This window comes from Megascapheus bottae, chromosome 7 (genome assembly GCF_031878675.1).
Source record: "Megascapheus bottae isolate mThoBot1 chromosome 7, mThoBot2.hap1, whole genome shotgun sequence".
NCBI classification, from domain to species: Eukaryota; Metazoa; Chordata; class Mammalia; order Rodentia; family Geomyidae; genus Megascapheus; species Megascapheus bottae.
Window position 1 is genome coordinate 44,243,160 of NC_143515.1, and position 288,358 is coordinate 44,531,517.

Below are 288,358 nucleotides of genomic sequence, written 5' to 3' on the forward strand. Positions count from 1 at the left end.
AGAAAAATCTGAGCAAAATAAGTAATTTTGGAAACAATTCTATGCTCCAAACTGTTATTTTCTTTCAGTGCTGGGGATTGTATGTATTATCTATCTAAAAACTTCTTATTTCTAAACATGTGTTAAAGTGCACATCCGACAACTAAGATATATAGTTAGCCTCTTCTAAAATGGTTGTGATTATTAAGAAGACAGTAAGCCACCCTCATCTGAGCAAGGATTCAGGACCTGGTGTGCTTAGGTGAGATCCTGGCTCAGATCCTGTTTCTGCTACTGAAGAACTACATGAACATGCATGCTTCTGCCTCAACTCCTTCATGGGATTGGTCAATAATACATACATTATAGTCTCGTTAGATAGGTAAAATATGATCATGTATATACAGCACTTTAAAAGTTCATGGCTATTGTGTTATCTTTATGTTAAAAATTTATATTTTTTATGTTTCCCTGACCACCCATTCACTTTTCTACTGTAGAATTATTTATCTTGAACTACACATTACAAATAGCTTAGTTTGGTTTTTTCTCATGAGTTTGTGTAATCACATGCACGTAGATGAGATCTTATACATTTAAAACAGTAGACTGCCCCTATACAAATACAAAAATGTTAAGTTAAAGTATTATATCTCAATATGGCTATTTATCTTGTACAGTGACAACTTAATGCAGTAAACTTGGATAGAACTATCTCATTTCAAATAGAATATGAACTCTTGCTAAGAAAAGTCTTTGAGGGTCCGGGAGTTTGGCCTAGTGGTAGAGTGCTTGCCTAGCATGCATGAAGACCCGGGTTCAATTCCTCAGTCCCACATACATAGAAAAAAGCCAGAAGTGGTACTGAGGCTCAAGAGCTAGAGCTCTAGCCTTGAGAAAGTCCAAGGACAGTGCTCAGGCCCTGAGCTCAAGCCCAGGATTAGCAAAAAAAATAAAAAAAAGAAAAGTCTTTGATAAACCAAGGCATACATGCATATATGTTCCATAAATGTTTATTTTGTAAGTTACTGTATCTCGACCTCCTCTGTGTCACAAATCATGAAGCCAGATGAGGTGCCTCAAAAATAAGGCATTTTTTACAGTGCTGAAGAAAAAAATTTTTAAAAGGAGTCGTTGGTTGAGCTTGACATTCATGTGGAAGTTGCTCTAGAGATTAAAAAAACAAAACAAAACTGTGGTTTAAATACATGAAAACCAGCAGAAGACCCAGGGAAAAATAAGCAAAGCCCAAAAGCAGAAAAGCGTGCAAACATTGTGGCACAATAAATGGAAGAGACTTTGGCAGATGTGGTTCAAAATGATAGGTAGTGCCAAATTATCAAAGGCACCATAGGAAGTGATACTTTATAAACTGCAGGCCCAACTACTCACAGCCTGTTTCCTGTGAGAATAAAAATTGTGCCTTTGTCATTCACTTCAACACTTTGACTCACTTGACATGAAGTGTGGTCCCCTAATTGCCATTCAAGCAAATCTATGTATTCTTCCATCCATCCTTCCATCCGTCCATCCATTTCCCATCTACCAATCTATATATAAACTGTTTTTACTATCAAAGACATAGATGTCTCATCATGCTTTATAGTTGAGAGTTATTTCTGAAGGCTCTGGGGGATAATTGGAAAATAAATTAATTGTATATACACAGTTTAATATAGAGGACTATAGAGACAATAAATCTATTAGTTATTTATTAATAATGATGCTTTTATTATCATTCTAATAATGTGTCCTCAACTTTTCAAAATATGAACTATGAAATGGAAAATCAAGCTACTTGATAAAACAGAGGGCCAAAATTCTGAATTCATCCATTCCATAGATTCAAAAGGATTATTCTGTACTTTGTTCCAGCTAGGAATGAAGACCTATAAGCAGCATTGTTTTCTGTTCTTCACACACAGGGCACACTGCAGAAGCTCTTGGGAGCTGTCATTTGGCTCTGACCTACTTTGAAGCATGTTTCATCTGTGGAGCTGGGAACTGTGAGAATTTACTCTTGCTCAGGACAGTAAGAGATGCCCATCGTTGGGATTAAATCAAATTTTCCAGAGACATTCACTGGTGAATTTGTCCCATATAGTCTAAATCTCTGCCAGTCTGACAATATTATTCTTTTTTCTTGGTTTGATGGTGAGTAGGCCACCAAATTTTAGGAGTTAAGAGTTCACTTTTTGCTCTAGATTACTCATTTATGCTTTTCAGAACATTCTCCATTTCTCTGTTCCTTTGCTTCATGGAACATCTTTTGGATAGCTAATAAGTGAACCTGGTGACTTTCTCTTGTGTTACCAACACTTTCCTGTGAGTTAGGATGAAGATATTTTTTGAACAATTCAGCCGACCTCTTTAGTCCCCTCTGAGAACAATTTACCACAAGCTTCCAAGTGCTATAAGTTTTCTTGGGCCTGAAGAAGAAACAGGGACTATGGTTGCCATAAATAGGCACTTCTAAGGCTAGTCCATACACCTGAGGATCATTTAAGAATCTTCTTAATTCCCAGCCTCATTGTCATAAATAACATAATAAATGTGCTAGGCACCGGGGCTCAGACCTATAATCCTACATACTCAGAAGGTTGAGATCTGAGGATCATGATTCAAAGCCAACCCAGACAAGAAAGTTCATGAGACTTTTCTCTCCAATTAAGCACTAAAAAAATCCAGAAGTGGGCCAGGTGCTGTGGTTCACACCTGTAATCCTAGCTACTCAGGAGGCTGAGATCTGAGGATCAAGGTTCAGAGCCAGCCTGAGCACTAAAGGGCCTGAGACTCTTACTTCCAATTAACCTCTAGAAAAAGGGAAACGTGGCTTTGCTCAAGGATAGGGTGGTAGCCTTGAGCTGAAGAGCCCAGGGATACCGCCCAGGCCAAGTTCAAGCCCCTTGACCCACAAAAAAGAAAAAAAAAATCCAGAAATGAATTGTACCTTAATTGATAGAGTGCTATCTTTGATTAACAAAGCTCAGGGACAGTGCCCAGGCCCTGAATTAAAGCCCCAGGACACACACACACACACACACACACACACACACACACACACACACACACTCTGACATCTCTGTCATAGGTCAAATGGGAGTTACATTCCTGTAACCAGGACACTTGACTAGCAAATACAATTAATGGTACATGTGTAAAATTTAACTTAAGTGAAACTTCCTTAAGGAATCGTAATTAACGCATTGTCTATCATTACCAAATGCATTGTGGGAATGGCCATGCAACATTGAAGAACTATTATATAACCATTACCTGCTACTTGAAAATTCCATCACACAGGATCCTTCCTGTGAAGGGAACCCTGGTAACTCCTTAACCCCTGTTAGCCTTAAATTGCTCAAGCTGCTATTACTCCGGATCTAGAGCTCTGTTGCTCAGCTCTACTCCCATGCTGTGGAAAGTATTCCCACTTTTTTCTCTTTGTACTTTCATCTCAATGAACTTGTGCTTCTCTCATGACTTGGGTGAAGTTCCCAAAATTCTTTGAGATGACATGACCATGTAGAGACAATTAATCTATGTAGAAGATATGTAATGCTATGTAGAAGAGAGCAATTTATTGCTTCCTTATTACATTTGGTTTTGCTTGTCTGAGGGTATGGTGAAGAATTTTAGTACTGTCTTTTCACTACTAAAGTATAAACAAATGAAGGTTTTATTCATCTAGAGGACTGGTAGTTCCAACCTAATTAAATGATTCAATAATCATGTATACAGCTGGTGTCATAGAGGCAATTCCTTTGAATTCCGGGCCCAATGTCTACTTTCTTTCCTGAAAAGGCATGGAGCCCAGGGTATTATGGTTTCTGAGTTCCAGTAGGGCTCCAGGAAAATCTTGTCTGTTGGTATTTAGGCCTTGAGTAGACCCTGTCCACAGTGAACAACATCTAATATCGTAGAATCGACAGAAGGTGCTTCCTAGAGTCAATCCTTAAAAATATGGTGTCTTCTGCATTTCTTTCTCAGAAATTCCTCATTTGAGAGAAGATTAGCCATGGCATGAAAACATTCAGCCCTCCAGAGAGGTAAAGGAACTATTCAGTTGTTAATACCAAGTCTCCCCCTAGAGACCATTACTGATCTTATCCCATGTAGTGTGATATCCCATACTTCCTCCATAGCTTTCACCATTATTATTGAGCCACCTTCAAAGTAGATTCCTCAGCTCTATTCAAGCCTTCACGTAATGGCATCCTGACTACAAATTCAGGAGACACCCCTAGCCCAAAATACCCAGTCATTCCACTCCTGACTTCTTAGACATAATAATTGTGTGAGACAACAAAACTCTGCAGCCCACAGAACTCATAAGATAATTTCACCGCTTTAAAGTTTAGGGTAATCTTTTGTACAACATACTAAGTTTATTTTTAGCTGAAACTTTTTGCCATTTATTATCTACATAAAAAATTCTTTCCAAGCCAGGTACTGATGGCTTAAGCCTATAATCCCAGTTAGTCAACAAACTGAGATCTGGAGGGTCATGGTTTCAAGCTAGCTTGGGCAACAAAGAGACTCAATCTCTAAACTAATAATCCCAAAGCAGTGCTGGAACTATGGCTCAACTATTAGGGCAAGCAATATGAATGAGCACACAAAATCCTGAATTGAAACCAATAGTGGAAAAAACCCTTTCCCATTATGAGAATAAAGTTTCTTCCTAATCGCTTTCTGATCTACAAGAGAAAAATGCTAGCCCTCCTATGAATATGCCTTTAAAGACTACAAAGTATTGAACTTAACTGAAAATAATGGTAATCAATTTGGTCACTTTAAATTTTGTAAAGGGCAGGAAGGTGATGACTGCAAAAAAAAATATGTGATTCCAGCCACCTGCAAAAAAACCAAACCAAACCAAACCAAAACAGTTACATGTGTTAAATGTCTGCGAAGTCTTATGTCCTTCTTCCAACAAAAAATACATCTCATTTTGACATTATTGTGACATTCAATATGTTATTAACATTATCTTCACAAATTTAAAAAAATATTGATGAATTTAGAGGTATCTTGGTTTTAAAAATTAAATAACTTTGTATTCTATAATATTGATACATTTCTCCAGCCATTCCTTTTCTTGTTTTTAACATGTAACAATTACAGTCTATTTTTTAATTCACCCTATTATCATGTTAATTTAGTAATTTTTATGTGATGGGCTCTGAACCAGATGTAAACAAAACAGCATGATTTTGCAACTTTTCAATGTTGGAATAAATTCAGGGTATGAAAAGCTTAAAGGAATCATTTTAACCCATTTTTTTTGTATCTATGGTATCAACTCTGAGCTGGATGCTGGTGGTCTAAAAGTTCAATCAAGGTGCTGGGAGTTTGGCCTAGTGGTAGAGTGCTTGCCTAGCATGCACTAAGACCCGGGTTTGATTACTCGGTACCACATACATAGAAAAAAAAAGCCGGAAGTGGTGCTGAGGCTCAAGTGGTAGAGCTCTAGCCTTGAGAAAGTCCAAGGATAGTGCTTAGGCCTTGAGCTCAAGCTCAGGACTGGCAAAAAAAAAACAAAACAGTAGTAAAAGTTCAATCAAATGCCCCAGACTAATGATAATATAATGATGACATTGTTTTTGATACTTGGCAAAGCATTGTCTTATAATCATCAGATAACCCTCACAAAACTACTTCATGATCGCTAGCATTTATTACCGGCATTATCCATCTGCCCACTTCTAAACTCTCCCTTTGATTGCATAAGATTCTTCTGTCATGCATTCTCAAATTTATTTCTCTAGAGCACTTATCTCACCTGCAATCAATAGTGAACCATACTATTAAAAAAATCTGCCTCCCTTTGTAGACTGAACCATGTTTCAGCTCATTGCTCTAGCTTTGTATTTAGAATATCCAAGGTACTAAATATATATTTATGGGGCCCATGAATTTATTCACTATTTTTGGTCCCTATAAATAAAAGAGCTGAAATTACTACAGTAATACAATGAACTCTGTAAGAACCACGTTTGGGCCAGTTTCCATGAAAAGGTTTCAGTGGTGCTTGGATTACACAGAATGTGAGACCAGCTGGAATCGTGTGCCTCCTACTTTGATTCTTGTTTTGACTTCAGTTACAGCAACAGCAGGACTAACACCATACTTACAGGTGAGAGAGGAACAGAGGAGATGATAACCTATATGTAATTCCCTTTCTCTTTTTTTTTTTTTGTAATTCCCTTTCTTATGGTTCTTGTTTCACATGCTAGACTCCTTCAGTAAAAGAAATCTTGCTAGGGATGAGAATGGAAAGTTGAAACAGAGACTTTATTTTTCAAGCGGAAGTATTGCTTTAATATTAGTTATTATTGTAAATTAACTGGGTATATAATTCCCTTAAAATCAGCTGTATTAAATTTAAATTTATTTTTGCAAATATTACAAACTATGAAAAAATGAGACAGGTTTGCCTTAATATTTTATGTATCTTATTATTTCCTTGTATCAATTACAGAATCTGAATGCATGGGTTTGTCTAATAGAAAATATGCCTGCATAATAGTAAATTATAGTGTTTTATTCCCTACTATAAAAGCTGGTACCTTTATTTAGAAAACTGTATTTAAACTGTAACCCCTCTATACATTACCCCAACAATAAAAATAAAATTAAAAAAGAAAAAAAACTGTATTTACTCATTTGCATTTTTTGTTTTTGCTCATGTCAATTTCACTGCAAAGTCTAACTCTATTAAAATACATTTGCCTGTAGCCATGCCATCTTTAAATTTTCCTTAATTTGCATGCATTTCATATCTCAATTGAAAACCAAAAATATCTGACATAAAGTCCATACATAACAGTACTTTTGATTGACAGGAAGGTTTATTATGCATTGATATGACATCATATTTATGTATAACAATGACTTTTTGACTGACAACTAAGCAAAGATAGAATTCTGAACATCTTCTATGTATCATTTATTATAATACAAACTAAAATATCCACATAATTGACTGAATTTTTCAATTTTCATACCAATTTCTAAGCGGTGAGTGTGAGAGGGCATGATGAGCGGATGTCTTATTATTTACTTTGTCCTTTTAGTGGTTAAAATGATATTTTTGTCATAGCAGAACGTCATAGGGGTTTTCTCATTTTTTCCTTTGGTGTTTTGTGTGTTATAAGTGGCAATGTCAAAATTAAATTAGGTGATTATAAAAACAGGCGTGCTCCCTTTTGTAGAATATTCACAAGGTGCTGATGGTGAATTCCTTGGTGGGGTTTTGCAATACAGTGTCAAGGTTAAATGTGGACCATGCAAAAGACATAACCCACAATAATACACACCCATGTCAATTGATTTATATGTGTTTCTAGAGCCTCCCCAAAAGAGCACTCGCACCCCTAAGACAAGATCTGAGCACAAGAAGCACTGAGGTAGTGCCACCAGACAACATATAACTAAGTGATAAACGAAGTAAACTGTGATTTGGTCTGTGTTCTAAGATCTCAATTCAGTCTGAACTTTTTTCCCCCTAACCAGCTGGTGATGTGTTAAATAGAACTGCTTTAAAAGTTTCATTAGCTCTGTAGCCTCAGCTGTTATGTGAACAAGGCATCTACTAGCTCTACTCTTCATACAAGAGAGGCATTGCAGAGAAAGAAAAATCTGCCCTGAGCAAGGAATGTGGATACCAAAGCTAACAACGACATAGGTATGTCTAGACAGACAAGAGCCATCGTGGCAGGTAGACAGTTTGCACCTAGCTAAGATCTGTATTGTGTAAGCAGCGATAATAAATGACCTTGTACTTCACAGCTTTAGTGTTTAAAGGAATACAAAAGCAGAGAATGACCACACTAAAATAATATAATCCTTAACTCATCCGTCCAAAGATATAACTATTAATACAAGAAGGCATCTAATTTTCAAAAGCAAATTTGAACCCTGATAATTAGCCTGGTGAAATGATTAGAACTTCTGTGATGGTCACCAGGTTTCAAGCTCTAGATGAGGCCACATCACTCAAGCCCTCCTCTGGGGAAGAGTTGCAGGTGTACTCATATTATTATTGTGGGTTGTTGTTTTCTAAATGTTGCATGGGAATATGTTTCTGTGATATTTACACAAAGGGAGATGGTCCAGTCTATAACCACACAGTGAAAATAATGAGATGATATATACCTTCTGACTCTGGCCTTGAAAACACATGGGCAGGATCCCAAATCATCAGTCACTGGAGAGAAAGAGCAGTCCTTGGTTGAAAGTAGAGTATACAGCAATAGAAGATTGTTGACCCTTTTAGAAAAGCAGCCACCCTGTTCATTGTTGGTCTATTGCCTCTTCTTACATCCTTGATAATGATAAGCATAGACTTAGATATTTGTTTTTCTAACAATTATACCCTGGGTTCAAAAGGGATACATTCGAGCAATTTGTGTTAAGTTGGTATCTGAAATGACCCATTTGTTTAACTTTGGGAAATAACAACTACTTCAAAATAATTCTGGTTTATTGTATTTAGAAACACTGCACTCCATCTGGGTGAGGCCATTGGCAGTCAAATTTAATTTTCAATAGTAATTAACAAGGAAATCAACTTTAACCTTTCTTCTGAAAGTATAAAGCCCTATGTTATATTTTCAGATAATACAAAGTGAAATAGATTCCATTTTATTTTGTGAAAAAATAACCAATAATTCAAATTAAAGTAATACTATCCAGTGATATTCTGGCTTGGGATTAGATAAATACCTTTTTTCTCATCTGTATGTGCTGATCCTGTGGTGTGAACTCAGACCCAACACATTGTTCCTAGGCTATTTATTTTTCTCAAGGCTAGTGCTCTCATACTTGAGCCACATCTTCACTTCCTGATTTTTAGTGATTAATTGGGGATAAGGGTCTCCTGGACTTTTCTGTGTAGGCAGGCTTTACACTGTAATCCTCAGACTTCAGCTTCCTGAGTAGCTAGGATTACAAGTGTGATACTCAAGCCCATCTAAGCTTCGAAATCCTTTAAAGAGCAGTGTCTGGTTCACAACAAAACTAATTTCTATGTATTATATGGAGATTTCCTATATTCAGTATGTTTACCTATGATTACATTCCTCCATGATCAGTCTTTTCATTTATAATTAGTGACTAGATAAGTTCACGGCTTTTTTTTTTTTGCCAGTCCTGGGCTTGAGCTCAGGGCCTGAGCACTGTCCTTGGACTTTTTCTCAAGGCTAGAGCTCTACCACTTGAACTTCAGCACGACTTTCGGTTTTTTTCTATGTATGTGGTACCGAGGAATCGAACCTGGGTCTTCGTACATGCTAGGTAAGCACTCTACCACTAGGCCAAACTCCCGGCCCAAGTTCACAGTTTATATAGGATTCACTCTTGCTGCATAGTCTATAAATTTGGACTCATTTATGATGACATGTAGCCATCATTATACTAAAAGCAGAAGATTTGCACTACCCCCCAAATCCTCTGTGCTTTTAGCTGCTCATTCTTCTTCATCTAATTCCTGGCCACCATTGATCTTTTTACTGTCTCTATTCTGTTTTTTCTAGACTATCACGATAAATTTGGAATCAAACAGCCATTTGGACTGGGCACTATTTGTCTCCTCCACTACCTTTGCATAGCTTGAGAGCTCATTTCTTTTTAAGATAATATAAATAATATTTCATTGTTTACATGTAAAACTGTTCAGGTAACCATTCACCTACTGAACACCTTCTTGGTTGCTTTCAAGTTTGGGCAATTATGTTTCATTTCCCCTGTGATTTATAGTAGTGCAGTTCATAGGACACTGGTTTTGTTCTTTTTCTATCGATATCATCAAAAAATCGCTTGATAATTATTTTACAAATATGTGTGTATATATCTATGTATGTATGTTTATAAATATACATATATATATGTACATATCCTCTAATAACATGGATTGCAATTTCCCAAATTTTGGGAGGCCGGTTTTAGGACCAGCAAAGCTAACTTGGAAAATCGAAATACACACTGTATGTTGTGTGGTAATGGAAATTAAACAACTGTAGCCACAATAACATCATTTTACAAACCTGAGTTTCTCCTCTAATCACCCAGGGAGCTCGTGGAGATGCAGGGCAGGGCACCTGTGTCACTGCTGGCAGCTAGCCAGTGGGAATGGACAGGGCCCCAGGCAGCAGCCAAACAGGCACAGACTTGTTTCTGCACTCCTGAGACACCCTCCAAGGACTTTCAGCATATTTCACAGGGGAAGCCTGCCAAGTGCTAGGTCCTTCATGACCTTGATTACTGGCTTTTATTTTTCCTTTGTTGTGTTTTGGAAGAGGGAGCCAAAAGGGCATGTCCAGACAGGGAAAATTGGCCATACATTCTAATATAGCCTAATTCATTTGCATAGACAGCTGAGGGGACAGCAAGTTAACACTAAGCTTTCTAGAATTTTCTCAGAACACATAGACTACCATTTGAAAAGGGGGTCATTTCAAAAATCAGGAAAATAAAAGAGAAACGAGTCATGCCTGCCCTCATCACCCAAGAAGGAATGGTAAGAGAGCAAGAAGAGTAGGCACAAATTGAACTGCCCACATCTGTGAACACACTTCAGGACTGCCAATGCTTTTGTTTCCATCACAACTGTGAGGTCTTTCAACATCTGTTTAGACGTACAATCTTCTGCTAATGTTGGCCAGAAGGAGGAATGCTGGTAGGAAGGATGCTGTTTAAACAGTCATGACTGGAAATGGTTTTTGGTTTACATACACAGATTCAAACCAGATAGTGCTGGGGGAAGTGAAAGGAAACATCCAGAAACATTGGCCTTGGGAAATTTTAGTAGTATACACTGAAATCCCATCTGAACACCCTTTCCCAATTGCTACACAATACGATGCACTTAAGTCCCGTGATGACTTCAGATCCAGGTCTATGAAGGACAAAAGTACTCATCCTGCTAATCTCTGTACTTCAGGGAAAATTAGTATCTATTTTTGTTATCAAACCAAAGGAGAAATAGTTGCTCTTCCATTTTTTTATTTTTCTTTTTTTCATATATTTTTATTGCAATTAATAGAAGGGTTACATGATATTTGCCAGCTAGAAGGTGCATTCATTCACATACATTTTTTAATTTTTCTTTCTAATCTCATTCCTAAGCTTTTCCTGGTAATGCCATCCCTACAATGCTTTGTACTTTGCAATCGTTCAACACTTTTTAAACTCTTCACATACTAAGTAAAGTTACATCCTAGCTGGGAGCAGGCACATCACACCTGTAATCGTTCCTACATAGGAGGCTGAGATCTGATGACCATGGGTTCAAAGCCAGCCTGGGAAGGAAAGTGTGTGAGACATTTTCTTCCAGTTATCTACTAAAAACAGAACTGTCCTGTGGCTTATGTGGTAAAATACTAGCTATGATTAGAAAAAGCTAAAGGACAGTGCCCTGGCTCTGAGTTCAAGCCCTAGTACAACACACACACACACACACACACACACACACACACACACACGCACACACACACACACCCTCCTCACCAAATCAAAAGACCATAAATTACATCCTATGTTTTCACCATTTTTGCCACCCCCACCCCACACTGTACCCATTTCACCTTTATTAGATTTAAATCGAGAATAGTAGTATGGGAAAAAATGCCTCATTCTGTAGTTTTCCAATGTTTTTTCTGTTCTTTCTCAACTTCATAATTCATTACTTCCTCCTTTTCTGTGAATTCTGTGTAATAAGTAGATTACTTTATATACATACATCTATAGCCACGTGTACATGTATACATATACTTGAAATTTACCTATTATTCAATGAAAAAAATTAGGATCACATCAAATTTAAGCTCCCAGATATCTCCATATAATATATTTCTTAAGAAATGAATGTAAGTCATTCTCCATTAAAAATAGAGAAGATGGTTTAAATGATGAGAAAAGTCTATAGCTCCCTAGAGAGTGAGATATTATGATAATCATTTTCAAAATTCGAATGACTACAGTATTATTAGACAGCAAAAGGAAAGCTTTACAATCCATGGAACTAAACCACACACCACACCATACACACTCACACGTACACACACACACACACACACACACACACACACACACACACACACAAATCAGTAGGTATCAGTATAGGAAAATGTACCCCCTTATACTCAGGGTAAATTAATTTTGTTACTGAAATGTCATTATGTTGTCATATTTCCATTCTTATCACTTATTCAAACATATCCATTTTCCATCCTAATGTTTCATAGCTAAGATAATTGAACTTTGCAGTTTTTATCTCAGGCTTATATTACTTAAAAATCTCTGTGAGCATTATTACAAGGAAAGGGCAAAGGCAGAGACAGGCCTTATTTAGCTCTCATGGTTTATGATTGCGTTGAAGCTCACAATTGATTATAACTTCCTAACCTCTCTTTTCCTACTCATTACCCTCTTCATTTTATACCAGCATTTCCAGCTATTAGACTATCTTTATTTAGGAGGCACAGAGGAAAAGACCAAGAAGAATCTGAAAAATCATATATTTTTGTTGTGATGTTTCAATTTAATGCAGGTTTAAAAAGGCTGAACTGTCTAAGGTACACTAAATATTCATTAGGCAGTTTAGCTTTTACTAAGTTCTAAATGAAAATGACCCAGCAAAATCAAATTGAAATTTCATAGAGTACTTTTCAAATATGGTTCTAAAACATACATTAAACAAAATGCATTCATTTGAATGCAAGTCTCTCTCTTTCTCTAGAATATATACACACCCTAGGGTCTATTATGCTTTCACTTCAATGCCTCCAAAATGTGTGTGGTGTGGATCAAATAAATAGTTCAACAGCTTTCATAAGCAAACAATCTTATGGTCTGATATATCTACAAACCTCTTGTGCTATTTCTTTATGCTTCCCCACTTACAAAGGTTAATGCAAATTTCATTTGAATTCAAGCAAAATATTCTGCATTATTTTCTACATAGACAAATCTGTTCAGAAAGAGCCTATCAGAATTTATTCATGTGAATCCAACAGCCCTTCATGGACTTGTAGAAGCATAGCAAAATATGCTCAATTTCAGGAATCAGACTTGTCCTGGCTGGCCCAGGAATTGTAGTATGTAGAGAAGGAAGGACTTTAGAAATCACCCATATGTATGTATGTATGTATACACATACATATACATATATATACATACATATAAATCAGCATATATTCAAAATAAACTCATATTATTTCAGAAAGTGCTTCACAACTGGTAATAAAATCCCTTGTTTTGATGCCTGTTTTATTTGATATTAATTTAGGGACTGCAGCTGTTATAGCCATACAGATTTCATCATACAGCTTATTATGTCTTAACTTTCAATTTATTTGTGTCTCTCTTTATGACAATGCATTATCTTTGTATAACTACATAAAGGTACTAAAAACTATGATTTAAAATTCACTTTAGTGAAAAATTGAGAGAGTATAGATGGTTCTGATTGTTCATGCAGTAACAAACCCCAGCCATTTATGTCATTTTGTTTTTATTATCTATTTGTACATCTTTTTTCAAATATACTATTCCTTCTTTTATCTCTTTTGGCGTAATGTGAGATTGTTTTAATACACATTTAATTTAGACTTGTTTCACATATACCTCAGTTCTCTCATTATTAATGATTATTAATGTCTATCAGTAATAGGCACATTAATAGAGATACATGATTCACCAGGTTCCACCGATTTATTATATTTGTTCATAGTAAATCAGATTTATTCATGCTTCCTTAGTTCTTATCTAATCTCCCTTTTTGTTCTAAGATTCCTAGCTAAATATCACATCATATTCAGTTTCCTCAAAGTTCCCTTGGTTGAGGTAGTCTCTCTGACTTACCCTGTTTTGTATGAACTTGACAGATTAGGAAGAGAATATACATCTTGTAAATATATACATTAGGATATATATATATATATTTATATTAGGATCTCCGGATTCATCTTACTTCTTACCTCTGCTTAGACTGAAGTGGTGTATGTTGGGAAGACTAGCTAGGCAAACCTTCATTTTTACATCGTATCACATACAAGATAGTAGCAGAGTTCCTCACAGGTGATATACACCTGATACCAGATGAAGGAAGGGTTATCAGTTTCTCCAACACAAAGTTAAGATTTGTCTGCCAAGGCTGCCTTCAATCCACCATCCTTAAATCTCAGCCTCTTGAGTAGCTAGATTTTATGTGAGCTGCTGGTGCCTGACTGATCAAACTTTATTTTAATTAGATGGACTTTGGCAAATATTTTCTCTCTGTCAATGACTTAGCTTTTTACTTCCTTTATAGTGACCTTGGCAAAGTGGAAGTTTAAAATTAAATAAGTTCCAACTTCCCAGTGTTTTAGTTCATGGCTCATGTCATTGGAACTGTACATCAAACCTAATGTCAACTAGGTTTTCTCTTGGGATTTACTTAAGAAGTTCATATTTGTCATTTAAATCCATAATACAGATCAGTATATTTTTATGGAGTGTATACAATCTGCTGCCTTGGCTTCTTTTTTTCTTTAATCTTCTTGGAAATTATTACTGTTATGTCTTATTGTAAAAAAAGGTTGCTTTTCCATAAGTCATATACTGAGCATAATGCTTTTGGACAATGTCACCCATTCCTGTGCTTTCCTCTATTTCCCTGTCCCTGTCTCTGCTCATAAATTGCATAGTTCATTTTTTTTACATAGTATAGATTGAATGTCATGACTACATTTGCTCACTCTTCCTGCCTCTATTCCTGTGTCCCCTACTTGCCATTCCCCTAAAGACACAAAAACAACAGCACAAACCATAACAACAACAGCATGTTGTGATTTCCTGTTGGGAGCCAGAGTGGAATCAAACTGTACCTTGATTTGCATCAGACAATGGCTTTATTGTCTTATTGTTTTCTGGCCTTATTCTGTTTAAATGACCTGAGATTTACCATATGAATGTAACACCTGGAAGTTCCCTGGGTCTGAAGGAGGGAAGAAGCGGGAGTGAAAAATAAACGCGGCAGTCTTTACCTGGACTGCGGACATTCCGGACCGGTGTGTCTGTCTCTCTTCTATTTCTTCCTAGTCCTTGCCCCCTATTTCAGGAACCCCAATCTGCGAACCCTGGTTTGCTGCCGGTTGGCCCCGGCAATTTCCTAGAACTTGTTTGGGTAAGTAATATTTCAGAAGTTCAGAAGAGTTCCACCTTCGGGCTCCTCCCTCCATGGTGTGTTCATGCATGGGGTCCTGCACTGAGTTTCTTACAGATGGATATCCTTTGTTCCAACATCATTTGTGTAAAGACTATTCTTTATTCTCTTTTTTGTTTTGTTTTTGCCAGTCCTGGGCCTTGAACTCAAGGACTGAGCACTGACCTTGGGCTTTCCTTAAGGCTCTACCACTTGAGCCATAGCACCACTTCCGCTTTTTTTTTTCTATGCATGCGGTACCAAGGAATCAAACCTGAGTCTTCATGCATGCTAGGCAAGCACATATTAACGTTCTCCAGAACCACCCTCACAGTGGGATTTTCCACTTTCTTTGGCATTTCTCAACCTAACGGACCCTCAAGATTAACCATCAGCCCCATCAGAAGATTAACTGATTAGCGATCCTAATTTTTTTTTTACAAAACTTTTGATAATTTCTTAGATAGAAGGTTAATATGTCCTGGTGATGGGGAGTATCATGTCACAGGCCAAAGACCTCGATGGAATAAAAAGGGAAAACTCTCCTTCCACACTGTGTGTTCTGCTCCGTAATGCCTTCCTTGATTCAGTGAGCCAAAATCATGTGTCAAATCTTTTCTTCCCCAATATGTATTTTAGGCATTTGCTTCAGTGAAGCAAAAATCAGCTAGCAAAGGGACATTATCCTGGATCATCTTAAAGGCACAAATCTAAATGCAAGATTGCTTCAAATGAAAGGGAGAGAGACACTATGGAGGGCAGCAGTGTCAGGATTGCAATATGAGCAAGACTTGCCAGGCTACACAGAACAGGCAAGGGAAGAAAGGAGCCATCAGCTACGAGTGTAGTGACTGCAGAAATAAGATAAAAATTAAAAGAGAAATAAACATAAAAACAAACAGAATGACATTGCCCCATTTGTAAGGAAATGGAAAGATTAAGAAAAAAATCATATTAAGTGAAGTAAGCCAGACTCAAAGGAATATAGGCTCAATGGTTTCCCTCAGTAGAAACCTTGGGCTCTCCTAGCAGAGATTTACAATAGAACAAAACCTAGATGTATAATAAGGCCATGTAGAATGCCGCTAAATGAAAGGACCTCCAGGATATAGAAACAAAAGCCATATAACGAGTGATGGTTGTCCTTAATGTACTATGTTATTTCTCATCTCTTTTTCTGTCCCTTGGTTATCTCATATTGTTACAGTATTTCACCTGGTTATCTGATATATTGTATATATGTGTATTTGGTTATTTGAAGTCGGATAGGGAAGGGAGGAAAACAAGATGAGGGGCAAGGGTAGGGAGAAGGAAATGGGGACGAAGACATGGGAAAGGGTATCAATGTATGTAAAGTAATGCACCTTCTATCTGGTGAATATAATGTAACCCTTCTATTAATTACAATAAAAATATATGAAAAAACATGAAAACAAACAATAAACCAATACTTTAGAGCCTTTAGAAAGGAATACAACCCAAGAAATTGAATTTAGTTCAATAAAATATATTAGATCACTTGTGAACTCTAGAACAGTAAGATAACAAATTTGTGTTATGTAAGTCAGTAAATTTGGAATAATTTGTTTTGACTTCAATAACAAGTTAGTATAATTGCCTTTTCTCCTTTGTCAATTATACTTCTTCTCTACTCATTTATCTCACCTTCCTTCTTCCTTCTGTTCTTGTGGTATTATAGGCTGTACTGAACCTTGGGCCTCTTGTGTGCTAGGTAAACCCTCTACCATTGAACTCAATTTCCTACCCTGAATTCACCACACTCAGTTATTTTACTGATATTGTATTGCCTTGATAACTGTAACTTTAAAGTCATTCCTGAAATTATATAGTGTTATTTGTATCACTTACATATTTTTTGTTTTTACTATAATGGCAGAGTTGAATATTTACAATAGAGATCATCAACCCTTACAACCTGAATTATTTACTATCTCCTCCTTTACAGGGGACTTATCTGATTCTTGGTCTATACCATTTCTGTTAATATAACTAGTCATTTAAGATAGTCATCACTACAATGTAGAGGTCTGAGCTTTTACTATAATTTGTCTAGGTATGAATTTTTAAGTGTTTATAGCTTATTACGAGTCTGGACTGTGTAGGTTATTGTTTATAGTTAGTTCTGGAAATTTCCAAATCTTGCCTTTATAACATCCACCCTATTTTTTAAAATTTCTGAACACAAATCCACCTCACTCTCTGTGCCATGTCTCTAATAGGGCTTTTGTCTATTTCCCTTCTCTTCTCCATTCCAACTTATTCGGCCTGCTGTGTCTTACCATTTCTGTAACTTAGTCCTCTGTGCAACTGGTACAATCTACTGAATTTCTAAATTAACTATTGTGATTGTTTTTAGTCATAGTTCTGCTGATTTCATTCCAAAATGCTTGTTTTCTTACATTCTCTCTTCCTCTGCTCATATCTTCAAATATTTTTTTCATTTATGGTTGTGTAATATAATGGGTAATGCATCTATTTGTATTATTTACAGTCTGTTTGTTGAGGTGTGTAGAATATTATCTATAAGAATTTCTTGAAACCTGTGATGGAGGTATTTACTCCAAAGACGATGGGCATTTGTTCCTCAGGTGTTTGGAAGCCTGATAGGTCTATGATAACTGGAATCCACAGTGTTAAACTTAGCTAGTGCAAACTGATCTATGAGCCCAAAGGGTTTGCTTTTGTTTAAAAATTTTAAAAGAAGAACTTTCTTGCCAGAAAGGAGGAATCTGATTCCTTTATAACGCATCTTTGCTCTCTTACAAAGAAATGCCTCTGGGATCCTGGCTTTGCTTAGTTTTGATTTACACCTTATCAGTGAAAATCAAAAGACATACAAAAGAATTGCTTAAAGTTCTTAGTTGTTTTAGCAAAAAGTTAAGACACATATGGTATAGTGCTGACAGAAAGGAAAGTCCAGCTTCCCTTATCCTCTGTATGCACACTCAAGCCACACAAAGGCAAATGACTTGACTGTGGTTGCATAGCTCTTCTAATTCAGGATCAATATGTATTGTTCTTCCTTTTCCAAAGATCTATTTGTTGTTATTTAAAATAGTTCTGCAAAGGTGTTAGAGTTTATCATATCCACTGACGTGTAATAATGTATCTTGATTAGAGTCACATCTTCTATCCTTTGCCCCCCTCCCACTCATCTCTACCTCTGTCCATCTCTTCAAATTTCCTGTTTCCATGTTCACTTCTGCACATTGATCTTATGACTATATTGCCCTAGTGTTTCTCTTTCCACTCATCCACTCCCCCTCCTTTGAGTCTCTAGTCCCTGTTCTTCAAAAGAAAAAAAAATAACACACTTCTAAAAGAACTTAGGATTCTGAAAACAATAATTCCTGGGACAAATGTGAATATCCATCAATATTTGATAGCATAGATAACTTATTAAATAGATTTTCATATAAGATGCATTTAGGTCCACAGAGCCTATCATTTGATTAAAGATTTTCATCAGATTCAAGGTCACCCTCATCTCAAGTCAGTGTACCTCAGAACAAATGTCTTTGTTTCACTTAAAATTTTCCAAACTGCTCTACTTCCTAAGCACCAAGGGAATTGCTAGCTGCTATCCTAGGACTTAAACTCAAATCTCTGGCATTATCTTTACTTTCAAATCTTCTTCCACATATACTCACTTATCAATCTGAGTAGCTTCCTTGGCTTTGTCAATCCTTCCTTGGGGCCTGATCAGTTCCTGATTAGAATATGGTCAATTTTATTCTGTTTCTCTAGTCTCCAACATCTGTTTCAACCGTATATAAAACAGACACACACAAACTATGCATAGTTTATACTTCTTTTGTTAACATCTTATGTAAATAAACACTTAAAAGTCTCATGTTTTCCCTCTAGGATTAGTGTTCTAAATCTTAGAGAGGGTGGATAAATGAAAAGAGTAACCAATTTTGACCCTTAAATCTGATACTTTGTCTTTTACAGCAAGTGATAGCTATACATTAGTGTTAAGGTAACACAATACCCTTCAGTCCATTGGAAATGAAGTCTGGACTGTCAAAGATTTTTCTACCTAGGCTAGTCTCAAATTTCCATCCTCTGATCTCAGCCTCCTCAGTAACTAGGAATACAGGCATGAGCATCCAGCTTGGTTTATTTTTAACATCCTTCCAAACGCACTTACCAGCAAACTTAAACTTAAAATGGTTTAACATGATATACTTCTAAATGCAAGCAAAATGTCTTCAAAAGTCCTCTATCTCTTAGAATAGCTGGAAACGCAACACACATTTCCCTGTGGAAATTAATTCACAAGATCAAGAAGTAGACCTCTTATCTATCCATTCATTCATACTTTAATACTAAATAATGCTGGTGACTTAAATGGTACTAATACTTCATGTGACTCCATGTAGTAATTTAATCAAGTTGTGCAGAAGACTGAACTAGACTAGAGGCAGTGGAGTAAAAAGTAACAGACGGTAGAGATATTTCAAGAGGTAAGGAGAAAAAAAATTAGCACAGAAAGAAGATAGTCTCAAGATACTAGGAAGCAGGATGGAGTCTTGATAATGACAAAAAGAAGCAGAAGCAAGGACAATATTGACTTATGTGGAATCTTGGATTGAAGGCCATTCACATGGAAGTGAAGATGTAAGAATGAAGGGGATGTGATAAACTAGAATTTTTAAGAGAAGTATTTTTGTTTCATGTAAAAATTTGTATACGTCTTTGACAAATATACTTTTATGGGATAAATTTGTATAGAATTAAAAAAGAAGGCTAACATTTATCAGATATACTATAACACATAGAAGGAAGACTGCTACATATTGAATATATTTTACCTCTCATCTTTTAGAGTGCTTTTGATTTAAATGAAGTACTTCTTTTATATCAAAGTACCCATGCTTTCAATGGCCCCAGGCTGTCCCAGTTTGTTATTACTAATAAACAATATAGATACAGTTATATTTTGTGGTGGTTACATCCTAGTTGAAGAGAGCAATAATAAACACACACAATAAAAAATAAAGATGATAATTTTGGAGTTTTCTCTGTGGAAAAACCAATCAGGTAGCCAAGTACTGAATGTCAGCTTCTGAAATTAAGAATGGGCAGTTGAATGAGAGCTACTTTAAATATGGTGATGAAGTTGTGTCAGAATAGGAGCAGAATGAATAATGGAAAACATATGAAAGCTGTTACTGGTTTGTATTTATTATTTAAGGATTACTATTACTTAAATCTTCAAGACACTTTGTGACAATATGACTAGGCCAATCAAGGGTATGACCTACAATATCAAGATAAGCAAAAGGGCAAAATTTTTAAATTATTTTTTTTTTGCCAGTCCTGGGCTTGAGCTTAGGGCCTGAGCACTGTCCTTGGACTTTCTCAAGGCTAGAGCTCTGCCACTTGAGCCTCAGCACCACTTCCGGCTTTTTTTTTTCTATGTATGTGGTACTAAGGACTCGAACCCAGGTTTTCGTGCATGCTAGACAAGCGCTCAACCACTAGGCCAAACTCCCGGCCCCTAAAATTAATTTTTAAACACAATATATGCTTTGAATTTTTTGACTAGAAAAGCTTTGCCCAGCCTCATTAATGTTTCTATCAACAGTTGTTTTGATACATTTTAAATTGAATATCTGTTGCAGAAAATAGAGCAAACCATGTGTCTATTGAATATTGGTTCTCACTTTTGACCTACAAGTGGCTTATAACGAGCAACCCCTCCCCCCCCAGAGAAAAGGAAAGTTTTTCTTAAGGAATTGTTATTGTTTGGGTCCACATACTAATTTGGTAAGTAGCAAAAGGCATTTACCAGGTGATTTATTCAGTTACTTCAGTGGATCAGCTCAAATGAGTAGAACACTTTATTTTGAAGTTGGTTATTTTCATGGTTGATACAGTTCTCAAAGTTTTATAAAAGTTTGGATTGTAGCCCATCATATCTATAATGAACTTTGCTTTTTCACTTCCCCCCAAAAGCAACATTAAATTGTCTTTTGCCATTCCTGGGCTTGAGCTCAGGGCCTGAGCACTGTCCTTGAACTTTCTCAAGACTAAAGCTCTACCACTTGAGCCTTAGCCCCACTTCCAGCTTTTTTTTCTATGTATGTGGTACTGAGGAATCGAACCCAAGTTTTCGCGCATGCTAGGCAAGCACTCTACCACTAGGCCAAACTCTCAACCGCAACATTTAAATTTTATAAATTTACATTTTTTATTTTATAACAGAGATAAAAGAAATCGTCTCCATTATAAGGCTGGCTTTGTTGTCCAGCTTTCATACTGGAAATATCTTTAAAATATTTTGATATATATTTGTGTTTGATGATTACCAAAAAAAGAGATCAAAAATGTTTTCATTGTGGCATGATAAGGTCAGTGTATGTGCTGAAGTCTTGATCTTGGCCTTAACTTGAAGGATTTACTTACAGTTGATGTTCCTGATTCTTACTTCTTTGAGAGAATAGTTCATATGCTTGTATCACCAAAAGAGCTATTTTTAAATCCATATTGCTGTTCAGCTTCCCAGTCATTATAAGAAATGAAATGCAGATAGGACTCTGACTCCTCCTTCTTACATCCTTTTCTGCTCTTGTACCATCCATCTCTTTCAGTTTTTTTCCTTCCTTTTTAGCTCATGCTCAGTGCTCTACTGATTGAGTCCCACTACTAGCTCTGCCTTTTTGGCGAATCAACTGGAGATTGAAATCCATACGTTTGGCTGGCTGGCTGGCTTTAAACCAAGGTCCCAGAACTCAGCCTCTGCACATAACTAGGGTTATAAACATGAGCACTGGTACCTGTTCTTCCATATCTCTCAAAATCATCAATTTTTACTTCTTTACTGGATCTCTAAAAGTTACTTTTTGAACCCAACTCGCAGTCTAGTGAACTTTCTGTTCCTCTGTTCCCTTAGCAAAAATTCACCTTGTGAGATATATCTGTTTTTACTGTAATTCTCTTCCTATTCTCTTCTGAGCCTGCTGTAGTAAGGTTTGGGTCTTACTTCTCTTGTCAGAATTTGTGGCAGGTCACAAATAGATTTAACATTTTATATCCAACTTGTAATTCACATCACAAATTTATTTATCTATCAGTATTCTTTTTCTCTTCAAATACTAAAGATTTTGAAACTCAGAAGTGCCTGTCACATTCTCAGCCTCATAGGTTGTATTTCTATTTCCCACACTGGTATTTATTTTCCAATCTCTAGACACTGGGACTACTCAGAGCCAAACCAGTATACATATACTCTATGATCTCATATAGTCTCATGAGTTTTAACATTATCTTTTATTAATGCCTCCCAACTGTATTATTTCCAGTTTTATATTCTCCACTAGAATCTACATTTGCATAGCCACATGCTTATTTGTCATCTCTATTTGTGTGTTTAGTCAAGCATTTTAAAATTAATCAGAATCTCAACTACTGCCCAGACCTCAACTTCTCCTTCACAACCTCTACTATTTATTCTTTCCTCAGCAAGTACTTATCTCTTTCCTTGTGCTTAGACCAAGAAACTTGTGATACATATATTTGAAAAGTGTACTTTAGGATATGTCCAGAATCTAATCATATCACCTCTTTCTGACACTACCATTATATCATCTCTATCCCTCTCCACCTGCTCAGCTTTATTTTCCTTTGCAATCTTTACCAATATCTAATGTCAAGGGATGGATAGTGCTCTTCAAAAATGAGGAATGTTAAAGTCCTAAGCTCCTGTACCTCAGTCTCTGTGCTTATTTGGAAAGAGTGTTATTGGAGATGTAACCAACTAAGATGAGGTCTTACGAGAGTAGGTGGGCTCCTATGCAATGTGATAGATGTCCTTGCAAGAAGATAACCATGAAAGGCAAAGACCCACCAAAGAATTCTTTAAGAAGATGAAAGGAAGAATTGAGTGACACTAATCCAAGACTAGAAACCTCTCGTCAAAGTAAGCTCCTATTTAGAAGAGGCCCATCTGCTTTATTATGACTTCAGACTTCTAGCTTCTGGAATTATGAAAAAAATGCAGTTATGCTGTTTTCATAAATCCAGTTTGTGGCACTTTGTTGCAGCGTCCTCAGGAAACCAAAATAGATGGTGGATTACATATTTATTTATTTTACTTATGTATTTATGGATTCGTTGGATGACAGCTACCTAAACCGAATTCCCCAATGGCTAATATTTGTTAGCATTCTACTTTGTTGTATCTAAAATTGTCACCTAAAAGAGCTAGTGATAGTATATTATAAAATAACATCTTGGAGAATAAGTCCATTCAATTCAAGCAAAGACAGTGCCTTTGATATTCACTATGTATTCTGAAGTTTGTATTTCGAAAGAAAAATATGCTTAGAATAAGCTTGTAATAAGAAAGTTTTAACAAGAAACTGAACAAAGCTCATTAGAATATGGGGAATACAAAGATTAAAGTTAGTGAGTCACAGAAGTGGAAGATCTACAAACAAAACAAGACAAAACAGAAAGACATATTGAAGCTAAGTGTAGTGGTACATGCCTGTAATCCCAGCTAGATTGGGAATATGAGAGTTTGAGGTTAGCCTGGCTACACAGAGAAACAAAATGAAAGAAACCTAAGTAAGCAAATAAAAGACATAGAGCTAAGAATGCCACTGTTTATATAACAAAAGTAAATTCAGAAGGACAAATAATACATGTTAACTTTTGGAAATATAAACCATTTTCCTTCTCAAGAAATTGACTCCAGGGGCCGGGAGTTTGGCCTAGTGGTAGAGTGCTTGCCTAGCATGCACGAAGACCCAGGTTCGATTCCTTGGTACCACATATATAGAAAAAAAGCCAGAAGTGGTGCTGAGGCTCAACTGATAGAGCTCTAGCCTTGAGAAAGTTCAAGGACAGTGCTCAGACCCTGAGCTCAAACCCAGCACTGGCAAAACAACAACAACAACAAAAACAACGACAACAAGATTGACTCCAATAAAATAAATAAATTATTCAAAATTCATGCCAACTGATGAAGAAAACTACAAAAAGAAAAAATAATTTCAAGTTAAGAAAGATTTCATGTCATTAAAAATATGTTGAAACAAATAGAGCTTCAAAAAAGTCAAAACATTTAGTGGTGGTAATGGAGTTATTTTTAAATTATTTTATGTATGTAACAATGATAGCAAACAAATATACTGATTCTGGTATGAACCAAGAGCCTCAGTATGAAAGAAAAAAATATTGACGTATTAAAAATAAAAAAATAGCTGGTTACCAGTGGCTTACATCTGTAATCTTAGCTATTCCGGGGGCTGAGATCTGAGCATCATGGTTCAAAGCCAGCAGGAAAGTCTGAGACTCCTATCTCCATTTAATCACCAAAAAGCCAGAGATGGAGCTGTGGCTTTCAGGTTGTAGCTTCATTTATTCAATCTCTGCTGCACTCTTTCTGTGCGCTCCCCCCCTCCAAAGAGATAACTTACAAATAAGACAAAGGGTTATGAAAACAAAAATAACAACAAAGGAAAAAACCCTCTTGTTTCCATTTCTTGGCATTCATTTCGATAAATATTATTTTATATGAACAGATACCCATAGCTATTACAAGTTCATAGTTGTGTCTACTAAACAGGCCTGAGAACGAGCAAGCTTGGCAAAAGCTAACAATGGAGGAGCCATTAGATGAAAAGTTGATGGAGAACTCAGGCTGTCAACATTTGAACCCATCTATCAATGTGGGCAACACTGACTATATGACTTACAACATATATCCCTCCTGATGTGACATACTTGGCAGTACACAGCACCACCTTAATTTATGTGTGCTATGAAATGGTTCACTTGAGGCTAAACAAGCGTCCAGAGGTAACCACTACTTATAGCAAATACAATGGAAAAAGCAGCAGACAAAACGGCACCACAAGAAAGCAAACAGATAAATCCACAGAATGGGATGGTTTTTAACTACAGTGACCCAATATCTTTAACAAGTTAAATACTGGGGGTGGGAGAGAGGAAAATAAAAAGAGAGGAGAAACTTTTAATTCTAAGAGGTTTCAAGGATTTATCAATAAAATGTCATTTGGAGAAATTTTCTGGCTCCTTACTCAAGGCAAAACAATTACAGGAAGACCCTTACAGATAGCTGAAGGGAAACCTGTAATATTTGAAATACTGCAAATTGTATTAGATTTTATTGAATAGCAATTTGCCAGTTAATTAGATGCAATGATGACATAATTTTAGAAGACAATGTCCAGATTTTCTTTCTAATGAACACTGGAATGTTCAACAGTTCAATGTACTGAGGTTTGTGATTTGTCTGTAAAAAATTTAGTAAGGAAAACTAGAAGCAAGGTAAAAGAAGAAAAATATGGCAAAGATCTTGGTATTACTAAATATACATAATGGCGATAACAGGGAACATCATATTATTAATGCCTATATGTTTGAAATGTTTCATAGTAAAAACATTTGAGGCTGCTGCATTTGAAAAGTAGGGTGATATCTTCAGTGAGCTCATGTCCAGGTTTGTGTGGGAGGGGGTGGCAGAGCGGGTGACAGCGTCAAAAAGGGGCCAATTGGCAATGCAGATGGTACATGATGAATTTAGAGGATGCCACACACAGAGAAGTGAGAGGAAAGAAAGACAAAGGAGGAAAGGAAACCAGCATACCCAGAGGCAGAGGTAGAGCCACAAGGATCTTGAGTAAAGTGTGGTGTTCAGTGGACCATAGCCCTGGGACTACCTAGGAATTTGGTAAAAAGGTATAATTTCAGATCTCATCCAAGTTTTGCTGAGTCACAATCTATGTTTTGTTAGATTTTTCTGTGAAGACTAAGCGTGAGAGATATAAAAATCATTTTACTTTTGCCTTTCTAAACAATGAGTGCATCTGAATAAATGTTCTAAACTTTCATTGCAACTGAACAATGTAACACTCTTTCATTTAACAGATGTTGGTGACACATTCCTTGCCTTAATCACATTTTTATATATTTTATTATAATTAATAGAAGGTTACATTATATTCACCAGATAGAAGGTGCATTAATTCACATACATTGATACCCTTTCTCATGTCTTGGTCCCCATTCCCTCCTCCCACCCTCACCCCTCATCTTGTTTTTGCCCCTTCCCTTTCCAGTTTCAAATAACCAAATAAAAATATATCCAATGTATCAGATAACAAAGTGAGATACTGTTAATCATATTTTTAAACCTAAGTGTTGGCTTGATTTTATTTTTCATTGTCAAACTTCCGGCATTTTGCTCCATTTTAATCTAGCATAGTTCTTAATCAAAATTAAGGTAAGGTTCATTATTTTCTCACTTTGGTTACTTACTGATTGATTTTAAATATCAGAGCTATGCTATTTCTCCATTGAAAGTTTGTAGACATCACTATACCTTTAGTATTTATAAGTGTAAGTGTATACTTCTACATTTCACTTAATAGTAAAATTCAACATGTAAAATGTAAGAATAATATTTTAACAAATCACTATTCACCATTTTTTTAGGTCGGTTGTGGGGCTTGAACTCTAGACCTGATCATTGTCCTTGAGCTCTTCAGCTCAAGGCTAGTGCTCAGCACCACTTCCGGTTTTCTGGTAGTTAATTGAAAATAAGAATCTCAAGGATTTACCTGCCCCGGCTGGCAAATCTTAGCCTCCTGAGTAGGTAGGATTACAGGCATGATCCACTGGTGCCCTATTCACCTATTATCTACAGTAGTTAACCTTTTGTCATTTTTGTCTCATTTATTTTTCCTTTTATCCAATCATTAATACTTCATTTTTAGATAAAATGTTATAAGTTCTCAATTATAAAGTTTTAGAATATGATTTCATACATGTAGTCTACAAGGGGCACATTATGTTTAGCACCCAATGATTCATTTTTTTTTATAAGATGGAATCTTTCTCTGTAGCCTAGGCTCAAACTCATATCCTCCTACTTCAGATTCTCAAGGATGAAAATCACAGGCAAATGCTTCTATATGCAGCTCTCACACCAAACAATTTTTTAGCTGTGTGGAGAGATTTATAAAGCATGGAACTTACCTGAGCATATCCAATTTAGTTTCTTTATCAGTTTCACAGTTTTACCAACATTTCCACCATCAGTTTGAAATTATTTTTGTCTGCTTGTTGTCGGGGTTTTTAGCGCTCCTTGCCTACTGACCTGTAGGAGGGCCAAGGAGAACACGCCCCGACTAAAACGAGACCTAGAAAGGTTAGGGCCGACTGGCCGCCTTCACTCAGCCCTCCCTCTCCAGAGGGAAGACACAGACGCGCCAGGGAGACTGTCACAGCAGAAACTCGTTTATTGGGAAAGTACAAGGGGCTAAAGTAAGATGCAGGAGTCTATCAGCATACAGGTGGGCAGAGCAAGGGGAGGTAGGTGAGGTCAGAGAGGGCGGCAGGGCCAATCCATGGGTTGGAGGTAGCCTTATTTTACATCACAAACCACCGCCAAACCTCCCAAAGAGGCAACAGGCAGGTTGGATTTCCAAAATGAGAAAGTGAGCACTAGACCACAAGGTAGGCCTTTTACACTTGATGTGACGTGCCCCACAGCTTATAAAGAATTTATGTATTTAAGAGCAGTTATTGCCCATTCCTCCACCCAGGTAAGCTGTAGGCAAACCCTAACCTACTTCCTATTTCTACAGATTTGCATACTTGTATATGTATTGTGAATTAAATCACATAGCATGTTTTCAAGACTCATCCTTAATATAGTATGTCAGTACTTCTATTGAATAAATATCTAGAAATAAAACTTTTTGATCGTATGGAACTCTGGATATAATATTTTGGGAAAACTCTTTTCTAAGATGGTTTCACAGTTAAATATCACCACCAGCCATATATGAGAGTTCCAGTTTTCCCATATCCTCATGAAAACCTTCTATCATTTTTATTGCAGTCATTCTGGTATAAAGTGGTTTTGATTTCACTTTCCTAATAATTAAGAACACTAAAACCATTGATATGTTTTCATGAGTTTAGTCTTTTATATATTTTAATTGGAGAAATGTCAGTTCAAATTCTGTTCACATATTAAATACCTTTTTACAATTATATTATAAAAGTCTTTATATGCACAAGCAGATGATTTAAAATATCTTCTCCTGTGCTATGATCTCTTCCTTCCTTCTCTTCCCCTTTTCATTACCACCCTCCCTTCTTCCTTTTCCATTGTCTTTTTCTTTCACTTCTTTCCTCCCCATCTTTCTTCCTTCCTCCATACCTTCCTCCTTCCCTCCCTCCTTCCCTACCTTTCTCCTCCTTCCTTCCTCTCTGTCTCTGTCTCTGTCTCTGTCTCTGTCTCTCTCTGTCTCCTTCTGTCTGTCTCTGTGTCTGTGTCTGTCTCTCTGTCTCTGTCTCTATCTCTCTGTCTCTCTGTTCCTCTCTCTCTCTCTCTCTCTCTCTCTCTCTCTCTCTCTCTCTCTCTCTCTCTCTCTCTCTCTCTCTCTCTTTCTCTCTCTCTCTCTCTTTTGCTCTTTCCTTGTTTTTCCTTTCTTGTGGTTTGAGGTAGGGTCAGACTAGTCTAGCCTTCAATAATCCTCCTCTCTTGCCTTTTCAAGTGCTCTGAGGATGATTCAGGATAGATAATAACAAAGGACAAAAACCATGCAGGATGGGATCTCCCCCTCCCCTTAGTCACACGAGGACAATTACTTGTGATGATGAGGCAGTACCTGAATCAGGAGTAATCATCTCTTGAGAATCAGCTGCTGCCCCTTGCTTCATTACAGGGCTAACTCCTCTCAACCAGAACTGAGATAAAGATCAACAAGACCATTCATTCTTTGCCTTGGATTATCTAATTATGCATACCTCTTTTCCTCTGCCTCAAATTTTCCTCTATTTAAAAGTAGAGCCTATGCCCCTATCAAAAACTTAGGCTACAATACTTACTTTGCCTCTTTCTGCCCACGTCCTTACTGTGTAGCCTTTCTGTCTCTGATTGTCACCACTTTGCATCTTCCTGCCCATGTCCTTACTGTGTAGCTTTTCTGTCTATTTACTCAGTGTACTGGGGTAAGAGGCCAGACCTGTTATATGAAACATGAAACACCTGGAGTTAAGGCTCTGACCTATATCGTAGTTATAAATTCATGCAGTAGGTTGCACATAGCCAATTGATATAGAGGACCTGAAGAACTCTAATTTTCTGTATCTTATCTACACAGGAAACAATATATTTTCCTGAGGATAGGAAGAAAAAGATTCACTGTCATTGAGAGATCATTAGTGAAAAACTTTACAGGAACACTCACAGAGAACTAAGTATTTTTGGAGTGCCTAATATGTATTTTGCTTTATGTTTAACCCTATATGAATTCATATGTGAAACTAAAGAAAGCATGGAAATTGTTATCACAAGCTTATTATTAGAGAATAATTGAGTTCTGGTCAGTGCTTCCTGAGTACAATCATAATGCAAGAGGCATGGATTAATTTAAACTCAAAACAAAATCTCCTAAAAAATAAATCTAGATATTTTCCAATAATATATCCTAAATGATGACAGTCTTCCTTCCCTCACTTACCTTACCATCTGCTAAAGATCCTGTGATTGCTGTTCTATTGTGTGGGAAGAAAAACAAACATATGCAGCCAATATGCTTTAACTTTACTGTATTTTTCACCAAGGTTAGAAAATAATATCTTACATCTCAGGAAAGCTGTAATAGAACATTTGAGTCTGGAAAAGTTTTAACATTGAAAATGACCCCATTTTCCTCCAAGGACAAATTCTAGCTATAAAAGCCCTCTTCCCTGAGCTGCACCCAGGCCATGGTCAAGGGATTATCAGTTATAATGAGGGCTGTGCAGTGACATCCCCATGCATTGTACTGAATACTTATCCCAACAAAGTGTCTCTAAACATAGCAAATATAACAGCTATATTAGAATTACAGGCTGTAAAAATTATTGCAGTATGAATTATTTGTCAGAAAATAAAAGATGCATTGTAATTTACCGAGAAACAACTTTCTAATGTGTTTCCTCATTTTTTCTTTAAATGTGCTTGCTTGCAAAATATTTGGAAAGTAAATTATGTATTACTATTGCTTGCTTGCTAATTGTCAGTAATAATCCCTTTCAATTACTATCATGAAGTAGGTCAGCCAATTTTTAGTGCTTATGAAACTTGCAATTTAGAGCAAGGCAACATATCAGCAAGTTAGATTTTGATCGGATTGAGCGAATACGCTTCTTCTCTGTTCTCTTAACTCTAAACATGAATCCAGACCTGATGTGGTTTCTAAAAGTAATTATGCTTATTTTTTTGTTGGTCATGGGACTTGAACTCTGGGCCTGGGGCTGTCCCTGAGCTCTTCAGTCCAAGGCTAGCATTCTACCACTTGAGCCACAGTGCTACTTCCAGTTTTCTGGTGGTTTAATTGGAGATAACACAGACTTTCGTGCCTGGGCTGGCTTGAACAGCAATCCTCAGATCTCAGCCTCCTAAGATTAGGATTACAGGCATGAGATGATTATGCTTAATTTTATCAATAGTCTTCTCTACCTACTTGCAATGTTGATTGTCCAGTTTCAATCATTGTTTCCATATATTTTTATTGTAATTAATAGAAGGGTTGCATTATATTCACCAGATAGAAGGTGCATTATTTCACATACATTGATACCCTTTCTCATGTCTTGGTCCCCATTTCCCTTCTCCCACCCCTGCCTCTTATCTTGTTTCCCCCTTCCCTATTGGATTTCAAATAACCAAATACGCATATATATAATATATCAGATAACAAGGTGAAATACTGTAACAATATCAATTATTTTTATTTTAAACAGAGTAGCTTTGTTTAAAGGATAATTAAGCCAGTGGTTTAGTCTTCACATATATTTTCTTCCATTGTACTTAAACTCTTTAGTGTTTTATATTCCTGGGCATCTTGGAAATTTGAGTGTGTGTGTGTGTGTGTGTGTGTGTGTGTGTGTGTGTGTGTATGTGTATTATGCTTGCAATGAGTGAGACTTGAATTCAAGGATTCCCACTCTTTCACTTTTGTTTGGCTTTCATAACTAATATCTACCATTTGAGCCATCCCTCCAAGTTGACATTTTGCTGGTGAATCAGAAATGGAGTCTCACACTCTTTCCTAGGTGGCTTGGAAACACAGTTCTCCAGGTTTCAGACTCTTGAGTAGCCAGGATTACAGGATTACGTTACTGGAGCCCCATTACTTTTCTCTGATTTCTTTGTGTATATTTTATGTCAATCATTCACCTACTGTATCTGCTCCCTAATTCTTATCATCTTTCTAATACACCTTCCACTTGTGACTTATATTATCCATCCCTCGTAGCCGTAGAAGAGGCTGAGACTGGACATTGATTTGTTTCAGCAATTTTTGCTTTTAGTGATTGCCTCCTCTCCTCCACACTAGCATGGAGCTCTTGCACCAGGTTGTATCACTAGGTCAACAAATCTACATGATTTTGCAAAAATCTTATGGACAATGTGCAATCTTTGTTTCTGAATTTGAGTACTGAAGGCCAGTACTCCATGCACCTGACTTTCTTCTGCATGGCACAAGCTCACATGAAAATAAACCGGTGCAAAAGACAGCAGGATGATGCAATAGAGAGAGATAGAGACACAATAATATCATCAGAAACAATACATTCAGCTGTAGCCTGAAGTCACATCATCCACTAGATTTTGCAATGATGAAATTCAAGATTCTTCTTCCTCTCCATCTTCATTTTCCTTTCATTAAGTTTCAGATGTGTTTTATTATTGACCTTTCTGACTTGGAGTTTTCTCATCTATAAATTAAGCTCATTACCCTTGAATTAGTTCCATCACAAAGAGAGGGGGAAAAATCTGGCATGGAAAGGACAAGAGACATATAAGAAGAGAGAGTCCCTGGAATGCCCGCACACCAGTGGACTAGTGTGGAGGTGCCAGTAAAGTCCACTCTAAAGCAATCAAATCCCAGCCAACCTTCCAATGCAAGGACAAGAATGTTTTTTAATAATCATAAATTTAGGGGATTATAAGACACAGAAGATAAATTCTCCTAAGAATGGAATATTCACTATTAGTTACTTGCCTCTTTTATTGCTACCAACTCAATTTCTTGTTAGCATCTTTGGTCTTACATCTGCTATTACTATTCCATTCTTCTTTATTTTTCACCAATCCTGGGCTTAATCTCAGGACCAGAACACTGTCCTTGGGTTTTCTCAAGGCTAGAGCTGCCACTTGAGCTACAACACCATTTCTGGCTTTTTCTTTTTTTAATATTTTTATTGTAATTAATAAAAGGGTTACATGATATTTGCCAGATAGAAGGTGCATTCATTCACATACATTGATACCCTTTCACATGTCTTGGTCTCCATTACCCTCCCCCCACCCCCCCATCTTGGTTTTTCCCCCTTCCCTATCCAATTTCAAATAACCAAATACAAATATATCCAATATATCAGATAACAAAGTGAGATACTGTAACAATATGAGATAACCAAGGGACAGCAAAAGAGATGAGAGATAACATAGTACATTAAGGGCAACAATCATTCATTATATGTCTTTTGTTTCAATATCCTAGAGGTCCTTTCACTTAGCTTCATACTATATGGCCTTATGTATCAAGGTTTTGCTCTATTGCAAATCTCTGCTAGGAGAGCCCAAGGTTTCTACTGATTATGACAAATGAGGGAAACCATTGAGCCTGTGTTCCTTTGAGTCTGGCTTACTTCACTTCATATGGTCTTTTCTAAGTCTTTCCATTTCCTAACAAATGGGGAGATGTCGTTTTTTCTGACAGGAGCATAGAATTCCATTGTGTACAAATACCACATCCTGTTGATTCATTCATCAACTGAGGGGCATCTGGGTTGGTTCCATATCTTTGCTATGGTAAATAGTGCTGCAATGAACATTGTTGTGCTAGTGGATTTAGTATGCCCTAGTTTCTGGATGGTTGGGTAAATGCCAAGTAGTGGGATTGCTGGGTCATAGGGGAGCTCTATGTTTAGCCTTTTGAGGCCCTGCCATACTGTTTTCCATAGTGGTTGAACGAGTTTGCATTCCCACCAACAGTGTAGTAGTGATCCCTCCTGGCCACATCCCCTCCAGCACCTGTTGTTATTAGTTTTCCTGCTCCTGGCCATTCTAACTGGAGTTAGGTGGAATCTTAGAGTTGTTTTGATTTGCATTTCTTTTATGACCAGAGATGTTGAGCATTTCTTCATGTGTCTATAGAAGATAGCCTCTTCAACAAGTTGTGCTGGCAGAACTGGTTAAGCATCTGCAGAAAACTAAAGTTGGATCCTTCTTTGTCACCCTGCACTAGAATTAACTCCAAATGGATCAAAGACCTGGAGGTAAAAGCTGACACACTGAAAACTTTACAAGAAGGAATAGGAGATACACTAGGCCTTCTTGGCACAGGTCTAAACTTTCTTAATAAGGACCAAGAATCACAACAAATCAGAGAAAGCCTGGATAAGTGGGACTGCATTAAACTGCAGAGATTTTGTACGGCAAAGGACATAGCTAGTAAATTAATTAGGAAGCCTACAGAGTGGGAGAAGATCTTCACCAACCATACAACGGACAAAGGCCTCATATCTAAAATATATCAACAGCTCAAAAAATTGAATCACTCCAAAACTAATCTCCAAAGTAACAACCATCCCATTAAAAAATGGGCCAAAGACTTAAAGAGAGTCTTCTCTGAAGAATTTCTGGCTTTTTCTATGTGTATGTGGTACTGAGGAATCGTGGTACAAGGGTCTTTGTGCATGCTAGGCAAGCAATCTAACACTAGGCCAAACTCCCAGCCCCTACTTAGATTTCATTCTCTGTGGAAACCAAAACCAAAAAGCAGTGCTTAATATGCACTAATGAAAATTAAACAGGTACACATATCACTTTGTCACTTGAATTTTAACACTAGAATGTTTAGCTTCTCTCTTTTTTTCAAATGAGAAAAAAAGTGTTCAATGTTCTTTCCAGACCCATCAAAGATTTTTCAGTTGGTTAACATTGGGTGGGGTAAGACTCCAAGGTTTTTAATTCCTATGTCATCATTCTTCTTCTGATATATTCCAAATCTGGAAGGATAAAACTAACATTCTCTCCTGACCTCACTTTTTCTAATTCTTCTAAATACACTTGGGGCTTTTTAAAGCTGTCAGCTTGAATATCAAAGTTTCTTAATTTCCAAAAAATGACAAATGAATGGAAACAGCCAATAAGCTTAATGCTTTGTGATTATCTTTTTCATGAATTTTCTGTTCCATTAAAGAAAGATGCCACAGTGCCATTAAAAAAGAAAGATTTAAGTCACCTTCCCTCTCTGCCTTTTATGACAGCAATTTTTTAAAGGTTGAACAGAGTTACCCCCACACCTGTTTCTTTTAAACTGAAAGGAACTCAGCTGCTCTCTGTAGGGAAATCACAAAGACAACTGGAGATCTTGTCAATTTACAGCCAAGCTTGGCTGGAGAAAAGTGGATAGCTGATTTGAGAAGATAGGGAATAAGTACATTTACCTGGAGATGAGCATGGCCTAGCTGAAGAGACAGAGATAATGAGGAAGGCTTCCTTTGGTTTGGTGGGGAAATCCACGATTCTGTAACATCAATCAAGACAGTTTTATCTGATTGCTAAGTTTCAAGAAAACCAGGGAACATTTAAAATAGCAACGCAGAAAGAGAAAAAAGAGAGAGAAGAAGTCACAATCATTCTTTGTTATGTAAAGTTGGAAACTAAAGCTCTAATGGCATAGAATTAATATTAAATTTTAATGCTGTCATTTTGAGGCAGTGAATTTAGGTTAATTTTATAAGAATAAAGGATCTTCTTTTAGAATCCCAGTTTCACTTGCTAAGGATTAAAACACCAACTCAGCTCGAATGGAAGAGAAACAGTATATTGGCAGGAGAGGGCTGGGATAGCAAAATTAAATCCTTTAAAACTGAACTTGAAAGAAGTTGCCTTGAGAATAAACACAGAGAATTTTCTAGGTGTTCAGAAATGTGGATTAAAATCATTGACATCATACTTACTAGATAATAACATCTTATCTCCATATTTACCTGTAAACAGTTCATCCACAATGAACAGCAGTCAGGGGGCAGGACCTGAGAATACAACACAAAGCTCTTAAGTGTTCTATCTCTGTCTCTGTCTCTGTCTCCCCTGCCCTCTCTCCCTCTCTGTCTGTCTGTCTCTCTCTGTCTGTCTGTCTCTCTCTCCCTCTCTGTCTGTCTGTCTCTCTCTGTCTGCCTGTCTCTCTCTCTCTCTCTCTCTCTCTCTCTCTCTCTCTCTCTCTCTCTCTCTCTCTCTCTCTCTCTCTCTCGTGAAAGAAGCAACCCAGAAAACTTTCTTTTCGATTAATTTCATCAAAATATTCTAAAACACCAATGATGTATGCAGGATATGTTGATGTCTCAGTCACCTCGGTATGCAGTCTTATGACTGAATATATAAAACAGATACATCTAAAAGATTAAGACACAGCAAGTGGTAATGATAAGTCATTGTATCGACTGCACTGGAGCCAGAACATCAAGATGGTAGACTGTAGGAATGCATAAGGACAGGGAAGAGATTCCATGTGAAGGCAAACAATGAGTTAAATGTGATGATGTAGACATTTTTGAAACATGTGCAAGGGCAGAGAGAACATGTTAAAACCAGGAAAAAGATGGATTTCTTTTCTTCTTGTGGTTTTTTTTTGGGGGGAGGGCAGTTTTAAGGTTTGAATTCAGGTCTTTGAGCTTTCTAAATAAGTGATTTATCTCCTAAGCCCTTTTGGCATGTTAGTTTTTGAATATTGTCACATGTTTCTACTCAGCTGGCCTAGACTGTGAGACTCTTATTTATCCTTTGTGAATAGCTGATTATAGGCATGTGTCATATATTCAGCTTTTTGTTGTTTGAGATGGTAGTATATGAACTTCTATCCCAGCTGACCTTCAACTCTGATTCTCCTTAAGGCTCAGCATCATAAAAAGCTAGAAGCCTTAGATTATGGAAATGAGCCATTGTATTTGCCTAGGAGAATTTTTATTTATTTTTTCTGGCATTATCATTTGAACTCGAGGTTTTACACTTAATTGGCTTGCTTACTTGCATAGCTGATACATTGTACCACATTAGCCACATCTTTACTTTGGCTTACCCCACCCCATTCCTGGCTCTTTTGGACATAGAGGACTTTCTGACCAGGCTGGCTTTGTGTTGCAATCTTCTGGCACTCAGCTTCCTGAGAAGCTAGGATACAGGCTTAAACCTTGGTGTTCAGCTCAGAAGGAAGATTCTTAAAAGTGAGAAGAGTCATGAGAAAGAGAAGATAACAGCAGGCTGGTGTCTATGTTGAATATGGAGAATGCTTTCGTTTTGGTTTGTTTTTGTGTTGGTATGGAGGCTTGAACTCAGGGCCTGGATGTGCTCTCCCTGAGCTCTGGTGTTCAAGGCACCACTTGAGCTGCAGTTCCATATTTGGCTTTTTCTTTCTTTTTTGTGGTTAGAAGTAGGCACTTCACAAACTTTTTTGCCCAGGCTGGCTTTAAACTGCAGTTCTCAGATCTCAGCCTCCTGACTAGCTTACAGTCATAAGCTATGGATGCCTAGGTCTCATGCTGTCATTAAGATAGCCTGAAACTTACTGGGTAGCTCAGGCTGGCTTCAAACTCATGATTCTCCTGCCTTAACCTTCTGAGTGCTGAGATTACAAGTGTGTCACCATACCCAGAAAAGGAGAGCCTATTTAAAAGAAAAATATCCAGTTAATTTCAGGAAGACTGACTGACTGATTTCTAGTTACCAGGACAGGCTTTTCCCTATACTCTGAGAGTCCTCTAGCACATGGCTGCTCTGAACTGACAAATTATAAAAGGAACTTGGGTTAGATTAGGAGTTTGGGGAATAGAGCCCCCAACATAGTCTTATTCCATTTAAGCTTTCATGCTTGGTTTTTAGTAGCTGTTAATGGCAATCGTTCATATTTCTAATCACAGAGTAAGCCTTGTCCATGTCTCTCTCAGCCCAGAACACCCAGAGCTGAGTAGTTTATCTTCTCTTCTGCATTAGGAGACCCTCCCCGTTTGTTACCTTCTTTCCTATTTTATAATGTGATATAAAGAAGTAGTAGACCAATTCAGATCCTCTCAGAAATTCAGAGGATTGCTCAGCTAAGCCTAATTACATAAGCACGTCTTGTAAGAGCCTGGTGCTCTTTCTTCCCTCCCCTTCCCCCCACTACTTACCTTCCTTCTAGGAAACAGTTCTGATGTTGGCTCTTCCCCAGGTCCATATCCTCATCTAACTATGTTTAACCTTCATAAAAGGAACAAAAAGATGTTTTTCTTCCCTTCACCCCACTTGCTATTGGCTAATATTTATGGAATTTATGTTACTTTTTAAGAATATGAGAATATTATAAATTCTCTTTCTCTCAAAACTGCAGTGCTGACCATTCTCACAAATTCTTGAGGAGATAGTGCCATCTTAAGCAAATAATCTGCTAAATTAATAAATCTCATAAATTAAAAAATCCCCGAATACCCACCACTGAAATACAATCACTCTCTGACCTAAACCTATTAAATGAAGAAGTCTGCTGTGCATAATTTACCATGGTGCTGTGAATGAAAAATAGCTTCTTAAAATGGGAGCTAAAATACAAAATGGTCTTGCTGTAGAAACAGAGTTACTGGTAATTTCACTTCTTAGATAGTTTAATATTGGTACATAGGTCGCCTAATAATTTTTATCATTATCATTGTTTGGTTCCCAATTGCTCAGTAATCTGCAGTTGAGAAAATGTATGTTTTGTCAGTGGAATGATAGAAAAAGAAAATATTCAACACATTTACATTGTACATATATATGTGTATATAATTGTGCATATATACTATTTTCTTAGAGTTAGAAGCCATACATTTGCATATAGGAATCTTTCTATTGGTAATGTTTTCAATGTAGTAATATGTCATTTTAACTAAAATTCAAACTATTTTAAAAGTAGTAAATTAGTAGTTCTGGTGCTGGGATAATGAGTTGTATCATCCAATAAATATAAAGCATCAATTAGGACAAATAGCTGAATTCTGTAGATCTGCTATACAACACAGGACCTATAGCTAACAGTTTGTTGCTGTGTACCTCAAATCTGCTAGGAAGGCAGATCTCATGCTAAGGATTCCTAACACCACGGTGGGAAAAGGACACACAGGAAAATGTTGAGAGGTATCAGATAAATCTGTTACTCCGATTGCGATGCAAGTATGCTGGGTGTTTGCATGTGTCTAAACTTATTGTATTGGACCCATTATGTATGTGCAGAACTTTGTGCATTTATGTTTTCCTTAATAAATACGTTAAAATTACACTCAAATAAATAAATCAGTGTTTCTCAAATGATAGTAGTTTTGTCTGTCCTCCAAACAAGACATTTGTAATGTCTAGAGACATTCTTAACTGTCAAAATGAGGGCAAGTGTTGGTAGTGGTAGCTAAGGGCTAGAAGTCAGAAATCCTGCCCTATACCCACCTCCCATACACACCCACCCGTGTGAAGCTTATGCAGCCTCCAAATGGCAATGGTAAAACAAGGTTTAAAAACCCTATTTTAAAAGAGAAGAAATAATTACCTTAAATGTCTAGGCATCTGGAAAGAAAGGTGTATTCCTAAGAATAATCTCTTGTGAGTTCCTTTGCAGAATTTTTGTTCCATGCAGGCTATTGTGTACTAGCCAAAATGACTCTGGAACTCACTTTTCTAAGTGGCTCTCTGAAATTCTGAGTAAAACAATGAACAGTAGTTATTTGTTCAAAGATTGCACAAGGGACTTCTTCCACAGACCTAACCCATTCAGGAAGGTGAGGCCAAAATCATGAGGAAAAAAAAAAAAACAGAAGGTTGGCTGCAGTATTCCTCATCTGAGATGAATTTCATGCCCAGATGGGCTAAAAGGAATTTTAAAAAAAGGATGATGATTCTATGATGCCTGTCTTGCTAATTCTATTAATGAAACTACGGTTAAGATTCCAGTATGTATCACTTATTTGGGGACTTGGAGGGCAAATGCTTACTGAGCTTGAGTGATTAAGGCGGGGAGAGAAAAGGAGCATCTAATTAGGATACTCAGATATTTGCACCATAGGTCAAATTATACAAATCTTATGTACAAATTATACAGAATGTTCTTGAATTTTGTTGGTCTTGTTATGTTTGTTTCTTGCTTGTTATTCTTTTTTGTTTGTTTAACTTGACAGTTAAGCTTTGGGGTGCTTTAGCAAGGGTAAAATATCTGTTTAATTTTCTCATTTTTTTCAACCTGTAAAATTATTTTTCATTGCTATCTTTGTTTACTTTTTCTTTTACTTTTGTTTGAAACAAGGCCTCATTATATAGTTCAGATTAGCCTTGAATTCCCCATCCCCTTGCCTGAGCCACTCTAGTGCTGGGACAAAAGTCTGAGGTACCATGCGGTGCTAAATCTCTAAAATTTTTAGTTTTTTTATAATTATTCTCCACTGTGTTCTGTGGTGCTATTTATGTACTTAAGGCCTCGTGTGAGTTTCATGCACCTATTTGACCCAATATAACAACATAAGATATACTAAGATGTTGTAGATTCACCAAAGGAAGAGCTCATTAAACTGAAAAACATTCTAAAAGGATGGTCACATTTGGAAGTTTTACACTTTCTCTGAGTCTTGAAATCGGTGTACTCTGGTTCTAGCGTAGAGTATATTCAGCTCACATTTGCTAACATGTTGGTTTTCAAATGTTTTTATTTATGAATCAAAACTTGACAATCAGTGAAGCCAAAGCAAGGAAAGAAGCTCAAAAGAAATGGCTGCAGGAAGCTGTCCCATGAATAATGAGAAAACAGAATCCATGCTACAGGCACACAGACATGAATTTCAGTCTTTTCTGTGTTGCCTACAGAGGCAGGCCTGAAGCATTTTTCTTATCCTTTTGGTCTTAACTTCTTACCTACAAAATGGGAATACTGATATCTACTTCATGGCATGTTTGTGCCAAGGAAAAGAATTGACTTACATATGTAAAATAGTATTCATGATGTTTATTAACTTCCTCCCCTTCATTTTCTGTCCCATTAACTTTGCCCATGCAATATGTTAGTTTGTATTATTAAGCAGCCCTCAACTCTCATATAATTTACTAAGGGGTGAGAACTTAAGAAAATTCATTCATCTCTTAATATACAATGCTCTGAACCAGCTACACGCAGCAGATCATGGTTAGTGGGCATGCAATGGCAATCACAACCATCAACACTCACAAGAATTATTAACACCCCAAAACTAAGAAAGATTGTTCCTCCGAGTACAAATGGTCTGACACTCCCATTACACTAGACTGTGGTTCTCATAGTATGGTCTCCAGATGACAAGGGAGCATTACATGGGAACCAGCTGCAAATGCAAATTGACAGCACTAGCCTCCTTCACTATTAGTCAAAAATATGTTTAAACAAACTTCCCAGGTGGTGTGGATGTATGTACCTTAGTCAGAAACAATGCCCTTGATTCTCCTGCCTAGTTACTAGAGTCCTGAGTAGTATCAGCCAAGTGGCTAAGAACTAAATGGCTTATCAGCGGTAGATAGTGTGAAAAAAATTCCCATAATGTGTCAGCCAGCAATAGATCTATAGCAAAATAGAACAGGATGTTTTTTTCATAGTGGTTAATGGAATAGTAATTCATGGGCTATTAATAATTACTATGTTAAAAAAATAAAAAGAATTAATTTAAGCAACAAAGTTAAGGGCAACTAGGTTAACTAGGATTTCATCCCTGAGAAATTCTCAATCTTTTAATAGACTCAAAAGCATTTAAAATCTTGACAATGTCCTTATATTTATTTGTAACCATTTACTGTTCAGACAAAAAAAATGTTTCTGCTGATAGGAACATTTCTTTTTTGTGTTTGCATTTCCTATATTTGTTTGGGCTTTAACAGAGCTTACAAGTCTGAGGTGCTTGATAGCACATTATTTTCACTTGAAGCCTTGCAAAACTCTTAGTCCAGTGGTTCTCAATAGAAATAGTTTTCCCCCTGAAAAGATATGGCAATGTCCAGAGACATTGTTGTTTGATTGTCACAATGGAGATGAATGTGTTTGCTACCAGAAATTAGTGATTAGTGACCAGATATTCTGGTAAACGTTTTACAACATATAAAACAGCTTCCTACAACCAAGAGATAGTCAGCAGAAAATGTCACCATTGTCAAGGCTGATAAATAAAGTATCTAATGAGCACCTCTGATGTAGGTATATATCATATACACACACACACACACACACTCACACATATATATCATATATAATATATGCATATATGTATATATTGTTATCAAATACATTATTATTATATATGCAGCTGCACTGAAACACAAGATTTTTCTTCTTTATTATCATAGCTCTATTGTTAGACACAAAAAAGGCAAACAGTAAGAACATATTGAATGAATTTATGAAAGAATTAGTTTGGAAAAATCATAGAATAAATGAAATAACAGTAAAACTGGCAAGCCAACAGAAGAACCACATTACTTAACACATCAAGAAATTCACATCCAGGTAAACTTAAGAGTAAAGTTTGTGACCTTGGAAGGAAGAGGTAACCTTGATGATCACAGCAAGGAGCAAACCAATCAGGGGTATGACGCATTGCCAAGAGAACAAGTGTGGCTCAAGTTCCATTGAGCGTTGTGAGTCAGTTCTTCATGGCTCTCCCTGCCAGTCTGACTCCTCTCCTTTGATTTATCCATGTCTCATTATTGCCAGGTCCAGTGACAGAAATTATGAACTGTGACAACAGACACAGAGTTTTTTTTTTTAAACCACTCTAGGATTTTATTTGTCTGTTTGGTTAATTTTAGGAGTTTTGTTTCTTTCTGATGGTACTAGGATTTGAATTCAAGCCCTCATACTCACTTGGCTGGCTGACTTTGCTGGTACCCTACCATTTGAGCCACATCCCTAGCCCAATATCCGCTGATTATTTTGAAGACCAAGTCTCAGAGCCCTATCAGCATAGGCTAGCTTGAACTGAGTGAGATCCTGTGGATCAGAATCATCTGAGCAGTTAGAATTATAGGTTTATATTGGCACTCAACTTAAGTTTTTCTTCTTAAAATATTTTTTACCTGCCTACTCATTCATTTCCCTTTGGCAAACAATCTGAATAGATCCAAAGTTCACTTTGACTGCACCAATCCTATATGCCAATGCTCGAACCATTTTTTAACAAGCAAGTACTCCAGAAGCGAAGAGAGAAGGATCATAAATCAGAGGCCAACCCGGGCTACCTAATGAGATACTGACCACACACACACACACACACACACACACACACACACACACACGAAAACAATGAAACTGAGTTGGAATGTCCTAAGTGGGCCACGGCCAGGTTTTCATGTTCTCTTCCGACTGCTGCATGCGTATGTCACTTTCGTCCCCTGCATCAGAGAGCATATGTTTCCCAACAACCTAGAAAACTCTCTCCCATGTCCGTGATTAATCTGTGAAAACAAAAGTTAGTATCACTTTATGAATGGTACATTTTATTATAAAAAAATTCTGTATTTGTAGTGCATTTACATATTGTCAGGGCAAAAGGGGCTTATCATTACTGATAAGCTATCATTACTGAGAGCTTAAAGAATAATATAAAATAACTATTCTTTGGTAATATGACAGAAATTACCAAGTTCCAGAGCATCATGAGGGAATATTTTTCAAACCTTTATACCAACAAATTTGAGAATGTAGAAGAAATGAATGAATTTCTAACCAATGTTAACATAGCCACACTGAATCAAGAAGACATAATCCAACTAAACAGACCTATTTCAAGCAGTGAAATAGAAATGGCAATAAGAGACCTTCCATCCAAGGAAAGCCCAGGGCCAGATGGATTCACAGCTGAATTCTATAAGGTCTTCGAAGCAGAGCTCACACCAACACTCCTCAAGTTCTTCAATGAAATTGAAAACGAAGGCTCTTTGCCAACAAACTCATTCTACGAAGCCTCTATAACCCTCATCCCAAAATCAGACAGAGATTCATCAAAGAAAGAGAACTATAGACCCATTTCATTGATGAATATTGATGCATAACTTCTCAACAAAATACTGGCCAACTGTCTTCAGCAACTCATCAAAAAAATTATACACTATGATTAAACAGAATTCATCACAGGGATGCAAAGCTGGTTCAACATATGCAAGTCAATTAACATAATTCAACAAATCAACAGGAGCAAGGACAAGAATCACATGATTGTCTCAATTGATGCAGAAAAGGCATTTGACAAGATCTAACACCTCTTTATGCTAAAAGCTCTGGAGAAACTAGGAATCCATGGAACATTCCTCAGTATAACAAAGGCTGTGTATGACAAACTCACAGCTAGCATTATACTTAATGGCGAAAAGCTAAAGCCATTTCCTCTTAATTCAGGAACGAGACAAGGATGCCCACTCTCTCCACTCCTCTTTAACATAGTATTAGAATTCCTAACCAGAGCAATAAAGCAAGAAGCCAGCCTAAAGGGGATCCAAATAGGGAAAGAGGAAGTGAAACTTTCCCTTTTTGCAGATGACACGATTCTGTATTTAAAGAACTCTATAGACTCCACTCCCAAGCTGCTTGAGCTGAATCAAAACTTTGGCAAGGTAGCAGGGTATAAAATTCACCCTCAAAAATCAACTGCCTTCCTATGTGCCAACAATGAGAGGCAACTATTAGGAAAGCAATTTCTTTTGCAATAGCCTCAAAGAAAATAAAGTACCTAGGAATTAACTAAGAATGTAAAGAACCTTTGTGATGAAAAATTTAAAACCCAGAAAAAGGAAGTTAAAGCAGAACTGAGGAAATGAAAAAAAAAACCCTCTCATGCTGCTGGATTGGAAGAATTAACATCATGAAAATGGCAATCTTGCCAAGGGCTATCTACAAATTCAACGCAATACCCATCAACATCCCAATGTCATTCTTCAAAGAAATAGAAGATGCAATCCAAAATTTCATATGGAATAATAAACAATACTTCTTAGCAGAAAGAACAGCACAGGAGGAATTTCAATACCAAACTTTAGACTCTATTACAGAGCTATAGTGACCAAACCAGCTTGTACTGGCACAAGAACAGGCCTGAAGACCAATGGAATAGAAGTGAGGACCCAGATATTAACCCACAGATCTATGGGGCCAAAAAAAACAGAATGGAAGAAAGACATCCTCTTGAACAAGTGGTGCTGGCAAAACTGGTTAAGCACCTGCAGAAAACTAAAGTTGAATCCTTCTTTGTCACTATGTACCAGGATTAACTCCAAATGGACCAAAGATCTCAAGCTAAAAGCAGATACAATAAAAACTTTACAAGAAGGAATAGGAGATACACTAAATCTCCTTGGCCCAGGTCGAAACTTTCTTAATAAGGACCAAGAAACACAACAAATCAGAAAAAGTCTGGATACATGGGACTGCATTAGACTGCAGAGCTTTTATATGGCAAAGAACATAGCTAACAAATTAACTAGAAAGCCTACATAGTGGGAGAAGATCTTCACTGAACATACAACAGACAAAGGCCTCATATGTAAAAAATTGAATCACTCCAAAACTAATCTCCAAAGAAACAACCATCCCATTGAATGGGCCAAAGACTTAAAGAGAGTCCTCTCTGAAGAAGAAATAAGAATGGCCTATAGACACATGAAGAAATGCTCGGCATCTCTGGCCATAAAAGAAATGCAAATCAAAACTCTAAGATTCCACCTCACTCCAGGTAGAATGGCCAGGATCAAGGAATCTAATAACAACAGAAGCTAGAGGGCATGTGGCCAGGAGGGATCACTACTGCACTATTGGTAGGAGTGCAAACTTGTTCAACCACTATGGAAAGCAGTATGGCAATTCCTCAAAAGACTAAACATAGAGCTCCCCTATGACCCAGCAATTCCACTACTTGGCATTTACCCAATGGTCCAGAAACAAGGACACACTAAATCTACTAGCACAACGATGTTCATTGCAGCATTATTTACAATAACAAAGATATGGAACCAACCCAGATGCCCCTCAGTTGAGTGGATCAACTAGATGTAGTATTTATATACAATGGAATTCTATGCTCCTGTCAGAAAGAACAGCATTGCCCCATTTGTAAGGAAATGGAAAGACTTAGAAAAAAATCATATGAAGAGAAGTAAGCCAGACTCAAAGGAACATAGGCTCAATGGTTTCCCTCATTTGTCATAATCAGTAGAAACCTTGGGCTCTCTTACCAGAGATTTACAATAGAGCAAAACCTAGATACATAAAGCCATATAGGATGACGCTAAATGAAAGGACCTCCAGGATATAGAAACAAAAGGCATATAATGAGTGATTGTTTTTCTTAGTGTACTATGTTATCTCTCATCTCTTTTACTGTCCCTTGGTTATCTCATATTGTTACAGAATTTCACCTTGTTATATGATATATTGTATATATGATTATTTGGTTATTTGAAATAGGATAGGGAAGGGGGGGAAACAAGCTGAGGGAGGTGGGGGTGGGGGGAGAGAAATGGGGACGAAGACATGAGTGTATGTGAAGTAATGCACCTTCTATCTTGTGAATATAATGTAACCCTTCAATTAATTACAATAAAAGATATATGAAAAAAGAAAAAGGAAAAAGAAAAAAAATAACTATTCTTGATTTCTTTTTATAAAATTGTTTTCAGTTACTCTCGATTTAGTAAAATCAATGCCAATGGAATATGATTCCTGTTACACTTGGAGGTAAAACTATTTGCTAACACTTCGGGAATCATTAGACATTTTTATTATTACCAGTCTTTCAAAACTCAGCTAAAAGAACTCTTCTTTGACCACCTCAACCTTCAACTACTCCTTTGAATACCAGTGGTTATTTCTCCTAGTTTTTTGGTCATTATGTTCGCACATGGCCTTGTATGGCTTCTATGGCTTCCACATTGTTATTTGCATATTTGTGGAATTGAGATTCTAGTCAGTCATTGTTTGTGTGTTTATCTCATCTCTCCTGAACTGGATGATAGACTCCTGGAGGTCAGGAGCCATGTTCTCTGCCATGCTTTACAACACACTACGTTTACTAGAGGTACCTCATAAGTGCCTTTGATTTCATTTCAAGAGAGCATTAGATCCTAGAAGTGCCACAGGAATGTGCCTCTTAAAACTCTTCATCTACAACCTTGTCCCTTCTGGAATGCAACCAGAGAATAGCTTTGAAGTGAGGTTATGGTTTCTTTCTTTCTTACTTCTGTCTAAGAATAAAAGTCCTGTTTTCTATCCTGACAAAGTGAGATCATTTGAACCTTTCTAATGCAAATTTCAGTATCTGCTGTTCTCTGTACTGAAGGTCATTTGCTAGAAACTGAAAGTATCTGTTGGTGATAATAATTTAAGTGCTTATTTCTAATCTTCATGAAGATAGTTTTTGTGCTTAAAATTAATTTCCTTATTTGTCAATGTTACATCTTAAAATACTTTTCCTTATATACACTATAAAATGTTAATAGCTACATATAGAGTGACTTTATGACTAAAGTGTCATTTTTCTTAGCTTGATCAGCTCTTTTGAATGGCATCATTATGATCAAAGTTGTTTACAGTAATAAAATATGAATCGTTTCGATAAAAAAGTAGGCACCATTACAATTAAACAGTATCTGGCATTTTAGGATGTGATAACCACTCATAATGCCAGTGTAGGATAAACAATTATATTACATAAACATGTTCAAAGCAATATCCCAAACAAAGTCTTTGAGGTACAAAAGGGAATATGAAATGGGGGAGGAGTGATTCTGTAGTGTTAAGGGAGGTACAAAATACTCAAATATACCTAATGCTTTTAAAAATTATGAACAATTTACTAATATTTTCTTGTCATTTGAAACTTTCAGCTAGTTCCATTTCTGTAGGAAACAAGCATATTTTATAATTAATACAAAGTGCCACTGTCTCAATGAAACTTGTATCTTAATGCTTGTTTTGATAACATGGCTGCAAAAGCTAGCATAGTCATATTTGTGGGGTATTAGTTCACTTACATTACCTTGTATTGGCAGACAGTCTGGATATATAAAAGAATGCTATAAATCTTAACACAATGAACTAAGTTCTCAAATGCAAAGAACTTTTCTCCATTCAGTTACTGATTTTCAAGTTTCTTTGTTATTTTCCCCCTTTTTGCTGAAGATTGACTTACTTCTGGCTGATCTTCACTGTCACAGACATTAGAAGGCTGGCAAGCTAGAGAAAGATGTAACAAAATTCTACTCAATCATTGTAGCTTCTGGTTTAAGCTTCTAAAACAAGATTTGGAGGAAGTAGAAGACCTATATTCTTCTTCTTCGGGATGAAAAGGATGGGTCTCAACAAATTTCCAAAGATGATTGTCTTTCTAATGTTGTGAATAAGTAAAGCTTTGAGAGCTAACACATATCTGGGTCTTTTATTGAATAAGAAAAGAAATACTTGACATGGTCCTTGATATATGGAGTAACTGGGAATCTGTGTGCAAATAGAAAGATTATTTTAAAAAATTATTTGAGCTATTGTATACATTACCAATAATACCAAAACCTGATATGTTGATCCCTTTGCTAATTCATTATGTTTTTGTGTGAATTATGGAAGCATTTTCCCATGCCAGAGCATTTTTTCATATATTTTTATTGTAATTAATAGAAGGGTTACATTATATTCACCAGATAGAAGGTGCATTACATTACTTCACATACATTGGTACCCTTTCTACCCCCCCCCCACCGCTCATGTTTGTTTTCCTCCCTTCCCTATACAATTTCAAATAACCCATCAAGCATATATACAAAATATCAGATAATAAGGTGAAATACTGTAACAATATGAGATAACTAAGGGACAGCAAAAGAGATGAGAGATAACATAGTACATTAAGGACAACAATCACTCATTATATCATGCCAGAACATTTTATTTGCCAAATAAACGAAGGTCAAGGTTCTTAGACTTTCATTTAGGGCCTTTCACAGTGAATAAGTATTATTGCATGACATATTTTAGCAAATGTATGGCTATCCAGTCTAGTTTCTAGCTTGAAAAATTCTTAAACATTTGCATCTTCATGAAATTTTAAAATATACATAAAGACAAAAAATGTACATATTTACAAATCTGTTTACCACCCAAATCTAACCTCCTTTGCACATAGTTAAAACAAATCTTTCTGAAAGAGACTATCAGTTCCTCTCACCATTTCTCTGAGTACTTTTGTTTAACTTTCTTCCATTGTCTGTTTTATTTAGTTAGTACTTATATGGGGATATTTCATCCGCTACAGGCTACAGTGCCTGAAAGTGTATATGTATGTGTATATTTTTTGTTTATTTTATTTTACTTTATTTTATTTTTGCCAGTCCTGGGGCTTGAACTCAGGGCCTGGGCACTGTCCTTTAGCTGTCTCAAGGCTAGAGCTCTACCACTTGAGCCACTGCACCACTTCTGACTTTTCCTATGTATGTGGTACTAAGGAATCAAGTTCAGGTTTTTGTGAATGCAAGGCAAGCACTCTACCAATAGGCCAAACTCCCAGCCCACTGAAAGTATATTTTTGTTTAAATGATTTCCCTTGAGGAAGCTGGGAGTTTGGCCTAGTGGTGAAGTGCTTGCCTAGCATGCATGAAGACCTGGGGTCCTCGGTACCACATACATAGAAAAAAGCCATAAGTGGTGCTGAGGCGCAAGTGGTAGAGCTCTACCTTGAGAAAGTCCAAGGACAGTGCTCAGGCCCTCAGCTCAAGCCCAGGACTGGCAAAAAAAATAATTCCTTTAAGAAGAGAACATCATAACGCCCATACTCTGCTCAAATAGGTTCAACCAGAACCAGACATTCAGCAGCTGCTGCAGCCATAATCCAAGTGTCCCAGCTACTGCTTGTTCATGTGACAATTCTGTAGACATGCAGGATGTGGGAGTTGTTGGTTCCTTATGGAACAGTCAAAATACTGCACAGTTTGACTGTCCTGGTAACCACTCCAGAATCCCAAGGGAAGCTCTCTTGAAGCCACATTTGTGGATCCAAGAAAAGAGAGACAAAGTAATTGGGTGTTTAATGACATCATTGATCTGACGAACAGACCAAATATGAAATGTCACTGCTCTATATCTTCAGTTATAGGATCTAGTAAATTCTTTTAATATTTATCCCACTTCAAGCTGGCTTCCCCGCTGCAATTGATGGTGTCTTGTTAATATATTTTTCTTAAGTAATCAGCAATGGGGACAAGATTTATGCACAATGATTGTTATCACAAATATTTTATAACAGCCAAAAATATAATTTATTTAAATGCTGGATATTAAGGAAATAGGTACATAAATCATGGTTCACTGATATGATAAATTAAATAGATACTAAATTGATGGTTTCAAGTAGTTTTAATTAACGAGGCCCTTCAAAATCAAACTCTACCTCTCTGGCTTTGTATCTTGGTTAACACTTGAATGTTCTTTATCCACATGCAACTGTCTCATTTGCTTTGCCTTACAGATTTTCTCTGCCTACCTGTGAATTCTCTCAACTTCTAGATCCATCTTGCTTATTGACCTATAAAATTCATCTCAGACTCATCATTCTACGAAATCTTCCCATGATGTTTCTTTTCTCACTCCCCACCTTGTTCCAGCCCTTCTTTTATAAGCCCATGGTAATCAAAGTTATGGTCTCCTCTACCTAATGATGTTTTAATTGTTTCTTTCCCCAGCATAGACTGTCAGCTTTTTTAAATGCAGAAACTAACTTCTTATTTGACTTATAACACCCAGTTGAAAGCCAGGCAGAACACAGATACTCTATGAATTTGTGTAGGCTAGATGAATAAATAAGTAAATCTTACCCATGGATACATCAAGAACGTAGACTGGTAGTATTTAATGTTTTACATGGCTTTCTGTATTTTGCACAGATTTGACATAACATTGTGCTAAATAAATTCTGGAGATAAATTATAAAACTTACTATGTATAGATAGCAGTATCAAATTATATACTTAAGATTTGGTGGAATTGTTCATCCTACATTAATTACTTTTACTACAACAACCCAACAAAAACAAAACAAAAGTTAATACTAAAGGGGAAAGAGTGCACATCTAAGTGTATGCACTAAATATGTGTACCTTTATCATAATACCTTAAAGTGGTTTCAAATAAAAGGAGTCATGAGGAAACCAAAAAAAAGAAAAAGAAACAGAAATATTCCTTCTGTTCTCTAATTCTTAAATTTCTATAATATTTCCATCAATAATAGTTGACTAAATAGTAACACTCTCTTTCACTGTGAAACATTAAAACTTTAATTCTAATTTTTTTCTGACTTAATAAAAACTGGTAAGGAATCTCTTCTGTTTGGCTGTTTTGCTCTCATACACTAATATTTATTCATCAAATAACTACTAAACACCTATTCAATGCAGACACTTGCCTAAGAGTTTTAGAAATCTAAGCCTACACAAAAGGGTTAACAGATTATGGAAGGAGACCGTAATTTAATAAATAAGCTGACAAATGACATGGGATTGAACATGCCTTGTTTTTCCTGTGGAAGGAAGTGTAACTCCTTTTATCATGGTGGGGGAGAAGTTGGCTATTTATATAGAAATTAAGATCAATTTTTAAAAGCTCAACTGTTATTTAATCTCCTTTGTAAAAAAAATTTGTTAACCAAGATTCATTAATAAACATTTATAATTGAGATATCTGGAGACAAATTTCACACTGTTATTCTCTCATGAAAAATTAAATTGAGCTACACTTTTGATTAATTTTGAAAGCTCTGGTTTAAGGTTATAGGAATCTGACAGAAAAATTGAAGCCATGATTGATTTCTGTGACACACTTTTAATACAAACTACCATAAAATATTGCAAAAGAACTCTAACATCTTTAAAGGGGCAGGGAGGAGGCCTCTATGAGTAACCTTCACCTCTGACCACTCTCCCTGAGATACTCTGGTTGGGTAGTGTGCTTTTTTTTCAGCTTTCTAACTGATATTTCTAAGAATAGCAGCAAGGGCATGCAGCAAGCACCTGTCCTATCACACAACAGTGTTAACATTTTGTTTTAGAAAAGGACTTCAAAACTCGAGGGGACTATTAAATGAATTCGGAGTCATCAGGTTACATTGCAAAGGTATAAGACTGGAAAAAATCCTTTTCTTCTACTTCTCCTTGAGGACAGACACTATCTGTTAGTGATCTTTACATGTCTACAATGACAGCAGAGTAAACCAGCATGTCATAGGCACTCTTAGACATTGTTGAATGACTGAAATGCTAATGGTGATTAGATAGGTAGGTAGATGGATAGATAGATAGAGACAGACAGACAGACAGACAGATAGATATAGATAGATAAAGGACTATACTATTACACATTGTAATAATATCTCACTATTTGTATCCAGAAGGTTGCTAATAATGAGGTTGCAAGTGGCAGACTTAAGGGTAGAAAGGTATATATGTTTACTTGTTTATTTGAAATAGGGAAGGGAAGGTGGGAAAACAAGATGACTGAGAGGGAGTGAGGGGAGGGAAACGGGGACAAAAACATGAGAAGGAGTATCAATGTTTAAGAAGTAATGCATCTACTACCTGACAAATGTAACTATAACTCCTCTATACATTATCCAGGCAATAAAATAAAATAAGGTATTAGGATCCTTACTCATATGATTTAGCCATGAATCTATGTATTCCAGTAGCTGTCAACTGAAAGGATTTTATGTTCTATGAATCAACACTTCTAATGTATTGGTCTTGAACAGTGCGGTTGCTCACTGATTCACAATGATGATAGGTATGAGATGTTAAGCTTCCTACATTAGAGACATGGAACTGTTCTGGCCAAGTAAGGAATTTGACCAATAATGCATGGTAAGTTACAGTTAAGTGATGTAAGGCTGAGTACATTTCAAGAGTAAGACACCTTGAGTAGGGATAGTAGACAGTTTTGCATTTTGCATACTTGGAGAAACTACATGAAGTTATGCTACTTCTATTCTCCTTAAGTAAGATAAGAACACTGTGGTTGAAATAATAGGATCTGAGTGAAAACACTGGAAGAAAGGCTTAGTAGGCTTCAGTGCTCCTGTCCTGCCTATTTGAAAAGTCTGACTAAAGCCTACCTGACTCCCATGAGAAAGTTGGAACTCTCTTTTGACTTTCTGTTCCCACTTCACATATACATCTATTCTTAGACATCAAATATTTGTGTCACATTAGTAATTTTGTTCAATAGAGCTTATTCAGCCAAGTAATTTAGAAGAAACCTCTTATAATGACAAAGAAAATAAACTAAACACAAAAGGTAAATGTGTTAAAGAATGGAGTATTTCATGAATAAAAATAATTCAGGTATTGCTTGAACATAAAAGGATTTAGAACCAAGAGTTAAAAATCCTGAAGGGATTGCATGCATATTTCCCAGGAGTCTCTGGGATGTCATAGGCTCCCTTCTTTAATTTCTCTACATTCCCATGCATACCAATTTCTCTAAACTCATACTCTGGCCAAAAGATCATTCTCCTATCCTCCATGCATCCATTAGCTTTACCTAACACTGCCTTCCAGAAAAACACTACTACCAAAAATCCATTGTCTCCACACTTCATTGTGCAATCTGAATCCTAAGAGAGAGAAGTTGAACTTTTAGATTGTTTCCACTCTAAGCAGACATTCTGACTTCTTTTTAATGATAAGAAAATTTGAAATGATAAGAGAATTTCTCAGGAAAGGGAATGGGGCTAGCAAGGCACCCTCCTATCTATATTGCATGGAGTTTAAACTCTGGGAAGCACTCAAAACTCTACAGCTTAAGCCATGCCTGCAGTCCTTTTTTCGCTTTAATTATATTTCAGACACAATTGGATGCTTTTGATTTACCCAGGAGGCTGGCCTCAGGCTTCAATCCCTTCTACATACACTTGTTGAATCACTGTAATTACAGGTGTCAGTTAATGTGTCCAGGCAATGAGTTTAAATTTTCTAATAGCTGACTTTTAAATAAAATTATAAATGTGATTTGATCATAGGTAGGAATATCCTTTCTGGGAAAAATAATAATCAACTTTCTCCAGAGATGATGATTACTTAGTGTGGATAATGACCAGTAAGTCTCACCTGTCTCAGAGGTCACAATTTGTAATGTGTAGTATCATCTTTCCAAATTCAATCATCCATAGAATTTCTCACTATCTATTGCATTTAGTATGTATTTATGTAAATGTATATTCAAGAAGAATTCTAAAGTAAATATATTTTGCATGAAATAACATTAAAAAGTAAGTTCTTACATAGATAATGTGATTGCATTGAAGTAACTGAGTAATATGACTTCAGAACTAAAGAGGTAATGTCAAAATTTTTCAGATAAACAAATGATATATAATACCATAATGGTATCAGAAAATATTATGTATATTTTAAAGTGGTGAAAGTGAGTAATGAAAAAGCAAGATCACACTACAAATGACACCAAGCAGATAAAATCTATAATTTAAGTCACATAAAAAATGCTCATATGTGAAACAAAATGAAATTAAATGTTAATGAAGGCTACGGAAGTACAGGTATTAAAAACCTTAAGAATTGCATAGGTTGTAAATTTTAACCAGTAGATTTTTGCAAGTTAAAATTCATGTTCTAAATGTGTCAACACCAGTATGAATTTTGTTTATCAAAAATGTTTTTCAGGTGTCTCAGATTTTAGGGGCATAATGAGTCACATAATAAATTCTGCCATGATATGTAAACAGATGAAAAAATATATTTGAAACTGTATATGTGAAAATCCATTAAGGGAAAAATACTAAGTAATGCAAAAATCATGGTGCACATTAAAATAGACAATAATATCTTATTTTAAATGAGACTTCCAGGAATTTAAAAAGAAATGGTAAGTTGAATAGATCTTCCTTACAAGTCAAGACATGATTTCAGAGTGAGATGACAGGGCATGTCCAATTAAATTCTATGGAATCATGTGCTATCCATGAAGAAGTCATCAAGAATAGGAGTTATTTCTGCATAAACATGAAGATAAAACAATCACAGTCTATCCATTGTTGCAAAATCAGAATCTGGTATGTATTTACCTACTACTGCAAAAAAAAAAAATACCCCTTACCCATTTTTGTTTTTGTTTTTCATTAGACAAGGCAATTTCATTCTTTTGTTAGCCTCCATTTTCACTAATACCTAATCTACCTGGTTGAGTGAGTATGCCGAAATACTGTGCATAAGCTGTGCCTGTTTCAGCTTAATTGGGAACTAGAAATAGAAGCCATCCCAAGGGATTTCTAACTCAGCATTGCAGGCATGAAATACTGGAATGCTCTGATCAGATAGGGTTTGGGATAAGAATGTGAACTATGTTTATTCAAATTTCCTTAAATCCCTAACTCTTTCAGGCCAGTTCTTCCAGGCTTTGGAATAGTGACATAAATTAAGTGGGGTTGACCAGACCTACACCAGGTTTTCTTAGAAAACCAGAGCCTTCCCAAAGCCTCACTCTGGTGAGGAGGGGTTACAGGTGAGACTGCGCTGCCGGGCTACCATATCTCAGAATCTGTGAATTCTAACCAGTCTCTTGTCATTTTTACACATGTCATTAGGACATTCAAGGAAACTCAGCAGGAATCCCCTCCTCTCAGTAAACACTGTTGGAAACCTTAACCACTCTGGCACCCTAAGCACTATGCCAGTTAATCACACTCTGTGCTCCTGATAATAATCTCAGACAATGGGCAGTATGCATAATCCCTTAGCCACTCCATCTTCAAGCCTGATGCCTCCGATTTTTATTTTTTTCTTGATTTCTTACTGTAACTTCTATCTTGTACTTGCTACCTTCCTTATTTTGCATTTGAAAATAGAACCCAGGTGCTAATTACTCGTACACTAGCTATCAACCTTCTCTTGCTCAGTCTTTGGTGTTTCTTCCCTATGTGTATGTTTGCAATAATCTTTATTCCTCTCAGTACCCAGGGTAAACTTGGGGCTTCACACTTGTTATGCAGATGATGTACCCTTGTGAGCCACACCTCCCACACTTTTTACTCCAGTAGGGTCTTTCTTTTGCCAAAGCCACCCCAGACTGATTCCCCCTATGCATACTCATCTTTGTAGGTGCTACCCCACAATGGCAATGGCTTTTTCTGTTGAGATGCAAATTTCTTGAAATTTTCCCCCATCAGGAATCCTCTCACTTACCACATTACAAAATAGCTGGGATTACAAGTGTGAGCCTCCAGTGCCTGATACATTTATCTTTTTACTGAGATGAGAATGTTCATTTTATAGATTTTAAAGATACAGTTACATGGGCTGTAAATATCTTGATCTCTTCTCCAATCAAATCCACCTTTTCACTATTTTTCTAGTCAATTGTCTCCACTCCTTCAAAGTGATCATTTAAAACTTTTTATCACCACAGAATAGTACATTGTATGAATACTGACACATAGTATGAATTCCGTTGATTCTATTATTTAAATATCATTTGTGAGATTATAGAGAAAGTTGCTTCTATACAAAGTTCATTCTTTCTTTTGTATAAACTTCTGTTGTATAGGTGTACTACCTAATACTTAGCTTGTCTGAATTCTTTGCTATTACACATCAATCTGTTGTAAACATTTTCTTGGGTCCTGTGGTTGGATTGATGAGTCACTGGGCAGCTGGTTCTTCTAATGACAACACACTTAGAGTTTTGGTTTTTTTTCTTGTTTAGTTTCATCATTTTGTTTTTGTGCTAATCCTGGGGCTTGAACTCATGACCTGGGAACTATACTTGAGTTTATTTTGCTCAAAACTAGTGCTCTAGCACTAGGGCATTAAATTCTTGCATTTTTTTAAAGTAGTTTATTGGAGATAGGGGTCTCATAGATTTTTCCTGTTTAGGCTGGCTTCGAATCTTCATTCTCAGATCTGGAACTCCTGAGTAGCTAAGATTGCAGGTGTGAGCCATCAGTGCCTGGCAACACTTAGCTTTTATAAATCAGTCTCATGAGTGTATTTAGGGTTCAATTCACTTGCAAGTATAAGATTATCTCTAAGCATGAAGGCACATTGGCTTTTCAAGACTGAAGGTGGGTCCTGAACCGTGCTGAATTAACCACGGAAAGTCTCCCTGGAGAGTCATTTCTAGACATTAGCAAGAACTAGAATGAAGCTCAAATCTTCCCTCCAGATGGATTGATACTGAGTGACAGATGAAGCTGCTTGTTGACTAAATGGTGAGAAGGGAGTGTTTTAGGCTGGTGCTGGCCTTATCTTAAGCCTCTTCTAGGCTCACAGACATTACAAATGAAACTAGGCCAGTGTCGAATAGGCTTGCTCTATACCTATTCAAGAGGCTGAGGTCTGAGGATGGTGCTTCAAGTTCATCTTGGGCAGCCAAGTTCACAAGGCTTCATCTCTAATTGATCAACATAAAAGCTGGAATGGAGGCTAAGCCGAAGTGACAGAGTACCAACCATAAGTTAAAAAAAAAAGGTGGGGGGTGTTGGGAGTTTGGCCTAGTGGTAGACTGCTTGCCTGTCTAGCATATACAAAGACCCGGGTTCAATTTTTTGGCACCACACACATAGAAAAAAAGCTGGGAGTGGTGCTGTGGCTCAAGGATGGAGCTCTAGCCTTGAGAAAAGTCCAAGGACAGTGCTCAGACCCTGAGTTCAAGCCTCACAACTGGAAAGAAAAAACAAGCAAGCTAGTAAGGCCTTGGCAGGCATACACACACACACACACACACACACACACATACACACACACACACACACACAGAATGAAACAAGTGAATTTAATATTTAAAAATTTAGTATTGATGCTTCTTGTAGTTTTTTACATGAAGGAACAAAAATTTTTCAAGAGACTTTTTTCTAATAAATTTATCATGAAAATTTAACAAAAACAATTTATCAACTTTATGAGATTTAAATCATTCCTTTGAATTAGAAAATCTAGTGATAATTTGTGATTTTTTTTAAGTAACAAGATACTTCTCTATGAAAATCTCAGCTGGTGAGAGTTTTGAAAGAAGAGAAGAAAATATGGAGTCAAGTAACAGACAATTTTATCATGATAAAATTAACTCTTTATTGAAAATGTCTCCATATATACTATATGCATATGTATTAATTTGTTCATACAGATTGTCCTAGGTTTTCTAGGCAAGCCTAGAATTTCTTGCCTTCAAACTTCCTCAATACTGGTTTACAGACATAGACCAATACCACATCCAGCTTTCATATTAGTTTTTCATGTAAGTTTGGTGCAGAAGTCACATATATTGCAATGAAATTTATTCAAGTTCATAAAAACTGGTTTTCTTTTAGACTTAAGAAAATCACCAAATTTACATGGAGAAAGTGATATACAGTGATGACACAAGCTACATCCCTGTTATCAGAAAACAAAACAATTGGATTGCACTGGACTAGCTCCAGTTGATGTATCATGTTGCTGTTGTTTCTTATGAAATAAATAGCTTTGTTTATCATGGCCCAATGTGACATGGTAGTGCAAAAATACTATTCCATGCTGTGGCAGCAGGAAAGAATGCAGGTGTCATCACTCAATGAAACCTTTAAAATCCATAGGAATTCTATTATCAAAACTGATATTCTTCACAATGCTCACCAGTCATCTGTACCTTCTGCCACCAAATTCATAAGTACCTTCCCTGTTAAGCCCATCCAGAAAAATAAAAGTCTTTCTTTAGAAGTCTGGGAATACAAATTGATTTCATCAGCTCACCCAAATGTACCATGTCATGTACACTTACTTAGAACCAATTAAACTGCATTTTCACCATAGTAAAATGCAGCTTTTCAAACTAGCGTTGTTCCTTTCTAAATAAAAGCACACTGTAGAAATCTTGCAATGCTCATTCATAATCATAATTTCATTTAATTTACCTGTCTCTCTACCTCCTCTGGATTTTTCTCATTTTCTTCCCAGCATCTTGTAGCTTTCCTTTTATAAGATGCATTATAGAACCTTATGGTGAGGGCACAATAATGAAGAAAAACAAAACTAATGGGAAAAATTATAATTAAGCAGTCTATGACACATTTGTGCATGAAGCAATGGAGACAATTTACATTGGTCATATGTGTAGGCAAAGCTTTTGTTGTTCTAAGGCACATTTTTGTAGGTAAGCTATTGAATGCACTTACAAAGATTTCCCCATAATGTACCTACATTGTCTGTTCTGAGGTGAGGATAAATGTAAAAGGTAGAACTCAAAGTCAATTGAAATGGACACATACTTTTACACGTTGAAAAGCAGAAAAAAATCATCAATTTTATTCCTGTGTGGACTTTAAATAATTTGTCATCTAGCTTCTTTATTGAGGATATATGTGTGCATGTATTTTATTTCTAATTAAATAACTATACATATATAGTTATCTCTATTTATCTATTTATCTATAGATATAGATATAGATGGTACCTTAGGGTGAGGTAAATCTAATACAAAATGCCAGAAGCATTGGGATCCTATACTTTCTCTATATTAACTATATAGGGCCTTAAAGAAAAGATAATTCTCAAAACTAAGTGACCTCTTTTCACTTTCTCTATTTTAAAGATTGTATTTTATAGTAGAAGACAGAAATACAGTTTTCACACATTAATTTAATAACTAAAGGGCTTAGGCTGCATAATGTCTATTTCTTTTGGTTAACAGCATCCCCAATTCTTTGTTATCCTCCTTGAACTTTATTATTCATGGGTCTTGGAAATCAATAAGTGAGCCTGTGGATAGATCTAGAATATAATTGTGGACAGAGTGTCTCCAGAGTAAAAAGTATCTAGATCTATTTGTCTTTGATCACAAAGTCCTGGAAAAATGACTCACTGGTTTCTGTAAACCAGATTCCCATTTCTACTATGGGATCTGATTTCCCAAGGTTTGGTAATCACACTTTTTCTCTAGCACTTCATCAGATACTTAGTGTACTTCTAAAACTTTCTCCTGGCTTTCATTTTTTTCTTAACTTAGCCAAAATACCTATGTATTTGAAGATCCAATGATGCATAATTGAAATAGTAATATCTTCTGTTCTTTGTCCAATTTGTTGGGCTGTTTCTAAAATTTCCCATTTCTATTATATGGAATACATTTCTGGTAGGTTTCTATATTGATTTTGTTTCTATTATATCAAGTACAATATAGCTGTGATTTTATTTTTTATAAGTCTCAGTGGAATCTTATGAACTCCAATTCTCATTTTGTTTCATTCTGGGAATGTTTTTTAAGCCATTTAATGAATTTGGGCATTCATTTTTGTTATTTGTAATGCCTTGTAAAAAACAAACAATAAGAAACATGTTTCTTATTTAATTATGTTGGAGATGAATGGAAATACATATCTTTTGAAAATCCTTTTCAATTTTTAAAGTATCACCCAACTGTTGACTGTTATTAATTCCTTTATGTATCTGTAATCAACTGATCCAAAACCATTCAGTGGATGAGAAATAGTCTTTTCAACAAATGGTGCTTAGCCAAATGAAAAAGAAAAATGATAGCTCTTTCTCTCATACCATATACAAACATGATTTAAAGACCTCAACGTAAAAGCCAAAACTGTAAAAAGTCTAAGTAAAAAAATAAGGGTAAATCCTTACAACTTCACGATGGAATCTTTCCAATGGATTTTTAGATTTAACACAAAAATATATCCAGCAAAAGAAAACTATATTGGACTCTATGAAAAATTTTAAGAGTTTTGTACTTCAAAATACACAAATAAAAACTTTTAAATATAAGGAACTAATATGCAGATGCATACGGAATTTTATAAGTTAGTCCTAAGAAACATATGCTAATTAAAATCAGCCAAAGTAGCTGAATAAATATCTCTCTAAAGGAGTCAAACAAATAGCTAAAAGTCAAATGAAGTGTAAATCAAAAACACAATAAGGCTGTGTATCACTATTGTTGGAATGACTAAACTCAGAATATCAGTTAATCAATGTTGATTAAGAGTAGAGAAATGAGAACCCTCATAATAACTGCTGATGGGGATGTCAAATTACATGGCCACTTTGAAAAACAGACAAGCCAATTTTTTTCCAATATTAAGTTGCCACATATGATGCTTGATTGTCAATTTGACTGAATTAAGAGATGTCTATTTAAAAGGTAATCCTTAACCTTACATACTAAAAAATTACAACATTTCATTTTTACTTAGAAATCTGAGGTTACAGACGCTTGCTTCTTCCAGTAGTACCTTTGATTTATTTATCAGTCACCTTTATACTTCTAAAAATGGTATTAGACCTCTGGATGTGTCTGTTAAGGTTTCAAGATAATTAGGTTATGGGGACCCTGACCTAGTCAATGGTTTAATTTACTGATGGATTCAAACCCTGAATAGAACTATTGGGAGGGGGGCCTATTTAGAGGAAGTATGAATTACTGGACATGGCTTTAAAGGATATGTTGGGACCCTGCTTCAGAAAACTGGTCTGCTCCTCTCTCTCTCTTGATGTTCTGTGGTAGTACAGACCCGTAGCACAAGCCTATGGCAATGGAGTCAAAAAGATCATGGTCTCTGAAACTGAAAAAAAATGCATCCGTCTTGAGGCCATGAGTGTGGCCTAGTGGTAGAGTACTTGCCTAGCATGCACAATGCCCTGGGTTTGATTCCTTGGTACCACAGATCCAGAAAAAGGCAGAAGTGGTGCTGCAGCTCAAGTAGTAGACCACTAGCCTTGAGAAAGCTCAAGGCCCTAAGTTCAAGGAAAGGAAAGGAAAGGAAAGGAAAGGAAAGGAAAGGAAAGGAAAGGAAAGGAAAGGAAAGGACAGGGAAGAGAAAGGAAGGAAAGGAAAGGAAAGTAGTTTGACATGGTAACAGAACTAGCAGGATTATGGACTCAGGCCAGCCCAGGGCAAACATTGAGACCATATCTGGAAAACTAAAGCCAAAAAGTCTAGTGGTGTGGTTTATGATTTCCCTGCAAGAGGAAATCCATGTTGGCTACAGGGGCTCATGTCTGTAACCCTTGTGACTCAGAGGGTTAATGCAGAAGGATCATAGTTTGAGACCAGTCCAGTTAAAAAAAAGGTGAGAAGTCCATTTCTCAACCATCAGTCTGGAATGGTAACTGTGATAAAGCAGAGGTTGCTTATCTCTAATGTCTGTGTTGAGAATATGACTAAATTAGGATTCATGCAAGGTCCTCTTCATTTCCTACTCTTATGTGAGTATTCCTCTTAGAGAACTGAAGCGCCTTGGGGAAATGTAATGTCATGTGTTCTTTGCTTCTGATGAATGACCTTTCCTACTTTTCACTGACATCCTCAAAAGAAGCAAAACCAGGGAGCATTAACTCCTGGTGTATCTGCGAAGGTTTTCTACTTCTCCCTCATTATTACCTCCCACAGGTAGAATACTGTAATCAAATTTGCTCAGAGTACTCTACTTGTAGCATGGGCTTCAATGCATCCTGAGATACTCTATTTCAGTACTCACATCTGTGGTCATTATAACTATGTTGAGATCAAAGACTACTTGCTAGTCATTGTTATTCTTCCACAGTGGCTAGTCTTGATCAAGTTTCTGCAGATGGAAATAAAAATGTATATTTGTATATTAGAGAACATGGGGTATTTTAAAAAGTAATTACAGTATGAAACAATAGAAATTTGGAGTTAAAAGAGACCTTAGAAAATAATTGGTTTAATGTCTCAATAAGTGTAAGAAACACTTCCGCTAACATTTTTGGTGCATACTTTGTTCAAGTCACTATTTAAACATTTCTAAGGCTGTAAAATCCACTACTTCACAGAGAGGTTCATTACATTTTTCAGCTAGGTTTTATTGTAGAAAGGTTCATCATTAATGTTAAACCTAAACTTGTAACTTCCACCTTTTGGTTAATCTAAGATCTGTCACGTATGGCTATACAACACTATGTAATTCATCTCCATGACAGCATATTAATTATTTAGAGACACTATCATAATCTCTTTGTCTCCTCTGTGCAAAGCTTCCTACTTTATTCAGATGTTTCTCATAGATGTGGTTTCTGGACCTTTCACTATGTAGATTTATCTGCTCTGGACACCACCAGATTCTCAATCGCCTTCTGAAGTTGTACTTTGCAGAAATGGAGCTCAGTGAATGTGACCAGTATCAAGTGCACAGATGGCTTCTCATTCCTTAATCTACACCTGGGTTTTGTTAATGGTTCTAAAACTGCTTGAGTTATTTTGAAAGGCATATCACACCACAGTCTTCTAATAAGCTTGCCATAAACTGAACTCTTTTGACATTTTTTTTTCCTTGCAAGAATTCTGTGAAGCCAGATGCCCTTAGTTCTTAAACCTTCAATTAATCTTTTCACCCTTTGTACAAGATTCGGTATTGATTTTTGTAATAAACAAAATGCTCTGTACAAATCAGGTGCTTAGCAAATGTCTGTGCCTCCTTTTCACAGTGCCGGTTACAGAAGTATTATTCAGTCATCACTAGAGTCTCATCATTTAACAAAGCAACTGCCACAGTCGTTGCTTATGAACACTGTTTCTTTCCACAACTGGTGAACTGCATTGCTGTGATGCTAGGGAGAATTGTGATGCAAGTAAGACAATTAGTTTAGTTTCATTGTTAGTCACTTCAGCCAAAATTACCCAAACAGCTTCATGGTAGCAATGTTTGACATAATCCTCCTAATAAAGGGTCATTGTCATAAAAACTTAAAACGGTCACGCCACATTTCAAAATGTGTCCTGTCTTACCTAAAAATCTAATAATTATGTCAACAACTAATGATCTCATAACTTGAAAATGTTTTGGTGAGTTTGCATGATTTTTACAATATTGCTTTCTAATTAGTAGTTCATTTGCAGGTACTATTGTCATATAGATGATTAAAGGAAATGATGCTTCATTTTTCTGGTTCTTCCAAATCAGAAATGGGCTGATTTCAGTTTAGGCAGTTTATAAGATAGGCAATCAATCCTTGACTAAACAAAGGAAAACTGAAAGATAACTTCATCAAAACTACTTTTAGTAGTAGAAAAGTGACTTATTAATAAATCAGGGTACTTCTAAAAGAAGCAAGCTTTTATAACCTAAAATTTTTATCTAAGATTGAAATGCCCGAATTTTTTAATATGTGAGGCTAAGGATTACCTTTTGAATATCGTGTAACAAACTGAGTACATTATTTCATCAATTAAGCTTCAAGTTCTAAATAATCTTAGATTGTAGAAAGCTTTTTGAAAAATCATTTTGACAGATTCATATTTATGGAAGAACAGGCAGACAAGCCCTCTGCTCTTTAATAGAATGACATGAGGTACTTCTTGGAATCAGGACACAATAGAGAGAAGGACTGTTTATGAGTCATAGGAACATGTGCTCCTGTCAACTTGAATAAGAGGCATCAGATATTTCTGGTGATGAAAACCTTTCAGCGAGGTGAAGCAGGCCACATTCCATTCCTTTTATTTTCAGAGATGAGATGGATTTGAAAACCATAACCAGGCTTCTTGATGCAAGGACTCGCCACATGAGATAATCTCCAGCACATTACTATCGCCAAGCAGATCTTTCACCCTTTTGTCTCCATGCATTATAGAAAACTTTAAATCAGTTTGGTGTCCATATAAACTTTTGATCCTAGGAAAAGCCTAGGGTACCATCATTATCTTCCCGAGGACCATGTGTAGGCCTTCAGTAGGTAGTACTAATTTAATCTCTTTGCTAGAGGAAAAAGTAGCTGATTTTCTAGATCAATATTTGATTGAATATGTTTGAAATGTTGGCAGATAAAGGCCCCTTTTCTGGTCCAAAGACTTTTTGAACCACAGAGGTATAGCGTTCTAGCTCCCCTGGGACTTGAGTGGAAGGAGGTCTCAAAGATCTGTAAGAAGCCTTCCTGCCTTTCCTTGTGTTCTTCCAGCAAGACTCTCTAAAGGTTGAGATGAGAAAAAGATAAGATCAAGAATTGGAATGTCTTTATATCCATTTTTTTCATCTTTCCTGGGGCTTCTCTTAACTAAAAATAATCGTTTATACCACTAGTTTACAAAAACCTCCTATAATAGGATAGTAGAAAGAAAGTCCACTTGATCAGTTTTAAGAAGATAACCCAGTGACTTGGGCAAAAAAATTGACACCCAAGACCCTATCATTTAAACCACTAATTAAACAAGAAGGTCAATATGTCACCAAAAGAGAGATGAATAGAAATTGCAGTGCTGAAGTGGTACAGAGATTAGAACTTTAGTTGTCCAGTTAGGATTGATAAGGAAAATTTGTTTTCCACAAATTGAATTGATTTTGTCAAACCATTAACAAAGACAAGTCATATTTGACTACACAAAAACAATTCTAGTTCAAAACTATGAATGCCGACCTAATCAGCAATTTTTCCTTTTTTCTAAAGTTTTTACTTAATAACCCTTAAATACATAAAACATGAAATAAGTGTTCATGTGACTGAAAGTACTATTAAAGAGCGCTACCCTACTGTCTGCTACATCTATATATAAAATTCAAAGAAAGATTACTAAGAGCAATATTTTCCTTTAATTCTCTCCTTTGCTACAGAAATGCACGTGCATTCCCTCAGCACAAAGAGGAAAGGGTGCTCACAAATTCCATCTACTTTCTTTCTTCTCTCTGAACTTTTGTTTGGCTGAAGGAGAAATTTACTTTCCCCAGCTACATACTTTGAACAAAGAGGAACATTTTATAAAGGAAAGTAGCCCACGAATACAAAGCCCACTGTAACTCCTGGGAAACGTACACTCCAGAGAACTTATTTTCTATAGGCTAAACCCAACCAATTCTCCAATTTTGTGATGAGAGAATGGTATTTAAATTTTTCTCTGACAATTTCTCACAACTTCAATCTATTCTGGTAAAATCATCTAGTCAAAGCAATGATATTCCCAATAGGAACTGAACAACTATTCAGGATATCATATTTCTTACTTAAAATTGGAATTAAGTAGCCAGTGAGAAGGGACTTAGTTTTATGTATGTTTTATAACAGCTTGCTCACTGCTAGGTGGATCAGGCATAAAATAAACACTTGCATCAATTATTTAGATAAACTGAATTTCAAGTTCTGCTTTTAAGAAAGAGAAGTAATTCAGATGAAAGAGATTGACTTTCTAGCTACAATTACACTATGAAATATACAATACTAATATCATCAGAATGTTTCTTCACAGTGCTTATATATCAGTCGAACATAACATATAAGCTGCTGCTATAGGCAGAAAACTCTTGAATGCAAACTCAAATTGCTCCTGAATCTTTGATACAGAATCCTTGCTGCAGGGTCTTTTTGCAACCAAATGTCCCTCATCAACTAGCCAGCTCTGATTGTTAGTCCTTGAGAGAGTTCTTTTTCTCTCCCTTGGTATGAAAAAGAAGAAAAGAGAAAAAACCCATGAGGAAACTTATTAAATATAATTTAAAGTGATACTGGCAAGATACATAAAAGATTTCATATACCTTGTCTTAATATGATTTTAAATAACAGGGCAACTTTTCATTTCTCTAAAACTCTATGTTTTGTAAGATTCAATTTACATATATCTTATTATATTACTGTAATAGAATTCCTTTAATATGCTAAGATTTAAGGTTTAAATTTTCTTGGTAATTTCCCTAAAGGAAATGCTAGGTTCCAGGCTTCCATATCTCATTGGTCCTTGTCAAATCAAATCTGAAATTTCTGTCTAATTCTACAGTGTACAGACATTGATTAACTATCTAGATTTCCTCTTCCTATCAGAAACTAGAATTTGTGTTTGTGAATGAGAAGAGGCTATGATTTTTCTTGCCATAATATATACTTTCAGGGAAGAAATAACCCCATTCCAAGTCTGGTGAGGGTGCCAGGAAGTTACTAGAAAACCTTTTTTTTTTTCCCATGAAAATATGAAGCCACTGAAGGTAAAGACCATCATTTCACCACAGAGGAAATAGTTTTGAGGAGAAGTCTTATTGAACACTACAGCAAATTGCCAAGGAAAGAGGTAGACTGTGAGTTCTTGGGGTCACTGGGTATGTTGCAGTCTTTGTGTTAAGCAGCCCTAAAAATGTCATTTCCTTTAGATTCCTTCTTGCTCAAAGAATGAACCCTTTTCTCATTTAAGTGTTATTAAGTTGGGTTTGCTATTATTTGCTATAAGATGGGCTAAATGATCATCAAACTTCCTTTTTAAATGTATACCTGTCCCCATTTTGTCATTGCTAGAAGAACGTCGCTTACTGCAGCAACTCATATATTTTTGCCAACATTGCACTATTTGAATATTTTAATTCCCAAGTTCATTTTCAGTGGACTTTTCATTATTACTGAAATCATAGTCAATATGGAAATGAAAAGTTTAAAAACACCTGTTTTAAGGCTACTTTCTATGTATACATGAGCTTAGGGATGTGAAAATTTCATGAAAGATCCATCCCTGCTAGTACAACTTATGAATAAGAGCAAAGGATTTTATCAGGACAGTCTGGTAAAGACTCATACTTTCCTTTATGCTAAATAATATTTTCAAGGCTATATTATTTGGATAATATCCTGACAGTGATGTTAGTGTAATTCTATTAAGGTATTTTAGAAACACATATATAACATTAAATAAAATGGGAAAAATGATACATATTCCTTATTAAATTAAGAAATTGAACATATTTGTAAATCAAGAAAATATCTTTTCCAAGAAAATGAAATGGCTATCACACATATTTTTCACATTTTAACGTATCAATCAAGTTTATTTTTGCTGAGAACTCTAAAAGAGAGTAAGAAGGCAGATTAATTTTAAAACAATTGATATATGTGTGAAGGCACTATAGTATATGTAGTGTATTCAACATTTTGAGTAATTCATTTGCATATTCTAATTTTCTCTTATTGTAAGAACTAGGATATGATTAATTACATCACTTTTTAATTATAACAATATGAGATCACAAAATCTGCTACTCATTTTCCCCCACCTACTTTTTGATGATGAGGATTGGGTGCTCTTAAAATAACAAAGATGGATTACAACAGATAGTATAAGTTTATTCCTAAAATTTGTGGTAATGAAATAAATAGAACACATAGCCACAAACAGGCTATATTCTTTCTGGAAAATCAGAGCAAGCTTTGTGATATTTCTTTATATAAAACAAAAGTGTTCTGAACAATTTAAAATAGTTCCCGTTAGATTCATATCCTACAATGGTGACATTTGTCTTTAAACTTGCTAGATAAATAATCTCGAGGGGAAGAAAGGAAAGAAAAGAGGGAAGGAGGGAAAAAGGAAGAAAAGAAAGGATGAAGGTGGGAAAGAAAGATAAAAAAAAATCCACGACTCTGTACTCCTCTGAATGTAGGTGAAAGCTGGTGACTGAGGTACAGTAAACAGGCCTTACATGTTCTAACATTGTAAGCAAGCTTACTAGAGCTAGACATTCCAAGAATTCAAAAGTATAGACAGAGCAAACTTGCCAGGAATGCAGGAGGTGCTCATTATTTTAAAATCAAAGTCGCTACTCACCTGAAAGGCATCCATTCCATATCTTCAAGTGAGGCTTCTGGACCTAAGGTAAGGTGCAATGTCTAGTGATGAGAACTTGGGAAGGTTTTCAAGCCAGTAAGAAAACAGAGGAGATTTATTGTTTAAGGAAATCTATCAAACTGTGTTAACAATTTACATAGAAAATTAACATAGAAACACAGAGCTGGGCATGCTGACTCATACCTGTAATTCTAGCTACTGAAGAGGCTGAGATCTGAGGATGGTGGTTCAAAGCCAGCCAGGGCACTAAAGACCTTGAGACTCTTAATTTCAATTAATCACTAGAAAACGGGAAGTGGGGCTGTGGCTCAGGGGTAGGGCGGTAGGTAGCTGAAGAGTTCAAGGACAGGGCCCAGCCCCATAATGGGTTGGGGGAAGAAAATTAACACAGATACTCATATGGTAAGTTACACACTGGGGAATATATTAGACAATAGATTGATTTAACTTTGTATGTAGAAGTTATGATAGAGGCCTAAAGAGGTAAAGATATGAATAATGGAGCTCTCAGAGGTTATCTGCACCCATACACTGTAGACGGAACAATATATAATGAAGAGACTATGCATCCTGAGTCTTGCTTTCCTGTTTTAGCAGTTGCTGATAATTGCATTGCTCTGGGGAAACCGGAACCAGCATTTTTGTTTATAAAACAAAAATGAGAAATTCAGTCAGGATGATCTCTCAAAAAATTTCCTTGCTTGATAGATTTCCTGGAAAAAAAAGTGGGCATTATTTTATTCCTACATTTTCCTGATCCTACCTGACTTTGATGGTCACGTTACTATTCATTAGGATCTATGAGGCGATTTTTCTAAATCACCTGTTATTTGAAGATTAGCAGCCCTCCCACTATACTGACAACATCCTTAAGGAAGTTGATCATATCCAACTGGGATGAGTCACCACAGAGTTTCTAAATGAGGAGAAACTATGTACCCAGCAGTGATGTTGGATACTCAATAGTTGCCAAAAGGATAAAAGTAAGCCGGACAAAATCTTTGCTTTGTAACTGCCTCCAGAACATTTGTGAAGGAGCGTTAATGAAAAATGAGAGTGATGTTCCCATCACACATTTTTGGATTACTGTGCAGCAACATCAATTGGAAACCTAATGAAACAGGGACCACCTACAGAGAAGGGATATTGTGTTCCTCTGTTTGCCTGCATCCAATTTACCAACTGAGTGTATGGTACAAGCTGCCTGTTTGTTCCGGCCTCTGTTTGATTGATCCTGCATTTAACATTGATAATTGGCAATGCCAATTTCCACTCTCACAAGTAGACAAGTGTTGTACTATTCTATTGTGTGATAAGTCACAAACACATTTCTATCCAGGAATCATTTCAAAATTCCAGCACTGGTATCATTTCAGAATGGTGGGCTATTGAAATTATGCTAGGTCTCAGGAAAAGTGAATTGGTCCTTTTTCTATTTCACTCATTCCATTAATTGACTATGGTGAAGTTCTACATATTTTTCATCAAACAGAACTTCTCCCAATCAAGGAAATAACAATAAGAAACCTAGTAGGTGAGTTCCCACCAAGCATACCAGGGAATATATAAAGAAAAAAGCTGACATTCCAAATGGAAATGCTCTGTTCTTTGTTTTTGCACCTGTTCACACTGGCATCTGGTATTAGTCTTGTGACTAGTCAAACATTACTATTTTCTGTCAAGCTGGCTGAGTGAAACAAAAGAAAGAGAATGTAGTATAAAATATTAGCTTAGTCTTATGTGTTAGTTACTGCATTTTCCCCTTCCAGCTCCCTACCTATGTTTATCAGCAGCAGCAGCAGTTTTATTCCTCTTCTCCACTCTCTCCATTCTCCCCTCCCATTTTTAATTTGACTTCTAGAAGCCATCTGGTATTCAGTCTAATTCCTATATTACAGCTCTCCATAAGTCAGTCTGGTGACTGCCTGTCAGGTTATAGGATTAAGTTTAAGGTTTTCTTAATTCATTTTGAGGTTCTTCATGGACTTGATCTATTATGTCTTCCCGAGCTTGTCCAGTTACAGATTTCTGCATATGATTTATGTCTAGCAGGTGCTGGTTTGCTAGAGCTTTCTAAATATTGGCTTTACAATGCAAGGGAGGCTTGGGAAGATACTACCACTCAAAACTGTATTTCTACACCAGTGGAGAATAGCCTCCCTGCTGAAATTCAACGTCGCAGAACTATTTATTAAGCAAAAAAAATGATGGGCATTTCAGTATAAAGGAAAGTGGAGAGGCTCAAATTCCATCACCAACTCACTAGTTGCTTCTATGTATTCTGTGGCTTTCAGGAAATAGTCTTTTAATGAGTAGGACAACTGGGTAAGTTTAAAAATATGGATCAATCCTTTGCTATAAATTACTGTGAATTTGAGTGGTTTTTTTTCCATGTAATGCCCTACTTTTAAGCTGAATTCCTTTGTCTAATTTTTTTGTTTGTTTCCCTGGTGTAAAGTTTAAGTGCCTAATGGAAACCTAGGCATTGTTAGGGAGATGGAAATAAAAAAGCCATCTTTCAATGTACCACTAAAGCATTTTAAAATGCATTATTATATATTTGGAAGAATATGTAGCATTACAAAAAAATGAGACCACAGGATAAAGCTCATTTAATAAAGAATGTCCATGCAAGCATGAGAGCTATTTATGTTACATATTTCTAATTACTATTGTTATCATTTGATTATAATTTGGGAGACAGGGCCTCCAGGTTAGACTGGAACTCATTAGATAGCCCATAGAGGCCTTGAAATCACAATCCTCATTCTTCTGTCTTCCAAAGGATAAAACTGCAGCCACCATGTTCAATTCAGTTGTAACCATTTAAATAAAACTATTGACTGGGATATGGAGATTTCTATAGTACTTATAATAGTGAGTCATTTGTTTTGTGTTTGTCTGAATAACACTTATAAACATGGTTCACTGATAGGTTTAATTAAACTTATAAAATAGTTTTTGGTCTTATATATGATACATTTATATATATATATGTATGTGTGTGTGCAAATATGCACACACACACAAACACTTTCATTGTGAAAACTCTTGGTTTCATGGTTATTTATGACCTCTGTTTCATAGTTATTCACATACTTTCAACTATAGAAGGAAATTGTTAGGCTCAGATTATATATAATCCTAGATACAGAGAGATGAAGATGTTATGCCTTTAGTCACACTAGGAGTGAATAAAATTAAAATGCAGAGCTCTGTATTTCCAGAGCCTCTGGAGCAATGCCACTTTGCACTATAAACTGTTCCTATAATTTACAAAATTTATAATTCACTCATCAATTTGCATATCTGAGTATGCATTATAAACATTGCAATTGGCTACAACTCTCCATCAACCAATTACTAACAAGAAGCATCTAAAAGGTCAAAATCTTGGAATACCCAAGTAAACAGAAATATGTACACCTTTTGCTAAACATCAGGCATACAATTCAATACATATTCATTACTTTTTGACACAAAGAGTCAGTTCCAACCATGGCTTATTTACAATATTTGACCTTGGATTACTAGGATAAATTAAAATTGTGTTTAAAAATTATTTTAACATAATTCAGATGTGATAATATCATCTTTTGAAGCCAAGCATTAGGGTAAATTACTTATGAACATATCAGTTAGGGAAAATGTATGGTATAATTTATTAATTGGAAACCAGTACCATTACAAAAATAAAGTAACAGCTGGGTACTAGTAGCAGATGTTTGTTGCAATTCTGTCTATTTAGGAGGATCTATTAGGAGGATCTTGGTTGGAGGCCATTACAGGCATACCTACAAGATGTCTGAACTAACAGCTGGGTTCAGTGGCCTTGTCCAGTCATCCTTGCTATGTGAGAGGCTGAGATGAGGACAGTTGGGATGTAGAAGCCTACAGGACTTCTCAACAGAAGAAGCTGGGTATGGTAGTGCATCTTTCATCTCAGAGGAAATAGAAACAAAATAAAAACCAACCAACCAACCAACTAACAACAACAAAAAGATTGCAAGTCCAAGTGTATACCTGGGCAGAAACAAAATCCTATATCAAAAAACAACTAGTGTCTAAAAGGGCTGGATGTGTGGCTCAGACATGAAGCCTTGAATTAAACCTCCAATAGTTCCAAAAATAACCACAAGTCCCCAAAGAGAAAAACACATTAAGAGCCTAGTGCTCCTGAGTCACACCTGTAATCCTAGCTACTCAGGAGGCTGAGATCTGAGGTTCATAGTTCAAAGCCAGCTGGGGCAGAAAAATCTGTGAAAGTCTTCTCTTTAATTCTCCACAAGAAACTGGAAGTGGGACTGTGGCTCAATGTGGTAGAGATCTAGCCTTGAGCAAAAGAGCTCTTGGAAAGCACCCAGCCTCCAGTTCAAGCCTCACAACTGACCCCAACCCTACCCTGCCAAAAAAAAAATAAGAAGAAGAAAACTCATGTCACATTGAAAAATATTTACATTAAATATGCATTAACTACATTCTGGTTTTAAGATTTCTGGGCTTCTAAGAGCATTACACAGTTTTCTGCCTCCTGCTTACTCTTTATCCTATGAACGTGCGATTGTGTGTTCTCAGCCTCAATGTAAAAAATTAACCATATAGCATCGATAAAATAATAAGGAAACTGTCAAAAGAACAGGTAAAATTCAGAATTAAAAAAATAAGGTTGGCTATCTCCCTGAAACCTGTAATTAAAACATGTGATTTTGTAAGTGTATTTGTTACACGATTGTGCTGGTCTAGAGTTGAACCAAATATGGGGCCTTTACAGCAGATTGCAACAGGAAAGGCCTTTTATTCTCCAGTCAATGATAATAGCGTATAACTCTATAGGGAGGGACTTTTCCCTATAGTATTCACATCACCTTTCTTTTAAATGCCGCTAAGTGTGAAATTAGTGTTGTCCCTTAAAGTGCATGAGATTAATTGTTAGTAACTGAACACAGTTTGAGGGCTAATTATATAAAAAATTGATATTAAAAGAATACTACCAAATTGATTGAGTTTTACAGTTTGCATTTAGTTTTCAAATTACATGGGTTGAAAGGCAATGGTAGGAAACAATAAAAAACAATCCATTCCAACCTGCTAAGCAAATTAAGGTTTACTAGTCCTTTGAAAGACAAATGAGTCAAATGCTGTAATGTAGGGAAAGCAGTAAAAATGATTTTGAAATTAACTAGAGGATTAAATATCAAATATTCTAAGAATTTATCTGTTGACTACATATTGTGGAGGGGGTTGGGTATTCCTTTTGCTCTTGACTAATTAAAACAAAGTACACACTAGTAACCATTTTTGAAACTGCATGTTACAGGCCAGATTATGTGGTTCAGATTTCTTGCCTAGACATGTACCCAGCATTATGTGAAGCCCTGGGTTTGAGCTCTTGCACTACACAAATAAGTAAATAAAAACAAAAATAAATGCAAGAAATAATGATTTATTCCCAATCTGTCTTTAAAAATTCAGGAGAAGATATAGTAAAAACCTATTCTTTTAGGAACAACTTAAATCTTGAACATTATTTAAAACAAACGTAAAACTCTCAAAGATATGGAAAAAGAAGACAGACAGGCCAGCGACCTTTGGTCCCAAGGAGCCCCATGGCAATGGAGTTCCCTGGGTTTTCTGAATACCTTCTATATAAAGACTGGACAAAGTCAGAAAATGTCAAGAGATATAGAACATGATGCCTTCAAAAAAGCCTGCACTCTCTAGTCAAAGGAACTGGAAAGTGAAATCTCAGCAAGACAGAAATGTTTAGATATCGGTGGGGGAGTTTGAGCTAGTGGTAGAGTGTTTGCCTAGCACGCACGAAGACCAGGATTCAATTCCTCGGTACCACATACATAAGAAAAAGCCAGAAGTGGTGCTGTGGCTCAAGTGGTAGAGCTCTAGCCTTGAGGAAAGCCCAGTGCTCAGGCCCTGGGCTCAACGCAAAAAAAAAAAAAAATGTTTAGATATTAACTGACTCTTAGTAACATACTTGGAATTCCTATCCCATACCCCTAACAGCAAAGGCCCAGTGATAAACCTCAAGTTCCACACCTATCAGATTTTACCAAGGCATCTTCAACCCACCTCTTGAGCCTGACAAAGTGGACAACAATCAAATGTGTGTGTGTGTGTGTGTGTGTGTGTGTGTGTGTGTGCAAGAGAGTGAAGGTTTGAGGTCAAAGTCTCAGTATTGGGTAAAAGACAGGGTAGAGATGGAGAGGAAAAAGGAGAGGGAGAAAGAGAAGGACAGAAAGGGCGAAAGGGAAAATGAAAAGGACAGGGAAAAGGAGAGACAGAAAGGATGAAGGGAGAGGGAGAGAAAGGGAGGAGAGAAAGGGAGGAAGAGAGGTCTGGCATGGTGGTAATTGCATTTCCTCTGGAGGTGAAGATTGCAAGGATCAGTGTGAAGGTAGGTTTGGAAGAAAAAAAAGTTATTGAGGCTGCATCTCAAACAAGCAAGATATGGTGATGCCTATCCACAGTCCCAGCTGATAGGAGAATGTAGGAGAATCCTGCTTTAAGGTTGTCTCTGGAGGTAAAAGCAACACCCTATTGGAAAAAGTAATTAAAACAAAAAGAACTGAAGGCTACAAAGCTCTTGAGTCAGAAAGCTCTGGAACCATCAAAAAATAAAAATAACTTAAGAAAGAAATACAAATTAGAATTTATGTAAAGCAGACAGAACAGATCAGAAACAATACATTAAGATACAACTGAAAATAATTTCAAGGTCTAAAAATAAATCTTAGGCTAGAGATTAAGAGCATAAAAATGAGAACACAGATGAACATTTAAATTTAACTTTCTTAGTTGGTGAAGCAACTATGAGCAATGATTACAAATGTGAACACTCTGACTTGTATTTATAAGTAGTGAAACAATATTCTGGTGATAAAAGACATGGTTTAAACAAAATAATGCAGATAAACCAAACATAAGAAAAGAGGTACACAGATTAAACAAATTCAGCAAAATAAAGGTGATAGTTACATTCAAGCGGAATAAAATTTGTAATAACTTTCACATATAAGTAAATATATGTTCTCCTACTCCTTCTCCCATTTTTCCCTATAAAGGAAAGTTAAAAGGACCCAACTTTAAATGAGAGTGTGCTGCGTACTGCTTTCCCACATGGTTTAGCTTCTTAGCAGAACAATGTTTTGTTCTGAATTTTTATGTCCTTCCCAAAGACAAATGCTCCCTATTTTCCCTCACATGAAGACACTAGATTTGGCTTACATAGTAATAAGTAAAAACCTTGAATGCTGTACCAATGTATTGACTGAATAATGGTAGAGTCAAGGGAGAACTCAAATAGTGTAATTCTGTTTTTCTTTATCAGTTGTGGGACTTGAACTTTGGGCCTCGGTGCTGTCCCTGTGTTCTTCAGCTCAAGGCTAGCATCCTACCCCTTGAGCCACAGCACCACTTCCAATTTTCTGGGTGGTTAATTGGAGATAAGGGTCTCATATTCTTTAGTGTCCAGGCTGGCTCTGAATCACGATCCTCAGATCTCAGCCTCTTGAGTAGCTGGGTGTGAGCCACCATATCTGGCTTCAGACAGTGTAATTCTTTAGAAAGGTAAGGTCAAAGTTCAACAAAATGAACACCAGGAAACAAGTACTCGAAATGCTGGTGGGGGGGTGTCATGGGGAATGCAGTGGGGAGAATGCAGTGAAGAATTGAAATATATCCACAAAATTAAGAAAAGAAAGTGTGGGTTGGGAGGCATGGGTGAGAATGTTGAAAAGTGTGACATTGATCAAGATGCCTTGTATTCATATACTGCTTTGTAAAATGACACTTCTTTGTGCAACTACTTAAAGATAATAAAACTATTTTTAAAGCCATATGTTGATGTCAAATCTCCAGTTCTAGTGTTAGGAGCTGGGCCTTAGGAAGGTAACTAGGTGAGGAAAGGAGAGTATTTCTGACTGAGATTAATATCAATCCAAGAGTCTAAGGGGCCCCTCAACATGTACAGATACAATAGTTCAACACATAAGAAAGTAAGTCCTCATCCATTCTTGCCGTGACCTTCAACTTCTCTGTCCCAAAATGATGAGGGACAAATTTCTGTTTCATCTTGGAAGCATAAACTGTCACAAAATTTACATAGCATATTATATTCTTTCTTTCTCTCTTTCTCCCTCTTTCTTCCTTCCTCCCTCCATCCCTTCCTCCCTCCCTTCCTTCCTTTCTTCCTTTTTTTCTTTTCTCAGGGCCTGAGCACTGTCCTCGGGCTTTCTCACTTACCACTTGAGCAACAGCACCACTTCCAGGTTTTTCTATGTATGTGGTACCAAGAAATCGAATCCAAGTCTTTGTTATGCTAGGCAAACACTCAACCATGAGTGGCAAACTCCAGTCCCCCAAAATGCATTTTTTGACAGCAACACAAGCAAATTCAGACCAATAAGTACAGGACTATGCCTTCCTGATATCTTTCTGATAATCTTGGCACCAAGCTGCACTCCTAAAAGCCACTCAGGCTTTCTATCCTTATGCTTACTTTCACAATACAATATACATACCCAGATTTCATAGCAGGGTGCTTTTTTTCTTCTGCTTCACATTCCCTCATTTCCACTTCCTAGTTCATCTTTGGCTTTGACTTTCTGGTACAAAATCCATTTTTGTTCTGATCACCTTGGTGCTTATCGGAATTTGGCAATGACATTCTCCCCTAGACAAATAATATTCCTATTGCTCTTCAGCCCAAAATTGCATTCTTCCTGGGTACCACCTGGGTACCTGTTCTACAACTGGATTTTGGTCTACCCCAGGCCAGTCCTCATTCACATGGAAACTGATACTGAGTCCCCAATAATGGAGCCAGAAATCACAAAACACCTAAAGAAAAACATTCCACAGAATCACAATGATGCTGAGCTAGCTCCCTAAGAAGGGAAACTTGGTTAAAGCAAAAAAAGATTTTGGAATCAAAACAAAAATTAAGCTTAGAATTTGGAAATGTCAAAATTACATCAACAGAAAATAATGTAACTTTTCTTGGCATGTTCTGGAATTATATGTAGTCAAGAATATTTTTTAAATAGTAGACAAAAAAATCTGGGGTTGATGGTCATGAAAGGATATCAGCCTTACTACAAATAAGAGCATAAAATTCTGTATTAATTTACAGTAGGGTTTGACATGAGAGTAGATGAATAAAGAGGCCTACGGATCAAAAAGATAATAGAATCTATGATATGTTACAAGTGGATATAAAAAACAGTAGGAACAAAAAACTTATCAAATAGATTTTATTGTTATATTTAGTAACAGGAATAGAATCAACGTTGACACTGATTATATGCCATCTATTCATGCTTTTAAAATTTATTTCTAGGGGCTGGGAGTTTGGCTTGGTGGTAGAGTGCTTGCCTAGCATGCACAAAGACAGGGGTTCAATTCCTCAGTACCACATACATTGAAAAAAAAAAAAAAGCTGGAAGTGGTGCTGAGGCTCAAGTGGTAGAGTGCTAACCCTTGAGAAAGTCCAAGGACAGTGCTCAGGCCCTGAGCCCAAGCCCAGGACTGGCAAAAAAAAAAAAATTAAAAAAAATTTATTTCTAAAACACTTTTCAAAACAGACAAGAATCAAACAGCACATATTAAAAAACCAAAACAAGCCAGACACAGTGGCTCACACCTGGAGTCCTAGCTTCTCAGAAGGCTGAGTGAGATCTGTGGATCAGGGCTAAAAGCTGGCCCAGGCACGAAAGAACGTGAGACTCATCTCCAATTAACCATTAGAATACCGGAAGTGGCGGTGAGGCTCAAGGGGTAGGGTGGTAGCCTTGAGCTGAAGAGCTCAGGGATAAAACCCAGGCCCAGCAATAGGGTGGTAGCCTGGAGCCGAAATACTCAGGACAGAACCCAAGCTCAGAGTTCAAGCCCCATGACCAACAAAAAATTAAATAAATAAAAACCAAAACAACAACAAAAACCTTACAATCCTGAAAGAAAAGACTTGGTAGGGGAAAAATGCTTAACTATCATATTATAAATTAGCATTAACATTTGCTGGGTTAAATCTAATAAAGCCTTCTTCCATAAATGTACCATTAATAAAGTCTTCAAAATGGCTTCTCTCCTCATTTTCTTTTTTATTTTTCATGGTTTAATTAGAAACATCTTTAAAAAGGCTAGTTTTACTATGGTAGTATCACATCTGCACTTTCAGCAAGATGTTGTTTAATCACAATGGGTTATAAAGTGAAACTTGTACTACTTATTGTATTATCTAGTAGAACCCACACATTTTCCACTTTTAGTGCCCCTGAGCCATCATCTTATATTTGTTCATCAACATTTTAACTGCCCCTCTTTAAAAAATGTAATTTGACAGTTAATTTTCTAAACTTGTTATTCTTTTACTTCTTTTCAGTAATGAAATTTCATATGCCTTTGATATGCATAGTACTGTACCTGACCCCCCTTTTTTTAGCAAGCAAAAAGTCACTTCTCTCTTCTTTTAAACATGTTATTTTTGCTATTTCTGTCTAGAAATCTGATGAGACTAAGTTCTTCGAAGGTTTCATGATCATCAGTAAAAAGAATTAGCTCTTTTATGCCACATTCTTGCATAGTTTCTCTCTATATACAGAAACAGTATAGATGGAGTGTTGAAATTGCTGGCACTTGGAAATTAATGGTCTATGAAAAATCTTAAATATATTGATATACATTTAAATGCAGAAAATTATTTTCATAAATGAAATTTCTTCTAATAAAGAATATCTCCAGATTAAAAAATATTCAAGGATTTATTTTTTAGGTGAAGTAAGTGCTGGTTTGAGAGTTTTTCATTTACATAATCAAACAGATGTAAAATGGATCACAAGACTGCTGACAAACTCAGACCATCCCTCTCTCTTTCCTTCCCTCCTGTCTTCCCTTCCTTTTCCCTTTCTTGTTTATATATTCAGTGAAAATAAGTGAACAGATTATTCAGAAAAGTATGTGTGCTTAATTATTGTAAACTCTCTTGAGAGTAAGAACCAATTCCTATAATCATCAGCCCCTATGCGTATAGACCCTTTATTACATCAGCAAAGGATGGAATCATGCTTAGACTACAGGTTAAAGAGCCAGCTCCTCAGTTTCAATCCTAACCCTGTTTGACTAGGTATGTCACTTTAGACATCCTGTAAGACCTTTCTTTATTCTGAAAAATAATCATAGTAGTAGTATTCCATTTATATAATTGCTTGAATTACTATGCTGAAAGTATTTCAAACTATTTCTAATGCACAGTAATGATTTAATAATCAAAATTCATTGATATTATTTCTGTTTGAGCACGTAGGCAAAAACAACTCTTCCCTTTTTGTGCTACACAGCCCTCTGTTGCTTTGAGAAAAAGCACAACTTAATAGAAAAAAAAGTTTATTTTAGCACATGGTTTTGGAGGGCTTTGTTCATGGTCACTTTGCTTTTGAGAGTACTAGGGTGAGGCAGAATAATGTGGTAGGTATATGGTAGAAAGAAGCTGCATAGCTTACAGTAACTGGGAGGAAAAGAGAGAAAGGGCTGAGGACAAAGACAAGCCCCACTTTCTTCAACTAGCCCCCTCTCTCCTCTTAAAGTATCTACCATTTCCTGATAGCACCAGGTGTTGGAGACCAATCCCTCAACCCAGAAACCTCTAAGTGGACATTTCAGTTTTAAGCCATAAAAATTTTCTTTTCTCCTTTTACAGGAAATTTATCCCAAATAGTCTGTGTTACGTGTTTTTCTTATTGTAATAGTTTATTCAACACATATTATTTAGGCACTTGCCATGTTCCAGAAACTACACTAGATTCTAGAGACTTGACAGTAAGGTGAAACAAGGGGATCAGCCGAAACAAGCAAATTACAATAATGTTTGCAATAGGTGGTGTAGAGCCAGAGGGGGGCTTGGTAGGGATCTCCTGCAGGGGGCAGTAACACCACCTGCCTGCCACTCAAGACATTTGTGCTCCTAACATTTTAGTAATCCTTAGCAGTCAAAAACAGGATTTATTTAATCCTAGGTTTCAGGAATCTCGGTATTGAGAAAGTAGTTCCGTTGATTTTGTGTAAGAGTCTGAAGATACTACCATTCTTAGATAAGAGGGGAATTCTTAGATAAATCAGGAATTGCAAGAAATACTGGAATCAAATCTCTGTAAACTGTACATCACTCCCAAAAGAAGAGCTTTTATGTTTGACTCATTTTTAAGGAAATATTCATCTCAGGTAGGATAATCAACCAATATTATCACCTCATAGTCATACAAGAATAGTATGCTATTAGAAATAGCATACTAAAATATTAGAAAAAGCATACTAGAATGCTTTCTTAGAAAGGCCTAAGAATCCAATCTTAAAAGCATTTTAAATAAGGGGTTTCAATATATTTTCTTGTTCATATTTTTAATGGTTATAATGATGATTATCATCATGTTTATGGCTTAATCAGGAACATGGTGGCTCTGCTGTAGTATTTCTTTTTCTGCACATTTTCAACACCAAAGTTCCTTGTGCTTCCTCCCTTCCTTCAACTTCTTCATTTCCCTCTTATTTTTAATACCTCTTTTCTCAATTCTTAATCTAGAAAATATCTGGTTCTAGTTTTCACTGAAATAATGAGTTACAACAGGCTCTAGAACATTTCATGTAAAGGTATAAAGAAGTAAAAATCAAATGTGAAATTTTAGACATCAGACAACTAATGTAGAGCTGGAGTTTTCTTGCTATGTTATGAGAGGGCAAGGGAAACTATGAAGATGGGAGTAAAAAGTTGTTGACCTAATGTGTGGTTCATAACATGTGGCCCATCCTGGCGTTTGTTGCTCCCACAATGCCTCAGGCCTGCTTAAATGTTTCTTCCAGCTCAAACTCTTTTTCTCCTCATAGTACCCTAAGTGTCTGCTCAACCACTTGACAACTGACTGGGTAACCCATACATAAGCCATCAAGCAACCAGCCTAAGAAGACTGTGTTCAACTCCTCTCTGGATGGAAAGTTTCCACTACTTCTTCAAAGCTTTCTTTCATTTACTTTAAAAAAAAAAATCTTTTTTTTTTCTTTTTTTTTGCCATCCTGGGCTTGAGCTCAGGGCCTGAGCACTGTCCTTGGACTTTCTCAAGGCTAGAGCTCTACCACTTGAGCCTCAGCACCACTTCCGGCTTTTTTCTATGTATGTGGTACCAAGGAATTGAACCCGGGTCTTCATGCATGCTAGGCAAGCACTTTAACCACTAGGCCAACCTCCTGGCCCTAAAAAAAAAATCTTTTTACTGATGTATTTTGTGTATGTGGGTGGGTGGGGGAAAGTAGGGGTGTTGAGTCAGGGCCTCCTGCTTGCTAGGAGGCATTCTACCATTTGGGCTAAACCTTCAGTCCAGTCCTTTTTTTCACTTTCAAATATACATTTCCTAACTTAAGTTCTTGGCTCTATTTTTATACTGTTCCAGAGAACAAGGACCCACTTGCGGTATATCAATTTTAAACTACACCATGACTGGAATCCAATGATTAATCAAATGTGTTGAATTATTAAGATAGTTTTATATTCCCCAGTAATATATGCACATGTATAGCATATTATATATAAATCATATGCATGTTTATATTTAACATATACATACCTAAACATGTAAATGTATATATTTATATACATATACCCATAAACACACACACACACACACACACACACACACACACACACACACATATATATATCCACATGGAACACATAGCTTCTACCTATCCCTATGTTCTGATTATTTCTGGTATATCAAAGAACAAAATGCATTGTCCACAGGACTTTTTAAAGCCAACTGTTACTCTTTATTCACAGCAGTATAATAGCAATAATTGGCACTATTTAAATAGTTTCTTTCATTCCCAGACCCTTAAGGCACTTCAACATTGTCATTTCACATTATTTATTTCTTTCAGAAGAACAGCAAACTAAGACACACATAGAACATGGTTATCTATACTAATTTTGTTTTCGTTAGTGAAAACAAAACAAATAGCCTACTAAAAACCCAGATAGTATTTTGAAGATAAACCCTTTGAAAAGTAGGTTACACTGAACACATATGTGTTTTGTTTCATAACCAAATAAGTTTTTAAAAATTATTCATGTGGGCCAGGAGTTTGGCCTAGTGGTAGAGTGTTTGCCTAGCATGCACTAAGACCTGGATTTGATTCCTCCATACCACATAAATAGAAAAAAGCCGAAAGTGGTGCTGAGGCTCAAGTGGTAGAGCTCTAGACTTGAGAAAGTCCAAGGACAGTGCTCAGGCCCTAAGCTCAAGCCCAGGACTGGCAAAAAAAATGATTCATGTGCACACAAAGTACTGTACTTGATTGACTATGACTGAATTATCAGCTTCTACTTCATCATACATGGAAATGGGCATCTTGCCTGCATGCAAAAAAAAAAAATGGTTATAATGACTAGTAAAACCACAGCTTTCTGAAACTTTGCTGCTTTTTAAATTTTATGAGTAAATTTTGTGGAAAACTGTGTAAATAGAGCATAATTATTTTAAAAACAGGAGCCTTTGTTATTAGTCATCTAACTGTCTGGGTATACAAAGCACCCTGCTGTATAGACAAAGGATTGAAAAAAGTTACCTGTAGAGAGTTTTTGCTATGGAAAGAATAAGGACTAAAGCAACAGAATGAACTTTCAGTTCACAAATGCAAATACCGAATGCTAAACCTGGCAGAGGGAAAATCACTTTAGCCTGATAACCGGATTACTTAGAACAAAAATAGAGAAAATTAAGAACTGAAGAGCAGAAAATTAAGGTGGAATGCAATTTAAAGAGTAGGTAGATGATGTAGGCTTTCATTTTCTTCCCCCCCAGTGTCCAGCTAATTAAAATTACAATCAAAATGAAAGAGTCTAAACTTGTAAATATCTTTAGCTAATGATTTTGTCTTTTTAATCATCGTCACATTCAAAGTCTTCTTTTATTCATTTAGGTCTTTACAATAAAATGAAATTGTTTTACCACTGTAAAAATTGTCTTTTAATTTTCCTTATCAGCTTCTTTTTATATAATATATTCTCTAGGTCTTTTTCTCCTTTTTACTACATATCTTTCCAACCTTTCCTTTTACTTTGAACATACTTTAGAAAAGGCAAAACTTATGTAAGAATAGAACTTGTATTTTATTTAAAATTTTAATGCTGGGGATTGGGGGATGTAACTCAGTGGTAAAGCACTTGCCTAACATAAAGGAGGCCATAAGTACCTTCCCCCTCATCAATTAAAAAAAGAAACCAGGTGCAGATCTAAATTCAAAGCTTCTAGGCTCCCTCAAACATAGAAAGAATAATTATTTGCTAAAATATATACCTCATATAACTATATAGGTGTCTGTTGCCTTTACCACCATGTATTGTTCATATTTCAAAGAAAAATACAACTAAAGAGGCTGCTTAGCTAAGAAAATTTTGTTTATTTTCTGTGTTTTAATGTTCTCTGGCTGTCCAAGAATAACTCTGGGAGGGGGCTCAGGAATTTAATAGGTACCCCAAGGATCATGAAGTCCGCATGGAGTATATTAAGGAAACATCTAATATTCAGTAATTGGATACTGCAATAGACCTTTTGAAGAGTAGGATTTGTTACTGAGAGTAAAATTCAGATCAAGCTTTCCTATGGTATCTCATCTCTCTTTTCCAGTTATTCCCATCTTACCTCATAATCACTAAAAATGAATAGGATTTAATTGATTTAGTTTCGTTATTTCTTTTCACCTTCATTGTCATTGTCTTGGTCCAAGAATCCTCAGTAATTTACTTCAACCGCTTCTTGAATGCCTTTCCATTTAATGGAAAACAAAACTTAAAGCATAGCCCTAGGAAAATTCATTTCAGACTATCACTAGAGATTCTAATTGACTAGTTAGAAGTTAGCAAAAGTGTCTGTCTGTCCTGTCTCTTTGTCTGTCTCCCTCTCTCTTGCCTGCTAACAGACCTCTACTTCCATCCTGATAACTGTTCAGTATCAACACTGTGGCCATTGGGATTTTATATACCAGGAAATGTTATATACTACAGTGAATAATGTACATTAAATATATTTATATGTATATGTGCATATGCACACACATATACTTGTATACACACATGTACTCTCACATATTTATGCACACATTTACATTTATATATATAAATGTAATTATGTCTTTCCCTTGCTTAAAGTCTCATAAATCTCTTCATCTTCCTTAATCAATATTCCCCACATTGACTAGACTTGAAGGCCTTCTAAGACCGCTCTTGCCTCATTTGTTGGGAGTCATTTTATCCCTTTGCATAGTATTCTTTCTGGCTATTTTTTAAAAAATTGTCCAACTATTCCTTATTATCTACAAGTACTATGGCCTTTACATGTCAAACTGACACCCTTAAACATATTATTCTTATTTATTTTGGGGGGGGGGTCATGAGGCTTGAATTCAGCCTGGCACTGTCCCTGAACTCTTCTCAAGGCTCCTGCCCTACCCTTGAGCCAAGCCCTACTTCACGTTTTCTAGAGTTTAAGAGATAAGAATCTCAGGTCTTTTTGTGCCCAGGCTTTGAACCTTGGTCCTCAGATCTCAGCCTTCAGGATTGCAGTTGTGAGCCACCATGCCCAGTGAATGTATTGTTTTGTAAGGCCTTTAGGAAACTTGGGTTTTTCTAGCTTGGAAAGGGAAATATCATTAGCATTTGATCAGGATAGTGGTATTATTCACACTTAAAAAGGATAGTGCTGGCTTCTCTGTTGACAATAAAGGGCTAATTATAGGCATAGGGATCAACTTAGATAAACATGTTAACTTCTTATCTACATTAGTATATCTCCAGTGGTAATTCCAAATGAGCTGACTTAGGGCTCTGAGGTTTAAGTTTGTTTTTAATACAGTGATAGACCTGGTAGAGATATATTAAAAATATGATTAGAATGGAACAAGAATAATATTATGGGGAATTAGACTTATTACCTATAAGTTTCACTGGAAAGAAAAGGAAACCCACAACATTGTTCAGGCATAAAAGAATTTATGGGGGGAGAGCAAACCACAGGCCTGCATAAGATGGAAGTGTGCAGAAACAAAGGGGAAGGAGAAAGAGAAAAATAGGAAAAAGAGAGAGACTTGTAATGAGCTTGATTATATAGAGAAAGCAGGAGGTGGAACCACAGAGTGGTCTCAAGAGCCTAGGGAACTGGTCTCTTTCCCAGGGAGGAGGAACTAGGGCAGTGGTTCCCAGAAGGTGAAGAGGAAGGGGGAATCTGGGCTGTTCTTCAGGGTAGACCTAACACTACCTACTTTACAAAGACCACGTGGCTCATTTATAATCTGATACAGTCTAACTCTAAAAAGCTTTATATTTTGAACTTGTAGTAATTCGATTAACAAGTTATCTTACTGGAATTCCTATCTAAACATACATAATCACAGAAATTGGTATTTATGTAGATAAATGCTGATCTTGTAAAAATAAAAGCTGTTAAAAAGTGTCTATTATGAGTAGGTAAGACCAGAAGTGATCTTGCCTTAACCTAGGTCCAGTAATTCCTAGCCAAGTACTTTTTATACTAAGACTCAAAACATAAAAATGACTGAATAGCTTATCTTAGATACTCTTTTAGAAATTATTACTCTGGATCTGTCTTCAGTGTTGTTACTGAGAACTAGTTAAAATGAACCAGTTTCTTGAGGTACCATTGAACAAGTCGTTCAAAATGTAATGTTCAGAAGGTCTGACATATCTCATAAAATGTATAAGCCTAAAGCAAAGAACATGTTATGCTGGGAGTTGTTTAAAAACAGGGCTCATCATGCTCTGCCAAAATCTTTTATGAATGGAGTAAACAAAGTGTTTTTCCCCAGGCAAAATAGTTTCTTTGACATTACAAAGCAATATCTGTCAAAGTAAAGTCTATTTGAACTCAAGGGTTCAGTTCACATTGAGGGTCCTTTGAAAAGTGTTGGTACATTAAAAATATCAATTTGGGGCCAGGAGTTTAGCTTAGTGGTAGAGTTCTTGCCTAGTATTCATGAAGCTCTGGGTTCTACTCCTTGGTTACCATATACATAGAAAAAGCTGGAAGTGTTACAGTGGCTCAAGGGGTTGAGTGCTAGCCTTGAGACAGCTCAAGGACAGTGCCGAGACCCTGAGTTCAAGCCCCAGGGCTGATCAAAAAATAAAGTAAAAATCACAATTGATGGTGAAAGAACTACACTAATTGCATGCTACATTAATTTATATTCTTTATTAAATTTTCTTTTGTCCATATATTTTTATTGTAATTAATCGAAAGGTTATATTATATTCACCAGATAGAAGGTGCATTATTTCACATACATTGATACCCTTTCTCATGTCTTGGTCCCATTTCCCTCCCCCGACCCCCACCCCTCATCTTGTTTTCCCCCTTTCCTATCCTATTTCAAATAACCAAATGCACATATATACAATATATCAGATAACAAGTGAAATACTGCAACAATATGAGATAACCAAGGGACAGCAAAAGAGATGAGAGATAACATAGTGAATTAAGGACAACAATCACTCATTATATGCCTTTTATTTCTATATCCTGGAGGTCATTTCATTTAGCATCATACTATATGGCCTTATGTATCTAGGATAGCTAGCAAATTAATGTTTCTTTTATATAGATATCTTTCATGTAGATTAAGGTGTGGCTTTCCTAACAAGTGATTACTATTAGTTCTTCTCTGGTAAAATATTAATTTGTACGTTATGCACACTCTCTTGCTGAATATCATCCATTTTATAGGCATATTTCATTGGTTCACTGGCTTTGTGGTTTCAAATCTATAATTTAAAAAGTCACTTTGGGGCAAGGTTATTTTTTAATATAATTGACTTTATGTTTTCAAACAAATGGAAATAAAAAACAAAAATGTTTTGGAGATTTTAATTCTAATATTTACAATTTCTAGTTATCTACTCTACCACTTGAGCCATGTTTCCAGCCTTTTCTTCTGATTTTTTTCAAGTAGCATCTTACAAGTCAGGGACTGCCTGGACTGCAGTCCTTCTACTGACATTTCCTACAGTGGCTGGGATAATGACAGGCGCATGACACCACAGAAAGCTATCAGGTAAAAATGTATCTGGTGTTTGCCTGATATGATCTGAAACCAAATCCTACTGATCTTTGCCTCCTAAGTAGCTAGGACTCCAGGTGTGAGCCAATGGATCCTGCTTTAAAAGGATCTTCTTATGGTCTTTCCTCTAAAGGCATTGTTTCAGTACAGTGAAGCACTCTGACTAATAAAAAATATGACTAATTAGAATTATGCTCACTAAAGTCACCTATTTCTTATACACTGTTTGTATTACTCAGCTTCTGAAGAAATTTCTCCATGAATTTCCTGTCTACTTAAATGTCTTTTAGAAGACCATGCAATATGTGTTTGACCTATTAAAACATATTTAAAATATAAAAAATAAAATGTTTATTGTTTATCTTTAATAAAAAAAAACAATTAGATGTTTACCCCTTCCTAAGATGTTAGGTTCAGTAATACAGAGGTGTCCATATGATCTCTTTTGGGTATTAACAAGTGCATTGGTGAATGTACCATGTCACAGTACTTGCTGGCAGATTTTCAGTTGGTAATGAACAGAGCAAATGCACACAAAAATAAGTAAAACATGCGTCCAGAGAAAGACAACAAAATCAAATCACTATTATATAAAGACTTCATATAGTACACGATTGAAGTGTAGATGAAGGGTATATTTAAATAATGAGGGTAATTAACAAAACACTTTTTGGAGATGAGTTTTGGACAAGGTTTTAAATAAGTTCTACTGTATGAATTGGCAAGAAGGGACTGGATTTCCAGTAAGAAAAAGAGGACAGTGACATAGAAAGGAGCAGGAATAGTAATGGCCAGTGAAGAAGTGTGGTGCAAGAATGTACAGAGGAAGAAGAAGAGGAAGAGAAGGAGAAGGAGAAGAGGAGGAGGAAGAGAAAGAGGAGGAGGAGGGGGAAGAGAGGGAGGGGGAGGAGGAGGAGGAAGAGGTGGAGGAGGAGAAGAAGAAGACAATCACCCTGCAGTAGCAAGCAAAACTAAAGCTTGGGGGCCAGGAGTTTGGCCTAGTGATAGAGTCCTTGCCTAGCATGCAGGAAGACCCGGGTTCTCCTCAATACCACATATGGAGAAAAAAAGTGCTCTGGCTCAAGTGGTAGAGCTCTAGCCTTGAGAAAGTCCAGAATAGTGCTCGGGCCCTTAGTTCAAGGCTCAAGACTGGCAAAAAAAAAAAAAAAAAAAAGAAATCTTGGACTGCTTATTTTGTTCTCAATACTCCACTGTAATTTTTTGAGACCTACCAGAATGCAAAACTCTACTACTACTCTTCCAGTATGTACCTTTAAGAAGCAATATCCAGGATGCTAGTGCTCCTGATCATTTCCTGTTTGGGCAGGGAAGAGGAATGACATGTGACTGCCATTTAGCCTTTCTCAAAATACCCCGTACTTTTAAAATCAGAAACTGTGGGTTCTCTGTCAGTTTCTTAAAATATCTCTTCCAATCATTCATGCAGCATCTGAGACTACAAGCCCACAACATTCTTGGAGAGTTTTACTGGGTTGACCCTCAAATATACTCAGACTGCATTTATCACTTGAAATCCATAATTCTGCCTATATGACGTGTAATTTCAGTCATCAGTGGTAACTTGGAACTATCTAGTATTTCCTAGTTTAACGGTTTCCTTTTCTTTAATGCTGTAGTATCTAGGTTAAGGACTGCCTGGCTCTTCAGAAGGAATGAGACAGACGGTTCATGGTGTTTCTTTGCAGTATAGAAGATTTTTTTTTTCTCATAGGCACTAACCCCCCTCCTTCCTTGGTCAATGTAGGGTCTGTGTACTCAAAATTCTCCAGCACACTGGCTCCAATGAGACCTCTGTTCACTAGACCTAGAATAGCTTTGGTTAAATACATCAACACACCTTAATTGGCTGTCTGTCTATTTCATTCCTGGGGACCCCATGATTAATTAACCACAGTCAAAGATTTCTGCTACTGAAGCCATTCTATGATCCCTAGGTGTAGCATCTGGCTATTAAAACAATACCCACTTTGCTTCAGACCATTAGCAGTCATCACCTGGGCCAGGCCTTATGTGTCTTCTCACATCCCCACTGACATCAGGGACACCATTTATTGTAGCTCCCTCCACACCTTTTTCCAGTTCAGGAAAAAGAAAAAAAAAAAAAGGTCAGGCCTCACCTGTCTTTTCACATCCCCACTGACATCAGGGATACACCATTTACTGAAGCTCCCTCCGCCCTTTTTCCAGCCCAGGAAAAATGGGGGAAAAGCTAGTAGAACACAGTTTAAAATATTTGGCTATTTCGTATTTCTTTCCCTATTTTTACTGGCAAAGGAGGGAAGTCTTTGGGGACCTAGCAGGATATAGAAGGAGTCTTTAAATTCTTTCCTCTACATTCTGCCAAGGATTTTCTACCTTTTATTTCACCAGACAAGGCCAACGATGGATCCTGTGCCTATGAATTTTACCAGCAGTGGGGTTTTAGAACTACTGCTGCTGTAGTTCTCACTCATTGCAAGGGTTCTAAGCTATGCTAAATAACATATTTAAAAATCCTTCAATACAAACACTCTTACCACTTACCAGGACCTATGTTAAACAAACAAATCCTGGTCCACACTTTTTTGGTACTTATACTTAAAGGTTATGGAGGGTTAACCTTGATACAGTTGCCATTGAACACTAGACAATATGCCATGTGTTTTTTTTTGTTCATTGTAAAGGTATTTAGCAGATTAAAAAAAAATCTTTTCATTGGATGACATTAATTTCCTCCCTTAGTGATTGTGACAAGAATGAATTCAGATATTGCTAAATATAATGGGCAATATTGGGGAGGAACTGGTTTTCTGGTGGTTAATTGGAGATGAGTTCATGGACTTTCCTGCCCAGGCTGGCTTTGAACTGCAATCCTCAAATTTCAGCCTCCTGAGTAGCTAGGATTACAGGCATGAGCCACCAGCATGGGCTCAAAAAGCTATTTGTACTAATTTTCCCTCTTGTTCTAATATTAGATGTTTGTATCATTATCAATACTTGTTTCAATTCAGCAATATAATACGTTGCTCAAATCAAGATTTCAATGAAATTTCATGTTGTTCTTAAGTACTGCATTTCACAAGGGCCATTCACATTGGAAGAATCCTGTTACCTCCTCTCATGCTGTTGACTGGATGAAGGAACTGAGTCACTAGACTAGTCGTATTGTTAACATTGTTGATTTGCTTATTGCACCCCCCCACATCATTTAACTTGTTTCTTGACTCATATTTTTTTCTGCCAATCAGAAGTTACACCTAAAAGCTTGATTCGATTCAGATTAAACAATTTTGAAACTATACTTTACACTGTAGCATATTAGTTGGCAAATAATGTATAGGCTCCTATTTCTAGTCATAGAGCTATCATATCCTGATGCCACTAATATAATGCTGATAGTTTTCCATTGTGTGAATATCTACTTCACACCATAGTATTTTAATAGATGGTTTTAGCATCAATAGATGCTTCATAGCTAAGTCAATTACTTCTTCAGAAGTTATGAAATGACCATTTTTGACGGTTCATTTTTGACACAAACTGCTTAAGGTGATATCTAAAATGTGAGGATTCGGGTTAGGAAGATAAATTTAAAAGCTCTCAGCATATAGTTGTTATTTAATAGCCATAAACTAATGTAATCACTGAAAAGGACCAGTCATGACCACTTCCTTTCTCTGCCTTAAATTCACGAAGGCATTCCAGTTTATAACTGGAGGAAGAGTAGGCCAGATGGCTAAGAACATAGAATTGACCATCTCTTTATTATTTCTTATAACTTTTCCATCATGCTCCCTGGAATATGGCAATTATCTCCTAGGTTGATCGGATTGCTTTTTGTCATCCCTACCCCAACTTACCTACCACAGAGACATGTTTCTGCAAATTAAATCTATCAGATCACTTCTCAGTGTAACTGCTCATGGTAGAGCATATGCTTAACATGCAAAAGGGCCATAGATCTCCTCAGCACAAACATGCACATTCACACACATGCACCCAAGCATATATTATATTTTCCAACTCACTGACTAAAATAATTTCAGGCAAAATTTTAATAGAATAGACAGTTGTCAGAGTTATTGAAGAAATTAGTCAAAATATCTAAATGTAATCATCAAACCATTTTAGTTGCTTTAAAAAAGATTTGCTCTCATGGAACAAGTTTCTTAGGATGGTTTGGTATTTATTTCTTGATTACATCATATATATATACACACACATATTTGTATATTTTGCCATTAGGTTATTTAATCTTATGGTTTTGTATGCATCTACAAGAAAACTTTTGAAATCAGGAACTAGTAAAATAATGAAGATTTAAGATATTTTGATACCAAGTACATCTGAGGTACAGGAGGAACTGATTATATATCAAGACAGAAATGAGTCATTTTGACAGAAAAGCCTCTATTTGGCTTGATGATGACGATTGACGGTAATGAGGCTTGGGGTAGAACCCTAGCCTTCACACATGGGAGGGCATGCTGTCTATGACAGGGCTACATCCCTAGCTCTCTATATTTATTAAACAACACAACCACGCTGACAAATTGAAATCACCCACTGTGACTGCTAGTTAAAAGCTTTCAAAAGTCAATGTAAAATTCATTCTCCAGAACCTTAAAACTTTAATCCTTCTTTTCAATTTTTTTTTTTTATTTTGTGGGTCATGGGGCTTGAACTCGGCCAGGGCGCTGTCCCTGAGCTCTTCAGCTCAAGGCTATGGCCCTACCCTGCCGGGCCGGCAGATTGGGATTCCTGAAATAGGGGGCAGGGACTTGGAAAAAATAAAAGAGAGACAAACAGATGGGGTTCGGGAGGGCTACAGCTTAAGAAGCCTGTAGCCCAAAACCATAGCCCAGTTTATTTCCAGTTCTGACCTTAAATACACTTCTTTAAACTAGGGAACTGCCAGGGGCTACATTCCTACAAACACTATCAAGTTTCAAATAGGTTGAATGAGAAGTGATCAAGTCCCAAATAGGTTAAATGAGAAGCTATTGACACAGCCCAAAATCATGATAAGAGCTTACTTCCTGTGTACTCAATTGTGGGGGTCCAAGGTCACTGACCCCACAGTCACGGTCACTGACCCCACAGTCACGGTCACTGATCCCACAGTTGGTCCCCAACACTACCCCTTGAGCCAACCCCATTTCCCATTTCTAGAGGTTAATTGGAGATAAAAGTCTCAAGTCCTTTTGGGCCTGGGCTGGCTTTGAATGTTGATCCTCAGATCTCAGCCTCCTGAGTAGCTAGGATTACAGAGAGCCACCGCGCCTGACAAAAAACTTTAATTCTTGAAATGTCTTCATTTTCACTTTTTTTTTTTCCAGTCCTGGGCCTTGAACTCAGGGCCTGGACACTGTCCTTGGGCTTTCTCAAGGCTAGAGCTCTACATTTGAGCCACAGCACCATTTCTGGCATTTTTCTATGTATGTGGTACCAAAGAATTGAACCCAGGTCTTCGTGCAAGCTAGGCAAGCACTCTACTACTAGGTCAAACACCCGGCCACTACTTTTTCACTTTTTAATGACTTTTTCTTCCTTCTGAGATGTTTAAGAGTTAAGAATTAATGTCTTTGGAGATAAAATATATTAAAAAGGTAGAAGAGAACTTATGGATAATGAAATATTACCAAAATTCATATGAATTTGTTAGTAGTCTGTATTTGTAAAAATTATTTAATTCTATTACTTCTAAGTAAAATGAAGCTAATGAAATATTTTCAAAGAGAAGTTTCACAGTGAAAAAGAAGTCTGTCAAATAGATAAAATGAATCATAACCATTTATCCCAGGGTACATGTTTTTACTTCTTTGGATTGTTGAAGTATAGATTATTAATATTCATAGTACCATCTGGGTTTTATCGCAGAAATAAATTGAATAATAATTGTGTGCCTCAGAGTGGTGGTCTTTTAATATTTCCATTCATATATTCCCCAAATTAAAAATTTAAATAACATATCTTTGTTGGCATCTAAAATTTTTCATTATGAACTTTAAATAGCTGAAGGATATACTGTGGGCATATTTTAGATATTTGACTTTCTACAATAAAACTGTTACTACATACTTTAAAAGCTGAAGTAAAATCTAAATACCATAGCATTCAATCCTGATTATTTAAGAAAAATAAGTGGAAGAGTAATACATGAATCCACAATTTAATTCTTTAATATAAAATTAAAGTTTCTTTTTCCCCCAATCTATTGAAAGACATATAATGTCACTTTACTATGTGCCTTTACAGTTCCTAAAAAACACAAAATCCTTTGATTTACAAGAAAAGAAAACAGTGAATCATACATACATGCAAGGTTTCGAGATGCTACCCCACTGCACTGGCTATGACTCAGCCAGTTGGCTGTAACAAGTTACAAAGAAAAGAAAGTTTAGTAAGTAGGGAACATTCTTTGCTTTTCTCACCAAATATACTTCCCACACTTAAAACATGGTCCTCTCCTTATCCACAGAGGACAACAGAATACTTCAACACTGTCTTTCTCTCAAATTCCAGAATGTGCCACTGATGCCCATATCTCTGGGTTTCTATTCTCACCATTGCCAGCACCCTTTCTATAGCCTATGCGTATGTGTACACAGGTACACGTACACGTACACACATACCACACACACACACACACACAACACACACACACACCACAATGGTAGAGCAGGGAAGCTTACACATTACCTTGAAAAAGTGAATATGGCAATATAGCAGACCCTGAGTGTTTGTGGGTATATGGTTCACAGAAAAATCATGCTTGAGGAAAACCCACAAATAACTGGGATGCAGAGTTCAAGATTTTACTATTTGGCTCATTTTCCTCACAGCATGCTGCCTTTCTACAAATCTAAAAAAATTATTTTGTCACTAAAACCAAGCACAGTACATGCCGTTTTGGGCTTAAGAATCTTAGCATAATTTTTAACCTGTTTGGAGGGTAGCTTTTTGCTTTTGAAAGAAGCATATTGTTAGATAATATGCAGACTTTGCCAAGAACCATGCAATTTAATGCCCGGAAAAGGGACGAGCAGACCCCTTCTTATATACACCCCCCACCACACACACTTTGGCTATTGTCCAGGATGACCTGTATAAACTGTGGAGTTGGGAGGACCGTGCTACTTTGTATGGTCATGGCCTGATCACCTCAGATGACCTATAGGACTGGTAAAGTATAGGGGCATCTTTCTGGCCTGCATGGTGATAGCTCAGCCCCAGGAAGCTGTCCCAAGCGGAAGGTGGTTGGTAGCTACTTATCTACTACCTCTACTGAACAGGCCTAATGTTGCCTAGGAGAGGAATGTGTGGTGCTAAGAGAGAAAGGGCCACTAGGCCCCCATCACCACCATTACATATGTTCACAAAATTAAGGGGTTGGGAAACAGCCAAGCACACAATGATTTACACAAAACTAAACACAGGACTGACTGAGAGCTTCTATGTGTCAACTACATAATGGTAAAACAGGAATTAAAAATTCTTGGGCGGGGAGTTTGGCCTAGTGCTAGAGTGCTTGCCTAGCATGCACAAAGACCTGGTCGGGTTTGATTCCTCAGTACCACATAAATAGAAAAGCAGAAGTGGTACTGTGGCTCAAGTGGTAGAGCTCTAGCCTTGAGGAAGCCCAAGGACAGTGCTCAGGCCCTGAGCTCAAGCCCTAGGACTGGCAAAAAAAAATCTTTTTGAAATTTCTTTTGATTTTCATTATCTTTATTTTGCCCACACCTGGTGATCACTGGGTATGATAAATCTAACAATAAGGCAGGCTCACCATAGCAGGATATGCAGAGCACTTACCAGTTGATAGCAGTTGTAAAACCCAATATAGTAAGAACTGGAAGGATGGTTGGCTCTAGCATCTTCATTTTTCTTTGTCATTCATAGTTCTTACCATTCCTCTCTCCAATACTCCTATCTGTCCATTATTATACCTAGTCACATCTGACAAGTTCCATTGATAATGGCTCAAAATCGGTTACTTTTACCTTAACACATTCTTTACATTATATTAAACTAAATTTGGGCAAAATTAGACCAATTAAGCCAATACTGTCCTTGGGAAGGTTCATCTATGGAACTTCATTTATGTAAACTCACTTGATAATCTAAAGGACTTTCTTATTTTCATTGTCTCCTGAACCTACACTGCTTCTCACAGTCTGAGGATAGAGAATAAGTTACTAAAATTTAAATTGTGTATTTCTATCACACTGTGCAGACTATAGTACAGTAAAATACTTCATTTTCAGAAAATTAAATTTTAAATGTAGAAAGTAACTTTACATTATTATACTTTATAGGTACATGTGTTACATTTAACTATGATGTTATATATACATACACATATATATTTTATATTCCCAGACTTTATACTTACGCACAAAAAATAAATGATCACTACTATAAAGAAAGCTAAAAAGCTAAAAGCCTGAATAAATTTATCTTTATCTTTCCCTTCATGTCTTTTTCCTATCATAGAATGCTTTCATTTGTGCCTTTATTTTAGTGATTTCTGGTTCATGAATCCAGGAACTCATGCCCTGGACCAGCTTTTCCCACTCAGGCCTGGCACTATAGCACTTTTTTTTTTTCCCCCTGCTTAGTTGGAGATGGAGTCTCTCGTATTTTTCTTCAAACTCAAACTCTCAGATTACAGTCTCCTGAATTAGGCTCACAGATGAGAACCACTGGCACCTGGGCCTATGTATCTTCTTAAAGCCTTAAGTAAAACTAAGTTTAACATGAGTTCTGTTTATATAAAGAATATAACTACTTTCACCAAAACTGATTTTATATGCTTAAGTAAATTCTCAAGAATATTTTCAAAGTCCTGCTAACTTAAAATGCCAATGCTTACTTAAAATGTCTTTTTCATTGTTTTTAAAATATACATATATGTGCATAAAATTGCTTTGAATTTTGAGACGATAACATATGATAATTTTAGAGTGATATGTACCTACACATGAAATTATCTACATCTGGAGGGGAAGGTTTTATGTTCATAATTTGAATATGAATATCTTCTTATCAACTCATCAAACAACACAGTAAAATGTTATCAACTGACAAACAACACAATAAAACAAACCTATGCTTTATTTCAACTCTTTGTTTTTCCTCTATACTGAACATAAACTTCATCTCATGTTTCAGTAATTGGTTCATAATTTTACATAATTTCAACAGCATTTATCTTCCAACTAAAAATATACAAGATTACTCTATCTTTTCTATTGTTGACAAAATAAATAATATCCAATACTCACATTCCACTTAAATATCAAAATCACATATTTTCTTTTGTGTGTGGTGTGTGTGTACCAGTACGGGGACTTGAGCTCAGGACCTAGTACTCTTGTTTAGCTTTTATGATCAAGGCTATTGCCTTAACACCTGAGCCACATATCCACTTCCACCCTTTTGCTAGTTAAGTAGAGATAAGATTCTCTCAAATTTGTCTGTCAGGGCTGACTTTGAACCTCAATCCTCAAATGACAGCCTCCAAATTGCTCAGGAATACAGGTGTGAGCCAACACTGTTTATCTTAAAAAGACCCTTCCTTCCTGCCTTCCTTCCCTCCCTCTCTCTCTCTTTCTTTCATTCTTTCTGCCAGTCCTGGAGCTTGAACTCAGGGCCTGAGCATAGTCCTTGGGCTTTCTCAAGGCAAGAGATCTACCACTTGAGCCACAGCACCATTTCTGACTTTTTCTATGTATGTGGTATGAAGGGATCGAACCCAGGTCTTCATGCATGCTAAGGCAAGCACTCTACCACAAGGTTAAACTCCCAGTCCCCAAAAGATGTATTTACATTAAGGAGAGTAACTACTAATATGACTAAGAATTCCATTGTATCTTTTTTCAAATTTATCAGTCACTGCCATTTATTGTCACATAGTCCATATTTAAATGTAACTATTATTATCATTATTATCATTAAATTTTTTTGTGTGTGGGTTTCAGTCCTGGGGCTTGAACTCAGGGCATGGACTCTGTCCTTGAGTTTTTGTGTTGAAGGCTAATGTTCTACAATCTAAGTGCTTCTTTTTCTAGTAGTTAATTGGAGATGAGAGTCTTAAGGACTTTACTGTCAGAGCTGGCTCAGAACTGCAATCCTCAGTTCTCAGCCTCTTGAGTAGCTAGGATTACAGATATGAGCCACCAGTACTTGATTGTAGCTATTATTTTTTAACTCACTCATATCTCACAAATGTGCTTTTAGAGTTACAAAAGGTTTTAACAACCATTAAGCAATTGATGAAAAGTCACGTTTTCACAAGTGGACTAAACCACACTAGAAAAATGAATCAAGAGAAAGAAGCCCATAGATAATTGCAGAAACATAAATGGATCTCATACAATTGAAAATAGATTCAAATTTATCATGGTAAGATAAATAAAACTTTAAATGACAATGTGGTACCACTTTCTCCTGAAGATTGGTAGAGATAAAAAAAGATGCAATGTATCTCAATTACCAAGCCTGTAGAAAAGCAGGTCATCTATCACAAATTGTGGGAATGTGAAATGATACAACTTCTTGCGAGGGTAATTTGGCAACTTTTATCAAATTACAATAAGTGTATACAAATTACAAATAAATGTATACGTTGGTCAAAACAGAACTATATATTAAAAATTAAGTTTTATTTGGTAAATTATGCTTTAATTTTGAAAAATAAACTGTCAATACAAATATCCTAAAAATGAATTCCATATGGCTTTCTATACTTTGGTATACAGTAGACTCTAAGATATATTAGTAAAAAAATTCAAATATCTGAACTCCTTTTTTTTCACCTTTCAAATACTTGGTCCAACTTAATAAAAATTGCATATTTGATAGTACTTTCTTTTTTCTTTTTTTGTCAGTCATGGGACTTGAAACTCTGGGCCTGGGCACTGTGCCTGAGATAATCTAGTGCACTACCACTTTGTGCCACAGTGCCATTTCCAGTTTCTGGTGGTTAATTGGAGATAAGAGTGTCATGGACTTTTGTTCCTGAGTTGACATTGAACCATGATCTTTAGATCTCAGCCTCCTGAGTAGCTACAATTACAGGCAGGAACCCCTGGAATATGGCAGCACTTATATTTCTAAAAAACTTTCATAATGCTTTTTAAAAAAATATAGTACTGTGAAGTACCTTGTTTTATTTAAAAAATGAAACGATTCTTTGTTGCAGTATGGACTAATTATATATTTTTTGGCTTTAATTATTTTTTGAATAGAGTTTCATGTTTTATTTGTTAACAGGCCTTTAACTGTAATCCCCCTTCCTATGCATCCTATAACTGAGATTATTGGCATGAACCATTGTGCTATCTTGACATAGTTTCACTGTATCTAGTCTTTTTAACTTGATAGTGTTGTTCTTTTAGCACACAATAGTGTCTATCTATACATTATATATGCACACATTTGTATGTCGTCAATATTGTATGCATACACAAAAGTTTAATAGATTTAGATATTTAATGATGTTACTTAGCCATTTTCAGGTTATTCACTAGCTTAATCTTTGTGTAGGTACCACAATTGTACAACCTTAATGTCCTTTATCCTCATCACAAAACCTAACCTTATAACTGAGTTGTATAATTGCATTGGTATTAAGTTAAAATGAGTTTGAGAATGGATAGTGGTTCTACACTTTAGCATATTATCAGAATTACGTAGAATTTGCAGAAACACAACTAATAGTCCTATTTCCAGAGTTTGTTACTTTCTAAATTTGTTAGGGGAAAATGGGGAAGAGAAATATTTTTCCCTTTTCTAGGTTATGGCTAAGGTCTGTATAATAAGAGATAGACAAGAGAAGTATATATATTATTTTACTTTTTGCTCGTCTTGGGGCTTGAACTCAGGACCTGAATACTGTCCTTGGGGCTTTTCCAAGGCTAGTGCTCTACCACTTGAGCCATAGCTCCATTTCTAGCTTTATCTGTGTATATGGTAGTCAAGAATGGAACCCAGAGCTTCATGCATGCTAAGCAAGTACCATACCACTAGACCGAACTCCTGGACCCCTATATTTTAATTTTTTAATGACAGGGAAACCTTACAGATGAATACCCAAAGAATCACAGAAACTAGAGTATTTTTATAATGAAAAGTGGGCAGTCATTAGCAAGTGTAACTGGATAAAGCAAGTAAGATCTAATTGTAGTTATTAAGTAATATTTATTGGGTTTTTCAAATTCTTCTCTGTATCTTGTAGCTTCAGAAATGATATTTTTTCTTCTATGTATGGAGAGGGCTCCTTTCTAATGAAGGTGTTCTAACTTATCTTGGGGGAGAAGAGTGGGAAAAGTGCAGAATGGCCTTCCTAGATTTTGTTGTTTTACAAATGCCAAGCTGTTATATTTTGAGGTACTAGGTACTGAATTGTGGGAAAAATGTGTATTCCTTTAAAGTTTGCAGGTGATGCCGATGCTTTTGGCTCAAACAGATTCTATTCTGAGAACCCCCGTTTCAATGTACTTTTACATCTTACCACTGTTGCAGCATTCTTTTTTACCCTGAACAACCAGAATAGTGTGACCAAGGCTGTCAAACTTACAGAATCTCCAAATCCATTCCATCTTGAGGGCAACAATTTTTTTCCTATATTACAATGATGTTGGGCAAATTGTAGGGTTTGAAAATTGATGCTCTGAATACTACCTGGAAACATGAAATAACAGTTACGTTTCTTATTGAACCAACCCTTAGTAAAAGGGAATGGATATCATCCCTGAGCTGGTAAAATGTATAGGCCATATCAGAAAAAGTTAACATAACCAAGTCTCTCCCTCTAGTCCCTCTTTTCTGTCTGTCTGTCTGTCAGTCTGCCTATTAAAGGGGTGTATGGGGTCTGGACCTCAAACACAGTGCCTGACTAACAGTGGTGAGCCACAGAACTCTGGTACGATGCATACACCATACCGGATGCATCTCGATGTACCATATTATAAGGGATGAGCCATAGGGTGTGCTGAGGACATACAGACAACCCTCTGGGAGTGTGGTCAACCAGACAGAAAGGTGATGAGCCACCCAAAGGACCGCTGGGGACAATCAGTCCGACTCGTGCCTCTCAAGGGGCCCTTACCTTCCACACCTCCCAGCGCAGCCTAGGCCTTCCGGCCTTTCACTTCCGCCCCTCCTCCCCAGGAGCCGGGCTTTTCCCGCCAAGGCCGGTTTCCACCCCCACCCCCTGGGGCTGGCTGGCGCCTGCGCACTGCGCCGACGCGGGTCCGCGGAAGTAGCACCATGGAGGCCGCGGCGGCCGCGGAGGGAAACCTGTTGCGCCAGTACCCGTTGCTTTTGCCCCAAAACCGGGCGAAAACTGTGTACGAAGGGTTCATTTCGGCTCAGGTACCCGTTCGGATGGTTCTTTCTTCTGGGACAGCCTGTCATCACGGCGAGTCTTGTCACCCTCCGCCACTCGGGATTAGCGACCCTGAAGGCGGGGAGGAGGGAGACTCGGGGTGGGAGAGCCCTGGCCGTCCCAAGCGCCTGGCGGGACCGCGCCGGAGGGGCGTGGCTGGAGGCAGCGGGTGCCACGCCCCCTGGAGTTGATTGACAGGTGCCGGGAAGCCCAGTTGCTGGGGGCTAGTCATCTTGGCTCCTGGCCCAACCCTGGGCCAGGAATCTCGACCCCGGGGAGATTAATTACCTTTCCAAGAGGCCCTTAGGGAGCTCGTTACACACTGCCTGGTTTTGAAGTTTAGCTTCACCGTGCCCAGCCCCGAGACGGATTGAAGCAAGAATCGTTCATGTAATACAGGGCAAAAAGTGAAGGCCCGGGAAACTGATAGTTTGTCTGGGGTCACACCAGAGTCCCCTTAATCTGAAGCTGTCTGACTACACTCCCTAGTTTTTCCCCTCCACTTTGCACCCCAGGTGACCTCAGGGTAAGATTTCGAGCAGAGACTTTTCCTAGTTGGATTTTACTCTCATCTATTAACCCTGTCCTCAAGCAGTCCTTAGGGCTGGGGACTGGGAGGGGATTCCATCCTGGGAAGTCTCCTTAAAGTAGATTATTCTTTAAGAACTTTGAGTGAATTATCAAATCCACCGAGGATGAAACTTTCACTTGTCCCTAAGAGTGTTAGGAAGTGAGATTAACCAAATTGTCTTGTGATTAGTGGAAGGTTATAGACACCCTTGAGCTTCTTTGTGTTTCCAAATGTATGTTTAACATCACCACAAGTAGAGATGTTGAAACTCATAAGGAAAATCAAGTGAGCTCACCTTTCTTTCCTCAGTAATTGAATTACCCAATTACAAATATGATTCACTTGCACACAACATTAAGAGAACTTCAGAAAATATTATCACTAGATCATATTATTTGTAGGAATCATGTTATTCTTAATTTTAGACCTTAAGGAAAGTAAGAAACATGTAGTCATCAGAATTTGATTTTTTTTAAAATTGTACTGTAGCTACTATGTAATTTGTACCTTTCTTAGGCAGGTTAAGTATTAACCAAGTTTATAAAAAATTATCAAGATTTCATTAAGACTTTAAGCATACTCTTTACCCAAATTTTTCCAAATTGGAATTACCCTTGAGCGTGGAATATGGGTAGGCATCTATACATGAACCATTTGACATCAAGTCAAAGACAAGGTACCTATTTATCCCTAAATACGTCCTTATACATTTCATAAGAACAGGAATAATAATTATATCACAATTTTTAAATGGCTCGATTTCAGTAAGTGTACCATGGCTATGTTTGAGGGTATATGTATAAGGAAGTATTTAGAGTCCATAGTTAAATTTTTGTTAATGGTCCAGTCACATATTTTATATTTTCCTTATTCCTCCCTGTTTGATGCCACATTATATTTGTGTTCTCTTTAACCTGAAGCCAAGTGAAGCACATGAAGTCAACTGATTGAATATGTTACCGTTGATCCCTTGGGTAGAATTATCAGCCAATTAATGTTTTGTAATTAGCAAAATTTGGGGGAACTACATTGAATCATAATTCATTCACATATCCTAGTTTCAGATTTATTGACTCTTACTTTGATTTGGTTTTTAACTCCTATAGCTGTGAAATGATGCTCTAATGCTATTATTCCTTCCATAGATAGGAGTTGGCATTTTATCTTTATAGACCAGACTGAGGAATACAAAAATTTGATAGATTGAATACGACCACTACCTCTTTTATTTTGTTACTCTAGTTGATCCACATTTTACCAGTGAGAACACATTTTTATTTACTGAAGTTCTTAATACCTTGCTGGTTTAAATCTCTTATCTCTAGTTGAAAAGTCTCCTGCAGATACTGACTTGAAGTTTTTGCATGAGAATTTTTTTTTTTTTTTGCCAGTCGTGGGCCTTGAACTCAGTGCCTGAGCACTGTCCCTGAGTTTCTTTTGATCAAGGCTAATGTTCTATCACTTGAATCACAGTTCCACTTCCATTTTTTTCCCCTTTTGTCTGAGTAGTTTATTGGAGACAGTGTTATGGACATTTCTGCCTGGGCTGGTTTTGAACTACAATCCTCAGATCTCAGCTATCTAAGTACCTGGGATTACTAGTGTAAATCACTGCCACCTTGCTGACTTTTAAAAATTATTTATTTTTTTTTCTATTTTATGTGATAATGGTTTCCCACAACTTATCAAATATATAAACATAATTATATAAATTCTGATTTTTTTAGCCAGTTTGATAATCTTTGTTATTTTTGTGGGGGCTTCTTTTGATTTTTTTCTTTGTTATGGGTCTTTTCTCTTTTGGATACCTGGCATACTTTGATTGGATGTCAGACATGAATTCTACGTTGGTATACGTCCCTAAAAAAAGAAAGCAACACACACACACACACACACACACACACACACACACACACACACACACACACCAAAAAGAAAGAAAGAAGAAAGATTGGGTTTTATACTCTATTTTTGTGTTCACAAGTTGAGCTCTTTTTCTTCCTCTTTATTGTCTGAAAATTACTCTTTCATATTATCAGTCCATTTTTAAAAATAAAGTAGGAGGATAAATTCTGACTCTATTATTCATTATGAATAAAAGCAAAACTAAAAATTTTCTTTTCTATGTTTTTTTTAATGTTATTTTGAAAAGATTGTTAGTACTCCATTACCCTCAGAAGATATTTGATGTTTTTCCTAGAGGCCCTGGCCTTTTTATTTTAAAAGTTTGATATTCAGATATATTTCAGAGTGGGTTATTACAAGTCATTTTTCCTGTATGTTCAGTTGTTTTTGTTTTTTTTTTTTTGCCAGTCCTGGGCTTGAGCTCAGGGCCTGAGCACTGTCCTTGGACTTTCTCAAGGCTAGAGCTCTACCACTTGAGCCTCAGCACCACTTCCAGCTTTTTTCTATGTATGTGGTACCAAGGAATTGAACCTGGGTTTTCGTTCATGCTAGGCAAGTACTTTAACCACTAGGCCAAACTCCCAGCCCCAGTTGTCTTTTTTGATGTGAATTTTAAAAGGTGTACTTGGATTCTAATTTTAAATATTCTTTCTTACTATTTTATAGTTCTTTTCAGGTTCTCCCTTTATGTGTATTGATTATTCTTTGCCTATTTTCTACTTGAACTGTTTTTCTTTTTTGAAAATTACTTAAAATTTACTCTAGCATTTTAATGTAATTTTTCCTTTTGCATTTCTCTTTATTTTTCTTTTGAGTTTACTTAGCTCGTTCATTTTTGTGGCCTTCTTCTCCTTTCTCTTTTTCTCCTCATCTTTCTTTTCCACCTCTTTTCCTCTTCTTCCTTCTCATGTTCTTTTCTCTGTCTTTAGTTTTGAAATGTTTGAATCTCTTTCCAAATGTTTGCCTAAAGGTATTTATGCAGCCTTATAATTTGTTTATCGTTTGGTCTTATGGGGTCTGCTGTTATCTGAAATATGTTGACTCTCAATTCCGTTTGTGTTTCATAGTACCTTTAGATTGATGAACATAATGTTTGTATTATGAACATTTTTTTGTCCCATTTCAGTGATTGATAGAATTCCTACCTTCCTCTGTTGGAGTAGCAAAGTGAAGCTTATTTAACAGATGATTTTTTTTTTGTTGTTGAGTGGGAGGAATAAAGTAAAAGCTTAGAACTTTTGCATTCTTTTCTAACATTCAGTTTTCAACAGATATTTCTATTTAACTATTTATTATTTTATAATCCTGAAACACTTCCTTTCCAAGTCTACTTTCATGCTTTTAAAATATCTATATCAGTGTATCTGATATATTTACTTATTTTTAGTCAGAATTTTGCCATGTATCTCAATTGGCCTTGAAATGGAAATCGTCTTGCTTCAAGTCTTTGTAGTAGGATTGTTGATATATACTGCTACTCTGACATCTTGCCTTTTTTGTTCACACTAAGTCTCCTCTTTGTAGTTAGTTCCCCAACCTACCAGCATTCTATGTTATTTTTCCAGTTAGTCTAATTCCCTTATTCTTTCTTCCATGAATTTTTTTTTTCACTATTGACATTTTTAACTCCTACTTTTGTGGGAGCCTCAGAATGAGCTCTACTAAAAAATGAATTGTAGTTTTCTTCTTACTGATAATTTCACATTTATTGAGTTTCTTGGTTTCCAATGGGAAACAGAAGTTTTATGATTTTGTCTGAATATTGATCTATACAGTTTGGAGGAGAATTTCTTAGAGAAATTCAAGTTTAGAGAAAATCAGTTCTTTCCTCTATGATCTTGTATTTTCTAGATTCTTGAAGTACAAAGAGCCTAATAGTGGACATTTTCCTGAATTAGACTAGTGTTGTGGGATGTGACATGGCATTTGACCTTTTGAAGAGGCTGGAACTTTGAAAGTTTATTCATTTAGGTAACAGCATAAATTTCTACAGTGGAATAGTTTTACTATTTTCAGTATGAATACCAGATTGTTCTTACACCTATATGCAGGATGTCTGTAAAGTTAGTAATACTTTTTAGTGTTTTAATGAAATAGTGATTTATTGTTATTTGACCTTTAGAAAAGGTCACTAGTACATTTTGTTTCATTTTTTTAAAGGACATTTAAATGTAATGAAAGTCAGAACTGTAATATTATCATGAAAGTAAAGGTTATGGGGTACATTTAATTGTGTTCCTCTGTTTTTGAATCTACTTTGAGGGAGACTGTGCTAAAATTCCACATGGTAATTGTTTTTCAAGAATTTTATTACTCTTTTCATTTTCTACTGTTGGAGTAAAAGATTACAGTTCTGTTTGTCCTTTTCTGCTTATTTTTACTCAAATTTCACACGAATTATCCTATTTAAGTACAAAGTTTAAACTATTTACCCATTCACTTTCCAAAGAAAGTAAACTGAATATACTTTTCAGAGCACAATGTTCTGCCCTTAGGAAGTGCCTGAATTAAATTCTGTATGTTCATAGGTGTAACTGTTTAATATTATATCCAAATAACTTAACATGTATCTGATTTTTTAAATTAAGGGTATACTAGTATGAGAGGATTAAATATACTCTAAAATATTTATTTTATTTTTAAATATTTACATTGCCTAAAAATATAATTTTCTTAAAATTCAGGAAGTTACAAGCATGGAACTTGTAATGAACTATTTGTTCTTAATTCATATTACATTTTTCCTCTATATTTAAACCAATTCAAAAAATATTTTTTTTTCCAATTGTGGGGATGGAACTCAGGGCCTGAGCATGTCCTTGGGCACTCTACCACTTGAGCCACCACATCTGGCTTTTTGCTATGTATGTGGTACCTACCAAGGAATTGTACCTGGGTCTTCATGCATGCTAGGCACGCACTCTTACCACTAGGCCAAACTCTCAGCCCTCGAAAGCATTTTTAAAGGACATCTAAATTCTTTTTGTATGCCTACTAAGAAGTTCATAGAATATCCTGAGTGTAACTTTTACTCTCTTCAAAAATAATATCTTAGTATCTTGATTTCCCATGAGTTACAATTTTGTTATAAGTTTGAATTGCAATCTTTAAGTGCTATATTCTGAAGCTTGTATTTTTCAGATAAATTTTATTTCTTTTAGAAAATGTAGAAAAATACTTCCTTTGTATGCGATTATTTTTAAAATGTTTAGCATTAAGAGAAGATGAAAGTTTGAATTTTTAAACTACTTTCCACAGGGAAGAGATTTCCACCTCAAGATATTGCTGCCGAAAGACCTAAAACTAAAGAATGCAAGGTAATGTGGTACTTAGTTACATGCATTTATTTTGGTGAGATTCACAACCTGTGTGTACTGTGTTTAGTGACTAGAGATTTGCCTAAAATGCTTATCGATAAATGTGTTCAACAAACCCAAAACATTGTTTTTCCCATACAAACAAGTATGGTATTTGTAAGGTATTTTCCTACCATTGAATGGTAAGTCACTAATTCATTATCATTTTATATTTAAGCAGTGAACAATAATTGTATATATTTTCCCCCAAAGTGCAGGACTCTAAATAAAAAACGCAAAAGGAATAGGAGGCTCTTTTTCAACTTTTAACCAATATTCCTGGCATGTAGTATAATAATATGCAAAGATGTATATCATCAATTTAGTTCTGGTATAAATTATATACAGATATTCACTACTGGGTAGAGCCAATGAATCTGTAAATAAAATTAGTACTTTAGGCATCAACAGAAATCTCAATTCTGTTCTTAAATTTATCTGTGAAGTAGAATGATGGAAATGGAATCCAGAAATGATTTCACTATCTTACTTATATATCTCTAACACTTCTGTATGTCACATTGACAATAAATTTAAATAAAAAAGAGAAATGTTTATGCATTGACTTGATAGGATTTTCTGATTGATTAATGAGGAAGAGAAGTCAGAGTGAAAAAGAAATAGGAAATGCCTTTCTGACTTACTGCATAAAGCTTAAGAGGGTAACATGGATGGAAAAGTGGGAAGGAGCTGGTTTCAAGGTATATTTGTTGTAAAATATCAAAGCTTTCGATTTAGTAGGTAATATGTGTGAGGAACATACTTTAAGACTTGGAGTGAAGGTGAATGTGGAAGTCCAGAAAATTTGAAGCCCTGACTGAAAGTGCCCAAATCCCGGGCTGGAAAAAAAAACCGCATGACAAGACATTGAAGATATACTGTTATTTAAAGGACTAGTAAATAATCTAAAGGGGAAGTTAATATGACTGAAATTGATCAGAAATATAACAGGAAATTTTGGACAGTAGTGTGTATAATGAGACTAAATAAGAAGCTGGAAGGAAGGAACAGTTAGCTGTGCTCAGCATTGCAAAGAGGTCAGGTTAGATATAATTCCATTTTGTGGGGTGGCAGCGACCAGATTGCATTGTGATTGGAAAGGTTGATCGCATAGACCAGAAATGGAGAAGTCGAAACTACTTTGAAGAAAAAGGGAGGCCAAACTAGAGTGTGCACTCAGTTTTGTTTTTGTTTGTTCTTTGTTTCTTAACATGATATATATTTAAGAAAATTAAATCATTAAGAAGAAACAAATAATAGAAAATACCTTAAGGATACCATAGTAATGGGATAATTAATGAAATGATCAAGCTGGGATGATCAATGGATTGCAAGCCTATCTGGAGAGGTATTACATGTGAGCAGGAAGGGATAACGGTATCTATGGGGTTTGATAATCCAAGAATAGAGGTTTGTGAAAGACCATCATTTGAAAAACTCAGACTACCTATTTCCAGATAGGTAAAAGTAAGTCTTAAGAAAAGTTGAATTTATTAAGCCAGACACCAGTGTCTCACATCTGTCATTTCAGAATGCTAAGGCCTTGCTGGAAGATCAGAGTTTAAAACTAGCCTTGGCAGAAAAACAGATGGAGACACCATCTCCAATTTTTTAGTAAAATCTTTAGTGAGATACATGACTCGAGTGGTTGAATACTGGGTATGAGCAGAAGAGCTGAGTAAGTTCTAGGCCCTGTGTTTCAACTTTGGTAATGACCAAAACAAAAAAGTTGCTTATCTCCCAATATTGAGAGCACAGGAAGTAAGACAGATGAACTTTATCACTACCTATACTATTAAAAGTATGTATAATTATATTACTGTAGAAATGAGTAGTAGATTGGTACAAATGCTTTTAGAAATAAATTATGATCCAAACTTATTTATATTTATTATGCTTCAGTGAAGAATCTAATTTTAAATAGAAAATTTTGCTTTGGATATGTTAATGGTAAAAAAAGATACTGTTTTTGTGTCATTTGTTGATTGTAGTTATTTATATTTTGAAATTAAATTAATACTGACAGTTTGAAGACAAGGCTTTCAAAAGTGTAAGTGGAAAATTTTTTATTACTTTGCCAGAACTGTGTTTATGTCATTCTTGTGATTGTATGTGGATGTTCGTTAGCATACAGCTAAGATTTTTCTATTTCTAAATACTGAGTAAACTATTTTGTCCTATTAAAATTTTAGATTACTATGTAGTTGGCAGCTGAGAAGCATACTTAGTGGATACCATCAAATAGTCAAGCAGGTAAGTCTTACGAAAAGTTTATATTTTAAATGAGGATAAAGTATCAGTGAATTGCTCTTTAGTATAATAATTGCTTGGTTTTACAGGTTTCCACTTTATCAAATATTTTAAGCAACTGTACATTACATATTATATTTTCTGAAAACTGTGCAGATCCCCAAGCAACATTTATGTTGAAATTAATTTTCATATAAGACTTAATATTTTCTTAGTATATTATTTCCTGGATGGCATCTCTGAAACTGAATCTAGACCTAGATTATCTGTGGCATACATGGGATTTTTTTTTTTTTTGGTCTCTAATAAGGAACGGAAATGTTTTAGGAAAACCATTACATCATATATATTTGCATATATAAATATATTTGCATTTGTAAATAAAGGTAGCTAGAAAATGAGGTATAGTCAAGATTAATTTAGTTACTACTAATTTCTATGATACGGTATCTGAACATTCCTTTAAGGATTACAGTAAGTTGAAAAAAATAATGGAATGCTTCTCATAAAAAATAAGTGGTATTGGACATTTTTGATGTCTTATTAATTAATGTGCTTATACATTTGTTTCTATGTTAAAATAATTTATGTGTGATACATTACACAGAGAATCACCCATATTAAACAATATATATCAAGTCACAAAGAAATGTAGTGATAAAGTACTTTGTTGAATTTTTGCCATCACCCTACTTGCATCATTGTAGCAGTTTGTTTTTTTTTTAAATTCCAATTTTCTTTAATGTAAAGATATTTGCTTTCTTTAAATTTCTTTTCCCTTTATTTTTTTTAATTTTTTTTATTGTAATTAGTAAAAGGGTTACATGATATTTGCCAGATAGAAGGTGCATTAATTCGCATACATTGATACCCTTTCACATGTCTTGGTACCCATTTCCTTCCCCCCTCATTGTAGCAGTTCTTTTTAATGAGATGTTTAAATTATTTCAGTTGATTTTCTTTTAACTTTCCCCAACTTCTCTGACTTTATACTGCGGGTTAAAGTTTAAAAATGGCTATATTTAAATATTTAATGGCCCAGAAAATTGACTACTATCAGCTCAGCAAAATAATAAATTATGTAATTCTTTCTCTACTAATAATCAATATATCTAGAAAACAATCCAAAGTTTTGTTGTGTTGTCGTTGTTGTTTTAGAATATCTCTGATTTCCAGTTGTTTAAAGAGAACCCAGTATTTGAATTTTGATTTTATTTCAAACTTTAGTTGGTCATTATTTAACTCATTATTTTTTATTAAATACAGGCCAATTAGTCAGCAAACTTTTATATAAACGGCCATAATCATCTTTTCAGGCCTTATGGACTATCACAAGTATCTCATTCTGTTCTTGAAGCACCCAAGCAACCATAGGCAGGAGCAAAATGAATGGACAGGGCTGCAAGTCAGTAAGACTTTATAAAAATAACTGTCCAGGTAGACCTAGTCTTTGGGCTGTTGTTTGCAGAACCTTGATGTAGATTTATCTGTAGCAAACTGAAAGAAATCATTCAAAAAGTATAGTCTAAGATGTTTAATACAGACATAACTCTGTTAAGAGAGTGAATGATATGCCTTTGTGCATCTTATGGTTTTTAATTTTGTAACCTTAAAAGACTGAATAAATTTCTATTTGAGTTAGTTGACACAATGTGGTGGTGGCATAATGCATCTAAAAATAAGAAAATACAGAGAAATGTCATAATGTTCCAAGGGAGCAATGTGAAATTATTTTCCTTGTTTTCTTTTTATTTTGTAGTTAAGAAATGTCCTTTATTCATTCTATTTTAGAGGTGATTTTCAATTTTGCCATTACAATGTGATATTTTTTTATTTTATTGGTTTTCTTTACTTTTTGATGTAGTATGGGTTAATTGTGTAGGACAAAAATAAGAACTATCAGTGCTCTTTGAGATAAAGGAAAAATATTAAAGCATATAATGATAAGTAATTGATTCATTATTTTAACTAGACTTAAATCATGGAGTTATTGAGTTTTATATTTACTTCTTTCCATTCACATCTTTCTCTTCCCTCTACTTCTCCCTCTTTGCCCTCTTCTTTTTAAAATTAATGATGGATTTCTTGAACTTGGTAGTGAACAATGCCAAAGTAATAGAACTGTGTGGGTTTTAAGTGTCTTGTAGAAAATTCAGTATATCTCACTAAAATTGGTAAGGGTTTTGCTCTTTCAAAATGACCAGAACTTTGCTAGATACTATTAAGATGTAAATACAATATGTTTTTCACATTGATTTTCAGCATATAATGTTTTAATGAGTGAATCCTTTGTGAATGTAAAATTAATTATAAATGTTTTATTTAGAGAATGCAGCACTCCCCTGATCTATTGAACTTTATGATGGAGCTGAAAATGATTTTGGTAAGATTGTTTTTTCAACTTTAAAAAACATTTATTGTCAGGGTGATGTACAGAGGGGTTACAATTACTTATGTAAGGTAGTAAGTGCATTTCTTCTTGAACATTATTACCTCTTCCCATGATTTTCTCCCAATTTCCTTCTACCCACCCCTTCCAAGTTATAAAGTTCATTTCCAGCATATTGTCTTGTGAGTATTGCTGTTACACTTGTTCACCCTAGATTCTTTTTCTAACACTGTCATGTTCTGTATGTCTAGTTTTTATAACCTTTAAAAGCTAACATGATTAGAATTTAAGACTTTTCGACTTCCAGTCATTTTATGTTTTATTTTACTATGTACTTAAATGTGGATAGTACTGTCTTCAATTACATTAAGAATAGAGCTATGTGAAGAAATTAGTTTTGATTAAATCATAAATGTGGTAGACTTGACATTAGAGTTGAAGAAATAAAATGAATTTCTTGCCTGTCAGGGAATTTAGCAGATGAAGAGAGGTTAGACCGTCATACCTAAACATGTGAAGTATGAATAATTTTGTATATAGGCACAGATTCTTGAAGAAGCCAAGTTTTTATTATACATGTATATGTGTGTATGTATGTAAGGATTAATATATATAGCATATACTGACTTATACTATATATGCACATATTTGTATATAAGTATATGTGTAGTATGCCTGCATATATAGTAGTATAGTATATACATGTATACTGTACATTTGTCAATTATATTTCCTCCTGTACTGTCTTAGAAGTAAAAATGAATGGAATGTAAGAAAATGGCAGGTAGGAATTTACTATGATAACAAAAGGATTGAGTTAGGATGTTCTTCTCAAGGCATACAAAAATATCAAGCTTGTCAGTCTAGGTGTAAAGTAGGCTTTTCTTTAAAAGATACTTATTTTAATTTCATGTATTATATTAATGAAAAGATAGTGAAGCTTAGAAAATACTTTTTATTTTATTTATTTATTTTTTTGCCAGTCCTGGGCTTGAACTCAGGGCCTGAGCATTGTCCTTGGACTTTCTCAAGGCTAGAGCTCTACCACTTGAGCTTCAGCACCACTTCTGGCTTTTTTGTATGTATGTGGTACCAAGGACTCGAACCCGGGTCTTCATGCATGCTAGGCAAGCACTTTAACTACTAGGCCAGACTCCCGGCCCTACTTTTTATTTTTTTATATCTTTCATCTTTGATAGCAAGAATATGTTAAAATCGTAAGTTCTATCCTGTTACAAAAATTGACACTTTACATGACTTTTTTGAAGTTCTTTAACTTTTTCATGACAAAGGAAATGAGTAAGTAATCTATATTTTCTATAAAAAATAATGAGCACTTTAGGTAGGCACTAAGAATATTATAAAGATTCATTTTGTAATCAGGTACTAACAGTTAATCTAACTGATTCAAGATTTGTTTTCTCTTGAAACAGGAAGCTGCTTTAAAGAATAGACAAGAGAAAAATGTATTACTTCCTTCTCCCCATTTCTATTCAAGCCTTGTTGAAGACATGGAAACTCTTGGTTGGCATAAGTATGTCCAAATGCCTTTGTTTTAGACAATTCATCGTAATGGTGTTTTCATTTTATACCTGTTTGTCGTCAAAGGATTTTGTTGCAATTAAAGTGTATGATCCTACTTGTTGCTATAAATTGTAGATACCCAGTGCCAGTAGTTGACCTGCAAAACTGAATATAATGTGATAAAAAATAATACGTAAAATTTTGTCTTAGCAGACATTTTCACTTATATGTATGTCTATATAATGTAAAATTGTATGTGCATAATATTAACATTATTCTTAACATTACTATATTTAACCATGTTTCAAAAGTAATGTTGAGTATTTTAGTGTGGTGGTGTATACTGTACTCTGAAGATGACCAGAGGAAATATGCAAGATCCTTTCTAAAACCAACTGTAAAAATTAAAGCGACCAAGTAAAACTCCCATCGTGAGTGCTTGCCTAGCAAGTTCAAAGATCTGAGCTTAATTTCCAGTATTTGATAATGAAAAAATTATGCTGAGAAATGTAAGAAATGAGTGTGCGTGTTTTTTATAGACAGATATGTATTTATTTTTGGTATACCATTTTCTCTTTCTAAATTAACATATTTCAGGTGCTTTCATAATTTGAATAGTGAATTTTAGAGTCATATAAAATTATATCTGATATATTGTATATATGTTTATTTGAAATAGTATAGGGAAGGGGGAAAACAAGATGAGGGGAAGGGGTGGGGGAGGGAAATGGGGACAAAAACATGAGAAGGGGTAGCATTGGGTAGCATTGTTAAGAAATGTACCCTCTGTCTGGTGAATATAAATTACAATTTTAAAAAATCTAAAAAAATGATGAGTAAAGAAAATTAGAAGTAGTTCGGGGAATTGAGAGAAGACACAGACAGAAGTTAATCATTGGTCAAATACCATTAAATATTATTATTGTGCTGTTAATGATATGATTTTGTTGCTTTACTATTATTCATTTAGTTATTGAATTGGCATTAGTGCAGGGGAAAAGGTAGGAATCCATTTTCAGTCTTCTTCATTCAAGTTTTCATTCTTCCTAGTAATAGTTGTTGGGCTGTGATGTAGCTTAGTGGCAAAGTGCTTGCCAAGCAAATGACAAAACAAAACACAAACCTAGTACCATTTGTTGAAACGCTATATTTTGCCAAACTATATTCTGGTCTCCTTTGTCTAAAATCAGATGTATGTAGGTGTGTGGATTAATTTTTGAGTCATAATCTGTGTCATTGGTCTTTGCATCTATTTTGTGCTAGTACCACTTCAGTTTTGTTACTACAGCTCCATAGTACAGTTTGAAGTCTGTTACTTATCTATTTTTTTGTTTTGTTTTTCTTTTCATCCTATTTATTGTTGGTATATAGAAAAGGAGCTAGATACTGTATGTAGAGATTTTGTATTTTGCTGTGATGGTTTGTTTCAGACTGGATTCTTTAGGGTCCTATAGATACAAAATCATATTATTCATATATAGGAGTAATTTAACTTCTTCCCTTCTGATTGCTGTCTTCCTTTCTTTCCTGTCTAATTGCTCTGGCTACAAATTCCCACAGTTTTGTATATGCACATGTGACATAGCAAGGTGAAACCACTTTGAACAATTAATATTCACTTATAAAATGAACATTAGGAAGTTGAAACATATGTTTCAACTAATTGGAGGGGGTAAGAGAGAGAGAGAATACAGTCAAAATACTTTAATGTTCATTTGATCCTTTTCATTCCCTGTAGTTTGAAGATTTCTGAGTAGTTTTGAAGGTACATTATCAGAATTTAGTGTTTTGTAGTTCTTCCTTATTACCACATTCTGGCTCTTCAAGCCCATTATTTTGATATTTAAGAAATCACCAATGTGATAAGTTTTGTTTTGTTTTGTTTTGTTTTTGGCTTTCATTTATTTCATATTTACCATACTGGAGTTTGAACTCAGGGCCTTATGCTTGCTAGGCAACACGCTATGGCTTGAGCCATGCCTTTACCCCTTCTGCTTTTTGTTGTTATTGCTTAGGGTTTTGTTTTGTTTTGTTCGTTTTTTATTTCATCTTGGCTATGTAATAGCAGCAGCAGTCAGTCTTGGGACCTTGGCCCAGAACCTTCTCTTTTTTCTGTGCCCAGATCTGACAAATATGCTGAGGGAGAAATGGCTTCAGGGTGTTGGCTTATGTTTTCTCCTATTCCTCTGTTTTAGGAATTTGGCCCTTCAAGTCCTGGCTGTCCTAACAATTCTTGAATTTGTTCACCCTTTCCTTGAAGTGGAATTAGATATGATTATAAAGTGACTGTGAGGAAAATGTTGAAGTCTGATTAATGGTATATGGACTTAGTCATTCTTCAGGTACAGATTATTGGAATACATAAGTGTCATTTAAATTTTAAGATCTTACTATGTAAGGGATAGTTGACAATGGTAGAAGAATTTGGCAAGAAGAGAAAAAATATTTTTGTTTTTGTTTTTAATGTTATAATTTTAAGGTAATTTTCCTTGTGGGTCTTAATGTTGTTGGGAGAAATCCAGTAATGAAATTGGTAGGAACATGAATGGTTTGAAATAAGAGTTTTGAATCATTAACTATTTTTTTCTTCCAGCTGTTATGTATTGAATGTGTTTTATTGGAGATAGTGAAGGTACGTCAATGAGACTTAGATGGAACACCACATCTAGTGGAAGAGTCAGAATTTAAATAGATGATTGCACTAGTACTTAATTATAGCTATGATAAAGTACTATAGAGAGTAATTGTAGCACTTCTTGAGAGCTATTAGCAACAAAGTTAAAACAGAAATAGTACAAATATATAAGATATTCTCTGGAGCAAGTGCTTTAAGAGACAATTAGGAAGTGTTGATTTTTACTTTGCATGTTACACATTGTTCTTCCATAGGAAATAAAGCAATGGAACATGAAAATGAGTGAAAGACAAAATGGATGCCTCAGCCAGGTATCATTCACTACATATAATTTTTTACCTCCCCTTTAGACCCAGATAGCTATATACATGATGATCTTTGTGAAGTTTCTGTTGTGTTCCACTGATTGTAAATATATTCATATTTAATCTCAGGACAAATTTCAAAGTACAACTTTTTTTTTTTTTTTTTACCAGGCTTGGGCTTGGGCTCAGGGCCTGAGCACTGTCCTTGGACTTTCTCAAGGCTAGAGCTCTACCACTTGAGCCTCAGCACCACTTCCAGCTTTTTTCTATGTATGTGGTACCGAGGAATCGAACCCGGGTATTCGTGCATGCTAGACAAGCACTCTACCACTAGGCCAAACTCCTGGCCCCAAAGTACATCTTTTAATACTAAGCTTTGCCTATAAGATGAATACAGAGGTAGTTACACTAACATGTGCCTGTAATCCCAGACCAAGATTTGGAGGATCAATATTGGAGGCCATCTTTGGCCAAATTGAAGGAAGAATCCATTATGCACCAGCCACTCTGGCATAGTGATTCACATCTATAATCACAGTTACATGGAAGGTCTTATGTAGGAGAATCATATGCCTGGGCAAAAATGTGAGATTCTATGCAAAAAATAACTAAGACCCTATAAATACATAAAGGAGCTCTAGACATGGCTTACATAGTAGAGTGTCTTACTTAGCAAATGAGGTCCTGAGTTCAAACCCAGTTGAAAAAAATGTACAAAAATGTAGATAGAAATAGTGGCTAAAAGTCATTATTTAAGACTTTCTGTGAATGATGCTCACTGGAGCTGTGCCATGGTATAGCTATGATAAAAGTTAAAGTGGGCTGGGTTTTGGCCTAGCAGTACAATGCTTTCCTGGCATGCACAACGCCCTGGGTGTTTTTCCTTGGTTACCATATACACAAAAAAAGCCAGAAGTAGTGCTGTACCTCAAGTGGTAGAGCGCTAGCCTTGAGAAAGTCCACGAACAGTGCCTAGGCCCTGAGTTCAAGACCCAGGAGTGAGGGGAAAAAAAAAAAAACAACTAGAGTTTCTCTCATTATTTGGAAATAGCTAAATACCCAAATGGTGAAGGTAATTAAAAGACAAAAACATCACACCATGAGTTAAATCGAACATTTGCAACATCACTCTATTCTTAAAGTTAGTTTCAAAATTTGTGCTTAAAATGTGAAAGATCTTAATTGTAGTGTCTAAGATAGATTTAGAGTAGCTATTGCTATTTAGTTGTTTGCTTTATATAACAAATAGTGTGTTGTCTGTATAGACTGTGAGAATCCAGAGTATAAGATTTTGTCAGCATGTAACCCACAGCTGTCTGGTAGGATAAGAAAACCTACCAGGTTTTCTTTGTTTAGTGACTAATTTCTTAAATGTGGATATAGGGCTGAGCACCTAACTGCACTTTCTCAGATTAGATTTTCCACTTAGTGAGGCCTCACCTAAGGAGCCTGGCCTTTTAAGATAACCTTTGAAATGATACATGCATTGATTTGCCTAAGAAATAGATTTTAATAGATTTTTAGAGTCTCAGTAATTTATTTTTTCTATAACTTTTATTGTAATTAATAGAAGGGTTACATTATATTCACCAGATAGAAGGTGCATTACTTCACAAACATTGATATCCTTTCTCATGTTTTGGTCCCAGTTTCCCTCCCCCTATCCCTACCTCTCATCTTGTTTTCCCCCCTTCCCTATCCTATTTCAAATAACCAAATAAGCATATATACAATATGTCAGATAACGAGGTAAAATGCTGTAACAATATGAGATAACCAAGGGACAGCAAAAGAGATGAGAGATAACATAGTACGTTAAGGACAACAATCATTCATTATATGGCTTTTGTTTCTATATCCTAGAGGTCCTTTCATTTAGCGTCATCCTATATGGCCTTATGTATCTAGGTTTTGTAGAGTCTCAGTAATCGCTAGACCATGCCAAAATGTTCATATTTTCTTGACATTCTAAATTACATAACCTTGTAGTCATAAAATATGATAATAAAATAAAAATATCTAATGTAAGCTTTGATGTGATTCATAATTGCATACTTACTATTTTGGTTCTTTCTTGCTTGCTTGCTTGCTTGCTTGCTTGCTTGAACTCAGGGCCTGAGTGCTGTCCTTGGGCTTTTGCAAGGCTACAGGTCTACCACTTGAGCCACAGCATTGTTTCTAGCCTTTTCTATGTATGTGGTGCCAAGGAATTGAACGCAGATCCTTGTGCATGTTAGGCAAGCACTCTACCACTAGGCCAAATTCCCAGCCTCATACTTACTATTTCTAATCAGTTCTGTGGGATCAGAAATTAAAGAAAAAAATATCTGAGATGATAAAATTTCCTTTTTCCTTTTATTGTATAAGTCATGGTGACAATGATTTGCTGACCTATTTCCATGTGCTTCAATTTTTGTTAACAAAATGCTCAAAAGAGAAACTTGAGTAAAGGTATGACAGTTATAGGTGGGCTTATGCTGGCTCAGGAATGTAATGGATGCTTGCTAAAAGATGACTTGACACGGGTATCTGTTCTGCTTATGCTGATTTACAGAATGACTGATTTAAAAAATCCAGTATTAAAAGGTTTTTTTAGGTTTAACAGGATTTTGTAAGAGTATCCTAGATTCAAAAGCACTAAATACTTTCTCTGTGGACTGATCCTACATCCCAGCACAACAGTTCTGGGTGTGACTTATGATTCCTGTTCTGACTCCTTTCAGTCTCAAAAGCATCCTAGTTTGCAATAAATGCCTAGGCACCTTATTTGTAAGATAACATATTTGTTTTACTAATCCTACGTCCCTAGGTAATTCAGTGATTAACTTGTTCTAACATATATGAACTGATGCTTTGTCCTTTTAAGACAATATAGTATTTGTCGTTTGAAGTGATTAATTATATATAGTTCAACTACTTGGCTTTTTTGGTATATCTAAGGAAAGACTTCAGTTGTACTAAATCTGATGTGCTACTATAAGGTGGTCAATTTGTAATAAGTTAGAATTGTGGTTAAGCCCTTTGTGTTGGCAGATGATTAATGATGATTTAACAAAATAATTCTCAATGCAGTTCAAAGAATTACAGCTTATTGGGGGAGATGGAGATGCACACATATTAAGGTAATTCCAGTAATTAGAACAAGAGCTTTAATTCAGGCTTGCTACTTAGGTCACTTCAGACCAGTAACTTAACCTCTCTTGGCCACATTTACTTTGTTTTTCAATTGAAGCTAATAATGTCCAGTAATGTTTAAAAAGCAACATGTAACAAGACTCACATAGCTCCTTATTTATAAACCTGTTGATACGCTTATTAGTTCACCCAGTAATATCATTCACCCAGTAATGTTTGAGATTATTTATAGTATTTAACTGGGACAGTGATAAATATTGATTGTTTTAAAATGCACATGGAAAGAAGTTTTTTTTTTCTTTTGTCTAGTTGTGGGGCTTGAGCTCCAGGTCTGAGCATTGTACTTGGACTTTTCTCAAGACTAGAGCTCTACCCTTATGCCACAGCACCATTTCTAGCTTTTTTCTATGTATGTGGTATGGAGAAATCGAAGCTGGGTCTTTGTGCATGCTAGGCAAGTTCTCTACCACTAGGCCAAACTCCCGGCCCAAGAAAATAAGATTTAGTTGTAGAATTATGAGCACTGTCTGTCTATAAAAGGGAAACCATACCTCTATCGCTATTGTAAACAATGCTACAATGAGCTGGTTGCTTTCCTGTGGCCTGGTTTTGTGATGAATTGGATAAATGCCCTGAGGTGGAATTGCTGGGTCATACCCTGTCTATATTCTGTCTTTTGAGGAACCTCTGCTTTCCAAAGTGGTGGAACAATTTGATATTCCTACCAATAAGGTAGTAGTGTTCCCTTTTGGCTGCATCTGCCAGCATCTGTTATTAAGAATAATGTCTATTTTAACTTGGGGGAGGTAGAACCTCAGTGTTGCTTTGATTTGCATTTCTTTTATGGCCAGAGAGGTTAAATATTTCTTCATGTGTCCAGGCCATTCTTATTTATTCTTCTGAGAAGTTGCTCTTTTAGTTTTTAGCCCATTTATTAATTGAGTTGTTTGTTCTTTAAAAGTTTATTTTGGGGGAATTTATTTTTTTAAAATATATTTGCCGGGGCCGGGAGTTTGGCCTAGTGGTAAGAGTGCTTGTCTAGCATGTACGGGTAGAGTTCTAACCTTGAGAAAGACCAAACCCAGGACTGGCAAAAAAAAAAAAAAAAAAAAAAAAAAAAATATATATATATATATATATATATTTGCCTTGCCAGTCCACTGGAGGGGAGAATAGGAGGTAGTGAGAGGGGGAAGTGGTTTTGTTGTGAATGATCGAAAAAATGCATATATCCCTTCTGCTTGCAGTCCTCTGGCCTAAATTTAGTTGTAATCATGATGTTTTGCTGGAACGGCAGCCAAAAAGAATCCTAGGTAGATGGACTCTACTGTGGTACTTGATGACTGGTTTAGAAGAAGGTAAGAATAGACTGTAGAGGTCAATTGCCAATCTCCTTCATCCGTTCATCCACACTGGAGGAGATAATAGATACAGAAAAGTTTCAACCTTCCAACCCTAAAAGTAGTCAGGAATTAACATGGGTACAATCTTTCTCTATTAAATTAGATGACCGTGGTTTGAAATTAGGAGCTCTTTATTTTTTCTTTTTTATTACTTTTTTTTTGAATTGCAATACTTTTATACATTTAAAAAAATTAACCTCATGACCATTTTGACTTACGGGCCCTATTTTTGAGGATGATACTTTTATTCACTAGTTTATTATCACAGTGTGTTAAATGTGGAATGATGATAATTTTATGTTTTGGTGATTGTGGACAAAAGACTAGACTCATTTCTTTTATAGATGTCCAGTAATGATGTTGAGTATGTTGTTGATGAGCCTTCATGTAAAGTCTGAAAAGTATAAGTTAGCGGTTTAATTCTTTTTCTTCTTCTTCCACCATCCTACTAATGCACATTCTCTGTCTCACAGTTGCCAACTGTTTAAGGGCTTAAAATGAATGAGAAACATTTTTTTTTCCTACCTACAGTCTTATTCTTCATCACACTGTGGAATTTTCATATTTACAACTTTTATACATACTTATAAATAGTATGAATGATGAGTATTTCTTGATTTATCAATTTTGGGAATTATATACTGATTATCATAATAAAAAGGATCTGAAGATCTTTTTTTTTTTTCCATAGTAAGCCCAGGCAGAAAAATCCACAGGGCTCAGTCTCCAGTTAACCAGCAAAAGACTTGGGCTAAAAGTGTGGCTCACAGGATAGCACTCCAGTCAGGGGCAGAAGAAGCTGAGAGAGAGCACCAAGTTTTGAGTTGAAGCCTGAAAATCAGAAAAAAAAATCCCACAAGTCTCATATTCAAATATTTGGACTGTAGAGTGTTTAACATGTTTATAAGCATAGCCGAAAATAATAGAAATTAGCCATGTGTCATCATTTATATTTTTATGTAGAGGGACATTTTTTCTAGAATAATTTTATGTTCATGGCTTCTCTGAAACCATAGATTTTTAATTGTTATGAGAAAACTTCTTTCAGTATTGTTTATTTATTTTTTATTGCATTATTGAACATATGTGTCTTTTTCAGCTTAACATCTATTTTTCATTATAGTGTTCCACAACTTCATTTCACAGCATTAATTGAAGTTAACCCATTTTACTATATACTTGGTCAGTAACCAAATGGTCTAAAACAATGTTAAAAAATGTCATGTAGGTTAGGAGGCTAATGATTTGAACTACAATATATCCTACCATCAATCTGGGTGATAATTTGCACACTAATCTCAGTACTTTTTATCTCTACAAGAACATAGCATTGTAAAAACGTCAGAAAGTATCCACATGCCCAGTTCACTACTAAGTATGCTATTAAATTTGAAGCATTTTGGCAGTAACCTAGGCCTTTCCAGGGACCGTATTTTTACAGAATGGTATACTTCAAAGTATACTGGATGCCATTGTGGAAAATTCATGCATTTGGAGTCAGTTAAAGCCAGAACAATTGGGCTGGCACTGTGTGCTTAAAATATTAGGCATCTTGAATGCATGCCTAAGTTAAGTGTCAGAAACAATATATTGTGCAAAAAAATCATTTATTGTTAGGAGGCCAAGCTGTACCTGAGCTTATATGGCATTTTCCTTAGAGGCTTAATTTGAGCATAGAAGTAATATTGGCCAGATTTTTATGCAGTAACATTATTGATAATAAAGGAGAAGTTCATTGAGGAGAAAAACAAATAAAGGAAGTATAAAACCCTCTCACCGTAGGAAAGTACAGAAATGGATCAAAGAGTTTGACAGGAAGTTTAATGCGTACATAAGTAGAGTCTGACAGAAACATGCAGTGTGTGCCAAAGGTTCCAGTGATGGAAAACCGAAACACAGTGCTCACTGACCACAGCATGAGCCTTGACACACACTGTAAATAATCCAGAGATCTACGGCTGCATTAGGCACTGGGCTGCTGTATTAACGGCAGTAAATCTGTGGCAACAGAAAGGGCGAGCATGCAGAAATTCCTATGATTAATTTTTGTAATGGATTAATAGGAATATAGCAAGTATTTTCATTTCAAATTCATATCATGCTCATCCCCTCACTCCTAACCCACCACAGTGTTATCATTTTTTTTTATTATTGTTCTCTTCTCACCAGACTTGTATATGTGGATACTTGCTTCACTACCATCAAGTTAAAATCAGAAGATGCTTCTGGTAGAGGGCATCTACTCACTGTCAAGTTGAAGGCAAAGGTATGTGCCTTGTTAAACTCTTATTATGGCGAGGAAATACTTTGAGAAATGAACTCTGGCTGTTTTCAGTGTAAAGGAGTGCTAGTTATTCTAAAAATACATATGTGATACTTCCATAAATTGATTTTGGGACAACTCCACTTCAAAGAATTTTTTTAACAACATTTTCAAAGGTCTAGATATAATTCCCTATCCCTGTTTTTGCTCAGATTTGATCAGTGTGGATTTTATAATAAAGAAATATTACATATAACATTTGGGAGACTTGAAGTGCCATAGCAATCTTTTTGAAACTTTTTGTACAGCAAAGAATGGATGATGCCACCATCCCCAGAAATATTATTTTGAGTCTTTTTCCTTCACCTCTTACTATGAATTACCTTCGTAGTTCTTATTTCTGGCTCATCTAGCCCCATCCCTTAACATGTGTACACACACTCACATGAGCTCGCACACACACAAACACACACACACGCGTGCACGCTCTGTCCTTATTTTTATTAACTGCAGTTTGTTGGGAGGGGTTGATGTAATTTGAGATTTTACAAAGGTTGTGTCTCTGTAGACCAGTTACTGGTTATAATGACAATTCTATTGGCACAAAATATTATTTTTTAATCTTTATTTTTTAGGTTTAGATTGTGAATTTTAAGAAATGAGAATAAGCAAGATCAGCATATCAATCATTCACTTAGTAATCATTGGGGAAACATTAGAATTTTAAGGAAACCAAGATATCAAGCTTTCTTTTCTTTATTACTAGTAGTCATCAATCAGTTCTATTTCAGAGGATTGTAGTGGTGAAAAGATCAATTGTGTTTGTCCTTTTTAAAAATGTGTCTGGCATTTAAGCTTTCCACAAAAGAAAATTAATATATAAAGCTGTAGTGGGTGATACAGAGGAGTTGGTACCTTGTAGTGGGCTCTGTGTCAGACAGGTTGAAAATGACATATTCTCTCTTTCACACACAGAACATTTAATATAACTTCAAGATGTGTATATAACAGATACTGATGACAGTTACCAGGATATGTATCTTATTAATAAAAAAAGAGGATTTTTTTCATTAAAATTTTTTTCTTTTAAAGTTTTTAAGGGTGTGCTTTTTTGAAGATCTGGGGGAAAAAAAATCAGCCTTTATCTTTCCAAAAGGTCGCCTACTGCCAGTGGCAAGGATTCTGTCATTCTCTCCAATTGAGGCTTGTTTATATTTTGTACTTTGGGGAAAGTTGCTTTCCTCATTCTAAGGTGACCAAAGATTTTTAGATATATTCTGATCTCATATTTTATGTTCTTGTACTTACCAAAGAAATAAGTCTACTCTGCCTTGAACTGTACTTAATGTATTTTATTATTTTTAACATGAATTGTATATAATGGGTGTTAATATTATAAAAGATTTTGTGATAAAGTTGATGATACTTTATTTATTTATAACCTGTACTATTGTTTTTTGTGGATCCCTTTCCATATCAGTAAATTTACTATTTACTATTCAAAGTTGTATTTGAATGTAGGATTTAGTTTTTCTGTTTGATAAACTGTGTATATACTTAATGATTTTCAACATCACTGGCATTTTTCTTGGTAAATCCACACCTCGTAAGCATTTCATTAACTTCTTGTATCTAGATTGATGATTTGAGTTACAGTTGATATTTTTAATTGTTAGTATGTCTGTGAGATAAATAGCAGTACCTAAAGTAAGCTAAATTCACATTTTTGACCCAAGGAAGATACAATTGTGCATAATTACTTGTAAAAGATCATGACATTTTCGAGGTAAAAGGGATTTTTATAATACTTTTAGTGAAGTTCAGTCATTTTTACATGTTAAATCACTTATCCAAGATCAGACCTTTTAGTTAACAACTGAAACTGAAGAGTCTGTATTACTTTGAGGTAATTACATAATTTTTTAATGTGAGGACAAGTTTGTTTTTCTTACAGCTCTAAACTTTCAAGTACATCCTATGATATTCTTGTATTGTCTCAAATATACTAATCTGGGTTTATGTTTCATTTTCACAATGTAAGCCTTCTAATATTTTTGAATCTTGCTTTTATGTGTTTTTTAGTTTTACAGAGCTAGACATCATGAATCAGTAAGCAGTGCTACTGTTTCTTTTTAGTGAATTGATCATTAAGGAGAAATGTTAACACTTTTTTAGAACATCCATCAGCTTCCAACAGACTGTCTGTTCCATCTATCAAAAGTTTTTATTTACTTATCTATATGGTTCTCAGGGTCTCAAGCTTTTCAGGCAAAGGCTCTTCCATTTGACCTGTACTTTGCTTTAGTTACTATGTAGATATTGTCTTATAGTGTTGCCTGGGAGTGGCTTTGTACAGCAATCTTCCTTTGAAACTGGGGTTAAGAGGTATGAACCCCATTCCTAGCCCATTAACAATTTTGTCTAGACTGAAATCCATGTGAGATTCTTCCCTCTCTGCCTTTGTGAAGCTGAGATTGCAGATGTGCATCCATGCCAATCCTATTGTAGTGAATTTTCAGCCTCCATTCCTTATCCAGTGAGGTCCTGAGAAATAAGAGAATGAAACAAGTAGAGGCCTAAAAGTAATTCAAATGGTATCTCAAATAAAAGTTATCTTAAAACAGCTTTTCTTTTAGTAAACTTAGCTTTTAAATAAAGATTTCTAATTATTTAGGATATTAAAGATTCTAGATTAGATTTTAAGGTTATCATGAAGTATAATTTTTCAATAAGAGAAATAATTTTATGAAAAAACGTACCTCTGTCTTGTTCTCATGACTGTTGTTTATTTAACTGAGTAATTAATTTTCTACCATTTACTAACTTGAAAAAATTTTTAGTTTAAGACTGTTAATTTTTCTTTAATAAATTAGGGGTTCATTGTTTCTTTTTATCAGCTTGATAAGTTTTCGTTGGTATAGAAAACCATTTTTTTAATTGATAGCTATATGTAATTGATGCTGAACACTTCTTGATTCTGTTAACCAATTGTACCTATTTTAATAGTGATTGAGGATAAGAGATAAAATTCAAGGCTGGAAAGAAAGAAATGAAATATCTCTTTTAAATATCTCTTTTAAAGATGCAATTAAGTTTAGTCCTCAAATTCTATTAAGCAGCTGGCATGACACTTATTTGGAGCATAATGCATTATGGGTTTTTGAACACAGACTGCTTTGGCACCCTTAAGTCACCAAACTTTGTATGTCCTGAGCACAGTTAGCGTGTTAGGCAGCTCTCAGCATTACCATAAGAGTGCAAATAGTCTACTTACATAAAATACATTACTTACATAAAATACGTATGCAGTCATAATAATGTTTCTTTTTTAGTGTTTTTTATTGTATTTTATTGTCAGGATAATGTATACAGGGGTTACAGTTACATTTATCAGGTAGTAGGTACATTACTTCTCAAACCTTGATACCCCTTCTCATGTTTTTATCCCCCGTTCCTTCCCCCCTCCCTCCCAATCATCTTGTTTTCCCCCTTCCTTTCTGTATTTAATATAAACAAATAAGTATATATAGAGTATACCAGGTAATAGAGTCAGATACAGTAGCCACATGAGATTAACCATAACTGGGGAAAAAAAGAGAAAAGAAATAACATCACATAGTACGTTAAAAACAAAAATCATAAAGACAAGCTTCTTGTTTCCATATCTTACAGTTCATTTCATTTGCTCTCATCCTGTATGACCACATGTACATATGTTTTCAGGTATTGTGATCCTCTGCTAGGAGAATCCTAGATATATACTAATTATTACAAATGAGGGAAGCTATGGAGCCTTATTCTTCTTTGGGTCTGGCTTACTTCACTTCATATGCTTTTTTCCAATGATGTTTCTTAATGTGGCCAGAGTAGTCATAACATGAGGTATTTGTGGAAATAACCTGATATTCTTGATTTTCATAGTACCCTGAAGAACCACCAGATTGTTCTGTGGATTTTCCTGTTCCATTTTCTGTTTCTTGGACATCACAGGTAAATGTCTTAAACTTATTTTTCAGTTTTTCTTAGTAAAGTATTTATTATTAAATGATCATTGTTTTTTTCTTTTTTTACATATATACATACAAACATGCATGGGTATGCGCATACACACACAACCAATATGCCTCTAGATTTTTGTGCTACATTTTCAGTAAACATTCAGAAACTTGTATTGATATAGTTTTCTTTAAATTTCAATTCTAAATTATTCTTCAGAACACAATCAATAGTAAGTGGGCAACAGGTGGAGTTTTTGCATCTTCTTTTACTTATGACCTTAGACTTTCCATACAAGTAACGATTATAGAATTTTCTATTATTAATTTCTCAGTATATTGATGACATGTAATATGGCTGTTTTCAGAAGTTTATTTTGAACTGACAGTATTTTTGATTTTTCAAGCTGTGGCACTATGTATTTCCTTAGGTTCAAAGATCACTCTAATGATGACAGATATTGTCTTTCTTTTATCAATAGTATTACATTTGAGAGTAGAGAGGAGAAAACATTTCCCTTCGTAGGCAGAGAAGATTCATACTGACATTTTCCCCTTGTTCTGTAAATAGTTTTTGTTAAGAATATTTGATTAGAAATAAATATTTGATTAGATTCAAGTAAAAATTCATGCTTATGTTTTAAATTATACATACAAAAGAGTGAAAATACATTAATGTGGATTTTAAAAGCTTAAGAAGATTAGTTTTATGAGCGTCCAGATGTTTTAATCATTCTTATTTAGTAAAACAGATTTTTTTTTACTTCCTTCTTCAAAGACAGCATCAGAAATATTCACTTCCTTTGTAGAAATTAAAACAACACAACAAAATAAAGGAAAACAACTTACATGATTTATTTTTGATATTTAATACATGATATCAATGTATTCTAAATTCTCTGCTGTTTTATTCTTCCAAAATTAGAAATTATATTGTTTAACTCTCTTGATTTAAAAAAAACACACATTTTCCTACTTTGCTTTAGAAGCTTTATTTTCCTGCTTTGAAAAAAAGTAATAAGGAAATGTATCTGTATTATATTGCTCTCTCTAGATATTATGTTTAATTATATTTTAATACTTGTCATTATTCCACAATTGAAAAATAGAGTTTTGATGAGTTTATAAATTAAGCTTATAAGTTAAGAAATTCATAATGTTTTCTTTTTTTTTTTAATTTTTTTGTAAAGCTAATGTAGAGAAGCTACAGTTACATAAGTAAGATATGAGTACATTTTTCCTTCAGATTTTAAGAGAAAGTTTACATGTGTCAAAATTAATTTATGAGTACTAGATTGGAAAACCTTCAAAGGCAATTTCCTTCAAATTTGTTATCCAGAAAACCAAATTATGCATATAGCCATTAAATAAGTATGTTATTGAAACAAATTTGAATTTTATATTTGAGTCCATATAAGTTTTCTTTTTTGTGGAAGATCCAAGGAGACACAGAATTCATTAGTTACAGGACAATCACAATATTTAAAGTTTTAAAATACACTGAAATTCTTAGCAAAATACAGGTAAAATTAGGCCTCTTATTCACAACTCCAGTTTGGCAGATGTTAATGTGTTGTCACACTTGCTTTATACATATCTCTGGTTCTTCCTTCTTTAGAAATAGTATTCTGGGAATAGCACAGATCTCATCATCCTCCTTTCTGTTTCTCTGCTTCTCTTCCTTTCTAACAATGTGTCTTGCCCTAAAATTGGCATGTTTGGTATCCAGGCATTTTTAGTTTTTGTTTGCTACATTTTTTATGCAACCTTATGCTTTTTGCACAGTATTACTTCAGTGTTTTATACATGACATCTATTTATTTCCATTACATTCCATTCCATTAATTTATTTTTGCATTACATTTATTTAAAATGTTTATTATTCTATTATGTGTATTGACTAGACAACCAAATTTTTTGTTACTCAAAATTTTTTAGGAACAGCCTGAAATAAACACCTTTATAAAGTTCCCTGTATATATGTACAAAAATTTCATTATAAATCATGCCTAAATGTGAAAATACTAGATTCTACAGAACTTACATAAGGTAAAACTGCCTTAACCAAAAGCTGCTTTATGTTCTTTCTATTCCTATTTCCTAGTACATAAGAGTAATTATTTCTCATAGCTTTTTCAAGTTTTATTCTGATCTATCTGATCTTCATTCATCTCAGTAATTGATGATAATTTTTGTATATGGTCTTTGCTCACTTGAATTTATTTTCTTTTATTAGAAGAACTCCTTGTATATTTGGGTACTAATTCATTGTTGGATATATGGGATGCAAATATTTTCTTTCTAGTTTATATGTTTTAACTACATATATATTATTTTGTAACATGTAAGTTTAACTTACATTTAGCAGTTTCTTCCTTTCTTTTTTTGTGTCTCCAATAAGCAAAACTTCCACACCTTTTTCTGAAAAAGTATAATACTACAATTCTAAAAGTTATAAGATCTTCACATTTATTTAACCATAATACAGAAACCCGAATTTATCCCTTGTCTGTATATTTTTATAGAGTGTGAAGATATCTTCATCTGTAGGGGTATGAGGATTATTCTAGTTTATTCTTCTAAACATGCAATTAAAATTTAGAAACTTTCAAAAGTAGTATTTACTTACAAGTAAATAACAAGGCTACCAGTCCTTCACAAGGCAGCTTGAACTCAGGTTTTTAGACATGAGTACTGGTAATATTAGCTTATGCTTTGAAAGTAAGAGGCAATGTGAGATGACTTCGGTTTGATTTTTATTGACAAGCTAGGAAGAGTTCTGTGGGAGGGAGGTTATTTTTGGTTTTAACCATTTTTAAACAGTTGCATTTCTTAAGAAATGTGAATGCTTGATTTAATAGTAAATTTATACTTAAGAGACTGTAACTAGATTTCAAATAATTGCCTTAAAAACCTTTGATTTTGTACATTTTTCTCATTAGATTCTGTGTTTCTGGACTTTAAACTTGGAAGGTCTTTTCTTTTTTTCTTTTTGTAATATAATAGACATGGCTTTGTGGCAGCCATATTAAAAATGGGTAATTTTCCTTATGGTCCCTGTCTTCCTGCTGAGTTGATAATGTTTTGATGTATTTTTCTTTTGCTCTGATGAGAGGTCTGCTGCTGCTGCTCTGACATATTCATTTGGATGAATAATTATAACTTGCACAATGTCAAGCTGAAGATGGTAGGGTTTTGTGCGTCATGACAAGCCTAGTAGCCAGTGCAGGTGTCTCACAGCATGATCAGCAACAGCCAGTGTATTCTGGCTCAGAGGAGACATTTAGAGTGGTAAGAAATCAGTACCAAGGGCAAGGCTGCTGCTACTGTTGCTGCCGTAATGTGTGCCAAAGAGACACAAAGTGCTTTTCAAAGACAAGTATCTAAACATCTCTTTTCAGATATTTACTTCTTTTTTTACTCAGTAAACTCTTTTTCATAGTTTTGAGCATGAAATGTAGGAGCATCTTATATTTTCATCTTATTCTCCTAATATCATATGTGCTGTAAGATGTGTCTTTTAGACTTTTACATACAGGTCAGTTTTGTTGATGTTATTGTCTACAGCCATTTAGAATGTGTTAATGTCATACTTTGAGTGTATAAATGGCATCGTGATGTGTGAGTGGAAGTCATTTTGTTCAGATCAGTAAGCAAAAATTATGACTAATATTATAATTCTATCTGAAAATATGTCACTAAATGCAGATTTGGTGGAGTATGCTTGACACAAGCAGTTGAGACTTGCAGTTTTGGCATGATATAACAGTGGTTTTACTAGTTTTTTTTAAATCATGAAAATCTGATATGCCTTGGACTACTTACAAAATAATATATATGTATATAGTTAAAACATATAAGCTAGAAAGAAAATATTTGCCATCCCTGAAGAAGAGCAAAATTAATGATAAAACTTCTGGTTGATAATTGGATGGTGAATGCAAGGAAACAGTACTGTTACATAGCAGGGAGCAGCAGTTGGGATCCTAGGTTCTGTTTACAGTTCGGCCATTGAGTTGACCGTAATTTCAAACAAGTCTCATGACTGCCCTTGGCCTCAGTGAATGTGGAGTGGCGACGAATTTCTCTGTAATCCAGCTACTTCGTATGTGGAATCAGGAAGAACAGTAAGAAGTTCCAGGTTAGCTTAGGTGAAAAGGTGTCAGATCCTTGCCTGTTTGAAAACTTAAACAAACAAATAAAACCCTCAAAACTACTTAAAGCAAAATGGCAAGTAGCACAATGTTAAAGCATTTGCTAGAAGGTACAAAGTTCTGGGGTCACTCCTCAGTACCAAAGGAACAATAGCAATACTAACAACAAAAATCCCCATCATTGAAAACCATGCACATTTATCATTCCAGATACTCCTTAGATTACATGGGCTTTCATAATAATTGGGTTTACAGTCTTTTTTATTGAATTAAGAATTGGCTTATAACCTAGGAATTGTCATCTGTTTGTATACGTAGGTCTGTCACTTAGGTTTATTAACCCATGTGCTGCAAATTTTTGTTGAAGCTATTCCTAAATATATATATATATATATTTATATATATATTTAACATTTTTATTGTTGTTGTGAATGTGTGGGTAATAGTGTGTATAGGAGGTTTGGTCTATTTGGAAACATTCTTTTGGATGATAAATGCTCAGCTTGAGAATAAAGACCCAATAGGTTGAAGATGGAAATGGTAACTCACTTATGGGAATATTCATTAAAATATAGCTAATCACTAAGAGATTTTGACACTTTTCAGTTAGGAAACAGAGCCTCCTCCTGTTTTCGTGAAATAGAAGTTGGATATTTGAAAACAAACCAATTTAAAAGGTAGATGGAAGGGAGCCTCACAGAGATTTCAGTTGATGAATAGTACCAGAGGCAATGAAACTATATTTTTCAGTGATGCTACGGGGCAGTTTCTGGGTTCCGACTATGAGAGTAGCATTTGCAGCCAGGGGCACACTACTCTTTTTGCTGTTTGCCATTTCTTTATCCAAAGTACAGAGCTTTGTGCCATTACCTTGTTCTGTTTTTAGTCTGTAAGTGCCAAAGAAAAAATTGATATAGCTGAACTTTTTTGTAGGCTAGGTGGCATCCATTTTTGCCTATCTACTAGGCAGAAAGCCAACCCAGCTTATGTTTTGTTAATCTGCTTAATTTTATTTTTAAAAAACAAAAAAGATTATCTGCAGTGTAGGGAGGCTAAGGTAAAGGTCTAGTTTGAATGTAATGTACCCCTGGCAGACTTTTCCTTTTCTTAGTAGACCTGCTCTACTAGTTCTTTGTTAGTTACACATGGCATGATCTTGCTTTATTTTGCACTGTGGGCAGATACCCTTTCAATGAGAAATCAAAACAGTAGCAACTCTTTGAAATGACCAGTGGTGACGTAAAATTATAATCACCAAGTGTAGAGAGATAATAATTTATAGATAATAAATTTATGGCTTGCTTGACAGGAAAAGGTATTTTGTGAAATAGTTTTAGTAATGAATGTAACTTTCAGAAGATATGGTGTACCAATACAGCATGAGAGTAAGATCAAATGAACTGGATATTTAGGAGATTTATCACCTCTTTAAACATACCTGGTAGGAAATCTTGCAATTAATATTAAAATTAAATTTCTTAAAGTTTAATCTCTTAATATTTTCATATTCTAGTGAAGTCCTTTGAATCCCCCAAAGATAAAGATGGTTATTAGAGAATTTATCTGTAAGTATTATAGGGAAGTATAAAAAAAAGCAGAATGGCAAGCAACTGTTGCAAGTACCAGAAAATTATGCTATTAATTTAAGTGTCATCAGAGCACAAAAGATCACATTCTGGGACTATGTGAATGCGTATTAAAATACTGGAAATGATAGTGCTTAAGATGGAGATATTATACTGTAAGATCTGGTTAAGTGAGTGACATTATTACTTCACTTCAGGTATTATGAAAGAAACAAAATGCTTTTAAAGATAATAAGCGTTACATTTTGAGATTGGCAGTGTTCACACTTTTCTGCTTAAGTGCTTTCCTAGTTTAACATAATTTAATAACAGTTATGGGGACTACCTAACATTTTAGTTTCCATATATCCTTCTTACTTTCTCCTTTATATATTTATCTATTCATATACAATTCATAAAATTCCATTCCGTAAGTGGTGATTATGTGAACAATTTACTCTTTTTAGCCTTCTTTGTCTAAGGAATGTTGACATTTTATGTTTGTTTTTAAGTTTGTAATTGTTGAAAAAAATGTTACTTCTAAGTACATCCGTTATGGGCCGGGAATTAAGATGTGTGTTTTTAATATATAGTTTTGGTGAGGTGTAATTATCATGAAGTGAATTAATTTAGTTAATGTGTATCATTTAGTGAGCTTTGATTTCACACTTACTTGTGAAATCCTCTGCACAATCAATAAACATTTCTGTCACATCCACATCACTTCTTTTTTCTTATGTATTGCCTAGTGATACCTTCTGGTCCTCCTGTTGTTGTCCTATTTCTCCCTAGTCCTTTGGTAACTTCATCTGCTTTCCTTCTCTACATGTGTCTTCTAGAATGTTGTAGAAGTTGATGTGGTTTGCATTACAGACCTCTTTTTCTTAGTGGAATTCTTTTGAGACTTAAGACATGTTGTGACATGTCGTACATGGTTCATGTTCTTTTAATGCTAAATACTTAAGGATAGATCATACAGTATCCTGAGTATGAATGTTAGCATTGTTGTATTCAAGACTTGGCTGTTACAAATAAAGCTGCTATATGAATTTCATGTCATTATATAGATATGTTTTCTTTGTTTGGGGAAGAGCCTTATGAGAGGACTGGTTGGATCATATAGGAAATGTATCTTTCACATTTTTAAAAGGGCCAAACTATTTTACAATGTGATTGTGGTGTTTCACACAATAATGGTGAGGCTTTCTGTTCAGCCACCTCTTTGTTGACATTTAGTATGGTATTTTTCATTTTAGTCACTATAATAGATAATGATATCTAAAATGTGATTATACATTGTACTTTGTTAATGAAAGTGTTAAGATTTTTCATCAGCTTGTCATTTTCTTTATTGAAGTACTTGCTCATATTTTCCTGAAAGCCTAAGTTAATGAAGAAAGATACCAGAATGGGAGATTCATTTCTGTTAACATGTCGGTTCACTTCTGTTCACATTGATCTGTAGATTCAATATAATTCTAATAAACAATTCCAACAGAAAATTGTGAAAGACTTAGAGTAGTGGAAATAATTCTGAACAACTTGACCTAAAGGTTTATAAATCTGCAAAATGGAAGATAACTGGAATACAGAATTTAGAAATGGATATAATGCATAGGCAGACAACTGCCCTCAGACTAAGGTTTAGGGTCTTTTCATTAAATGATGCTGCCAAATGATAAACTTTTAACTCAATATTGAAAGTTGACTCACAACAGATGATAAACTTAATGTAAAGACAAACTTCAAAACTTCTCGGAACATTTTGCAGCGTTTTTCTTTCTTTCATTCTGTATTCCTTTTCTTTCTTTTCTCTCTGTGTGTGTGTGTGTGTGTGTGTGTGTGTGTGTGTGTGTGTGTGTGTTTGTATTTGCAGTCTGGGATCAAACCTAGGGACTTTCATATTGTCAGTAAATACTTCACTACTGAGCTACTGCTACTGTCTCTTATCAGTCTCAGAGATTTCTTAATAGTACATTAAGCACAAGGTCCATAAAAGAAAAAAAAGTGGTGATTGGACTTAATTAAAATGGAAAATTTCATAAAAGGTACCATTAGAGAATGGAAAGGAACCATTAGAGAATGGAAAGCTGAGCTACAAATTAGGAGAAAATATTTGGAAATCATACTGTATTTTATATTCAGAATGTATAAAAGCACTCAAAATTCAACAAGATAACCTAACCCCAAATGGACAGTGTTTTATATTCTAGTTACTGAAATGATAAACCTTTTACTTCCATTAAAAGATGTATATAAATTAACTAGTGGATAATGTTTACTAAATACATTTATTCTTAATCCATAGAGAATTGTAGAGAATTGAACTGATATCAGCTGATTTCTTTTAGCTGGGAATCTCCCTCCTTCATTTCCTAATACTACCATCATATGTACAGTCAGCTTCAAAATGGTGCTTCTTAAAAAAAATAATCTCTCTCTCTCCCTCTCAGAGTTCTCCTAATAACTAAGATCAGAAAGCTTCGTAGGGGTCACAAGTTTTATATATGTGTGCAGACCTAGAAATGTGAGCATTATTTAGCCCTGTGAGAGGAACTCAACCAGTGGAGAAAAGAAAACTAGTAAATAAATGCTCCTTATTCCTCTTTTGTGGAGGGGAATTCTAGGAACTGTTTCCACAGCTTCTCACATTAACCCTAGTGACTGGCTTTAAAATACATCCTATTGCTTTCCTTTCTGTACTTCTCTTTCCCAGCTGCTTAAGTTACCCTTTGAGGAGATCTCATACTTATCACTGTTATAGGCTACAAATAAAAGGGGCATAAAACATGATTGGCCAAAATGTACCAGAGATTTATCATCTTAAAGAAAAATGTTAAATGTTTGGTCTTTGATTGCTTAACTAGTTATTTTTTCATTTTAATTGAATAAAACCTACCTACATTATACATGGCTTACTAAGAAATTTAAATTGGTAGGCTATAATAAACTTCTTTTAGATTATTTCCTTGACCCTAGAGAATTGTAATCTTCTGCATAACTGTTACCTACTTCCTTTGACTATACATGACTATTTAAAAAACCATCTCTGTGACTTACGGTCAACTGATAGTGGACTGTAGACACTAACTGCTTAGCAGGACCTGTACTTCCTGTTTGGAGAACAGAAGACAAAGAGTTTCTCCACACTTCAGTAAAGGAGACTCAGGCATGGAGTGTGCAGCATAAAATGGCAAAATTGACAAGATACTGTAATTACATAGGTACCATAGTATTAAAAACTATTCAAGAAGCAGAATAATTTGCTTATGTTTACCCAGACAAATTTTCTGTTGGCTCATGATCTTGGAGTTTTAAGCTTTGCTTATTTGAAACAGTATCTAAAGTTCTTAATGATTCAAAAACTTTCATCCTTTTTTAAAATCAGAAATACATATTTGAAACAGTATAGAGGGCCTTTGATTATTCTTACACTGTTACATGATTTATATCAAAAAGATGTAAATACTCTTATCTTTTCAAGAATACCCATTAGTTTAGAAGAAACTCCAGTTTTTGTTTTAACGTAAAAATGTAATTGTGTTTGAAAATTACTGATGGCTTTACTTTCTACAGAAAATGTCTTTAAGCTAATTGCCATAAAATTAATATCTCAAATATCAGAGACTGAATAAAAGCTAAATTTGAAAAAAATAACTTGCTTATTAAAAAACAGATAAAAGTGAGCTGAGGATGTAGTCAGTGGAAAAGCATTATTTATGAGGCCTAAGGATCAGAGCCATTGTGCAGGGAAAATAGACAAACCAACAAAGAAATAAGAAAAAAGAAATAAAGTTTTTTCATACTTTTTGACTACTTACATCTATCTCTAAAGCTATTTGCTAATAATGTTTAAAAGTAACTTAGTCAAATTATAAATAGCAGTTTATTTAGCTTCATTTGTAGCCAAAAAAGTATTGTAAAGGACAAAATTAGTAAATTAATTAGGAAGCCTACAGAGTGGGAGAAGATCTTCATCAACCATACAACGGACAAAGGCCTCATATCTAAAATATATCAACAGCTCAAGAAATTGAATCACTCCAAAACTAATCTCCAAAGTAACAACCATCCCATTAAAAAAATGGGCCAAAGACTTAAAGAGAGTCTTCTCTGAAGAAGAAATAAAAATGGCCTATAGACACATGAAGAAATGCTCGACATCTCTGGTCATAAAAGAAATGCAAATTGGCCGGGAGTTTGGCCTAGTGGTTAAAGTGCTTGCCTAGCATGCGTGAAGACCCGGGTTCGATTCCTCGGTACCACATACATAGAAAAAAGCCGGAAGTGGTGCTGAGGCTCAAGTGGTAGAGCTCTAGCCTTGAGAAAGTCCAAGGACAGTGCTCAGGCCCTGTGCTCAAGCCCAGGACTGGCAAAAAAAAAAAAGAAAAAAAGAAAAAAGAAAGAAATGCAAATCAAAACAATGCTAAGATTCCACCTCACTCCAGTTAGAATGGCCAGGATCAGGAAACTAATAACAACAGATGCTGGAGGGGATGTGTCCAGGAGGGATCACTACTACACTGTTGGTGGGAGTGCAAACTCGTTCAACCACTATGGAAAGCAGTATGGCAGTTCCTCAAAAGACTAAACATAGAACTCCGCTATGACCTAGCAATTCCACTACTTGGCATTTACCCAACTGTCCAGAAACAAGGACATACTAAACCCACTAGCACAACAATGTTCATTGCAGCATTATTCACCATAGCAAAGATATGGAACCAACCTAGATGTCCCTCAGTTGATGAGTGGATCAACAAGATGTGGTATTTGTGCTGCTGTCAGAAAAAAGGACATCGCCCCATTTGTTAGGAAATGGAAAGACTTAGAAAAGACCATATGAAGTGAAGTAAGCCAGACTCAAAGGAACTTAGGCTCAATGGTTTCCCTCATTGGTCATAATCAGTAGAAACCTTGGGCTCTCCTAGCAGAGATTTGCAATAGAGCAAAACCTTGATACATAAGGCCATATAGTATGAAGCTAATTGAAAGGACCTCTAGGATACTGAAACAAAAGCCATATAATGAATGATTGTTGTCCTTAATGTACTATGTTATCTTTCATCTCTTTTGCTGTCCCTTGGTTATATCATATTGTTACAGTATCTCACTTTGTTATCTGATATATTGGATATATTTGTATTTGGTTATTTGAAATTGGATAGGGAGGGGGGAAACCAAGATGGGTGGTGGGGAGAGGGTAATACGGACCAAGACATGTGAAAGGGTATCAAGGTATGTGAATGAATGCACCTTCTATCTGGCAAATATCATGTAATGCTTTTATTAATTACAGTAAAAATATTAAAAGAAATATATTACCTTTTACTAGAATTATACACATGCTATACTCAATCCATTCTTTCTATATAATATAAATTAATAATGTTATATGTTGACATTTTAAATGAGAAGTTAACTTCCATACATACAGTTTTACATACATCTTAATAAAACACGTTTTTAGAAACCATTTTGATAAAGATATTTAGCATAGTGACAATAAAAATAATCATGCTAGTGCTAATGGAGGTGAAGAATGATGGAGATTTTTTAGAGTCCAATTTTGGCTGAAATGAAACAGAGCTTAAAATTCTAAATGGAGTATATTTTGAGTGAAAGATTATCTCCTGTTGGTAGCATGCCATATAACTTATGCAGCTTTCATCTTTCCACAGAGCTCCTTAGTAAGCATTCATAGTCAGTTCTTGGCAGGATTAGAATCACTGAAGGCATTCTGGGATGTTATGGATGAAATCGATGAGAAGACCTGGGTGTTGGAGCCAGAAAAACCTACACGGAGTGCGACAGCACGCAGAATTGTAATAGGTAGGAAGATAGGCTTTAAAATCCAGGTGTTTTACTTTGTATTATTTATAAAAGGAAATTTAAAGATGACATTTGAAGTCTTAGATGAAAACTTCTTTGTATGAAGTCATCTATTAAAACTTTTTGGAAAAATCCTCATTTCCTATTGCATATTTATGTAAATATTTAAGGTGAAAAGGGCTAGTACTGAGGTGTTTCATTATAAAAGGTGATGATCCAATGGAAGTAACATTGAGAGACAGTGTTTAATTAGCTCTTAATTGGCACAAGAATAGTGGGGCAGGTTATTCAAAATGTATAGTACTTAGAAAAAAAAAACAAAACCTGTGTTAGAAATAATGAAGTCTTCATCTGTGAGAGTTAGACAAGATTGGTGTGAATAGATCTGGGAATATATTCTGTCAAAAATGTAAAGAATAAAAGAGCTTGAAGGTGGACTTTGCTACTAGAGAATAAACAGCACAAAATAAAAAGTGGATGCATTTTATATACTGTCTGTCATCAAAATATGTAATTAATGAGTAAGATGTAGTATAGCAATAAGTAGTCCTTTATTAATATCATATTCTCTTGACTATTAAGTGATTATTTCCATTATAAGGAAATACAAAACCTAAGTCAGTTTTAAAGATTTTAGATATTTTAAAATATATTAGTGTTCACATTAAATACCATAACTAGCTTTAAGCTATCTATGTATTTTTTTACTCTATTTCTTTCTAGTCTAGGGAGATACGATTTTGAAAAGCCTATTTTCTGATGGATACTGGGAAATTCTGATACAAATAAGACTCACGCTAATGAACAAATTTTATCTTTTAACCCCAAAGTCTTACTTGTTTATCTTGGACCAGGGGTATGTGGCAGGGAGTGGTGTATTGTTACGAGAAGAAGAAAGTATAATAACAGCAGTTGTACAAGTAATATTGTTAATTTCCCAATTTAAAAAAGTCTAATAGTACTTAATTTCGAATAATTAACCAAATTATGATATACTTGTGAACAAGTAGATATTAATTATGAAAATGTTTTTGATAGAGAAACGTAGCAATTTATTGTCATGGCCTTGTTAAAATTACTCTTATAGTTTTAAAAATATGTTTGTGTAATGTTCATTAGAAACACCCTAGTTGTTGTTCAGCCTATCTTTAGTTGTGACTTTCCTTCCTGCATGTATTTATTTGCTGTCCTTGAGCCAAGTTTTATACAAATTATTTGAAAGATTTAATGTAGTATTGTACTTTCTGGTGCCATTTAGTTGATGACATTGCTAAAGACTAATAAATTTTTATTCATGACAAAAAAAGTACAGTTATTTACAAATGTTATAGAGGACAACTTTGAGCTCGTCTCATTAAATGTCTATAACTCATACTTTTTAATCCTGATTACCATTTTTGTTGTATTTGTATTGTTTGCATTTACAGTATTGCCAAGATTAATTAGCAAAAGGATTATTTTATAGTATATAGAAATTACCAAAACACTGTTAAAATAAGAATGAAGATCAAATTTATCTTAATAATTACACTATGTAATTTCACAAATTAACATTAGAAACTTGTATTATGGTATATCTAGAATTTGGTGCCAAAGAGAATCAAATTTTCCTGAAATTCTGCAAAATACCTTACTTTTGTTATTAAATGAATAGTTTGTTACAACTTGGCAATTTACAAAAAAATGAAAGAATTTAAATTTTGTTTAAAGTTTCGTTGGACTTAAACATGTTTATTTTTGCCACGTATTATCTTATTTACATTTGACATTTATGAAATGTAAATTTTATAAAGAACATGATGAAATGTAATCAAGATAATTACTTCTTAACATTGTACAATTTTTATTAAAAGCTTTTATCACTGCATAGAAAATTTCCATTGAGCTTTGTGTTTGGGAGTATGTGTGTCAGTCCTGGGGCTTGAACTCAGGGCCTGGGTGCTCTCCTTGAATTTTGTTGCTCAAAGCTACTATCCTACCAGTTGAGCTCCATTTCCAGCCTTTTGATGTTTAATTGGGGATAAAAGTCTCATGGACTTTCTTGCCTGGTCTGGTTCTGAACTGCAATATTTGATTGCAGCTTCCTGAGCAGCAGGAGCCATTGGCACCTGGCATTGAACATTTTACTAGAATAGCATTGACCCAAATACCAATTTTACTTAACTCTATTCGTGTATAAATTTAGATTTCTGTAACTGTAGTGATAATATAAAATTATTTTTTTGTGAAAATATGCCATATTTACCTTCATGCAAATATTTGTTTGTTTGGGTTACTCTTTCTGTAGGGATAGTATGAATTAGGCAGCAAAATATACATGGTTTTATTTTGTGTTGGCTTGTTTAGTGAGCTGTTCCCACTCTAATCTTCTTTTATTTTAGGAAATAATGCATCCATAAACATAGAGGTCGATCCCAGACATCCCACCATGCTTCCTGAGTGCTGCTTTCTTGGAGCTGACCATGGTATGTGATCTGAGAAGTCGGTATTTTGAGCTGAATGATAAAAATCTCTGTGAAACACTGTTAATATATTTTAACTACTTAAAAAATTCTAATGGTAAGGATTTCTCATTTCTGCACTGTATACGGTTTGACATAAAATATGTGATTTAAGATCACAAATCAACTAGTTGTGAAACAAATTGCAGATCAAATATAGTTTTACAAAAAGCAAAAACACTTTTATTCAACTTTTTCTTTCCCCTCCCTGCTGAAGTGGTAAAACCCCTGGGAATTAAGCTGAGCAAGAACATGCATTTGTGGTAGGTAACTTAGCAATAAAATTGTTTCTAAATTTCTATGATCTTATAAACTTTATAGCAGATTTTTTTTCCTGCTTTCAGGGATCCAGAAAATAGTCTCTTACAAAATTTGAAAGATGTTTTAGAAATTGATTTTCCACCTCGTACTATTCTGGAGAAATATGTAAGTTTTATCAGTGCTTTGCTATTCTATGTACTGTTCCATAATAAAATTTAAATGCTTCTCTGCGAAAAACCAGTCTGCAAAGGGAGAGAATTGGAAGATGTTTTAACACAGACCTCTGAACTACCAGTTAACGGTTGCATCAAAGAACTTGTTAACCTTTGATAGGTGGTTTTCAGTGTATTCATGGTCTTCAGCAGTAAAATGATTGATGGCAGACAATAAAGAGAAAAGTCCAAAGTAGCTAATGAGATGTTTAGATTTTCTATGCTATCTGCATATGCAACACTGAAATAAAGTTCTAATTAGTTTGATATAAATGTGAAGGATAGCAATGCAGTTTTTCAAAATGAATAGAAAACACTATTATTGTACAGATAATAAATGTGGAACTGATTTTTGGCAAAGCTGGTAAGATTGTAGAAAATTTAGTGGCCGTAATACTTTTTTTTCTTTTTCTATATTTATTTTTATGAATTTATTGTGAAGCTTAATAATGACTAGGTAATGTTAATTCCTACCTTTATATATTACAAAGACATAATTATGTATACAAGAAAATTGCTAGAACCTAAAAATCTCACCAGCCAAAGAGGGATCTAGTGTAACTATATGCAAAGGGAAAACTTCGTTGGGTGTTAAATAATGATATGACTGTATTTTCCACAATAATTTTCTGAAATTATAGCAGTATAAATCTAAAATTATAAACATTTACTATCATCTGTATTACAAGTTAGTTATTCCTTTGCACATCTTAAACAAATTTACTTAAAACAGTCAGCATTTTTCTTTTGAAGGATTTTACTATGGATTGTGGAATCTGTTATGCTTATCAACTTGATGGTGCTCTTCCTGATCACATGTGCAATCATCCCCAATGTGGACAGCCTTTCCATCAAATATGCTTATATGAGGTAAAACTAGAAGAAATAAGGACAATATCTACAAGATGTTTAGCAATTCCAACACAGGAAGTAGGTGGCCTTGAAATACACAGAACCTAAAATCTGCGTACTCAGGTCCTCCCTGCTTTTTGCTATGACATCCTTTTTCTTCTCTTGGCTTATGTGCATCATTTTGTTTCTTTTGAAAATTAGTTTCTGGGTGTTTTTTTTTGTTATTATTAAGGTGATATTCAGAGGGATTGTTACCTAAGTCAGGGAAAAAGTCCATTTCCTTTTTGGACAATGTCACCTTTTCCCTTGCTTCTCCTACTTGTATCATTTCTTCATCATAGATAGTAAAGAAGTCCCAAAGAATCTAAGAACTTGGAGCCTCTACCCTAAATATATTCATGAATATGAATAAATGTACTCTCCCAGGTGAGCTGGTGGCAGCAATAAAATGAATGGGATTAGCGGACGGGTGATAGCTGATTCTTACAAATACAGTAATCCTTTTTTTTTTTTTTATTGTGATAATCACAGCAATTTGTTCAGTTGATACTGTTTTCTTTACTAGTTATTTACTATATGGAGTCAGCTTTCATCCTGGCTTTTGCCATTTGATATCAGTAGCACTCATTATCTTAGGGTTCAGTTTATCTGATTAACTGGGCATCTATATACAAAGTACCTTCAAGTCGTATAGTGCTTCCCATTCCCAAGAGTCTTCTTTCCTACCATGCCTTTAGCAGTTGGTGTTACCTGCCCTTTACCAGTGGAGAACTTAGGGACACCCATCAGTCTACCTGACATAAAAAGCATTAAGCACCAAGTTTATTTTGAATTCCAAGGGAAAATGTGCTTGCTTGCATAATAATGAATATTCAGAGTTTTAAAAACTAATGCTTTTAATTAGTGGAGTAGATTAAGACCAGAATTAAGGGCTGAAGTTTTCAAAAACCTATGATGTCTTTTACAATATAAAATAAGTGATTAGGATTTATATATGTAAGCTACTTGAATGTACATATATCTGTGTATGTCTATTTGGGGATAAAGTATATAATTATCAGATTTTTAAGTGATTGCATAGTTTTCTTATAAACCAGTAGTTTGCACTTAAAATTCCAATTCTGGTTCCCCGTTTTAGTCTTATTTGTACCAGGACTTGACCTCAGTGCCTTGGATTGTGGCATCACTTTGCTGCTCACAGTTGTTGGGTTTACCACTAGAACCGTACCTCCAAGCCCAGCATTTTGCTGATTAAAGAATTTTACAGGGCTTTCTGTCCAGACAGCTTCAGATCATGAGCCTCTAGGTCTCCACCTCTTGAGTACTTAAGATTACAGGAATGAACCACCAGTAGCCATTTCAGTATAATTATTGCTTGTTACTCGTTCAAAAAATAATCTCTCTCAAGGGTGGGAGTTTGGCCTAGTAGTATAGTACTTGCCTAGCCTGCATGAAGATCTGGTTCAATTCTCCAGTACCATATACATAGAAAAAGCTGGAAATGGTGCTGTGGCTCAAGTGGTAGAGCTCTAGCCTTGAGAAAGCTCAAGGACCGAGCTCAGGCCCTGAGTTCAAGCCCCACAACTGGCAAAAAGAAAAAAAGAAATAACATCTCTAGTAAACTGAAAAGAAAGGAAGACTCCTTTTTGGTGTTATCTGCAATCATGCTGATAGGATTCCTTTACCTTCTTTTGAATTTTCAGTGGTTAAGAGGCCTTCCCACTAGTAGACAGAGTTTTAACATCTTATTTGGAGAATGTCCATACTGTAGTAAGGTAAGCAAATTGTTAATCACAGTTCATAAAATATGCCTAGCTTTTAGTGATATGTAATAGAAACTAGATGTATTGGTTTATATGTTTTAAAATTATTATTATTATTATTTTTTGCGAGTGCTAGTCCTGTGGCTTGAACTCAGGGCCTGGACACTGTCCTTGTGCTGTATCATTTGAGCCACAGCTCCACAAGAGTCCTTGTCTAGATTTGTTAAGTAATCTGAAATGTCTGAAAACTATAGTTTAAACTGTTTCTAGTATACTGTAATTTTATTATTTAGAATGTCTAAAAACTTCATTAAAATGAATTCTTTTTTCTTTTTAAGCCAATTACTTTGAAAATGTCTGGGAGGAAACCCTGAAATAAGAATGTAGAATTTCTGTGAAGAACTGGAAACTTTAAAGTTGTCAAACATATTTTATTTGATATCTTCAGAGAACATATAAAGCAAGGCATACCAATATCAAAAGCACAAGTATGGTGAGGCCATAGTAACGTACATCTTCCTTTGTCTCTTTGCTCAGAGTAAATGGGAAAACTGTAGTCCAAAGTCCTTTAGAACTTTCTAAATCTGTGACTGCCACACCAGTTGTGGAAGTATGTGGATAACAATGTGGAAACCTTGAGTTCTTCATTGTACCTTGGCTGGCAAAATTTTGATAGGGCTCACAAAATGAATTTGGGAATTCCATATAGTCATATTTGTTTGGGAAGCTCTTTATTCCATTCAAAAGTTCTGAAGACTCAGGATGTTTTTGTCTTCTCCTTGTGCTTTTCTATGGAAAAATACACTTTATTAGATTTGTGTTAAATAGATAATGTACATACTCTTAAGAATGTTAAATAAAACTTGTTAACATAGCAACTAAATCAGGTTGTTTGAGTGGTTCTTTTAAACCACGTGAGTAAGCTCTGTCAAATAATTTATAAACTAAAAGTTGATAGAATATGGAAACTGAATTCTCTTGCCAAGATAAACAACAACAACAACAACAACTTGTCTTAATTTGTGGGGGTAAGATGGTCACAACTAGAAAAGTTTTGGCCAAAGATTCCTAAACTTTGCCACATCATGACAACTTGATGAGTCCAGTTTTTTACTTACCAGAGGCTGAGGTTGTCACCAAAACTGTCTCACAGGTAGATGTGGGGTCATGTCTGTTGAAAAGTTGTAGGCACAGGCATAGATACTAAACACACTTAGTTATTTACTTAAATACATGTTTTCTGAGTTGCCAAAGCCCTGGGAATCAGTATTTTGCTTGCCACTTAACCCAGTTGGCCCTGTTTCTGCTTTCCTTTGGGAACCTCTCATTTGTACTATTTGTGAAATCATTTAGAAGGAGGAAAAAAAAACAGCTTATAAAACAAAGCCAGAAATACTTACATCTTCACATTAGTTTCACCAAGAAACAGCTGCTTAAATACCATCATTTTCCACCTCTAAACCTGCCACCCTTCCAACAGCTTTCAGTTCCCTATTCCCTTATTAAAAAGGTCACTGTCGTGATATTCTCAGTTTTAGAAGGTAAAAAAGGATTTCTCTATATATAAAACAAACATGTTTTGAAAGCCCTTAGCTTTCTCCTATTAAATTACTTGAGACCCAGATAACTAACTTTAATCCTACTGTCGGAGAGCTAACAAAATCATATTAATGTAGTTTTCCTCAAGTTCTGTCAAATTTATTCACAAAAGACAAAAGAAGTAGTTATTCCAGCACACAAAGAACAAGAATCATGGCATCAAAACATATTTCTGGGGGCTGAGAACTACTTTCTAAAGGCTTTCTAAACTACTTTCTAAAGCAATATTTATATAGAGAGATTGTATGTGAAAGTAGAAGATAACCACCTGATTAAGAACTGAATAAGAATAGAAACCAAAATCCTAAAATTTCAAGATGAACCATCTACTATATAATCTATAAACTTGGCATCTTGGCAGATCTGGATAACATTAAAATGGAAAGATAGTACACTAAGAGGTCTGACTTAAGAGGAAAGACAGTCTATAGGAGGTAATGACCAAATTTTCTTTACTTGACCACCTACATATTTTGTACATAAAATTTTATTATTTCACAGCCACATACATTTGTTTACACTGTCTGTGACTGCTTTTCCACTAAAAAATAGAGTTGAATCATTCTGATAAAAATATTTTCTGTCCATCTAGCCACATAGGAAAATTTTGTGGGACTACAGAAGTATCTCAGTGATGGAATACTTGCCTAACATGTGAGAGATTCTGGATTTGATCCACAGCACTAGGAGCAAAAACTAAAAATAAAAAATAAAACACACAAAACAAGAAAAAGGAAGTTTGTTGGTTCCTGGCCTATGGTATTTTTCAAACATAGGAAAGCAAAAATTGTTTGGAATCCTCTTGAAAATGGAAATTTTACTATGGAGGTAAAAGTGGACAAGGAGTTGCCTATACTCAAATAAGATGGAAAATCTAGCAGAAATGGATAAATTTCTAGAGACATACAAACTACTTCAGCTGAACCAAACTGACCCACAACACACAAGGAGATTGGAGAAATAATAGTCTTCCAGCAAGAAAAGTCCAGGTTCTAATGGATTCACAGCCAACTTCTATAAGACTTTTTTTTTTTTTTGGCCAGTTCTGGGGCTCGAACTCAGGGACTGAGCACTATCCTTGAACTTTCTCAAGGCTAGAGCTCTACCACTTAAGCCACAGCATCACTTCCAGCTTTTTCTATGTATGTGGTATCAAGGAATCAAACCTGGGTCTTTGTGCATGCTAGGCAAGCACTCTACCACTAGGCCAAACTCCTGGCCCCTATACAAGACTTTTAAAGATTAATTAACACCAGCATACCTCAAACATTTCCATGAAATAGAATTGGAAGGATAACTACAAGCACATTTTATGAAGCCAGCACTACATGCATCCTGAAACCTGGTAGGGACAGAATGAGAAAAGAGAACTATAGACCAATCTCTCTGATGAATATAAATGCAAAACTCCTTTGTAAAATACTAGCCAGACAATTCAGGGAATAATAAAAAAAATTACATAGTATATTGAAGTATGTTTTATCCCAAGAAGCAAGTCTAGTTTAATATTATGCAACTCAATAAACATAATATACCATATGAACAGAGCCAAAGATAAGAATCACACAATAATCTCAATCGCTATAGAAAAAGCCTTTGACATATCCAATATTCATTCATGTGAAAAACTTTGGAGAAGTTAGGAATAGAAGGAACATACCTCAACATGATAAAGGTTATCTTTAACAGATCAACACCTGACATTAAACAGTAAAAAATGAAAACCATTTCTTCTCAAATTTGCAAAGAAGGCCAAGTGGAATATAATCTCTTGCAACAAGGCAAGACAAAGACTTAAAAGGGATTCACATAGGGAAAGAAGTCAAACTGTCTCTATTTGCAGATGACATGATCTTATATCTAAAAAGAACTGAGAGACTTCATCCCCAAGTTCCTAGAGCTGATCAATAACTGGCAAAATTGCAGGATACAAAAATCAACCCACAAAAATCAGACGCCTGCGGGACACGGTGGCTCATGCTTGTAATCCTAGCTACTGAGGAGACTGAGATTTGAAGATCAAGGTTCAAAGCCAGTCCAGACAATACAATGCCAAGAGACTCTTATCTCCAATTAATCACTAGAAAATGGGAAGTGGGGCTGTGGCTCAAGGGTAGAACCATATCCTTGAGCTGAAGAGCTCAAGGACAGCACCCATGCTCAGGAGTAGGGAAGTAGCCTTGAGCTGAAGAACTCAGGGACAGCACCCAGGCTAGAGTTCAAGCCCCATGACCCCGCCCCCCAAAAATCAGAAGCCTTTGTGTATGCCAACAATGTACAAGTAGAGAGATATAAGTCAAGAAATAATTCCTTTTTAAGACTAAAAAAAAAAAAAAACCTTAGACATAAACCTCAAAGAAGCAAAAGACTTCTATAGTGAAAAGTATAAAGTCTGAAGAAGGAAATAGTAAATGACATCTGCAAATGGGATCACCCATGTTCATGGAAAGGTAGAATTAATATTGTAAAAATGACCTTATTGTCATATTGTTAAAGGCAATCTACTACAGATTTAGCATAATCTAATGAAAATCCCAATGATATTCTTTACCAAAACAGAGAAAACAATGCAAAAATTCATATGGAACAACAATAACAGAAGACTTTAATTAGCCAAAGCAATTCTAGGCAAAAAAAAAGAAAAAAGAAAAACATAGGATGAAGCTAAATGAAAGGACCTCCAGGATATGGAAACAAGAGCCATATAATGTGTGATTGTTGTTCTTACATTATTTCTCATCTCTTTTTTGTCCCTTGGTTATTTCATGTTGTTATAGTGTCTTACCTTGTTATCTGGTATATTTTATATATGTTTATTTGTTTATTTGAAATAGGATAGGGAAGGGGGAAAAACAAGATGAGGGGAGGGAGTGGGGGGAGGGAAATGGGGACAAAAACACGAGAAGGGGTATCAATGTTTGTGAAGTAATTCACCTATCTAGCGAATATAATGTAACCCTTCCATTAATTATAATAAAAATATTTTTTAAAAATCCCACAAAAAACAAAAACAAATGATGCTGATGATATCATGATCCCAGATCTCAAACTATGTAATACAGAGAAATAATAACAAAATCAGCTTGGTACTGGCATAAAAACAGATCAGAAGAAAAATCATAATAAGCGAAGTAAGCCAGACTCAAAGGAACTTAGGCTCAATGGTTTCCCTCATTCAGCATAACCAGTAGAAACCTTGGGCTCTAATAGCAAAGATTTACAATAGAGCAAAAACTTGATACATAAGGCCATATAGTATGAAGCTAATTGAATGGACCTCTAGGATATTGAAACAAAAGCCATATAACGAATGATTGCTGTCCTTAAGGTGCTATGTTATCTCTCATCTCTTTTGCTATTCCTTTGTTATCTCATATTGTCACAATATCTCACTTTGTTATCTGATATATTGGATACATTTGTATTTGGTTACTTTAAATTGGACAGGGAAGGGGGGAAAACCAAGGGGGGGGTGAGGGGGAGGGTAATGGGGACCAAGACATGTGGAAGGGTATCAATGTATGTGAATTAATGCACCTTCTATCTGGCAAATATCATGTAAACCTTTTATTAAATACAATAAAAAATATTAAAAAAAAGAAAAGAAAAAGCCATATACTTGACAATTAACATTATTTAACAAGGGAACCAAACAGGTATAAAAATGACAGTCCCTTCAATCACTGGTGCCGAAAAGGTAGGACATCCACATGTAGAAAACTAAAAGTGGATCCCCGTTTGTTATTATGCACCTTATATCAACTCAAAGTAGAACAAAGACTTCAACGTTAGACCTAGAATTTTGAAAACACTGCAAGATGGAGTAGGGAAAACATTAGAATTTACAAGCATAGGTAGGAACTTTCTGAAGACTAGTAGGGACCAAGCAGATACAAGAGACTTGACAAATTGGATTACATCAAAACAAAAAGTTTCTGCACAACAAAGAAAATAGTTACTAAAGAAAGACAGCCAAGCCAGGCGCCAGTGGTTCGGGTCTGTAATCCTAGCTACTCAGGAGGCTTAGATCTGATGATCATGGATCAATGCCAACCTGTCCATCAAAAACCATGAGACTCTTATTGCCAATTAACTACCAGAAAGTGGAGCTAGCCTTGAGCTGAAGAGCTCAGGGATAGTGCCCAGACAAAGACCAAATAAATAAATAATTAAATAGCCGACAAACTGGGAGAAAGTCTTTATCAGCAGAGGCCTAACATCCAAAATATACAGCAAATTCAAAAAATTAATAGCCCCTCTCAAACGAATCAATCAATAAATGGGCAAAGGAGCTTAAGACAGACTTTTCAGAAGAAGAAACGAGAATGGCAAATCAACATAAAAGGAAATGCTCTACATCCCTAGCCATAAAGGAAATGAAAATGAAAACATCTTTGAGATTCCACCACACCCTAGTTTGATTGGCCAACATTAAGAATTCAAACAGCTGGGGTGCCAGTGGCTCACACCTCTAAGCCTACCTACGCAGGAGGCTTGAGATCTGAGGGTCAGGGTTCCAAGCCTGGGCAGAAAAGTACATGAAACTATTATCTCCAAGAAACTACTAAGAAAAGGCTGGAAGTGGTGCTGTGGCATAAGCAGTACAGCACTAGACTTGAGCACAAGGAGGCTCAGGGACAGTACCCAGGCTCTGAGGCCAAGCCCCTGGACTAGGAAAAAAAACTGTGTGTGTGTGTGTGTGTGTGTGTGTGCGCGCGCATATATATCCAAACAACAACCAATATGACGTATGGGTAAGAAGTAACCATATTAGTGGGCTGGGAGTTTGGTCTAGTGGTAGAGTGCTTGCCTAGCATGCACAAAGACCCGGGTTCACTTCCTTGGTACCACATACATAGAAAAAAAGCCAGAAGTGGTGCTGACGCTCAAGTGTTAGAGCTAAGAGGAAAGCCTAAGGACAGTGCTCAGGCCCCGAGTTCAAGCCCCAGGACTGGCAAAAAAAAAAAAAATAATAACCATATGATACAGTTGGTGGCAATGTCAACTAGTACAATCACTATGTAAGGAGATTTGTTGGTTCCTCAAAAAACAAAACATGGAAATATCCTCTGACCTAGCCATAACACTCTTGGGCATCTACCCAGATCATTACAAGTCAGGATATGGTAAAGACACTTGCATTTCCTTGTTCATTGCTGCAATATTCATGACATCCAAGTTATGGAAACAGCTCAGATGTTTTAGAACAGTTGTGTGAATTAATAAAAATGTGACATATATACACAATGGGATTTTACTCATTCATTAGAAATAATGTCATTTGCAGGGAAATATATAGACCTAGATCCAATCATGCTAAGTGAGATAGGTTCAGTTCAAAGACAAACTGCACTAGTCCTCTCAGATGTGGAAGCTAGATATAAAATGTTATTGGACATGATAATCGATCCAGGACTCTGAGTTCACACACTGACAAAAGGAGGATACCCTTAGAGGAAGAGCATAAAGGTGTAACTTCTCTGAACATTTCAAATGCCATTTGTTGTTACTTTTCTTTGTTTTTTTGCTGTGAGATTGTTTTGGGGGACAAAACAAGGTGCAAAAAGGAGGGAGGAAAGGTGAGCAAATGCTATTATTCTATTCAGTATACAATATGGGAAAAATGAACTATATAACTTGGAGAACTGGAGAACAGGGAATAATTGGGTGACACTGTCCAGAGCAAGAACTGTACACAGTATCTGAATTATGAAAAGGTACGTTAGCAAAAATACAGCTGTAAAAAAAAAGTATTAAAAACTTATTTTTCTAGGCTTTTACTGTTGATCTTAAAACAAAAGACTACTTCGGTATGAAAAGTACTCTAAAATACATATATTCAAAACTCAGAGGTCACAGTGATTCAATCACTATGATAAATTGATAAAGTCAAAACTGAAAATATTTTTAATTTGATGATAAATATGAAAACAAAAATAATCATCTGTAGAAAAACAAAGATTAGAAGCAAATCTTGAATGTATCCAGAAAGATACGGTTGTAAGTCATCTGTCACTGTGACATAATAGCTGTATCCTGTTGTAAGGGTAGGACTGTTTCTACTCTCCATTTCAGAGCTTTCAGCACAAGGTCTCCCAGCCCTGATGCCTCCAGCTTTGTGGTAAGATAAAATGTTATGGCAGGAATTCATGGTAAACTGCCCCACAGCAGCTATTGAAATGAAGGAAATGAAGTCCCAATATTCCTTGAAAGGGTACTCCTGCCATAACTTCTGACTTCCTCTCTCTATGCTCCAGTCCTCCAAGGTTTCACTACTTCCCAGGAGCACTGTGGGCTGGGGAGACTAGGGAGAACTATCAGTCTGGAAGCGTGGCTAGAGAGTATTCAATGTACATTCATGACAGAAGAATTACCACTATACTAGCAATGAAGGGGAGTCTCATTATCCTCGGTCTACAGAAATAAAAAGGCCCTACAGGTAAAAACACTACACCTAGAAGCCACCCATATGTCCTTCTGTGGAGTCCTCGTACTTTAGAATACTAAGCAGCTAAAAGAAATAACAATGACACATGCAACCCTTGAATCTCCACTAGTTATATACTGCAGAATTTGATTGTTTTCCCTTTTAATTTTTAAATTTCAATTTCATACACAAAATCATTAAAACTATGTATTTATGGAGTAGTATGTGATATTTCTTGGTGAAGTCTAGTATTTTCTACAGTTAAGATCTTATCTGAGCCAGGTGTGGTGACTCACGCTTGTAATCCTAGCTACTCAGGAGGCTGAGATCTGAGCACTAAAGACAGCCTGGGCACTAAAGATTGTGAGACTCTTAGAAAACAGAAGTGGAGCTGTGGCTCAAGGGGCAGGATGGTAGCCTTGAGCTGAAGAGCTCAGGGACAGGGTCCAGGCCCAGAGTTCAAGCCCCATGTCAGACCAAAAAAAAAAAAAAAGTCCTATCTGCAAACGGTGACAAGTAAACTTGTTTTCAATCTGGGTGTCTTTTTTTTCTTCTCCAAATTTTCTTGCTATGATTTTCAGTACTAGTTGCATGAAAGTAGTGATTTATATGACATGCTGGAAATGACAAAATTATATAGAGACAGAACAAGACAGTGCTTTCCAGTGTTTAAGACTGGGGAGAGATTGTGACCACAAAGCAGCACAGAAATTTCCTGGTGGTCATGGAACAATCTGGTGGAATGATGGCGGAGGTTACTGTAGACATGCGATAAAACCTGTTAGGAATGTACGTGAGTCAGTGGAAAAATTACTGGTATCCAAATCAGGTCTGTATTTTATAGTAGTATACCAATGTCAAGTTTTTGGTTTTAAAACTTGTGCTGCTGTTAAGTGAAATTTTTTCATTGGGGGAAAAGCGCATAGGAGTTTTATCATTTTTGCAGTTTCTGAATCTACAACTGCTTTTGTGCTTTTTTTTTCTTGTGCAATGGATCAAACTATTTTAAGGAAAGAAATGGAATATAATCCAGCGCTCTCTCACCAATAATACAGTAAAGGTGAAATAAAGATTATTGTTAGACAGGAGAAGAAAAAATAGTGAGGACCACAAAAGTTTGGAAAATGTTAAAACTAATAAAAATTCATTAAACCAACATACAAAGAAGTGCCAGGCTGACACTGTGGATACACAGGATGTTAGGATGCCACTTTTCTCCCTTAAAACCCACTTTCAGACAATATATTCCTAATCAAAATCCTATTGTGCTTCTTCTCCACAAGCTGGTTCTTAACTTTTGGGGGGATAAGGACTTAAATGTCTAGCAGATTCTTGAAAGAAAATGATAGAAATACTTACATTCTTAGAATTTGCTGTAAAACTACAATAACTGATGCAGTGCGGTACTGATGACAGAATGGAAGAAAATTAGAGTCCAGAAACAGGACTGTGTTTACATATTTCCTCTCCTGCTCCTCCTCCTCCTTTTTTTTTTTTTTTTGCAATACTGGAACTTGAACTCAAAGCTTTTACATATAGTCTTAGAATTTCTACGTTTTGTTACCAAGCAGTATTTTGTCTTTAATTTTGCAAGAAGGAACCTATAAACAAACCCATTTAAAATGGATTTACTGTTTATAGTAAAAGAAGTATCTTTCTTTGGGTCAACTTGTATGTTTGTTGGTTGAAGCTATACGTGATATGCTTATTCATTTTTAATATGACTGCCAAGAAGTGCTCAGTTTGATTCACATCCAGAACATGCATTCATTTTTCTCAAGTACAGGGGGCAAAGGTGGAAATATTAAATTATCCTGTTTCATATTCTAAACTACTCCAAATAATTTGAGGGGAAATAATGGGATATAAATCATGTAAAATGTTGGCTATTTCTACAATTTTCCTTCTAGATATAAATATATATATGTTCCTGTCCAATTAGGAAGGATTTCTGATGCTAGCAATGCGTCCTCTGTCTACCCAAATGATCCAATGATGTAAAAAATACATTATTTACCATTGCAAAGATATGGAACCAACCCAGATGCCCCTCAGTAGATGATTGGATCAACAAGATATGGTATTTATACACAATGGAATTCTATACTGCCATTAGAAAGAATGACATCGCCCCATTTGTAAGGAAATGGAAAGATTTGGAAAAAGTCATATTAAGTGAAGTATGCCAGACTCAAAGGAACATATGTTTAATGGCTTCCTTCATTGGAATAATTAGTACACATCTAAGACTTACCTAGCAGAGGATTACAGTAGCTCAAACTCTAGATATACAAGGTCATATAGCATGAGGCTAAAAAGGATCTCCAGGATATGGAAACTAGAGCTTTATCTTGTAGATTTGCTGTTCTTAATGTACTATGTTATTTCTCTTTTGTTGCCCTTTGGTTAATCTCATATTGTTACTGTATCTAACTTTGTTACCTGGCATATTGTATATATGCTTATTTGATTATTTGAAATAGGAAAGGGAAGGGGGAAAAACAAGATGATTGGGAGGGGCTGGGGAGAGAAAATGGGGACAAAAACATGAGAGGGGGTATCAATGTGTGAGAAGTAACGCAAGTACTATCGGCAAATGTAACTGTAACCCCTCTATACATTACAATAAAAAATACATTATTTTAAGATACAATCCACTGACAGAGAAACCCTTTTCATTGTAGGGTTAGATGAAAGGAACCAATATAAAGATTGAAAGAAAGGAGAAAAAAATCAGATACGTATACAAACGTTTCTATGCTGTTCTTTTCTACAGTCATTGGTTTGGGCTACTTTTGCTTTATCACCAGGATAAATGTCCATTCTTATTTAACAACATTGTACAATCTTAGCCCTTAGAAAACATAAAATGTCCTTATTTTCAAAGAGCATATTTTTTTTTGCCAGGCCCTGGGCCTTGAATTCAGGGCCTGAGCACTGTCCTTGGGCTTTCTCAAATCTAGAGCTCTACCACTTGAGCCACAGCACCATTTCTGGATTTTTTTTGTAAGTATATGGTACCGAGGAATTGAACCTGGGTCTGCATGCATGCTAGGCAAGCACTCTACCATTAAGCTAACCTCACGGCCCAAAGAACATATTTTAATGAGGCATTTAAAAAAAGAAAGAAAGAAAGAAAGAAAGAAAGAAAGAAAGAAAGAAAGAAAGAAAGAAAGAAAGAAAGAAAGAAAAGAAAGAAAGTCATCTCCCCACCAAGACAACAACAAAAAAAAGCCCCAACCAGCATCCCCTCTCACCTGAGCTGATTCCTGCTTCACAGACTCCAAGAGCTGCTGTTCCTTCATTTTCCTAGAAGTTGCAAAGGGCTCAGCACTTCTTTCACTGCGGACTTTTGCTGCTAATTTAGGTTGCTTTGGAATGACTTGTTTTGTTGCATCCTTTGTGGAATCAACCTGTTGGCACAGACCATAAGATGGAGGGAAACTTTGGACAGTTCCTTAAAAAGTGCATTCATTGCAAGTTCAGAAATGCTAAACTTGCCTTAGTTTTCTATCACTGAGGTGTGTCTAATTAATATGAAAGACTACAGGAGCTTATGATATTGCCACACTTTTACACAGGTAGTTTAACCTTGTAAGATAGTAACAGTTTGTGTCATCTAGAGCTGTATACCAGTACAAGAGGTTAACTGAGACAAGCCTGCTGCCTTTGGGTTTCTTTTTCACATTGTGGTGATATCTGGAGAATGACTGACTCTCAATAACCTAGAAGTAGACACAGGAATCAAAGGGCAGATCCTATGAGCCATCTGGGAGATTGAAAGCCAGTGAAGGTTCTTATGTGAAGTATTTGTTCACCAGCTTCATGTTTACAGCAGCTGAGACTGCTGACACCTTCTTTTTTTTCCATGGGTTAAATAGGGAGCAGAAGACAGGAACAGCACAAGGGGAAATAATGGAGTAGCCAGTGCCAAAACAGAGAATGAATTACACTGGCTGGGCAACAGAGCCTTAATTTGTAGTCTCTCAATGTTTAGCTTCCATTGCCAAGTGTGTTCATTCCTTCCCTTTAAAATATACTGGTGTTTGGTGGCTAGTTCCAAGTTGTCACAACACCCTTCTTTATTGTTACCTCCTCCCAGATGGATCAAAGACCAGCCAAACCACCACCTTTCAGTAACCTGCAAATTGGAAGTTCTGCCTATCACTCAAGCCTCTTTAATGTACCACTCAACTCTCTCAAACTATTGGGAAGACTGATGGGTCCCCATCCCCAGGGCCTCTCTTCCTCTGACGTCCCCTTATAAATGCACTTCCAACTACTTGTGTGGAGCCCAGGACTGGCACACACCATCTCTTCCGAAATGCTGCCTTACTAAGCCTTGGAACAATATGACCTGAATCATTGAAGATTAACTGGCTGATTTTTTTCTCTACATCTTTATTGAGATACAATCGGCTAAACTATCATATACGATGCACAATGCAATGTATGTATGTATATATACACACATTTATGTATTATACATTGTATAATATCACCATCAAGTTAATGAGCACAATCATTCCATCTGTTTCTTTAGATGTTAAGTACATGATGCATTTTTCGGGACATGATAGCTGTAGTCACTGAGCAATACATTAGACACTGATGACTGATTAATCTTAAAACCCAAAAGATTATGCCCTTTGACTAGCATCTCCCTATTTTCCCCTAGTAACTACCATTCTATTCTCTGTCAGATTTGTTCTTTTAGGTGCACATGTATGTATGTGATACTATACAGTTTCTGTCTTCCCTTCCATGACTGTTTTATTTCACTTAGTGTGAAATAATCCCATCCTCCAGGTTCATTTATGTTGTCAAAAATGGCAGATTTCCCTTCATTTTTTTTTTTTTTTTTTTTTGCCTTTCTTGGGCTTGAGCTCAGGGTCTGAGCACTGTTCTTGGACTTTCTCAAGGCTAGAGCTCTATCACTTGAGCCTCAGCACCACTTCCGGTTTTTTTCTATGTATGTGGTGCTGAGGAATTGACCCAGGTCTTTGTGCATGATAGGCAATCGACCCAGGTCTTTGTGCATGATAGGCAGGCACTCTACCACTAGGCCAAACTCCTGGCCCTTCCCTTCATTTTTATGACTGGAGAACATACACACACACACACACACACACACACACACACACACACACACCCCCTATTCAAGGGATAATAAGTTCTCCTATCTTAGTTACCATAAATAATACTAAACTGAACATAGAGAGGCCCAGTACTCTTAGAGATACCATAATTTCACTTCCTTTTGATATATGTCCAAAAGAAGTATGGCAGTATGGCTAGTTTATACAATACTTCTATTTTTAGTTGAGATATTATGATTGAGGTTTTTAGAAGTCTAATGTACTATCCATTGCACAGCAGAACCTATTATTGAGGTTTTTAGTAGCTACTATGTGTTAAGCACTTAAGATACCGGTTTTGCCCTGAGAGCTTCAGTGCCCTATGAGGCTTTCTGGAGCTGATGTCAGCTGCCCTGCCAAGGTCCAAGGTCACCTATTGCTGATAAACACAGTCATACACACAGGAGGGTTCTGTTTTGAAGAAAGCCTTTAAAATAGTTAAGAATAAGGTGGAAAATAAAAACTAAGGTAGAATAGCAATTCTTTTTTTTTTTTGCCAGTCTTGGGACTTGAACTCAGAGTCTGAGCACTGTCCAATGGATTTCTCAAAGCTAATGCTCTATCACTTAAGCACCGCTTCCAGCATTTTCTGTGTGTATGGTATCAACGAATCAAACTCAGGGCTTCATGCATGCTACACAAGCACTCTACCACTAGGTCACACTTTGGGCCCTAGAATATCAATTCTTAAACTTTCCTTATCCTCAAAGACCTGAACATAAATAGAGAAAATGTATCAGGCATTCTACATAATCAAACAGGACACTATTAATGTGTCATTTTCAAAGCAACTCTACTCAAATGAAGTAGTAATTTGTAATGTTCCATCCCTGTTTCTTACTGATCTACAAAACCAAAGATACTTCAGACTCCTAAAATCAACAAAGCTATAATGCGCTTCTAATTGGGAATTTTGAGAAGGCTCAGGAGAGAATTTTTACACCGTGAAGTTGCATAGAAAGATTCCTTCTGGGGCTGGGAGTTTGGCCCAGTTAAAAGTATCCAGGAAGGCAGATTATGGCCAAATATCCACACTATTCCACTGGGGACTGAGACACCATCAAAAGAACTTAAATGGATAAAAGGACTTACTGGCTCTTGGGGTCGGGGGGGGGGGGGGAGGGGGAGAAGCACCTTACTCAAACTTAGATTTGCCTTCACAAACATTGTTTTTCAACAGATGAGAGAATTTTATAACTTTACCTCAATAAGTAAACATCATCATCGTTTTCCCCTCTGAGTTTTTAACATTAAGTCTCAGTAGAGTCTGGAAGCCTGGCAGTGGTAGTGGATGAGTGAAACTGCCACAGGCCCTGACAATAGTCCTCAGGACTTGGGGGAGGGAGGGAAACACAACCCTCAGTCCCTCAGTTGGTGGCCTAAATGAGTTCAGCAGCCCTGATCAGGAGTCTTCTCTTTGGACTGACAATGTGACTGACTATAGGAGCTGCCAGAACTGCCACTGAGTGATGTCAGCTTACATGCCATCATTTTGACTGAGGCAGGCAACCCCAAGATTTGCTTTTCAGGAAAACTATCACTGTCTGTACTATCTTGATGAAAATTCATTTCCAGTAACAGTAATAGAAGACTTTAAAAGGAAAACTCCATTGATAGGCAACAGTTTGTGATGCCTAGTAAAATTTCTTATTAGAAAAATACCTCACATTTGTTTTACAAAAAGATGCTACAAGTTTGCTGAGGCTTTTGTGGTAGTATGCACTTTCTAATCCCAAACCAAATCAAATATTTTGTTTGTAGTACTAAATTTCCCTCTGTAAGTTTTACTTAGGCTGAACTAGATAATAGTTCACCATTGGTGGCTCCTGGCCTATAATCCTACTTACTCAGGGGGCCACACAACTGAAGCATTGCAGTTTGAAACCGGCCCTGGCAGAAAAGTCATTGAGACTTATCTCCAATTAACCAGGAAAGTGATGCTGTGGCTCAAGTGGGAGAGTACTGATCTTTTGCACAAAAGCTCAGGGATAGTGCTCAGGCTCAGAGTTCAAGACCCAGCACCAAAAAATAAACTCTTGTCCTTTGAACAATGAAGTATAAAAATATTTTTATCTATATAGTGTTTCTGTTTCACTGATTGCTTGGTAAGTATCTGTGTACAAAATGAGTTCAAATTTAGTATATTATTATAGCAATGCACATAACAAGAAAACATTTTATTAATAAGAAGACTGTAACAAAATGCAAGAAATTTGAGGCCATGTGGTTGGAAGCAATTCTGAACTCTAAAGCTTTTGATGTGTTCCAGAAACAATCTATTCTGGAATCCTTTTTCTGTTTGACTCATTCAGTCTATTTGAAGTGTATGATGAATTGTATATTTGAATTTTATACTGAATCACTTCTGTTATCACAAGGTCACCTTTGACCATTTTCAGGTTTGATTTTTTTGGACATTACAACATCTGTGAATTTTAAAAATTAAGGTAAATATAGTGTAGATCAAGTTGTATATTATCATTTTAAAATATATGTATGCACTTTAAATACTAGCAAAATGTCATTGATGACTAAATATTGTTCTGCTGTAAAATATATCTTAATTAGGATGATCACATTGCTAACAGAAATCATGGTCTAAAGAATGAATATTATTCTTAAGTGTTTTTACTCACAAAGTACTCTAATCAAAAGTAATAAAATATTTTTAATGGAGACTCATTGGAAGACATGTTTTATGTTCTATTATCTGCATATAAAATGGTTTAACAACAAACACCCTTTGAATTTGATGAAACTGAAAATTCTGGTGGATAATAATTAGAATTTTATATCAGAGGATATAGTTATTGGATTTTAAAATGACTGCTTTTATATTTCAATTAAGTTTATGAAAGTAAAATACTACAAAAAAGTAGAAAACTCTTGTTAAATGAGTATAGATAAAGTTGTGACCATTACTGCAGGGGGAATGCTATGTCAAGGAAATGGCTCTTTGTTTTGTTGGAAAAGGGATAAAAATACAAAAGTCAATAAAACTGTTAAAATAAGGCTCCGTAATTACCAAGATCAAAATCCAGTGGCTTTTTATTAAACATGAACTTTTGTTCTGCCTCCTGCAATACGTAAATAGTGCTGACAATTGGTTTGTGAGGCACTTGCTACAATAAAATGTAATTGTATCATGAGAGAAAGGTGACAATCAGGAGATCATGAAAAAATTACATATTCTCACTGGTAGTTAATTAGCCATGCAAAACCTCCTCAAACAGATATTCTCTTCTATTAGGAATGATTACTATGCAGGCCTACAGATGTCAATACCACAGTCATTCAAATACTTCTTTTCCTACTAATTGAAGGTTGTAAAGCTCTGGTGCCAAGGTTTTGCTTCCAAAGAGCTAATTTATGACTAGAAGGATATTTTATGTCTTCAGTTGCAGCAGCTACAAAATTCAGCAAATCAGAACCATCTGTGCACTGATACTTGACTCACCACTCATCTAGCAGCCTATCAGTCACATTAGTTTGTATCCTGCATTCTTGGCTCGTGAACATTTGTGATGATCCAAAGTTCATAAGAAATATTAAAAGTGAATGACATTTTGACCCTACCTTATTGTACATGAATGAGGAAAAGCAGTCCCCCCCCTTTTTTGCATATGGATAGCATCAAGGAAATATTGGATGTTTAGTTGCCTATCCAATAATGCAGCTAACAGTAGTCTCAAATTGACACCATCCTCTTCTTAAGTACAATTGAAATTCTTTGTTTAAAGTTTTATCCATTTTCCTTAAAGTTTCTCTAAGGGAGACTACTGCAAGAGGCAGAATAATGGAAGAAATGTGGCAGATTTTTTTTTAAAGAAATTGTTTGTATAGATTGAGCTATCTGTATGTACAGATAATGCCTAAGATTATTATCCAGCCCTCTATTATGCTCCCACTGGTAGGCAAAGCAGAGTTCAGTAACTAAAGAAAACCCAAAGAGAAAAGGGACATAAAAGTTCTCATGAAAACAAGTATTAACCTTAGCCAGGTGAAGTCAGTGACTGCTTTATTTCTTTAACAATACTCAATAGGCCACAGATCCTACTCAAAGAAACAACAGGTCAAAAGAATTTACAACCCACATCTTAGTGCTGAATTAAAAAGGAAATAGGAATTAAATATAATAAACAAGAAATTGATGTGAAAGAGTTTTGAGACCAAAAACGTTCAACCAAGGCTATCACAAGGATCCCAAGGGATTATTCTACTTACTTTTTGATTGATTGGAGTAAGATCATTTATACTTAGTTCTTTAGTGGAAAAGTCTAGTGGTCCTAAGCATATTCCATCTGGGTTGAGAAGTTTCTTGAGCTTTTGATAGTTTGGCTTTTCATTATAAGCTAAACTATGAACACATATCAAAAATTGGGCTATTTCACCTGCAAAGTATTAAATTTTTGTTATTCATAATTAGAATTATCTAAACTCTAACAACTTTACCGCTTATACATACACACTCCTGACTAAACTAAAAATGAACAATTCAATAATCACTTAAAAATTAATATTCAAGGGCTTAGAGTTTGGCCTAGTGGTAGAGTGCCCACCTAGCATGCACAAAGGCCTGGGTTCAATTGCTCAGTACTACATACATAGAAAAAAGCTAGAAGTGGTGCATTGGTTCAGTAGTAGAGTTCTAGCCTTGAGAAAGCCCACAGACAGTGCTCAGGCCCTGAGTTCAAGCCCCAGGACAGGCAAAAAAAGTATTCAAAAATGACTGAAATATAGTAACTTGGAGATCTGATATGATGGGACAAATTGGTATTTTTTTGCATATATTTGTTGATATGTTTGATTTTGAGAGGAAATAATTTTAATAATTATAGTGATTTTAATTTTTAAGGACAATAAAAATGATACATTAGACATACTAGACATGTCAGATATTTTTGGCATTTTAGGATTTTGAACTCAGGACCTCAAGCTTTCAGGCAAATGCTCTACCACCTGAACCACAATCCAGCCCTTCTGATGTTTTTTTCTATATTGAATTTTCCAAATATTCTGCTAAACTGTTACTTTTATAAGCCTTCAGACTTCGAAGGCAAAAAAAAAAAAAAAAACCCTGCAAATTTGAACTAATGCTTTCGCTTTGAGATATGGCAGTGCAGTTAGAAATAACCTGATTCCATATTTTAACTACAATTGATTTACACATATTGTAATCCTCCCTTCATTCCTGTATGCCGGGCCAGAAAATGGAATTCACAGCATCAGTGCTTTAGCTGGACAGGATGAGGAACAGCCACCATTTTTTTCCTTGTGAGATAACAGTGACCGATCTTTCTCTAAAGATGCCACAGACCTTTAACTTACTTTTAGGGAGTTTTGTTTTGTAATGGTGGGGATCGAAATTAGGTACTAGGCATATGCTCTACCACTGAGCTACACTTCCTAAACTATCAGTTTTTATGTAAAACCAAAACTAGAACCTAAAGTTAGAAATATAGGAATACATTACAATACTTATGGTTTGCATTTTTGTTTTAGGTGGTAGTTAATATAAACCTGAGACAGAAGTAGAAGTAATATTATCACACCACTTAAAAGCTGGTAGGGTTTCATTCGTTCTCAGCAAGGTTTAGATATGCTTTGCATTTTCAAATTCACTTTTCAATATCCAATTCTAATTACTGACCCAAATGTGAGTATCCCTTGCCTTTTTGCTGAGGCACTTATGTTCCATGATGGGGAAGCCTAGGAAGCTTTGTGTACTGGCAGGAGGGATTCTTCCCTTCCCCTCCAGGCCTGCCTCCATTCAAGTGGAGAAATGCACAGGCCTTGGGTTTCACTTCCCATAGGGAACATTTCCCAAAGGAAATATCCCTTTCTCTCTGTTCAAGCCAGAGCCACCATTTTAGATTCAACAGTTTAGAGGATTTTCTTTTTGGTTTGTTTTTAGAAACATAGAAGTAATATGCTTAAAAAGAGAACTATTGAGACTGGGCTTTTATTCTTTTTCTGGACAATGTAGTAATTACGCATATATATCAAATGCTTATCTACCATTCAGTCAACCAGATCTCTACTAACTAGCAAGCTCTGCTGCTTTATCGCCACATTTATAACTGATGTTTCCTGGAACCTCTCAGGGGACACCCAACTGCTGAAGGGATGATAAAAAAGAGGAAAGAGGATATTCACTACCACTAACACCGTTGTTATTTGGTCTTCTGGAAACTGGTAAGCTACAATTGGTACCTGTTATGATTCTACTAACTAGAATATCCCAAATGGAAAGCAGAGATATTTTGTTGAGAACAAATCACTGATCTAAGACAAGGGAAAACTCCTGGCACTCCACCAACTGATTGCAGCTGTGCTGCAGAGCCTTCATGGGACTGAGGTCTGCAAAAATGAGGTACCCAGTGAGGTAGTAGAGGGAGAAAATGAGAAGACCCACGTCCATTATAAATTTATTATTATGAACTTGAAGCTTAAAACTATTGGGATGTAGTACTAGGATATAGTATTGTGAAGTTAGACTTGCAAGATCCAGATTTATTATATCAAGTACATTTTAAAATTTGCTAGCCTATTTCCAGAGCTATAAAACAAAAATGCTTCAAGTAGTATGTAATTGTGATATTCTTGAATCATCTGCTTTTCAAAGCTAGTGCAATATTAAGTATCATTATTGACTATCATTTCAAGAGATAAAAACCTGTGAAAGTATTACAATGAGTTGGGCATGCATACTTGCAAACTTCTTGACTGTTTCATTTCATAAAATGTCTTAGGAGCCATTTATAAATCAGTTCTTTAATTCTCAAGATTGTGTTGCTTCTACAAACAATTGCCTAACAATATAACTTCTCTTAATTTTAAAGTTTCAACATTTTGTGCTCTTGAAGTAGTAGAAATCTGCATTATATATACAGTAGCATAGTACAGATTCATACAAATAGTTTGTACTAAGTGGAATGAGACACTGTTCCTATAAATGACTCTATGTCTCATATGACTTAAGTCTTATTTCAATAGCAGAAAGAAACATTTGTCTAACACAATACTGGGCACCTGGCTTTCTTTTCTAATGCTAAACAGAACAGTTACTTTTAGTTGCAAGAGAGACCAGAAAACCAAGGTAAATATAAAATCTGAAAAGAAAATTAAATCTCATCTCTTTCCTTCTGTCCCACTGAGCTAAACATACTATTACAAGGAAAAAAAATATCACTAAGACTTTTAGCCACAAGGAACGTTGTCATCTTGCTCAAGTTATTTAATTCAGTTACTGAAACAAAACTTCCACTTTTCGTCACTTTCCTCTCCGTCTGGTCCATCCACTGAAACCAAGTGGAATGCCAACGACTTGTGGGGACAAACAAGGGACTTAGGAAAGGCAGATGAGACAAAGAACAGGTGGTTCCTGTCTCACTTTTGTCCCAAGGGACAGTTCCGGTTTCCAGTTAAGGAAAGGGTATGAGTTTAACTGTAAGACAGTTTACTTCTACTTTTGGACTCACTGGTAGATACTGATGCTCTGTGATCTCAACTGGGGAGCCTGTGCATCTGTTTAAGAAATCAGTTACACTGGGCACTGATGCCTATAGCCTATATAATCCTTTTTGCTCAGAAGAGTGAAATCTAAGGATTGCAGTTTGATGCTAGCCCAGGAAGCAAAGTTCATGAGATTCTTATCGCTAATTAACTACCAGAAAACCAGAAGTGGTGTTGTGACTCCAAGTAGAAGAGTGCTAGCCTTCAGAGACAGAAACAAAGCAAAACAAAACTCAGGGATGGCACCTAGGCCCTGATTCAAGCCCCTTGACAGACAAAAAAAAAAGTCAAGATAATGCCAGGCACCAGTGGCTCACACTTGTAATCCTAGTTGTTTAGAATATCTGAGTATCACAGTTCAAAGCTAGGACTGGTGACAAACTTGACAGATTCCAAGTAACCACCAAAAAGCCAGAAGAGAAGCTGTGCCTCAAGTGGTAAGGGACAGAGCCCAGAGCCTGAGTTCAAGCCCCAAGACAGGAACACCCACACACAAAAAAAGAGGTCAGCTAAAAGCTAACCTTAAAACTACCTAACTTAAGACAGCAGATTTTGTTTGTGTGCATGTGCGCATGCGTGTGTGTGTGTGTGTGTGTGTGGTACTGAGGAATCAAACCCAGGGCTTTGTGTATACTAGGCGAGGACTCTACCACTAGGCCACGCTCCCGGTGCCCAGGCAGTAAGATTTACTCTGCTAAACTGATTTTGAGAATAAGAAGATCTGTTGGCAGAGTTTGCTGGCACTTTCTATAAGACAAACTAATTCAGTTGTAAATTAGTATTTGTGCATGCAAAAACAAATGATAGGAATTTAATTTCAAGCAGACTTATTTTATACCAATAATGTTGTCAGTTTAAAGTTTTCTAAAAAGTTTTATAAGAATATAAGAGACTTATTTATGACATATAACTCTAAATCCCAGATCAGATGACTTTGCTAATGAAAACAATTTGCTGATACAGTATAACCAATCTAAACAACATATGTGTTTAATGACTTGGTTTTAATTTTGATTACTGACTGAAAGTAGTCCTTTCCTAGGTCAACTTTACCATTTTTCAACAAAACTTAGAAAGTATTAGACCTCATAATCTGAAGTGTAGTTAACTATTAAGTCTATGTATGGTTTTCAACATATTATCATTTCTTATACAGTTGTTGAGCATTTTATCTTGTTTTACTTTGCTATTTCCCATGCTGGAGAGCAAACCTAGGGCCTTGCAACACTACGTTCTTGTGTCCTAATAGTCAAAACATTTGCTTCTCGACAAAATTATCCATAATCCTGAAATAATTTCTTCTACTCTGTGGTAACAGGAGTGGGTGGATGAAGCAAAAATTACAAGAGCGACAAATGTGGTAACCTGTATATCACAGAAGTGGAGATGATTATTTGACTTACAGCAATTGCTTCCAGAGGGAGCCCATTGAAGCACTGACTCTGGAAGCTCATCTAAAAGACTAAAACAAAGCAAAGAGTAACATACAATTAATTTATTTCCAATTTACCACTTTCATTAGAAAAAAATTCTATGTAGCCAGGTCACTAAGATTGTTACCTCATTTGTTTGTTTTTCTTAAACTGAGTATTAAATGAACTTGTAGGAGTAGAAGGAATGCAACAGATTACATATTACACATATGTAAAAGATGTTTCATTTATCAAAGAAGTGTCCCCTATTTCCTCATTTTCCATCTTCTTGAGCAATAAATAGCACTTAATGTTTCACTATATTTTATTATTTCTACATCATAATCAATGGTATTATGTCACATAAAATTTATCCAAATTACAACCCTTTGAGTTATAGGAAATACATATAAATTTTCCTATTCATTCTTTTTTATTTTTGTTGTTGTTGTTGTTGGTCATGGGACTTGAACTCCAGGCCTGGGCATTGTCCCTGAACTCTTCAGCTCAAGGCTATCACCTTTTCCTCTTTGAGCCACTGTGCCACTTCTGGTTTTCTGGTGGTTAATTGGAGATAAGAGTCTCATGGACTTTGTGCCTAGGCTGCTTTTGAACCGTGACCCTCAGATCTCAGCCTCCTGAGTATGATTACAGGTGTAAGCCACCAAGCCCAACTATTTATTCATTCATTCTTTTATTATTATTATTATTGGGATAATGTATAAAGAGGTTACAGTTACATTCTTCAGGTAGTAGGTGCATTACTTCTTCATTTTTATTATTAAATAGCAATAAAAAATTTTTAAAGTACTGTAATGAAAAACAAACCCATTAAAAGACATCATTAAATATAACTAAGTTCATTTAAAATGCAAATACTCTGTATTTCCTTATTAGCATCACGTAAATATCTAAACTTTCCATCCAGAATTCTACTCTCAGAAAAAAAAATGGCCAGAGATGACCACAAAGAAGGTCCACCATATTATCAGGTCCATTTTTACAACAGTTAAGATCCTTCAGGTAAAAAGCACATTTGTGTTTCTTTTCCACTTGTGTCTGCCTTGCAGATTACCATGCCTTTCCTTCTGTCTTTGGATTCTTGGCCATATAAGGACAACAAATGGGGAAAGCAGAGGCTGTACGTATAGCTTGAGGAATTGTTTTGAATTTCTAGAGCAGAACTGGATTGATGGTGCAAGGGACACACACTGCTGTCTCAAGCCAAACTTAAGGACTAGGTAAGGAGGCATTCCTTCAGGATGGAGCCATGCTGTACTCACTCCAAACCCATTCCTCAAGTTTGTTTTAAATTCCCATGAAAAAGCAATAAGGATAATTCCAAATGACCAAAGCTTTTCATCATCTAGAAACTAAACAATGTAGAAATATGATATAGATGATTTAACTTAAACTTAGTTCAGGTAAGAATGAAGCAGAAGTACTGATATTTTACTTGTACTGTGATTTTCCAGGCACTTACCACTGGAAAAGGATAGAATATTTATTTTTTGTGTAGATCACTACCTATGTATATTGCAGTTCTTGCAATATTTATGTGGAATCCTATGATTAGGGAAGTTATCAAAAAATACAAAAAGAAACAGAAAAAGTTTTAAAAATAAAACCACTTTCCAGGGTTTTACACTAAATAATTACAACTCTGAAGTTGCTTTAGCCAGAAATATATAAACATTCAATTAAAATTTTTGGTGTACGAATGATTCACAATCTCAGGCACAGATTTAACAGCAACAACCACTGCACCGATCTAATATCACCTCATGTCCATAAACACAAAGTGCCTAAAAGAAATGGTGCTGTGGTTAAATCTATAACTTCTACAGCACGAATCTATAATACCCATAGTAATAGGAAAATATAAACAGCTTTGGTGTCTTGTTTTCCACTCACCCCATCAAGTTTTGGTAATACCCTTTATTTCAAAGTCTGGAATTGTAATTCTAGTGCTTTTGGGTAAGTTTTTCTTTTAATATGACTATTTGCTCTAGTCTTGTATGTAGATGCATATGTATGTACATGCAGAAGCTGTTTTTGTATTCCCATTACTGTGTTTTGACTCAACCCATACTTTAAGAGAATGTCAGTTACACAGAGGTTAATATGGACACATCACCCAGCAGATAAATGATTAGGCTGTTCTAATAGCAACTTACATAAATGCATTCATGTTAGGAAAGGGTCTAGGCTACAATCAAGATTACTGGTGGAGAGCCATTTCACATATGTTAGTATTGCCAAATACAACCTATTATTTTGAATATGTAGACTAACCTCCTAACTAATATACTGAAACTACACTGAATTTAAAGATTGACTTGCAAGAATAAGCTACCTGTCTTTGTACACTTTATTATGACTTGTCCTATTTAAAACTCAATATTATTATTTCTGTGTGAACTGCTGTAGAACATATCCTGGCATGTATAAAACACTGGCTATCCTGTGCTGTATCCAACCATAAAATAGTAACATTCTGTTGTAAAGTTGACCTAATTCTTATACTAACAAAATCCTAGGTGATAAAAATTGAATGTCAAATATTAAAATGTTTATGTGGCTGCAAAATTCTCTCATATAAGTAGCTCATATAAAATTCTCGTTTGTTTCTTAAAAAACAAAACATATTCCCTCTGAGAGGAATAAGAGGCATATTGTTATCACTTGAAAAATACAAGCCCTAATTGTCCCTGCTTCATATTGTTGCTATGCACAGTTGATATCAATCACACTAAGCTCAGATGACTTCCACACATTGGTGCAATGCTAATTTGAAAATAATGCCCCTTGCAAACACTACCACCTAGACTCTAAGCTCTGGAAAACACCCTGTAAGAACCAGATATTGCCCTTGATATTCTGCATTGTAATTCAGGTAACATGTGATTTTTATAACTGTTATTTTAATATGTTTTATGTTTGGAAGTTGTTGGTAGTGTTGCTTTTTAAAATCCTTTTCCAATTAAAGAAATTTGCTTTGGTTATCATGGATTAATGACAGTTTTCTCTGGGATATCAGCTCCCTTGCATTATGCCTTTGGAACTGCTGTAGTAAGTGGTGGAAAACTTGGAAATGCATACTTTCTTTTAGCAGTCTGGACAGCCACAGGGTCCTGCAGGTTCCGTTCCCAGGGCAGTTTCCCACACAACCACTGCAGCATGCAGTAGCCCAGGATTTCAACATCACTTCTACGGGACATAGCTGTAAGAAAAAGCAGGAGGGGAGAGAAAGAAGGCATAAGCAAGTTCTTGAGAAATAGATCTTTAAATGAGCTACCATTGACAAAATATGAAAAAGCCCAAATGGGTGAAGTGTTTTGTTTGTTCAGCTGGAGTAAAAGTTACAGGCCCTGGTGCTTGGCCTGAGTCCACAGACAGGCAATGACTTGTTGCTGCTGAAAGGAAGGGTCAGTTTCCTCACCTCCTCCAACTTCATCTTTCCTTAGTCTGGCCTGTCACATGAACTTGATCCCTCTGGCCTCTGACATGATCCAGACAACCCATAACCAGCACCCACACTTTCTCAAAGAGCCAAGCAGTAAAACAAAGAAATAAATGTCTGCAGCTAAATTGCTAACACATGTTCCAGGAAGTCTATGGGGTCTGCCCTGGTCATGCAGAGACCCTCGGAGTGCAGACTAAACATTGATGGCCTTTCCTGCTCCATTCATACTGATGGCAATGCATGCAGTGGGAAGAATATGACAAAACTGCCATCTAGTGTACAGTCTAAAAACAGGTCAGTCTGAAGAGTTTCCAGTGACATGGGAGTAAAGAAAACATGGTCACTGCTTTACATACACAGTTACAGAGGTTACCAAAATTATTCTCAGCACCAAGTAACAGTTCAAGTCACACATGAGAAAATACAAATGTTTAGTACCGGGTGGAGAGAGGATGGTGCTCAATTGTGGAGCCAAACAGAGGCTTTCAAAATGTAATTAAACACACATTATAAGAATATTTTCTGGGGCCGGGAGTTTGGCCTAGTGGTTAAAGTGCTTGCCTAGCATGCATGAAGACCCGGGTTTGATTCCTCGGTACCACATACATAGAAAAAAGCCAGAAGTGGTGCTGAGGCTCAAGTGGTAGAGCTCTAGCCTTGAGAAAGTCCAAGGCCAGTGTTCAGGCCCTGAGCTCAAGCCCAGGATTGGCAAAAAAAAAAAAAAAAAAAAAAAAAAAAGAATATTTTCTGACCCCTGTCAAACTATTAAATGTTGTGGACTAATTTCATCATAATTTTAAATGTTCTATCAAAATGTTTTATATCAAAAGATGGACAATGAAACCTAAGAAATGTGTCGTGATACTTTAGGTACAAGCCATTGAAATAATAATTAAAACACTAGCAAGTACCCATAAAATAAAGTCATTTTTACAACCATTCCAAATGGCATGCAAAACAATAAGCTACTATTCATATCTTCCACTACTCAAATGTTCATCTACACAGGGATATATAACCACTTAAGAGCAATAGGTGCCCATTAAACCTGCTGTAAACAGGCTCCGTATTTTATTATGTTTCATTAAATACACCCTGGAAAAAAGTCACTCAGTGAACTTAGTCTTGAATTTAAAGAGTCATTCACTAAGAGCAAGGTGTCAAAACATCACAACTTCTTTGAGTTACCACACGTACGTTATTACAAAGGCAGAAGACAAGATTAGCTCTTACACATATTCTATCTTAACTTCTATTAGAGAATTGGATTATTAAAGGCCCTTCAATCCAATAGAATGCTGCAGTCCCATGGGTGCTATTTACTTGCTGCACAGGCTTCAACAATGTCCTAATGCAAGATTTGGCTCTCGTATGAAAATAAAAACAGTCTCTACCATGCTGCTCTGCAGTGATTTCTTCAGTAATAAATCTCCCATTAATAATGGAATGGTTCCATTTGTACAGATGTGTTCACAAGTCCCTTTGCCATTATGGCAATTCCTGATTACCACCACTTACAAAATTCACATCCTTTAAATTTTCAAAAACTGATATTCTAGCACCTGCTTGGATAATAGAGGCTACACATAAGTGTGCTTTGGAAGAAAAACAGTAAGAATTAAAATGGAATGAACCTTCCCAGCCTCTTTCCTCCCTCCTCCCTTCTGAGGGATTAATTGTTATGAAGCTGTAAGTAATGACAAGTCATTTATATTTCTGAAACCAATCTTTCATAAACTGGTCTTCCTTTAAAATAGCCCTTGGAGAGTTAGCTTTACTTCACTTACTATTATAGTTTGGTCCTGTCTAATTAATATACACAATCACTTTTGTTTCATTCTTTCATTCATTTTCTTTTACTACAGGTACACACTAAGTATGGCTAAGTAAACATTCCACTAAGTCTTACAGAGATACTTCTAGTATTAAAACTTAACTAGTAAGATAAAAACATTAAAAATGCTCTAAGTACATATCTCCTCAAAATTCCCTCCTAGAGAAACAAATGGAAAAGTTCTAATTGTTTGAGGGAAGTTTAAAATCTGTCTCTATAAACGATTATGTCTACTATCTATTCAGAGAAGAGTAGTTGCAATGCATGTTGAACCACTTAAAAATCAGTATTCTAGGTGACAATGTTAACATCTATACAGCATTTCCATTCAAAATAGGTCCAAACGATTCGTAGTTCTCTATTCTAAAACACCTGGAGGTGCACCTCATTGATGGAGTGCTGGCCCACATGTGCAAGACCCTAGATGCAATTTTTGAACCACAAAAGTATGAAATAATAAAAATTCAAAAATATTTAATTTGAAGTTGCTTCTTATATACTTTTCAAACTCTTTTTAAAATATGCTGTGGACCTGCAGAAAACTAAAGTTGGATCCTTCTTTGTCACCCTGCACCAGGATTAACTTCAAATAGATCAAAGACCTGGAAGTAAAAGCAGATACAATGAAAACTTTACAAGAAGGAGTAGGAGATATACTAGGTCTCCTTGGCACAGGTCAAAAATTTCTTAATAAGGACCAAGAAACACAACAAATCAGAGAAAGTCTGGATACATGGACTGCATTAGACTGCAGAGCTTCTGTATGGCAAAGGACATAGCTAGCAAATTAACTAGAAAGCCTACAGGGTGGGAGACCTTCACTAATCATACAACGGACAAAGGCCTCATATCTAAAATATATCTACAGCTCAAAACATTGAATCACTCCAAAACTAATCTCCAAAGTAACAACCATTCCATTAAAAGATGGGCCAAAGACATAAAGAGAGTCTTTTCTGAAGAAATAAGAATGGCCTACAGACACATGAAGAAATGCTCAACATCCCTGGCCATAAAAGAAATGCAAATTAAAACAACTCTAAGATTCCACCTCACACCAGTTGGAACATCCATGATCAAGAAATCTAATAACAACAGATGCTGGAGGGGAGGTATCCAGGAGGGAACACTATTACACTGTTGGTGGGAGTGCAAACTCCTTCAACCACTATGGAAAGCAGTATGGCGGTTCCTCAAAAGACTAAACATAGAGCTCCCCTATGACCCAGCAATTCCATGACTTGGCATTTACCCAATCATCCAGAAACAAGGACACACTAAATCTACTAGCACAACAATGTTCACTGTAGCACTATTTACCATATCAAAGATATGGAACCAACCCAGATGCCCCTCAATTGAGTAGATCAACAAGATGTGGTATTTATACACAATGGAATTCTAGGTTGCCATCAGAAAGAATGACATTGCCTCATTTGTAAGGAAATGGAAAGACTTAGAAAAAATCATACTAAGTGAAGTAAGCCAGACTCAAAGGAACATAGGCTCAATGGTTTCCCTCATTTGTCTCCTAGCAGAGATTTACAAAAGAAGAAAAACTAGATACATAAGGCCCTATAGTATGGCACTAAATGAAAGGACCTCAGGACATAGAGGTAAAAGCCATATAATGAGTGATTGTTGTCCTTAATGTACTACATTATCTCTTATCTCTTTTGCTGTTCCTTGGTTATCTCATATTGTTACAGTATTTTACCTTGTTATCTGATATATTGTATATCTGCTTATTTGGTTATTTGAAATAGGATAGGGAAGGGGGAAAACAAGATGAGGGGTGAGTGTGGGGGCGGGAAATGGGGACCAAGACATGAGAACCAGTATCAATGTGTGTGAAGTAATTCACCTTCTATCTGGTGAATATAATGTAACCCTTCTATAATTACAATAAAATATATGGAAAAATATGCTAAGTGGTAAACAAATGAACCCAGAACTAGGAACCCATAGAGCAGAGATCAAATTCTAGCCATATCATAATTAGATAATGTATCTGTATGATTCAATGATGGCATGTTATATTTTTCTTTTAATTTACTTGTATTCATTAGGATGCAAAATGTATCATGGATTTTTTAAATCTCTGAAGTCATATATTTGCATATTTAGTGTAATTTGGTCATTAATATGTTCATTAACAGTAAAGTTTACCTATCAATATTAAAATTGTCAGTTACCATTGTATGAAAATATAGAAAATATTAGTAATAAATTTTTCCTTCAAACTTAAGTTTATTTCCAAGTGCTTTTCAGCATTTAATTTTATTAGACTTACTAATATGGAAAAAAATAAATTAATCTTTTCATTTAGTATGTGATATTCAACATCTCAAAATAACAAAGTATTGTCAAGTTTAACAATAATTAAAACAATTGATGCAGGTAGGGACATAAATTTTACTTGAGTAAAAAGCAGCTCCTAGAAATAGCTGACACTAGAGTGCATCATTAAAAATGACTGATGTGACTTACAGAGAGCTGCTACTATGCCAAGCACTCTGTCTATTATTCAAACAGCATAAGGTAGTAAGTACTGTTAACAATACAGACAAATAAGAAAACAGGCTTGGGAAAGCAAAATAACTCAGTCAAAAATCACGGAGAAAAAACAATCTGACATATCCTAATACTGAAGTTGAACTATTTCAGAATCCAAAGCTAATGCTTAGTCTTATAACTGTGTCCTAGTTTTGTTGTTCTGTTGTTTGGGAAATGAACATAGGGCCTCAAATTCCCTACCAGTAAGCCACATTGTGTTAGGCCTTAATTTGTACATTATTCAAACAATAGTTTATTTTATATTACTTTCATAGTTAAGTTTATATGTAAAGCAAGTATTTTAACTTAAGGTACTGTGAGACATCTAACACAAAGGTACGTGATCCGCTCTGAGCTGGGTGGTCTCTGCCATACGCTCCCATCAGCGTGATGGTTCTATACTGTCCTGGACCTAGAATCAATGACACCAACAACTCTGGACTGAAACCTATGACACCACCAGCTAAATAAATCTTTTCCCCCATAAGTGTCTTATGTCAAGTGCTCTGTCACAGCAATGCAAAGACTCACTAACACACCATTAATAACTTCAATTTCAAAAAAATGTTATTAGAAAAAGGTAGAATGGAATTTTTCATGTCTCAAATAAAATATTAAGCCCAGATCTCTCTTCTTTTTCCAGGGCCTCTTTTATAAACCCTAGAACTTCTTTGTAGTATTTTGTCTTGTTTGTGAATCTTTACTATATGGAGAATAGAAAGTTATTCATCACAACAAATATTCCTTACATTTCCCATTGTATATTCTTCACCAAATAATTCAACTGAAAGCGATAGATCAATACTTTAGAAGCAGTATTTTCCACTATCATTTATAAATTAACCAAGGACTAATTGTAGTAGTAGTAAGAAGAACCTGAAAGAAATTATTTTAACCACTAGTGAAATATGGAACATGTTAATATCTGACAATTTGTGTTAACATTGTATTATAGGAAAATGAGGTCTATTTCTCCAAATTATTGTTTTAGAAGATATTGTATAATCAATGTCAGTTTTCCAAATTTGGTAACATGGTCACATATATTTTGTAAGTTGGAATGGTAACCTAAAATGAAATCATGCAAGAAATAACACAAGACTTAGATTTCATATATTGCAGCAATTGGCCAAAATAAAAACTATGTAATATGTTTCTTTCCTTGACATTGAATATATTACATAAACAAATGGACAATTAAAATGCAATTTAGCTATCATATATTATGGCCATCAACGACGTAAAATTAAAACAGGTATTATATACTCAATGCCCAGGTCTGAACTATTTAAAAAAGCTCAATATGTTAAATGCAGTATATCTCTAGAGAAATTAGGTATTGACTGCATGCCTCAGTGAGTAGAAAAATGTACAAAAATCCATATCACACATTGATCCAAATATTGCTTCCTAACATTACTAAGAATGTAACAAATTTCAAAATAGTGTATTTGACACAGATATAATTCTCCTTAATTATCGAGCAACAAGAACAAAACATGTCAATGTTTATTTATGCTTCTTTTATGAACAGTAAAAATAAATAATGGAAGAATTAAGCCTAACACACATTACTCTAATTTTATACTAAATGAAGCAATTTGGCCACTTAGAAAATACCTGTAGATTACACAAGAGAATCAAGTTTGGAATAATAACTGCAATGTTTAAAAAGCATGTAGACATATAGATGTTGATAGTTCCATTCATCCTTTTTTCTAACTACCTCTCCATATTTTTCTATACATAATTTTGGTTCATATCACAATAAGCACCTTACATGTTATTTTCTTTCTCCTCACTTTACATGGAGTTGAATTAGAAAATGCATCAAAGGGCTGAGTGAAACCCCTTACAAACTTCTTGTTTATTAAAAAACAGAAAGAAAATAAAGGAAAAAGAAATCCATAGAAAGAAATCCATAGAAAAATGAGCATGACCTTCAGCTTCTGAATAACTACCACAAAAATCACTAGTAGAAAGTAGAGAGCCTGATCAGGTTAGAGGTCTCTACTGAGTGTCTAACTCCTAAGATAATTTCACATTAGAGCTGGAAGATGTCACCTGGCAACGAGAGACATACCGGCCATGAGGTAAATGCTTTGGCATCTAGGAGTTCTATTTCACATTGAAAACTCTTTTTCATTTTGCTCTTTAAGCTTTTTTATATTACCATTTTGCGGTATTTGATCTTAAAGCTGGACTGGTATAAAAATATTATTCTGAGATTCAACTACTTAGTGATTTTAGCAAAAGTAAACACAAATATCTATGCATCTGACCTTCTATACTTACTTATAGGATTTATAGTCCAGTTTATTTGGCTTTTAGGTATGTTAAATGATCCGATTTATTTTAGAAATTTGTACAAAAGGTAGTAGGACTGAACAGTAGTCAAACATTTACAAATATGAAAATTTCCATTTTATGGGCTGGGAATTTGGCCTAGTTGTAGAGTGCTTGCCTAGCATGCAGAAAGACCCAGGTTTGATTCCTCTGAACCACATACATAGAAAAAAGCCAGAAATGGTGTGGTGGGCTCAAGTGGTAGAGCTCTAGTCTTGAGAAAGCCCAAGGACTGCACTCAGGCCCTGAGTTTAAGCCCATGGCTTAATGTATACTAAACTAAAACTGCATATTAAAAATTCAGCGAGTACATGTGTATATATCTAATATCCATGTATGTGAGTATATATATGTATATATATATATATATATATTTTTTTTTTTTGGTTATGGGGCTTTAACTCTGGGCCTGAGCACTGTCTCTGAGCTCTTCAGCTCAAGGCTACTGCTCTACCCCTGAGCCACAGTCCCACTTCCCATTTCTAGTGATTAATTGGAGATAAGAGTCTCAAGTTCTTTAGTGCCTGGGCTGGCTTTGAATTGGGATCCTCAGATCACAGCCTCCTGAGTAGCTATGATTACAGGCATGAGCCACTGCACCTGGCTTGGTTTACATACAAATACACCAAAAATGTAAAATAAATCATTTTAAATGCATTAAGATATGCTATTTATAGAGATCCTGAACACCTTCTGATAAAAGTAAATATTCCAAAGTGAAATTTACCAGCAAACATCAAAAAATATTTAATGTTTAAGCTTTTCATTGAATATTAATTCCAATATATAACAGAAAGATCATTTTGAGTTAAATCTTCAAAATACCTAGAGTGGTGAAAAATCCCTGAAATATCAACAAGTATTATGAGTTCAGGGAGAAAAAAGTTTAAATAATTTGCAGAATAAAAAAAAAAACTACACAAGAACTTGCACAATGATCACTGTCCAAATTTTTTTTCCAGAATAACACGTAACACCTCTACTTCTACAGCAACAGTGCTTTCTTAATCCTCAAACCGATTCTGTTGGGATTAGAGAACTAGTTCAAGTAAGTAGCCCAACTATAAGTTAGTATCATTATTTGGACAACTGTTTAAGAATCTGTATGATGGATGGGTAGTATGTTATGTCAGTTGGTTAAAAAGTTCTTTCAGGTTTCTGAAAATTATTAGATATCAACAAAAAAAAGGCTTGGAAAAAGTAAAGAATGAAATTCATTGGGAGTGAAAGAATTTTAGTTTAAAAAAACTCCACTATCATCTTCTATGAAATTGTATTTGAAGGGGTATCATTACAAATCAAAAGTTAAGAGTTCTCAGGATTGATGCACCAGAACAACAATGCTAGGAAAAGGGTAGGAACATGGGAATCATTAACATAAGTATTTTCATTTACTGTTTTATTTTTATTATTATGCCTCTGAATTTTCTACAAGGGCAGTTGGAATCCAAGATAAATCTCTGCCCTTAATTTTATTTCCAAATCAGCTTATTTTTCTTATGATACACTGTTGTTTAAGATTGTGTATGAGCAGTTAATAGATATTTTTGACTCGCTGGGTGTTTGGTTTTTGTTTTATTGTGTAGATTGTACTCTTATTTTCTCTTTATATATTTTCTGGACATATTTGAAATTAGGTACACAATGAAGGCACTTGAATATTCTGTATTCTTTTTAAATCATATAGGAAAAGTTTACAGGTAAAACACTTTATTAATCTATGTTGTCAGTGTTCCTATGCAAAAAATATAATTTTCCCATTCTGTTCTCATTGAATTTTAAAGTTCTTCAGTAAAGATGTATTGTAATTTGTCCATATTAATGTAATTGACTTTGTACAATTTGCTAATAGGAATGTTGAAGGAACAAAATTATTCAAGGTCAAAAAAAAATCCACTATCATCCTAAATTTTAAATTAGGGTTTTCTTAACTTAATCAGAGCTATACCTCCATTCTGTCTTTAAATACTTGCTCATTTGTTAACAACATAAATGTAGAAAAACTTTGTAACACCACTATATTTGTGTAGGACCATTCCTTTTCTAACAAAACCATACTTGACAAAAGTGTAGTGATTTGTTTTAGTATGTTATAAAGTATAAAAGCAAACATCTATTTTAGAGACTGTGACCTAAGATTCTTCCTCACAGGAAGAATGTATACAACTGACAGACTTGTTTCACTATTTCATGGCCTACCTTAAAAGATGTAGGTTTTAATTGCTCTGGAAAATGATCAAGACCTTCTACATTACATGGCCAATGGTGCTTTTAATAGAAAAGGCAATAATATACAGTTGTTTGGGCCAACTAAAGCTATTTTCTAGCAGTTTAGGTTAACAGTTCAAAAACCGTTAACAAGTGTAGATGAGTAATTGACTTTTAGTGAAGACATGGTTGTTTCAAAACAGTTTATAAATTATTTGTTGGGTTTAGCATATCTGAAAATACTTTCATAAATAAAGTTTATAAATAATACAATTTTGAGAACCAAAGTTTTATAATATTACCATTTTTTTCACTAGCATAACATTAGAATTGACTTTTTGTCTTGCTGACAGAGCAACTAAGAAAGTACAGTTGCATTGACCATATTGATTGTGAACAAAGCAACCGTCAGTGGGACTCATACCATATATTTTCAATATTGACCTCCTACTTCCTTTTCCATGGCTTTCTGGGTCGGCTATTGGATTTAGACTGCAGAGTAATAAACAGCTAAGGTTTAATTAATGGTAAATGAATACAAGACATAGGTTATGACTTTAACTAATTAGGGAATTGTTGAATTAAGTCTGCCTTGGAATGCAAGGCAGTACAATCGATATCCAATAAAAGGACTATGTATGTAATTTACCTGCAAATGTGTTTCCAATACCATCAAAGTGAGTTTAAATAAGTAAGATATATGAAAGGGGACTAGGAGAGATTTCACAAGTTAACACTTTCTAGCTTCAGAAGAACAAACATATCCTCTTGTGGAGAATGGTACTGTCTAAGGCTCTGATACGTGCACAACAAAAATACAAATGATTGATAATATGTGCACCTCAACAAATTTGTGATATTCACTCCAGCATAATCTCTAAGTTTAACATATTCAAACTCGCAGTTTTCTGGGTGAAATGAACACGGCGCTTTGTTCACTAGACACTGTTTTGCAGATGCCTCAGTTGTCAGTCTCCAGCAAAGAAAAATATTCATTGGTATAGCAGGAATTCACCACTTTTCCTAAAAAGCTCAACAGTGCACACACTCTCCAAGTTATGTAAAGGTCACTCCACACAGCTTTAATCTCTTGACTCTAATCATTTTCTGAAATAAAAGGAAAAGAGAAAAGACTCTTACCTACTCCCTTGTGGGCATCCAAGCTGGTAAACTCGATTGTCCCATTGTGGCCTTTTCTTGGGTTTTCTTGGTACTGTTTGTGGTTCCCATTGGGACAATACCTGTAGGAAAGTCCATAATCTGCAAGATAAACCTGGAAAGACATGAACAGGCAAATAAGTAATGCCTTTGTCCTCTGAAACTATAAACTTCATAATTAAGGCTTGAGAAACTGGTGATTTAAATATAGCCATGGAACTATATTTTATTAAACCAAATGGTGCTTTATGATAAAAGATATACAACTGTGGGCCATAACCCTAACTTCCCAACTTAGGCCTTACATTATCATAGGCATATCTTATTTCTTATTTTTTTTATTTTTAATTTTGCTTCTAATTTCCCTTCCCTCCAGGTAGGCATGTAAATATCATAAACTACAATATGTCTTTTTAGATCTGTATTACTTCATGAGGCCTCCTATTTTCTTGTAACCCTTCCCTCTGAAACATAAAACTGTTTTAAGCAGGGAAGGGAGATGAGAACAAACATTAAAAAAAAAAAAAAACCCTAAGCCTAAGTTCTATGTTCTCATTAATAGGCAGTATTAAAAATAGAGAATAGGCTAAGAGATAATGATTTCAAAAATTCACAAGCGAATGAATACCACCCAGTTGTCTGAATTTAAGAACAGAACATCAACGCAGGATATCTGGACTTTTTTTTTTTTATTTCTTTTTCTTTTTTTTTTTTTTGCCAGTCCTGGGCTTGAGCTCAGGGCCTGAGCACTGTCCTTGGACTTTCTCAAAGCTAGAGCTCTACCACTTGAGCCCCAGCACCACTTCCGGCTTTTTTCTATGTATGTGGTACCGAGGAATCAAACCCGGGTCTTCATGCATGCTAGGCAAGCACTTTAACCACTAGGCCAAACTCCCAGCCCATGGATATCTGGACTTTTGTATCAACATTGTCATCCTCACCAATCAGAACTACAAGCAGAGTCTTAGAACAGAAATTAGGGTTAAAAGTTAGTAATTCAAGAGAATTTTTCTCAAGTTATTTTTAGAGAGCAGGAAGAAGAGATGATTAATTTGTGGTTATGTTATATATACATTGAATGGACTAGACTTTTGTGTGATATGATGATGAAAACAGTACTCTAGGTCTCAAATACAAATTGCCATGCTCTTTTGCCTAACAAAAGTTTTAACTTTTAACATTTTGTTTCATATACAAATCTGCAAAATTCAGAGATTTAGACAGTTTAGCTCTAAGACACAGAGTAAGTCTGAAGTTAACATGTAAAGTCTATTGTAAAAAATAACTTCAGTATTCATGTATTCATTTAAAAATATTTTTGGTTTAATATAATCTAAGTAGTAGGTATGTGGATCTTAAAAACTATAAAAAGCAGCCAGTGCCAGTGGCTCACACCTGTAACTCTAGCTACTCATGAGGCTGATATCTGAGGATCCTATTTCAAACCCAGCCCAGGACAGGAAAATCCATGAAAGTCCACAAGACTCCCATCTCCAATTAACCACCAGAAAACTGGAAGTGGTGCTATAACTTAAAATGGTAGAGCACTAGTCTTGAGCTGAAGAGTTCAGGGACAGCACCAAGGCCAAGTTCAAGCCCCATGATAGACCATAGATAGACAGATAGACAGATAGATAGATAGATAGATAGATAGATAGATAGATAGATAGATAGATAGATAGATATAGATATATAAAATAAATCTTTTCTCTTTTATTGGAGAACATAACTTGCTGGACTATTTGAAAATCTGTTTCATTTTTTTAAATCTCTTTCCCTCTCATAGTGTCTCAATGTGACCCTAAAGTAACTGATTTGTCTCAAATAACTAGACACTTCAGGCTCAGACACTTGCCTTTGCTATGTTTGCTGCATTTTTGTTTTTTATTTATTTCACAAACTTTAGTTTGCCAAGTAACTATTTGGAAGGCTACATATAGATAATACAGACAGAAGAATCAAATTATAATACAGCAGATACAATTACCATTAAAAAAAGCTATCAAGAAGCTATTCAGTTTCTCAGTACCTCAAAAATATAATACTTAGCTCTGTACCAGGTGGTATATTAGTGATTGACATTCATTGACTTAAGATGTACTAACTGAAAGACAATCATTTTTCTCTGTTTTATTGACTTGTAAACTGAAGCTGAAGGAGGTCAGTTGAATATTAAATGCCATATTAGAAAGGCAGGATTATATGGCAATTCTAGCGTTAAAGGCTTCATCTTAGTTAATTTCAAAGACAAGATAACTAGTGAGGCTCTATTCAAGATTGCTGCAGTAGAGAAGACAATGTGAATTCAGCTTCTGTAGGGAAAAAAAGGCAGAAGTTTTCAGTACTGAGGTTGAGCTAGGAGTGAGTTAGGGAAGAGTAGGGGAGGCTTGTCAATGAGATTATGCCACCTATGTTTCTTAACTGGCACTTGCTCCTATCTTCTTCAGAGGTAACAGTCTCACACAGGGCAAGGCCAAGGTCCTTAACAAAAGTGTGTATTTTAAAATTGGTTAAAGATGTGGAAAACCTTACATCTCAAAGGGATTGGGAAAGGAACGACAATTTCACACTTTCTTGAATAAATACTCCAAGAAAAGGAAAGTTAGGAATTACAGTTAGTAAAAAAAACTTAAAATATTAGTTAAAGTGAAGGGGACATTGAGACTGTCCCAGTCATCACTGTCCACAGGATTTATGAGATTTTTCAAAATTTGGATACAGGCCGGGAGTTTGGCCTAGCAGTAGAGTGCTTGCCTAGCATGCCTGGAGACCTGGGTTCAATTCCTTGGTACTACATACATAGAAAAAGCCAGAAATGGTGCTGTGGCTCAAGTGGTAGAGCGTTAGCCTTGAGGAAAGCCCAAGGACAGTGTTCAGGCCTCCCCCCCACCCCAGGACTGACAAAAAAAAAATGAAGGATACAACTAAGTTGAAACTCAATATAAAGACAAGAAGATAATACAACAAAGAAGAGGAAACATTTTAGTCAATGAATATTTCAGACCTAAAAATGACTTAAAATATGCATGGTCACAGTCTTAAGGAGCATGTATTAAATGGAAGAGATCTCAAAAGTGAGAACACTATCAAACCACAGAAATGTCCTTTGTTGTATTAATAGGGAATTACAGGAAAGATTCAGATCATAAAAGACTATTTAAAGACAGCTTTAGGAAAAGCACTCCAACCCAGTTGGACTTTTCTACTAGTGTTTGTGTGTATGTGTATGGGTGTGTATGTATGTGTGAGTATATGTATGTGTATACATATATATGTATATATACATGCATGTCTCTACATTTTATGAGAATTAAATTCTAGTATATATGAATTTTTGGAAATATGTACTATGAGGCTGTGACTTATATCTTTGGTGAGACTTAATATCAGAAGCAAAGTCAGTGAACACTGACGAATGAATCTGATTCATATTAGATCAAACTAAAAGTTCTACTAAGACAATTTAGTAGTCAGTCTAGAATTTTGCTAGAATGACTGAAAGAAAAAGGAGGGGAAATTTCAAACAAGAACAGAGATGATGATGAAACTAATATCTGTAAATATTCTATTAGGAGAAAATATATACTGGGAAAAGTGCCTTTCAGGAATTATTTCCTTAGATTTAGACAACTAGATTCAGCCAGGAAGTACTGTTCTCATTATAAGAGGTAAGCAACTTTCTCAAGTAACATAGCCAGTAAAGAGCATTAACAAAGGAAAAAACCATATTAAGTGAAGTAAACCAGACCCAAAGAAACATAGGCTCCATGGTTTCCCTCATTTGCAATAAGTATTACACATCCAGGATTCTCCTGGCAGAAGACCACAACAGATCAATAGCTATGTGGATATGACCATATAGGATGAGGATAAGTGAAATGAACTCCAGGATATGGAAACAATAGCTTGGTTTTTTTCATATATTTTATTGTAATTAATAGAAGGGTTACATTATATTCACCAGATATTATGTACATTAATTCACATACACTGATACCCTTTCTCATGTCTTGGTCCCCATTTCCCTACCCCCACTCCCACCCTCATCTTGTTTCCCCCCCTTCCCTATCCAATTTCAAATAACCAAATACAAATATATCCAATATGTCAGATAACAAAGTGAGATACTGTAACAACATGAGATAACCAAGGGACAGCAAAAGAGATGAGAGATAACATAGTACATTAAGGGCAACAATCATTCATTATATGTCTTTTGTTTCAATATCCTAGAGGTCCTTTCATTTAGCTTCATACTATATGGCCTTATGTATCTAGGTTTTGCTCTATTGCAAATCTCTGCTATGAGAGCCCAAGGTTTCTACTGATTATGACAAATGAGGGAAACCATTGAGCCTATGTTCCTTTGAGTCTGGCCTACTTCACTTAATATGATTTTTTCTAAGTCTTTCCATTTCCTAACAAATGGGGGGATGTCATTCTTTCTGACAGCAGCATAGAATTCCATTGTGTACAAATACTACATCTTGTTGATTCACTCATCAACTGAAGGACATCTGGGTTGGTTCCATATCTTTGCTATGGTAAATAGTAATAGCTTGATTTTTGTATTTGTTGCTCTCAACCTACTGTATGAGGTTATTTCTTCTCTCTTTCTCTCTCTTCCTCTCTATCTCTCTCTCCCCCCCTCCTCTGTGTGTGTGTGTCTCTCTCTCTCTCTTTCTCTCTCTCCTTTGTTTTTGTTTTTGTTTGGTTTGATTTCTCTCCTTATGGTTTATCTCATGTTGTCACTGTATCTGACTTTGGTACCTGTTATATTGTATATATGTTTATTTGAAACAGGGAAGGGAAGGGGAAAAACAAGATGATTGGGAGATGGGGGAAGGAAACTGGGAGAAAAACATCAGAAGGGGTATCAATGTACAAGAAGTAATATACCCACTACCTGATGAATGTAACTGTAACCCCTCTTTACATCACCCCGACAATAAAATACAATTTAAAAATAAAAAAAATAGGCCGGGAGTTTGGCCTAGTGGTAAGAGTGCTTGCCTAGCATGCACAAAGACCCAGGTTCAATTCCTCAGTACCACATAATAGAAAAAAGCCAGAAGTGGTGCTGAGGCTGAGTGGTAGAGCTCTATCCTTGAGAAATCCCAAGGACAGTGCTCAGGCCCTGAGCTCATTCCCAGGACTGGCAAAAAAAGAAAAATAAAAAAATAAAAAAAATTATTTAATCTCCATGACAGGCAAAATTAAAAAAAAGGTTATAAGGAAGATTTCAATCTGAGCAGTAGGACTCATTCCATATTCATAATCATTCATTCATTCATTCTCTCTCAATCATATATAAAGAATTGGGTTATGCTAAAGTAAAAGACAAGTTCAAAACAGAATGCAATCTACAGTAAAAGTTATAGTCTAGGTCTTATTTTTGCATATTTTAAAAGTAATTTTATAGGACTGAAAACAAAATGAGCAGGAGGATGGGAGAAGAGGAGGAAAGTGAGGGGGGAAGGGGAAAAGTGGGAGGGAGGGAAGAAACAGGAAGACCCAAAAGTAGTTCATAAAGCTCAGAGCAGCCTAAAATATTCCCCATCTAGTCCTTTACTGGATAAGTTTGTGAACCACTCACCTACAGGGAAATTGGGATTTAGCTGACTTTTTATATTACAGCCTTTTCCCAAAGAGAAAGAAAAAACAAGTAGTTAATAATTTTCACCTTAAGTATCCCTAGTTTTAGACAAGCCTGTCATGGAAACTCAAGATTTATAACAGGACTGGGTAGGGGGGCATCATATTTGCATCAGAATAAGGCTAGCCATAGGAATATTTAAGTAGCTGGCTCCCTAATGCATTTTAAATAATTTTTACTAACTTGTTTCCAAATCCCAGTAACCCTTTCCTCCCTCCATGAGTTCAAAGTACAACCCTACCGAATTCTTTGCCTTTTAATCCCAGAGATTTTTTACATTTGTTTTGCACTTTCATACTTGTGATTTTCTTTTTAAAATGTAAGCCATTGTTTTAAGAAAAAATTTAAACCAAAAGTTGCATATTAATATTATACACAAACTGAAACATAATGACTTTTCGCACAATTTGCTTTAACATGAAAGTTCTAAAAAACATAAAAGATTTTTATATTTTTTTGACTACTTTTTTGTTTGTGTTTTCTTCTTTGGTACTGGGGCTCAAACCCAGGTTGTTGCACTTGCTTGGCAAGCATTTTGCTACTTTATTAACTGTCAGATTCCACATCATAACAACTATTAAAATTTTTAACTATGAAGTACAGAAGGAAAATCTTTTTCTCTTTCAGTGTATAGTCATGAGAATTTCTGTAGCCACCAAGGCGCGTTCCCAGCAATACAGCCTTGCCTTTTCACTTGTAAGGAATGCTACAGGTTGCAAGGCTTAGCAGTAGGCCAGTAGGACCTGCCACATAATGCACAAGCCATGGCCACACTGTTTTTAGATAGGTCCCTCTAGTGCCTAATCATTAAAGGACAGAGTATGTGTGTGGCCATCTCTGCTCTACTGGTATCTCTCATAGTAAGTAATATGCTATGGAGTCCTTAAGAGGTTGGTTGGGAGAGTAATATCTGTACCAGAGTTTGGGGTCTTCCCTACTCAATTCTTGTCCTGTCACAGTGTTAATTCAACATCATACTCTGAAAGCCTTCCCCGGTCAACCCTGCTTACTATACCCCTTCATTATTCATAGGAATTACACTACTAGCTCTTCCATTGCACATATATCTGAGGTGCTTTTTTCTACATTTATCATACTTTTTGAATTCACTCTCATGCTTTCTTATTTCATCACTCATATTTGAAATCCATTTGGGAACATAGCTTTCTCTGGAATGTAACCCCCCTCTTTCTTTATTTTTGGTGCTGATCCTGGAGTTGAACTCAGGGCCTGAGTGTTGTCCCTGGGCTTCTTTTGCTCAAGACTAGAGTTCATTCAACCACTTGAGTCACACTTCTACTTCTAGCCTTTATTTACTTTTGAGGGAGGGTGGGGGGAGTGTTATAGAGGAGGTAAGAGTCTCACAGACTTTCTGGCCCAGGTTGGCTTGGAACTCTGATCCTCAGATCTCAGCCTCCTTAGTAGCTAGTACTATATTGTGAGTCAGCTAGAATGTAGCCTTCTCAAAGCAAGGCAATCTGATGGCTTGCACTGGTATTCATATGGATTTACTGTTTTAACAATGTATAGAAATATATAGCTTGTGTTTTTACTAACACCTTTGCTCCACATTTAGAGGCTGGGGCTCCTAGAAGGATTGAAGCCAGCATAATGCAGATATATTTATTTCTGCATATACAACAGCACCTTCTATAAGGTCTTCTGAATAGATTTAAGTAAATATTTCTTGATTTGACTTGATCATAACTGGAGGTGAAGTAAATCATTTTCCAGGGCCTGACATATACTAAGCAAAGATGTTACCATTTGATCCATGCCACTCCTCAGCACTTTTTAACCTTTTTAACTCTTTGAAGACAATCTTTTTTGAAGGGAGTGAATAGTATCCATTATTTATTCTCATTCTAAATCACTATCAGAGTAGAGTTTGGAACTCATACATTTTTTAAAAATATATTAAATTATTGTCATGGGTACTTTAGGAGCTTCCCACTAGTCAAATAACGGAACCCTTACAAACTCTAAACGAAGGTATTTTATGGTCTTTTGAGGATGAGAAAATAGGATGAGTAAGATTACAGATAAACTGATAGCTAGCCAAGGTGGGATTTGAACTTAAATCAACATGACCAAAATGCAGTGATTTTTCCATGCCCTCAATAGAAGGAAGGGAGAGGGTAGTAAGCACATCAATAGTTTTTGTGCTCAGATAAAACCATAACAGCCTATCAGGTTTTCTAGCAAGAAATTGCTATTTCCATTTGGGAGACTCAAAAAGAAGTAATATTTAAATTGAGCTTGAAAAATATTGACTATTACAGAAATAGAAACTGAAAGAAAACAAACAAACCAGGAGAAAGAAAGCCAGAATCTGGGTAAAGTATGTGCTAGTAACAAAGAGGTTTGTAGAAACACACCAGGGGGGAAATCCTTGCATTCATTTACATAAAATTTTGGAAACTACAAAGAAACTGGAACATAAGCACCAGAGAGATACAGAGGTAATTCTGAAAAAAGTGGCTGGACAAACAATGATAAATAGGAGAAAAAAGGAAGAAGAGGAAAATTAAACTACCTATAACTCCTAGTTTAGGTGACATTTATAGAATTAGTGATAGTAGCATTGATGAGAAATACAAGCTCTCCTATCAAAGGCTATATCTTCATGTTTTTCAACCAGCCCAGTAAATCTGAGTACTGATCAGTCAGACTGACACAAAAGGAAACAAAACTTTCAGTGCTCAGGATTCAATGATACATAGTTACAGACAAGAACTTTGAAACTAGTAAGACACTAATAGTCTACTTCTTACCATGGTCATCACCTTAGCCAAACTACAATATACTTATTTCCTCTAAAAAGAATGGCAGTACAATCAGCAAAGTGATACGGGAAGTATAAAGTGATTTAAACTGGTAAGAGCCTTAGGTCAATACCCAGCAATGCAGAAACCACCAGTAACAGCTGGAAAATAACACTCACCAGAATCTATGGCATGTTTTGTAAATCTAAAGAATTCTTGTGGGGGCAAATACCAAATATTCTTTTGTTACCAGCATAACAATCATAAAATATTATTTATAGCTATCACTTCTAAGGGATCTTACATCAGTTCTGATGGCTTCACATTCCTTGGCTTTATAGAGGGTATTTTCCATGTTGTTGTTTTCACATCATTTTCCCTTTTTATATGCCTGTGTTCTTTCTCCTTCATCATAAGGACTTCAAACATATCAGATTTCAGTCCTCCCTAAAGAATTCCTATTAGTTTATCTGCAAGGACTTTTTAATATTTTTATTTATTTATTTATTTATTTATTTGGCCAGTCCTGGGCTTGAGCTCAGGACCTGAGCACTGTCCCTGGACTTTCTCAAGGCTAGAGCTCTACCACTTGAGCCTCAGCACCATTTCTGGCTTTTTTCTATGTATGTGGTACCAAGGAATCGAACCCGGGTCTTCGTGCATGCTAGGCATGCATGCTACCACTAGGCCAAACTCCCAGCCCATCTGCAAGGACTTTTATTTCTTTTTTTCATATATTTTTATTGCAATTAATAGAAGGGTTACATTATATTCACCAGACAGAAGGCGCATTACTTCACAAACATTGATATTCTTTCTCATGTCTTGGTCCCCATTTCCCTTCCCCCACCCCCACCTCTCATCTTGTTTTGCCCCCTTTCCTATCTGATTTCAAATAATCAAATAAGCATATATCAGATAACAAGGTAAAATATTGTAACAATATGAAATAACCAAGAGACAACAAAAGAGATGAGAGATAACGTAGTACATTAAGGACAACAATCACTCATTATATGGCTTTTGTTTCTATATCCTAGAAGTTCTTTCATTTAGTGTCATACTATATGGTCTTATGTATCTAGGTTTTGCTCTATTAAGGACCTTTATTTCTAAATAAGGTCACAGTCACTGATTCAAGGAATGTAGACACAATTCAATCGCCAGCAGTTCCCACTGTTTCTCTTGGTGAACACAGTCAGAATTCTCTGTATAAGAAAAGATTCATAACTGCTATGTTAAATAGTAAAGGTCTTAGCATAATGGCTATATTTCATCCACTGAGAATTTAAGAAATGTACCAGTGATTTAGTTTCTATACTTTTCTATACTATAATCAGGTATATGTGTGTGGCTATACTTGAGATATCTGAACAGGGACTAATAAATTCATGTATGCATTACTATATTCAATTTCTCATTCATTGTTCACTTATTTATTCATTCATTGTTCATTTATTTATTGTTTCTTCTCTTCTCTCCCCCTCTTCTCCCTCCTCCATGTATGTTCTGTGCTTGCGATAAAACATAGTTCCTGGTTTTCCTATTCACTTCATAAGAATAAAAATTTAATCTGATGTATTTACAACCCAAAGAAATCATACTTGCCTGGTTTGATAAGAGTTTTTAAAGTCAAATTTGTAGCTAATCACCAGTTTTATATGGTGGGTCAGAGTCTAGGAAACATAAAATAGATCATATAGGCTTCTTCATTTACAGAAGGAAACACTGCAGTACAGGGAACTCTACTGAATTAGTTGTAAAAAAAATGGAAAAGAGACAAAGTATAATTAGAACTCCCATTGTTTTATGAATTATAGAACTAGAGGAAATAAAACTGCATTTGATATTAAGAAATGAGTATGAATTTTGTGATAAAGATGAGAATTATATGGTGATAATACTTAAACATTTAAGTTAAAAATTTGATGATGCCCTAAGTTTACTTTAAAAGGTAAAAGATAAAAACAGATAAAAATTTTCTATATTTTTATTAGCATCAGCTAATTGTACTATAATCAGATTTAAACCTTCTATCACTTTCCTCATCAAAATTTTAAAATGTCAATTATTAAACCAAAATGCATAGGGAGTTTCTAATTTTCAGTATGTTTAAATTTTTTCAACAGTTTTAAAAATGTATCTTCCTTTAGGCAATATTATATATTTAACAAGTTCTCTTACCAGTGGGCAATAAGATTCTTAAAATATTAATTTTAAAGATGGACTTTAGAGTTCTTTTCCACAGGTCGCTATCACCCACTATCATCAACAATAATAATTCTAATAGTCCATATTCAGGTCGCATTTCCACAGCATTCTGAATTATGAATATTTAAATACAGCGATAATCTGACTTTGAGATATACTGTATACTACCATGTTAAAAATACATTCAAAACAAGAACACTGTTATGCTCACCATATATTTGATTACTTAATTTTTAAATACTAAACAAAATTGCTATGTACTTCAGCTTTTTATTTTTTTTGAAAAAAAAAAGATTAGTTCTACAAGGTATTTTGGAATTCTTGCAGTATGAGTTTCCAAATGAAAGTAAAGTCAGCTCCAAGTTTATTTTCATCTAACAATCTATAAGGTGTTAATACTAAGTACACAGCAAGTTATTAAAGCTCAAAAACAACTTACTTGTATGACAAATGGTTATACTAAGACAAAGGAAATTTCAGTGCAAGTGCGTATGTAGAGACTTTTCCAGAATTAAATTTTGCACATCCTCAATAAAGAAAATGTTACTAAATGGCCACTGTATTATGTTCACATAACATGAAACACTTAGAAACGCACTTTCACACTCCATCTTATAAGCAACCATGATTGATAAATAGATTGTGTTAGAATTCCCTCTAGCAAACAGTGAACAAGCAATTTTAATGAGGGTGATGACCCTATCCTATGGAAATTCTAGGCACTCTGAGAGTATTTTGCTACCAGAAAAGGTCAGGAGCTACAATTTTTTTTTCCAGATCATTAACATTTTCACTAAATTTAAATTTTATAAGTTCCTTAGTTTTTCTACAAAAGGTAAGACACTTTGAAAAGTTTAGAAGAAACACTCAGTTCTTGGAACATATTTTTAGAATGCCATAGAATTTTAGAGAGGGAAGGAACCTTTGAGAACACTTCTAATCTTCTACTTTATACACTCAAAAGTCTGTGCAGGCTAAATGATCTGCTGGAGGTTGTGATTCTACTCAAGGAGAGAACTGGGAATAGAACCCAATCACCTGACTCAATCTAGCCCAACCACCAGCAATCAAGAAGTGACAAGTTTTAAAAAAACACAAAAAACCCCTGTAAGTTTCCAAAGTTACTCAGCTGTTAGGATGCAGACCTGTTCTCCAGAGGGCTCATATCATGACAGGTAGCTAGACAGAAACAAATGGGGCAAATGAGCTGCCCTCTGTAGTGAGGCACTAGGTAGGCACTGGCCCCGTGAAAACGGGCTTTATGTCTCCGGTAATCACTCAGTATCTCTCCAAGAGTTATGTGGGTCAAGTGAAAGGAGAGCGAGATGAATACCTACCTATAAACCGGCAGGAGTTATTCCAGTTCAGAATTTCATGTAACGTAATGCAAGTGAAATCCTAGAGTTCATGGGGTTAGACACACAGTAGGAGCTCAAGGAAATCAGAAAAGGAGGTCAGCATAATACAAAATCATCAAAGGTGGTGTGTAAGAGCAAGAATGTACACTGGCACATGAAAAAGGACTGTACTTCTGAACCCAAGGTGGGGGTGTGTCCAGATTAAGGAGAACTCCATGGAAGTAAAAAGTGTGATGCTCATCAAATTGTGACACTGGGATACAGATCCAATCCGTGTGACTCCAGACTACCACTCAGCATCACTGCTAGGAATGCCCGTGTAAGTGAGCAAGTAATGAAATCAGAAAGACACATTTGTTTTCTAAATACCAGACCAGCACTCCTAGGCTCAACATCCTAGGTATCAATTTGGCTATATCATATTACCAGTCTATAATCACTGAGGTATCAAAGCAGTTTACAACTTAGTTTATATAGTCCAAGATCATTTAGTCATTAATCTGGGAAACACAGATTGAGAAACATATTTTATTGAAGATGATAAAATTTGTACATAGTAACTGTTCAAAAACTTATTCTGAATTTATTCATATTGTTCTTTCTAATTTTGTTTACTAATTTTGTTTCTTAATATAATTTAAATTAAAAATTTAATGTAATCAAAATAAATCAGAGCAAAGGACAAATGTTCAGTATTGTCACTGAGGGTTTTTTTTTCTTTTTTAGTGATTTGTCTAATCCTTAAAAGTTTTGATAAAAGATGACTGAAGCATAGGAAATTACAGAGCAAAGGAACAATAAGGCAGCAGCATTTGCAGTGACAACCAACAATGGAAGTGTGAAACTAAGGTTTTTTTTTTTTATTTTTTTGCCAGTCCTGGTCTTGGGCTCAGGGCCTGAGCACTATCCTTGAGCTTTCTCAAGGCTAGAACTCTTATCACTTGAGCCACAACACCACTTCTGGCTTTTTTTTTTTTTTATGTATGTGGTACCAAGGAATCGAACCCAGGTCTTCAAGCATGAAAGACAAGCCTTCCACCACTAGGCCAAACTACCGGCCCAAAACTAAGTTTTTTCAATCTAATCAACCATGCGATTTTTTTAAAAAAAGTTTTAGACATGTAAACAAATGCTGTATTTACAGTCAGTTCTTGAACTATGTATAAGGAAATGAGCTTCATTCAATCAAAAAATGACTACCTTTTGAATTATATCTAAGAAGAAAGTATGATTGGGAATAGATGGAAGAAGAATATTCAAATCACATATGTTGCAAAAATGTAAATTAGTTTAACTAAAACAAAACAGTAATGGTTAAGTACAAGCAAGATAAGTTCATTAATAGTGAATAAGCAAATATCTACCTCAAAATAAACAGGATATATATTTTTCCCCTCCAAAGGTTCCTGAAACATTCAACAAGTTAACCCTGTGTCTTCAGAAAAGTGATTTTCAATAAGTTGTAAAATCTTAAAGTCATTCAGTCCAGTTCTAGTACTAAATTAAGAATTAAGAATCAATAATAATGCTGGGTTCAGTGGCTCATGCCTGCATTCTAGCTACTCATGAAATAGAAATCAGAGGACTGACATTCCAACTTCACTTAACCAAAGAAATCTAAGACATTTTTATCTCCACTTAGCCACCAAATGTCAGAAGTGGAGGTCTGGTTCAATTAGTAGAGTACTAACTTTGAGTGAAAAAATTAAGCAAATGATTTAGTTTGGTACCTCACAAAGATTCCACAGTGTTAAGATACAAAGTTTTCACATAAATCTATAATTAACTCAATCCTAATCAAAATCTTAGCAGTATTTTAATAGAAATTAATCATTTGGTTCTAAAATATTACATAGGGATTTCCAAAGCAGCTAGTAAAACCAAAACAATTTGAACAAATGTAGAAAACTTGAAAAATTATACTACCTAATTTAAAAATGATAAAACTACAGTAGTCAAGATAATGTGATGCTGCTCTTCATCATGATTAAATATACCTTGTATATTTAAAGGACATAGGTAAGACACTGGAAAGATAGATAACAAATGAAGAACTTATCTGCAAAACAAGTATCTGACAAAGGACTTCTACCCCCCAAATATGAAGATCCCCTATAATACATTCAGGATATAAACCAATATAAAATGCACATATTTGCCAAAGAATATGAGAGTAGCAAAACTGTGCATGAAACTTGCTCAACATTAGCCATTATAGATGATTGCTACAAATTTATACTACATGTAAGTAACATCCAATAAAATGGGTACTATTTAGAAAAGAACTAGAAACAAAATATGGAACAAATAGAATTATTACATAATGCTGATGGGAATTTTATAATGTTATGATCATTCCAGAAAAGAATTTATCAGTTTCTAAGTTAAGCTCACATTATCATATGACCCAGAAATTCTGCTCAATTATTTACCCAAAAGAAAAAGAAATAAAAACATAAGCCTACCCATAGTAGTTTTATTTATAACTGTCAAAAACAGACAAAATAATTGGCAATATAATACTACTACCTATCAGTGACAAAGGATGAACTAATAATAAGTTGTAAGAATAAATTTCAAAAGTACTATGCTGAGTAAGAGTCTTACACAAATGAGTACATACATTATGATTCTATTGAGACAATATAAAGATACAGGGGCACCAATCTTTCTAGGGTTTAGAGGGAGGGGTGGCAAGACAAAGGAACTGACTATAAAGAAAGAGAGCTTTGGGCTGAGAGTTTGGCCTAGTGGTGGAGTGCTTATTTAGCATGCACAAAGACCTGGGTTTGAGTCCTCTGTACCACATACATAAAAAAAGCTTGAAGTGGTGCTATAGCTCAGGAGGCAGAGTACTAGTTTTGAGGAAAAAGCCCAAGGACAGTGCTCAGGGTCTGAGTTCAAGCCCCATTACCGGCAAAACAACAACAAAAAAGAGCTTTGGAGAATGAAGAAAATGTTTTGTAACTTTATGGTGATAGTTACAAGACATGTATGTGTCAAACTATATCTAACTATATTTTGAAGACGAATTTTACTGTTTATAAATTGTAACTCAAGTCATCCTAACTTTAAAATTAAGTATGCAAACTTTTAAAGGCTTTTCATACATATTGCCAAATTATCTATCAATTAACTTAACATGCACTTTTATTTAATTTAACTCCCAATGACACTTTCTTATCAGTCTCAATTTTATCAGACTGTTACTTTTGAAATTCTCCAATTTGCTGAATCCTAACAACAACAACAACAACAAAAAATTAAAAAAGGAAAAGAAAATAAAAAAAGAAAAGAAAAAGAGCATCTCTATTCAAGGCTGTCCCCAGGCAACAACAACAACAACAAAACCAAGACCCCCATCTCAAAAGTAAACCAAGGCAAGAAGGGTTGTAGATATGGCTCAAACAGCAGAGCATTTGTGTGGCAAACATAAGGACCTAGGTTTAATCTCCAGTTCTACAAAATAAACTACACAAACAACCACCCAAAGGCTGCATCATTTTGCATCCCCACTACCAATGAGTGAGAGTGCCTGTTATGCCAAATATGTGTTGGCAGTTGGTGGTACTCAGACATGTTTCAAGTATTTAAAGCCACATGTTAATGGCCATTACACTGAATAATCACATTCCTATCAACACGCATAGTTCTACTGGACAAGCTCTCTGTTTAAAACTTAACAGACTATACAGTAGAAGTAGAGCTGATGTGACAACTTTGCTGTTTATTTCTTCTGCATACATTCATCACTTCTCACTGGATTTTGACAGTTCTTTATCTGCATTTGCTCAGAAATTCAGATTCCTGTTTAGCCACTTCTTACATATGTGCCCATTAACAAATGACTTAACCCCTCTGACTCTGTTTCCTTATCCTAATTACTCATTAGTTTGGTGCAAGGATTAAATTAAATAAGCAAGGTAAAATAAATTAAAACATTCATCATGTTAAGCCCTCATTTGTAAACTCCTCTGGGTTACTACTTTGATTTTTCAATGCTTCAATATGGTACTTTGAAGAAGTTTACTGAGAGCAAAAGTATAATACTGTATTTACCCGATCTGGATTTTTATAACCCAAAAGTAGATTTGCTGCTTTTATATCACCATGGACATACTCATTTTCATGTATATATTCCAATATGTCCAGCTGTGAAAAGAAAATAGGTAATGTAAGTTATACTTCTGTTTAGAGCTTTTCATTAATTTGAACATTTTAAATATGGAATCACGTGGGTTTGTGTTCATATTAACACTAACAAAAGATACGATTCAAAATTATTGGTCAATTATTCCAAAATGTCATCATTTCTGGTTGTTCATCTTAGAAAAAGTTCAATAAAATGACCCACAAATATCAAGTGTTTTTACTGAACTTTAGATTAGAGGAAATCAGGATTCAACAATGCTTATGCCTATGTTCTTGACATCCCAGTGGTCAAACCACACTGCATAAAGAAGAAAATGGCACAACAAAAATGAGAGATACATAGAAAACTAATCATGAAATCTGCTCAGCATTTCTTTATTAGATCTGAAACCAAAACACTAAGTACATTTCTTCTGTAGAGGAAAACTCCTAAGTTTCACTTTTAATTCCTTTTGGCCCTGCAAACCTTGTGCCCATGAAACCTTTCCTGGAAAGGTGGATGAATGAACAGAGAAATTAATGAGTTCTATTTGACACATTAGACCCTGTCAGGAGGAGTGGTTTCACCTTACTTAAAAAGGTATAAACTGTAAAAAAAAAAAAAAAAAAAAAAAGTATAAACTGGCCTGGTACAGTGGCTCACTCCTGTAATCCTAGTACTCAGGAGGCTGAGATCTGAGGATTTTGGTTCAAAGCCTGCCCAGCCACTAAAAAGTCCGTGAGACTCTTATCTCCAATTAATCACCAGAGAACCAGAAGTGGCGCTGTGGCTCAAAGGGTAGGGTGGTAGTCTTGAGCTGAAGAGCTCAGAGACAACACCCAGGCCCAGAGTTCAAGTCCTACATCTGACAAAAAAAAAAATCTATTAACCGAGAAGTAAGCAAACCAAATACAGAAAAGATAATGCAAATATTTGGTATATAAATAAAAGCATGCACGAGTGCATTTATGTTTTCATTGCTTCTGATTTTAAAAAATGCATTTATTCACTGCCCAAAGTAATTACTGGTATCATCATACTAAAAACTTTGTATCATCATGTGTTTGTTATGGAAAATAATAGTTGACCATAATTTGCATTGTTATAAACATAACTAACAAAGGAAATGGTATTTTTATAGCCATACAAGGTAGTTCAGATATAGGAAACAAATCAGAGTATAATACCAATGTCTAAATGAATCTGTAGCCTTCAACAAAGCCCACTGTTATGTCACTAAAACAGCCACTACTTTCAAGAGCCAACATTTCAATTTCTGATAACAAAAATTTTTACATATGTTTATTTACTTATTTGAAATAAGATAGGGAATGGGGGGAAACAAGATGAGAGGAGGGGTTGGGGGAGGGAAATGGGCACAAAAACATGAGAAGGGGCAGCAATGTTTGTGAAGTAATGCACCTTCTATCTGGTGAATATAATATAACCCTTCTATTAATTACAATAAAAATATATTTTAAAAATTTTTTACATTTTGACAAGTAAATGATTTAAAAAGAGTATGTAAAATAACTTATGCCTTCTTACCATCCGAATACCAAGCTGCAGGACAGTTGACTTTTTAAAAGGTCCATTCTTGTCTGAGATCTTCTGTAAATCCATTCCTAGTCTTTCCATTACCATAAATCTATAACTATAAGGAAGATAAATCAAATAGAAATCTTTCTGAAATAATAATGTTTGAAATGAATGAATTTTAGAAAAGGAAAAATACCTCTAACCTAACAACAAAACATGATATAGGCTGAACCTTTAGTACTAAACACACATTAATTATAAAGCTATCCTTTTGTAAAAAAAAAAAAAAAAAAAGCTACTGCTCAGAATTTACTTTTCAGTTAGTTTTCTAGGAGAAGGGAATACTATACTGAACCATCCCCACTATTTTAAATAATGAAGAGAATAGTCTTTTAAAATAGGGTACTTCTGAATTTTAACTCATTTTAACTCCATCACAATTTTTTGGCTCTATAGACTGAACAAATTATTTGTTCACACAGAAAATTGTTTAGATTTGTTAATCTTATAATAATCATACCTGTTTTCTTTTTTTTCTTTCTTTTTCTTTTCATTCATTCATTCATTCATTTATTTATTTATTGTCATGGGGCTTGAACTCTGGCCTAGGCACTGTCCCTGAGCTCTTCAGCTCAAGGCTATCGCCCTACCCCTGGGCCTGGGTGCTGTCTCTTAGCTCATGGCTCAAGGCTACCACCCTACCCTTGAGCCACAGCCCCACTTCTCTGTTTTCTAGTGATCAATTGGAGATAAGAGTCTCTCAGTTTTGTGGCTTTGTATTGCCCGGGCTGGCTTTGAACCATGATCCTCAGACCTCAGCCTCCTGAGTAGCTAGGATTACAGGCGTGAGCCACCATGCCCAGCCAAACCTGTTTTCTGTATATGTTTACAAACATGTGTGTTTTTCTGGAAGTACTGGGATTTGAAGTCAGGACCTCATGCTTGCTAAGAAGGCAGTCTACTATTGGAGCCACGTGGCAATAATCAGCAATTTTGGGGATTAAAGCATATGTTTTTGTGTGGACAAGCATTGGGTTGTAATTCTACTATGCCTCTTATATAGATGGGATAACAGATGTACACCACCTCATTCATTTAAAGTATACTTCTTCCCTTTCTTTTCTGTTTAGCACTCTGTATTCATTCTTTATTTCCATTCATTTATGTACTGACATAAGCCTCCATTCTGTATCTATGTTATACACACATATACAAGCTTTGGGGATTTTGCTTTACCATAATGTATGTGATCTTGTATACACTTGCCCAATCCTGTGCATTCAACAGTGTCTCCTATAAATCCTAATACAGTTCTAGCTGCACACAACATGACACAGATATACCACAGTTCACTAAGTATACAGTCCCCGATTGAAAGTCCTTTACTTTGTTTCCAGTCATTGTTTTTCTGTACAGCATTTGAAGATTATTCGAACAAGCTACACATATCTATCTGTAAATAACCTATCTTAGAAAGGCTACTCAAAGAAGAAAATGAAATAAAATATATAAAAGTCCTTGGCATAAAATGAGTACATAACTTTATTCCCTTCTTTAAATCACTACTAATGAATTATTTTTATGTGATGACTAGTTATATGTGATGATTTCAAAGGCATTTCTATACATTCTTTGTCTGTCTCTCCTCAAGAGAAGAGATGAACCGCTCTCTTGAGGAATTCATAGAGCACTATGCCATGCTTCGAGCAGAGAGAATGTAGCCAACTTGACATCGTTTCTAAGGTTAAACCATAACTTTTGGCCTCAATATCTTCCCTTGTGATACTATCTTTCTCCCTTTTAATCACTTACTCTAAGGGAAGCAAGTCAGTTGCCATTGCTTTACAGTACTGAAGGAGAGAGTGGTAATGGGTTTCATACAGAGACCCATGTTGTCATGAAGTTAGGCTCAGCAGTAATCACAAGCAAATGTGGGTCTCAGGCTTAGCAATAGCAACCTGAGTGGCTCTGAAAGCAGATCTTCTCCCAGGAGGGCATGGTAGAGACTACAGCCTGGCCAGCAGAAAGTTTACCATAACTTTCAGGAGAGACTCTGAGCTACATCATCCCAGCCAAACCATGTGCAGATCCCTCATCCACAGAAGCAAAGTGTTTTAAGTTTGTTATAAACCACTACGCCTTTCTTTTTTTTTTTTTTTTTTTTTTTGCCAGTCCTGGGCTTGAAGCTCAGGGCCTGAGCACTATCCTTGGACTTTCTCAAGGCTAGACCTCTACCACTTGAGCCTCAGCACCACTTCCAGCTTTTTCTATATATGTGGTACCAAGGAATCGAACCCGGGTCTTTGTGCATGCTAGGCAAGCACTTTAACCACTAGGCAAAACTCCTGGCCCCATCCCACTACGCCTTTCTTAATCGACTACATAGCAACAGATATTTAATCATTCATATACAGAGTAAGGCTTTTCTTGAATTATAATTGATACATAGTTTATAACATTTGGTTATAATTTGCTTTTACCTTCGTCCCTTGAATTCAGTCAGACCAGATCCATAGAACACAGGAATTCCTAAATAATCAAGCTGTTTATGTTCTATCCATTTCTTGACTACAAAGACAAATTTAACAACAAAAATGACTCATTTTATTTACAAAAACATATTTTTTTACCTTTGAAAAGATGCTAAGATTTATTTAGGTAAACAAAATAATTAGCACCTAGCAGGAGATGCTATGTCCAAGTCAATTGTTGCTTTAAATAATAACTTAATAACAATAAATTTGGAAGAGGTACTAGCAATTGAACTTAGACCCCACACTTAGCAAGACAGACATTCTTAACACTGGAGCCATGTCTATAGGCCCAAAAATTTTACTGCTAAATCACTATTAACAAAAGTAAGTCGTAGTGTTAAAAATAGATTTGTACCATATTCACAAATATTTCTATTCATGTAAAAATTACTTATAGGCTAAATTTCTAAATATAACATATTTACTAGTAAAGTATCCTCACTGAAACAACTTCCTTCCCTTGTTATATATTCTTTAAATTCTGAAATTTATAATCTAGAGCGAAAAACCTACTTGTTTTTTTCATATATTTTTATTTTAATTAATAGAAGGGTTACATTATATTCACCAGACAGAAGGTGCATTACTTCACATACATTGATACCCTTTCTCATGTCATGGTCCCCATTTCCCGCCCCCCCCACTCATGTTGTTTCCCCCCTTCCCTATCCAATTTCAATTAACCAATGAAGCATATATACAGTATCCTACTTGTTCTTAAAGTTATACAGAAATAACTTTGATTAAATTCATTTTACAAAAAACTCTAAAACTGGAATGCTTAATTTATTTGAAAACCAGGTCATTTAACTGTTTTTTCACCTTTTCTATCATACATATTTAAAAAACTACTGATAAATGATCAGGTTTAATTGATTCTATTTATCAGTCTGATACGGACTAAGCAGTGGTTAGTTCAGTCTGAATGGTTAGGAGCTTTTACTATGAAAGCCAGCTAATTATGTAAGCAAACCCTAGCATTCTTTTCCATAGCCATAATGTACTAGTCACTGTACCTATCAACTTTGTTAATTTAGTATTTATAAATACCTTTATTCTGCCTAGTCTAACTGGTAAAGTTTTATTTTGTTTTGAAATATTGAGGAATTAATTCAAGATCTTCCACATGCTATGTAATTATGTTCTTACTAGAACCATGCCTACAGTTCTTATCTTTGCTACTTTGTTTCTGAGATAAGATCTAACTTTGTATAAGCTGGCCTTGAACTTGTAATATGCTTCCCAAGTAGTTGAGATTACAGGCATGTACCACCATACTAGGCTATAAATTGTAATTCTTATATACAATGTTCAGTACCAAGTAATTTTTCAACATTCAAATTTTTAGCACTTTCTTAAATACAATAGTATTTATTCATTTCTATATACTTCATTCTATTTCACAACCAATTTCCTTGCATGTCTTAGTATACATACATATATACAGATTCATATGTAAAGATATATATATAAATCTAAGGAGATATGTATATGTGTATGTATATATGTACATAAATATAGTATTATGTATAATGTTGACATTATTTCATTATATCCTTCCAATCTAAATGGTTCTTTGTAAAAGAAATAATTTCAATCTGCTATCTTTTATATTTAGAGAACTCTTAGTAGCTTAGATCAAACATCACAACATTTTATATAAAGTAGTAAAAACAAGTTTGACTTAAAATATATAACCCATTATGTATGCCATATCAAGATTTGTATACCATCTGTCTTGCTTTTCTATGTTATAGCAGTTAACTATCACTTTACAATAAAATTTCTTATGGAAAAGAATTTTCCAGGACAGAAAAGACCAAAATATTAACATTCACTTTAGCAAGCACATATAAAGAAGTAGCTTACTTTGCTAATTTTACTTACTGCAGTCTTTTTTAGCAGCTCTCTGATAAAATTTAAGTTCTGAAAATAATGGACCATTTTCTTGATATTCCTTTGAAGGGAAAGAATAATCAATTTTACTAGGAAAAAAAAATCCTAAAAATAGAACCAGTATTTTAAATGTGAAAATATGGTATACATATGCAATACATAATAGTACTTGAATCAATCTTTATAAAACACAGGCACCAGATTTCCACTAAAAATCTCAGAAAACACTAAATAAACTTGAAACATCTCATTTTTAAACAACATATTGTACTACTATCCCAATATAGTCTTACACATGAAAGTAGTCTTATGGAAAGCACTTACCAAAAGGGCTGAGAACTACACACATAAATACCCACAGTCACTGTATATTAACATGTACAGCAGGACTAGGCATCGGGATACAAACAGAAACAGAACTCTAGGCCTGCCTTTAAGGACTTTACCATCTACAGAATGGAAACCAGTATGGTAGATGGCAACACAGAACAACGGTCCTCTGGTCTTAACATATTAATAATGTGAAAGTATAGCATTATGTCTATTGGTAAATACTTAAAAAACTAAGAAAAGAGCTATTTTATTATAAAAATAAATCAGAAAGAAAATGTCAAATACATGTGAAATACTGATTTAAGAGCAATACATACCACTTTTATTACATGTCTTGCATCTTTGTCTGGTTTATTTGTGGGGAAAGCTGCAGAGAAAACAAAAACAGACAGGAAAACATAACTTCTTCCAATTCCTAAATGTCTATTATGCCCATAAAACTGTAAATAGCACTTACCTATATTAGCTTATTGTATCTTCCCAGCAATTTTATATGGTAGTAGCTATTGGTAATAAGTATCCTCTTCAATTAACAGAAGATACTACTTAGTATCTAAAATACTTAGATACTAAGATACTTAGATACTAAGTAGTATCTTGTGTTGGAGAAGTGGAACAATTTTCTTATTAAGAAAGGACTGAAACTTACATCTGTCAGATACTACCACCTACCCACCACACCTAACAAAACACCATATTCAATTCAAGCATGCAAATGAACAGATAATGATAATCACATGGATTACAATAGAAATCACAGGGAAGGTATCCTAAGCATATGGTTTTTAAAATCATTAGATTAATGATTAAATACCCATTAAAAAGCAAGTAATAAGTCAGAAATAAAAATTCAAAAATGAGTATTCATTTTGGTAAGATATTTAAAGCAAGTGTCATGCTTGTCAAACTAAAGCAGATCAAAATGAGAATAAAGTGTTTTAAATTTTCTGAAATTTCAATTCTTTCTAAACAATCTTAGGCATACTGGTGGTGCATGCCTCTAATCCTAGCTACTGAAAGTTTGAGATTCAGAAGATGGCAGTTTGAAGCCAACCTGAGCAGAAAAGTATGCTAGATACTATTTCCGAAATCAGCAGCGAAAAGCTGGCCGGAGATGTTGCTCAAGTGGTATAGCACCAGCTTAATTAAGCTAGCCAGCCAGACAAGCAAATGAGCAAAGAGGCTAAATGAGAAGTACATAATTACAACCCACAAAACAGCCAAAAAAAATCATTCATGTTACATCAATGTTAATTTAACTTCATTTCTTTCAATTTGTATTTCAGACAAATTGTAATACAACTTTGAAAAACTCTAGATCAATTTTCTTTTCTATATTATCTAAATGCTAGAAAATATCAGGCACTGTATTAGGTATTAGTTAAGGTATTTGTTTCTTAAATCAGTTTTTCAATTATCTTTAAGTAGTTGTACAAAAGTATCCCAATTGGACATATTGATTTATGTGTATATTGCATCCTGACCAGTCTCCCTCTTCCACCATTCTTCCTCCCAAAGATAATATTTTAAGGAAAGAGAAAGGGAAAAAGTTAAGACATTATTAGATAAAAGCGACTTGACATTTCGACTGGTAACAAATTAAAATTTTGCAGATATAGTTTTCAATATACTTATTAAAATGTTTTTATTACACTCAATATTTTTCCTTTCCTTTCTTTTAAACATTCTAATCCTCTATGTATTAAAATGTTTCACAAGTTTAACTTATATAAGTAACATATTATAGTTCAGCCAACTTGTGCTCAGCTTTGTTATCCATTCCCTTAAGGATTTAACCAGTAGCTATTAGATATGTTACGAACTCCAACTGTAGAATAGTACCAAAAAATTGAACTTTCTGAAATCATACAAAATGTTCTTTTCGTGTTCATGTGTATTCAATGATTTCCTTTTTACCCACATAGTCATTACAAGAGACTTGCTGAAGTAGATTATGCAGGTTTAACTAAAGAAATCCTAAGTGAGTGTATACAGTATTCATAAAGAGGTAAGAAAATCCACCTTCCCATTCAATAGTAACCAATTTACTAATATGATGCCTACCACTGAAAACAGCTCTGCCTCAATCTCAGTTCACTAAACAAAACATACTCTAGACTTTTCTTCCTGAGGTAAAACTTCTATCCTCTTGACTAAAAGTGGGAGACCACAGCAGGAACTAAATCGCTAAACCCAAAAGACTGTAAGATGCTTATGAGTAAAAGAGAAAAAGGGTATTTCAATTGTATCAAAGTTTATGTTGTTAACATTGGGAATATATTATCCAGTCCAAAGCCCTAGTTCCTGCTGGTTTCTATTGGTATGTTCCTACCACTGAAAGATCTGAACATCTTCATATTTGTTATTTGATAGCTGTACACCAATCTCTGTGAACCCCTATGTCGAGATACACTAGCTGCCTAAATCTAAATCCAATTAGAAAGCACAGATGTTTTATATGAACGCATTACTCCAGATACAATGTAGATCTCTTAACAACAGAATTGCATTAATAATATTAATACCTATTTTCTATTTGTAAGCTAAGCACAAGTTGAGCTAGTGAAATTAAATAGCTGTTATGGCATCTGCTTTTAAAATTTTAAAGGTGAAAAAAATCATACATCCATCGGCTACTTAACCCCAAATGTAAAATTGCAATCTAGAATAAATTACATGGAAAACAGACAACAAAAAAAGACCAAAATAAAATTTTGAGATTTTCTCAAAAAGAAGAAGTGTGGGCTCCAAATATCTAAGTTTATCTATTTTTTTTCCTGAAACTATCCATAGGATAGAGTAAATCATTATTGTCGCATCGCTTCCAAAAACTTAAAATTTTCAAACTCAGACTATTTAAAGTATTGTTTATATGGTATAAAAAGGCATGTTCCTTACTAAGGTTCCCCTTATATAAGTATTTTTGTGTGTGTGTTTTGCCTCGTTGAAGACCTACTTTTTAAGCAGTGTATCTTTAAGGTCTCATCATAGGAAAAAAGACATAGTTAAGAATAATGTATTTGTAAAACTGCTTATTTTTACATGACATGTATGAAATTTAAACCAGAGATATAAAGAGGTCTCTTTTCATCGTAAGTATAAAATCAATATAGAAAGTTCTTATGAATGAGACAAATTTATTCATTTTAAAGCTGGGTAATCCATTTCTCATTAGACTGCATGAAGAGGACTGGTTGACTAATTCTGCATTTTTACACAAAAATATTATTTGATCTAAAGTATAGCACATTTTTAGTATACTTTTCCAGAGCTAAGCATTAGATTTACTCTAAATATCAGATGTTCGTTCACAGATTTGGTCATCTTAATAATGTTAAAAACATATCACTGATGATCTATGACTTGGGTTGTCAATCTAAATGAAAATGACACCATTATAAGCATCATCACTAGCAGATTTCTTCAATTAGCTGCCAATAATATCAATTACATATTTGCTGTTATTTTTTGAAATGAGCCTGTCACAAGCACACCATTTGCCACAATTTTCTCTGGCTAGCAATAGTCTCAAAGTGTTGTTTGACAAGGGACATCAATCTGTAAGAAATGTGAATTCAAGTGAAAATGGAGAAAAATATTAAAAACGTGGTTTAGAATCAAATTACTTAAGTTGTTGGAAGGATTAAGTAAAATAATGCATGTGAAACACTTGACACACAGCTTGGCACTTACTAAGGGAAAGATTTTAGAAGCTGATAATGAAAATGATTTCCTAAAGGAAGATTTCAAAGAGTAACCTGTGTCTCAGATATATCTGAGACATCTGCTACATTTTACCAAACTCTCATTCTTTTTCACTTTTCTATGCTCTGTATTCATAACCTTCCCAGTAAAGCTTTGGTAGCATATCCTCGACAGGACTCATGGGGTGTCACTCAGAAGACCTGAAGAGGAAGCTATGTTCTTCATAAGCTTCTTTCCCACATGGTGAAGCTTCCAATTGCTCTTGCTTGAAATAAATTTGCAGTAAGCTGCCTTTCCTTCACATTGAGCATAGGCAAGAAAAATGGCCAGTATCTTTGGGGAATAATTAACAAAAGACAGTTTGTTTCATCTTCATGATAAAATACAGCATCTCTGCTAAAAGGCAAATTCATCATTCCCCAAAGTTAAATAGAATGACACTTTAAAAGTAATTCCAGCTGATTAAATTTAGGAATCTGAAAAAATTAATTCATGAATATACTCTGAATCTTTCATTTGATTTTAAAATGTATAAATGTTCATTTAACTTTGAGCCCTCGCCTCTCAGTGCTCTATTCTGAGCTAGTCAAACAAGTGGTAGCAGGCATGCTGGGCTCAATAATACTTCCTCTCATATTTAAATACTCTATTTCACTTGGATTGCAAATTAAAGACAGTCTCCTGAACAGTGACACATTTTCAATGATTGATTTTGCAAAACGTGTTGATTTCTCCTGCACTGTTTTGCCTCTGTGTGTGTCAACTTTGGCCTTCTTTTCTTGCTCTTTGCAGCATTGCTGTCTCTTTGAAGTCATTGTCTGTGTGATATGAAAAATGTGCATTAAACTCATGGCTAATTACACAGATAGAAAATTCTGGATCACAAGTAGAAAATATCTCCACCCATAAAATACAACAGAAGCTTCTGACTCTGTAAAAACCCTTAATCAAACCTTGCATAGATTTGGCTTAGCTCTATGGTCGAGTACCTGTTCGCCAGGCCAAGGTCCTAGATCTCATACCCAGCACCTCCTCCCCCTACACGCACATGGATAAAGGGAGGGAGGGTGGGAAGGGGCACAATTCTAAATACTTTGTTAAAGATGTATTCACATTCCTGGAAAAGTTGATTTCTCATGTATGTTACATGCCTACTGGTCAATTCATTTAATGGTAAACACCATCATTTTTCCATACAGGTTCATACTCTATAAGGAACACTTCAGTTAAATACTGCCCAATACAACTGTTTTATTCCAAGCATACAACTGGTTAGTGTTAATATAATATTCTCCTCTTCTCCCCTATACAGTACCTGAGCAAAATAGACTTTTCCCAAAAGTCTACTTGGATTAACTACATAGTTTCCTATTAAAAAAAAAAACATACTTGAAAAAATATCTCACCAAAATGTAGAAAATTCTCCAAATATAGAAGATAACATCTTTAAACTAAAATTGCTTTATCCAGAGACCCAGTTTATTAAAGATAATACAATGCTTTATATACAGACCACTCGTTATATTAAAGCACAAAATGTACACAACCTACTCATTAGAAAATTTTTTTTCATAACAAGACAGTTCTATACTTAATTAACAAAGCATTAAAAAAAAAAACACTGTAACGTGCAAGGCCACTCTAAGAGCATGCCTATCATGAGTTTTTCTCAGAGCATGGTATGCACGCACATGTCCAGGTTGAGGGTGTTTAAAGACAGTATGCAAACAGTAATCACATGAAATAATCAACAATATGAGGAAGCATACTGTAAGAACAAAAAAGAAAGCCACAGATACCACCGCAATGACTTCTTCAGAAGGATAGAATTCTTACGTCATATGGCTTACCAGTCCCATTTTGTTTTTACACTAGTCCTACCAGGAGACTTCACAGCTTCCAACCTACCAAATCTTGGTCCTCTTCCTGGTTGGATGTTTTTTACCTTTTTCAATGAACCAACTGTCTTCCACCTTTCATTCCACCTTTCACTGGACAGTTAACAAGTACAGTAAACATATCTCATGTCAGCGCACCCGTGTTTGGGGGAAATGATGCAATGACTATCAGTATACTAATTAAATAGCCTAATACTGGCTATGAAATAGGTGTTGCTTGAAAACAGTGTTTCAGAATGGGAAGATGAGACGAGGAATAAAAGTGGCCATACTAGCTACTCTTCTGAAATGGCCGTAATTACTAAGCCGAACAGGTTGGGTAAGGTCTGCACATGAGCCAAAGCTTAGAGTTTCATTGCCTTTGTTGGCTCATGTCACTTCTTTAATTAATGTCACTTTCTCTGGTTTAATATCAGAGCAAGTGACAAGAGTGCTTGTGGATGAATTGTGTTTTCCGAGGACTATATGGCACTCTTTCCTGCAGTCTGACAGAGGGACGTGCCAGTTTTACTTGGCAGTTACAATGCACCAGCTTTAGTTTTAGTAGTTTAATTTGTGGCAGTTATATGTTTTGAATACGTTGAAGTATTCACAACGGTCTCATGGAATCTGTTCCATAGATAAAGTTTACACAGTGGAAAAGCAAAAGCGATGGCTATAAGGCCATTAGCAAAAGCTGCTCTTGGCCACAGCTGGTCTTGTAGACATTTCTATAAATTTAAGAGCATGTAGAAGCTATGACTAAAGAGATCATGAGGAATAGTGTGGAGCCTTTGTTTTTTTGCACGAGAAGGCAGCTCTGACGTGTGTGTGTATGTATGTGAGACAATCATAAGGAATATAATGTTAGGACAGTTTTATGCAAAATCCATTATTCAAGAAGCAAAGTTTATATATATATGATAGACATGCCATGAAATAAATGTAAGAATAGGAAGTTTTGCTACTTATGCATTAAGTTGGTTCTAACATTTTGGTAACCTAAGATAACCGATAGAAAAATTCAGAAGAATTTCTACATGGAGGAGGAAAGATTCAACTTTCTCCTTTGGTTTGTTAAAGATCTTTCTGGTTCTGAAGGCTTTCTGTTTGGAGTTTTCCCTTCATCTCCTCCTTTACACACTTTTGTGAAGCTCCATCAGCTCATGGTGAGAAGATCTGCCACCAGAGAGGTCTTCTAAACTTCCCTTGCCCTTTCTAAATTTAGGGTTCTTTACTGAAGCAGGTTGAAGATCTGGCTTTGATTGCACCTGGCTCTGCTGGAGAATAGAAATATTCATCTCCACTGAACACATGCTGCTTAAGTGCTGGAGGCACTTGCAGGAGAGTAACTCTCATTGGAAACTTCATTACAATACTTTCTCCTCCCTACATGAAGTAGTAATTCTCATTCACCAAAGATAGAATTTTGCCTGACACAGCCACAGGAGATCCTGTTTGACTTTCAAAATTAATCAACCTCTATGCTGGAGTAGAAATGGCATGTCCTTTAACCTTAAGCACAAAAAGCTCTCAACAGACTGTAGTTTTTATATCCCTGGATGGGATTTTGGGCCCCTGATACTTAAACTTGATTCACATACTGGGTTTCTGGCATGCTTTTGCCCATACCCATCTGCTAGCCTGGCACAGCGCCCATTCAGAAGGTGTGATGCCAGTTTCAATAGGGCATAGGTGCCAATCAAAGATGGGTTTGGAGGGGCAGCATGCAGAACTCAGCAAAAGTCAGTTCTTCTGCCAGAAGATCCTCCTGTTATCATATAATGCCAATGAAGGGCCACATGCTTCATTGCTTGAGATCACATTGCATCTGTAGATGTTTCTGGCCTTCAATGCATGTCTTTCTACAGAACTATTTCCCTTGACTAGAGATGTTAAAGGAGAATTCAGTACAACTGGCTACTTTTTGAAACAACCAACATTTGTCTGTAACAATTATCTAGAAATAATTTCTGAGTTTTTTGTCTGTTCTGCTGAAATACTCTCACAGAGAATACCATATACTGTTCAAAAACAAAAATAATCCATTTCATAGAACTGTTAAGGGCCAAAAATTAAGAAGAAGGACTAATTGAAAAACTAAGTATCTAAGGATAAAATTTATAAGCATCTTTGTATAATTAAATATAGATTACAGGACAAATTTCTACTACCCTAATTCCTAGGGAACTCTCTTATTTAGGACTATAAAGTTTCTTTTATTTTTTTCTGACTTTGCTCAAAAACATAGATATCACTGTGTCTTTAAAAAAAAGGATCATACCTCATACTATTTATTCCTCTTCTTTCTTATCTAAAGAAGCAAAACCTAAAACACTTCAGAAGCAGAAGTCTATTCATATTTCATAAGGAAGCCAGAAGCTCCCAAAAGCTGAAAATTCTTTTATTGTGTAGCAACAGAGGTGAGCTCATTTCATGAAGAAGAAATTTCCCCATAGCAATAAGTTTCAAATTAAAAAAAAAAGCAAAAGAAAAAAAGAAACCTTGAGCACTGTAAACAGTTACAAGATAGTATCAGGCACAGTAGAAGAGATATAAATGCACAGAAGAGCAAGTAGTATATAAACCTTTCCAGAAGCAATAGAGATTGACAGCAAAAATGAAGATAAAGAAAACAAAATATTTTTAATAATGTGAAATACTTAAAAAATTTTAAATAAGCAAAGGTTAAACCTTACAAGAACTTTCCTTCTTTTTTACAGAAATAATACAAACTTTCTTAGCTGCTTAGACTTCTTGACTGATGGGTAAACAACACTGTTATTTTTTCCAAAACTTAATTTTAATAGCCTATAGACAGCACATACAAAATTAAAATATATCTTCTGAGGACTTATTTCAACAAATATACTAAATTCAGAAAATCCTAAGTGATTTCCTTTTTTGAGTTTCTACCTTCATCTAGGAACTATGGTAGATAGATAGATAGTGTCAGATAAACAGATACGCACTAGTTTCTAATACAAATTATTTTATTTTTATAGTCATTCCCTTTCACTCTCACAAAAGTTACCACTCATCTCTACAAAACAGTGCCTGAAGGGAAAGCTACTACACTACTGGTTGGAGTATAAACTCATTCATCCACTCTGGAAAGCAGTATGGTGATTCCTCAAAAGACTAAATATAGAATTCCCATATGACCCAGCAATTCCATTGCTTGGCATTTACCCAATTGTCCAGAAATTAGGGCAAACTAAACTTACTAGCACAATGTTCATTACAGCATTATTTATTATAGTTAAGATATGGAACCAACCCAGATGCCCCTCCGTAGATGAATGGTTCAAGAAGATGTGGTACTTATACACAATGGAATTCTATGCTGCCATCAGAAAGTGACATCACCAGAAAGTGGGGCTTGGCTCAAGGGTAGGGCAGTAGCCTCCAGCAGAAAGTGACATCACCCTATTTGTAAAGAAATGGGAGTGACTTGGAAAAAATCATATTAAGTGGCATAAGTCGGACCCAAAAGAACATAAGGTCTATGGTTTCCCTCATTTGTAATAATTAGTACACATCTTGAATTCTCCTAGCAGAGGATCACAATAGCTCAAAAGCTATGTACACAGAGTCATACACAATGAGTCTAAACAAAATGAACGCTAGGATATGGAAACAAGAGGTTTATCTTCATGATTGTTGTTCTCAATATACTATGTGCAGTTATTTCTTTTCTCTTTTTTTCCCCTATGGTTAATCTCATGTGGTTACTGTATCTGACTTTGTTACCTGGTGTATTATATATACGTTTGATTATTTGAAATAAGGAAGGGAAGGGGGAAAAACAAGATGACTGGGAGGGAAACGGACAAAAACATGAGAAGGTGTATCAAGGTTCAAGAAGTAATGCACCCACTACCTGACTAACTGTAACCCCTCTATACATTATCCCAACAATATAATAAAAAATTTTTAGAAAATGTGTTCAATCATGTAGGTAAGGTCTAAATAGCTATACAGGAATGAATGATCCAATCTTAAGGTTTATGGCAGCTAATTTTAGATATAATGTTTTTATTTATTTATTTATTTATTTATTTATTTATTTTTTGCCAGTCATGGGGCTTGAACTCAGGGCCTGAACACTGTCCTTGAACATTTCTCAAGGCTAGAGCTCTACCACTTGAACCATAGCATACTTCCAGTTTTTTCCTATGTATGTGGTACCAAGGAATTGAATCCAGGTTTTAGTGCATGTTAGGCAAGCACTCTACCACTAGTTCAAACTCCCGGCCCTATGATCTTATTCTTTATAAAACAGAATTATATTGGTGTACTGTCAATCAGGAACATGAATGTTCTTTTAGATAATGTAATAAGAGTTGCCATATCTCAACATTTTCCTAAGTAAGGGTGTTTAAGAGTGGCAAGTAAAATTATGCAAGAGAACAAAACAAACTGGCTGGTATGGATTAAGTATTCTACTCTCAGCCACATTCCCTCAAGCAAGTAGCTCTTGAGCATCTACCTGTGTTTGATACTCCAGAGACACCAACTAGTTAAAACCATGTTCAACTTTGAAAGCCTACAACTTCTGCAGATAATCTGTATCTATTTTAACTTAGGTAACAAGTCCTCAGAGGACTTTAGAATTTATCCTTAAGTTTGTCCTGTAGTTCTACTCTTTTGGGTTTTTAATTTCTGATGGCCAGGCTTATTCATTTCGAAGCATGTTTTAAGATGAAAGTTTTGTTATTTGTTATGCCATGACAATAAATATCAGGAGACAAAGACATTGGTCAGTGAGTCTAAGAACATTCCTTATGTTCTAGTTTTACCACATTAGTGACTAAATCTACCACAATCTGTAGGCGGATAAACAGAAAATCCTCTCAATGAAGTCTTCATCTCTATCCTAAGCCACTGTGGCATCAAATAAATAAATACCTGTTACTAAGGGCTGGCTATGCTTCAAGTTCTTTTTTTAAAAAAAAGTATCTAATTTAATCCTCACAATTACAACTATACAGAATAGAAACAAAGACATTCATGAGGCAAAAGTCACTCAATTTATAAGTGGCTTAACCACAAGTCAGGACTCAACTCTGATGTGCCTGACATGGAAACTCCTGCTCTTGTGTATGCAGTTCTCCCTTGGGTTAGATGGTTCTGTGTTATACCTAGCATTAAAGTCGAATTCAAACCTTCAGTTCTCTCTCTTTCCCCGGAGTTTTTGAAACTTTTTCACACATTTGATACTAAAATGACAGCAAGTTTTCCCATACCCTAAACCAGTTTCCTTTCTTCCTATACCCCCTTTCATACACAAAGGAAGAACCTTGACTTTGTTCTTGTATTCAGGCTTCTCACTCTTCTAACTATCTCTCCTAGTGCTACAGGCACATTATATCTCCAAGTCAAGAGTAAATACTAAACTTCTCTGCCCCTTCCCCTTTCCTCTAAAGTTGCTGATTACTGAAAGGCCTGGGCTATTGATCTCAAAGCTAGAGGACAGTTGTACATACACAATGAGCTAGACATAGTGGCTAGTTGCTTCTCAGCCTTAGGCAACAAATGCTTATAAAATATCTGCTGGAGCACAGTATATGGAAAGAATAATACCTAAAAGAATGTTACTGGACACAGCTATGAGGAAAACTACTTAACTACTTAGTTTATATAGAGGAGGTGATGAGCGCCCTGGTAAAATACCAAAAGGATACAATTTCTTAAGGAATTGATTCTCTCGCTTTGATAATAATCAGTAAAACTAAATGAACTTTAAAGAAACTAAACTGATCCTGTGACTCTTTGACATTACTTTTCGTAGAACAATGGCAATGGCAGCTGGCATATAGAACACATTCAGCTTTGTTATATTCCAAGAATGAAGCCTTTTTTTTTTCCTCAAAAATGGTAAAAATTTCTGTAGTTGTTCTTCAATGGTATATATTTCTTGTTCACCATTCCAAAACCCAGGTTCCAAAACTCAGTTGTGGAAGGCGCTACATAACATATGTAATGTTGAAATAATTTTAGTAAATCCATTATTTTGGTTGGTCATGAGAAAAAAACTAACTAAAATACTGACATGTACTTGTCCTGAAAGAACTTTTCCATCTGAATAAGTGTTTCAGCAAATGATTTCATGTCCAAAATAGGAACCAAATAAGCAGTGACTGTGTATGCACATATATGTATACCAATGTGTAATTGCACATAGTTAGTCTTAACTATGCACTCAAATTTAAGAACACACTAATATAAACACTTCACATTTCAAGAAGTTAAAACAGGGTAAGCTCATTACAATCAATGCTTTTCTCTAGTTCTTTGGAATTATTCAAGTAACTGAAATCTTAGAAAACTAATCTGTAAGAAGCTCTGGGTATCCAAGGCCACACAGTTCAGTCACTGTAAAAATAACATCTTCAACTCCTTTATCTGTGACCTTGAGTTTACTGGAGATCTTATCTCTGCTATGAAAGAGAATTCACTAATTCCATATCTCAAACATTTATCATGCAGAGAATATTACTCTTCTAAATTCCAGCTACCCACTTGCACTTTGAAGTATACCTTATCAAAGGGCAGCCACTAGCCTACATGTGGCATTCTGCCCTTGTGACTAGATCCTCTCTACATTTTAAAGAATTTTACTTGGAAAGTATTACATGAAATTAGTTTATCATACTAAAATGTTGCTGAAATATATTTTTATTAAAGTTAATGATGTATGTGGAAGTTAATTTCACCTTTGTTTTAAAGATTAGGTCTCATTATACAGCCCAAGTTGGTCTTGAACTAGATCCGCCTGCCTCAGTTTCCTAAATGCTGGGATTATAGATGTGTGTCACTGTGCCCTGCCAGAATCACACCATTTTTTAAACTAAGTGATGCCTTTCAAATGGAAAAACTGCCTTTTACTTAGCGCATGAAATTTTTGTCTTTAATTAGATTAGACACAGGTAACTACTGAGCAGTTATTTATTAAATGAAATGTATTCATTCATTCAAAACTACAAACTTAATGTTGTGAGAGAAAGATGGCTATGCTTTATGAACCAGAAATCATATTTATTTGGAAATATTTAATGAGGAACCCAAGATTCTCCCAAATTTCTTTTTTTTTAAAAGAGGATTATCTAACTTATACCCCTATTTTTATTTACTTGTTTTTTTTATTGTCAGGGTAATGTATAGAGGGGTTATAGTTACATTCGCCAGATAGTAGGTGCATTACTTCTCATACATTAATACCCCTTCTCATGTTTTTGTCCCCATTTCCCTTATCTATCCCCTCCCAATCATCTTGTTTTCCCTCCTCTCCTTTCCTATTTCAAATAAACTTATATAGGATATACCAGATAACAAAGTCAGATATAGTAACCAGATGAGATTAACCCAAGGGCAACAAAAGAGAAGAGAAATAACATAGTACATTAAGAACAACAATCACACAAGATAAGGCTCTTGTTTCCATATCCTAGAGATCCTTTCATTCAGTCTCATCCTATATGACCTTAGGTTTTATGCTACTGTAATCCTCTGCTAGGAGAGTCCTAGATGTGTAGGAATTATTATAAATGAGGGAAACCATTGAGCCTATGTTTCTTTGAGTATGGCTTACCAAATTTCTTTTAATAATGTCTTAAACTACTATGGAAAGAAATGTCATATCAGCAATATAGGCTGGGTTTTGTTTTTTAGAAACATATGGGGTGGAGAAGTGATGGAGATCTTAGAACTCAGAATCTTTCACATACTAAGCATGTACTTTACAAGTCTGGTCCGTAGACCAGACTTTTTTTTTTTTTTTTTGCCAGTCGTGGGGCTTGAACTCAGGGCCTGGGTACTGTCGTTGGGCTTTCTCAAGTGTTCTAACACTTAAGCCACAGCACCACTGATGGCTTTTTCTGTGTGTGGTAACAAGAAACTGAACCCAGGACTTTGTGCATGCTAGGCAAGCCCTCTGACACTAAGCAATGCTCCCAGCCCTGAGTGTTCTTTTTCAGTCAATATTTATCTTATTCATCAAAGTCAACTTTGCAATGGATAGCCTCATTCTACCACACAAGTATGGCAGCTAGGGATGATATGTTTAAATTCAGTATAGTTTTTCAATATTTAAATTCAGTGTAGAAGTACACCCAGCCAGCATTCCCTAACTGTTCCACAGAACATAGAGAATTATCTGAATGTCAGTTTTTTTTCCACTTATTCCAAGCATGGAATATAACTAGTGTTGATCCAGATACATAGAAAGAAGTTGATTCATGCAAAAAATGCTTTGACTTATTAAAGTTTAATTCTCCAGATGAGCACATTTGGGAAATGAGTAAGAGCTTTTATTAGTTAAAAAATAAAGACTCACAGACATAAAGTGTTTATATTTTTACAGGTATATAAAAAGCAAAGTATTCTGGAAAAGAAGCTCTCAAAAACAGAACATTTGTGTGGTGTCTGGCAGATTGTGAAATTATGCCCTAAAAAAGACCTTACGAGTTACAGACAAAAGCACTGACAACAGAGCATGTCACTCATGTTTTGAACGCAATGTTTAGTGTATTAAACATTAACTATCTTTACTTAATAAAGTACATTTGTGAATTCTATTATTATTTCGGTTTCAGTTTTAAAATACCATTATCTCAGGTACAACCCTATATACAAAAACGTTTGGTAATTTGCGGTTATACTTTACCTAAATATATCAATCCAAATCCTCCAGAACCAATCATCTTGCCCAGCACCCATTGCTTCCCTTCTGTATCATCCACAACTTTGCCTTCTGGAAGTGGAACAGGAAGTTTAGGTTTCCCGTTTCTTCTTGGTGGCATGACTTCTTTTGGCAGAGGGGTGAGGTAAAATGGCTAAAAAATAAGAAACAAAATACCATAGTTAATATACATTTCCCAAGATGTCTACTATGGAAAAATTTTCCTAGGATTAAGATTAGTATTCTGAAGCCAATTCAGTCCACTCAGTCTACATTTAAGCTAGAAATGTCACCATTTAAAATTTTGAAACCTTGCCAGCGGTAGCTCACACCTGTAATCCTAGTTATTCAAGAGGATGAGATCTGAGGATCCGTGGTTTAAAGCACTCAAGTCCATGAGACACTTTTCTCCAATTAACCACTAAAAAACTAGAAGTGGCACTGTGGCTCAAGTGGTAGAACAGTAGCCTTGAGCTGAAGAGCTCAGGGACAGCACCCCCAAGCCCCAGGACCAAAAAAAAAAAAATTGAAACCTAACAATTAATGACAGTATAAAAGAAAAACAAACCCAATTTTCTGACTGTCTTTAAAATTAGCAGTTTAAAAAATAATTTAGAAGGGCAGGAGTATAGCCTAGTGGTGGAATGCTTGCCTAACTAGCATGAAGCCCTGGGTTTGATTCCTCAGTATCATAGATACAGTAAAAACCGGAAGTAGCGCTGTGGATTAAGTGGCAGAGAGCTATCCTTAAGCAAAAAGTATCCAAGGATAGTGCCTAGACCCTGAGTTCAAGCCTCAGGATTGGCAAATAATAATAATTATTATTATGATGATCATCATTATTATTTAAGGGCCTGAAAAATTTACAAGTGCTGTAAATACGCCTTAAGAAACAAGGAGTTAACAATTGCCAACAACAAAGAAAAAACAAATATCATACACATGTAGTCTCTCTTAGTTGAAAATGGGGTAGGAAAAGATGATAGGGCCTTCAGTTACCAGGGAAGAATATAGCTCTTAATTAGAAAGACATAGATGGCAGGATGCACATCACCACCATCAAGCAGAGAATCTGACAAGAGCAGGTACACAGTAGGAATTGGTTGACTGTGCAAGAGATTTTCATTCACAGTAATTTAGGCCATGTGTGGCTGATGCCAGGGCTGAGGAGCTGGTCTGATACTTCTTGCCCTAGCCCTCCTCCAGCCTCATAGAAGTGAGAACAGCTCTGCTTCAGAGATGATAGCTAAACTCTGCATTGAAAAAAAAAATACTATAGTTACACAACGTTAGTCAATTTCATTGTACATTGTCTAGTATATTTTACAACAGGAGATTTTGAGTTGAAAGAGAACACTTCTTAGGGGAAAATATATATAATATCACGAATGCCTGAAACTAAATGTGGCCCTAAGTACTTCTAAAGAGTTGTTTAAAACTGAGTGCCTTTGATATGGAAGTTACTGATAAAATGCACACGGATACATAAAGTTCCTCTTTGGATAACTTTTCCACCCCATCGTGAGTGTGAGAAAGCGTTCTTTCGTTTTCCCTTATCTGATCTGTTCCTGGGGCCCTCTGCCAGCCTCTGCCTGGGGTGGGGGAACAGGGTACGACAGTCACCCTGTAGGCCCGGGTTTTCAGGGTTCCCCAACCCCTTAACCAGTACAGTGCAGATCACTGGTGCCCAAGGGAAGAGTGCCAAGTTAAAACTTGGTGCTCTGGAGAGAAAAACTTTTTGAGGAGGCGACAGTAAGGGAGATAGATGGACGTAGTTGTGGTGGAGGAAATGAACGTCTGGCCCGAGACTGGGCCGGTGACAAGGAAGGAGGCCCTGGGTGTGGACTGCACACCGCGCAGGGAAGCCAGGGGTGACCTTCCCCGGGGTAGGGTGGGGAGCCTGTCCCTAGATTAGGGAGCGGTGGCCGCCCAGGACCCCCCAGCCCCGGGCGCTAACGCCTAGCCGGGCCTGGGTGGTGAGCTCCCCCGGTCCCAGCGGCCCCGGCGGCCCCGGCCACCGCGCTGCCCGCGGGGAGACCCAAGTCCCCCCCTTCGCAGCTCCTTCCCCCTCGCCACCACCAGGAGAAGAACTTCCCACCCGGTTCCCGCTCAACCCCTCGGAATCCGGCGTCGGGGGAAGCGGCGCCGGGTCCTCACTTCTCTCAGCCACGAGTCCGGGACGGGCCTACTACTCCGCCTGGAACCCCGGCGTCACGCACGAACGGCGGCCGGGCCTCGCCAGCCGAGAGCCGGGGACGCCAGGAGAGAAGCCCGCCGGAAGTCTCAGCCGCGCCGGGTCCCGGGGAACTCCCTTGGCGGGGAGGCCGGGCCCGGCTCGGCCCAGGCCCGCCTTCCCCGGCCGGGCGTGGCCCGGGGCCCCGCCCCGCCCCCCCCTCAAGCCGGCCCGCGGCCCGCGCCCTGGAGCCGCACTCCAGAAGCGCGGGAAGCGCCGGCCGCGCCTGCCACGCGGGAGCAGGGAGTGAGTGAGGTGACTGAGCCCGGCTGAGCTGCCCCGCTTCCCGCCGCCGGGGCTGAAACCACCGGGACGAGGACTTGGAGGGGAAGAATTTCCTCTCTGGGCCAGATCCCCAGATCCCCAGATCCCCAGATCCCCAGATCCCCAGATCCCCAGATCCCCAGGTCCGGGTAACCGCCCCACCGGCCCAGGCCTCCTGGAGCCCGCGGAGAGCCGCAGGCCCCCAGACCTGGCTTGGCCTGGGTAACGGTTCAGGTACAGGTTAGTGAACTTCAGATCTGTGCTCTGAGGGATGGAAGCAGTCACAGTTAAAGTCGGGGCTGCAGAGTTCTTCCCACCACTGACAGAAGGTCAAGACTCATCGTTGAGAGTAGACAGAGAGGAATGTCCAGAAAACAGTTCGTCAGTACACTGCTGTTCTGCCTGGGAAGTTTACAATTTCCAGGAGGAAGATATTGGTACTGAGAGGAAACCTGAAGAACTTGAATGACTTTTTCATGGATTGAGGACTTGGAGCAATCTACATCAATCATTCACCGAAATGGAAGACGTCTTGAAAACACACACTCACAGAGGGAGAGACTGATTGGACACTCAATGCTATAAATGCAAAAGGCTTGATCTAAAAAGTAATTGTGCCTTCCAGGTATAGTCACTAATACCAATCCCCTTTCTTATGTATATAAAAGTACAACTGGTTGTCTGTCCTAACCACTCTCATGCTCTGTTGTGATTAAATTCACCTGGTGAGGAAAAGGATAGGCCACATTTTGAGAGGTCGAATCTTGGAATCTATTAAAAAGGCCATTGACTACCTGAAGGCCTGATAGACTACTTTCTCAAAGACCAGCAGCCAGAAAATACACTCAACTCTGTGCCATGAAGGCCAGAGGGGAAAGAAAGAACAAAAACAACACCGACAAACCAATTCACCTCTGTTTACAACACATAGCCAAATAATCATTTAATAGCCAAATTTAAAATTTTTATGAACTTGAAATACATATCTTAGTGTCATTTCATTAGAATTCACTCGGTATGAATCAGTTCTTACTATCATCTCAAGCAATGCTTTTTCAACACGGACACAAATCAGGCCAGAAAATGCCTGTCAAATTGCCCCTGGCTGAGAACTTAACAAGAGTTGTCCATATCTCCTATTTCCTTTGACTTTCTCCAACTACAGTGAGTTCCTTGCTGTTGTCAGGACCTTTGCATTTTTCCTTTTGCCTGGATTGTTCTTCTATCTTGTATCTTTCTGAACTATCTTACCAACACTTTCTTCCAGTCTTAGCTTGAAAGTCATTGAGCATTTTCCTAATCATTCTACCTAAAATTTCAACTCACATCAATACTTCACAGCCTTTCTTTATCCCTCCTCTTATGTACTGCATATAGGGCTGGGTTATTACAGTTTGTTTATTTTGACAAATTATATACTTCATCAGGGCAGCAAGCCATTTTGCCTGTTTTAGATACTACTGTATCCCTCGCCTCTAGAATGCTCAGAAAACATCTTCTTATTGAATGAATAAATGAATGATGACACCCTCATTTTTCATTTCTAATGATTGGATGAATGTGTCAGGTCAGTAAATAGGAGATGAATAGAAGCGTCCTAAACACTTTCAGTAGAAAGAGATTGTCTTTTCTGGACATCATTCCGCCCAGAACAGCTGTAATCATTTTGTGACCATGAAGAAGGCAGCATAATATACAAATCTAATACATTAGAAATGCCATAGCATCCAACAAGGGCAGTTAGAACACTTCACTCACATGTTCACAAGAAATAAGGAAGGAAGGAAGGAAGGAGAAAAGCAGGAAAGGGGGAGGGAGGAGGAAGGTGTGTGTGTGTGTGTGTGTGTGTGTGTGTGTGTATGTGTGTGTGTGTGTGTGTATTTATCCTTAACATATAAATGAGACATAGACATTAACAATGACATAACAGAAAATGTGATAGCCCATATTAAGATATGATTAAGATATGGTATGAAGCCAGGTGCGGTGGCTCAAGCCTGTAATCCTAGCTACTCAGGAGGCTGAGATCTGAGGATCATGGGTCAAAGCCAACCTTGACACTCAAGACCGTGAGACTCTTATCTCTAATTAATCACTAAAAAAGTGGAAGTATGACTGTGATTCAAGGGGTAGGGTGGTAGTCTTGAGCTAAAGAGCTCAGGGACAGCACCCAGGCTCAGAGTTCAAGCCCAACGACCCCCCCACACACACAAAAAGATATAACATGAATATGTTACATCTCCCAAAATATCTTACTGTACAATAATCTTGCTTTGACTTGGGATAAGATTAGATAACAAAAGGTCTCAATGAAAGTAAAGTGAGATGAATGTGTGCACCATGAGGTTAAAGCCTCATGACTTAACATTGGGGTACAATGCTGGGATTACTAAAAAGAAGCACTAGGCTACTTCAGTCATCATTCAGATTATCCAAACAGCTATTAAATGATTAATGGGCTGGTAGTGTGTACAGGAAGAATATGCCACACAAAAGGATCCTTGAAGTTCCAGGTGCTACAGATCTATGGATTTAAAACTTGTGAATTACTTCTAGTCTTCTCCAGTTCATATTTTGGATCATGGTGAAGTAAAGGTTAACTGAAACCTCTGAATGTGACAATAACCTTCGATATGATTCAATATTCCGGTTCCTAGGTATTTAGCAAAGACTTATATCAGAAGGTACATTAACAGTTTTGTGTATAATATGGAAAAAGTGAAAAAAAATTCCCTTCAACTTGTAAGTAAACAAATGACAGGGTAGCATTTATCCAATGCAACAAACTATGGAGCCAAAATACAGCCTGGTTAAATACCAGAAGCATCATATTATGTGAAAGAAAGTTGCAAAAACAAAATATGAACAAAGAAACCAACCGAACACATTGTGTGATTCCATCCATTTATCTGGAATTGCCAGTGACTGGATTGAGCAAATAGGATCGTTTATGAAAAAGCCAGATGGAATTTTTATTGTTTTATATTAGAAAGGTTCAAATTCTGTAGTTAGAGCAGTAGTCGGTTGCATAATTATAGTTTTGTCCAAACTTTACTTGTAAACTTTAAAATGAATACATTTTGTTGTGTGTATATTATGCCTTGATAGAACTCACAGTAAAGTATGAGAAAGCACAGGGATGAGAAGGAATCCACTGTTTGAGGCCATTACTGATCTACTAATTTAACTTAAACCACCATATTTTACGCTTTCATCCTGGAAGGGATAAATGCCCTTATGGCTTAAGCCACTTAGCACTGGTTTTTAGGTTTCATAGAGCCAAAAATCTCCCTAACATTAAAATGAAGTTGCAAGTTTCATAGTGTTAATGAATTTAAACTGTGAATGTATTTGTTCTAAATAGAAGAAAAATGTGAACAGAAGTGCAGGTAAACCTTTCCCGAGAATATGTTCTGAGTCTTGGGATTTAATGCAGAATTTTATGATTCAGAGCATATTGCTGTGTGTATGTTTCAAGATGAAAACTGACAGAATATAGAAATACAAATTTTGGAACTAGTGAAAGAGCGTCTTCTGAATGAACATGACTAGAAACAAAAAAGAAAAGAGAATTTAGACATGAAAGCATTGAATTCTGAGTCATCAGGAAAAGGATAGTGAAAACAAGGTTTTCAAACAAAGCTATTTTGATAGATCTTACAGGCTATGAATGATTCACCACAAACACACACAAAAGCTTTCTTGGCAGTGTGCCAACTCATAGGTATGGTGTGTGGGTTCTGTTTTTCAAAGAGCCAGGTGCTACAAAATGCTTACACAGGCTCAAAAGAAGAAGAAAACCCTCACCGTTTAGTGAGCATACTTTACAAGGCCAAAACCATTTCAAATCAATTAAAGTGTTAAAGATGTTGCACAGACAAAACATTTAGAAAAGCCCCAGTCTTTGTTATTTAATGTGAGGAAAGGAGATCATTTCAGTGGAAATATTTTGCCTGCCAAAGAGCTAGTTTTTGTTTTTATAAAAATCGTGAGGCCATTTACAGTCTCAAACTCACAAGGAGCTATATGGAGAATAAGCAGTTATGGACAGGAAGTTTGAAAAGGATAGAATTTAGAGAACATTGGAATCCAAGCATACCAGATATACAATAAGATCAAACACCTATAGCTTTGGTATTTTTCCATAGGACAACATACAGTTTGGATAGAAAATGTTTCCTCATATTTGTATGTTGGCCCTCAACTGTGGGTACTATTGAGAGATGATTGGATAAGGGTTCAAACCACATCAACATATTAATTTTAATCCATTGATGTGTTCATAGCTGAATGTGCAATTAAGAGCCAGGCCTAGTTGGAGGAAGTGGGTTACTGGGGTCTTCCTTCAAATATTTTATCATTCCCCAAGACTCCTCTTCTCCTCTGCTCTCTGCCTCTGTCTGCCTCCCGTTCCCTTCCCTCCCTATTCATCTGTCCATATGTCAATCCCCTCACTAAAATGTTTTTCAGGGTCATTCACTGGTAGAATATTGCTGTCAGTCTGGATGTCATTTTTCTATCAAAGTGCCACCCAAATGTGGCAAAAAACTAATAAGTTGTTAACACAAGTAATTGAAGTCTTAGATATCCAGTCCCCAGATTTAAGCATGGTAGAAGTTCGTCTTAAGACCAGATTCAGAGTCTGCATGTTTTTCTCCCCAACCAGCATGGCTGCCATCATCAAAGGAGGAAGAAGAACTGGCTGGATCATTTTTAAGCAGAAGTTATATGATCTGTCTAAACAGAGTTGATGAATTATTCAGAGAAGAATTGTCTCATGTGGAAAAGTGAGTCAAGCTTTTAAGATTTGCTTTCACAACACAAATCATCACCCTATGGATATGAAAGAAATCTCTTCCCCACGAGTGGCAAGCCATTCTCCAAGGCACTCTAACATACCTCTAAGCAAGTCCTATCACTGTTTTTCTCTTGCTATATACCTGTTACTTGATATCTACTGTTGAGACGGAAACTTTTAGACCAACAATGGTAGAAGGGGCCTGGAGAATGCCACCAACTGCCTCTGCCACCTTCTCCACAGCTCTGTCCCTGATATTTTGTGGTTTGTATGGCTAAGAATGGATGGTGGTTCTCTGGAAAGTTTAAATCATTAAACCATGCTGTGAATCACATAGAAGTAAAGGCTTACTTTGCCCTTCGGAATCACAATTTGTCTCAATACTTCACTTTTCTTCAAGTGCCAATAAATGCTTTAGGATAATCAAATTACTCATGTATTTTTCTAACCTTCACTCCTAAATTTAGATCATGAATATGCAGTGAGGAGTTAGTGAAAGACATCAATTTATATTCAGACTTACTTTGTTTAGAACGAGAGAGGTTATTAGGCAAGTTTGGACCTCCTGACTTCTAATATTCTTGCTTAACATTTCTTGTTATTTAAGACAAATACACTTAGATGATTTTGAATCTGGCAATGGGCCAAAATATAAAGTTTAGTTGAGAGCTAAAGAAATTGTCATACTTCTAGCCTAGGTGCTAGGGCTCATTGCTGTAATCCTAGCTACTCTGGAAGCTGAGATCTGAGGATTGTACTTTTTAGTCAGCCCCATCTCCAATTAATTGCCCCCAAGAGAAGTTTAAACATGGCTAAAGTGGTATAATGCTACCCTTGAACAAATAAGCTCAGAATCAGCACTCAAGTTCAAGTCACAGGACCAGTATAAAAATTACAGTTCATAAGAATGCCAGCATTATAAAACATATTTATGATCGATATTTAAGGTGGGCTTCCCATTATAAAACAGTTCAAAAATGACCTTTGTTAATATTTTCAGTAAATTTCCTTTCAGTGTTTAATTTTTTTCTCCCAAAGGTTATAGATTACATGTCTTTCATAATTGTATTTGTAGTATGTGTAATACTTTTATTCTGCTTCTTTCTATTAACAGTATGGTATAGTACCTACATACATATGTACACACATATACCTACATACATGCATGCATACACACACATGTGCATCATTCCCTTACCCATATTACTCTCCCTATCCAAAACATTTGTTTCCAAATTCTGAAGTTTTAGTAAGCATGTTAGGTAAAGATGTGCAGGAATTTCAGGAAGCCAATGAATTTATATTAATAAATTCATGAAGAGAAATGATAATAAAGAGTAATAAAGAGGCCGGGAGTTTGGCCTAGTGGTTAAAGTGCTTGCCTAGCATGCATGAAGACCCAGGTTTGATTCCTTGGTACCACATACATAGAAAAAAGCCGGGAACTGATGCTGAGGCTCAAGTGGTAGAACTCTAGCCTTGAGAAAGTCCAAGGACAGTGCTCAGGCCCTGAGCTCAAGCCCAGGACTGGCAAAAAAAAAAAAAAAAAAAAAAAAAAAAAAGAAGAGTAATAAAGAGAAACAAGGGAAATAAAACAATAAATCAAGAATGCTAAAGGTGAGTGTAGTGGAGCTGGCTTACAAACCCAATGCTAGGTTCAAAAAGATGAATAAAAAAGGCAAGGGAAAGTGTGGTCAACCTTAGGGTTCAACACCAACATGGATTGATGAGGAAAAACTCTGTCAAGGGCAGCCTCCAGCCAAAGCTACAGACTCATTCTTTATTTACAATCTGAAGTCGTTATGGTGGAAGAAAGCTAGAATTGTCCAGCCAAAGTGGTTTGAAAGTGACTAGTGGTAGGGAGAATGGTAGAAAATAAGGTCAGAAAGGGAGCAAAGCTAGGATAAGCCAGCCAGGTCCAAACTAGGAACAGATTTAGGAGTGGTGCCTTGGGCTTAAGTTTATCTGGTCTGGGAAAGAAGGCAAGGCAAGGCTTGAGTGTTAAGAGAATCAAGTCACTCTTCTGGGGTCTCAAGATAAGGGCATGGGGCTATTTGGACCTAACATGCAATACTTGGGAGGTGAGAGGCCAGAGGATGAAGAGTTCAGAATAAGCTTGGCTGCATAGCAAAGGTAAGGGCAGCCTGAGCTACATAGTGAGACCCAGTCTGGAAAGGACCAATGACTTAAGAATGTAGCTGAGTATTAGAGCACTTGCTGAGCATTCAAGAGGCCTTGAGTTAGGTGACCAGAATCACTAAAAAATTCGAATTTTAAAAAGTGAAAAAGAACAGAAAAGACAAAAGTGCCATGCCGTTGGGTTGAGTTTAAGAAAGATTTTTAGAAAGTAAGATGATAGGAATATGAGAGGTTTTGTGGAAAGCAACTGCTCTGAGATAACCAATAGTGAAAGCGACAGGAAAAAAATGTTTTAAAGAGTCAAGCGCTCTTCTCTCCTTTTGGCAATGTTTTTAAGGAAGCACAGTAAGGAAGCATGTTGCTTTCAATTATCTTTGGCTGCAGGACTGTAGTTTCTTAGAATATCAACCTATTCTGAGGTTCTTTTCAAACTGAGGTTGCAAACAGGCCAAGATTATGCAGATCACATGATAGCTTTTATAAATTCTTACTTTTTGTTTACACAAATACTTATTCACATTTCCATTTCTATCATTTAATAGCAACTTGATATCCCCAGTCTTCATTTCACCACATCCTAGCTTTTTACCACATTTTCAAAGAATCCATAGTACAAATATATCATAATTTAACCATTGTCTTTTACATGAAGATATGTTTTTTCTTAATGTTATTACAAATCACCAAGAAAGCAGGGAATTTATGTACTATATTTCAGTAATTGAACATTATTGGCTGGATCTGACAATAGATACAATAGCAGGAAAAAAGAATGTATCTCTTTATTGTATTTATTTTCTTGTGTATTATTTTTATATTTTTATATTATTATTTTTATATTTTCTTATGTATTACTTTTATGTGTTTATTAATTTACTTATTTACCTGCATGAGTTTTCAGAGAAAGGTAAAGATCAAAGGAACAGTTATCTTAGGACATTACATATCATTTTAACAAAGGCTGATCAGTCTTAAAGTGACTAGAAAGATAGGAAAGAAATCAACAACCACATGGATGATGGGGTAATGTAACGTTTGCTAGGCAGATAAATCACCTCCTTGCCTTGGTCCTTCACAAAGGAAATTTGATGTTGCTATTCCATAGAGAACTTTATACCTTGATCTTACATAGAAATGTGAAAGGGCAGAGAGTGCTTGCTTGCATTGTTTCTTCAAGTGTTCCACTCAAGGTAATCTTCCTGTCAAAGTGGCACATTTTGTAGAATCATATTTTATCATATTTTAGCTAATCATATAATAAGCTAAGCATATAATATGCTATCAAATATACCCTTGTTGAAAGAATACTTGCTACATGGTCTATTTCCAAGTGTTTACTCTTTTGCCAGTTAGATGGTAAATTTTTCACTGTTTTTTGTTTAGTTTCATTTGTTATATTTTCATGATTGCTTTGCGAGGTTGAGCAACCTCTCATTTGTTTATTAGCCGTTCGTAGTTTTTAAAATTAGGGTTTGGGGTTTTTTATTGTTCACACTGTTTCTCCAATCTTTCAGTGAAGACACTTTCATTGTTGGAAAGAGAGAGAGAGAGAGAGAGAGAGAGAGAGAGAGAGAGAGAGAGAGAGAGAGAGAGAGAGAGAGAGAGAGAGAGAGAGTGTGCAAGGTTTACATGAAGAGAAGATAGAAAAACAATGACATAAGGGCAACAAAAATATCTAACAGAGTTGATGCCCTTCAGATGTGACTGTGTGTTTAATATGGAGCAAATTCTCACTGCATAGAGAAGTAGAAGCTAGTACCAGGTCACTGGTATGTCCAAAAGGAAGGAGTTGTATTGTAAATAACCAACCACGAGACAGAAGGTAGCCTCAAATTTATCTTTCCAACTGGCCAGTAGGGAAGGAATATGAATGCCTCAAGGAACGGGAAATGGAGAGCTGATTGGTTGTAATTGGGGAATTCCTGTTCCTCTCTTATTCTGGTCCATCCTGCATCTGTTCACTGTATTTCTTATTTCCGATTGAGGAAGCCCCACTTTCCTCCCTACACATGGCAGTCTTTGCACACAGCAGGCTCCTCTGATCATTTTAGATAAGGTACTAAGTTTAGATTCATTTTAGATTCAGGTATTGAATTTGCATGATTAAAAAAAAACAAATTGTACCCTTAAACAAGGATCCCTGAATCTGGGCAGAACAATTAGCTCCCCAAACATGGAAGTGGGATTAGTCAGTATTATGTAACATCTTACAGAAACAGAGAACTTGCCAATTTGTGGCCCCTTCTCGCTTAGTTCCTCCCTTTTCTCTATGCTAAGAATACACTAGAGTATGAAGATACTAGTCCAGATCCTGTAAAAGGTTCATTCCCAAAATGGAGAGTTTGGTCTGTGTTTTCCACAACCTTTCTCCTTTTATTTATTTTTATTTTTTTGCTAGTTATGGGGCTTGAACTCAGGTCTGAGCATTGTCCTTGGACTTTTCTTAAGGCTAGAGCTCTACCCTTGAGCCACAGCACCACTTCCAGCTTTTTTCTATGTATGTGGTGCCAAGGAATTGAACCCAGGTCTTCGTCATGCTAGGCAAGCACTCTATCAGTAGGCCAAACTCCTGGCCCTCTACTTTTGTTTTTGAACTGTACATATTCAAGTTTATGAGCCATGTGCAAATCTACTTCTGCTCCTGGCTTTCCCTCTTCTGTACCCACCACACACATATACGTATTATACACAAACAGATTCTAATAGTCTTTCAGGTTCAATCTTTCCTTTTGAAGACTTTGAACTCAAATTGTCTGACCTAAAACTACAGAGGGTGTTTGGTGCTGGATTAGAAGTCTGATCTTAAAATTAAACTCATGCTCACTTTCCCAAACCACTCCGGGGATGATTTACATTTAAATTAAGAAAAAAAGTTAAAACTGAGGACTTTAGTAACATGAGTCATTATTCAAGTATTCAATAGCCATGTGTATGCTAGTTGTTACTATATTGGAAAGTGGAGATTATGGAATACTTCCATTACTATGGAAAGCTCTTTTGGACATCCATCTATATTCATTGGAGAAACTTTGGAAACTTGACTAGGAAGCTAATATTAGATGGTACACAGAACCCTGTTCTTTATTCATTTTTTCAACATTGGAGATGAAACTGCCAGGCATTTGTATGCTAGGCAAGCACTCTACACTAAGCTGTACCTTCTTTCGAATATAGTGATTTTATAATACATTTTAACATTTTGGTTTAGTTCATGTATTTTTCTCTATGTCAATTTGCATTAATTTCATTTTTATGGATGTAGAAAGGGGTGTGGAAAGAATATGCTATCTTATTACCAACTACATTGTGGTATCTCAGGATATAGAAGAAGAATTAGCATAGATTGATTTTGGGAGACAACCGAAATGCTTTATGTACTAAAACAGAACAATCCAAGTCATGCTGTGCCTACTGCTTGCTGAGTCTTACTAAATAAGATACTAAGATAACAGTACTATATGGGATATAGATACATAAAATTTAAAAGAAGGTAGACATTTTATTTGTTTTTTTTTAAATGGATGGTCCAAATGAATATTGTTATGCCAATTATAATCTCTCTGTGGAAAAAGAAAAAAAACATTGCTTATCCTTTATCTCTTGATCATATGTGTGTATGTATATATAAATAATAGAAAATGGTTCAGAAACAATTTGATACAATTAATGATGTATCTATGCAGGTTTTGGTTCTGAAAGATCATGTTTTAATCTGAGATATGTGAGAAACACTAGTTATTATTCCAAGACATCTAAGAGAATATTTGTAACCTATTTTATGAGGTCTTTCTACTGGAAAACAAACATTACCAATGGTGGAAGTTCCTCCTCCTAAGATCACTCTCCAGTAATAAAGTTCAAGAGCATAAGTATGTTATGAGGATAATATTTTAACATAGTAAACTGTGTTTTATCTGAACATTTTCCATACTTTAGTGTTTCCTATTTTTACACACATATAGTTGGAGTTCATCTGATGCCAATTGAATTCACTTATAAAATGGAAGAAGTCTAGTGTCCTTTCATACCTCATGGAGCTTTCTCTCTTCTCTTTTTCCAAGCGATGGCAAAGAAGGCTACAAAAATTCCATTCTCAGCACTGATTTGATAAGGGTGATGAACATTCACTGTCTACTGGAGTGAACCAACAGGGTGAAGTATTCATGACAGTGCTGATTCATTTCACAAGGGTACTCAATCGTCTATGAAATGCAAATGTTACTAGATCTATGAAATCTTTCTTTGAAGCTATCTGGACAATCTGTTACAGGATTATTTCATGCTACATGGATACTCTTAGTTTTTTTGATATATGTGACAATTTCTTGGGATGAAATTCCTACTGACAAACCCTAATAAATAAATTTAAGAAACTAGACAAGATAGAGAGTACAGGGAGCAAAGTCAGGTGAGGAAACCATTCATAGCTTCATGTAGTAAAATAATAAAAGCAGGTTTTATCTTCTCTCTAACACTCATTGAAATGTCCAATAAAAGTTTAAAGGTAAAGGAAGAGAAAATCTATATCATCAACAGAAGTGAAGATGAATATTTGCCATGTGCACAAAACTTTGAGACATTTATGTTAAAAGTAGTATAGTTGGACTTGTGGGAATGAATGGAATGCCAGTGTCAAATGTGTTTTTTTAGAAGTGCAATGTACTCATAGTGCTGTAGACAGGTCATTGATAAATACACTTAAATCATGAAATACCCTGACATCACATCATCAGAAGCCCAGACACTTAGATTGAGTCATTCGGACTGCATATGAACACTACAAGGCTTCATGCAGAAAGAGGCTGGTACCATTGAAGCATGTTTTTCTCATCAAGAGAGAATGACCAAGTTTCAAAATAGTGTCTGGTGTATAGTTATCTAAAGGATATTTCAAATAAGTACAGAAAATATTTTTCAAGAACAACAACTCTACAAACTAGTGTTTATTTTCCTTTATGACATCAGTGAGGAATGAAGATAAAAGATGACAGTTACAGTCCCAGACCAAGAAAAAGTGATATAAAGGAACCATTGAAATGGCTAGACGCTATCAGAGTACCACAAACAATTCCGATTCAATCATTCATTCAAATATTCCTTAAGCCTGACTGTAGAGATAAACTATAAAAGACAAGACACAGTCTTTCTACCGTCTTCAAAATGAAGCCTTCCCTGAGAAAAGGTATAGAGCCCTATTATAAACTCTGACAGGAAGAGTTAATTTCATCTTTCAGGCAAAAATCAAAGGGAAGAGAATTGTTAGGAGGCAAAAGAGGAAAGGAGAATAATTCATGAAGAGGAGGGTGTGTTCCTAAAGTTATAAGCCACAATGAAGAGATAATAATAATCAAAGATATGAAGATATGAAAAAGTAGAAAGAGAAAATTTGTGAATTTAAACTGAAAACTTTACAGGAAGGAATAGGAGATACACTAGGCCTCCTTGGCACAGGTCGAAACTTTCTTAATAAGGACCAAGAATCACAACAAATCAGAGAAAGGCTGGATAAGTGGGACTGCATTAAACTGCAGAGCTTTTGTATGGCAAAGGACATAGCTAGTAAACTAATCAGGAAGCCTACAGAGTGGGAGAAGATCTTCACTAACCAAACAACGGACAAAGGCCTCATATCTAAAATATATCAACAACTCAAAAAATTGAATCACTCCAAAACTAACCTCCAAAGTAACAACCATCCCATTAAAAAATGGGCCAAAGACTTAAAGAGAGTCTTCTCTGAAGAAGAAACAAAAATGGCCTATAGACACATGAAGAAATGCTCAACATCTCTGGTCATAAAAGAAATGCAAATCAAAACAACTCTAAGATTCCACCTCACTCCAGCTAGAATGGCCAAGATCAGGAAAACGAATGACAACAGATGCTGGAGGGGATGTGGCCAGGAGGGATCACTACTACACTGTTGGTGGGAGTGCAAACTCGTTCAACCACTATGGAAAGCAGTGTGGCAGTGCCTCAAAAGGCTAAACATAGAACTCCCCTATGACCCAGCAATTCCACTACTTGGCATTTACCCAACCATCCAGAAACAAAGACATACTAAACCCACTAGCACAACAATATTCATTGCAGCACTATTTACCATAGCAAAGATATGGAACCAACCTAGATGTCCCTCAGTTGATGAGTGGATCAACAAGTTGTGGTATTTGTACACAATGGAATTCTATGCTGCTGTCAGAAAGAATGGCATCGCCCCATTTGTTAGGAAATGGAAAGACTTAGAAAAAATCATATTAAGTGAAGTAAGCCAGACTCAAAGGAACTTAGGCTCAATGGTTTCCCTCATTCGTCATAATCAGTAGAAACCTTGGGCTCTACTAGCAGAGATTTGCAATAGAGCAAAATCTTGATACATAAGGCCATATAATGTGAAGCTAATTGAAAGGACCTCCAGGATATTGAAACAAAAGCCATATAATGAATGATTGTTGTCCTTAATGTACTATGTTGTCTCTCATCTCCTTTGCTGTCCCTTGGTTATCTCATATTGTTATAGTATCTCACTTTGTTATCTGATATCTTATTTATATTTGGATATTTGAAATTTGATAGGGAAGGGGGGAAAACCAATACGGGTGGGGGATGTGGGGGGGGAGGGAAATGGGTACCAAGACATGTGAAAGGGTATCAATGTATGTGAATTAATGCACCTTCTATCTGGCAAATATCATGTAACCCTTTTACTAATTACAATAAAAAAAATTAAAAAAAGATACCCCCAATAATAACAAGGAAAAATAAAATTGCAGTACAGCTTATATCAGACTGAAAAAAAAAAGAAAATTTGTGAATTTAAAAGATTTTTTTGAAAGAAGTTGGAAGACTGCATTGTGAACTGGAGGCAGTTAATGTTAACGTGAGTAGCCAGGTTAGGTGGGCAGATTTTGAGATGCAGATAGCCATGCAGAACCTTGGCTGCTGGAATGTAGGTGCTCACAGAATGACTTCACCTCAGCGTATGGTGCTAGTGCCTAATTGTCTCTAAAATCTGTAAGGTCTTTAAGGCAACGAATGACATCTATGAAGTCCTTTTTGGAAGTTGGGTAACACATTCATGAGGCCCAGGTAATAGAACATGGATAATTGAAGGTGGGGGGAACTATTGTAACTACCAAAAAGCATTCTAGGCAAGAAGAAATAAAATATATATGTGGTCTAGGCTCTCCATTTTAAATTAGTGATGAAAGGAAACCAATTTGTTAAAACCACAAAAACAAAATTATTTACATTGAAGACAAATACATGAAATTCTATAATATTCAAAAGAAAGGATTATAGGATTCAAAGATTAAGAAAAATCCATACATATCTAAAGTCTGATGGACCTCAAGGAATCTTCTTTAAGATACAAAATAAAAAATGGAAATGAGTGCCAACTACAGAATTGTGAACAAAATGATGGCACTTAAGAATTCCAAGCACAGTCAAGTTATCCTTATGCATGAAAGCAAAAATGGAGATATTTTCAAATATGTAAATGTCAGAACACATATGCTATAGACTGAATGTTTGTGCCCCCACCCTCAAAATTCATATGCTAAATCCTAACGTCCAATGTGACGATATCTGTGAAACAGGTTCACTTCGTGCTAGTTCCCAGCTTATCTGAGTCTGGTGAGACAGAACACCCACACACATAACAAGTTACACGAAGCAGATGTATTACTTATACATAGATAGCAAGGGACAACAGAAGCCTAGGATTCCTTGTGGGTGGGTTTCCCAAGGAGTGGAAAAGCTGGCCTGAGTGGATGGAGTCTTGACTGCACATGCTTCTCCTGTTCTTCATCCAAGGCATCCCAGAAAGCAGTTCAATGAAAGTCTCAGAATCATCACCCAGGAAGTTGGGTTAAATGTTGAATAAGGTGACTGGAAAAGAGCCTGTGTTATGCCAGCCAGTTTCCCATTATCTTAAGACATCACAGTTGTTCTTGGGGAAAAAAATGCAAGTGAGTAAGGTAGGAGAATTGGATTGGTCCAATTCTAGAGACCTGTCCTCATATTATTTGGAAGAAGAAACTTTGGGAAGTGATGAGATCATGAGGATATATTCCTCACTAATAGAATTCATGTCCTTATAAGAATCAAAGAGCTCTCTCTCTCTCTCTCTCTCTCTCTCTCTCTCTCTCTCTCTCTCTCTCTCTCTCTCTCTCTCTCTTTCACACAAACACACACACACACACACACACACACACCCTCTTCTGCCACATGAGGGCATCAGGAAACATCAGCCAGCTGCGAACCAGTAGGTATGTCATCACTAGACACAGGATCCTCTGGTTTCTTAATTCTGGGTTCTCCAAGATCTAAATTAAATTAAATTTGAGAAACCAAATTCTGATGTTCAGTAAGCCTTGTAGTCTATGCTTTTTGCTACACCAGCCTGTGATGACTATGACAAGTTTCCTAAGCAGAACAACTAAAAGTCTTGAAAGAACAACTAAATATAATTTAGAAATCAGAATATAGTTTCTTTGCTGTAGTTAGGTTCACAATATCACCTGTAAAAGGGAATTTTATTTGTGGAACACCTTAAAAAGAAAATGGTCAGAGAACTGAGAAACTGTTTGAATTTCCTTGAGTTTTCCAAGAGTGAAAAAAGAAAGAAAAAAAAATCAGCAGAAGCAAGACTGAAAAAAAGAAGAGAGATCAACGAATGGCTAAATGCCAAATAGGGAAAATGTCTTGTGGAGATGTAGGTTGTGGGCGGATAAACAAAAACAAAATAAAACAAAATTAAAGAATGATAATGGATACCATTTAAGTTCCTTCAGGTGCTATGTTTGCTCCTTTTCTATCTACTTCCTCCCTTTTGTTGCAGTTGGCACGTGTGAGAGTAAAATAGAGTCCATGCTCTACAGCTAAGCTAATCTGACTCAAACAGAGAAGCACACGAAAAAGCAGCTATCTAGAGAGAGCTATGAGAACCCAAAATACTGAAAATGTTAAGAAATTTCAGGAATAAATTTTGAATCAATTTTACCTGTATATCTAGATATTGGGAAGCACCTAGCTACCATGCAAATTACACAAATGAATTAGGGAGATTACAGCTAGAAGATAGCAATGATAAGCAAATTAAAGAGATAGAGTCTAAAAAACATACTAAATATCATTTGAAAATGTAGTTTTCTTCATTTGACTCTCATTTTCAGTGATTTTTTTTCTATCATCCTGCTGATGCCAATCACTGTGAAAGAGTGAGAGATCACATACTTTTCATAATTCACCCTTTAAAAACAAAATTACTTTCAATCTCAGCTATTTCTTTCTCTCTCTCTCTCTCTCTCTCTGTGTCTCTCTTGGTCTCTGTCTTTTAATATTTTTTGTGCCATTATACTCTCCTGGCACTCCTTCTTGCACATTGTCTGACTATTCAAAGTTCACTGTGTTTAATCGGCTTCTCATTCTATGCCCAGATTGTAGACATTGTTACCATTTCAATGTAACAATATGACCTTATGTCATAAGGTAATAGCTATATTATTATACCAATATGTCCTTTGAGTCATTAGATTGAAAAGAACATAGAAAAAAAGGGTATAACGCTTCTAAGAAGGTTCATAGGCTGAGATGACTCTAAGCTTTGCATCTAGAGTCCTCAGAAGGTATGATCGCTCATGTATTTGGACTCAAGTGGAGGGACAGGGATGTCAGGCAGACTCAGAAGAACTGAGACTTCTTATTGCTAACTCGAGATATCAGCATTACTGTTCCACAAGCAAGGCCTTTTACCCACTGTTATTGACTGCTAAAAGTCATAAGCTCATCAAATTTTGAGGGAAAAAGATATAGACGTAGCTACAGATAGGAGATCACAATGGATAAGAGAATGTGGGAAGGAAGACATTGCAGCCATATTTTGAGAATAAAACCTGCATGCAAGTTTTTAGCAATTCAATTAATTTCCAGGTAGGAGATATATTGTCCTTGATATTGCCACTAAGATTGTATAGGCATTTCAACTGGCATCTGACCAAATAAGAAAATAAGAATCCCTGTGTGTTTTGTGCATGCCAAACTTTTTGTTACTAAAAAGATTGTGAGAGAACAATTAGCAGACAGTTGTTAAATATGAGAAGATAAGTAGAAATTTGTGTGTGCTAATTCATCAAGCAGAAGCATGACCAGAGATAAGGACCTCAGACAATTATATAGCCTCATCATATCAGAGAATCTTTAGTGAAGGCAATACAAGAAAAAGTATTATTCATGCAGCCACCTCTTGAAAAACTGGCTCTGAGGCTTAAATATTGTAAATAAATGGGGAAAAAGTGCTACTGGAGAAACTATCCCAGGGATGCATATGAGGAAACTAAGGTAAGATAGAAAAGAAAGGTAGGTGTGAGCCAGAAAAGGAAAAAACAATATTGAAAATTAGACATGTAAAGTTGTGTGCCTCTCTTCATCCTTAGAGATTTGTCTACTTTCTTCCCCTTTGTTTCCATAGTTTTATTAGACATTTAAAAATTGTATCAAGCTTTCGCCAGGCGTCCTCGTGAGAGTGACCTCGTCTTTAAACCCTTCGTGGCAATCCCTGACTCACCGTCGTGATGCCCAGGGAAGACAGGGCGACCTGGAAGTCCAACTACTTCCTTAAGATCATCCAACTTTTGGATGATTATCCAAAATGCTTCATTGTGGGAGCAGACAATGTGGGGTCCAAGCAGATGCAGCAGATCCGCATGTCGCTCCGCGACAAGGCTGTGGTGCTGATGGGCAAGAACACCATGATGCACAAGGCCATCCGCGGGCACCTGGAAAACAACCCGGCTCTGGAGAAACTGCTGCCTCATATCCGGGGTAATGTGGGCTTGGTGTTCACCAAGGAAGACCTGACTGAGATCAGGGACATGCTGCTGGCCAATAAGGTACAAGCTGCTGCCCGTGCTGGTGCCATTGCCCCATGTGAAGTCACGGTGGCAGCCCAGAACACTGGTCTGGGCCCCGAGAAGACTTCCTTCTTCCAGGCTCTGGGCATCACCACTAAAATCTCCAGGGGCACCATTGAAATTCTGAGTGATGTGCAGCTGATGAAGACCGGAGACAAAGTAGGAGCCAGCGAAGCCACACTGCTGAACATGCTCAACATCTCCCCCTTCTCCTTTGGGCTGATTATCCAGCAGGTCTTTGACAATGGCAGCATCTACAACCTGGAAGTGCTCCACATCACTGAGGATGCTCTGCATTCTCGCTTCCTGGAGAGTGTCCGCAATGTTGCCAGCGTGTGTCTGCAGATTGGCTACCCAACGGTTGCCTCAGTGCCTCATTCTATCATCAATGGCTACAAGTGGGTCCTGGCCCTGTCTGTGGAGACTGACTACACTTTCCCACTTGCTGAAAAGGTCAAGGCCTTCTTGGCTGATCCATCTGCCTTCGTGGCTGCTGCTCCTGTGGCTGCTGCCACCACTGCTACACCTGCTGCTGCTGCTACTGCAGCCCCAGCCAAGGCTGAAGTCAAGGAAGAGTCAGAGGAATCAGATGAGGACATGGGATTTGGTCCTTTTGACTAATTTCCCAGGAGCGGTCAACTCAGATTTATTTGCAAAACAGGAAAATAAAAGGCTTACTACTTTGTCTTCAAAAAAAATAAATAAAAATTGTATCAAATAAACCCAAGACAATCCTCTAAGCATTTCTTTTTTATTTTTTATTGTAATTAATGGAAGTGTTACATTATATTCACCAGACAGAAGGTGCATTACTTCACAAACATTGATACCCTTTCTCATGACATGGTCCCCCTTTCCCTCCCCTCCACCCCCTGCTCATCTTGATTTCCCCCCTTCCCTATCCAATTTCAAGTAACCAATTAAGCACATATAAAATATATCAGATAACAAGGTGAAATATTGTAACAATATGAGAAAACCAAGGAATAGCAATAGAGATGAGAGATAACATATTATATTAAGGACAACAATCACTCATTATATGGCTTTTGTTTCCTTATCCTGGAGGTCCTTACATTTAGTGTCATACTATTTGGGCTTATGTCTCTAGATTTTGTTCTATTGTAAATTCCTCTAAGCATTTCTTAAAATCAGTTATTGAATGACAGAAGTGCAATTAGGTCTCTCAACTTCCCGAATATGTTAGTGGTATTTTTCTAGAGAGATCAAATTGGTGTGTATTTTAATATGTGTCAAGAGTTTCGAGAATGCAAAAACTATTCTTTTGGATTGCTTTTCAGAAGAAACTGCTGGCCTTGCTCATATTTCTATCCTTGATGCAAGTGAGGCAGCAGTAAATAGGAAACATGAATAAGACCAGGAAATGAAGTTAGTTCTTGTCACTTCTAAGTGTCACCTCTTTCTCAGAGCTCTGGAGCACAAAAACACTCCATCAGGATCAATAGAAGCTCTAAGATAAAAACTGTTTCCCAGCTCTGTGCCCTAAAAATAGCTGGAGGGTCCAGGTGCTGCATTCAGACATGTTCCATCTAGATGAAAGTCCTAGATTATAGTATTGTTTGAGCCTTGTTTAATAACTGATAATCATTGTCTTGCTTACAGAGTATCTCTTTTCTTGAAAGATCAAGTGATATTTCTCTTCTCCCCAATAGATGAATACTGCAGTGTGAGCCACATTTTCTTAAACCTTTTAATTTATCTGTACATTTAAAGATTTCTAAAAGGTCGCCATATTCACAGAAATAGAAGTATATTTGTATTCAGAGGATAGACTCTCTCCTATTTATTAATATTGTCATCTTTATCATCCTCTTTATAGTCACCATTCCATGTTTGACAATTGTACATAAATCCTGATTAGTATTTTTTTCAATTGTGAAACACTTGTAAGAAAATCTGTCAATGTTTCTATCTGTACTGAGATCAATCAGTATTTATATACATTGACTCCGATGTACAAAAACCTAATTCTAATTTATATGCTTGACTAATTTTGTAATTGATTATCTTCTTTAACTCTAGAGTCCCCCAAACCACAGATGGCTAGCACATTTACCAAGCCCTTTCAGATCTTTTTTTACCACATCCCTCTATCATTACCACTGTCATGCAAGCCGAACTATTACCTCTTCTCTTGTTTAAAAGCCTCCACTGGGTATATAATCACTCACTTTGCAGGTTATTCTATCAATCTTGACCTTTTTTTCATCAATAGAAGTCTGCTATTTTTCTTCACCAAATTGAATCTGAATGCCTCTTGAAACTTGAGTATGTTTATGGAGTTGTTTGACCTTTATATCATGCCCTCGCTTCTCCTTGGGCTTCCATGAGAATTTTCTTATCATGCCATGTCACTTAGCATCCCAGGTTTCCATTTTTGATTTTGGAGTATAGTGTACATAAATACTAGAACATTCAGAAGGAAAAAGTTAGTTATAATTAATTAGCACAAAACAATACCAGTATCAAACTTACTGCTACTTTCTTAAAATTTAAGCATAAATAGTCAGAGATTTGCTAAGGGGAAAAAACCCTAAAAAATAAAATTGGTAATTTCATATATTTCAACAGTCAATAAAGATTTCCTGTTTGACAGCAGCCTTTAAGAAAAATGAGATTATTAGATGGTCATTTATTTCATCAAGGTCAATACATTCTAAAAATGAAAGGATAATATTCATTCTTCCAAAATGCTGCACATGCCAATACAAAAAATCTTCATCCATGAACTGCAAATAATGTGAGAACCTGGTTATTTTTCATCACTGAATCTTTAGAGAAGAGAAATTATGACTCTTCATGTATCAGAAGTGGCTTCAACCTTTCTTAACTAAATATAAGGATGATTCCCTACAGTGTAAAATAATTACATACACTGGACACCCAACAAACTCTGCCCTAGAATAGACAATACTACTCTGTACATCTCTATAATAAAATGAAGTGAGCCAGAGCACATGGATAGAAAGCAGATTTACAATGGTTGGAATATTAAAATCCCCTAGTAGAGTCACATTTTGTTTTACATAGTTATAGAAAAACGTTGAGTACATGAGGAGTAGTAGTCAGTCATACTAAAGTCATAAAAACTATTACAAAGTGATGAATGCCCTGTATACCTTATAAATTCAGTGAAAAGGAACCATGAATATTGGAGTTCTGTAAAGGAGTGACTGTGGAAAAAGGCTTATACTAGAGCCAGTGATCTGCAAAGGTCAGGCAAAAGGTTCCAGCTGTCTGGAAAAGCAGTCTATTCTTTCTATAAAAGCCATCCAACTGATATCCTTTCTTTGGTAAACTAAATCAACCTTGATATATACCAAGGTAAAACATTCCAAAACAGAAGAGCATATTTAATCCAGCTCAGTGATTTTTTTCCCCTGTCCCTGAAAACTAAGTTCAGACCACAGTTCTTGGCTATTAGGTCTAACATAAGACAGTAAGTTAAATCATGACTTATGAATGAGCAATTCACAGACTAGCCCTGATCAACAAACAGATATTTCAAAGTGCTTGAAATAATAGCAAACACTGGAAAGGAAAACAGCCTATTATTCTCTTATTATTATTATTATTATTATTCTATTATTCCATTGTCTGTTCTCCACTTGGCCTTTCTTTAAAATTTGCTTTGAGTGCTTAAGAAATTAAGTGGAAGCTAAAAGCTGGTGACTCATGTCTGTAATCCTAGCTACTTAGGAGGTTGAGACCCAGAAGGGTTGCAGTTGGAAGACAGCTCAGGCATAAATGTCTGCAAGATTCCATGCCTAATTAGCATACAAAAAGCAGAAGTGGTTCAAGTGGTAGAGTTCCAGTTGTGATCAGGCAAGTTGAGAGCACAAAACCCAAAGTCCAACCCGAATAAATTACCATCTCTATACAAATGTTACACAGAGTAAGGAAACTACTGTCTCAGTGGGAGCAATAGTCATAGCTCCACATCTGTTGTGTTTGTAATATATGCCAGGCCCTTTTCTAATTGCTGGGGGCTCTAAGCAGTACAACGACTAACTCACATGGATTAGAATCAAGATGAACAGGTTTGAACTAAGGAAGCCCAGCTGTAAATTTTCCTGTTTACCTTCTTACTGTAACATGGAAATACAGGCATGGAATCAGTACAGAGGCTGTTTGAAGGTACCCTCTGCCTAACACAATAGCTTTACCTGCCAGCTTTTCTGTCTTCCTTACACAAATCAATCCCATACAAGTAGGTGAGACTCGTCACCCATCTTCACATTTGGCTTCTGGGAAAGACTCCCCTCCCCCCACTTTATATTTGACTTCTTTAGATAAGAGTTAGCTCCAAATATGAGTGGTCTTTCTCATAAAGTGGTCGTCACACTAAGCAATTAAATTTAGTGGCTTCAGCTTGAATCATTACTTAAACACTGTGTGACACCTTAAGGGATTGATATTTTAGGAGTCAGGTCTTTCTGACCACATCAAATAAAAAGTCTATTGGGTATTTGGCTCTTTTCCAGAGGTAATAGATTTACTTCAAATGGCTCAGTGGATGGGAATCAAGTTGACAGGCCCAATTTTAGAACAAACAATTCCGGAATAAAAATTTTAGCCAAGCCACTCTTCTCTCTCCCATCAAAATTAAACATTAAATGTTAAAACCAGTGGGGGTTTCTTCTCAATGGACTAGTTGTTGAATAGTATAAATCTCTTGAATTTAGTCTCCCATTACCAAGTCAGGCTTCACTTCATCATGTGCTTTAATTTTAGTTCCTCTAAACAAATGACACGAATCCCCACAAAACTTCTATTAATTCCTAATTTATCCTGTTTTCTAAGCCTGTCATTTCAACCTCTAAATTGGTAGTATTTGCCCCTGAATCCCCAAGCTGTTAACAAATGAGAATGACACATTCCACTCTTGAGACCCATTTACATTCACTGCAGTTCCAGCCTAAATATGTGTTTATTTCAGGAGGTGGCCTTCTATCTCTCCATCTCTGGAGTTTTGTTTTAAGAGGGTTAAAAATCATGTCTTGCCAGCTAGCAATCATCTGTCATTAGTATGCAGAGGTGGAATTACACATTTTTTTTTGTGTTCATTGAATCTTTATGTTCTGATAGTCTGATGCATACATCAACGGGAGCATGTCCACTCTCTGTTACCCAAGATACTGATAGTGTGATGGTAAGTTTGTACTGTCCCAGTTGACCCATCCTGGTGAGACAGATTGTGCTAATTCTTTTACATATATCTTAGAGTACTAGAAATAGAAATCTTTGACTTCTAATGTTTGGTTTTGACTCTTATCTAAAGGAGAAGACAGAACAAGGAAAAAGAACTGTTAAGCTTCAGGGATTTCTTCAATTTCACTTTCAAATGAATGATCATTTTAATTGCAGATGTTTAGATTTTTAGTACCTTTAGGCAGAGGGGGGCTTTAAAATTAATATTTAATACTAACTTAATATTTTATGGCTTAGAAATACTTATGGCTTAATGAAATTTGATATTTTATGGTATAAAAACAATTTTGTGGCCTAGTGGTAGCATGGTTGCCTAGCATGCATGGAATCACATACACAGAAAAAGCCAGAAGTAGCATTGTGGCTCAAGTGGCCAAGTGCTAGCCTTGAGCCGAGTTCAAGCCCCATGACTGGCAAAAACAAAACAAACAAGAAATCAAGCAAACAAACAAACAAAAAAACAGTTTAGCAGAATTGAAAGTACAAAGTCTATGATTCAATCCTCAGCATTGCACTAGCACTAGATAGATAGACATAAAGACATAGATAATGAAAACTAGAACTTGTAGAGGTAGTTTTATATCCACATTCTTAGAATTATTCATGAGAGTCAAAAACAACAGAAATGTCCACTGAAAATTATAAAGTTATAGAGAATATGCTATCAGTATTATTTGCATATATGCATATATATGTGTTTTTATATATGTAGTTATATCCAAAGATTATTATTCAGCCTTCTAAAGGAAGGAAATCCCTTTACATGACAACATGGATGAAACTGGAAGTTAGTGTGCTAACTGATGCAAGTCACGAAAGGACAAACATTACATGATTCAAATTATATGAGACTCTTTGTATAACCTAAATTTATAGAGACAGAATAAAAGTTGCCAAGTTCTGAGCGGGAAAGAAACGGAGTTTTCAGTTTGAGAAGATGAAAAGCTCTGGAAATAGATAGTGGTGGCATTGGAGAACAATATGAGTACACCCAACACCCCAAAAGCTGTGCATTTTAGAATGATAACAGTAGAAAGCTTTATGTTACTTATATTTTACCACAGTAACTTTATTTTCAGTTCATTTTAAGACCTCGGATCTTTTCACTATCCTTCTTATATGAATTTCTATGTTCTCATACTTGTTTTAAGATACCATCATAAAAATTTCTTATGGACAATATGATTTTTTATATTTTTTTCTTTGCCTAATTACAAAAGCCTGACTTGCTGTTATTTAAATGTTTCAGAGAATTTTTATCAGTAATAGAACGTCTAAATATTATCTACATTGAGGTGTTGGTGTCTTCTTAGGTTTGTGTCATCTTAGTTCTAAGCAGTGTGATCATGAATGCCAAGTATTACAGCAATCTAAGTCTCCTCTCAGACTGTTTCTGGCTGTTTCTCAGAACTTTTCAAGTAATTACTTTTTGGTTATCAAGGGACTTATAACAACCAAAGAGCATGTTGCTCTTCTCAGTCATTGTCTGGGTGCACTGACACCCATTCTAAAGGCAGTGACACTATTTTGTGAGCCTGGCCTCATGAATGAGATCACATAATTGCAATAATTAGGAAACTCACCTCAGGATATTATCAAAATGACCCACCCAAACCCAAGTCCATATGGTTTGAAATAGCTAATGAGTCAGTTAATGTGCTATGTCCAGGAGTAATGGGTACTCAATATGGATAGCAAGAAGGTATAATTTACTAACATTCTGACTGATTAAAGTTTCATGTGGACATTGCACAAGCTACAGAAGGATCAAAGTATTAACTGTTTAAACAATTTAGACAAAAGGAAGAAGCGATGCTTATTTAAAAGTCAAGAGCATTGGAATGTGAACAACTTCCAAACACATATTCCAGGGTTAAATTTTTACTATATAACATTACATAAAGCTTTAAGAAGTGTGGGGTTGTTACTGGCTGATCGTTGTGCATAAAAAAACACAAACAAAATAATGAGAATGTTAAAATTTTAATCTACTGACTTTGGGGGTAGAGAAAAGAGAATGTTCTACTACAATAAATATGTAAGTAAAGGTTCAGATCAATATTCACAAAACTGCTTTGTAAAAGGAAGAGACTTTATTGGGTGACTGGTCTATTTTTCTTTTTTGGGTAGCATTTTTTTCTTCAATTTTACATTTCTTCTTCTATTATCTTTAAATAATTTTGCATCTTACATGGTATTATTGACTGAGGTTAAATTGTCACAGTATTTTAGACTAGCCTGTTTGTGTTATCCTTGAGAAAGTAAATATTGTGAAAATATCTAAGAAAAATTCCAAGTAACATCTGAGCTACTTATCTGAAATGCTTATGAGAAAGAATTTTGTTTGAATATAAAGGAATTTAAGCTTAAGGATTTTCATAAAGTATTCTTAGGTTTGAGTCCATAGAGTCCCAGTGGATATGTGGATCATGATAAGAATACACCATGAACATGAGAGGGAGGACAAATTTACTAATGGTAACTGAAATGGATAATTTTCTTAAATCACCTAAAGAGGTTGACAATATTCTCATGTCAAGATGATTGGGAGGGGATAGAGAGGGAAATGGGGACAAAAATATGAGAAGGGGTATCAATGTGTGAGAAGTAATGTTCCTACTACCTGGTGAATATAACTGTAACCCCTATATACATCATCATAAAGAAAAACCCTTTGCTATTCAGTAGCTATTAAATCCATATTTTTTCATATATTTTTTATTGTAATTAATAGAAGGGTTACATGATATTTGCTAGATAGATGGTACATTAATTCCCATACATTGATACCCTTTCACATGTCTTGGTTTTGTACTAAACATTGAAGCTTTTAATTTTCTATTTTTTTCTTCTTTTCTTTTGGTCTTCTTCTGATAAGCCTCTTTTTAGTTCCCTTGCCCATTTAGTGAATGGTTTGTTGGGTTTGGGGGGGATTAGTTTCTGAGTTCCCTGTAGATACTGGATATTAAGTATTTGTCAGATGTATTATTGGTAATTATCTTTTCCCAGTTGGTTGGCTGTCTTTCTACTTTTGTGAATATGTTTTTATCTGTGCAGAAGCTTTTTATTTTTAGGTAGTCCCATTTATCGAGTGTCTCTCCAATCTGTTGTGGACACTGGGATTCTATTCAGGAAACTTATGCCTATGCCTATGAGTTCCAGTGTCTCTACTACTCTATCATGTAGCAGTTTCACGGCTTCCGGTCTGACATTGAGGTCTTTGATCCACTTTGAGTTAATGCTTGTGCATGGAAAAGGCTAGGGTCAATTTTTAGTTTTCTGTATGTGGCTCCTCAGTTTTGTCAGCACCAATAATTGAATAGACTGTGTTTCTTCCACTGTATATCTTTAGCTCCATTGTCAAATACAAGTTGCCTATAGGTATGTGGTTCTATTTCTGGGTCTTCTATTCTGTTCCATTGATCTTCTGGTCTATTTTTGTGCCAATACCATGCTGTTTTTGTTATTATGGCTCTATAGTAGAGTTTGAAGTCTGGTATTATAATACCACCAGCATTGCTCTTTTTGCCTGGAATTGTTTTGGCTATTCTAGGTCTTTTCTTGTTCCATAGGAACCTTTGGATTGTATCTTCTATTTCAGTAAAGAATGTCTTTGGGATTTTGATGGGGATTGCACTGAATTTGTTATCAATTTTGGCAGTATAGCCATTTTCACTATGTTGGTTCTCCCTAGCCATGAGCATGGGGTGTCTTTCCATTTCCTAGTGTCCTCTTTAATTTCTTTCATTAGGCTTTTATAGTTTTCATTAAATAATTCCTTTACATCTTTGCATGGCTGGGAGAGAAGGCAAAGGAGGCAGTGAGTCTGTTATCTCCAAGTACACACTAGAAAATGGCAAGCAGGGCTGTGGCTTCTGGGATAGTAGCCTTAAGCTGAAGAGCTCAGTGACAAGGCCAGAGCCAGTTAATTCATAAATGTTTTATTCTTTTGGGGGCTATTGTGAATGGAATCATTTTCTTGATTTGGCCTTCTGTTTGTGTATTGTTGGTGTACAAGAAGGCTACTCACTTCTGAAGGTTAATTTTGTATTCTGCCACTTTGCTAAAGTAGTTTACTAATTCTAGGAGTTTGGGAGTGGAGCTTGTTGGGTCACTCAAGTAGAAGATTATGTCATCTGCAAATAGGGATAGTTTAATTTCTTCTTTACCTATGTGGATCCCTTTGATGTCCTTTTCTTGCCTTATTGCTCTGGCTAAGGGTTCCAGCACTATATTGAAGAGAAGTGGAGAGAGTGGGCATCCCTGTCTAGTGCCTGATTTTAAGGTAAGTGGTTCCAGTCTTTCACCATTTAGTATAATACTGGCTGTAGGTTTGTCATGTATGGCTTTAATTATTTTAAGAAATGTACCTTTTATACCTATTTTTTCTAGTGCTTTCAACATGAATGGATGTTGTATTTTGTCAAATGCCTTCTCTGCGTCCAGAGAGATTATCATATGATTCTTATCCTTAGCTCTATTGATGTGATGTATTACATTGATTGAGTTGCAAAAGTTAAACCAGCTTTGCATCTGTGGGATGAAGCCTAGTTGATCATAGTGTATAATTTTTTAAATTTGTTTTCGGATTCTGTTGGTTCATATCTTATTGAGGAGTTTGCGTCTGTGTTCATTAGAGAGATAGGTCTGTAGTTTTCTTTTTTTGTTGGGTCTTTCCCTAGTTTGGGGATGAGAGTAATATTAGCTTCATAAAATGAGTTTGGTATTGCTCCTTTTGCTTCTATTATTGGAAGAGTTTCAAGAGTATAGATGTTACTTCATCTTTAAACTTCTTCTAGAATTCCACCGTGAAACCACTTGGCCCTGGGCTCTTTTTGGTTGGCATTTCCCTGATTGCTTCCACAATTTCATTGTAAGAGTTTGGTGTGTTCAGTTTGTTTATCTCTTCATTGTTCAGTGTGGGTAGGCTATATTTATTTAAGAAATCATCCATTTCTACTAGATTTTCTTGTTTCTTTGAATATAGGCAATGGTAGTACTTATTCTTAATGGACTGAATTTCTTGGATATCAATTGTGATTGTTTCCATGGGGTCTGTAATCTTGTTTATTTGAGTCTCCCCTCTCCATTTTTTGATTAATCTTGCCAGGGGTCTGTCTATTTTGTTGACTCAAAGAACCAGCTTTTTGATTTATTGTGTATAGTAGATCTTATTTCAGTCTCTGATATTTCTGATTTTATTTTTGTTGTTTCTGTCCTAGTTGTTTTAGAATTAACTTTTTCTTGGTCCTCTAGGTGTTTCAGGTTTTTTTAAGTTATTTACATTCTCTTCTTCTGTCTTTTTAACATGTGCTCCTAGTGCAATAAATTTACCCCTTAGAACTGCCATTGCTGTGTCCCATAAGTTCTTTTGTGATGTCTCTTGATTGTCATTACATTCAAAGAAGTTTTGAATTTCTTTTCTGATCTGATCTCTAACCCAGGAGTTATTCAGAAGTGTGTTGTTTAGCTTCCAAGTGTTTGAATGTTTTTTTACTTCTACTGCATTGTTCAGAACTAGTCTGACTCCACTGTGGTCAGATAGAATGCATGCGATTATATCAGTCCTCTTGTATCTGCTTAAGATTTCTGTATGAACTATTATATGATCCATTTTGGAGTATGTTCCATGTGCTACTGAGAAAAATGTAAAAAGTTTCACCGTTGGGTGGAAGACTCTGTGTATATCTGTTAAGCCCAGCTGGGCTATGGTTGTCCTTTAAGTCGATGGTGTCTTTGGTTAACTTTTGTTGAGTTGACCTGTCATTTGTTGAGAGAGGCATATTGAAGTCTCCCACTATGATTGTGTTTGAGTCTATCTTGTTCTGTAATTCTAAAAGAGTTTGTTTGACATATTTGGGTGCTCCCATGTTGGAGGAGTAAATATTCATAGCTGTAATATTGTGGATATGGATTGTACCCTTTACTAATATGTAGTGGCCGTCTTTATCTTTATGTAGTGATTTTACTGAAAAGTTAATTTTGTCGGAGATTAAGATTGCTACTCCTGCTTTTTTGCATGGTGCATTGGATTGGAAAATTTGTTTCCTTCCTTTCACTTGGAATTTGTTTCTGTCTTTGGCAGTGAGGTCTCTTGGAGGCAACATATGGATGGGTGGTGTTTCTTAATCTAGTCTGCTGCTCTGTGTCTTTTGATTGGATTGTTCAGCCTTTTCACATTTAGGGAAATTATGGAGAAGTGGTCAGTGTCATTATTTATTTTTACTTCTAAGTTGCTTTCTATCTGTTTTTCCCCTTTTGTGTTTAGCGAATTATAGGTTATTGCTTCTTGATAGGGGTTTTTGATGTTTTGAAATTTGTTCTTGATTAATTAATATTTTTTGTAATGCTGGTTTAATGTGCACATATTCATATAGCTTCTCTTTGGAGTGAAATATTCTTGTTTCTCCCTCAAGTGTAAATGCTAGTTTTGCTGGTTATATCAGTCTGGGTTGGCAGTTATTGGTCTTCAGGACATGAATGATGTTTTTCCAAGCTTTTCTTGCCTTTAGGGTTTGTGTGGAGAGGTTTGCTGTTATTCTAATTTTTTCCATTATAGTATAGCTCTTTCTTTATTTTTGCAGCATTTAAGATCAGTTCCTTGGTATTCGGGTCTAGTGTCTTTACTATGATGTGTCTAGATGAGTTCCTTCTAGAATCTTGCCTGTTTGGAATCCTGAAACCTTCAATAAAGTGAGTATTTTCCCTTTTCAGGTTGGGGAAGTTCTCTGCTATGATTTTGGTGAATAAGGGTTGAATTCCTTTGTCCTGGAACTCGGCCACCTCATCGATCCCTATTATACAAAGATTAGATTTCTTATTGCATCTGCCAGGTCCTGGAGTTCTCTTTGGTGAATTATGACTGATTTCTCCAAACTGATGATTCTCTGTTCTAGCTCTTGCATTCTATCTTCTGTTCCTGATGTCCTATTCTCCATCTCAGTCAATCTGTTGCTTAATGCATCCATTTTTGCTTGAATTGTGAACACTGAGTTGCTCATGTCTGCTGAGAGGGTGTTAATCTTTGCTTCCATTTCTCTTTTGAATTTGAGGAGCTCCTTGGCCATTTCTTGCTTATGTTCCTGGAATTGTTTTTGTAATTCTGCTCTAATTTCTTTAGTCATGTCCACAATCATCTCCTTGAATAGAGTCATGTTTCATGTCTCTTCAGGTGTCATTTCTTGGGATGGTGACATCTCTCTCATCCCCTCACTCTTGTTTCCTTTAGGGCTTTGTATGGGACTTTGATTATTTATATATGTCATAATACATCATTGTGCTTTCTGAGGCATTGAGGACTGTTGTAGGTTTGCTCTGTGATTGGTAGGTGGCAATCTTTACTTGGTTTGGGATTGGTGTTTCTGGGACTCTGTGTATATGTATGGTTCTCAGCCAGATTGGTCCCGCTGCTAACTAGGTCAGAGTTTGTAGTGTTTACAGGTGTTCGGCCTGATCCCAGAAGCTGTGTGCCACTGCACGGCTAGCTCTCAGCCCAACCAGTGGCCCCACAATGGGCTGTAGGATGGAGATGTGCACTTCAGTCTCAGCTAGCCTGGCAGATGGCTAGTTTTCCTGCCCTGTTTCCAGGGGCGGGGCCCAGCTGAGGACATGGGCTCCAGGGCGGAGCCTCACCTTTCTGGCTCTCAGGGGTTGATCTCAGCCCCTGCTGGTCTGCTCTTCAGTTCCCTGCTATATTTCAACTGCTTTGGCAGAGAGTCTGTCTGTGACTCCCTCTGGGGTCTCTTGGTGCTGTCTTGTTGGAGGTTCCCAGCACAAGGGCACTTCCTTTAGGTTTGGGTCAGTCAGATGCTGGCTCCCAGACTCCCACACACCCCCACCCGCTGTTGGAATGCAGGGTCTCAGCGCCCCTCAGTCTCCAGTTTCAGTGGTCTTGGAGAGGAGGCTGTTGGCCAGGCGGGAACAGGGACACCTCCACCCCCTTTGGTGGAGTGCTAGGTCTTAGCACCTTCCCGCCTGTCAGTCTCCAGTCAATGGCCTGGGGGGGGGGGGGCTGTTGGAGGAAGGGACAGGATTGTGAATTCCTTGCCCCACTGCCTTTGCCAGTCTTTCTTGGGTGGGGTACAGGGGTCTGGGTTAAGTTCTGTCGCTCATCACTAGCTCTGCTTTCCCAGTGAGTTTGGGGGAACCCACTGGGCTACTTACTGACGGGGTTAGATCTGAGCTGCTCCACAGTGGGAGTTCTGGTCTCGGACGCTGTCTGTGCTGTCTGCACCCGCTCTGTGTAGGTTCCTGCATCTGGCTTCTGCTGCTTGCTTGCATTCTGGAGGTCAGGGATTCCCGGGCCTGGTGCCCTCGGCTGCAGCTTTCATAGTTTGATGTCCTGTTTTGTTTGTTTGTTTGTTTGTTTTGTTTTTAAAGAAATTTAGCTTAATGAACAAAATAATGCAGGTGACTTTGATGGGTGTCAAAACTGAAAAGCTAGAGTCTACACCAGCACTAGACAACCAACAAGGAGAAGTGATTCCAAAATAGCTATAGTGACAATTTCTGTAAACTTGAAACTGAAAAATGTTTGAATTATACATTTACCCTTATTTAGATCAAAGCATTTTTTTCTCTCATCATCTTCCCATTTCCTAGGTGATTCTCCCTCTTCTTTACATCTTCTCAGGTACCTGGCATAAATAGGTCATGGCTAAATTTAACTCATATCAGCACGACATGTTGTTTGTATTTATGTAATCATTGCTAGACTACTGGGAAAACAAACTAATATGTACCGATTAGCCTCAAAGCAGATCCTGCCTGACAATATATTAATACTGATAATTCACCATGTTACTGATATGGTGGTAGTAGTGTTTAAATATTTCTCTCTTTTTTATTGTGTTTTATTATCAGGGTGATGTATACAGTTACATTTGTCAGGTAGGGGAAACACTACTTTTTGAACTTGATACCCCATCCCATGTTTTTCTCCCATCTTCCCTTCCCTCACCCCTTCCCAATCTTTTTTCCCCCTTCATTTTCATATTTCAAATAAACAAATTAATGTATATACAATTGCCAGGTTACAAAGTCAGATACAGTAGCAATATGAGACAAACCATAAGGAGAAAAGAGAGAGAAAAATAATTTCACCTAGTACATTAAGAACAACAATCACAAAGATAAACTTTGTTTCCATATCCTGGAGTTTATTTTGCTTAGCCTCATCCTATATAGCCATATATACATAGCTTTTGAACTATTGTGATCTTCTGGTAGAGAATCCTAGATGTATACTAATTATTACAAATGATGAAAACCATGGAGTCTATGTTTCTTTGTGTCTGGCTTACTTCACTTAATATGATTTTTCCAGTCTTTCCATTTCCTTACAACTGGGGTGATGTTAGTCTTTCTGATGGCAGCATAGAATTCTTTTGTGTACAAATACCACATCTTCTTGATCCATTCATCTACTGAGGGGCATCTGGGTTGGTTCCATATCTTAGCTATAGTAAATACTACTGCAATGAACATGGTTGTGCTAGTAGCTTTAGTATGTCCTTGTTTCTGGACATTTAGGTAAATGCCATGGAATGAGATTGCTGGGTCTTAGGGGAGCTCTATGTTTAGTCTTTTCAGGAATTTCCATACTGCTTTCCAGACTGGTTGAATGTATTACATATTATCCAATTTCCCATTTCTAATATAAAAATATTTTATGGGCATTCATTGGTGTTTTAAATTTCAGAGCCAGTTGCCTGCTATGAGTTGAACTTATTTATCTTTCATAAAAGTTAAAGAGCCATTTTTTTGCCAGTCCTGGGCTTGGGCTCAGGACCTGAGCACTGTCCCTGGATTTTCTCAAGGCTAGGTCTCTACTATTTGAACCACAGCACCACTTCTGGCTTTTTGCTATGTTGCTATGTATGTGCTACCGAGGAATCGAACCCAGGTCTTTGTGCATGCTAGGCAAGCACTCTACCACTAGGTCAAACTCCCAGCCCTTAAGAACCATTTTTAAACACTGTATAAAAAAGTAGTATGATAGGTGGCAGGTATGGTAATACATACGGTGAATATCTGAAAACCAAAAGTTTCAAGTACAAAAAGTTCCATCTAACATTTCCATCTGAAAGCAATCTCATGGTTACCCATGCCATGCAGATACACACAATTCTACATACTCTTCCCACAGCTTGGTGTCTAGAAGGATAGTTGTGAGGAAAAAAAAAACTAGATTTCAGTAAAATTGCTGAAGCATTGAAGTGAACCTTCTATATAAGCTCTGTATTTTATACAAACAATATGATACTAGGTTTATAATACTTAGAGGCAAAGTCAAAAGAAATCATTAAAAAGGAAGACAATATATATATATATATATATTTTTTTTTTTTTTGGCCAGTCATGGGCTTGGTCTCAGAGTCTGAGCACTGTCCTTGGACTTTCTCAAAGCTAGAGCTCCACCACTTGAGCCTCAGCACTACTTCTGGCTTTTGCTATTTATGTGGTACTGAGTAATTGAACCCAGGTCTAAGTTAGAGATGGGGGCTTGTAGGCCAGTCCAGTAATCCTGCTATTTGGGAGGGCTGAGATCTTATGATTGCGATGGGAAGCCAGCCTAGGCAAGAAAGATTCATTTTCATATATTTTTATTGTAATTAATAGAAGGGTTACATTATATTCACCAGATAGAAGGTGCATTACTTCACAAACATTGATATCCTTTCTCATGTCTTGGTCTCCATTTCCCTCCCCCTACCCCCGCCTTCATCTTGTTTTCCCCCTTCCCTATCCTATTTCAAATAGCCAGATAAACATATATACAATATATCAGATAACAAGGTAAAGTACTGTTACAATATGAGATAACCAAGGGATAGAAAAAGAGATGAGAGATAACATAGTACATTAAGGACTACAATCACTCATCATATGGCTTTTGTTTCTATATCCTGGAGGGCCTTTCATTTGGTGTCATACTATATGGCTTATGTATCTAGGTTTTGCTCTATTATAAATCTCTGCTAGGAAGTTTATAATTTTTATCTCTGTTATCACAAAAATCTTTATTTACTATTACTTGTTTTCAGAGTATCTGAGCTGGGTACTACTGTTGCATATCTATTATCCTACATACTCAAGAGACCAAGATCTGAAGTTAGTGATTTGAAGCCAGCCTGGGCCAGAATGTCTGTGAGACTTGTGTCTCTAATTAATCACCCAAAATCCAGAAGTGAAGCTGTGGAGCTGTGACCCAGGTGATAGAGCACTAGGTAAAGCACAATATCTAGTCCCTGTGTTCAAGCCTCAGGACCAGCATGTTAGAAAAGAAAATGGAGCAGGGTGCTAGCGGTTCACACCTGTAATTCTAGCTACTCAGGAGGTTGTGATCTTAGGTAAGCAGTTCAAAGCCAGTCTGGGCAGAAGCCAGCCCATGAGACTATTATTTCTAACAAACAGCTGAAAAATCAGAAGTGGCCCTGTGGCTCAAGTGGTAGAACACCAGCCTTGAGCACAAAGAGGCTTAGGGACAGCTCCCAGATCCTAAGTTCAAGGACCATGACCAAAAATATAAGAAGATAAATAAAAAGATGCAAAAAAGTATGAGATGGGAGATCACTAACAAAAGAACATTTTGACATTTCTTTCATTGAAGCTGAATATTCTGACATTGCTACCTCCTGATGTATTTTTTGTGATCTTAAATGTGTAAATTATAAGCATAAATAAATATGGACTGAAGTTTGTAAATACACCATGAAAAACATACAGGTTATCCATCAGTGATGATCGAACCTTTGTCATGGTATTTTAAGATGTTTTTATACTATATCTTTTTCTGAATTTCATCATTAAAAGGTTAGACATTTTAAAGAACAAGAAATTCTGACAAATTTTTTCCTTCTTTATTTTTTGGCTTAATTCTATTCCCCTTAAAACTAGAAATAAAAGTTATTTTTAAGAACAATAGAAAATAGAATGCATCTAAAATTTAAATTTTGCTCTTTTTTAAAAAAGATTATTCTCTTCGAGCGCATTTCTTCCTAGTTCTGACTTAAAACATTGTGTACTTTGAAGTTTTAGACTTAATGTGTTTAATCACATTCTTTGAGATGTTAAAACCTATTTGGAAGATTGAAATGTAGTTTTTTTAACCAGGCTAATCAGTACTGAACAGAGTATCTAGTATAATTTAGATACAATATGTTGTTAGGTCAGTAAATGTGACTTCTCCAGTCATTTCCCTGATGCTGGTATAGAGTTCCTAAAACCCCTGGAATATCTTGAGTGACCAGATTTTTTTTAGATTATTCCTAATGAGCCCCTTGTTATATCTGAGTTTAAGCCAGACGTACATAAAGGGTTTCAGTAAGAGAACTGGCCATGCCCGTGATCAGCTGATCCTAAAAAGGCTCCCCTCCTACCCAGTCTCTGGGGAGGGAACGAAGTTAAAGATAGAGTTCAGTTTCCAGTGAACAGTAATTGAGTCAGTCAAGTACATCTAAGAAATAAAAGCTCAAATGACTCTTGGATCGTGTTTCAGGAAGCGTTGGGTTGGTACAACCTATTGAAATATTGGGAGGTTGGTGGCCCCAAAGAAGAACAATCTATTTCTCTTCATGTTTGGCTGCCTTTTATATCATCCATTTGACCTGGATTGACCCATTCCTATATTGTATCTTTAAAAAAATTGGTAGTACTGGGGTTTGAACTAAGAGCCTAGCACTAGTTATGTTGGTGTTCTACCACTTGAGCCACGAATCTAGCCTGGCTTTTGGCTGGTTATTTTAGAAATCAATTCCGGCAAACTTTGTTACCCGGGCTGGCCTTGAACTAAAATCCAACAAAGTCAGGCCCTGCTGACTAGCCAGAATTTAGCCGTTGGTGCCCCATTTCTGTATTATATCTTTGTTTATAATTGATCATTATAATGCAATGCTTTCCTTGATTCTAGATGATAATTATAAGTATAATGTTTTCCTAAGTCCTGGGAGTTGTTCTAAAATGATCAGCTGTAGGGGGCATAGGCTATCCGTGCTTCTGATTTTTAAGAAAGTTTAATAAAAGCTTGGAAAACTTGAGGACCCTAGATATGGAACTGGTATCTGAAGCAAGGCCTGTCTTGTTGCATTAGGCCAGTAAAAATCTCTCCATAACTTCAGGTAGTTCATGTCAGTATAGAAATGGATTGCAGGCCACATAGTTGTTTCCAGAGTCAGAGAATTATTAGAATAGGATATTGTTCTCTGCAGTGTAAATGATAATTGCAATAATATAATTTGTGTAATGGCAAATAAACCATTAAATCTGTGCCATCATAATGAGAACCCCTAGATTGTGAATATTTCCATTACTTTACTTACTTTTGATTTATCCTGTAAAATACCCCACAATGAAATGTCAGGTGGGATAAATATCACCAATACAGTACTTAGCATCTTAACAATTTAAGTGCTATTCTTGGGAAGGAAAAACTTCATCAAAAGGCAAAAGCACACTAGACAAAATTTGTAAATTTCATGATTTAGTAGAGTGATGACACAGAGTCATTGTTTAGACTTATGAATAGAAATTCCAGTTCAAATATCTACTCATTGGATAGAATATTTTTTGAGTGACAGTTTGGGATAATCATAAATTGAGGCAGAATTTAACACTGGAAAGAAGTGGTGGAACTCACCAAAAGTTATGCCATTAATATTACCAACTGAAAACTGTGTCATTGGAGATATATGTGGAATCGAATCTATGACCAATTAGAAATTTCAGCCCTGTATATTCAATATTGCTAAAGTTATGACCTTGCCCTAGGGTACCTATTATGTGAAGCAAAGTTTTGCTATTCTTAATGCAAATTTGGTGACTTCAAGTGTCTTCTTTGACATTACCAAAAAAAGATGCCCTTGGTATATATATATATATATATATATATGTATATATATTCAATATACATGGGAGAAAGTTCAAATTATTGTCTCTAAAAACAGTGCACTTGGCTTCTAATATATGGTAGCACTTGATGTTGCTACTTTGAAGGATGTTCTCAGTGAGATGCTTCTGAAAACACAGGAATACTTGTAGAGTCACAGTTGTACTACTGAGTAAAGTTATTAATGGATTATAACATTTATTGGAGGATTCTTTTCTTTGTGATAGACAAAAAAATTCTATATGTGTGGAGTTATCACTCATGGTAGGATGGGACTGGAACAGAGAATAAACAATTACAATAATTTTTCGGAGATAATGGGTGGATTAGTTGTTTGACTGTGGGCAGAGAGGGAATTGTGCAGTTTGAGAACAGTACAGATCAGATAAAAAAAAAATCGCAATCAGGCTTGGGCCTCTAAAGCTGTTACATGGATAGGCAGATAACAGGAGAGAGTCTCTGCATACCTCTCTATATCCTATCCTTTTATCAGAAATGGAGCCTATTTTCCAGTCAAAACAAGTAGTAATTATCCCCTGAAGGGGCAAGCAAAATGGATCAAGACTAAATTACTCTTTTCCATTGAGAATTCCAAATCATGAACTCTAAACTAGCCAAGGGTAAGAAAGGACAAATGAGACAAGCTAATCTTTGGATTTTAAATGAGCAGTAAATAAGATTAGAAATAGGAATATATAGAAGTTGAAACTCTATAGGGACTTTTGTTTTCATCTGGTATCTTTGGTAAGGAAGTAGCTGGAAATAGATACATAAAACTTCACACTCACTTGCCAAGGAGTTAAAAAGCCTGTGAATTAGAGATTATCATCATCTCCATTTGAGAGACCTGCCATCAATGACAGTGACAAATTAATTGATTTACCCAAGGTCATATCTCTAATATCTAAAGCTGAGATTTGAACCAGGCAGCCCGATCTGAGAGTCTAAACTCTCTAGGTAGTGGAAAAAAGGTGAAATATTCCGCTTAACCCCATGACAAATGAATGTTTGCTAAACATCACAAATTTTTAGATGCTCTGTACATATCTCCTGTGTTCTAGCTGAGTATATTGACAGTATCCCAGACAAGGTAAAGAAGGATAAAATTTGAAATACACGTTCACACTGTCCATTTACAATGTGTAGGCTTAGAAATATTGTACCTTATAAAAACTGAGTAATCAAAACTCAATATAAGCAAAAATGTTGATTTTTTTTCTCTACATAAAATAAGGAATCATGGTAACCGGGGACCTAATTATGATAAGAAAAATCTATGTAAGCATAGTTGCTTCAGAAAATAAAGACATTTTGGTAACTATCTATCTTGTGATTTTCACACTTTCAGTGTAACATGGCCTGGATAAATGACTAGACAATGGACTAGACTGTAAAACTGGATAACATAAAGGGAAAGGCATCGATCAGAACACCGAAAAATAATTCATGAAATTAGCAGACTTACACAGAATGTGCAGGTTGAGGTGTTGGAAGGTATTTTAGACCTACTAAGTGCTTGCATTATTTTAAAATTAGAAATAAGGGAGAATCAAGTTATGCTAATAGATATGATAAATTTGCACTAATGACTTCTGTTTTCAGCACAGGTCATGGCTGCCACTCCAGCAGAGACAAGGGGAGAGCAAGCTGCTACTCTAGCCTGAGGTTGCTGCTTTTAGGCATTTATTTATGTTTGTTTCTTCTGTTAGAATATGTCAATGTGTATGTGCACAAGGTAGTATGTGTTCAATAAAATAAAATCACAGGTTATATTTTTCTAAGTCAGAATATTATTTTAGTACATGAGAAATGATTACGAAAATCTTTCATATTGATTATCTCAAAATCTAGTACATAAGAGGACGGTTGAACTTGAATATGAGTTCTAGGGTTTTTTCCCCTCCCTACTTCTCTCCCTCTCTTCATTTTTTTTTTGTAGCCCAGAAAGGCTTTGAAATCTTGATCCTCCTATCTCAGCCTCTAGAAAGCTGGGTATTTAGGCGTTCCACACCCCTCCTGCTTAGTGTTTTAAAAATGAAGTCCTTCTTTAAGCCAGAACCACAATCTTCCAGTAATTCACTAATAGACGATAAAGGGTAAGGCAAGAGACCTCTGACACGTGTTCTCTGGGTACATCAAAATATATGGCATGGGTTCTCTGTTCCCATACATGGGAATCGACTAGATAAGGGAGCATGAATGCCTCACACATGTTATCATGCCAAAGCTGACATAATCTACAATGTTATCTGTTGGCACAGATGCAAGCAATAATGGTAAAAGTTGTTGCCAATATCAAAGTACAGGAGTAACCTCACACCCTGTTGAGTCAGAATAGGTTCCTGAAATAGGTGAAGAACAAAGATCAGGAGAAAGAAGGAGATACCAGTGTGAAGCATCAGCCTGCTCCAATCAGAGCTGAACTCTTTGTGGAAATGAATTGGAAAGACACTTGAAGCGCTGGAAGCTTTTCCTATGATCTCATGGTAGATTTACATTCTTAGTAACTGATGGAAAACAGATGGAAAAATAATTTTACAACCTCTCCAAAAAAAAACCCCCAAAACAAATAAAATCTTCTGGCTGTTAAATGACAAAAGACAAATGGCTAACTGGCTATTCTTGGATTACAAATGAATATGTATTGCAGAGAAAATAGATTTCTTAACTTGACCCTTTATGGTAAAGTAAATTTTAAACAGCAGATGATGAAGCAACAACTTTTCAAAGGAAGCCTGGGATAAAGAAAATGTACTTTGAAAATGAACATGTGGAAATGCTTATATTACAATGTCCTTTTTCATTTTGCCTCTTCTTCCTCCACTTCCCCCTTACCTTCCTCCTCCCCTTCCTCCTCCTCACCCCTCCCTACTTTCTTATCTTCCTCTTTTTCCCCCTCTTCCTCTTCCTCCTCATTCTCTGATAAAAACTCTTTTTGTCCTGGTTAAATGGGACTTGAATTCTCTTATTAATGTTTTCCATCATAGCTGAGATTATAGGCATGTATCACAATGCTAGGCTTTGTTTGTTGAGGTGGAGTCTCATGGGTGCTTTCCCCCCAGGACAGCCATAGATCACAATCCTTGCAATCTCCATCCCTCTAGCAGCTGGTCACCTAATGGTGAAGCGCTTTCCCAGCATGCATAAAGTTCTGGGTTTGATTTCTTGGCACTACACTACGTGGCTCGAGTGATAGAGTGCTATTCTTGAGAAAGCTCGAGAACAGTGCCCAGGACCCAAGTTGAAGCCCCAGAACTGGCAAAAAAAATAAGAGTAACCAGAAACCAGAATGATGTGGCTTTATTTAAATGGACAAACATTCAAACAAATTTTTCTAACCTAATTAAAAATCTTATATATGAGAAATTTCGCTTTAATTTGAAACCATTTGAATAGGATGGAAAATCAAATCGCATTTTTTTATTATCTTACAGGAAAAACTTTCAACAGGAAGCTAGAAATTTACTAATTTTAAAAACAACAACAAAATAGTATATAATATTTGATGAGGGTTTGGAAGTGAAGTTCATAGTTTTATAAGCATAGTTAATCCAGAACTTCTTCCATTACATCTCCAGATCCCTTGGAGTGAATTATTATTAGATCTAGTTCTTTTAGGTTGGATTTGTCACTATCAGAAAAAATTTAATTTCTAGAATCAGCTCTTAAGGTAATTTATCGGAGACATTAAACAAGAGACATTAAAAATCAGCAAGGCATATTCAGTGAAGTGTGTGTGTGTGTGTGTGTGTGTGTGTGTGTGTGGTTCAGATAGGTATCAAAGCCCTGCATAAGCGTATGTGGTAGGCAAATGCCCCACAACTGAGCTACAGCTTCACTTCTTATAATTTTTAACAAGATTTTACTATATAGCTCAAGCTAATTGTAAACTCATAATCCTCCTGCCTCAGTGTCCCCAATGCTGAATTGACTACATGTACCGCCATGCTCAGTTAGAAATGTTTTTATGGCTGTAAGTTTAGTGAAAAATGTTTTTGAGCCACCCTGAACATTTTTAGCTCTTAATATGTAAAGTGAGGTATATTTTAAACTATCACATCTCTACCTCATGCTTTCAAAATTTTGGCTGTTTGCATATATTTTATTGTGGTACATAAATATGATGTTTAGTGGATAAATAGAGATTTATTGTGGTGTGGAGCAAGCCAACTGTGACTTACTTCTTTACTCAGAGTCACTGGCCACCTTAGCCAGACCTCCTTATAAATCATGCTAATAGTATTTGAAAGACAATAGGAAATGCCTACCTAAAAATGCATTTTTAGTGGGAAATATGTGGTCTGTCTAGGTTGCTTACTGTAAATCAACCTTCAATGTGTAGATTTATGAAGCAGGGCTTGCTAGGGAACAGGACATGATGACATAGCCATGCAGCTGAGTAAAAAACTGGGGAAATCCCAGTTCAGAAATGGCTCCTTTGAGGAAAAGTTTCTATATCTATTAGAACTGTGGACTTCATTGTGTGTGTGTTTGTGTGTGTGTGTGTGTGTGTGTGTGTGTGTGTGTGTGTGTATCTACCCAAATGGTATCATATATATGAAAAAGGTTCTTCTTGAAAGCGTTGATTAAAGAATTTAATAATAGTTATGATTTATCTGAAATTACTTGTATAATTAAATCCTCAAGATAAGATAAAAGTTCAAATTATTTTATTGATGGAGTACAATATAAGAAGTATAGATGATACTGATATAAGGGAAAATGAGGATATGGCTGAACCATAAATAACAAATAAAAAAGTCATGCAGAGAGGAAAGTAAACTAGTAGAAACATTATCAATACCAAAAAACGGAGACCTCTGTATCATATAACTTCAATTCGCAAGAGAAAGAAAAGGAAGTTCAAACCAACTTAATATGAGAACTGTCTCAGATTGTAGGTGCAGATGTGATTGGTAAACAGGAAGGAGGTCTTTCTGTGATATTTTTTTACAGTGTCCAAGGTAAGATTGATGAAAGCTGGTGCACTAAAAGTGGATTGGCTTATTTCAATGCTAACAAAAAAGTAGATAAATGAAGTTGAGAGGTTATGAAGGATACTCATGTACAATTGCCTAATGTTAACTATCACACAACACACACACACACCTCTAAGGAGATGTGCTCAATATCCCTCTATTGTTCAACTTTGGATTGATAGCAGGCATTACCTCAACATATCTGATTTAATCTTCTTGATTTTGACTTTAAAAAAGTTCCTTGGTTTCACCCTCATAGTGAACTCACAGTTCTTACACTCAGAATTTTCTATCACACACACGTTCAGACTGTAGTGTTCTGAAATTCCTAAGTAAGTATCATTAAAAAAAATAATTCTCCCTCTGTTATTTAGGGTGATAGAGCCACTGATAAGTTGACATGAACAAAGATTTGCAGGAGTTGAAATAATGAGTTTTAAGAATATCTGGGAGAATAGCATTCTAGGCACAGGGAGCGGCTTGTACAGAAGAGATAACATGGAAACATACCTCATGTTTATGGAAACTCAAGATGGCTTGCATAGCTGGAGCAGTAAGTAAAGGGGAGAGTAGAAGATACGATCCAGGATCAGAATTGTGGACACACATCATGTAGCTCTTTTCTGGTCACTGTCAAGACTCTGACAGGAAATTCATTTGAGGGAAGTAATATTTTTAAACAAATCATTCAATAATAAATGAATAAATGATGATTATTAATAAAAGCATTATACATAGAAGCAGAAGTAGAAAATTTCTGAAAGCAGAAGTTAGTGAATTAGAAACAGAAAATATGCCTCTCTTATAGGAAGGAAACCCAAGTTTGCTAATAATTTTCCCCTCATGAATTATCAGACTGCAGAAATGTGCCATTAAAATATTAACAATCAAGTTGTAATCCCGTGCACTGCAATTTAAGGAGTTGGGCATTACGCAGCACACCTCCCTGAAGAAATAGCCCTGCCTTTCTTCTACCATGGAAGAATAAATACATTCCTCTTCTAGTAAGAGTAGAGTAAGGGCACAGGGAGCACAAGGCAGCCTCAGCTCAGGGCCAGAGCTACCAGCACCTTCACTTCACAACCTTCAGAACTGGGAGAAGATAGAATTTTGTTCCTTATGAGTTACCTCGTATTGTAATGTAGCAGCATGAACAGAATAACTTCCTCTTCCTCCTTCAACAGAGAAAACCACTCTGCTGAAGTGTGTGTTAATCATTGTAAGTGCATCTGTGGTTTTGTATCTCATTATTTTCTGCTATTATTTCATCCTTGCATGGGGGGGTAATTGTTAATTTTGTTAATTACTAGTGAGTTGTTTACTTACCTTATGGTCTCCTTCTCTCTCTCTCCTTTCCTTCTTTCCTTATCTATTCTTCCTGTTTATATTTGCTATTCTTTTCATCCATTTTACTTGATTCTTATGTAATTTTTTTCCCATTTTATTTGATTCTTATGTAATTTTTTAATCTCCAAAGTTAAATTTTCAGCTTGCTTTTGTAATTGGTTCCTAATTCTATGGTTACAGACTACACGGTATAGTTTTAGTTATTTGAATTATTTTTATAACAATGGTTATTTAAAACATGCTCATTGTTAATTTGAAAGTTTATTGTGTGACTGTTAAATTCAGAATATAGTGCAAAACTTGTTTTTTTGTGTTTTTAAAATCTATACTCATTTTTCCTGTACTAACACTTATGAAAATATTTTGTTAAAGTTGCTACTATGATTATGGTTTATTTCCTTTTGTATTTTTAGTATATGGATTTATGAGTTAGGAACTTATGTTATTAGAGACATATATATTTAAGAATGTTTTGTTTTAAGAAAATGTTTACAACTAAAAGCTATATCTAAAAGAAGAGCTATATCTATTTGTGGTTATTTTATGAGCATGGCTCTCTGGCAAAATAGTTTTTGGTTCTAAGCCCCTGTAGAGTGACACAACTAATTATGTAGTCACATAAAATAAAATGCAACGTATTGAATAATCCTTAATAGTGTACAGATGATCATTTAAATCACAAGCCTTTCACTGCATATACATACTTAGGCATTTTTTGCCTTTTGAATGTGAAATTTCAAGTGACCAAATATGCTCTTGAATCAAAATAATGACCAGCTAATTGATGTGTAAATTTTAACATTCATTGTGACTGTTGGGAATTTGATGGGATTTTATCTAATGCAGGTGTAATTCAATCTTCTGGTACACTGGAAAAATAATAGGTTTAGTTAATGCTCAGCCAACTTCAGTATATGTATTTCACAGCACAGTCTGCTTATTTGTTCTCAATTCTAGGACTTACTTAGATAAAGTGTTGAGGTAGAATAAATTTTATTTATCATCTACCTATCATATCAGCATCATCATCATCATCATCATCATCACCTATCCACCTGTCAGCATCATCATCATTTATCTAGCATGTGTGTATGTACATACCTACCTATTATCTGTCTGTCTCTCTGTCTCTCTGTCTGTCTGTCTATCTTCATCATCATAATCATCATCATCTATGTGTCTATGCATATATGTATGTATGCATCTATCTATCTATTTATCTATCTATCTATCTACTTATCTTTCTATTTTCTGTCTGTCTGTCTATATTCATCATCATAATCATCATCATCTATGTATCTATGCATATTTGTATGTATGCATTTATCTATCTATCTATCTATCTATCTATCTACTTATCTTTCTATTGTCTGTCTGTCTGTCTGTCTATTTTCATCATCATAATCATCATCATCTATGTATCTATGCATATTTGTATGTATGCATCTATCTATCTATCTATCTACTTATCTTTCTATTGTCTGTCTGTCTGTCTGTTTATCCATCTATCTACCTACCTACTTATCTATCTACCTACCAACCTACCTACCTACCTACCTACCTACCTACCTTCCTATTTGTGACTACTGAGGTTTGACCTCTACTTCTTATACTTGTTAGACAAGCACTCTACCACTTGAGCCAAGTCATCACTCCTTTTTGGTTTCAGGTAATGTCTCACCCTTTTGCCTGGGCTTGCTACAGACCATGATCCTCCTGCCTTAGTTTCTGAATAGATAGGTATACAGGTTTTAACCAGGAACCTAACCCAGAGAGAATAAATTTTATTTGCTTAAACCTAAGCTAAACATAATTTACTCTCCATATGCTTTGCTTTTGATTATATTTCAGAAGAAGATGCAAGTTCAAGAAAATAAACAATTACTGAAAAATATAAAAAAGAAGCATTTACTTTTATGAAAACACCATATTAATGATACTGAACTGTTCAAGGATGTAATTCACTTGTATCTGTGAAGTTCAGTACCCAAATTCTGTCACTATGGCTCAAATTCAGTTACTATTTCAGAATAATGCCTGGATTTGTTTCATGGGCTAAAATTATCATAGTTGCAGAACCAAAAAAAAGCTTTTGGTAAGTGATTTATCTACAAATATTGACATAAGCACATTAAATTATTTTGCCATTGCATCACCCAATAACAAAATCATACAAGTTATAAAAATCATATAATACACAGTAACTTTTGCTTTATGGCTTCAATAGCTTGATTGGAAATGTAAAAAACTCAGATGTGTGGTGAACCAGTATGTGTATGCTCATGAGTGCAGTGTGTGTGAGTGTGTATATATATGTGTGTGAAAGAGGAGGGAGAAAAGAGAGATAGAGAAAAAAATGAGAAAAATGCTGGCTATTAAATACAGGATTTGAGTAGGAATCCTTAAGGATTAATCATTGAATGTCTTTATGTATGTATGTATGTATGTATATATATGTATATGTTTATGTCTATATGTGTGTATGTATGTATATTAGTAGATTTTATTTAGGAAAATGACTTATTGGTGTGTCACTTATCTGTGGTATAAAGATAAAAACATTAACAATGTCATTTATGAAAATAATAACAGGATCTAATTTAGTAGATGACATAATTTTATGCAATAAAAACATATAAATCCCAATTATTCTGCTTCAGCTGGAAATAACAGATGTTGTTAGATCATACCTGTAATCCTAGCTACTCAGGAGGCTGAGTTGTGATGATTGAGTTTAATCAGCCAGCCTGGGCAGACAAAAAGTAGAGATTCTGATCTGCAATTACTCAAAAAAAAAGCTGATGGTAGAGGTATGATTCAAACAACAGAGCACCAACCTTGAGGAAGAAAAGCTACGCAATAATGTGAAGCTGAATTCAAACCCTAGTTTTACCACAAAAAAAAGAAGGGAGAAAGGGAGGAAAGATGGGAAAAATAACCATTGGCTAGAAGACATCATATTTGAAAAATAGAAAAATTATTACGGAAAATTGATTTTTAAGGAGGGCAGTAGGGGAGGAAAGAAAAAGAACATTGTACATGGTTTTATACTAGAATTTTCAGAAAAAATTACAAGTTACCTGGATACATTTGAATTTTAGATAAACGTTATTTCTTTAGCATTAGTATTTTTATATATTACACGGTCCATATTGTGCTAGAAATTAGATTTCCCTTCTGAAACATTCCAGAGGCACAAAGGCAGTCATTTCACTTTGAATTCGTGTGCTGTATCTGGGTGATTTAAGTGGCATTAGTCTAAACAAAGGAATAATAGTTGGGGGTTTCTTCTTTTATTACATGCGGGGATATGTGGCAACAGTCACAAGGAGTTGAAGTAAACAAACATAATTGAATATCAGAGGAATGATTAGGTGCACTTTGAAATTTGATTTCTCCCTACAGGGTTAAGTCATAAATGTGTGGAAAATATGGAATATATTAAAAATAATTTTGTTTATCTAGTGCTTAAAAATTACTGTGGGTTTCTTTTTTTATTTTGCATGTTTTAATATTCTGTCTGCAAGAAGTGTTTCATTATATTGGAAATTATGCCACTCATTAAAAATATTACATGGCATAAATAGAATATCTTTGTAAATAGAAAAACAGAAAATTCAGTATCTGACAACCTTGATCATCTGCTGTGCATATTTATCTTGCTCCAGCCGAGAAAATTTCAGAGGCTTTCTTCCTATGCACAGTCATGCTGAAGCCAATAAAAGTGCAGCTTCTAAATTTCTATTTGGATTATTCCTATCTAATGAATTCTGTTGTACAGCAGGTGTCAAATCATATCTGTTGTTTTGCAATTGAGTATGAATAGAAGATGTATTGCTGTTGCAAATGAATCTAATATGAAACTAATGAGCGGTAATGAGCAACTGCTTTGTCATTATTGAGGCGACCACTGAGATGTTAATAAACTTTCATTTTTTGCTCTTTAGAGAAAGGCAGTGACCAGGATTTATAACATGGCCTTAATGTCCCTGAAGCCTGAGGCAAACATAAATAAATAAATAAGTAAGTAAATAGTGAAGTCCTAAACAGAGGATAATTTAGTCATTTTCTATAAGATGGTCCTTTAGCTTATTAAAATAATGGCATTACCATGTATTTCAAGTATTCTTATAATGGAAATAAAAACAATGAAGAACGTGTGCCCATTAAAAGAACATGGAGCTGGGAAGATAGGCATCTTGTGTGATTTTCCTCAGAATAAATATGATTCTAGAGTTTTCACTTCTCCTTTCTATTTAGAGTATAATGACACCTAAGATTGGCAACTGTTCTTTTTTAACTTGGTTACTTTAGAAGTGACATTATTGAGAGACTTTTGTAATTAACCTTATTTTTTATTGTGAGTAGCCTAACTTGGTAAATAGCCATGAGTACTTATCATACAACATAACACCGTTTTTTTAATGTCCATGTTTTCTCTACCATCGTGTATGAGCAGGGAGCTCAATAAATATTTATAGGATGAATAATGAATAAATAATTGAATAAATGGGAAAAATTTATGTATTAAATTTGCTTTCGGGCTTAAAAATAGTTGTTAATACACTTCCATTTAAATTGGGCTCCTCCCAACCTCTACCTCCTAAATATCTGAGATTACAGGCTTAAGCTATGACACCTGGTCCTCCTGAACTTTTTACCTGGTTATGAAGCAATATGGGCAACTATGTGTCCTGTAGAAAAAAATTTGTCCTTAAATTTATACACACAAAGCTCTGAAAGTCTAGATTTTGAAATAAAAATTGCAAATAATTCCTATATTTTGATACCTCTTTCTTGTGAAATCATCAGAGTAACTCCAACCTCTCAATAAGTGCACCTAAGATACAAATGATTTTTTGGCCCAGTTTTGTATGTTATTTGGGTGATTGTTTTTCGCAGGCATCATTCTTGCAGCTAACAATGTCTGTGACTAATTTCACTACTCATAAATTCAAGGTACGCAATGTCCTCCAAATACATCTCATCATTACTGTAGGCCTTCTGTTCTCTACGGTGATCTAAGGAACAAAAAGGAGTGCCATGGGAATACAAGTTATGGTTCATTGGGGCCTATTCATTAAATAATATAAAATTCCCCAAATAATCTTTAATTTTGGTAAGAGAGTCTTTTGCCATTCAAGAGCATTGGTAACTTTTAAAGTGATGTGCACTAAAGATAAGCGATGAGCTTTAAGTTATTTCCATTACTTTCCTATCACATGGGAAAGAAATTAAAATCATGGATTGCCTCTCAAAATCAAACTTGAAGTAGTTCCTTTGTTTATCCTTGAGAATATATGCAGGATACATTGAAAAGAAAAAGAAAATCACTACTGTTTCTAAAGCAAGGAAATATCACTGAATTGATTTCTATTAACTAGCAGTTGCTTATTATAGACAATAAAAAGAACGGCAGCGCATCTTTATGACAGAAGCATGAGCTTTGAACTTAGGGCTTTGAGCTTGAAGTTCTAGTGCTTGAGCTATAGTCTCAGTCCTTTCTTGCTGTACTTATTTTTGAAATAGATTCTGTTCTTGTTCAGGCTGGTTTGAACCGCTATCCTATTTATACTTCCTGCTGTGTGGGATGACAACAGCCACTATATGCAGATTTTTCTATTGAGATAAGGTCTTGTCAATATTTTTGCCCATGTTGGCCTGGAACCAAGGATCTCTCCCCATTTCAGCCTCTTGTGTAGCTGGTTTGGTTTGGCAGGTTTATATCATTAGGTACTGCTATTGTTTGAGATAGGGTTTTAACAAATGTTTTATGTGGACTGGTCTTGAACTTAAATCCTTCCAATCTTCATGTTCCCTGATCTCCAGAGATATCTGTTATCTAACAGCTCTCTTTAAGTTTTTATGCAATAGTTCACTTTTACTTTTTATTTCAGTTTTTAATGATTTTTTTTTTAATTTTTGCCAGTCCTGGGCTTGAGCTCAGGTCCTAAGCACTGTCCTCGGGCTTTATCAAGGCTAGAGCTCTACCACTTGAGCCACAGAGCCACTTCCGGCTTTTTCTATGTATATGGTACTGAGGAATTGAACCCGGATTTTCGTGCATGCTAGGCAAGCACTCTACCATTAGGCCAAACTACCACCCTTTTAACAATTGCTTTTTAAAAATGTTTTTATTTTTTATTGTAATGTATAGAGGGGTTACAGTTACATTCGCCAGATAGTAGGTGCATTACTTCTCACACATTGATACCCTTTTTCATGTTTTTGTCATTTTGAGGGGGGTTATAGGGTTTGAACTCTGGACATGGGCACTGTCCCTAAACTCTTCAGCTCAAAGATATCACCCTACCTTTTGAGCCACAGCCCCTCTTCCCCTTTTCTAGTGATTAATTGGAGTGCCCCTGCTGGCTTTGAACTGTGATTCTCAGATCTCAGCCTCCTGAGTAGCTAGGATTGATTACAGGTGTGAGCCACCACTCCTGGTGATTTTTATTTCATTTTTATCCCCATGAGGGATGTTATTCTTCAAGCTCTTACTATTCCCTAATATCTTCAATATTGGTAGTTTATCTATTTTTCCTATATTCATATTTACATCTACACTATGCTTTTCATTTAATTGTACATATACACAATAGAAAAGAGTGAACTGTTTGCATCATGTATTTTTTTCTCTACAAAATCAATATCAAAATCTCTGACCAACTCTAAGAAGTTTCCTTCATCATACAAAATGAAGTATATTTCTTCTCTCCTTTGCTCAAAGTCATATTTTATTTACTTGCTTCGTATTAGTATCACAAATTCTTATGTTGTTTATTGCTTTTCTTTTAAACTCAGGTTCAATGTTCTTTCTTTACTTGTAGCGATAAACAGCATAATAACTATCCTTATCCCCGTCTCACTTCTCATTTCTTCTACTGTTGAGAATCAATATTTTTTGGGGGGAGAGGACATTATTTCTGGAGCCCAGAGACTCAGAAATTGTAATTGTAAACAGAAATTGTAATTTAGAATGAAATTTTTCCTATGAATTATGCATACAGTTGAATCTAAGAAATTGAAGTCAATTCTACCTTGTAATGTTCAAGATACAAGTTTTAAAGAAGTTGGCTCACTTGTTTGTTGCTCTTTAGAAATTAACTGATACCTGTAGTCCCAGAGACTTTCTGATCAGTAGAAACAGTTCAGAGCCTTTTGCCCAGGTTAGACATTGACTGAGCTTCATAATACAAACCATTACAATATTTGCTTAATAATCTTTGGGCTTTAGCCAACTTTTTATTTTATCAGTTTTTAAAATATGGTGTGTTCATTCTAGAATATCTGCAGGACCCTATCAAGAAGTTTGTGATGTGGAAAAAAATCACTTCCTATAGCATTAGGACCTTACTGTTTTTTCTTTCATGGTTCAAAATCAATATTAGGTAAAAATGCTGGTGCGTCAGCCTAAATCCAGGTAAAAGAACCGAAGTGGACACACAGTGAAGAAGAAGAGTAGGAGATAGGGGAGGAAGGAGGGAAGAGGTAGAGGAGAAAAGAAAAGTTACTATGTTAATTAAACCTTGAGTCTTGAGTACAGGTTTATTATTTTTATTTGGTAATCTTTGTGGCAAGGCAGTGTTTATGGATTGTAATATGTATACCCACAGCATTCATAACACATAACAGTACTGTACATGATAAAACAACGATGAAGCAATGTCACTGTCGAGGAAAAACAGTAATGTGAATATTTGTGAAAGAAACTGAAGCACTTTTTTCATGATACATCATTTTAATTTGAAAATACATTTGACAAAACTGTAATAATATAGATTCAAAGATGTCCTTAACTCAAGGAACCATTTTTTTCCAAATGATCAATGCATGAAGTCATAAATTATACTTAGGTAAAAGAGTTATTCCCTTTTCAGTATTGACAAATGGATTCCAAGGAATCCACATGTAAAATTCATGAATATGAGCTCAAGTTCTACATTATACTCACTTGAGAGAATCTACTACAGCTAGTGTTTGTTAGTGCATCCCCCATGTTTGTCTGAGGAGGTTACTAAAGTACTTCTTTTCTTTCTAATTGCATTTTAGAGATTAATCAGATTTTCTTGGTATTTTAATCAAAATATACCAGATCAATGTTTTTAATCAAAATAAGCTATCACAACAGATGAACCAAATTGTAGTCTTGGAATGCTGGAGTCTTTGAAGACTGGTCAGCCTGAGATATTCATTGACCTTGTTTCAGAAAAAAAAAAACACACACAAACAAAAAATAAAAGCCCACACAAACAAAACCCACAACATAACCAAGAGAAACTCCTCTAAGTACAACACAAGAAGTTGACTATAAAAGCAGACAGAATGCACTTGTCTTTGGTAAATCAGATATGTCCCAAGAGTTGCAGGTAAACAAATGCACTCATGATATATTCAGTATACACTATGTGGAAAATAAGCTATATAACTTTTGCACAGGGATGGGAGGGTAAAACTGGTGGAAAGCAAGGGAAGAGAGTAACATTGGCCGGAAAGAATTATACTCATTACCTCATGTATGAAGTGGCAAGCCCTCTGTACAGCACAGGAACAATAACACTAAAAATGTATTTTGAAAAAGAATTCCAAACAGGCGATAACATCAGTCTTCTAATTTTTTGAATTGGCAAAATGTTACTTATGTTAGAGTACAAGTTAATTATTATTGCTTTAAAATGCTCTAATAAATTAATGGTGATTCATGTTCAATGTCTAAAGCAGAAATTATTGGAAGATGCAATTCATACAAACAAATGCTCTTTGGGGATGGTGAGTATTTTTAAGTATACAAAGGAGCCTGAGATGAAAACTACTACTACTGACTTCCTGAAGAAAGACTGCAGCAGTTGCTGTATTCATTCTGTTTGTGATTCTTTTTTTATGCTTGTGTTCTTCTCTCATTCATCCAAGTGAATCCATAACAGAAAATGAAGACTGGCCAGCTAGTTTACCTCTTTAAGCTATATAGACAACATGTGTTTCATCATTTCCCCCAACAAATCCCTTTCCCTTTGGGAAAAATGATTTATCTAGATTACTTATGGATTAAAGTTACCAGATTACTGGTGTGGAGTGACATCTCTCTGTCAATGTGCCTCCCCCATCCACCATGTCTAATTAGCAAAGGCAAATCTTCTATCCAAGTTATAGATTCCATTTTCTTCCTAGAAAGCTAACAATATACTTCTTGCCCATTTCAATATAAAGAAGGGGCATCTTTTTAAATTTCAGTGACCCTAAAGTTTTCTTTAAGAAAGTCAAAGAGGGTCATCTACAGATGTGCCTGATAGCTTTCTAAAGCATTAAGAAGATACATCCTTTAAAATACAAGGGAGGGGAGGAGCGAGACCTCGGTCTTGGTAGCGTTGCTTTATCGCTCCTGGTAGGACTTGAAAGACTGTTTCCAGTAATTTATGTTAATGCTTTACTTTCGAAGTTTTCTTTCTTCCATAAGCTCTTCATACTTTGACCAAGAGCTGATCTTTACCCTCTTTGAAATTTACCCTCCAACCTGCCCCCCCATCCCTGGGCTTGCTTTTCATTAGGGAACGTGGGCGACATGCCCTCACATTGCTAATGCGCTGCACTCCCGTACAAACCTCCCTGACAAGTATCAAAGGGGACTGGTGCCAGAAGGATGAACTGTGTGATCTCAGCCCCCTAAAGAGAAGCATCCCTAGAGAGAGGTTCAATTCGTGTCAGAGCTAAATCTTAATTCATCAGAGAGCACAGAAGCAGGCAGCCCTTTGAATATTTTTATTAAGAAACAGTTTCCAAATCACAGATCAGATGAATAGCCCAGTTACTTCTTTGAATGCCTTTCTTTCAAGGCAACAAACAAAGTCAATGGCTCAAGTGCAATATGCTGGAGAAACAAGTTCAGAATTTTTGAGCAGTTCCTACTGCCGTTCTCTTTTCAGGGAATGGCGTTTTTTCTCAGGGTATACTGCTTTCAAGTACTGTCCATTCCATAGCACAATCTAATTCTAATGCCCTAGTCTAATGATTTCCCAATGCCATGATGGGAAAGAATGAAATGTACACTGAGGATTAGTCTTCCTGACTTTGATGATGTTAAGTATCATGCTGCCCTAAATCAGATTAAGCTACAGTGCTGATGTATGTATTAAAGCAGTACGGAGTGAGGGAGTCACTAAAATTCTGGCTTAGAAATGTGCCAATCAGTTCTAATTTTCACGTACCAAATGATTTACACATTAGAACACTTCATAGGCTCGGCATTTCATATTGGGTCCATGTCATTTGCAAGAAACAGAGATATGTAGCATTTAAAAGGTATGCCTAGGAGAGGTAGTATCCAAAATGGAACAAAACTCTAGGCAGTGTGGCTACAAGAAACAGAAATTTAACTTCCATACTATTCCTCTCCAGGGACTCAAAGTTCAGCACCATCATAAAGAAGCAATACTGAATTTTGGTAACAGCTTGTGAGGTTTTCCTTGTGTTTTGTACTTAACTTTCCTGACATATTTCTCTTTCACTATCAGGAAACAGAAATAGTCACACCCTGGTACACGTTATCCTAACTGGAATGTTTTCCTTTCTTATTATTCAAGGTCAACCTGTTCTTTAATGTTCATTTCAAGATTCTTTTTTTCCCATGAAGCTATGCATGTTGACAATGACAAGTTAGCACATAGACAGTTGGAATAGAACATATTAAATTTTTGCTACAGTTTTTCTCTAAGCTAAATAATTATTGGGATAACCACAGGAAGACTTTACCTTCTAATTGTAAGCATGATCTTATAGGAACTCAGTGTTGCTGTATAAATTTCTATCTAGCAATTATTATTATCATCATAAACTAGACCAATGTGATTTTTAACAAAAAACTTAGTATCATGTTGCTATTTATCATTAACCACCTTGTTCATTCATGTTCTGAGCTTCAATAGGTACATCTTGGACTTTGATAAATGAACTACTCTTCTAGAGACTAGAAGATAAAATAATTAAGAAGAGACTCATAGACTTCATATTTAAAAATCACAGATTTTTAAGATGTCTAGCTACAGTAGGGAACTAGGGAATGATTCATTGACCATGAACCTTGATTGGAGACTTCAGTGAAGAGTAGAGTGTACTTGTTTGGAAAAGAAGAGACAAAATATGAAAGCTGAGGGGAAAAAAAACTTAATAGAGCTAGAAGGTATATCACAGGTATAGAGAACTTTGTCTAGTAGGTCATCTGAAGTACTGTTAAAAAGACAATAGCCTATGGGTGATCCCTATAAATGAAGTACCTAAAGCATAGAAAGATAATGTTATTTGTTTAGGATCATCAGGCTAGTAATTGGGAGATTAGAAATTCAAATGGGAATTTTTATTGCACAAGTGATACTTTTGAGTTGGGTTATTAAAAAGGTAGTATCACCTTCAGGGGCTTGTAAGTAATTATTTCAGGTTGAAATGTACAAAGGGGTTAATGAATGAGTTGATACAATAGAAAAATGAGTCAGAATGGTTCTCCAAGTCATGACTGTGATTAATTTTGAAGATTTGATTTGATTTTCCTTATCTGCCAAGAGGGCCATTTTAAACTTTTTTTTCCATTTTACTAGTTTTTCTCACATTAATCTTGGTTTTTTTCTTATTATATATTGTTATTTTGTTGTTTTCTTCACGTTTCTTGTTTGCTTCTTTCTTAAGTGGCTTCATTTTATCATTGAACTCTGTTTTATAGAAATAATCTTTTTAAGTCTTTTTGGCATACCAAATATGAATTTTATATAATATGTGTAGGAATTAATTCAGTGTTGTAGGGTTATTCCAAGTTTTCAGGAAATTGTGCTTCTTCCTTATGCCCCAGTACTTTAAAATATATTTTTATACCACATAAATGTATTTTATGTAACATATAATTAGATATATTTTTCTTATGCAGTATTGAATTTAGAACACTCTACACTGCTGTATCATCAGTCCTTTTACCTGTGTATTTTAATTCTTAGCAAATTTCGATCCATACATGTTCATCAATTGAAATTCAGTATATGTGGTTTCTAGCATTTTTCCATAATCTACAATTAGTGAGTTCTTTTTTGCTAATTTTAATTTTAATGTCTCTATTATGAAGGGTCAAATTAAATCTTGATTGATAGAGAATTTCCTGTATGGGGAGAAGCATGCCCAATGGTCAAAGTAATTTGGGAAAATATAATATGCTAGTTCTTTATCTTGGAAATGCATTCTCAAATACAGGTAGAAGTCCTATGCCAAAGAAGCATGATAATTTTCCCCTTAAAATCAGTTTGGTTTAAAAACTTAACAAAGAAAAATGTATTTCTATGAGTTAACTTTTTTTTTGCTCTAGCTTCACAAATGCTTTGCCATGAATAAAGTCTGCTTTACAAACATATAGAAATCATACTGATTTACTAAAGTATCTGTTTATCTTAATACAGTCCCTGTAGGGTTAGTCAGAATGCTTACTTCTTTCCCTTTGAAGAATATATTTGGGTAAAAAATGTGTTCACTTTAGGGACAGACAATAAAAGGGAAATAAAAGTCCCTTTTCCCCCCTTTTCCTTTATTTATTTATTTAATTGATTAATTAATTAATTAATTGTTTTAAGGCAATTCTTGCCATGCTTTTTTAGGGAGTAGGTGTTGGAGTTTTTAGAATGCATATTTTCCCCTTCCATCCATGTGACTATGGAGATTCACAAAAGTACGTTTGCATATTTTATGTACTTAATGTCTTATGTGGTATACTGGTTCCCTCATCTGTGTGTGTGTGTGTGTGTGTGTGTGTGTGTGTGTGTGTGTGTGTGTTCATGAAAATATTGTGACCCTTATAATGGGACAGTGGGGAGAAGATATATGACATATGGCAAGTTTTTTTTGTCATGCCAACAGCTCTAAAAAATGCTTTGTGGATTAAAAATAAAAGTTACTGAAAGGTAACATTTTCTTACACTTCTGTCATCTTTACAACAGTGCTCAGTAAAACACAAACAGATTCTTATTTAATGGGTGCCTGTTCACTGATGGAGTGATTGCACATAGGAGAGGTGAGCACTTTTTGCAGCAGTGGATAGTGATTCTGGAGGGAGATTTATTTTAAAGTGAAACCTAGAGCTGTTTTCTGATGATGTTTTTGATGCTGAATATAAAAAGATACTGTGCCTTGAAAGGCAAAGCTGAAGGTATCTCTGCCTGTGATCTAGTCCTAGCATCTGGACCATATTTACCTTGTTTAATTCTTTTCTTTCAGCTCAGTGTGACATATTCTCTTAGGACAAGCCGGGTCATGTTTATCTGTTGCACTATCTGTGGTCCAGTGGTCTTTATTGTAGTAGAAGAGGACCTGCATAAAAACTGAACTGTGTCAAGGAGACTGAAAGTGTTAAAGTTCACCAAGAAATCAAGATGAGGCTTTGCAGAAACAAGAGGAAGTTAAAATTAGTATGAATTGATTTCCTACCTTCTTTTCAGAAATTGTTCTCACATGTTGAGGGCCTTTGGCCATTTATGTTCCGCTCTGTGTTAAGACTGTGACATGACTATGCCAGAGGATGGCCAAGGCCAATAATGTGACCTATTTTTATTTTTTCTTAATAGGAAAAAGTTACCATTCTTTCCCAACACTAGCAGACTCTGTATGTGTGTGGCTTTGCAGACTTCTCTTTGTGAGCATTTCACATCTTTTCCTTTGATTAAGCTTGTTAGCTCTCAGACCTCCTTGAACTTTAAACTTCTCATTTTCAGCTTTTCCAGTTAGATGTTCCAAGTCTAGTGATCTATTATACAATATTATTACCTTATCTGTGCTTTGGCAGCTGCCTTGCTCATCTTAGTTATGCTTTCCTTGAATAACACAAACAGGAGATAAACATTGTCTTAGATATTTCCCCTGTTGGGTAATTTTATTTCTAGGTTTGGATTTTCTGAAGAAATTAAGCATAAATTTCATAATTTTTATATCACAATGTAGCTCTCAGATTTTCTTGAAATATGTGATGGAGTTACAAAGAGGTCTTATTAGGCCTTTATTGTCAGTGGAACTTTATTGGTTTGATTATGAACAGACCTAAGCTGATTACTAATACATTAAAAAGTAATATATGTCACCATGAACATAACAAAAATTTTGTTAAGAGGCAGAGAATTTAGTCAAAAATTAGAGCCATATAATATGTAATCAAAGTATCTATGATGGAGTCAAACATTTCTTCTTCAAAATAGTAAATTACCTTAGTCCTCTAATCCACTTTTTTTAATTGAGAAAAACAAATGTTTCTACAATCAGTTATTAGGAAATATTGCTGGGAGATAATCAAGATGACAACTTTAACTGGTAAGAAACATTACCCAATGATTTTGTAGATCCAAGTACTGAGAAATCTAGGGGTAAAAATTAATTTTAATGCATGGTTGAATGTGCTTCTTGTATTTCTCTATCTAGTGGGCAGTCAGAAACAGTGAGGATATTCCCACACTCTATCCACTCTATTTGTTCAAATGCTACACTTTTTGAGTAACATTCTTACCCACTTAACCACAAATGTTTTGTTAATCTCTGAGGGGTACCCTTAGCTTAATCAAGGTGACATCAATGAGGCATCAGGGCCCAAATTTACAATGACTCCATTTGATGGGAAAAAAATGATAAATAGTCATGTAAACCAACAGGATTTGTAGCCCTGGTGAAGATAAGGTATGTTAAGCAATACAAACAATACACAATGTGAAACGATTTAGGAAACAAGTCATAAGCATGTGAGAAATATTAGAGACAATACATGGCTAAAGTGAAAAAGGGAAGTTTTTCAGTTTTAATAACATTAAAATTAAGTTCCTTCCTTTTATGTTGAACGTATGCTGTTCATTTGCCACTACTAATCAAGATAGGCAAGGGGTTCCTCACTCATGGTGTTTCCTCTATTACCTGTTGAACTCCCTCCCTCTCTTCCAACCTTAGGTCTTCAGAAGAACTGATCACTGGGATATGCAGTAGCTTTGGCTTTTCCAGAATATCTTACCAATGCCATCCTGTGTAAGCTTCTGTGTACAGTATCTTTTGCTTGGCCCCATTTTACAGGATAAAACAAACTGTTCACATTTCAATGAGTGCCACATTTCATTGTATAGAGATACCTACTGTTTTTTTCTATTCCCAAGTTGAGAGACATAAAATATGAATTTAGTAATTAGGGATAATGATTCTATAAATATACTCACATGTACACATAAAGGTTTTATATGAACATTAATTGTCCATTTACATAAATAAATATCTAAGAAAAATACTTTAGATATAGATATTTATATTAATAATAACGGGTCATGTGGTGTTTATAAGAAGCTTCCACATATCTAAAGAATTTGTAACAATATGAATTCGTACCAATAGGATGAAGGACTCTAGCATTTGCTAGTGTTAGTTCTACAAAAAAATTCATTCTTAAGAGGTTTGTAGTAAAATTTTTAGATTTTATTTGCTTTCCTTTTGTACAACAGATAGATGCTAATAAAAATGTGGAACACATACCAAAAAAGCCTGTGTATTTTAGTTTCATATTTTACATTTAAGCTTCTCATCTATTTAGAGTTAAATTTTGTATATGATGTGGTATAGAAAAACTTTATTTGCATGTGGATATCTAAATTTTATTGCTCTTTGGAACTACTTTTGTGTCTTTAGAAAAATAAGCTATCAACAAACTATAGATTAACATATCTGAAATCATATTTTTGGTATTACAAAAATTCATGTTGCTCGTTAATAAATTTGTCTTTCTAATATCCAGAATCTCCCTCTCTCTAAATTTTATTGCTCTCTGGAACTACTTTTGTGTCTTTGTAAAAGTAAGCTATCAACAAACTATAGATAAAAAAATTTATGTTGCTCCTTATTAAAATTTGTCTTTCTAATATCCAGAATCTCTCTGTCTCTTCCCCTCCTCCAGTCCTTTTACTGCAGCTTAAAGGCAAGCACTGCCCCTTAGCTTTTTTTTATTGTAATTAATAGAGGGGTTACAATTCTATTCCCCAGACAGAAGGTGCATTACTTCTCACATATTGATACCCCTTCTCATAGTTTTGTCCCCATTTCCCTTCCCCTACTTCCTCCCCTCAACTTGTTTTCCCCCTTCATTTTCCTATTTCAAATAAACACAAAAAGGTATATACAATGTGCCAGATAACAAAGTCAGATACTGTAACAATATGAGATTAGCCAAGGGGCAACAAAAGAGATGAAAAATAACATAGTACATTAAGAACAACAATCACACATTATAAAGCTCTTGTTTCCATAACTTGGAGGTACTTTCATTTACCCTCATCCTATATGGCCTTATGTATCTAGGTTTTTTTCATTAAAAAATTTATTGTAATTAATAGAGGGGTTACAGTTATATTCACCAGATAGTAGGTACATTACTTCACAAACATTGATACCCCTTCTCATGTTTTTGTCCTTATTTCCCTCCTCCTACCCCTTGTATCTAGGTTTTGAGCTATTGTAATCCTCTACTAGGATAGTCCAAGGTTTGTACTAATTATTACACATGAGGGAAAACATTGAGCCTATGTTCCTTTGGGTCTGGCTTACTTAATATGATTTTTCCAAATCTTCCCATTTCCTTACAAATGGGGTGATATAATTCTTTCTGATGGGAGCATAGAATTCCATTGTGTATAAACACCATATCTTCTTGATCCAATCATCTACTGAGGGGCATCTGGGTTGGTTCCATATCTTTGCTATGGTAAATAGTGCTGCAATGAACATTGTTGTTCTAGTTGATTTAGTATATCCTTGTTTCTGGACCATTGGGTAAATGCCAAGTAGTGGAATTGCTGGCTCATAGGGAGTTCTATGTTTAGTCTTTTGAGGAACCACCACACTGCTTTCCTGCAGAGCTTCTGTATGGCAAAGGACATGGCAAGCAACTTAAATAAAAATTCCACAGAGTGGGAGATCTTCACTAACCATACAACAGACAAAGGCCTCATATCTAAAATATATCAACAGCTCAAAAAATTGAATCACTCCAAAACTAATCTCCAAAGTAACAACCATCCCATTAAAGGATGGGCCAAAGACTTAAAGAGAGTCTTCTCTGAAGAAGAAACAAAAATGGCCAATAGACACATGAAAAAATGTTCAACATCTCTGGTCATAAAAGAAATGCAAATCAAAACAATGCTAAGATTCCACCTCACTCCAGTTAGAATGGCCAGGATCAGGAAAACGAATAACAACAGATGCTGGAGGGGATGTGGTCAGGAGGGATCACTACTACACTGCTAGTGGGAGTGAAAACTCGTTCAACCCTTAGCTTTTTCACTCAAGGCTGGTGCTCTTCCACTCAAGCAACAGCTTTGTTTCCAGCTTTTTGCTGGTTAATTGGAGAGAAAGGTTTCACAGTTTATCTTGGCTGGTCTGGCTTTTAACTGCAACCTTTGGTTTTCAGCCTCCCGAGTATCAAGGAACTGTTATCCAATTTCCATGTGCTAGTTTCTATAGAGAAATCCTGAGCACTGAGAAAGGTCCTGGGAACCATCCTAAGTGTAGCCAAATATACAGAGATATGACTAGATGTACGTATTATGAGAGATATCTATATGCATTTATATAAAACCCTTACATATCTTTCTGTTATCTCTATGTATATCTCTATGTCTAACCAACATGAAGTCTCTAATTTATGTGCCTAGTATAGTTTTTCAATTTTTTTAGGTATTTCGAAGGGTTTTTTTGGAAATTATTTATAAATCTTAGCATATTGATGACATAACATTTCATTAGTTTTACTGTAAGTATTATAAATGTATTCATTTATGTGAATTTTCAGTTGGTTATTGCTACCATGATAGGATGTACATTCTTTTCTTGATCTTATATCCTGTATTCTTATTAGTTTGAGTAGCAATTTCGTAGATTCCTTGGGATTTCCTGCATGTGACCTAAATATTGTTATTTGTGAGAAGTGGCATTTTTCATCTTTCTCAACATGGATGGCTTTCCTTCCTTTTTCTTGCCTTATTCTTGATAGTGGGAATCATTTCTTAGTATATACACATGTTAAAGCTTCACGGTGCTTACCTTAATTATAGAGAATCTCCATTTGTCAATCTTACTTTTAAAAATCTGGGAAAACAAAAATTAGTTCAGCAGTTGTTCCAGTACTGCTTACTGAATGAATTTTCCTTTTCCTGTTGGTATATCTTCTAATGGAAGTTTATTGCCTTTGTCCTAATTGTGTAAATAATGAAGAGATACTACATCAGTTTTCATGTTACTTATATTTTATTAAAACTTTTTGGATAATGTGAACTGATTTCCCTTACCATATTGTCCTCTAAATATTTTTAATTTTTTATATATTATATATATATATGTTCATGCTATTTATCTATCTATCTAGTCACCCATTGTTAAATTGTACAAGCTGGCCAGAAACTGGAAATTCAGTCTTCTGAGCTTCCTGAATGCTGAAATTACAGACTTGCAGCAACATGCCTGACTATATTTTGAAACCTTTCTCCTGCTAGCTAGCACAACAAAAACAAACAAATAAACAGTGTTTGGGGTTTATATACCCTGGTTTAGTATGTCTTCTACCACAGTTTTGATGTTATATAGGAAAATTGCTGAATTTTAAGTGTTTATTTTATAATTATCCATTTTGATAATATTAATGCTTGCAGTTTCTTTTTCCAGTTTCTTCTGGAAAATAGTAATGTTAACTAGAACCATACTTAGATTTCTTTCTTAGTGAACTATACATCCCATTACTGTCTTAGTCTCATTGCACTGATCAGAATGTCAAGGACAATGTCAAACCATATCCTGGACCATCCACTTTTATCTGATATTAAAAGGATTTAATTCAATGTGCCATTGTAAGGTATGTTTGATTGAGTTATATACCTTTATTATGTTAAACAGGAACTTTCCTTTTGTATTTTAGTAAAGTCTTTTTATCAAACTTTTAGAAGTGTTTGACATTGTTAGCTGTGATTACTATACTCTTCCACACTTAACAAGACAATTACATGGTTTTATTCTCTTATCAGAGATATATTGTACGGATAGATTTTTCTTTCCACTCTGTATTCTACAAATGACCTACTTAGTTGCTGAGTATTTTTCTGCTAATATACTTAAACCACTTCACACAGTTTTATTCTGGAGGATTGGTTGGGTTTTTATTTGTTCTCTGTGTAGGTTTTTTGCCCTTTCTCATTTTTCAGTGATAGATAAAGCTGTACTGTAAGACTTGTACTTGTTTGCTTAAGTTTTTTCTTAAGAATATGATAAGAACTTGTTCTTACTTAGTGCTTTTTTGTTTTCTTTCATTCTAGCCTAAATGCCCTTCCTTAGTCTTCCTGTAGGAAATAATTATTTATTTTTCTCTACTCTTAAACTAAATTGACTTTATCATTGATTTGAAAATTGGATATTAAGTTATAGTCAGCCAATGGTTGTTACCACCACCGTTTTTTCTGTCTTTAATTTTGTAACTATCATTATATTTAATCTTTTAATTTGTCACTCTGATTTTGTTTTATTTTGTTCTTGTTTTAAATAGGCTCTCACTCACTACGTAGCTTGGAGTGGCCTTGAACTTCTCTCTTCCTGTGTCAATCTCTGGAGTGCTGAGATTAACTACCATGCCTAGCTTGAACGATTAGCAACTTTTTATGCACCATTGTATGAATTCACCTTTCCAGCCTACACTTCCCCCTTATTGACAGTAAATTTTTCAGCAACAGCAATGAATGTTAGAGCACAAATGGTTAAAGAGGAGCCAATACTGTCATGGTAGACACCTGCATTCTTAGCAGTTTCTCTTTATACTTGGGCAAGGTTTGTGGTAAAGTAACAGTGTCCTGAGGATGTTCATGACCTAACTCTTGAAATGTGGGTATATGACTTTACAAAGAAAAAGATGAGTTTGCAGATGAGTTTGAGCCTATAGAGTGGAAAAGTTATGCTGGATTGCACATGTAGCTGTGCTGTTCATTTCCTCAGAACTTGATCACATCCAACCTCCTTCCTGCCTCTCTCCTCCACTCCTTATCCCTGGCATTTCTGCTCATCTGTCTGTCTCCTCATTGCTATAGTTTCAGCTACTTAAATATATCTTCCTTATGTAAGTCCACCCAGAGCTAAAGTGTGTTTCTCCTTGAAGACAATTTACAATCCTCTATTAGCTACGACCATCAACATCTTCAAATGCAGAGGCTCCTCTGTGACTTTTAGAGCTCTAGGTCTTCCAGGAAGTGTGAGCCTCTGAAGAAATTCCCTTTTTATCTTTAAATTTGAAAGCAAGATGCTTCTTTGCAATTTTAATCATAACTTTATTATACGATCTCTGTAGTAGTAAAATTTTCCTACTTCTTTGATAGGGTTTTTTATAGTTTGGCACTGCTGCTGGATAATTATTATTTTATCTTCTATTCTCTTTTATTTCATTGAGAAAGAGATGATAAGAAATAAATATGTGTAAAGAATTTTTACATAAGAATAACAGTTTTAACAGTTAAGAAAGCATCGCAAGGAATGAGTATGAAAGGACATGTTGATAAATGTGTTTAAGTACATTTTGGTGTAACATTTAAATTTCATAAATCCATGCTATTTATTATATAAATTATATTCTTACTAGGCAATGTTTTTGTTTACTTGGAATTCATGCACTTGCTAGTAGACGATCATACTTTATATATATTTTGTACTTATATTTGCTTGACCCTAATATATGAAAAGATGTTCAAATTTATTCAGAATAAGGGGAGTGCCAATTAAAGCTACCGTTTCTCCCCTATCAGGTTGGCAAATATCCAGAGGTTTATTAATTGTTGGCAAAGTTTTAAGGAAATAAGAACTTTTTAAAATTCTAATGATAATTACAAAATGTAAAAAATCTATGGAAGAGAATCTGGCAACAGCTAACAAGTCAACACAAGCATTTACAGGTTAACCCAGGAGCTCGTATCTAGGAAAAGATCCCAAAGAATCTAAGGAAAATAAGAAAAGACATATGCACCAAGCTGTTGATTGTACCAAAACCTGAAAAAACTCAAATACTTATCACTGAGAGATCGATTGATTATTGTATATTAACCAATAGAAATACATAGGCATTAAAATAAATTAGCAGTTTATATATATATAGAATACTTTCTAGTACAAATTTTAAATAGAAAGAAAAAGCAAGTTTGCAGAAACTTTAACTGAAAGAAGAAACAAGATTGAGCATAGATATTTAAGAAACACCATTCATATATCATGTTTTATAGATCTTGACCTTGCAATTATAGATGTTTTACATAATTACTAAAAAATAAATTCAAAATAAACAATGGAAACTATTACAAAGAAAATCAAACTAAAACAAGTGACTCTAAATCCACATTTACTTTGCATTTTAATCAACCAGAAAATAATCAACCAGAAAAGAATGGCTGATTTTTCCTACAGATATCTATCTATCTATCTATCTATCTATCTATCTATCTATCTATCTATCCACATATACTCAGTGCGAAAATAACAGGATCCAAATAACAGGAAAAAGAAAACTAATCATTTCTAGGAATCTGCTTTTACTCTATAACCTTTTCATGTAAGTTAGGGTAAATCAGGCAAGAAACACATCTTTTAATGTAAGAGAAAAGACATTAAAATGTAAGATTAAGAGGTTGGATACCTTTAAGTTCTACCTTCCAACTAGGAATATTAATATTGACATTTTATGATATTTTGGAAAAAATGAGAATAACATTTTCTGGAATGTCTACCTAAAAACAATGGCAAAATTGACACCAATAAACATCCATACTGGCTAACCTACCATTTTCCAGTAAAACAAACCAATACTCCCTGAACAAACCAACACTCCCTTAAGATAGGGCCAGAATTCACATCTGAGTCATACCTACCATGAAACTAGAACATTGTATCAAATCTGAAAGCAAGTAGACTAGCCTGAATTTCTAGTGGGCAAAAACACTTCAATGTAAGCAGTAATAAGAATTATAGTTGTAAATTGGTCTTGGGAAAGGCATTCAAACATGTGAGCTCATTACAGTAATCAATAATTAGTGATCATCTTTGGGATTTCTAAAAAAAATTTAAATTTTCTTTTTGTCTTTCCTATGTTAAATAGAATACTCTGTGTTTCTAATATTAAAAAAGATTTATCTTAATTCAAATGTGTTACAACTAGTATGTAAAACAAATGCAAGAATTAGAATATATGCTTTTTCAACCTTATGTAAAATCATGGATTTAGGTATTGAATTTAAAAGATGTTAATATCATAAAAATATGACTAGAAGAGATTATCAACCTCCTGCAGGATGATCTTATAATGATCTGTGTATTTGTGCAATGAGATAAATCATATAAAGACTGTAGAGAGGCATATATACTGCTACTCAGGAGGCTGAGATCTGAGGACTGCAGTTCAAAGCCAGCCTGGCCACAAAAGTCTGTGAGACCCTTACCTGCAATTAACCACCAGAAAACCAGAAGTGGTGCTGTGGCTCAAGATGGTAGTGTGTGAGCCCAGAACTGAAGAGCTTAGGAAAATTGCCCAGGCCCTGAGTTCAAGTCTGGTGATGGACCCAAAAAACCCAAAATACAAAAACCACCCCTTACTTCCATTTCTTAGAGTTCCTTTTGATAAGTATCATTTCATATGATATATATATTTTTTTCCATACCTGGGGCCTGAACTCAGGGTCTGAGCACTGTCCCTGGACTTTCTCAAGGCCAGAGCTCTACCACTTGAGCCACAGAAACATTTCTTGCTTTTTCTATATATGTGGTACCTAGGAATTGAATTCAGATCTTTGTGCATGCTAGGCAAGCACTCTACCACTAGACCAAAGTTCGGTCCTCATTTCATGTGATCTTCTATGCATAGCTATTGAGTCTTTCAGATCCTCTCCTAAGAATATCCTCCTTTGTTCTCACTATGTGAAAGTTTATTTTTAATTGGTAAACATTTGAAGTTGGCTTGCACTTTCCAATATGACATTAAAGAAGTAAATATTCTTTATTGACAGTTGGAATAAGCTGTGCTTTCACATTTGTTGTGTTGATCTGTGTTATATTCAGCCCCTTCCAAATATTCAATTATGAAGGATTTCTGAAGTTTGAATATGTTATAAATAACAAGTAAGGGATTATTTATTCTCTCTATTTGAAGAACTCATGATTATTATTAGTAATTTGAATAGTTTTATTTACTATAAAGTTTATCACAGGTAGAGGCCATTGTACAAATTATTGTGCCCAGGTCTCTTTTTGTAGATCAGTTCTTGAAGAATACTTGCTCAAGTATTCCAACCATAGAGGTAGGGGAAGAGTCATCACAATGTAAGTCTTCTGTGCCAGCTTCATCCCATCAGACTCTTATTATTTCCTTACATTTTCATTTCCTTGATTCATCAAGAAGTTAAAGAAACTGAGATTGGAAAACAAAATCTCATATGTTTTTTTCTTTCCCAGGGTTTTTAGATTCAAACTGAATATTCAAAACTAAACATGTCAATTGTTGGTTCAGTGCCCTGCTGCATAAAAGAAGGCTAATACCAACCACGCGAGGTGACCTAACTCAATCTGATCCCATTTCTATCAGGGGAAGAATGGAGGATTTATTTGTTTAGGATGAATATGTGAAAGCCCTTTCCCATATAATTCTTGAATCCTAAATTCAAGCACCTGAATAATTCCTCTCAAATGCAACATTTCTACTAGGTTATCACCTGTTGGATACATGCTGATAATTCCCATAGGCTTCCATAGTTATCTGATTGGCTCTGAAGCTTGCTTTATGAGGGTGCTTATCAGGAAGGTTGGAATCAGAGGCTGAAGGAAGCACATTGTCTTTCTTTCCCCACACTCAGGTACATTAGGTAAAACATTGCCACTGGCACATTGCCAACTGTAAAATTTCTGGCTCCTGACATTTTACATGCCTACTTCCTACTCCTGCTCTGTTAATATATAATATTTCCCATGACTGTATTATAATAAATAATAGACAAGTATTTTTCCCATAGAAGTAGATTTAAAAAATATTCCTGGGTAAATAAATATCTCCAGATATAAGAGACATGACTGTAGCCATCTTTCATAGTAACTGCCATGACTGCTTGTGAGAAACCCCAGTCGGTCTTCCCCACAGCATATATAAATAAACCAAACCACTAGAGTGACATGTAATGCAGTAAGCACCAGAAAGATGTCTGAAATCTTTGATATTAGCTTGAAGCGAAACATTTTGAATAAACATTTTCTCCTTCCAATCCATATTTCACAGATTCACCTAGTATTGCTGGCCCCAAATTTAGTCCATACTACAATGTACTGCATTCTGCTTAGTTCTGCATTTTCTTACCTCACTACACTGTAGACCAGTTGTTAACACTTGGGTGAATTATTTCAGGACACTGGGTCTCATTCTCAACTACGGAGACTTTTTCATTACTTTTGCAATGACTTTGTAAATATCCAGTCGTGTGTGTGTGTGTGTGTGTGTGTGTGTGTGTGTGTGTATGTTATTGATATAATTATCCTCTTTCAAGATATTCTATTGTTAACTGATATACTGATATCCTCTATACCTACAGTTCAGCATACTCATAAAGTTTTAACTTCATGAGTGAATGGGCGCCTGAAGTTTCATTTATGAAATCAACACATATGTACTTGCCACTGGCTTTGTGTTCAACAACACATTTGCAGATGCTAGAGATAGACAGTCAAGCTTTCTGCTAGGACTCACAGAAGAGTGATAGCTAGCAATTAGGAATATATATTTACAGGATAGTCTCAGATATTGATATATTTATGAAGAAAAGTAGAGCCAGGTAAAGACTGTAGAAAGATAGGGATAATCATTTTGTTTTATTTTCTTTTTATTCCCTTTTATGGGAATTCCATGTCAGTTTGTGGGTACAATGCATTTCTACTAGTGGCATCCTTTCCATCATCCTTTTCTCCCTGTGCAAGCCCTGAAGTTATGTGATTCCATTTTAACATGTGCACATTGAATGTTATGACTGTATTTGTCCACCTTTCTTCTTCCAATTTTATTTGTCCTTCCTCCTCTGGGTTCCTTTCCAGGACAACAACATATATTTTAGCTCTCTAGTAGGGGTAGATATTTTAGATGGTAAAACGATACTTTAAATGTTTCATAGAGCTCTGAAGACTGTATTGGGAATGTCATTAAACAAACAGATGTATTTGCTAATTCCATTATTTCCAGTTTCATCATCAAAACATTGCAATAACTGTAATGTGAATATAAAACATCAGTCAATAAACCTGACATCTTCTCATTTTCATGATTCAGATATTATCATTGATTGGCTATAAAGAGATAATATAAAAAAATTGTTCAAAGGCAATCAACACATAAATACTTTGAAGACACTGTTAACAAGATTGACATTTAAATGTGTGATGAAATGGTGTAGAGGCTATAGAAATTCAGATACTGCTGAAAAATTCTGAAACCAGTTAGTATATTAATCTTGTGTTCTTTTATAATCCATAAAAAGCCTGCAGCATACGGTAATGTGTCAAGATTTTTAAAAAATCCTATTTATGTATACAAGTTCACATAAGATGCATCTTCTTTTGTGTATTATATAATGCTGCTAAAATATGAGGTCATTTAAGGATTTGCCAAACGTGGAGAAAGAAATGTATTTGCAGTTTTCACATTAGGACACAATTATGCTGTGGAAAAGTACTATTGCCTAAATATATCTTGAAATACTCTTTTGAGAAGGAATGAATAGCACACAAATTCTGATTTCTTTTAAGTCCTCTTGAAAAACAGACCACAGACACACGCGCTGAGCTTTGATAAAGAGTAAATTAGGAGTGTATGCCACAATTTGAATAGTGGCTCTAAGAAATGTACAGAAATCTCAGTCCCAGAAGGATGGTGTGTGGCTCTGGAGAAGAAGCTGTGATATTTACGGGCTGATCTTTTCATGGTATAAAAATCTAAAATTTCTATTGGAAACAGGGATTTGAGACTATCTATTCAAGTAATTTGTAGGTGAGGAAAAGGAATAGACTTGGTTGAAACCATAGGGTAAGCTTACAATGCACCCTTGAGTTCCTGCTATGACTTTCACCACACACTTTCTCCTCTTCTTCCCGTTACTTTGCATCCACATTACTAAACCTCAAAGCACAAAGGCTCAGAAGCAAGTGAATTCATACGTATATATGTTTTTGTTTTTGATACAGAATCTCTCTGTGAAGTTCATGTTGTCTTTGAGTTCACAGTCCTCCTGCCTCAGCCTCCTGAGTGCTGGGATTACGAGGTAAGCTTTCCTTCTGTTTGCTGGCTGTTCCAGTAAGTTATTTTGTGGAAGAAAATAGTAACCTTAAAATTGGAAATGGAGTTTCTGAATAAATGCTTTGTTTTTGTTGTTGTTGTTGCTGTTGTTTTCCTTTTTTTGCCAGTCCTGGGCTTGAGCTCAGGGCCTGAGCACTGTTCTTGGACTTTCTCAACGCTAGAGCTCTACCACTGGAGCCTCAGCACCACTGTCGGCTTTTTTTTTCTATGTATGTGGTACCGAGGAATCGAACCCGGATTTTCATGCATGCTAGGGAAGCACTTTAACCACTAGGCCAAACTCCCCGCCACTGAATAAATGCTTTGTAAGGCCCAGTAGATGAGCCAGTCTTAGTAAAAGAAATTGTCACACATTGTCCTTCTGGAAAGCAATACTGGGGAGGAGTAAGGACAGACTTTCCTCTGAGTGGAATACATTTGGTGCAAATGATCAGAAAGAGATTGTGGCTTGATTCAAATGTAATGTATACCACCATCCTGTGCACGTTTAATCTGTATTTAATTTTACTTCTTCCACTTCAATCTACTTTGCTTCTGATCTTAAATGGAAATGAGCCAGCAGAAAGGAGGCAGCATCTCTTCCCTCTGACTCCTACAAGATAGTCACTGTTCTGGAACCTGAGCACCATGAACTC

General features: G+C 35.7%; 2 protein-coding genes, 2 long non-coding RNA genes and 1 pseudogene across 8 annotated transcripts; 3 read left to right on the forward strand and 2 right to left on the reverse strand.

Annotated features, from left to right (window-relative positions):
* Window positions 1-63,545: 63,545 nt before the first annotated feature.
* LOC150060714 (uncharacterized) lies at window positions 63,546-76,606 on the reverse strand. Its single transcript, XR_016536148.1, has 3 exons — window positions 76,350-76,606; window positions 67,795-67,837; window positions 63,546-64,193 (listed from the first exon to the last, which is right to left on the reverse strand). It is a non-coding gene; the product is annotated as an uncharacterized LOC150060714 (long non-coding RNA).
* A 2,273-nt stretch (window positions 76,607-78,879) lies between these two features.
* Fancl (FA complementation group L) lies at window positions 78,880-143,631 on the forward strand. Of its 3 annotated transcripts, XM_090336882.1 has the most exons (14): window positions 100,204-100,323; window positions 106,071-106,129; window positions 108,361-108,421; window positions 110,745-110,801; window positions 112,241-112,341; window positions 121,979-122,075; window positions 125,994-126,062; window positions 137,468-137,618; window positions 140,000-140,083; window positions 140,337-140,382; window positions 140,464-140,545; window positions 141,346-141,462; window positions 143,148-143,219; window positions 143,546-143,631. In XM_090336882.1, exons 1-14 carry the CDS (start codon window positions 100,219-100,221, stop codon window positions 143,579-143,581), a joined length of 1,137 nt encoding a protein of 378 aa, XP_090193008.1. In that variant the 5' UTR covers window positions 100,204-100,218; the 3' UTR covers window positions 143,582-143,631. The 3 variants fall into 3 exon arrangements, with proteins under 3 accessions (XP_090193009.1, XP_090193008.1, XP_090193006.1); XM_090336883.1 differs by lacking the exons at window positions 100,204-100,323; window positions 143,546-143,631 and adding an exon at window positions 78,880-78,949 and having other exon boundaries at window positions 143,148-143,510; XM_090336880.1 differs by lacking the exon at window positions 143,546-143,631 and having other exon boundaries at window positions 143,148-143,511.
* Vrk2 (VRK serine/threonine kinase 2) lies at window positions 143,618-217,938 on the reverse strand. 3 transcript variants are annotated; one of them, XM_090336877.1, is made up of 13 exons: window positions 217,713-217,938; window positions 215,541-215,709; window positions 201,608-201,657; window positions 200,949-201,018; window positions 199,008-199,095; window positions 196,537-196,642; window positions 194,916-195,008; window positions 178,849-178,981; window positions 168,401-168,521; window positions 165,290-165,348; window positions 160,596-160,762; window positions 154,491-154,646; window positions 143,618-143,996 (listed from the first exon to the last, which is right to left on the reverse strand). In XM_090336877.1, the coding sequence occupies exons 2-13, from the start codon at window positions 215,674-215,676 to the stop codon at window positions 143,652-143,654; spliced, it is 1,524 nt and encodes a 507-aa protein (XP_090193003.1). In that variant the 5' UTR covers window positions 215,677-215,709; window positions 217,713-217,938; the 3' UTR covers window positions 143,618-143,651. The 3 variants fall into 3 exon arrangements, with proteins under 3 accessions (XP_090193003.1, XP_090193004.1, XP_090193005.1); XM_090336878.1 differs by lacking the exon at window positions 217,713-217,938 and adding an exon at window positions 217,654-217,691; XM_090336879.1 differs by lacking the exon at window positions 217,713-217,938 and adding an exon at window positions 216,555-216,819.
* Window positions 217,939-218,189: 251 nt separating this feature from the next.
* Window positions 218,190-229,116, forward strand: LOC150060717 (uncharacterized). The gene is made up of 3 exons (XR_016536149.1): window positions 218,190-219,216; window positions 222,719-222,839; window positions 229,051-229,116. It is a non-coding gene; the product is annotated as an uncharacterized LOC150060717 (long non-coding RNA).
* A 6,372-nt stretch (window positions 229,117-235,488) lies between these two features.
* Window positions 235,489-236,606, forward strand: LOC150060718 (large ribosomal subunit protein uL10 pseudogene; annotated as a pseudogene).
* The last annotated feature ends 51,752 nt before the right edge of the window (window positions 236,607-288,358 follow it).

Coding starts and splice junctions, on each gene's coding strand:
- Fancl (XM_090336880.1), top strand. CDS start 100,219: ATGGAGGCCGCGGCGGCCGCGGAGGGAAACCTGTTGCGCCAGTACCCG. Junction 140,084..140,336: donor CTTTCTTGGAGCTGACCATG/GTATGTGATCTG, acceptor TCCCTGCTGAAG/TGGTAAAACCCCTGGGAATT. Junction 141,463..143,147: donor ATCAAATATGCTTATATGAG/GTAAAACTAGAA, acceptor TTGAATTTTCAG/TGGTTAAGAGGCCTTCCCAC.
- Vrk2 (XM_090336877.1), bottom strand. CDS start 215,676: ATGCCACCAAGAAGAAACGGGAAACCTAAACTTCCTGTTCCACTTCCA. Junction 201,019..201,607: donor CAAGACATGTAATAAAAGTG/GTATGTATTGCT, acceptor TTCCCTTCAAAG/GAATATCAAGAAAATGGTCC. Junction 178,982..194,915: donor GTTATAAAAATCCAGATCGG/GTAAATACAGTA, acceptor ATGTCTTTCCAG/GTTTATCTTGCAGATTATGG.